The sequence below is a fragment of the Biomphalaria glabrata genome, chromosome 10, assembly GCF_947242115.1.
Source record: "Biomphalaria glabrata chromosome 10, xgBioGlab47.1, whole genome shotgun sequence".
NCBI lineage: Eukaryota > Metazoa > Mollusca > Gastropoda > Planorbidae > Biomphalaria > Biomphalaria glabrata.
Window position 1 is genome coordinate 18,587,060 of NC_074720.1, and position 238,312 is coordinate 18,825,371.

General features: G+C 36.3%; 3 protein-coding genes and 1 long non-coding RNA gene across 10 annotated transcripts; 2 read left to right on the top strand and 2 right to left on the bottom strand.

Moving 5' to 3' along the window:
• The first annotated feature begins 15,047 nt into the window (after positions 1–15,047).
• LOC106079856 (basic helix-loop-helix ARNT-like protein 1) lies at positions 15,048–172,066 on the top strand. Of its 5 annotated transcripts, none has more exons than XM_056045011.1 (19): positions 15,048–15,397; positions 24,957–25,319; positions 63,644–63,750; positions 69,404–69,479; positions 79,099–79,239; positions 137,749–138,023; positions 146,237–146,332; positions 155,063–155,238; positions 156,208–156,287; positions 157,347–157,439; positions 157,899–158,016; positions 158,808–158,984; positions 159,622–159,871; positions 160,806–160,912; positions 161,480–161,630; positions 162,929–163,020; positions 165,701–165,818; positions 166,598–166,818; positions 167,787–172,066. In XM_056045011.1, exons 6-19 carry the CDS (start codon positions 137,974–137,976, stop codon positions 168,101–168,103), a joined length of 2,046 nt encoding a protein of 681 aa, XP_055900986.1. In that variant the 5' UTR covers positions 15,048–15,397; positions 24,957–25,319; positions 63,644–63,750; positions 69,404–69,479; positions 79,099–79,239; positions 137,749–137,973; the 3' UTR covers positions 168,104–172,066. The 5 variants fall into 5 exon arrangements, 4 of the variants coding, with proteins under 4 accessions (XP_055900986.1, XP_055900987.1, XP_055900985.1 ...); XM_056045012.1 differs by lacking the exon at positions 63,644–63,750 and adding an exon at positions 136,661–136,812; XM_056045010.1 differs by lacking the exons at positions 63,644–63,750; positions 69,404–69,479 and adding an exon at positions 136,661–136,812.
• Positions 81,436–82,096, bottom strand: LOC129928817 (uncharacterized). Its single transcript, XR_008780307.1, has 3 exons — positions 81,992–82,096; positions 81,642–81,916; positions 81,436–81,566 (listed from the first exon to the last, which is right to left on the bottom strand). It is a non-coding gene; the product is annotated as an uncharacterized LOC129928817 (long non-coding RNA).
• A 2,401-nt stretch (positions 172,067–174,467) lies between the features above and the next one.
• Positions 174,468–197,327, bottom strand: LOC106079855 (RUN domain-containing protein 1-like). Of its 2 annotated transcripts, XM_013241083.2 has the most exons (16): positions 197,180–197,327; positions 194,116–194,276; positions 192,730–192,932; positions 191,732–191,876; positions 190,989–191,081; positions 189,234–189,341; positions 188,050–188,162; positions 187,641–187,774; positions 187,224–187,291; positions 186,930–187,034; positions 186,491–186,630; positions 186,279–186,396; positions 185,454–185,657; positions 185,031–185,221; positions 181,696–181,790; positions 174,468–181,373 (listed from the first exon to the last, which is right to left on the bottom strand). In XM_013241083.2, the coding sequence occupies exons 3-16, from the start codon at positions 192,903–192,905 to the stop codon at positions 181,267–181,269; spliced, it is 1,797 nt and encodes a 598-aa protein (XP_013096537.1). In that variant the 5' UTR covers positions 192,906–192,932; positions 194,116–194,276; positions 197,180–197,327; the 3' UTR covers positions 174,468–181,266. The 2 variants fall into 2 exon arrangements, with proteins under 2 accessions (XP_013096537.1, XP_013096538.1); XM_013241084.2 differs by lacking the exon at positions 194,116–194,276.
• On the top strand, positions 193,030–229,314 carry LOC106079857 (condensin-2 complex subunit D3-like). Of its 2 annotated transcripts, none has more exons than XM_056045014.1 (45): positions 193,030–193,253; positions 207,105–207,272; positions 208,395–208,480; positions 208,864–208,939; positions 209,503–209,580; positions 209,710–209,831; positions 210,074–210,172; positions 210,501–210,628; positions 210,964–211,060; positions 211,261–211,370; positions 211,768–211,879; positions 211,976–212,062; positions 212,209–212,278; positions 212,357–212,444; positions 212,750–212,907; positions 214,051–214,227; positions 214,545–214,678; positions 215,557–215,672; positions 215,876–215,989; positions 216,087–216,158; positions 216,311–216,413; positions 216,518–216,614; positions 216,730–216,822; positions 217,652–217,728; positions 217,841–217,949; positions 218,821–218,961; positions 219,436–219,612; positions 220,986–221,115; positions 221,261–221,369; positions 221,545–221,629; positions 221,909–222,013; positions 222,153–222,222; positions 222,367–222,451; positions 222,581–222,670; positions 223,404–223,577; positions 224,013–224,097; positions 224,619–224,692; positions 225,919–226,100; positions 226,252–226,354; positions 226,450–226,509; positions 226,845–226,923; positions 227,633–227,722; positions 227,839–227,920; positions 228,181–228,217; positions 228,467–229,314. In XM_056045014.1, the coding sequence occupies exons 2-45, from the start codon at positions 207,224–207,226 to the stop codon at positions 228,578–228,580; spliced, it is 4,524 nt and encodes a 1,507-aa protein (XP_055900989.1). In that variant the 5' UTR covers positions 193,030–193,253; positions 207,105–207,223; the 3' UTR covers positions 228,581–229,314. The 2 variants fall into 2 exon arrangements, with proteins under 2 accessions (XP_055900989.1, XP_055900988.1); XM_056045013.1 differs by lacking the exon at positions 193,030–193,253 and adding an exon at positions 197,397–197,548.
• The last annotated feature ends 8,998 nt before the right edge of the window (positions 229,315–238,312 follow it).

Here is a 238,312-nt window from a genome sequence, read left to right on the forward strand (position 1 = left end):
GGAGACATTAACTAGCAGAGATGAAAATTCATCGACTAGATCTGAAGCAGGGAGATTATTAGTTGCTATTCAGTCTTTTAATTTTTTCACCTATCTTGAATTTTGGGCTCTTGTATTAACTGAAATTAATGATACGCAAGTCTACCTTCAAAAACAAGGATTGTCTATTCGAGACTTCTCACTCAAACTAAAAATAATTAGAGACATTTTTAAGTAGTAATCGAGTGTCCACCGCTGAAGCCAGCATTACCTTTGCCGAAAGCGTGTGCTCAGAACTGAGAATCAGTACAGAACCTCAAAAACGTATGGGCCATAAGGAAAAGATGCCTGGTGAGAAAAGTGACTACTCTGTACTTACACACAAAGAAGAGCTACGAAGGGAAATTTATTCTACCTTGGACAGGATTGTTCAAGAAATAATCACCCGATTCGAGCAACTTCATAATGAAGCAGATAGATATGAATTTTTGTCGCCTTCCCAGCAATTAAATCCTCAGGTCGAAATCAATCTCGATAGTACTCCTAGCGACATTGATAAAAACGAATTTCTGCTGGAGCCAAAGAGGCTTCAACGGTTTGTCAGAGTTTCATCAGAAGCCTCCTCACTTCCAAAACAAGGACCTGTTGAGCTTTTGAATTTAAAAAAAAAAATATCAGCTAGATGATTCAGTCCCGAATATCGTCATCATGATTCGCATATTTTTTACTATTGCGGTAAGCGTCGCTACATGTGAGAGAAGTTTTTTCAAACTTAAACTGATCAAGAATTACTTGCGATCAACAATGACAAATTTACGACTCACTAATTTGGCCATTTTGTCCATTGAACAAGAGCTGGTGGAAAAAATTGATTTCGATAAAATTATTGATACTTTTGCCAGCAAGAAAGCGCGTAAAACTCACTTGTAGTATGTTTAAGTAAAAAGTGATGTTTTGAATTAACAATATTTGATTAATGAATACATATTATTTAGAACAAAAAAGTAAGGTTTTGCAATGTTATTATTTAGTTATCTTTTTTTTTTTTGGGGGGGGGTGCATCAAGATGAGGTACCGCACCAGGCATCATATACTCTAGCTACGCCACTGACCTAAGTAGTTACACGAACCGGTTCTTTCTCCAAAAATATACCTCCGCTTCGCCCATAATATGTTAGCGTAGGTCCAGTAGGAGGCACAGGGCGAATGTCCTTTGCAATAAGCATCAAATTATGCAAACCAACAACCCCCCCCCCCTCAACTTTAGGTGTGGTGGAGGATTTGATGGTCGAATAAGGAGGGCAAACGCCTCTATCCTCTTTTCTGTATCCACCACTGGACATAGCATATAAATCAACTCAGTCTATCTGATATAATGTTTGTGTACACACTGTTTGATCAAGTTGAAACTTCACACTATTATTCACAGTACCTGACAAAGCACGGATCAATAAAAAAAAAGAATTAACCAATTAATTAATCAATTAATGGTAATTAACTATTTTGCTCGATATCGAAAAATAAAAATAAACCATACAGTATTGAGATATAAGCCTATGTTTATTTTGTTTGGTTGGTGTTTTTTCTTATGTGTACTTCTTTCCCTTAGATAAGATTTGTTTTTGTCAAAAAGTTTATATATATATATATATATATATATATATATATATATATATATGTGTGTGTGTGTATGTGTGTGTGTGTTTGTGTCTGTATGTGTGATTGTGTATATATATATATATGTGTGTGTGTGTGATTGTGTATGTATATATATATGTGTGTGTATGTGTGATTGTGTATATATGTGTGTGTGTGTATATCTCGAGCTGAAGTAGATATTCTCTACGAGTGACGAGTCAGTGCTATGAAGAGGAAGTAGTAAGTGGACCCAGACAGGTGTGTGGGAGGTGGGGAAGCTATAGCTTTACATCACATCAGGGGCAAACAAATGATTTCAAGGATACTGAACATCTAAATACACCCGACAGAATCGTTTTGTTTGTTTTTGTTGTTGGTCCACTAAATGAACAGCACAAGACAGACTAACGTTTCTGTTGATTTTGTTGACTATTTTAGTCCGAAGAAACCATAAAGTTGATGTGTTTAAATATTTTTAGTTCACCCCCCCCCCTCCTTACTTTAAAAAAAAACACTATTTTTCAGACTCTCTTGAGTTACAACCAACCGTGTGAATCTAGATGCTATTAGAATTGGAGGCTTTGAAGAGGACTACAGCACTGACCGATGTATATAAAGAGGAAATATTTTTAGATGCGTTCTTTACTGCATATTTTCTCATTTTAAGATGTAGCCTATATAAATATTTTTTAAATGTCCAGCTTCCATGTTCATCTAGAAGTGTGCATCTAAATGACGGCCAATCTAAGCCTAATATTGTTACAAATAAAAAAAAACCTCAAACAAAAGTTTTTCCTTTGATAGATGTAGTGTTTGATTGGAACCAAACCATAAAGAAGTGAAAGCAATATATTAGTTTCCTGTGAGATTTAAACTAAACTCTAGAGATCGAACCATTAGAAACTCTCTTTACACTTTGGTCATATGTGTCAACATTTTCTCCTAGGTGACTTTTTAAAAACATGATTCAAATAAATTTAAAGCTCATCCTTTATGGTTAATGTCTGCGAGCTTTCATCAATTTTGGGAATTGTATTTTACTTAGATATTTCAAACTGAAGGTCAAAAGTTTTCTTTGAGTTTTTAGCGAATTTAGTTTTTCATTACCTATATATCTAGTATAAACAAGAAAAACATTTAAATTTTAAAAAAAAAATATTTTTTTATCAAAGCAAGTATCGAACCAACTTCATCTTCGTAAACGTACGGCGTTAACTAATCGGCCAGTTGGCAATGCATAATCTATTGTTTATTTATTGATATTATAATTATATGGACATCTAGATCTAACATCTAGATCTAACACTAGACTCTAGAAAGTCTCTAGACCCAGACTTAAGATCTAGTCTTTATCTAGATTCTAGATCTACATCTGAACATTAATTTATTATATTCTTGAATCGATAATGCCTTACATTCGGAAATGTCCTAACGCGATGGTCCTTTCAAAATCGATGTTGAATCTAGACCTAGATTTAGTCTCTAGCCAAATTTACTTTTATTTATTCTTTTACTTTGAAAAATTATAATGGCACAACTAGAGTTTTTCGCATATAGCCGATGAGCTAATGATTCTTTTCTCAGCGATATACATCAACTGTAAAATTTCTAGGAAAATCGTTACAGCTGTTTTTTGAGATCAGCGTCCGCCTACCCAGGTTCCTCCATGAAGGAGTGACTTGAATAGATGATAGAGGTGTTGTAAAAAACATCTATTTGGCTAGTCTTAATATTTTTATGTCAATTGTTGTTATTTTGTGGCATTGTTTTATTTCTTTTTACTTCTGCAATGCATCGCTCAGGTAATTTATGTTAAACGGGAAAACCTCATGTGGTAACATTGGAAATGATTAAACCACATCTTTTTTAATGGATATTTAAATGTTAAAAGTAGTAACTGTTATATAAATTTAAATCGATATTGATATGTATAAAGTAGAATGTGTGGTATATGATGCAATCCCTCAAGACGGATAGGCCAACATACCAGTTTGATCGATCGCCCCTACAGTCCCTCCCCCCTCTGGATCCGCCAGTGTTTGTTTGTTGTTGTTTTTTTTTTTTTGTTTTTAATTTCCATCAACAGGTGTTTGCATATTCTATTCCAAAGAAACCCTTTACTTACTCAAAGCTCCTGAAGATTTATGATTTTTTTCTTCTGCATTCTCAGTTAAGACACTCAAGTGGAAATATCGTTTTCAATTTTCTACGCTCAATGGACAAAAGAGCGATGGACTTTCTTCACTGACTCACTGAGAGGCTACGTATTCACAAGCTACATCCCAAGAAAATGATCATTGAGTTTGACTCTCTGTTTGTACATATCCCTAAGCGACTCCCGCATGGCCAATGAAGGGAAGGAAAGCGCTCACAAGGTGGACAAAGGATACGCTTCAAAGCTTCTCTGGAAACCTTCAGCATTGACCCAGCCACCTGGGAGACAGAGGCACATGACAGAGCATCATGGCGTCGCGCTGTGAAAACTGGCGCACAGATTGCTGAGGACAAAAGAACAACGCTGGCAGAAGAAAAACGCCAAAAAAAAAGGAAGGCCAATTGCAATAGCTCCAGCTGGAATAACCTGCCCAGTGTGCAGCTGAACATTCCGGGCTCACATAGGTCTCGCCAGCCACATGAGGAGGCACAAAACCCCAGTGCAAAGCCCTCAGCTCCCTGGATGACAAAAGTGGTCATCATCGAACCACGATGGGCGAACTATATATGCAGTATGATGGTCTACTCTAGAGAGGCACAATGTTTGAGAAGTTTATAATGTAATAGTTTAGTTGCATAGCTTTTTATTTACCGACATGCTTTATTACATTCGTTGTAAGCCAAGTTTTTTTTTTTAAAGCTGTACTCCTTTGTAAGGATTAGTCTTCCTGTTTGGTCCTCCTCTTGGCGTGAAGGTCACCCTAAACTGGCGAGAAAACTAGAGGCACAAGACAGACATATTTAAATCCCGAAATGCAATGCGCGTGATGGCTTTTTTTTTTAGACTTGATATATTTTAATTATAGAAACAAAGAGAGAAGGTGTGAATGAAGGAAATGAAATGATTTCATTGAAAATTAGTTATGGATATTATTGGATAATCTAATAAGGTGCAAGACTCTAAAAATATCGGAATAGGTTCTCAGCTTTGACACAAAACTGGAAACTCAATATCCTACGTCTAATTGATTTAGACCACCAAAACGTCATCTTGATAATATCAGCGTTAGCTCACATCATTTCCAAAGCTCATAAAGCTCATAAAGTTTTTGCTTTACTGAATTATTGAACAGTGAAAAAAAAAATCTATTTGTTTCCTTCAATAGGATTCTATTTCTGATTACAGTTTTTATCAAGATTCCTTAAATTAATTTTTGAATGCAATTAGATTGTACTTTTTTGTGTGTCTATTATTTGATTGTTTATTTGTGTCTGAATCTATAACAGTGTTTCAGATTCCATATATGTCTTAATGCTAAACTAGGTAACTGTTGACAATGTGCCATCTTTGAACTATCAACGCTCTTTATGTCAAGGACTACTTCTACACTAGGTCCTCAATCGATAAGATGTATGGAGCTTTCTAGATTGTTATTTGATCTAAAGAAGATGTGCATTGGAGTTGTTTCTAAGACAAAACAATAGAAAAGTCAGGGAAATTTTAAATTGTTTTTTAAAGGGGAGTGTGACTTTTACAACTCAAAGCGCAAATACATGCCGTTAAATAAGGTCAGTCAAATATATGCCATTAAATAAGGTCAGTCAAATACGTGCCGTTAAATAAGGTCAGTCAAATACGTGCCGTTAAATAAGGTCAGTCAAATACGTGCCGTTAAATAAGGTCAGTCAAATACGTGCCGTTAAATAAGGTCAGTCAAATACGTGCCGTTAAATAAGGTCAGTCAAATACGTGCCGTTAAATAAGGTCAGTCATAGATATTGTTAAAGGTTGTTTTTTTTAGGTAAACAAATGACAAACTTTAGGTGGAAAGGAAAGGAAGACTTTAGAAAGAATGGTATAATGGGAACATTGCTATTTAGAGTACCAAAGGTTTGAATTCAACGTTATTTGGAGTTGTGTAATATATACATCCATGACATTCAGGTTCGAATTCATAGGGTAAGAAACTTAATATTTAAAACAAATTATATTTCTTAATGTTGATTGTGAAAAAAATGTTTTATATGTGTATGGGTGTGTTTTTTTATGTTTCGTATTTTAATGTGTCACGTGTTTGTGATGGTTTGTAGGTTCATGCGAGTGTGTTTGTAGGCTCATGCGAGTGTGTTTGTAGGTTCATGCGAGTGTGTTTGTAGGCCCAAGCGAATGTGTTTGTAGGTTCATGCGAGTGTGTTTGTAGGTTCATGCGAGTGTGTTTGTAGGCTCATACGATTGTGTTTGTAGGCCCATGCGAATGTGTTTGTAGGTCCATGCGAGTGTGTTTGTAGGCTCATGCGAGTGTGTTTGTAGGCTCATGCGAGTGTGTTTGTAGGTCCATGCGAGTGTGTTTGTAGGTCCATGCGAGTGTATTTGTAGGTCCATGCGAGTGTATTAGTAGGTCTATGTGTCGTGTGAGTTGTTGTGACATAAGTCTACGACTTGGGCTGTTCCATGTACTTCCCTCTGAACTGATTTATACTTTTAGCAAATAATTCAATGAAGTAGATTCGATTCAAACAACTCTTGTATCTTAACTACTGTACCTAGTAGCACCCACCACCAGTTGACGACCCTTGTATCTTAACTACTGAACCTAGTAGCACCACCTCCAGTTGACGACCCTTGTATCTTAACTACTGAACCTAGTAGCACCACCTCCAGTTGACGACCCTTGTATCTTAACTACTGAACCTAGCAGCACCCACCACCAGTTGACGACCCTTGTATCTTAACTACTGAACCTAGTAGCACCACCTCCAGTTGACGACCCTTGTATCTTAACTACTGAACCTAGTAGCACCCACCACCAGTTGACGACCCTTGTATCTTAATTACTAAACCTAGTAGCACCACCTCCAGTTGACGACCCTTGTATCTTAACTACTGAACCTAGTAACACCCACCATCAGTTGTCGACCCTTGTATCTTAACTACTGAACCTAGTAGCACCCACCTCCAGTTGACGACCCTTGTATCTTAACTACTGAACCTAGTAGCACCCACCATCAGTTGACGACCCTTGTATCTTAACTACTGAACCTAGTAGCACCCACCACCAGTTGACGACCCTTGTATCTTAACTACTGAACCTAGTAGCACCCACCATCAGTTGACGACCCTTGTATATTAACTAATGTACCTAGTAGCACCCACCACCTGTTGACGACCCTTGTATCTTAACTACTGAACCTAGTAGCACCCACCACCAGTTGACGACCCTTGTATCTTAACTACTGTACCTAGTAGCACCCACCACCAGTTGACGACCCTTGTATATTAACTACTGAACTTAGTAGCACTACCACCAGTTGACGACCCTTAACCACTGAACCTAGCAGCACCCACCACCTGTTGACGACCCTTGTATATTAACTACTGTACCTAGTAGCACCCACCACCTGTTGACGACCCTTGTATATTAACTACTATACCTAGTAGCACTACCACCAGTTGACGACCCTTGTATCTTAACTACTGTACCTAGTAGCACCCACCTCCAGTTGACGACCCTTGTATCTTAACTACTATACCTAGCAGCACCCACCATCAGTTGACGACCCTTGTATCTTAACTACTGTACCTAGTAGCACTACCACCAGTTGACGACCCTTAACCACTAAACCTAGCAGCACCCACCACCTGTTGACGACCCTTGTATATTAACTACTGTACCTAGTAGCACTACCTCCAGTTGACGACCCTTGTATATTAACTACAGTACCTGGTGGCACCCACCTTTAGTTGACGCCTTTGATATTGACGTGGGCTCTTATGACGTCCGCTCAACAATCGTCTCTTTCCATGAGGTCGACCTCTGTCCTTATAAACTACACAATCCATACCTTGACTCTGTTATGTCATTTCTATTTTCAATCTTCCGAATGGAAGAGCACTTTTTGTAACTAGATACAGATACACATACTAGACATTATCTAGTTAGTCTTCCAACAATTACGATGGGATGGGTGGGCTTATATAATGCTTTCAATGACGTGGTAGAAAAAGGAAACGATCGAAGCCCATGTTGCTATTTTTGTCTATGACCTTTAGGGTTGGTTAAAAAAAGACGTGTTATTGTATCATTCATTCTTTTACTTGACAGTCAATTTTTTAAAAGCTTTATTATATTCAGTATTTCCTTTTAAAAAATCGGTATCGTCATACAAACAATATTTGAGAACGTGAGCTAGTTACAGAAATGGTAAAAGTTTACCAGTTAAATCATAATTTATTATTATTTTCATTCTATACAAGGTGGCGTTTAGGAAAACATGTACATCCATTTTTATATGCATCCAGAAATGCCTAATAGTCAACATCAGTGGTGTTCAATCTTCATAAATATATTTAAAATAGTCAACATCAGTAGTGTTCAATCTTCATAAATATATTTAAAATAGTCAACATCAGTAGTGTTCAATCTTCATAAATATATTTAAAATAGTCAACATCAGTAGTGTTCAATCTTCATAAATATATTTAAAATAGTCAACATCAGTAGTGTTCAACCTTCATAAATATATTAAAATAGTTTACATCAGTAGTGTTCAATCTTCATAAATATATTTAAAATAGTCAACATCAGTGGTGTTCAACCTTCATAAATATATTTAAAATAGTCAACATCAGTGGTGTTCAACCTTCATAAATATATTTAAAATAGTCAACATCAGTGGTGTTCAACCTTCATAAATATATTTAAAATAGTCAACATCAGTGGTGTTCAACCTTCATAAATATATTTAAAATAGTCAACATCAGTGGTGTTCAACCTTCATAAATATATTTAAAATAGTCAACATCAGTGGTGTTCAACCTTCATAAATATATTTAAAATAGTCTACATCAGTGGTCTTCAACCTTCATAAATATATTAAAATAGTTTACATCAGTGGTGTTCAAACTTCATTAATATATTTGAAATAGTCTACATCAGTGGTGTTCAACCTTCATAAATATATTTGAAATAGTCTACCTCGGTGGTGTTCAACCTTCATAAATATATTTGAAATAGTCTATATATATAGTTCGTCCATCGTGGTTCGATGATGACCACTTTGTCATCCAGGGGGCTGAGGGCTTTGCACTGGGGTTTTGTGCCTCCTCATGTGGCTGGTGAGACCTATGAGAGCCCGGAATGTTCGGCCGCACACTGGGCAGGTTATTCCAGCTGGAGCTAATGTCGTTTGCCTTGCTGTTCTTTTCTGGCGTTTTTCTTCTGCCAGCGTTGTTCTTTTTTCCTCAGCAACCTGTGCGCCAGTATTCACAGCGCGACGCCATGATGCTCTGTCATGTGCCACTGTCTCCCAGGTGCCTGGGTCTATGCTGAACGCCTTCAGAGAAGCTTTGAGGGTGTTCCTGAAGCGCTTTCTTTGAAAACCTTGCGAGCGCTTTCCTTCGCTTAGTTGGCCATACAAGAGTCGTTTAGGGATGCGGTGTTCTTCCATTCTGTAGACGTGACCTGCCCATCGCAGCTGGGACTGCATCAGGATTTTGTGGATGCTTTGCAGATACGCTCTTCGAAGGACTTCTGTATCTGGTATTTTGTCTTGCCATTTGCCATTTAGCATTTTTCTCAGACATGTCATATGGAAGTGGTTCAGTTTCTTTGCATTTTTACTGTACACTGTCCATGTTTCTGAGGCATAGATCAATGTAGGGAGGATGACGGCTCTATAGACCCCTAGCTTTGTGTTTGAAATAGTCTACATCAGTGATGTTCAACCTTTTTTAAACCCACCGCCTCCTTTTCGTACATTTGCTCTCGGAAAAACTCCACCAGCGCCCCCTCCCGGACAGGTACTAATAAAGAAACTTGAGAAGACCAATTTAAATAAAATATCATTTATTGATTGATTTACACGCTGTCGTTAACAGATATTTTTATTTTAAAACTATTAGAAAGAAATTACTTAAAATAACTTACAGAGATTACACACACACAAAAGTATAATCATTGTCGTGAATGTTTTATTATTTGTTTAATCATTTGATTTGAAAGAGCTCAACAAACGTGAAAGACAATGCTCTTTGGAAAGCCATAGAACCTATACCTATAGAATAAGAACTTCACATGCTGCTAAGCAAATTGTTTCACAAATCTGTGGAAGGAGGCGTTCTTTTTGTTTTGTTACTATGGTTGGTATTTTATTCACAGTTTGTATGAAGAGATTTAAAGAGGAATGATGTTTTGGTCTAACAAGATGTTGCCTGTGAATCACACAGTGAATTATGAACATTTCTGGATTTTTTTTTATAAACTAATGAAGCCTTTCCTGCTTCCAGCCATTGCCGGTACCCCATCACTTGCATAAGCTACACAATTTTGTAATATTTAATTATATATGTTACCGCAAAGTGCGAAATGCAGGCATTCCAAAGGATGCCTGGCCTTTTTAGACAAAGTACGAAATGATTCAGAAGTCACCCAATAAAACCTACTCAGTCCCAAGGATCACCACAAACGGACAACCCGTTAACGTGGTAGACCACTTCACATATCTGGGTAGTATAGTATCAAATGACGCCTCACTTTCAAGGGAAGTTGATAACCGTCTGGCCAGGGCCAGTAGCGCTTTTGGACGCCTTCAGGCGAGAGTTTGGCGAAACAACTCGCTCCGCCTGCCTACAAAAATGAATGTCTACCAGGCGGTGGTTCTCTCAACCCTTAAATATGGATCTGAGACATGAACACTATACAGAAAACAACAAAGAATTCTTAAGCACTTCCACCAAAGATGCTTGGTGCTCCATCATGGACATAAGGTGGTAAGGCCGCACTACTAACAGCGATGTCCTTGCGAACGCCGGTATTGACAGTATTGAGTATAGAGGAACTTCTTATCTTCCGACAGTTACGCTGGATAGGCGCGTATCCCGTATGGGAGACGAATGTATGTCAAATGCAGTCTTTTTTTGGTGAGCTAAAAGGTGGTCAACGTAACAGAGGCGCCCCACGGAAACGCTTCAAAGACCAGCTTAGGCGCCAACTTTCCTTGGCTGACATAGAAGAGAGCACCTGGTTGCATGCGGCCTCAGAACGAGATAGCTGGAGGTCACTCAGGAAGGCCGCGGGATACACATTTGAGACCAAAAGAAAATCCGCTGCCGAGGACAAACGCAGACGGCGAAAAGAAAATCTAAATCGACCACCTGCGGATAATGCTTATGCTTGCCTTGGATGTGGCAAAATATGTATGTCATAGATGGCGCTGCGCAGCCACGAGAAATACTGCATTCCTTAATAAGCTTCGGACTCGAAGACAAGCCATATTACAAAATGGTTCTCAATTTCCTACTTTACAAGGCATTATATAGATTACTATAGAACGACTTGTTCTGCGTCAAGCAAAGTGAAAAAATTTCTTATTTAGAAAGATATGTAAACATTAAATATAAATGAGTGAAAAAAACACCACCACCACAAATGAGCAACAGGATTTCTTAAGACTAAAAACACACCATAGACCAATGTCTTTATGCTATAGACATACTACAATTTCAATTTTCAACTAATAAGATATTTCATTAAATCAACGAACCGTATTATAAAATAGCAATATACATTATTTAAATAAAAGAATTGGTTAGCTTCATCCAGCTAGACTAAAATGACAAAGAAATATAAAGATGTTCAGCTGGTAAAACTGTCTACATGTAACAGTAAAAAAAAAACACTCACATAAAACTCTAAGAAGCTGCGCATTTTATAAAAATATTATCGTTCTTTTCTTTTTTAATTCAAATATAAAGTTAATAGTTAGTTTAGTTCATTAGTTCTAACTTAAATAAAGAGTCATTTAAAAAATCTGCCACTAAAGCATTTGTGTGCGTTTTTATCGCATTTCCCAACTTTCCTTGGTGTTTCTCGTGTTTCTATAAATTATCTTATACTGAGAGAAAAAAACGCTGTGAGACTACACTGAGACCTACTGAGACCTACTGACTTATAAAACAAGACAAAGTGAACGTTAAAAACTAGGTCAAGGATTTAATATTGTTTTGGTCTTTTGACATCACAAGATTTCACCACAAATGACAGCTGTACTTAATGTGAAGTATTTAACTGTATACTTTCGTGCACAATGTTCCTGAACTGTAGCACTAGCTTACTAGTTGTTATTCTTGTGACTGCTGTCAAATTACAGTCCATCAGCATCGACTTGTTCTAAAACTTGTTTATTTACAAGCAAAAAAAATTGTTCACAGATGCATTTAGTTCCAAATAATATAAAAGTTTAACAATAAAGTTTTGTTTTTTAAGATTCTAACACAGCGAAGAACTGACTGGAACATCTTTCTCAGGTAATAATGTGCTTGGAGTTATGTTATCTGGAGCTGAACCTGCTTCTGAACTAAATGGTGAGCTGAGGGTATTGAAAACTGGTTCAAAGTTTTTGACGTCAAATTCCACAATCAAGAACTCCAAATAAGTCTAGTTACTCTCAAACATTTCACTAGAAATAGTTTCAACTTTTAGCAAAGAAAAATGACATAACCTGTTTTCACTAGCTTGACTGGGGCAAGGGGAAAGTGTGCAATACTTTCTTCATGAGAAATATTAGTTACAAAGTCGCAGTCAATATCCTTCAAGGAACATAGCAATTTGTTCCTTGAGATACCAAATTCCTCTCAATACCTTGCCCATGCTACTGTGGTACCGAACATCGGATTTTTTTTGTTTCCAAATCTTCAAGTACTTCTCGGAACTGCCAGTGGTTAAGACCTCTAGCTCCGATGAGTTTTATCACTTCGATAGTTCAGTCAAAAATGTGTTTGATATTCTATGCAGCTTTGCACATACTTTCCCGTTTAGAATTTATGGTTGGGATATTGTTCTTTAATTTGTTTTTCTCAGTGAAAGCACGGGCTCCATCAGTTGTTCCAAGCCTACCCAACACTTTCAACAGTTCTTCATAACATTGAATAGATACTGGCTTGAGTTTGTATCTTTGACTGAATGTTTCGAAATATAGCCAATAAGAATAATCTTCTTTTACTTTAAACTTTGTAGAATGACATGTAGTGACAATGTTTCTTTCGCCTCTTCATCATAAGTGATAAGAATCAGAAGTTTCAATAATTTCTGTAGATATTTAAAATTATATATTTTAATATAGTATCATTTTTATGTGTAATATGTGGGCACACCTGATTTCTGTAGGTGTCCAGCGAGAAGCATGTGGCCCGCGTTTCGTAATTTGCCCACCCCTGCTCTAGATCTATCTTTTTAAAAGGCTATTAGGGTTGGTTTTGTTTTTTATTTAGACCAAATATAGAATTTGTGTGATTTTTGAAAATGATTTATATATAGACTGCGACCTTTTGGGGAAATTCCGAAAATAAAATAGAAAGTTTTGACAGAAAGCTTGCTGTATTTGCGAATATCGGTGGTCAGGCTATGAATCTGTCAAAACCGGCTCATAGCAAGCGTCTAGGAGGTGAAAGGAACCTGTATAGGACATTTATTTCATGATGATCAGTACGGCAGTTTAAGAGATCTCTTGATCAATGAGTTAGTGGTAACTTATCTATCTATCTATCTATCTATCTATCTATCTATCTATCTATCTATCTATCTATCTATCTACCTGTCAACATCATCATCAGTATCATCTCTTACTCTCTCTCTCACTCTCTCTCTCTCTCTCTCACTCTCTCTCTCTCTCTCTCTCACTCTCTCTCTCACTCTCTCTCTCTCTCTCTCTCTCTCTCTCTCTCTCTCTGTCTCACTCTCTCTCTCTCTAACTCATAAACGACTTCGGAAAGATAGGAAAAAGAAATGAAATTGACCTGAAACTATTTAATTAGAAACCATTGGATCTAGATCTTACATTAATTAATAGGATATTCGAAGGTTATCTTTTTTACGCGTCGGAAAATGGCTTCATCTCTACTTAAAATGTGAGCAACATTGTAGCTAGCCTTAACACCGACTCATTTTCATATCTCTATTTGGTAAAATATTCCCATCGATCCTCCAATCTCTAGACGTAGTTTAATTAACAATCTTTTTATTCACGGCTCCAATCAAGAATGTCTTCGTATTTGTTTAATAATGCCGTTTATCTGTTAATCTTTTTTTTTTAAACAGCCACTCTTTCTTTACAAACCAAATATGTTGGCTTATTCTCATGTTCCACAGAAAAGTAAAGATCCGTTCAACTTTTCCAGGTAGATTCTACATTCAGAATAGCATTTCTTAAACGCACAAATGTTAAATGTAATGGTACCAATCCATCAGAGAAAAACTGAGAGCCGTAACGTAGGTAAAGATACTCTTTTCAACCTTTTTTATCGGCCCCCGAAAGGGAAAAAGACGCTATTAGTTTTGTGTGGTCTGTCTGTCTGTCCGTCCCGTTTAGATCTCGTAAACTAGAAAAGATTTTGAAAATCCTACATCATTATATTTTAGACCGTTCAAAGTTCTGATTCAACGGCTACTTTTTTATTTCTTTTTTGAAAGCGAAAAATTTAATCTTTAAAATCAACTATGCAAGCATTTTTTTTTCATAAAAATATGCCATTTTTACAACTATTTACTATTAATAGTAACAAACACGGGCGGCTATTTAGTAAGGGAGATGACTTTTTTAACACCACACAGGATCTGTCAACCTTCTTTCTCCATTCTTCTCCGTCATTTGCCTTTGATAGAATTTCATCATGATATTCTTTCTGAAAATATTGAAACCTGTCTTTTTACCTGCCTGGGTGGACCACTTCGGCGTTCATTTTAAGTTTGTGTTTCAACAAAAACTGTCTTTGTAACCTTGTTTTTTTTTTTGTGTTGTTTTTTTTTGGGAGGGGATTTTCTCAACTTTGTGCCGATATCTCGGCGGGCCAAATGATACCACGTCGCTGTACGGATTTGGCCCGTGGGTCATGTTTGGGGATCACTAATGTAGGCTATATTAAAAATGAAAAAGCCTGTTTATATTGGCTGATATTATTTCATTTATTATTTCATTCATCAGTTACTTTTTTTTTTCGTATACTTTTCGTAAAAGGAATTTATTCCTATTTATAAAACACACACGCACACATAGCACACTCACACACAGACGTATTGATCAATTAAGTAACACCAACACTTGGATGTGACCCGCATGTAGATTACTTGATAACTGTGCAGGAATGTCTGACTGTGCAGTGAGGGCTTTTCTGAAACCTTCGGCTCTATTAATAGACTCGTCATATCTAGGTCAAGTTCATGACCACTTACGTCACGTAACCTCTGCGCGCTGTAACCCTATGTCACTTCTGCTAACGGGCGCCGTGTGTGTTGTTGTCGTCTAGGTGTGTTCGGAAGTGATCGCACCGTGTGGTAGATTCTAGAGTGTCTTTGATTGTTGTGTGTTTTGACTTCTGCTATGCCGATTGGAAACTTATTAATGATGCAGAACAGTTGAACTTCTTAGTGAAGACCTAAAGCACTGAGAAGAGAAATAAAAAACCCAGACTTCTATCATTCTTTAGATCTAGATCTAGTTTTCTATGACTTACATAGCGTCTAGAGTCTAGAACTCTATAGATCTTGGCATTCTAGGGTGAGAGTCAAGTGGTTACATAACGTGGAGTTACAAAAAAAATACTTGCCACCGTGTCAAGTGTCTAGAACCTACGGTAAGTGCAGACAAAATGCTTAGGTCTACTTTAACTTTAGAAAAGGTGTAGTGTATAAATCATAGGTAGATCTAGAGAACTAAGTTTATTGATCATTTTCCAATAAGTCTAGGTTACTAGGTAGACCTCTGAACAGATTGCAATAAGTTGAACAACCCCCCGTTTCTTCTATTTATATTATAAATGAAAGTATATTTATATACATGTACTAATATAGACTCCTGGGTAGGTTAAATTAATTATACTAGGTCTACTCTACATTAATATAGACTCCTGGGTAGGTTACATTAATTATACTAGGTCTACTCTACATTAATATAGACTCCTGGGTAGGTTACATTAATTATACTAGGTCTACTCTACATTAACCATTGTTCATACATAATGTAACCTAAAACATGTTTTCACTTGTACTTCTGATTATTTTTTGTAAAAGAACTGTCTCGGTGGGTTTTTTTTTTTTTAATATCTTATAATCAATGTATGTAAATATTCTTAAAGCACCAAAAAAAGAGGCGGGGGGGGGGAGATATGGGTGCTACAGTGAGTACATAGATCAAGGAGGGTCAACATAACATGTAACACACAATAAAACTGTAATAAGGTACCAAGATTACTGAGAGAAGAAGGTGAAGCAATTCAAGAATATATGGCGAAACATAAGCCCCGAGAAGGACTTGAACCACCTACCCCGAACGAGACGGATCTTTATAGTAGGCCTCACCACTGACCTGCAGCATCGCAACCTGTGTGCAGCGATCAGGTATCCTATCAGCCTAACATCTAGCCTACCTAAACCATCCGGATTTCCAAAAAATATCTTCTAAGTCTCAAGTTGTATTTATTCTCCTTAAATTGCGTAATAGATTGATGAGATATTGCCTCTTGCTTGCTGTTCAATATGTATAGAGAGCTAGCCGGTATTGTTTTTCTCATAAAAATATACTACTTTAAAAACAATACACTTAAGTATGGTGGTTCATATTATTAAAGGGAAATATTTATCTATTATTTTTTTTTTTTTTATCATTCATTGAAACTATTTTGTCACTTGTCGAAAATGTTATAAAAATATATTTAGTACTTTTTTTGTGTGATTTCTAGTGCATTATATTATCTACTAAAAGTTAACAGAAATTTTGTTTGTTTAAAAGAAAACCATCGAATGTACATTGTATGTATATATCTTAACATATTTTTTTAAACTAGATTTGGTTGGCAGGACATTGTACATTATGTGTAATTGGTCGCAGGCAATTCACATATACAATATATATTTAGAGGGCGGTAGGATTGTGGTTGTTGGTAGCTTTTAGTTCATAGCTTCTGATATTTGTTATGAAAAATGGCAAAATCTGTCTATTTACAATGCCGACCCATCGGAGCTACATCAGAGTTTGTGTGATAACAAAAACAAAGACTCTCTTTGTAATCTTCTTTTTTTTTTAAATAAAATATTCTAGACATTGCTTATCAGAATTAATAGCATTCTATTCTACAAGACTTAGTTTAAAGTCGACAATCTGTACAAAGCAATTCTAAATCTACGTCACATAAACAGGTTCGCTCCTTCTTGGAGGTGAATTCACCAACCTTGATCAGAACTATCGACCTAATTACCCCTAAATAGGAATGAACCATAACGGTGTGGGCCGCACAGCATAGTGAACTATTTAAGTACCATTACCTTGATGTTAATTTTGTCATTTGTGTTATTGTCTGAAGTCCAAGCTACGTTACAGAAAATGTTACATTACGTATGGATGTCAGTGGGTACTACCGGGAATCCTATAGCTTGGATGTTCACCGTGCTACACTGTATAACGAGATGCTATTTACTAAAATCTTAATAAATACAAGGAATCTTTTACTCTGTTACAACTTTTGTACACGTTATTTCTCTCACTACCCATTCTCGATAAGTTGCTTTTTGTTGTTGCTTGTTAACTGCATACATATGCAATAGAATTTTGTTTTGTTTTCTATGTCCCTTCAACAGTTTTTTTTTACTGAGCCCCAGCACTTAATAAGTTTTTCTTTCTTCCTTTTCAAACATTGTAAACTTTTGTGTTCAATTAACAATTAATTCCAAGAAGCAGAAAAAAAAAGGGGGGGGGCTAAGTGTGTAGACAAAACCACCACCATTGTCCCTTTGTATTTTGGACCGATGGTGCACCACTCATGATCTGCTGACCATGTTTCTTTGACAGACCTGTCCATTCCTTGATATTGTCTTCCCATCTCTCATTTTGTCTGCTTCTCCTTCATTACCCTGGAACTTATCTTATCTTATCTTATATAATACAGACGTTACTTCAAAAAAGAAGATGATTACGTCCTACGCCTCATGCATTTAGTCATGCATATTAACCAATGACTTAAATTCTGCCAAGTCACTGGTTTTCCTGGCTAGTTCAGGCAACCCATTCCATGCTCTAATAGCACTAGGGAAGAAGGAGTATTTGTACAAATTTGTCCTAGCATATGGGACGAGGAATGTGCCTTTATCTTTGTGTCTTTCAGAGTATTTTATTAAATTGTGTTTTTGTATTTGAAGATTATGGTTCAGTGTTTTATGTATGATTGCTACTTTACTTTTAAGCCTTCTGTCCTGAAGGCTTTCTAAATTTAGTGATTTTACTAAAGGTGTAATATTCGTTTGTTATGAATCGCAATGCTCTATTTTGTGTCTGTTCTAGTTTCTTAATGTTTTCTTGAGTTGAGGGGTCCCAAACGGAGGATGCATATTCTATTATTGGCCTAACCAAGGTTAAATAACATTTTAGTTTTATGTTCTTATTTGATTTATAGAAATTTCTTTTAATAAATCCTAATGCTTTGTTTGATTTTTTTGTAGTTTCATCAATATGTGGATTCCATGACAGTTTTTCATTTATTATAACACCTAGGTATTTTGCGTTTTTAGTTTGTGTTACTGGTTTGCCATGAATAAGATAAGTGGAATTCATTTGTTTTAGTTTTTTTGTTACTCTTAACAACTGACATTTTTCTGGGTGGAAAGACATGCTCCCCACAGAAAGGTTTTTGCGAGCCCTAGGAATCTTGTGATATGTTCGTAAAGTCTTATCTTGCTTTTTGGATCCGATGGCCATTGTGATCCTGTTTTTCTTTCCTCGTATGGTCTTTCTAGTTGATATATAGAATCCTTTTGTAGCATCTTTATTCCGTGGCAAGACTCCCGACAGACAGTTTTTAAAGCATCTAAACAAAAATTGCATGTCACAGATCCGTTTAATCCAGTATATTCTCAACATTTATCATGTGCATCAACATGCGACACATTTTGAACAGTCCAATGGTTCCCAAACTTATTTGTCTCGTAGACCCCTTGCCATTTTTTTTCTGGTTTACGGTAGACCACCTGCTTAACTTATATTACATTTTTGCAAATTCACCAATTCCATTTTTTTAAAATTATTTCTAACTGAAGTGCGTCGAAGAATGAAAAAGTAACTTAAAGCCACATTTAAAGATCAATTTTTTTTATTGATAAAGTTCTAATTTCAACTAATTAAAAAACAAGTAATACTGGAACGACTAAACACATTGGAAATGTGTGTGTATTTTGCAGGTTCATCAAACATGGCTACGGATATTAGTTTCATAAGGAAATTTGTTGTTCTATGAAGTAGTCCTTCAAACGTTAAATATGAATTAATTTATAATTTTGCCTTAAGTATCATTGTATTTCGCAAAGAGCAGTTTCTCGTGTATTTCTTGATCTTTCACGTCTGGCTCAAATATTGGGTCCGCGGAACTGTTTTCATTAACAGGAGTAGGGGCGAAGGGAGTAACTGGCGCCTAAACGACTAAGCTTTGGGCAGGATGGACTCATTATCCTTCGCTTGCAACCCACCTAGCAGAAGGAAAATTGAATTAAAACCTCTGCTGCCTTGCAGCTAAACCCAAACACGGAGACCCTTAGACAGTTTGCAGCACACAGCCCTACACCCTGTCAGAATCTGTGACCTCTGTATGTGTCATTTGCAAAACTATGACATAAGCATAAGAAGCTTTTAATGTTAAAACTCATACCCATGATCTGCCTCTGAACTGCATTGCTCCTTTAAAAACAGCTTCTCCTTATGGTGTTGAAGAGAGATTTTGTGGTGTCTGTTCTGAACTTTATCTTTGAGAGTTCGAAAGTTTTTCAAAACTTTATCTTTTTATCAGGGTGACATCATCTCAAATGGTCCTCCAGCGTAATTAGTTTCATATCATCATAAAAGTCACTTAGGCAATCGCTTGTTTGACAAGGAAGAAATGAATCCCAGTTTTAAATAAATTTTAAATAATCTTTTTGTTAAAAATCAGTTAAATGTAGACAAAATGAAGCCATTTAAATCAGCATTGAAATTAAATACAACAATTTTTCGTTTGATTAGCAGGATAAATATTTAAAGGATTAACTAAGGTAGAAATAATATATTCGTGTATGAAATAATTACCTGCTTAAATGAAATTCATTTTCGTAGACCCCCGTGGACATCTCATAGACCCCCAATATATGTTAACATTTTCGTAGACCCCTTGGAAGTCTCCGTAGACCCCTAGGGGTCTATATAGACAACTTTGGGAATCACTGATCTAGACCTACATATCACATCAGTACAACTAGTTGAAGGCAGCGGGAAATAAAGTCTCGGGAACGCGTTAACACAGTCAGTGCTGACTGTAGACGTCAAGTGCAATATCACAGCGTCATGGCGATGTCTCGTGCAGAGTGATACTGCCACCCCCAAGGACACTATCATCCTTGTAGTGATACCGCCAACATACTCAAGTCCAGTAACTGATCAGATATTCCTTCAGTGTTCAATAGATATCGATTCTGATTTTATTAGCCCAATTGTGTTGGCGTGTAAATCAAATGTCTCAAACTATTACTACTGACGCGCTCCTACAACACCCCTCCAAAAAAAAAAGATCATGTTTGCGCCGCTCTTTGCTAGATAGGGGGGTCTGGTGTTGTAAGTACTCTCAGCGGGGTTCATGGCAGAGCCCCGCCGCAAAGCATTTTCCTGCTTTAGGAACTTCAGAAATTAATTTGTTCTCTTCTTCGACGCACAATTTCTCCTTGTAAGAAAAGCGTAGCAAAATACTTCTACAGAACGAATGTACAGCAGTTAAAAATGTGGACTTTCTGGTGTAAGAAAGACAGACAGACTGTATAATCGTATTAGCGAAGACTCATTGAAAAGTATTCTAAAGTATTCTTTTCGCGAGACTAATTCGTATTTAGAAGGTGAAGCGAAGTCATTTAATTTTTTTTTTCAAAATGTGACATTGAATTGATAGCTAAAATGAAAATAAATTATATTTTAGTCCTTGAAAATATAAAAAAAAAAAAAAAAAAGCAATCGCACCTCCACCCCCTTATGAGCTTCCCACCGTCTGAGATACGCTGGAATCAACTAAAGTCCGATATCTAGAAATACAAGCGATTCTAATTTAGAAATATATTTCTTTAATTCCTTGGTGGCATAAAGGGAAAGAGAGGGAGGGCCGTGACATTTGAAACTTGACTTGACATCAATTAATATCTCTGGTTATGTTCTTTGTCCTTGTAGAAGAGAAACATCTAGAATCTAGTGGTGAACAAAATGGGAAACGTGTGAATTGTGTCATTCGAAAATTTCTTTTGAACTCCATATGTAATATTTGTACAACTGATCATTTTTAGCGCCCGTCTTCATTTCTAGCGCCTCTTCTATGAACGTCACGATTTGGTGTAAAAAAAAATATTAAATAAAAGCGTATTGGTAATTACATTTCACAATTACCTGTATAAATATTTACCTTTAAATTGGCGAAAAGGCAATTTTTGGTTTTCAGAAAACGAAAGCTGTGGTTTTTTTTTTTTTGCGGTATCCGAATTTCAGCATTCATGGCCGAACAGCAATCTCTCCCTTAGCGAAGTTGTCTTCAGACTAGGAGAGTCACGTTCCTCTAAAGTCTTGGCCAGAACAGTAGCCGAATAGATCTAATAGAACTCGGAGTCTGGTCCTCATGGAAGATTCAAGAACCGCGGACACTATTGGGGATGTGACCGAGGCCATCTCTAGTGACCGATTTGAATAAAAGAAAAAAATAATTGCCGCCAAATGCTTCGAAGGGCCGGAAGGTTTGGGTAAGAGATGCTGCACAAGAGTCACTGTCTCCTGCGTTCTCGTTGAGGACTCAGGAAGTAGATATAAAGTCTTGACATATGTTGAATGAATGTCATTTTAAACAGTTACTGAAGGACTTAGAAAGCAGCCTACAACTATGTATGCATATTACGTATAGACATATTAACATTATGTAAAACAAGATTTAATGGGCTGTTCGTGTTGATACGCAACCTTATACTGAAATGCAGTGTTAATTTGCAACGTAACGCGTGAGTACACCTGAAAACAGTTTCCGCCCTTTTATTATCTTATTCTTCTCATTTGTTCTTTCTTGTTTTCTGATTTAGTTGTTCACTATTCTGCTCAAAAACTAAAAGTAGGCTTAGCGAAGATTAAATATCAAACAGGATCTGGAGTTCTTTTAATTTATCCTTATTATTATGTAGTTTATTTATTATTCCATATGTACCTTGAAAATCTCGAGATCAAAACTGTCTAGAATAGTCTTGACCCGGTATCCGGGTTTCAAACTAATCCGGCCCTCACCTTGCGGTTGTGTCTTCCAGCTGGAGCTAGATTAAGTAACATCACGATATTCTACGACACTTGGGAGGGGGAGGGGGAACCGGTTTTTGTATTGGCCACTAATGGACACACACATCCCTGATAAAGTCGACGGATTACTGCCAGCTTTCTTGTGATAGTAACCTGTTATCGAGTATATAATATCCAGTACAAAAAGGTCTGGCAGAAACTATTGTGGTGCTGTCATCATGTGAACATCAGCTGTTAGAGTTCATGTGTGTTGCACTGACTCTCAAGACGTTTGTTGTTTTCTGATTGCGGTACAGTTAAGGTTTACTTTTCAAAGCGATTTCAGTTTGATTTGGTAAAAGAAAAATTAAAAAATACATTTAAAATAACAAAGCTTTTATAAGGGACACAACTGCATATTTAGAGGCAAAGCTCTTAATACTGTATGATTTATTTTCCCTTTTATATACCAAACAAAATAAATTAATGGATCAATATTTTAAATTGATTCATGTTTTGTTAAGGACAGTAAATAATTGTTTCAACTTGATCCGAGAATGGAATGTGGGAGAATAACGTGTCCACCAGACGGAGTGAGTTCAAGTCAGATTTGTAAAACAAAAGTCAGCCAGTGGTGCCTGTTTCCCACACGGGCGTCAACGGGCGCATCAACATTATCAATAAAACCGACACTTTGCTTCATTGTACACTGCGCCTGAAGGTTCCAGGGTCAGGATGTTGCCCTCGTGCCTTAGTTTGGTCATCACAGGTCTTAGCGAACCACTTGTGCATGCAAAAAAAAAAAATTTTTTAAATCAAACAACATAAATCTGATCCCATTGTCTGTATTGATGACAAAGTTTCAAGCCTCAACGGCTAGACCTACGTAGCACACGTACGTTATAAAACAGTGTAGTTAAACAAAAAACTGTAGTTTATGGGTTTACCCCCATTTTATCTAAGACTCAACATCAATCGACTTTCTATCTTCGAGCATAAAACATGACAGTCTCACGTGTTGACCAAAGTGGTAAATGAATACTGTGGGATAAGCTACAAGGTAAGGTGAATGCATCTTGCTGCAATAGATCTAGATCTAGATCCGGACCAAAGTTTGTGCATTCAAGTTCAGTGTCACTGATCTTGAGTTCAACTGTATGTGTGTTTAGAGCAAGCAATGTCGATCTAGATTTTCAACTGCTTTATCTGCATCTATGTGGATATAGCGATGGTTTTGTTCGATTATACTCAGCCGTAGTTTCACATTGGGCTCACCTTTTGAAACCAGGTGTGTTCAGACTGAAGACAATTTCTTAAATTAGAGAAAAAAAATTCCCGATTTTAGGTAGATCGTAGATCTAGTATGTTCGCGACACATTGAATTATTGATTTATAAAAAAAGCAATGCGTTCATTGGATCAGTTGGAATGTCGCTACTATTGAATGGGCTAATGTAGAAGATTAAAATATATACTCCATAGTCACTATTGACACTTGTGGAGAGTTATATAAGTGGTGTTGTAACCCTATCACTTGAAGATCGAATAACTTTGAATACAGATTGGAAATGTTCATAAAATGGAGGCCAATCCGTTATAATCAAGCTTTTTGGTGTGTCAAACAGTTTTAGGAATTTCATCTGGATTTACAACTTTGTATGTACGAAAGTAAATACTTTTAAAAATTATAGTATTACAAGAATATTTGTTCATTTCATTCTAATTGATGGTTGTTGTTTTTAGTAAATCGAATAACAAAAACGTATTAAAGGTTTAAAAACGGCAATTTTTTTTTAAATGTTATTTTCATAGATGACATAGAGCAAGCTTGTTGGTGTTTCTGGTGTTCAGAATAGCGCAAGTGTTGATCTATTGTGTAGTTTAAAAAGGGTTAGGAGGATATTTGTGGAAAAAAAACACACAAAAAAAACATTTTTTAAAGCTTATAGCACAAATGTTAATTCTATAGCAGACCAAGGGATAGGTGAAAGTGGAGGTGAGGCTTGGTGTGAACCTGGCCTGATGTCATATAATGATTGATCTAATTCTAATTGTTTTGTAAAGCGTCAATCTCTTATTCAAAGTCTTAAGAAAAAACAAACATTTCCGTAAAAAAAAAAAAAAGGATTAAGAGTCCTATGGGTGCAAAGCCACATGGCGGTTAAGGATTGAATAATGTAAAGTAATACCATTACTACCCACTGATACTTGCTACTATTAAAAATTGTTTTAAATTATGTTCCACTTATAAGCTTATTAAATAGATTTTTTCTCTTTAAAAAAAAATTATATTTTTTTTTGTAAATGTAATAGTCAGTATGACAGTTACTTACCTTAGCAATACAATTGTAAAAAAAAAATATTTTTTTTTTTGACAAAAATCTAAAACCGTTTGCATAAATGTGTTATAAATATGGTAAATTTAGTCATCTCCCTTACTAAATAGCTTCCTATGTTTGTTACTAATACAGTTAATAGTTGTAAAAAATGGTTAATTTTTATGAAAAAAAAAACTGCTTGCATAGTTGATTTTAAAAATTAAATTTTTCGCTTTCAGAAAAGAAAAAAGTAGCCGTAGCATCAGAACTTTGAATGGTATAAAATATTATAATGTCGGATTTTCAATATCTTTTCCTGTTTACTGATCTAAACGGGACGGACGGACAGACAGACCATACAAAACTAATAGCCTCATTTCCCCTTTCGGGATCGCTTATAAGGATATTTTAAGCACAAAACATAGGCTCTAGTATAATTCAAATCGGGAAGCGATTTTCCTTTAATTATAAATCAGTTATATATTTGCAGTTTTGGCGAATATAATGTAATGTTAGTAGACTCCCGGTAAAATTTAATACATTAATAGCTTCGTCTTTTATCCATATATTTCAGGCTGTTGTTTTGCCAGTGTTAAAACATGGGGCCGATGAATGGACATTCCAATGGCCTGAAGCTGGACAACTAGAGACAATTTATCCATTTCGTTGACACAAACAAACAAATGGTCATTTGAGACCTTTGTCTTGAGAGTTTTATTTAGTAGCTGGTTATAGAGACTTTCAAACTAAGGAAATTAGTGATTACACTGAAGACTGTCTTGGAAGTTTATATTTTGTAACTGGTTATAGAGACTTTCAAACCAAGAAGACCAGTGATTACACTGAAGACTTGACATTCAAATTACTTCGAACTTTGATAAGGACTATTAACAGATGCTGAAGGATTTATTTCTGGAACGAATTGAACATAAGGGAGGTAAGTTCAAGATTTTGATCATTGCTGCAATAGCTGAATGAACAATGTGTCGCATCCATGGTCGCATCTGAATTGATGTGTAGAAAATTGTTATATCATTATGTGGCAAAGTTTCGTATCTGTATCAATGTGTAGTGAATTGTCGTATCTATGTATAGCAAAGTTTCGTATCTATATCAGTATGAAGCAACGTTTCGTATCTGTATCAATGTGTAGTGAATTGTTGTATCTATGTGTAGCAAAGTTTCGTATCTTTATCAGTATGAAACAAAGTTTAATATCTGTAGCATTGTGAAACTGTCTTGTCCCTATGATTGGGGTTTCCTTAAAGTGACAACTGCATTATAAAACCAGACATCCTGCGTATAATTTTATTATCCCCCTTTACTTGTTTCAGAACTAATGATTTATAATGGCCACGATAAGAATGTTATTCTTCGGCGTTTCTCAATCTTTTGTTTTGAAACTCCTCTCAGACTCTGTTGACAGAGCTTTTCGTTTAGTACCGCTTTCCTTTCACTGTGAACCTACTAGCTTGAACATTTCTCTCACAAGCCTTGACTAAACATTTCATTTACTAATAGAACTTCATTTTCTAATTTTTAATAATTATTCAGAAACACTAAAACTTGTTTTTACTGCTTTAGGAAAAATATTAAAATGACTTGAACGTCCTTCGACTCACACAGACACATACTACATATTGCCTCTCCTCTGGGGCTGTAATACCCATGGTGAGAACTGTCTTTAATAGAAAGTTGCCAGGTTATATGTTGGTTAGGAAAAGGGGGTGTGGGTATTTCATTGACAGGGACCACGGTTTTCTGTTCTAGGTTAATGTTTATCATCCTATTAACAAAAAGCTTTCCTATAGATCGCCAAGTCTGAAATGGTTACTTACGTTTTGAAACATATCTTTTCATGCTTACGATAGTACGTTCGTATAGACACTAAAGCCAGTGTTTTATTTCATTTGGTTATAAACTGAATGTAATAAAAATATGTCTCGGGCGAAAAACTTTGGTACTATTTTATTTGTGTGTGCGTACTACAGAACTCCGGTGCACATGTCCTTAAAGGTGTTTTCCTATCCCAGTGTTATTAGTTTAAGATAGTCACAATGCAATAGTCACTTAGTCCCTATAATATCCAGGTGGATGGGTTTAAGATAGTCACAATGTAATAGTCACTTAGTCCTAATAATATCCAGGTGGATGGGTTTAAGATAGTCACAATGTAATAGTCACTTAGTCCCTATAATATCTAGGTGGATGGGTTTAAGATAGTCACAATGTAATAGTCACTTAGTCCCTATAATATCCAGGTGGATGGGTTTAAGATAGTCACAATGTAATAGTCACTTAGTCCCTATAATATCCAGGTGGATGGGTTGTTTCATCAGCGCATATCCTGTTTCTCCCGCTGTTTATACACTGTGGTCTTACATGGCTGACATTCCTGATTCACCAGGGAATATGGGTCTTAAGAAAAAACTACATTGCTCCTCCTATACAAAATTTGATAAATCTTTTAGAACATCTAGATCTGAATTGTTCTAACAAGCAGTTATCTTTTTTTTTTTGTTACAAAGCTTCTATCAACTCTGTTTGTTTGTCTGGTACAATTTTTGTACACGTTATTTCTCCCACACTCATTCTGGGATCACGTTGAATCTGTACACAATTATTTGTTGTACATAACAAAACACGAATCAATCAAAAAATTAACATATTAGTTAATTAATGATTGGTTATTAAATATTTTGTTTGGTATCGAAAAAGGGAAATAAATGCTTCTTATTGAGAGATGGGACTGTATATGTGGACTGATTTTACATACGGTTTTGTACACTTTTTCCTCTCACTTCCCATTCTCGGATCATAGAAGAAATTTGGCATAATTATTTATAATCGATGACAATACATGAATCAATTAAAAAAAAAAAAAGAATTAGTTAATCATTTAAGGGTAATTAATTATTTTTTTAAATAGAAAATGGGAGCTTATTCATACATTATTGAGATATATGACGATTAGACCCCTATTCGGCCTGCGGGTAATTTTAATTTTCAACTCTCACGTCGCTTGCCATATTATTGAAAAGATATAAAAAATGAAATATACAAGAAACCATTTTTAAGACGGAACTGCAAAATAGCGGCGTATTCCACGCTACCGGTCGACTATCTATATATAATTCTCTTCTTCGCTCAAGAGTTATTTCTGCGGATAGAGTTATCCCACGAACTTTACGAGCCTTGCGTGTAGCGAAGTCATACAATATATCATTAAAATTCTATTTCCTACATAGATCACGCTAAATAGCAAGAATTACCAAATGTTTCAATCTATCTACTAGAATTGTTGAACTAAAGTAATTCTTCATTTGTTTGAGGCGCGATAAGCTTCTTTCACCAGATTCCAAAATTACGGGATAATGCCGTTTTTTTTTTTATCGCGCCTAGGATTGGCATTTTCCTTATTGAATGACACCCCAAAATGACAATTTTTTCTAGATCTATATATTTCAGGAGATTCGTAATGAGTTTTCTAAATATTTAAATAATTTCCGGATATTTCCAGAACTTTTTCGTACATTTTGCAATTTCAGGAGATTTTCAGGAGCTCCTGGTAAATTGACAGGAGGCCGCGGAAAATCTGTTATAAGTTATACATTGGTTTAATTTAATAATTTATAACCTAGAATTAGCGCGGGTCCTATGAAAGTGTGGGGCCTACTGCGGTCGCATAAGTGTGGAGCCCACTGCGGTCATATAAGGCCGGCCCTGCATAATAGCGGCGTATGCTACACCGCCGGTCGACTAGTTTATTTTATTAATCGAAGTTGGATCATTCTTTCTTTACATTGTCATACGAGAAAAGCTTCAAATGCATTCTTTCTTTCAGGACACATTTCTTCCATCACTACTAGCAAACATTCGCCGTCGAAAATGGCTTCATTGCTCTTTATAAAATATAAGCAACTCTGTAGCTTGCTCCTACCGTCGACTTTTCTCTTCTCAGAAAATATTTCCGTGAAACCTCCCATCTTTAGGCATAACATAGCAATCTTTTCTTCGCTCTGAAACAAAAAACAAAAACAAGCGTCATATTTGTTCCTGTCTCTGGTTTCATAATGCTGTTGAATGTTGTGTTCCTCAAAACCAGCCCTACTTTCGTATCGTGTTCAAAAAAAAAGGTAAAGATCTGTCCACGTTTTTTTATTTTTTTTTGTATTTTCTACTTTCAGTGATCCGCTTTTCTTCGCTCTCTCTCTTATTCTATTAACGCAGTAATGCTAAATGGCATTGTAGCATTGGCGTCAATAAAAAAAAAAAACAGCGACTCAAAATGATACAGAAATGATGCCTTGTGTTACACACGATGCTAGGGACAGGCTAGCTCAAGACAGCAGTAAAATTCCAAGATCCAAAAATAATTGCTATCTCGTCTCTGAAGAGGTAATCATTGTTTTCTTATCAGAAACAAATTAATCTGAATAGAGTTCAATAGACTAACAATGGTTAGACTAAAAGAATATTTTTTTTTTCAAGCCCTTTTTTTTTTGGGGGGGGGGGGGGGAGGGGGATTTTCTTTGTGCCGAAGTATCAGCAGGCATTACTGCTCTACAACATGTAGGCTACTACGTGTAAATAAGACTTCTTATTCAACCCCCCCCCCCGAAATGAAATCCCCCCCCCCAACCGCAGGGGGGCGGGGGCATCGGAATTTAGTGACTGATTTTTTGCTTTGATTTTGTTTATTTTAGGTGAGATTTTAATACTAAACTATCACTTGCCCTAGCACAGCAAAGGAGGTTTTGAGTTCAAAACCCCCTACCAGGGGGGTTTTGAGTTTAAAACCCCTTACAGGGGGGTTCGAGTTTAAAAACCCCTACCAGGGGGGTTTGAGTTTAAAACCCCTCCTACCAAGGGTTATTGCAGTTAAATTTCCCTCTTCTATAACACAAAAAAAAAATGCAAACGATAATATCCCAAATTTCACAAGCACAGGTAAGGAAGATATTGATTTTTAAACCGCCTCCAAATTTAAGATAAACCCTCTCTTCAATATAAAAAAAGAAAATTACACACTCAAAATTCTATGACTATGGCTACCAAAGGGGTTTTGAGTTAACCCCATCCCCCTCTTCAGTAGGGTTTGAAGCTAAAAAATAACTCTTCAATACCCGGTATAAAAAAACGCAAAATACGCACTCAAAATTTTATGAGCCTTGCTAAATGGGGTTTGACTCAGTTTTGAGTTTAAACCCCACTTCAGCGGGGTTTGAAGGTAAAAAATACCTCTTCAATATAATAAAAAAAAGAAAATTACAAACTCAGAAATCTATGAGCGTAGCCAAAGGGGTTTTGGGTTTAAACCCTCCGCAAGCGGGGTTTGAAGCTAAAAAATACATCTTCAATGTAAGAAAAAAGCAAATTACGCACTCAAAATGCTATGAGCGTTGCCAAAAGGAGTTTTGAGTTTAAACTCTCCTTCAGAGTGGTTTGATGCTAACAAATACCTCTTCAACATAAAAAAAGCAAATTACACACTAAAATTATTTGAGCGTAGCCAAGACAATTGAGGGTTTTGAGTTTAAATCCCTCTCCTACAGATGGCTTTTTTTAAAGTTTAAAACTCCTCCAGATGGTTTTGAGTTTAAAAACCCCCTACAGAGCGTTTTGAGGTGGAAAACCTCTATCTTCAATATTATTTTAAAGCAAACTACAGTTACTAAATTCTATGACCGTAGCTGAATGGAGTTTTGAATTTTAAAAAAACATAACTCCAGAGATTTTTTAGTATAAAACCCCCAAAAGATGATTTTGACGATAAAACTTCATTTTTCGATATAAAATCTAAAGCAAACTACAGTCAATTAATTCCAAGAGCGTATTAAAGAGAGGTTACACATTTCTACCAATGGCGGGGCTCATTTAATAAAGTGCAGTGAATAGTCATCTGCCGAAATTGAAAAACACTAAATGTGGCTCGACAAAGATGGCTAAGACAGATTTTAGGAGTCAGTTATAGAGATCGGGTGTAAATCAAGGAAATCCTATGCCGAACTGGAAGTCGACCCTTTAGTAAGATTATAACAGAGCGTCGCATGAGGTTTGCGGGACATCTTCTCCGACAAAATGAATTAGGCATAAGAAGAGTACATCCTAGTACAAATTGGAAACAGCTTGACGGCGAATGCGCGGGAGGGTCTAAGTTAGTAAGAATAGCACATTAGGTATTTTAAATAAAACTTTTTAATAGCAGGAAAATGCACTGTAGATACCTCAGAAAATGCATTTTGTTGGCTTTCAATATCAAAAATAGTGCTTGGCGGCGGGGCTCCATCCCGCGCTTGGGGAGCTCCTAGCGCTCCCCCAGACCCCTTTTTGGCAATATCTGGGAGTCTACAATTTTCCCACTAACTCCAGGAGGAACCTATTCTAAGGCACAATAAACGTCTTCCTAAAGAATGAAGGGTCAGAATGTAATAAAGATTATACACACACACACACATACATACATATAAATATATTTTTTGGCCGGGGGGGGGGGAGAAAAAAATCCCGCCAAACCCCCCCCCCCCTCCCCGAAAAAAAATCCTGGCTACGCCCATGTTCTTGACCCAGATCTCTGTACTAGGTGTAAATACGGCGACTTGATCTAGACCTCTGTACTACCTGTAAATACGACATATGGCCTAGATCTCCGTAGCACATGTTCATACGGCTACTTACCTAGATCTCTGTAGTATATATACATACGGTAACGTGACCCAGATCTCTGTAGCACATGTTCATACGGCTACTTACCTAGATCTCTGTAGTATATATACATACGGTAACGTGACCCAGATCTCCGTAGCACATGTTCATACGGCTACTTACCTAGATCTCTATAGTATATATACATACGGTAACGTGACCCAGATCTCTGTAGCACATGTACATACGGCTACTTACCTAGATCTCTGTAGTACATATACATACGGTAACGTGACCCAGATCTCTGTAGCACATGTACATACGACTACTTGACCTACTTGTGAGAACATTGTAAAAGTCAAGACAAGTAGAATCATGTTTTTTGCTCTTGTTTTTTTTTTTCTCTACCTATTTCTATCTTGTCACCTTACGTTGTCATATCGACCTAGGTATTCTGGTGTCATGGCATGCTCTACTTGCAGACAGCCTTGAAGCTAGACAGGTTATGCATATTTAAAACCAGCCCGAAGACAGCTAAATCTTTCTTTCTGCGTATTTCTCTGTCTCTCACTTCGTCTCTCTCTTTCTCGCTCTGTGTCTTTTTCTCTTCATCTCTCTGTTTGTATTATCTCTCTATATGTGTCGCTGTCTCTCTCTCTCTCTCTCTCTGTCTGTCCGTCTCTCTGTCTGTCTGTCCGTCTCTATTCGTCTTTCTCTCTCTCTTGATCTCTCTCTCTCTCTTTTCATATTTCTCTCTGTCTCTCTCTCTGTAATTCTCTCTCCGTCTCTTTTTTCTTCTCTGTCTTTCTCTGTCTCTCTCTTTATCTCTTTCTCCATCTTCTCTCTCTCTCTCTCTGACTGTCTCTGCCTTTCTCTCTCCGTCTCCCTCATCATCATCATCATCATCATCTCTCTCTCTCTCTCCATATCTTCCCACTCTACTCATCCTAACCAACAAGGTTAATGTGTCTCGCGCCACACTTCTTGACCAGGTGAAAAAAAAAATTCATAAAAAACAACAACAACACCTTCATTACTAACGAACAGAGTCAATGGTCCATGGCTGCTGTAAATATACTTTATGAACATTGTTCATTTTTCGCATGGTTAAATTTACGTAGCTAAATGGGACAATCAGTGGGTGCATATCTATGAATTAAATAGTATGACTTTATTAACAATGAAACAGCAAAACACATTTATTTGATTTAGACGCGAACCAGCTAGTGTTCAGTTGATTTAAAAACAATTCCTTTGTACAAGTGTCTTGGTAATGGAAGAAAGACTACGCACGAACATAACAATTAAGTGCTTTTAGAACTGATAAGTTGAAGGTCTTCTTTCTGGAGTGGCACTAACCGCTTGGCTACCTATCCAGAGGGACCGAGTTCGAAACCTGATTTGTGTTTGTTGAACGCTTAGAGGAAGCACACTTTATAACTGTATGCACACTGCAGGACGATTAAACACTTTATACACACTGCATGACAATAAAACACTTTATACACACTGCAGGACGATTAAACACTTTATACACACTGCATGACAATAAAACACGTTGTACACACTACAGGACGATTAAACACTTTATACACACTGCAGGACAATAAAGCACTTTATACAAACTTCATGACATTTGAACACTTTATACACACTGCAGGACAATTAATCACTTTATACACACTGCAGGACGATTAAACACTTTATACACACTGCATGACATTTGAACACTTTATACACACTGCATGACATTTGAACACTTTATACACACTGCAGGACGATTAAACACTTTATACACACTGCATGACATTTGAACACTTTATACACACTGCAGGACGATTAAACACTTTATACACACTGCATGACAATAAAACACTTTATACACACTGCAGGACGATTAAACACTTTATACACACTGCATGACAATAAAGCACTTTATACACACTGCAGGACGATTAAACACTTTAGACACACTACATGACATTTGAACACTTCATACACACTGCAGGACGATTAAACACTTTATACACACTGCAGGACGATTAACACTTTATACACACTGCATGATATTTGAACACTTTATACAAACTGCAGGACGATTAAACACTTTATACACACTGCATGACATTTGAACACTTTATACACACTGCAGGACAATAAAGCACTTTATACACACTGCATGACAATAAAACACTTTATACACACTGCAGGACAATTAATCACTTTATACACACTGCAGGACGATTAAACACTTTATACACACTGCATGACATTTGAACACTTTATACACACTGCATGACATTTGAACACTTTATACACACTGCAGGACGATTAAACACTTTATACACACTGCATGACATTTGAACACTTTATACACACTGCAGGACGATTAAACACTTTATACACACTGCATGACAATAAAACACTTTATGCACACTGCAGGACGATTAAACACTTTATTCACACTGCATGACAATAAAGCACTTTATACACACTGCAGGACGATTAAACACTTTATACACACTGCATGACAATAAAACACGTTGTACACACTGCAGGACGATTAAACACTTTATACACACTGCAGGGCAATAAAGCACTTTATACACACTGCATGACAATAAAACACTTTATACACACTGCAGGACAATTAATCACTTTATACACACTGCAGGACGATTAAACACTTTATACACACTGCATGACATTTGAACACTTTATACACACTGCATGACATTTGAACACTTTATACACACTGCAGGACGATTAAACACTTTATACACACTGCATGACATTTGAACACTTTATACACACTGCAGGACGATTAAACACTTTATACACACTGCAGGACGATTAAACACTTTAGACACACTACATGACATTTGAACACTTCATACACACTGCAGGACGATTAAACACTTTATACACACTGCAGGACGATTAACACTTTATACACACTGCATGATATTTGAACACTTTATACACACTGCAGGACGATTAAACACTTTATACACACTGCATGACATTTGAACACTTTTTACAAACTGCATGACATTTGAACACTTTATACACACTGCAGGACGATTAAACACTTTATACACACTGCAGGACGATTAACACTTTATACAAACTTCATGACATTTGAACACTTTATACACACTGCAGGACGATTAAACACTTTATACACACTGCATGACATTTGAACACTTTTTACAAACTGCATGACATTTGAACACTTTTTACACACTGCAAGACGATTAAACACTTTAGACACTCTGCAGGACCATTAAACACTTTATACAAACATATAGACATTATCACACTTTATACAAACTGCAGTCTGCTGGATACTATCAAACTTTCTTGAAACTCCTGGACAATAACACACTTTATACCCTCTGCAGCACATTAACACGCAGTAAGCACATTGCAGCACTTATGAACACGTCATCGGGGTCAGTGTAATCCAGGGAAATCTCTCTGTAAGGTCTCTCATTCCACCACACACCCTGCTTTCCTGCCCCAAACCACCAGAAGCACTAATTGAACTTAATCTGTTCTTCAATCAGCATACCCGTAGATGTGTTCGTGGTATGCTAATTGAGTCGCCCCCCCCCCACCACCAACCTCCTTTTTTTCTCTCTTTCATCCACACCTCAATAATTCTTCAACTAACCTATTTTGAGACGTCCCTATGTGTGTGTGTGTGATTGGAGCTGGTACACGCGCGTGTTTGTGTACACAGTGTAGTAAGTAGATTGATATAAATCAGATCTGTACTTCCCCCCGCCCCAACTTGGTCAAGTCATTTAATCAATTAACTATGCCTTACTATGCGATAGTTTACATACTGTGTTCCACGAGGTCTGAATAGGTGTTCCACAAACTACTGGAATAGTTCACTAGAAGGCCACCACGGAAATGATTCTCTCTAAATACAAAAATATTGAGTGAGACATTTTTTGCTATATATTCATAATGTGCAAAGTGTTCCGTTTAAGAAAAAAGTTTGAGAAACACTGCGATAGTTTATTGGGCTATGTCAAAAATTCTTGTGCACATTGAACGGTCTTTTTTATAAAGCAAGAGAAAAAAAAAGAGGTGGGGGGGGGGCAAATTATCAATACAATAATTAAGTTGACTTAACACCCATGTTTTTTTTTTATTGTTTCGGCACGCGGAATTTAAGTGCAACAAGGTATTTTTAGTTTGCAAAACTAGGGTTTTTTTTCTCGTGAGGATGAATATATATATGTATATAAAAAATGGGATTCCACCCAGACCTTGGTGACATCATTTCAGGTCAGTATGCTATAATCATTTCGTAACGCCTTTGTAGGGTTTTCATGGCTCCCAGAAATGTTGCCCTTATAAGTCCTCTCGAGCTTCGCTCAGTTTTCCCTTCATCTGGTGGCTCAGCGTTTCTACGAGTTCAATAACATTGTTTGTAGCCAGTGGAAATGGGCAGAACTAGGGGGCTGCTGAAGTATCGCGTGCATCGGCTGGCGACCCGCGGGTCACATTCGCCTTACAATTCCTTTGGTAAAATTGTTTTCTGAATGCGATCACGCTTTAGGCTTATCTAAATCACGTGTAATTTATGAGCTGAAAAGAATACCATATTAAAAAGTTATCACTCTTTTTGTGCGCTTTTTTAATACACGGGATATTGAGTGTTATTCTTGATTAATTTAGGGAACTTGAACATACAGGTGTTAGTGAACCTACTATAGTTTATTTTTCTGCTTTTTAATGTTTTCTTTACCAGGTCTATCAAAGCCTGCAATTCTATCTCAAATTTTTTTCTTTACCTGAAAACAGAGCACAATTCTGAGAATTTAATGAAAAATTTGGCTTATTTATTATGTTGAATTACGGGTATTTCCTTTTTGCTTAAGTAAAAAAAAAATTAATCGATTTTCAAAATTTAGCATTATTATTTTATTTATATTCAAGTTTAAAATTATAACAGAATATATACATAAACCTTAGATAATAATTTGAGCTAAAAAGACATTCATAGTATCTACTTCAGAGCATAACTCATTGATTTATTAACTCATACCATCAGGGCCGGTCCTACACTATGCGGATTGCGCGGGGCCCAGTCTGGGTAGGGATAAGGATAATAAGTGAAATTAAGATTTTGTATTAGAAAATAAATGTGTCTTTGCATTTTATTCATACTTTACTAAGTACAAAATCACTGTCAAATTAACTCTATGAGCCATCTGCAGTAGATAGTAGTTTTCCAAGAAAGACATTCAGGTCTGCTTTTTAGATTTACTATCGACTAGCAAAATATCGCTTTTGTTGTTGTTTTTTTTAAGAGGTCGAGATTTAGATCAATATTTGTATGCCTGTGTGGTATTCGAACTTCTTGTTTTGGTTGAAATTCGACTTATTATTAGGCCTAAATTTCGATTACATGAAAGCCGACAATGCCGTTTTATTTTATCGCGAGTAAGATTGGCGTTGTCCATATTGAATGACACCCCGAAATGACAATTTGTATGTTTTTAAGGAGATTTGCATGAGTTTTCAGAAGATTTTAATAATTTCAGGAGATTTTGCAATATAAGGAGAATTCCAGGAACCCTTTAATAATAAGTTAAAATGGTTTAATTTAATAATTTACACCTTGAATTCGCATCGCGCGGGGCCTATGAAAGTGCGCGGCCCACTGCGGCCGTATAGGTTGCAGTGGCCTAAGACCAGCCCTGCATACCATGCATAGAATAACCTCTAATCACATTTTGAAGTTTCGTCTGTAATATCCAAGATAAGATATCACAAATACTTTATTGGTAAGCTGAATGTTAATATCTGGTTGTAGGGTTAAGCCTGTTTTTAAACTTTGTTGCAACGTCATAAGAAAATTCTGCCTCTTAGTTATGTATGTCTGTCGCCTTTAGAGCCCAAGGAATAGAAGCACTATTGAAAACTCCATTTTTTACCATTCCACGTCTTAGGCTTGAAGTATGCCACTTTTGTCTGAACGTGAAATTTTTTTTTTAATAAATTAAACGAACTGTTTTGTTTTTTTGTAGTTGTTTTTTTTTTTTTGACATAAACTATATTTATATTTAAAAAAAAAACAAGCCTCATTTAATGTATATATTATTGTATTGGCAAAAGGTTTGGGGTTCTGCAATAATAATGTATTTGTGCCAGTTACTGATTTTTTTAGTACGGCTAGCCCCTTTTTGTAAAAATCGAGTACATGAAATGAAGCTATTTCAGAAGCAATCGCTGTCCGTGACATCAAGCTGTTTCAGAAGCAATCGCTGTCCATGACATCAAGCTGTTTCAGAAGCAATCGCTCTCCGTGACATCATGCTGTTTCAGAAGCAATCGCTCTCCGTGACATCAAGCTATTTCAGAAGCAATCGCTCTCCGTGACATCAAGCTGTTTCAGAAGCAATCGCTCTCCGTGACATCAAGCTGTTTCAGAAGCAATCGCTGTCCGTGACATCATGCTGTTCCAGAAGCAATCGCTCTCCGTGACATCATGTTGTTCCAGAAGCAATAGCTGTCCGTGACATCAAGCTATTTCAGAAGCAATCGCTCTCCGTGACATCATGCTGTTCCAGAAGCAATAGCTGTCCGTGACATCATGCTGTTCCAGAAGCAATCGCTGTCCGTGACATCAAGCTATTTCAGAAGCAATCGCTGTCCGTGACATCAAGCTGTTTCAGAAGCAATCGCTGTCCGTGACACCATGCTGTTCCAGAAGCAATCACTGTTCGTGAAATCACGCTGTTCCAGCAGCAATCATTGTCCGTGAAATTCTCACACATAAATGTGGTTCCATTCAGTTGTGACTGCTACTACTGCATTGAAATATAAGCGAAGAAATGATCGACTTTTGTCATAAAATGATGATGTTGTGAACTATTAAATTAGTAATGTCATGTTTATAAGTAGTACAAACATTTCATTGGCAATTTAAAATTTAGTGTTTAGTTGTTCCCCCCGATCGACAAGGTAAAGAATAATAAAAAAAAAGGCCAGGCTGTATTTCATTGAATAGATTAGCCAGAAGCTTGTTGTCTCTTCTCAGTAGCTAGTCTTCATGCTTCTTATAGTTGGCTTGAATGGTACTCGAGACTCTTCAGACGTGGCGTTCCGGTGGAAAGGAGATGATCCTTGAGTCGCTCTCATCGTTCGTACACACCGAACAGTGGCGTAGCAGCCATGGCGCAAAGGGGTTCATTGCGCCCAGGCCCACGACCACTAGGGGTCCAAACGGGATAAAGTAAGGGAATGTGTTGACTATAAGAGTTTAAATGCATCACATTGTTACATTATTTTAATTAAATCATTTCATTTCTCTTACATTATATTTCTGGTGTCCGAGCAAAATAACAATGTAATCTGTTAAAGGAAGATAACTCTTAAATTGTCAGTAAAGCGTTTCATTTAAATCTAACGTGTTAGATTTTTATTTAATAATATTTTTTTAAAATAATAATAGTAATAACAATAACTACGAGTAAGCCTACTCATTGTCAAAGTGTTCTATATGATGAATTTTATTTGCCGTGATTTTGGTTCAAGTGTTATTTATTTTTTAAATATTACAATGCCTATAGACTAATTGAAATACTTGAATTAATTGTATGAGTAAACAGTAGATGTTTAGCAGGTGTTTCTAGCAGTGAAACACGCTTACATCTCGTTAAATGACTATATGTCTTCCAATAATTCTTTGAAGTAACCAACATTAGTGCATGGAAACCAAGCTTGAGACCACAATGGACTTTCTACTCAGTTGGTCGAACATTCATTTCTTGACAAAATTGCTTTAAAAACCATCGTCTCCTAACTAGACGAAGCTGATGTAAAACAGGACTATTGCGCTGTGGGAAGTTCTCAATTTCCCATACCTATGACGACCAATACACATTCAGAATATCTAAAGATTCAGCATGTGACTCGGAGTCCCGAAATGTTACACGGTTGACCAATGACATTGGCCCTTCCAATGATCTGTAGTGACCTAATTTAGTTTAGAGATTATGTTAGCTTTGTAAATAAATATATTGTGCATTGTTTTTACTATTTAGCGACAGTAAAAGTAGTGACGTAGTCAGACAGACGAATGACGTTATAGAATACGGGTACATGATAGGAGAAGACTAGGGCTAGGGCTTGTAGAAAGATGTATAGTGAATAGACCACTAATTAAAACAACTGATCATCCCCATCTGTAAATAAACATCAGTTAAAGTCTTCACAATTTTTATTAAGTATGTTATAGATAGTTGTTGTGTCCCTTGGATGTGTTCAGATTCGCATTAGAATAAGTGAAGTAGCATTAGACAACACACAAAATCCATGCCAGGTCAAGACGGGACAGATCCAAAGCTTGAGGAAATTGTTCTCCTTGACTCCGTGAGGAACAGGTGTACCTTGTGTACTGTCTGGCGTAGAAGTTTGTTTTCATTGACATGTACTCTCTCATTAGATACAGTAGAGCCCAGTTTGGGTTCAGTTACACTCAGCTTATAGAAGGGGGCCCAACTTCGCATTCCTGAATCCGGGCCCACGGGTACCTTGCTACGCCACTGCCACCGAATCGTTCTTTTACGGAAGACAAAAGGGTGGGGGTAACTATTTGCAACATCTCTGCACGGACCTTGCGACTCATTCTTTGTTGCTTCTTTACTAGATTTTCTTGTGGGTGACCCTTGTTATTGTCGGTCGTTGACTTGTAGCACCAAACTACTGGTAGACAACTAAACCGCTATCATATCTTTTATAGGTTAGGGTTATAGACACTGGTAGACAACTAAACCGCTATCATATCTTTTATGGGTTAGGGTTATAGACACTGGTAGACAACTAAACCGCTATTATAACTTTTATGGGTTAGGGTTATAGACACTGGTAGACAACTAAACCGCTATCATATCTTTTATGGGTTAGGGTTATAGACACTGGTAGACAACTAAACCGCTATTATAACTTTTATGGGTTAGGGTTATAGACACAATCAAGTTAATATAACATAGATATACTAGACTTTAGTAATCACATTTATAAAAAAAATCCTACCCCCTACAATTCCACAACCTTTCAGTCTCACGTTCTGGAGTCATCTGTCCTAATTAAGACCGCTGACCTCAAAGCCACCTATCTTGCATCATTCAGAACCAATCGCTAACTTCTTCCTACCGTCACCATAGAAACACGCAAACAGACATTCCATAACAACCTTTTCGCCCCTACATGAAGACTTATTTGCACTTCGGTTTTGAAGACTCATAGACAAGGAAGACGAAACATTGATCTCGAGTTCACTTTTGAAAGTGTAGAATATCTGGAAGTGAAGAATATTTGTTTGTTACAAGTCTGATGTTAGGTTTAGGTTAATCATCGAAATTAACTTTCACGAAATTTGGTCGTTACTTGTCTAGACCTAGTAATTTAACTCGATCATCTAGTGACATGTAGATTTAAAAAAAGAAATGTTTTTGTTAGTTGTTACTTTGTGATCCATTGCGAAGCCTGTCTAGCAAATATTATTGTTATTATGATATACTATACACCAGAACGATTAAGTTTGATTCTTTCCGCCGATTGTCCCCTATCTCCCTGAAAACCTCTTGGGTTACTAGGTAACAAAAATACTTGACATGTCCATCTAAATATCTATCTATATATAATTCTCTTCATGGCTCAAGAGTTTGGACACCACGTAAAGGAAAAATCACTCTTTTATTTCTACAAGTCACACTAGAGTTACCTTACGTAAAAAAAAAGGAGGGGGGGGGGGGGAGAACAAGCTGTATTAAACCGTCACAAAATAGCAGGGTTGGACTTAACCGTTGTGACCAGGAAGTCATGGAAAGATCGCTCTTTTATTTATTTCTACCCCGCGTATTTTTAGCGACGAAAACAAAAAGGGGGGGGGTGGAGAAAACAAGTAATCTACTCTGTATTCACCCGTCACTAATTAGCAGGGCCGGATTTTACCATTGTGGGTCCCTATGCGAAACGGATTTCGCGGGGCCACGTTTGGGTAGGGATATGAATAATAAGTGACAATTAAGAGTTTGTATTAGAAAATAAATTCGTCTTTGCATTTTATTCATTCTTTACTACGTACAGAACCACTTTACGAGCCTTGCTTGTAGCGGAGTCATATAGTATATCATAAAAGTTTTATTTCCTACATAGATCACGCTCAATAGCAAGAGTTACCAAATGTTTCAATCTATCTACGAGTATTGTTGACCTCAAGTAAATCTTCAATAGCTTGAGGCGCGAGAAGCTTCTTTCACCAGATTACACAATTACGGGTAACGCATAACGCCGTTTTTATTTATCGCGCGTAGGATTGGCGCTTTCCATATTGAATGACACCCTAAAAAGACAATTTTTGTCTATATATTTAAGGAGATTTGTATGAGTTTTAAAAAGATTTTTAATAATTTCCAGAGATTTCCAGGACTTTTTTGTATATTTTGCAATTTCAGGAGTTCCTTGTAAATCAGGCAGCCGCGGGAAATCTGTTATAAGTTATAAAATGGTTTAATTTAATAATTTACACCTAGAATTAGCGCGAGTCCTATGAAAGTGCGGGGCCCACTGCGGTCGCATAGGTTGCAGTGGCTTAAGGCCGGCTCTGCAAAATAGCGACGTATACTTCGCCGCCGTCGACTAGGTCTAGTATGAATTAAGTAAATCGTATAACACAAACTTCTTTGAGCTAATGTGTGTGTGAGAGAGAGCAAATGAGTGTGAGCTAATGTGTGTATGCGTAAAGAGTGTGGTCTAATGCGCGTGTGTGTGAGTGCTAACCGAATGAAAGATCGTAGCTTCCCGTGGTTTTGTCGCGTCAGAAATACGACTACATTTGTGAAGCTCGTACACCCCATGCTGTGTGGTGTTCAATTCACAGCAGTCTCTTCATATGCAAAATCATTATCTTAGCATGATCATTGATCAATCACACTGCTGGAAGAAGTTTGACCAACATGTGGGTTACGTCACTCTAAAATATCCTACTGTTATGCGTAACTGACCTAGATCCTATTACTTTGTGTTGCTTAAAAATGACCCCCCCTCCCTCCCCCCACCCCAAAAAAAAAAACACAAAAGAAACCAAACATCGCTCCTCTTGTCTGACCGCATTAATTGTCTTGGACAGTGACCAGTATCTTAGAATTAAATGATGCTGACACTGACCAGCGTCCACCACACCAGTGCTATTAGAAATACTTATCTCCGTACTGTGATACGTCTCTTTCCCCCGCCGTACCTCTCCCACACACTGACATATCCTCAGTCCCCCGTACAATCCCCACTCTCCAGTGCTCACCATTTGTCGTGCCTCGCGGCCTGATCACAGGACATAGCGACAAGGTGGGAGGAGGTGAGTATCGTGACACAGTCTACGGGATGGAGTGAGTGAAAGAGAGAGAGAGAGAGATAGAAGTGTCAGCGCTCAGTTTGTATACTAGATTGTACTTCATCACAGACATCGGCCTCCGTGTATCTTCGGCGTTAGAGTTTTCTAGGGTTTTTTTTTTCCTCTGACCTTCTAATTTGTCAGGAATTCAAGAAATCTTGTGGACGTCTGGCAGCGTGTGAGGTAAGGCTGTTGTGTTGTTGATCAATGGAGGCTGACAACAAGATGTTGACGTTGTAGTAGGGCAGCGTTTCTTGTTGTCTCTGTCACCTTGTACCTACTGACAGTTGACATAACCCCGTCCTTTTCAACATGACAAATGGCCTCTCCTTCTTGTCACCTCAGACATTATCTGCAGAGTTTTGTATTTCAGGTTACAACTGTTTGCCCGTTTCTTGGTTTTTTTAAATAAACGTTTTAAGAAAAAAAAAAGCTTTGTATTTTAAACTATTATTTTCATAGACTATGGTCTTAGATCTAGTAGTCGTCGTCATTGCAATGAAACGTATATGAAATTTGAGAAGACACACAACTTTACTTATTGACTTAGGCGTGTTTAGTTATTATTATTATTGTTATTGATCAATTATATGCATTAGCACGGCCGTCTCGTGGCATGGCCCATTAGGTAAAAAAATAAAAAATAGTTCACTATGAAAAACCTGTCTAGTGCTGCCTTCATCGTAATGTTTGGGTGGCCTTCTTGCAGTTTCGTTGTTTTATTCTATCTTAGATCTAGATCTCTATACGTGGGCTAACTTTGTTCGTAAAAACGTTTGATTGTAAAATGGTTTTACATGCTTCGGATATTCCTTCATAGTTGAAGATAATTTACTTCCTAGTTCAAACTTCCCGCTGGATGGCAGCGGAAAGGGTATGAACCCGGGACCATTGACCGAACGACAGTCCAGAGCGCACACCGCACGACCAGGCAGCCATCCACACGGAATGATGTTCTGTTATTCTTGAAAATTAACTAAGATGTTGTTACACAAATTAATTCATTTCTCACAAGGCAGTGGAAGTCAATTGGTACCCAAACTCAGAAACACAAGTTTCTTCAAATGTTCTTAATGTTAGGCCGATCTAATGTTTAGTGTCACCCAACCATATTATTCTCTTAAGTTTCCTTTACACATTTCCACCTGGAATTGTGCTTTGTAGGATTACATTTGCAATTTTATAAATGGATGACCCACAGTTTCGTTTGAGAAAAGTTTTCCTTTTTAATGAAACAAAATGCTTTTATAAACCCAGTCAGTAAAACGAAGGTAGGAGAAGGGAGGGAAAGGGGGGGGGGTAGTGTTTAAAGAGAAGGCTCTGTTCATGTCTTCATTTCATGTGTGTTGGTAAACTGTTGTAACCATCACGTACTAACTTACAACTGACCCACTCCTACATATGCATTATCCTCTTCTTAACATGATCTTTTCAAAACCCCCAATCAACTGTCCTACAACACGCGTGGTAAAGAGGCATTTTTTATTTACTCACGGTCGCTGGTCACCCCCTCAGTATGTAGAGCCAGTGCACTATTTGTTCTCTAACCAGCTCTTTCTCCGAGACACTTCTTGCTCAAACGGTACTCACTACTAGTCAGGCTGATTGTGTTTTCTACAACTTCCCTTATTGTTCATATCGAAAAAAAAAATTCCTCGCTTCTACTTTAGTTTGACTGTTTGACTAATACGTTAGGGATTTATTATAAATCACCTTACACGATCGCCGGTACTGTTTCATAATTCACTATATTATGATTCATGCTATTTTATTGTATATATTCACCGCCTATATTGTCATGAAACAGTTGACCACAGAAATATTCAGTCAGTATTCACAGTGACCTTGTCAGGGTTATTGCTGACGGTCGTTGACTTGTAGCACCAAATTGATGGTAGACAACTAAACCGCTTAGGCTATATCTTAGCTTATAAAACTTCAAATATAACTTGAATAACTTGTGAACAATACCAGTACTAAATAGAGCTTTTATTATAATAGAGACAAAACCAAGTTGATATGAGATAAACTGAATGTACTCGACTTAAGTAACCAAATCTAACTCACCACAATAACACAACCTTTCAGTCTCACGTTCTGGAGGCGTCTGGCCTCAAAAAACGACAATTCCACCTATCTTGCGTCATTTACAACTAATCGCTAACATCCTCCCACCGTCACCATAGAAACACACAAATACACACACACACACACACAAGTGCCACTCAGTAGTCTTCAAGTCAAGCAAGTTTTCACCTATTGATCAAAGTAAAATACTTGGACAAAATCAAAGGGGGGGGGGGAAAGGTTGCCATGGTGTGGCCAGTTGAAGACATTAAGACACTGTGAACACAGTTTTAGTAAAGACTGTCTTGCAGGTCGTATAGGTAGGGTATAAAGTAAAGCAGAAATATATAAAACACTTAAAGATAAATTACAAATGCCAAGAACTCAACCTAATGAAATGCTCAGCATAACACAAAGATAACGGCTACGACCAATTAATTAAAGTACACTTTCTTAATGGTACCATTTGCCTGGAACGGGTTGCCTGAATCAGCCAGAATCACTAATGGCTTATTAGGGTTTCTGTTGCTAAGTAGTATGCACGACTGGGTTAAAAGATGAATAACTTAATAATCTACTTTTAACGAACCTCTAAACTTAAAGAAGTGAATATGTTTTTTCCCCCTGACAACAAGAGTACTAATACAAATTAAGGATTTCATTCAGTTGTGAAACTGTCAGAAGAGGTGACCAATGACTATCCATGAGGTGAATGATAATGTAATGAAATCCAAGCAATATACAACAATATTGTTGTTATACAGACTTGCAAAGTCTTTACCTTGTGTACGTACACATTTATACTGTATAACACGAGAACCGTCGTAGAAATGAACTCACTTGAACTACAAGTTTTACCTAATACGACACAGAGCATTTGTTCATTAGTTGTGTCATTCCACAAACTGTGCCAGTAAGTTTCATGTCTACACATACTTTGTCATTGAATTTGTTTCCCTTAGAATTGTTGATGTTATTAAATTACTTGATTTTCTGGTAGGTTCGATGACCTTCAGTTGAGAGACCTGTTTAGTGTGAGTTTCACAATCAGAAGTTAGAGCTGATGAATTGATAGAGCTGATGAATTGACACTTCTGATTAATCGATATAGCTGATGAATTGACATTTCCGATGAATTGATAGAGCTGATAAATTGACACTTCTGGTGAATAGATAGAGCTGATAAATTGACACTTCTGGTGAATTGATAGAACCGATGAATTGACACTTCTGATGAATTGATAAATTTGATGTATTGACAGTTCTGATAAATTGAGGAATCTGATGAAGTGAAAGACTAAATGATTAGGTAAAGTCTGATAAATTGATCAATCTGGAAAACTGAGTCTGCTAATAGAATTATCCAAAGACATGAATTGGTACTGAATTCTATTTACACTTTGTTTCCGATTCATCTTCATTCTATATTGGAGATTTTAATACATGGTGGATAAATACTTTTGGTGTATCAGGTGTGCACCATGATGGAAATGTTGGTATGTTTTTTGTATATTTTTTAAAAGGTAGATAATGATTTCTGTGCATTTTTTAGCACTGCAGAATCACAATTTCTAAGCTCTCCTGATGATATCACAAGTACATTATGGAAGAACCATTAGACTTTCCCTCTAAGACTTAAAGCATATCCGGTATTTGAAATGGCCAACTAACTAGCGGTGATAAAGGAGATATGACTCGAAGATCAACTGCTACGCATTGAGATAGTGTTCAAATTGTAATTCTTTTTTGATTGAGTTGGTAACAGTGAAGTTCAATTGAGTGTCCTTGACATTGTTTACTTGGTCGTGAAAATCTCCCCCAAAATTCTTCCCCATTTCGGAAGATCTGTAAGGGTTTCTACTAATTAATGAACTAACCTGCGCTATTTGTGGACGGGAGTGTCTCTCCAAAATAGGGCTCCACAGCCACATGAGGAAGTGTGCTCTGAGATGAATCTTTCAAATAATTTACATATTTAGTTTGCATTGTTACAAAAATATGGCTATGTTGCCTCGGGGCCGACATGCTAACCATTCTGCTAGTGAGGTACTTATGACTATAGAAGATTGTATAGTCATATATTGTTTGTTTCAATTATGAGCGGCAATCTATAAAGGGACTAATTCCGCTTATACTTCAGTCAAGTGTGACACATTCCTTATTGCTTCCTGTGTTGTCAGGTAGAAGAAATAATTGTGCAACATGTCAGATTTATCCTAGATTGGGTGTGGGAGAAATAACGTCCACAAACTTTGTACCAGACAGACAGACAGAGTGAGCTGATATAAGTTTTGTACCAGACAGACAGAGTGAGCTGATATAAGTTTTGTACCAGACAGACAGAGTGAGCTGATATAAGTTTGTACCAGACAGACAGAGTGAGCTGATATAAGTTTTGTACCAGACAGACAGAGTGAGCTGATATAAGCTTTGTACCAGACAGAGTGAGCTGATATAAGCTTTGTAAAAAAGCAAAAACGATGATGATCAAAAACGAAATAAAACTCTAGCAAGATTCCAGTTTGTATTTTTCATATCGTCTTTATGATGTCCAGATTTGGCTGTATGATGTCCAGATTTTGACGTCTGAGTCTTACAACTTCGTGACTGTGTTAGAAAAAGAAACTTGATTGTAGATATTAAATAAATAATTCATTCGTATTTTTTGTTTCCATTACTGAGCACTTGGTCATGTCTGTTCCTCTTCCGATGTCGTGACAGTTCAAGTTTAGGCTTACTTTAGTCAATCTGCATTAGAGCGAGAGAATGCATTAAATGTGGGGTCAGAAACATGTCACCTAGAAAGTGACCCATACGGGACAAGTCGATCCTTTTTCTGATGACTGTAGAGATCCCGTTGAATAATTTAATGCATAAACAAGCAAAATATAAAAAAAAAAAGCTTTTATAAGACTGCAGCAATAAGCTCCTTTTTTTCTAGACAAAATATAATTAATTTATTACCGTTAATTGATTAATTAATTTTATTTTTTTTTTGATTGATTCGTGTATTGTCATCGTCTAGGAATAATTGTGCAAAACTTTAACTTGATCCAAGACTGGGAAGTGGGAGAAACAAAAACGAGTACAAAACATAATAGAGAAGAACTTATTCAAGCCATTCAAAAAGTAGCCTTTTTCCCCTTATTCGACACTAAACAAAATAAGGTAATTATCAATACTTAATTAATTGGTTAATTTTTTAAATTGATTCTTGTTTGTCAGGTACAAAAAATAATTATGCAAAGCTTCAACTTGATCCGAGATTGGGTGCTGGAGAAATAACTGTTCAAACCTTTTAGCAGACAGACAGAGTGAGTTGATATAAGCTTTGCACAAAGGTACGACTTCTTTCCTTTGACAAATCTATAGGAGAACTGTAAGATGTCCGTGTTTGCATTCATAGCTGCAGAATCACATTTTGTTGGCTTCCAATAATTGTATACTATCGTGTCGCTCTGTTGGAAGAGCAGGAACCTATCTCAAGTGTGGGGATTAAAAATACAATTAAATATTCATTCTAATGATGATAGATTTCTTTTGGCGCAATCTGTTTCACTGATTTACTAACTGGATTTTACAATGTCTCTAATTTATTTCGATGTCTAAAATGTATGACATCGTCATCTGATACAGCATGTGATTTAATCTAATCTATAATTTTCGATGACTTTGATGTAAATGATCAATGTCGACATATAGAACAGTAAAAAAAAATGTACACTTGTTTAAAGTAAAAAAAAAATAGAGTGAATGTGAAGGTCAGATAATTTAAATAATAATAGGCTAATCTCGAAATAGTAGAGATTTTAAAGGATGTCAACAGAATGACGTTACTGTGCTGATTTCTTGTATTTCCTTGACAAGGACTGACGAAAATGCCGCGAAGGCGCTACGGGAGACATGTGAAAACATTCCTTGGAGCGGTAGGAGACAAGGGATTCAAACACTGGATCGTTGTTGTAATGGTCCAGGGTGCCAAGGATTTGACTAGCTAGAACATGCTGACATTATGATAGACTCCTAGGATTGTGAGAGTCAGTATTGTCTTGTCATGACGTTCCGGAAGACGCTGTCCGACAGACGAAAGTTGCTTCTAACGGCTGTCACGTGACAAGGGCTGAATTAGTGGAAATGTGAAATTCATACGAAAAAAAAAAAAGATTAAAAAAGATGGAAATACCGTTTAAAATAGCAGGTTGACGTGTGGGGGTGGTGAGGCGGCCCCGCCATACGTGTCACTTGTCTCAAATAAGGAAAAAAAAAGTGGGGGCTGTCAATTTTGTATTCCTCTGCTAAACCATGAGGTAAACAAGATCTATCAGTTGTACTTTAAGAGTATTTTGTTATACCAGAAACGATAGCCACAACCCCATTTAGTTCATTGAATACATTTAATTATAAATTATGTACATATTTATAATCTATTTGTCTATCTAGTTGTCTTTTGGTTTCTTTTTTCTGAAGGTCTCTCTGTTGGTTGGTCCTTCCGATTTACCAACTTTTTTATTGTTTTTTTCTGTATGTTGATAGATCTGATTTTTTGTTAGTAAGCTTCGTCTGTCTCTTTCATTTTGTTGCTTTGAATGCTATAATTAATCTCTATCCCGCCCTTCCGACAAATTCCTGTAGAAATACCTATCTCTCGATAATCACAATAAATAATCTGCTTTTTTATACTTTTATTTTTTAGATCTGTTTTTTTCGTTCAACAATAAATTTCTGTTAGGCGATATGAAGAAATGTGGTGACGACATGATGTAACCTTAAAAAAATGAACTTGGAAGATTGAGAGGGATTCTGAAATAAATAGACAAAATAAACACTGCTCTAAATGTTGTTGTTTTTTTACGTTGTAGAATTACTTTAAAGACAGAAACATAAAAAAAGTTGGTAAAAAGTTAATTCTCTATAACCTACCTGCATTTCATACTGATGTCATCAGTGTGTACAGTTTAGTGATATCAAGAGTGTATATAGTTTAGTGATATCAACAGTGCATATAGTTCAGTGATATCATTAGTGTACATACTTTTTCATTAAGGAGAGGTTTCAAATATTTTTTATATCAATAATTGTAACGATAGAGCGGTCTTGACTTATCCCTCCAACTTATCTTATATGTATAACATCTTGTCAGCACTTCTAGAGTTTACAAACTATTGGAGATACTAAATCCTTCAGATTAGGTAGATTTGTAATTGTTTGTTTTATTAGTTTGAATCATATTTTTATTTTATTTACGGCAACATTCTTGTACACAGAGGGCAATAACAGTTTATGTGCTAATATGTTTATATTGCGTCATTGTTTGTTGTGAATGTTTTGTGAGAAAACAGGATGTGACGTAATAAAAAAGATAGTCTTCTATGTCTACTTGTATAAACACAAAGTCTCTGTTATTATTATTGTTATTATTGATTAATGTCTACAGTATTGTTACGACTTTGGAGTAGGCTAAAGATAGTTAACTCACCGATTGTCAGGTCGCCGATATCCTTCTGGTCGCAGAAGCACAATCTACTACGAACAGTCAATAATCCAAGTAATCGAAATAATTCCACAGTCCTCCTAATCGAAATGTACATACAACTATTCACAAAACCGATTTAAGAAAAACAATCCTCCGTTGAAGAATCCACGATCATAACTCCAGTTACTTTTTTACCTCAACACACTCGCTCAGGTCAGTTTCGCCTCCAAACATAAACAAAATTCAAAAAGTTCTCACGTGGGGAAAAATGGTCAGTCGGGGGGGGGGGAGAACAAGGTTACAACACTGCCCCCTCCCTAGGTCTGTGCGTCCCGAACAGACTCTCCATCATCTCCACAATAACGGTTCAACCGATCTAGGTGCACCACTTTGCATTTGGTTCGAGGGCCCTTCTGGATCCGGTACACAACGTCGTTGATCCTTTTCACAATCCGATATGGGCCTTCCCAGTCTTTCTGTAATTTCGGCGATCTTCCCTTCTTTCTCTTGGGGTTGTATAGCCAGACAAGATCATGTTCTTCAAACCCCGTAGAATTGGCTCTTCTATCGTATCTGGTCTTCATAAGGTCGCTACTGTCTTTTATCCTACTCCTTGCAACTGCATGAACCTCTTCTAGTCTCTTTCGAAGTCCTGTTACATATTCGCTTGCCGTTGTTGGTTGGTCTCCTGGCTGTCCAAATAAGAGGTCCGCTGGCATCCTAAGTTCTCGACCAAACAATAATTTTGGCTGGTGTGTAACCTGTAGTTGCATGAACTGCTCCTCTATAAGACAGAAGGAATAGGGAAATGTAATCATCCCAATCATTTTGCTGTTCTGCTGACATTTTAGCCAGGTGCTGTACCAGCGTACGATTGAAGCGTTCTACCATCCCATCTGATTGAGGGCGTAGTGGTGTGGTTCGCGTCTTCTCGATATTCAGGATTTTACAAATCTCCTGAAACAGATTAGATTCAAAGTTGCGTCCTTGATCTGAATGTAATTCCATTGGGACACCAAACCGACTAATCCAATGTCCTACCAAAATATCGACTATTGTTGTGGTTTCCTGGTTGGGCATCGCGAAAGCTTCTGGCCATTTACTAAAATAGTCCATTATCACGAGAATGTATTTGTTCCCTTTGTTAGTCTCAGGAAAAGGTCCAGCTACGTCCAGTGCGATTCTCTCAAATGGGACACCTACGTTGTACTGTTGCAAGGGTCCTCTAGTTCGACGTTGCGGGCCTTTAGTTGCCGCACACCGGTCACATTTCCTGCACCAATCTTCTACGTCTTCCTTGTAACGACACCAATAAAACCTTTGCCTGACTTTTTCTAACGTTTTGTTAACGCCTAAGTGACCACCTGTGGAGCCGTTGTGCATTTCATGTAGCACTTCTGGGATTCTAATCTTTGGTAAAACTAGTTGTACTCGTGTCGAGGTCCCATCGGTGGACTCCCAAATCCGTTTTAGGACGTCGTTGTCTATCACCAGAGAGTCCCATTGTGCCCAGTAAGCCTTGGTAATCTCTCCCGTACTAGAAATTTGGTGCCAATCAGGGCGTTGTCCAACTTCCTTCCATTGCAAAATTGGGGCAATATCTTTGTCATCCTTTTGTTCTCTGCTTATCGTCTCCTCAGACCAAGATGCTGACGCACTTAGCTCCAACCGCATACAATCCAGGGCATTTGTTTTCCCTTCTACTTTTGTGCAATGCTTGCACTCCTGCTTACAAGGTCGTCGTGATAAAGCGTCAGCATTCGAATGGGCTTGTCCCTTCCTGTGTTGTGTTTCGAAATCATAAGTCTGTAACCTTTCTAACCATCTAGCTACTTGTCCTTCCGGATTCTTGAAGGAAAGTAGCCATTGGAGGGCCGCATGGTCTGTTCTCAACTTAAATCTTTGTCCATACAGATACTTGTGGAAATGTTTAATGGAGTCCACCACAGCTAGCAGCTCACGTCTAGTCACACAATAATTTCGTTCAGCTTTTGACAAACTTCTGCTAAAGTAGGCTACCACTCTCTCGCTACCATTCACTTCCTGTGATAAAACAGCACCGATCCCTGTATTGCTAGCATCCGTGTCAAGTTGAAACACATTACCTGGTAGGGGATAAGACAACATGGGCGATGAGACGAGAGCCTCTTTCAATCTCTCAAAAGCTTCTTGACAATCTGGCGTCCATTGAAATTGCGTCTTCCTCTCAGTCAATTGGTGAAGGGCTCTAGCGATAGTGGAAAAACTGGGTACAAAGCGTCTGTAATAGCTGCAAAGACCCAAGAAGCTTCTGAGCTCATGAAGGTTAGTAGGTGTAGGCCAGTGCTTGACGACTTCCGTTTTTTCTGGGTCTGTGCTTACCCCATCTTTGGATACAATATGTCCCAGATATTTAACTTCCCTCTGAAAGAATGAGCACTTCTTCGGATTTAGTTTCATTCCCGCACTTCGAATACGCTGCATCACTTCCCTCAAGTTATGTATGTGTTCATCAAATGTCTTTCCGAAGACTATAATGTCATCTAGGTAGACCAGGCAAGCATTCCAATTTAAGCCCCGCAAAACTTGTTCCATCAGTCTCTCAAAAGTTGCCGGTGCATTACAGAGCCCGAAAGGCATAACCGTAAACTGCCATAGTCCGTTTCCCGTGGAGAACGCTGTTTTCTGTTTGTCATCAGGGTGTAAACCTACTTGCCAGTAGCCGCTTTTGAGATCTAGGGTTGAAAATATATGAGCTCCAGAAAGAGTGTCTAATGTGTCATCGATACGCGGCAGTGGATAGCTGTCTTTTTGTGTGACGTTATTTAAAGCCCTGTAGTCAACGCAAAAACGCAGAGAGCCATCTTTTTTTTTTGAACCAGAACAACAGGCGAGCACCATGGGCTGTTAGACGGCTCTATAATTCCTTGTTCCTTCATTTGTTCCAACATGTGAGCGGCCTCTTGTTGCTTTGCTAATGGTAATCGCCGTGGTGTTTGCCGGATTGGTCTAGTGTTACCTGTATCTATCCTATGGGTTACCATATTAGTCCGACCACCTTCATTTTCACTGTCGGGCATGATGTCTTTAAACTCTAGCAACAGTTGTTTAGCTTTATTGTACTCTTCTTCTGACAGATTCTCGCCCACATCTCCAAGCATTAGATCAATTCGAGAGTCACATAACGATGCACTAGCTACAGGGGCCACCGCACCACACGTTGCAATAAGCTCCACTGGGCAACAGGTGGCGATAACATTATTCTTTTGTAGGTTGCAAGCTTGAGTGTCAACGTTCATAACGCGAACAGGTCTGTCTCCTGTCTTCTCTGCTAACAACCAATATTCTCCCAACTGGCAACCTTCTGTATGCTTCCTTTGACTGCTCTACGAGGCTTGTGATAGACATGGGATCGTTGCCTTCTATTGTTCCCCATATAATGGCTTCAGACTGTGGGGGTATGATCGTGTCTTCTGTTACCAAGACCCTCTTAATCTGTTCTTCTTCCATGTTGTCCCCCAGCAAGGGAATTTCTAGATTCCCATATTGTACTGTGCCACCCCCAATGTTCAATGTGAATCCAAATAATTGCATAAAGTCTAGTCCCAGAATACACTCATCCATGATATGGGCGACCAAGAATTCGTGACTAAAAGGTTGGTTAGCTATCTCAAAATTTACAAAGGTTTGTCCTAAAATCGGCAACAGTTCACCACTAGCTGTTTTTAGTGAATAGCCACTTGTTTCATGAATCACGTGGTTTTCTACGAGACTAAGGTGAATTATAGATCTTGATGCTCCAGTATCTAAGAGAAATCTGCAGAAACGAACTCCTACTTTCCCTTGTACACTCAAACTTCTATTTTTACCTAACACAGCCACTGGGATGATAAGTCTAGGGCTTCCTGTGAATCTCGCTGCCTGTCTCCGCCCCACGAGACCGGCAGAATCTAGTTTTCCTGGTTCTGAGATTGGGCGGTGGCTGCTTGCTGGTTACCCAATCCATCTCTTCCTCTCAGACGGCCTGCATTTCTTCGAGTACAGTTCCTTTGAATATGGCCAGGGGCATCGCAATTCCAGCAGCGAAAGACCGACCTGTTCTGCCTGGGCATCTGCTGTGACCGCCGGTCCTCTATCGTGTCCACCACCTGTCTGATAATATGCGTGAGGTCCTCCTCCTGCACATGGAGCCCCCGACTGAAATAGGTCGTTTTCGCTGTGCCTTTAGCTGCCTCAAAAGATAAGGCGTATATCAAAGCATCGCTCGCCTCTCGTTTCCCACTCAATCGGATGGCCTTCTTCAATTCGGGGTCATGAACACCATCGATAAACGCGTCTGTGACGAGAACGTCTAAGATCTCTTGGGTCAGGGTCGGATAAGCCAAGCGTGCCAGTCGTTCGATGTCTGCCATCAACTCTTGTAGTGTCTCTCCTGGTTTTTGCTGCCGAGTCTTCAATTGCACCCTATAAACCTCCTTCATGTGTTCGTCCCCGAATCGCAATTCCATAGTTCTAACAAGTGCCTCATAATCTTGCTGGTCGCTTACTATCTGGAGCAATTCAGTGGCCTTTCCTCGTAACGCAAGCATTAATCCAGTGGCTTTTTCTTCGTTTGTTCTCCAGTTGTTCACTTTTGCAGCCGCCTCAAATTGTCTTTTATAAACTGTCCACGAAACCGTACCATCAAAGATAGGTGGCTTGACTTTTCCAGTCGCCTCGCTTGACCCTAAATTTACTTTTGTGCCTTTAACCTTGCCCAGCTCAACTCTGACTGCCTGGACCTCGTCGCTAAGGACTTGAATCTTTTGCTCCATCTGCACTGTGAGCTCCGACTTCACTGCAGCGATTTCATCCCTTAGCTTAATTCTGAATTCCTCCATATCTGTTTTCTGGCTAGTCGCAATTGTTTGCATTGACCCTAGTAGCTCTTTTTTCATTTCACTCAATATTCCGCCGAGATCAGTCTTCACTTCGAACTCGTGAGTGTCCGGGTCGAACCCATCTTCTTTCAAGGCCTCTCTCAGACGGCTAACAAGGGCTTCTTTGTTTCCTGACGCTACGATGTCTCGCCTCTTTAGCTCCTTTCGGATTTCATTAATCTGGAGCTCGTGAAGGCGTTTAGAAGTAGACATTGTAAGTAGAGTGGGCGGGGTCCCACTTGTGACACCAGTTGTTACGACTTTGGAGTAGGCTAAAGATAGTTAACTCACCGATTGTCAGGTCGCCGATATCCTTCTGGTCGCAGAAGCACAATCTACTACGAACAGTCAATAATCCAAGTAATCGAAATAATTCCACAGTCCTCCTAATCGAAATGTACATACAACTATTCACAAAACCGATTTAAGAAAAACAATCCTCCGTTGAAGAATCCACGATCATAACTCCAGTTACTTTTTTACCTCAACACACTCGCTCAGGTCAGTTTCGCCTCCAAACATAAACAAAATTCAAAAAGTTCTCACGTGGGGAAAAATGGTCAGTCGGGGGGGGGGGAGAACAAGGTTACAACAGTATGTTATATATTTATCTGTGACAACAGAACAGTTTATATATTTATTACACTGCAACATACAAACCTAGCCTTAGCTAAAGTAAAAGCAGGCAACATAAAACCTTTGTTAACCCTAGGCCTGGATACAGATGGACTTTAGGACATCTACCCCATGGATTGCTCGGTTCCTGAGTGGAATTGATCTGTTACTAGTGTTAGCAATGAAATCTTTCTTCAGGCTTAATATATCATCCTAATGAATGGTCTACGAGCCCAGTACATGTAGCATTCTTGGTTTCTTCTATCGTGTGACGACGTTTTGTTCGCAGTGTCATATGATCAGTGAGTCTCAAATGGGGTTATAAATGTTCATTATAATGATGACAGACTTCCTTTCGCTCATCTATTTCACTGGAGGCGCGGTGGCTGAGCGGTAAAGCGCTTGGCTTCTGAACCAGGGGTCCCGGGTACGAATCCTGGTGAAGAGGAAGTTAAACACATCACTGAAATTATATAACATCATCGTCTGATACAACATCTGATTTAATCCAAAATTTTCTTCTGTAACCTAACAATATATAGTTCGTCCATCGTGGTTCGATGATGACCACTTTGTCATCCAGGGGGCTGAGGGCTTTGCTATGGGGGGGGGGGGATGACAAGTAACTTGCGCTGGAATTTGGATTAAAGTGAGGAAGATTCGCGCAACACTGCGACCTCACTCTCTCGCCCAAAAGCCCGTCCTTTTCCGGAAGTAAGATTTGGTCAAGACGTCCGGGGACAAGTTTGGGTGCAGTGGATGACCAGAGACTTTCTGTGTGTCTTGTCCTGCTCTTGAGTACTCCACAGCACTGTGCTGGTACTTGCCATTCTGTCCGATTAGTCCAGTTTTGTGACGTTACGCACAGGCCGCCAAGTCCAGACTTCACATGCTAGGTTTGACAGAACCTCAGTGTACTGAGTGCCATGGACACGTCAGATACCCTCTACCTGGTTTAGCCGGCCAGTCAAAGCCGTTTCCGGGGTGTGGCCGCTGCGCATGCTACAGCTTCTGGGAGCCACAGGTGAGAGTTGGGTACCGAGTGGGGACCAAGAGTGAGACAAGCTACCCTCAAAAAGAGGGTACGACTACCTGTCCACTAGAGGTGCTACCCCTCCTAGATACCCCATACACCCCGTGCTGCAACCACGCAATATCAACATATAGGCTGCTGTAACCTAACAATATCATCATATAGACTCTGCTGTAACCTAACAATATCAACCTATAGACCAGTGGTTCCCAAACTTTTTGTCTCGTAGACCCCCTGCCATGTTTTCTGGTTTTCGGTAGACCCCCTACTCAACTTGCAAATTTTTGCAAATTCATCAACATTATTTTTAAACAAATTTCTAACTGTAGTGAGCTGAAGAGTGAAATAGTAATTTAAAACTACACAACTACGGATATAATGTTTTATACACAAATCTGTTTTTCTATTAATTAGTCTTTCTAACATTAAATATTAATTAATTAATTAATGAATATGCCATAAGTATCATTGTAAAAGGTTTCGCAAAGAGCAGTTTCTCGTGTATTTCTTGATCTCTCACGTGTGGCTCAAATATTAAATCTGCGGAACTGTTTTTATTAACAGGAGCGGGGCAAAGGCGAGTAACTGGAGCCTAAACCAGGACTCGTCGGTCAACCTTAAGGAAATATAAGGAGACGGTGACCATTCTGCCATGTATCCCTGGGCCGTCCCCTCTTCTTCTTTCCTTGTGGGTTCCAGGCTAGGGCTGGCCATGTTATGCTGGATGCAGGCTGGCAAAGGGTGTGACCTATTCATCTCCAGCGTCTCTGAAGGATATCTACTTCAATGTTCTTTGCCACAGTTCCTCATTCGAGATCTTGTCTGGCCAGCGGATTGTAAGAATCTTCCGCAGGCAGCTATTGATGAATACCTGGATTTTTTTCATGGTGGTGATGGTGGTTCTCCAGGTCTCTTCTCCATAAAGTAGTATCGCTTAACAATGGTGTTACATAGCCTAATCTTGGTGGTGGTGCTTTTTTCCCTAGATCCCCAGGTGTTCTTCAGCTAATGGAAGGCTGCTCGAGCTTTACCATGGCACCGCGATTTGGAAGCAGATGCCAAGCATATGGGCAAGACGTTGAGACAGTTGGAGAGTCTCGCCCAGAACCGAGATGCCTGGAGAAAGCTGGTTGGTGGGCGGTGGTCTATGCCCAGAAAGGACCACAGGCATAGATGAGATGAGATGAGATAAGATGGTGACCATTAGAAAGTTCGTAGCACACAGCGCTACACCTTGTCTGACCAAACTGTATTTATATCTTTTGCAAAGATTTACATAAGAAGGTTTTAATTTTATAACACATGCCACCGAAGCGACCTTAAACAGTATTGTCGCTTAAAGAAATTCTTTTAATAGTAACAGATATAGGTTTTTGTAAAAAGGTAATAACTATGTTTGACCTTTGCTGTTTTCCGTATTTTGCTATACGTAAAGAAATCTTGTAAGACGCTCACAAACCATTATCTTCTCTATATGATGTCGAACAGAGATTTTGTGGGTCAATTCTGAACTTTGAGTGTTCGAAAGTTGTTCAAATCTTAATTTTTGTCAGGGTGGCATTGTCTCAGATGATCCTCCATCGTAACTGGTGTCATATCGTCATAAAAGAGCCACTTAGGCAACTGCGTGTTTGACAAGGAAGGAATGAATCCCAATTTTAAATAATTAATGCTGTACAGTCTACATTTCTTTTTTTTTTTTTTTAAATACTAGTTACATGTAGACCAAATTAAGCTATTTAAATAAGTATTGAAATTGAACACAAGAATGTTTTGTTTCAATAGCAGGATAAATATTGAAAGGATTAACTCGGGTACAAATCATATATTAGTGTATGAAATAATTACATTAATGGAATGTGAAAATTAAGTTACGACCTGCTTAAATGAAATCTATTACCGTAGACCCCCGTGGACATCTCATAGACCCCCAATTTATTTTTTTACTTTCGTAGACCCCTTGGAGATCTTCGTAGACCCCTGGGGGTCTATATGGACCACTTTGGGAATCACTGCTATAGACTCTGCTGTAACCAAGCAATATCAACATTTAGGCCAGTAAAATGTAATTAGAAAAACAAATGTTTAAATTAACTGATTTTCATATAACTGATTGACAAGTGATCCATTGCTGTATAGCTTGTTAGGAATTTTTTACAGATTGCGAAACATCCATATTACCCATAACATGATTGGTCTGTAAGTCTATATCTAGATTACTTCAGTATTAACTAGAACACAATTTGACTGTATCTCTAAATCTGGGATGTTTCAGTATTAGCCATAACAAGATTTGAGTCTAAATCTGGCATGATTCAATATTCCATCACACAGTTCTCTACTGTCCCCATCCAGTCTGCTTGTCTACTGGTATCTATTATGTGCTTGCGTTTCTTCAAGTATTATCTTCTGACCAAAGCTTTGGCTGTCATATGACGTCTGCTTGTAGTCTGGCTTCCGTGTGATATAACATTGTGTCTGCGTGGGTAAGGACAAGTTGGCGTGAGTCTCACCCGGTGTGTGAGTGGGGCATAATTGTTCTGCCTTGACCTGGATCATATCTCCGAGCTGTCACAGGTATCAGTAGATTTGGATTCATTCCGAGGTTGCAAAGAAAAAAAAATGTCGGGCAGAGTCTTTGCTCCAGAAATTGGTGTCTAAAACAAGACAATGTTTGAACTGGTGAGAGTTGTCTAGGCTGGTCAATAGGGAATGGGTTTCAGTAAGAGGCAATTGATCTAGAGTTCTTCTTATTCCTATGACTAGGAAGATTGTGTGGCTAATAGAACGAGTAGCCACACCTAACAGGCAATTTGTAAGTGGGAAGAAATTGGATCATTCACAAGTACAAATATACAAATATAGTTTTCGGTTGGGCCTTTTAGTATTGTATGTCTTATAGAGTGTTGTGTGTTGAATATGTCTTATAGTGTTAAATATCTTATAGTGCAGAGATTCTCAAACTTGTTTGAGCCGGAGACCCTTTAAATAGTCGAAACATGCCCCTATGTGAAGAAAGCATCTTAAATACATCGTATATAAGCTACAAATGAAGTGTTTATATTGAGGTTATAACTTTTTGTTTTAAAAAGAAATGTAAACAAAATTGGGGGTGGAGGTTGGGGAGATTTTATAAGCATATTTATATCCGAGCACAATGTTTGTAGCAACCGCACATTTCATTGAGCACACATTTCATCGAGCACACATTTCTGTTCATTACTGCAATGAATCCGCGTTGTACTAAAGAAGAAGACAGGAGAGCAGTAAGTTTCTGTACAATGACTCATAATGCAGACTATAAAATTGTTTTTGTAACCAGAATTTGTAGTATCCTTGTTCAGAAATTGTCGATGTGGCTAGTTCAAAAACCCTGCTCCTGTATTAGCATGAATTCATCTGTGATTGGGTTCTGAGTTTGTTCACGCGTTCAAGGGTTCAATAACCAGTCGGGAATATCCAAGTGACAAATGTTTTCAATTGTTTGATTTAGTTTGTCATAGAAAAGTTCATAATAGACAGATTAAACAGTAGTGAGGTGCGAGTTAATTATTATGAAAATTATCCGATTGGATATACTGCCTTTGAGAGAAGTTATTTTTATTGCATATAATTTTTATCTTTCTGCGGACCCCTCTGCTCATCTTGCGGACCTGGGATCCGCGTACCACAGTTTGAGAACCTCTGTTAAAGTGTTATGTATTGAATGTGTCTTATAGCGTTATGTGTTGAATATGTCTTATAGTGTTTTGTGTTGAATATGTCTTATAGTGTTTTGTGTTGAATATGCCTTATAGTGTGATGTATTGAATATGTCTTATAGTGTGATGTGTTGAATATGCCTTATAGTATGTTGTGTGGAATATGTCTTATAGTGTGATGTGTTTAATATGCCTTATAGTATGTTGTGTGGGATATGTCTTATAGTGTGATGTGTTGAATATGTCTTATAGTGTGATGTGTTGAATATGTCTTATAGTATGTTGTGTGGAATATGTCTTATAGTGTGATGTGTTGAATATGTCTTATAGTGTGATGTGTTGAATATGTCTTATAGTATGTTGTGTGGAATATGTCTTATAGTGTGATGTGTTGAATATGTCTTATAGTGTGATGTGTTGAATATGTCTTATAGTGTGATGTGTTGAATATGTCTTATAGTGTGATGTGTTGAATATGCCTTATAGTATGTTGTGTGGAATATGTCTTATAGTGTGATGTGTTGAATATGTCTTATAGTGTGATGTGTTGAATATGTCTTATAGTGTGATGTGTTGAATATGCCTTATAGTGTGTTGTGTGGAATATGTCTTATAGTGTGATGTGTTGAATATGTCTTATAGTGTGATGTGTTGAATATGCCTTATAGCGTGTTGTGTGGAATATGTCTTATAGTGTTATGTATTGAATATGTCTTATAGTGTTATGTATTGAATATGTCTTATAGTGTGATGTGTTGAATATGTCTTATAGCGTTATGTGTGGAATATGTCTTATAGTGTGATGTGTTGAATATGTCTTATAGTGTGATGTGTTGAATATGTCTTATAGTATGTTGTGTGGAATATGTCTTATAGTGTGATGTGTTGAATATGTCTTATAGTGTGATGTGTTGAATATGTCTTATAGTGTGATGTGTTGAATATGTCTTATAGTGAGATATGTGTTGAATATGTCTTATAGTGTTATGTGTTGAATATGTCTTATAGCGTGATGTGTGGAATATGTCTTATAGTGTGATGTGTGGAATAAGTCTTATAGTATGATGTGTGGAATATGTCTTATAGCGTTATGTGTGAAATATGTCTTATAGTGAGATATGTGTTGAATATGTCTTATAGTGTTATGTGTTGAATATGTCTTATAGCGTGATGTGTGGAATATGTCTTATAGTGTGATGTGTTGAATATGTCTTATAGTATGTTGTGTGGAATATGTCTTATAGTGTGATGTGTTGAATATGTCTTATAGTGTGATGTGTTGAATATGTCTTATAGTGTGATGTGTTGAATATGTCTTATAGTGAGATATGTGTTGAATATGTCTTATAGTGTTATGTGTTGAATATGTCTTATAGCGTGATGTGTGGAATATGTCTTATAGTGTGATGTGTGGAATAAGTCTTATAGTATGATGTGTGGAATATGTCTTATAGCGTTATGTGTGAAATATGTCTTATAGTGAGATATGTGTTGAATATGTCTTATAGTGTTATGTGTTGAATATGTCTTATAGCGTGATGTGTGGAATATGTCTTATAGTGTGATGTGTGGAATAAGTCTTATAGTATGATGTGTGGAATATGTCTTATAGCGTTATGTGTGAAATATGTCTTATAGTGTGATGTGTTGAATATGTCTTATAGTGTGATGAGTGGAATATGACTTATAGTGTGATGTGTGGAATATGTCTTATAGTGTGATGTGTGGAATATGTCTTATAGTGTGATGTGTGGAATACTGTGTACGTGTAAGGGCTCGTGCAGCCGTACATGTTGAGCCAAAGTCATTTTGGGTTTTTGTTTTCTCGATATCTTTTGAAAGTATTTTCTGTGAGTGACAAATAAGACTTGCCATGTATATGTTGTGTAGAGTGTAGACCAGACCTCAATGAACTTAGAAAGTAAGGACACAAATAGTTTCTTTGTGTTACATTGGACTTAGGTGTTGAATACGTCTTTCTCCTATATTCATCTGATGACCTAATATCTCATTGTATCATGAAGACTTTTGCTCAAGTCAAGAAATTACAGAATTCCTTTTTACGAAATAAAATAATTTCATCCTTTAAGTAAAAAGAAAAAGATGAAATATACACGAATTCATAAGCAATAATAAACATTATAATCCAAAGTCAATAATACACTCACATTAGTAGGTTTAAATTTATTATCTGAACAGACTTTTTCTTTTTTTAAATAAACTCCTCTCCTCTCTCTATATAGGTTTTCAAACTAAGGTTAGAAGAATGTATTCCTACTGAAAACGAGTCGTTTCCCTTTCATTATTTTTCTGTGTAGAAACTCGAAGTTTCCAGAAGACAGTGTTTACACTTCTCTTGGGACCTTGATATTATTTTTCTTGATAATTCCTAAAAATAGTAGCGCTATTTTGCCACAAAGTCTTATCAATATAAAAATAAATATACGACTGAAGCTAAACTTTAAGCATTGATGTCTGTCACAGTCTCGGTTGAATGTCACAGAGACTCATTGCTTGTATGCAAACTTGATGACGATTGGATGAGTAGACGTGGTCGAAAATTCGATTAAAAAATCCAAACATATAAGAAAGATAGAGTTAATATAAGCGTTGTAAAAACTTGGATCTATTATTCTCTATTGCCACTCTCTTCAAACTAAACATTATTTATGACTGCCACCACATAATTGATAACATGAGATGAGGTTCAAAGTGTCTCTAGGCTGTGTGACATTAATCTACACCCTGATTTTAAAGCAAAATGTCGTTCCATCTCTTTTACAAATTGATAAAATACATTTTTGTTTTAATAATTAATGCTTATCTTCGTCTTAGCATTTTGCCCCCCCCCCCTGATCCACTGGCTTAGATTATTATCATTTTATTTCGTTTCTCATTACAAAGTACACGTTTTGATTATTTCAATAGTAATATTGAACCTGCTGTACGCGTGTTTAACTCTTGACATTCTCCTTCACATATTCAAGCTTCCAACCCGTGAAGAGAAGCAAGATAATAGGAGAAAGTAACATCATTTTGTTTTTTAAATCAATTCCTTTTTTATGAAGCTGATGGTGCCTGGTGATTTCACTCTATTTATTTCTTCCAATGCTTCATTATTGTCTTTCCGATGACCTGTGCACACAATCCAATGTGTCTATTAACAGTCTAGTCCTAGTTACGTCTAGTTCATAGTTTGACAAGTGCACATGGACTGGAACTTATACGTAAGACGGTGCGCTAATGTTTATATGGAACTATTTTTTTCTTGAGCTTTTTAATGAATACAAAGAAACATTTCAGCTAATTTGTAACATTACCATTGAAGCCAAAATTAAATTTTAAGATGATTATATTTTGAAACATTCTAACGAGTTTTCATAGTGTGCCCATTTTTTTTTCTCCCAAAGGTAAACTTAAACTCAAATTTTTTGGACAAATCGTCAGTGCTTTTTCAAGATACCCGTCCAGTTTCCAGCCAGAACCCAAGCTGATTGTACAAACAAAAATGGAAATGGTAACAATATATTCAGATAAATGTACATTTGGTACAAGTCAGCCCACTAAAATAATATTGAGCTGCCCTTGATCAAACAAAAAACAAAACGTGGATGCCCTGGACTCGGAGACGCGATATTGCAGAATGACACTAATTATTTAAAAAAAATGATGTAAATGTACACATTTGGTGTAATCTAGTCTGGACATGTACACATGGTCTATAAAGTGTAACACGGGACCAAACTCCCCTCTTGTTTTTGTACGTAGGTACTTAGCGACTTATAAGACGTTAAAGTCCTCGGTCAATACAGTTTGAAATCTCTTTGTAAGACGCTCGCTCTTGATCAACATTGACATGTCCTGTGTCCCCCTGGACCTCACTTCTCTTTAACTCAATCTCGTCTGCTTATCAATAATGTACGCCGTGATGGAAGGGTGAATGAATGTATGGAGGAGCTTGTCTGTCTCAACACCTCACTCCAGAACACACAATCTCCAGACAAATGCTCACGTAACAAGGTTTTTTTTTTTTTTGTAATGTATTACACAAAAAAAGCAACCTTTATCTGCTGTAGTGTTTAAAAGGTTCTCAACATAAATTCCATGGACCCAACTGAATGGATTACAATGAAATATGCGCGATGTACTTGACCCCCGTCGTTCATTGAAAGAACAAACTTAAAGAAATGAGAAAATGAACAAATTTGAAATTTAAACATATAGTATTGGGAAACAAATATTCCAATTGCACTGACTTACAAACTTAATTACATGACTGATCCAAACTAATTGATACACTTATTATAAGCTTTGTTGTTGTTTTTTTTTTTTTTAAGTATTCCTTTTCTAGTTGCTTGTTTTGAAAATCATTTTAACTTCCTGTGAATCAATGCGAGTTTTGAATATGTCTACGCTGAGATGGAAAACCCGTAACTATTTGTATAAAAAAAAATTATGAATTTTCGTTCATCAACGAGTAACTGAAGATTGTTATTCCAATGTCTGTGTGTGAGTAAATTCATACCCCCCATACTTGGTAGGAGCTGGAGATCTAAACAACCACACACTACACTAGGCTCTATTTCCGAATGTCACAAACACTGGAGTACTTGTAACAAAGTTATCTCAATAATACTTGGCAGTCAGAACAGAGAAATGGAATCATTTACAAATATTGGAGTACTTGTAACAAAGTTATCTCAATAATACGTAGCAGTCAGAACAAAGAATATCTTTATAATATTTAGAAGGCAAAACAGAGAAATGGAATCATTTACAAACATTGGAGTACTTGTAACAAAGAATATCTCCATAATATTTAGAAGGCAAAACAGAGAAATGGAATCATTTACAAACACTGGAGTACTTGTAACAAAGTTATCTCAATAATATTTAGCAGTCAGAACAGAGAAATGGAATTATTGACAGAGTAATAGGCAACACTTTGATGCGTTTCAAACATATTCTTGTTTCTAATTATCCTCACTTCAAATAAAAAAAAAGATAAGGCCTTCTATCAGTTGCATCGAATGAGATTAAAAGAAGACTCTACGGATGTCAGATCAATATCTTGGAATTTCCCATAATTTTCTCCCAGCCAATGCTGACCTATTAAATGTAAGGTCTGATACGTCTGTAGTGTGTTTCCATACCAAGTCTTGTACAGTGTCAATGTCAAGGACGACAAAAACAACTCTCTTCATTTCATTTTATGTTTGTGTACGCTCTGTAACAACTAAACAAATATCTAGCAGAAGTGGAGAGAAAAGATCGAGAATCGAGAAATCTACTTACTAATGGAGACTATGTGGGCTTCTTTCCAGATCATCTCACAGTTGAAAATGTGGACTTCTTTCCAGATCTACTTACTAATGAAGATAATGTGTTCTTCTTTCCAAATCTACTCACTATTGAAGACAGTGTGGACTTATTTGCTGATCATTTCACTGTTGCAAATATGGGCTTCTTTCCAGATCTATTTACTATTTAAGATAATGTGGGCTTCTTTCCAGATCTATTTACCATTGAAGATAATGTGGGCTTATTTGCAGATCTACTCACTATTGAAGACAATGTTGGCTTCTTTCCAGATCTACTCACTATTGAAGACAGTGTGGGCTTCTTTGCTGATCATCTCACTGTTGCAAATGTTGGCTTATTTCCAGATCTACTTACTATTTAAGATAATGTGGGCTTCTTTCCAGATCTACTTACTATTTAAGATAATGTGGTCTTCTTTCCAGAGCTACTTACTTTTGAAGACAATGTGGGCTTCTTTCCAGATCCCAAATCAAAATAAAAGAGAAGTGCCCTTTCTGAGCTTGACATCAATGGTGACGGGTCGAGTGATTGTAATGTTCATTTGTGTCTATGGCTTATTGGCCAACATGATGACCAACCGCCTTTATTTGCCCTACGTATGAAAGGTAACTCAGAAGCTCTCGGTTCAGAGACAAAGCGCTTGACTACTCAACCGCCACATCGCATCTGCCCGTCAGGACTTTTTATTTTATTGTATCCCATTTTAGTGACTCATTATGTTACTCATAGACTTTCAGAAAGGATTGACCAATGCAAGTACAGATGATTCTTTTAGAAACCAAGGGAAAAGGCTTAGGCCGCTGTTTATAATATACATAAACGACTTACCTGATTGCATTAGCTCTGGAACAAAATTTAGATTAGTTGCAGATGATTGCAAAATACTTAGGACAATAAGAACAACTCAAGATAAGGACATGTTAGTATTTACAAAGAGAATTAGATGAATTACACAAGTGAGAGTCCAATGCATTTCCACCCAAATTAATGCCAACTATTAAGACTAAAAATAAAAACTGATACAAAGATGCAATAGTCATAAAACAATAGGCCAATAGGAGAATGGAGAGGGCTGCCTGAATCAGCCAGGAAAACCTGTGACTTAGCAGAGTTCAAGTCTCTAATTAACATGCATGTCTAGATGAACACGTGGATAAGTGTCGGACATATTGGTATTCTTTCTTAAAGGAACGTCTGTTATTTATAAGATAAGTTGTTACTATGTCAGAGAACAGAAGATAAGTTTTCTTCATCAATGTTTTAATGAAAATGTATCAAGTTGCTTGAGAACTGTCTTAATACTGAGCATATTATGTTCAGTCCCTCGAGGAATAGAAGGCAAGCTCTATAGATTATATATCTAATCTATACAGCTAATAGTAAGGAGTATGTTTGGATGGATGTACCGAATAAAAATCAAAACCGTTTGACCAATCTGGATAAAACTGAATGCCTCAATGTTGAGTGGATACTAACAGTAAACCTAAGATATGTCAAGTAGCCTCTACCACAAGCTGAAGATCAAACAAGAAAAAACGTTGCCCGATTCTATGAACGGGATAGACTTAACTCTTTCACTCCGTAATTATTTTCTTCGTTCCGATAGTGTTGTTCATTTTGCTCATTTCTATTTCACTATCCTGGTATGATTAAAGTTCAATAACTTTTTTTGTTATCAGAAAATGTTCTATTTGGTATCAGATTATAGGGGAATGCAGAATCTTTTTAAACAACACAAATTAAAGTTTATAAATCCAAAAATCCTTTTAGTTTTATGGTGGTCAAATCAACGTTCGCATCGTTAATTAGGAGAGAAAGAGTTAATTGGATCTAGGTCGAATATCATTAGCAATAGCCTGTTTAATAGCTTCGTTCATAATAACGCGTGAATGCTCAGCGTAGTGATACAAATGAAATGAGCATGAAGGGTCACAAATAAACACAAAATATGAAAGATGTATTCTTAAGGAACATGTTGGCAATTAATAAAATAACTTGTACAATACAATTTACTTCCCAGTGTGTGTGTGTGTTTTTGTGTGTGTGTTATATTAGAACTACATATTCGCTTTAATTATAAGTCTTAATTTCAGATTTAGTTGAATCATTGACGTCTCAAAATACAATTACATGTAGGTAGACATCTACAAAGGTTTTGTGTTTTTTTAGATGTATATTTTACTTTTTACTTCAAAGTATTTAGTCATTGGCTGCAGAGGCATGTATATTCATTGCATACTATATCTATAATCTATGTTCACTATCTCAACGTATTGAAGCAAGGATATTGACTAGAAAAAGTATGTAAGACCTGCTACACCAAAATAAAAACCTCATTCTTTATGTGTAACTAAAATGTCTGTATTCATTGAAAATCAGCACACACAAATTCCACCCACATAGGGAATGAATACATTGTGGCACCTTTTTCAATGTGGGGAAAAAATGATGACTTTTCTTGTATTTTAACATTTATTAGTAATTTATTAGTTGTTAAAAGTTGGGCAATCCATCAGAGTACCAGCACATATTTTTTTTTTTTTTACAAAAAAAAAAAAAAGCTTTGGTAATAAGTTTGGCCTTCCAAAGTGTAACTCCGGCACTGACAAAATGTTTGACATCACATTTAGATTTTGGTCAAACTCTTTTTTAAAAATGTTTGGACTGTGTTCTCACACGCCGCGTGCCGCGAATCAAACACGAAGATCTAGAGGGATATCTGGTCATTTTTAGCAACAGTAGATATGCAAGTCTATTTGAGATCTAGATTTATAAATCTAGAGCTAGTAGAGACTTAAAAAAATAAACAGCAAGACATTTCAAAAGGTCTCGTTCCGAAGTGAAGAAACTGGGCACGATTGATTACCTGTCCAACATTTAGAAACATGCGTCTGTGTTGATAAATATGTTTCTTGTGTTATAACTATTTCTTCTGTGTTGAATGATGCAAACATGAATTATACATTAGACATAGAAATAGTCTGTATACTATCGTGTTTGAAAAAAAACAAACTTGCCTATATATCTGGCGTGCTAACTGAATGAACTAGGAACATTACTTAATTATAGAAAACTAAAGAATTTTTTAAAAGGATTCTTAGCTTGTAGCAACAAGTCTGATTACATGTTGTTTTCTGGAAAGTAGTTCTCTTGTTTTCTTTGAAAGAGATTCAACGGAATTCTTTTATCTTTTGAATACAAAAATTAATCTCGAAATGAGCTCAAAGTTCTCCAGAGATCTGCGATGCGACGAAACTGGACGCTAAGAAAACACTGCTGGACCAGAGTGACACTCGTGAGCCACTTGGACTGGACTCTCTTTCGTCTCACCGCTGATCTAAACATAACAGTCCATGAAACGTTCATTAAGTGACATTTGAACAATTTTAATTACCACGTGACATTTATAATTTCTGCTTGTCTCTGCATCCGACGCTGTTTTGACAGCGCTGTTTTTGATACAGTTATCAGCATTGCTTTATCACGCCTGGTGAGCCGAGTTATGAGTCATACATATATTGTTAACTCATCACAGTGGTTCAATGTTGGTCAGATCTGGTTACACTGTCCTACACTGCAGTGCTACAAACTGGATTCGTTTGTGGCACACTATAGAGAACTATACAGACTGGCAAACGAGACATTTTGTATTCATTTGCTCAATTTAATACGATAGTGAAGTACACAATGACCGTTCAGGATTCTGTGAGTTGGATCTTCCCTCAACACAAAATGTGTACTCTTCAATGGTTTTACAATTTAACTGCAGCACAGTTCCCACAGCCTTACACCCGAAAAGAGAGCTATCAATTATTTGTAATCTTTTTACTTTTGTTGATTAATTTCAGGGGTAATCATGAAATAATATGTCTGATATCTCAACTTCGCCTGTTCTCGACCTAAATGTTCGTCTCAAACGTACAGGTAAATTGTCAAGAGTTTGCTGTCACACGATCATTTTAAATGTCCCTAGGGGTCAGCACTCCCTCGCATTGGTAAATTCTTTTTAGTACTTGCTCATTGTTAGTAAATCGTTTATATTTTAGCACCATTTTTTTTAATCACCTTCACCTATCCCTTAGTCAGTTGGATCGTTGGGGCACCAGGCAAGATTTGTCGACCGTCTTTCTCCATTCTTCTGTCTTTTGCCTTGCCTTACCCGTTTGTGTGTGTGTAGCAGAACAACCGCAGTCCACTACCATGGCCTTAGTTATTGTGGAAAGTTTTAAGTTTGTTTACTGTTATTTATATTTGAGATCTAATGCAATTATTTATGTTTTTAATATATTTTAATTAGTTGAATTAGATTTATTTTATTATTGGAAGGGGAAATAAGTATTTTTTTTTTGTGTGCTTTAATGTTTATTTTGTTGTCCCGTGACCAGGGGACCTAGGCTACAACGAGGGCGGGGTGACCTGGGAAATTTGGGGGAAAAGAGGCAGTTGGCGCGGCACCTTGGAGATACAAAGCCTTGGCTCTGACCAGATCGCGGGTACGTCATCACTGGTCAGAGGCCAAGATTATGAGTCACCGATGATGCATGTGGACGTAACCACTGTGTTGCTGTGTAGTCCACATGGGAGGGATTTTGCTCTTGAAACGAACGGACAGTTGGCGTGGGTTTTGTAGAGCGGACGGTCGCATTTCCCGCTTCTGCTTGTCTTCCTAATATTGTACGAGAAAACTATAGTGAAATCTAACGTTCATAGTCATAAGAGATCTGAGTTTAGTCGCCAGTTTTGTTGATGTGCCTGTATGTAAACGTTTTATTTGGAAGATTCTATATTGGATGTGAATAAAGTAAAACGCCTACGTTTTTCTAACTATATTCAGGTGTTTAGTTTTATATCTTAATTATATAGACAAACACCAAAATCGCGACAGGGCTTAAGCCACCAAAGTTCCAGCGTCAACAGTCGGGCCTCCAGAATCACCCTAGACCACGACCAGTTAAAGCAGGCGCCAGCACACTGCTAGCGTCTTGTGACAGTAGTAGTAGCTTCAATCAACTAATACATACACCCGACTGAAATAAAATGTAAATATTTAAATGCGTTCGAAGGTCTATAACTCGTAATTTAGATTGTGATTTCAACTCAGATTGAAGTCTGCTTTTCACATTTCCTATTCCATCTGCTAAGACTGTTTGTCAATACTCTGGCTGTAAATAGATCATTTGTGGGTAAATTGTTTTATGTAGCAGGTACTATTTCTTGATTTAAAACAAGGTTACAAAGACAGTTTGTGTGGAAACTCAAAATCGGCCCCCGAAGTGGTCCACCGAGAGTTTTCACCAGGATTTGAACACGGGACTTCCGTTTCCAAGTGCTTTACTCCTGAGCCACAGAATCTCTATATATTCATTTAGCGTACACTTATATTTTTAAAAAAATTATTAACCTTCATGGGCGTAGCCAAGATTTTTTTTCGGGGGGGAGGGATTTTTCTCCCCCCCCCCCCGCGAAAAAAAAAGTATTTATGTGTGTGTGTGTGTATATATATACACATCATCTTTATTAGATTCTGACCCTTCATTCTTTCGGAAGACGTTTATTGTGCCCTAGATTAGGTTCTTCCTGGAGTTAGTGGAAAAATTGTAGATTCCCGCCTTTGCCGGGGTCTGTGGGAGCGCTAAGCGCTCCCCAATCGCGGGGCGGAGCCCCGCCGCCAAGCACTGTTTCTGGTATTGAAAGCCAAAAAATGCATATTCTGAGGTATCTACAGTGCATTTTCCTGCTATTAAAAAAGTTTTGTTCCAAAAACCTAATGTGCTATTCTTACTGACTTAAACCCTCCCGCGCCGTTCGGCGCATTTGCCGTCAAGCTGTTTCCATAAAAAGCTGTCACTGGTAATGTCTGAAGCCTCTTCCCACCTGCTCTGAGGACCTCTATGTGTAGCGCCAAGTTGTATAAGGATGTCATCGCAACTTTTCTTATGCGTAATTTATTTTGTCGGAGAACATGCCCCGCAAACATCATGCAACGCTCTATCAATCTTACTAAGGGGTCGACTCCCACTTCGGCATAGGATTTCCTTGATTTAGACCCGATCTCTATAACTCACTCCTAAAATCTGCCTTAGAAATCTTTGTTGAGCCACATTTAGTGTTTTTCAATTTCGGCAGATGACTATTCACTGCACTTTATTAATGGAGCGCCAACACTGGTAGAAATGTGTAACTGTAGTTTGTTTTAGAATAATATTGAAGATAGAGGTTTTCCACCTCAAAACACTCTGTAGGGGAATTTTAAACTCAAAACCATCTGGAGGGTTTTTAAACTTTAAAAAAAAAGCCATCTTTGCTTTTTTTATATTGAAGAGGTATTTTTTAGCATCAAACCCCTCCAAACCCCCCCCCCCCAGGCTACGCCCATGTTAACCTTATCCATACATTCAAAATTAATAACATAATAAAGATAAACTAAAAAAAGATTTATTCTTCTTCCAAAATTAGATAAATTGGCAACACGAAAAAAATATTTAAAAAAGCTAAATTTGTGTACAAATGACTTGGCAAGAATTTCCCCTCGCAAATAAAAATTAATATCTCCGTTGTCATAAAAACTAAACCTAGATCTAGCTAGATCTAGACCTAGTTCTAGATCTTAATATAGATTCAAGATGTAAGTCTAGAACTAGATCTAAGTCTAGATCTAGAAAAAGATCTAAGTCTAGAACTAGATCTAAGTCTAGATCTAGAAAAAGATCTAAGTCTAGATCTAGATCTGAAATAGATATAGAATCTTGATATAGAATCTACTAGTCTTTATCTAGACTAGAACTCGTATGACTTTAGTTTTATTTAGACTGTCAAGTGTGGGCCCCTATAATGAGGATATGTCAAAACTGCGCGCTATAAAAGTAGTTTGTTATTTTTTAAACTTATAACTAAAACGAAGTTCGTATCAAAATTATTTTTTTTTAAACAAAATTTGAATCAGTATTTTATTCCATGAGTTAATTAATAAATGGAAAATCTAATTTATAATGATCCATTGATACTTTTTCCATTGTGACCTTAGATGCAAATATTTGGTACCAATGCGCGACTCTTTGAATGAAGTTTGATTTATTAATGAAGAAGTCTGTGACCTTTTTAAACGACTTAACTCCCCTGAAGTTTTTAATTTAAAAGTTCTGTTGTTGTTGTTTTTTTTTAATCAGATAGCATAGATAATTTTAAAAATTAGATGGTTCACTTTTGGAAAAGAAAAAGGTACTTTGAATGATCTAATATATCATGATGTCCGATTTTCATTTTCTCTTCTAGTTTCTGAGATCTGAACGGGACGGACGGACAGACAGGCCACACAAAATTAATAGCGTCTTTTCCCCTTTCAGGGGCCGCTAAAAATGATTAATTTTTCAAAGTAAAAAATAAATGAATGTAAATTTGATTTGGCTTGAGAACTATACTTAAATCTAGAGCCAACATCGGTTTTGAAAGGACTGTCGCGATATTATAAAGGATTATCGCTTTCGGGAATTTCCGAATGTAAGGTATTATTGATTCAAGAGTTCAATAAATTAATGTTGAGGGAATTTGTTGTACATTGTCTTCTAAGTGTCGATTTAAAGGCCTATCGTTGGAATTATTAAAAAATAAAAAAAAAAAGAAAGAAAACATGGTATAACCAGCCGTAGCGTAGTGAACCGATTAGTGGCGTAGCTAGCAATGTGCGGGTGGTGCGGGCTGCATGGGCATCAAGTAATGAGGGGCTTTAAACTAAGGATAAACTTTCTCATTAAAAACAAAACATTGTACATATATTTGAAAAAATACAAACTACTGTATTTGAAATGTTAACTACAAATTTAATTATTTTGCTAATTTGTTCATCTCCTGTGTTCTTTCTCCAATTTAATATAAGCTGTAGACCAGATGGTATCAAATGTACTCGATTTATTAAAATCTCTTAGAGCGACGCACTTTTGCATGCCCATTTTCTTCTGGGGCACATGGTACGTGTTGTTACTTGCTCGGTTTAAGCTCTAGATCTAGAAGAATTGTCGTTGTTTATTTTCATTGGACTCCTAGTGCCAGCCCAGACGTGGAGAGATTGTATTCTCTGCTTGAAATGGTTGACGTAGGGATCAAATGGTCCAAAGGTAAAAATCTGATAGTGCTACCTAAAAGAATCTTGGCTATCATTCGTTTTCTCTCAAAGCAGAATCTGGCACTCTATGGGCATCGCAAACAAGTTGAAGAAGAATTGCAAATACAAAATCTATGTAATTTCTGGGAGTTTGTTAAAATACTAGCCAAGTAAGATCCACTCCTAAGAGAACATGTAATCCTAATCAAGATGATTCCAGACCGAGTTTTGTAGGAATTTAGGTTGCTGTATCTGAAATCAATTCAGTTTCATTTTTACGTACACTATACCGTGTACACACTTTTTTTTTATCAACTTCAGCATACCGCTAGGACGTTCTCACCAAAATAACAGGAACTAGCCTTAAGCGCTTGGTTAAAACTCTATGGAGCTCCAGAGGAGAAGCCGTCAAAATGGTTATAGTTAAATTTTCAAAAATTATAGAAACTCTAGAGACAAGTACAGATAAAAAATGTTCTACTAGATCTGAAGCAGGCGGTTTGTTAGTTACTATGCAGCTTACACTTTTCTCACTTTGGGGTTTTGCTCGCTGTGTTCAGTAAAATAATGGACACGTAATTACTCTAGCTACGCCACTGGTACCGATAACTGGTTGTAAACTGAATTGAAAGCTGATTTACGTTTACAATCAAAAACATGGATTGTCATATCGAGACTGCGCACTTCAACGGAAAACATTAAAAAAAAAACATTCTGAACTAAACGTCGGGACGACATCGCTGAAGCCAGTGTTACCTTTGACGACAGCATGTGCACAGATCTGGAGATGAGCAGACCTCAAAGACGTATTGGCCACCAGGAAAAGGATGACAGGCGAAAAAGGTGAAGATTTTGTAGTAACACACAAATAAGAGCTGCGGATGGAATTGTATTCTTCCTTGGACGGGATAATTCAAGAAATCACCCGATATTAGCAATATCATGATGTGATAAGCAAGCATGAATTTTTGTCGCCATACCAACTATTGAACCCTAGATAGAATTAATTGCGATCAAAGATGACAAATTTGCGCCTCAGTAATTTGGTTATTGATGTAAAAAAATAGATTTCGATAAAATTATTGATAATTTTTCGAGCAAGAAAGCACGTAAGATTTATTTGAAATATCTTTTTTTGTTAATTTGATTTTTTTGTTTGTTTGGCGAAGTAGCAATACTTGAACAATGACTACGCATTAGTTCGGGGAAAGAAAAAAAACGACTTTTCTCTGTTTTATTTCGTGTTGTTTTTTTTGGGGGGGGGGGGCATCATCATGAGCTGCCGCACTGGGCATCATATACTCTAGCTACGCCTTTTGTACCGATAACTGGTTGTAAATTGAATTTAAAGCTGATTTACGTTTATGGATTGATTATCTAAGCTTTACTTATACTTTATGTAAATCTAATAGAGATTACGTCTAGGTTGTAGATCTAGAAGTAGATGTAGATCTAGACGAGATCTGAAGAGCTCTTAAGTATAACGAAGGCCCAATAAATAATTGGTTTCTTATAGAATTCCCTCTGACCGAATTGGTAACATTGTTGTGTCAAGCAGCTGACAGTGGTAAGTAAAGTCACGAGTTCAATACCCGGTTTGTACTAAACGTTTTTTTTTTAAATAATTTTTTTTTAATATTGTATTTTAACTTGTATAATGGAGGTATTGTCTTTCTTTTTTAAAAATATTTTTAAAATGTTTTTCTTGGTCTTGATTTAAATCTAACTTTCATTAGTTATTAAGAGCAAAATAATCGCTCTATAAGTTGTATGAAAGAGGTATTGTCTTTTTTTAAGCCCTTTTTTTTCTTTTTAACATTTTTTTTTTGGTTTGATTTCTAATGAGCTTGCATGTTAACCTGAGTCTGTATTCTTCATTTTTCTCACCATTTACTCTATGATTTTGCGGTGGGAAAGGAATTTCAATTAGAACAGCAGGGAATTTTTTTTGTTTTGGTTGAAATAGTTTTTGTGCAAGAGAGAGAGAGAGAGGGAGAAATAGAGAGAGAGACAGAGAGAGAGAGATGTTGAGAACCAAAAAGGGGGGCTACTATTACAAAACGGCGTGTGATCTTTCTGTCTTTATAAATAGCTGTCGTCATACGACTCAGGTTATGTCAGCCTTGACTGAGGTACCCGCAGACATCTCTTATTGCGTCACACTTGATCCATCTGGTCAGAGACTGGAAGTGCTATATTTGGTATCAGTTTCCGTGCGCCCTAGATTTAAAAGGGCGAGGTCCGTTGAATAATATTGATTTTGTAAGCTTTTTTTTTCTTCTCTGTTGACTTAGACATTGACATTATTCATCATCTTAGACATAGGCGTAGTATAAACATTTTAGACATAGGCGTAGTATAAACATTTTAGACATAGGCGTAGTATAAACATTTTAGACATAGGCGTAGTATAAACATTTAGACATAATAATAAGGTTTGTCTTCGAGTCCGAAGATTAATGAGGAATGCAGTATTCCCCGTGGCTACGCAGCCTTAACTGTGACCTACATATTTTGCCACATCCAGGGCAAGCATAACCATTGTCCGCCCGTGGTCGATTAAGATTTTCTTTTCGGCGTCTGCGTCTGTCCTCGGCAGGGAATTTCTTTTGGTCTCGTTCTAAAGCCGCATGCAGCCATGTGCTCTCTTCTATGTCAGCTAAGGCAAGTTGGCACCTTAGCTGGTCTTTAAAGCGTTTCCGTGAGGCACCATTTGTTACGTCGACCACCTTTTAGCTCACCAATAAAGACTACTTTTGGCATACGTTCGCCCCCCATACGGATTACGTGCCCTACCCAGCGTAACTGTCGGACCATAAGAAGTCCTTCTATACTGTCCTTATCGGCGTTCACATTCTAGACATAGGCGTAGTATAAACATTTTAGACATAGGCGTATCATATACATTATAGGCATTGGCGTAGTATAAACATTTTAGACATAGGTGTATCATATATATTATAGACATATGCATAGTATAAACATTTTAGACATAGGCGTATCATATACATTATAGACATATTTCACATAGTCATATAATAAACATTACAGACATATAAATAAAAAAAACAAAGCATTAATCAGCAAAGTCTTAAATGCACAAAATCAAGTTGACCCCCCACCCATCTAATCTTTTTATCTTTTTAGAAGCACTTTAACAATGATTTAATATATTTATCTAACTGTCATGAGCAGTCACTGCATCATTCTCTTAACACAAAGTGCTAGTATTGTTATATAGAATTGTTTTCTTTTGGTATCGGATGTTATCAAACGAACAGTTTCAGTGTTGTTGCTTTTTCTAATGTTTCAAAGCATTGGATGTGTTGCCTATGCAGGACGAACAAAAACCCAGATAAGGGTAGAAAACCCAGCGGTAAAAGAGATGGTATTAGTACACTCTTTCAGTCAATGACAACGTACTTATGTAGCACGAGACCAAGACTTCATCTTGAAAGAAAAAGAAAGAAAAAAAATGTCAATGTATCAAATTAATATCATGTATTATTAGAAGCCGTTAGTTCATTGGGTCTAAATAGTATCATGACACTATCCTGGTCTCTCAGTGAATGGGACACATGCTTATCGCTTGTACGGCCTCAACTTTTTAAACTTAGTTTTACCATCATCCTTAAATTTTAGACTTGAGACCCGAGCCAAAGTCTTGGCAGTTGGGTTTTTTATTTAAATTCTGAGGTTTTTTTTTTTGGTGATTTTGTGTTTGTTTTTTTTTTTTTGTTGTTTTTTTTAGTTGAATATATATGCAGTTCTGTTTTAAATTGAAACGAATGAAGATTTCCCTAGCTCATATTCGACTAATTTTTTCTAAAAAGGTCTTTAAAATAATACCTAAGAAGCAAAGATTGAAGGAATGGTCCGAATACAGAAGCTCAAGTGTTAATGAATCACTCTCTCGTCATATTTAAACTGACATTTACATGTCAGTGGGATCTCAACACGGATTAAACTCCAGAAAATATTTTAGGAAACAATTAAGTTTTAAATGCCAGTCGGCTCCCTTTCTTTTTTTCGAATCGTAACATGGCTTTAAAAAAAAATGTTTCATTTATTCTTGACTAAATCCGTCAGATTTCTGGTTTCCCGGACTGCAAAATAACTGTCCTCTTAAATGAAATTGAAATGTATTGATTGAATAACATTGTCGTCAAGGTATATGTGTTTTTATTTGTAGATGACATAACATTGTCCTCTATAGACAATGTCAGCACGAGACGATCCTGAATATAACTAGTTACGATCAAATCACAATAACTGTGGGTCCCACTAATTTAATTTAATTACTGATCAGTAGGTCTCTCACATGCCAATAAATTCAACTGACCTGTAGGTCACTCACATGCCACACGGCACACCTCAAATATTTCACTATTAATAATTTCATGGTTAATCTCTAGTTAATATATGTGATATCAGTGTCGTAGAATGGAAAGATGTTTACAAAGCTTATATCAACTCACTCACTCTGTCTGTCTGGTAAAAAGTACCTGTAGGTTATGTCTCCGACACTCAATCTTAGATCTAGCTGAAATTTTGAAGTTTTTGGTGGTGGTATAAGCTCCTCTTTATTGGTCGATGCTTTAAAAGTTGTAAATAACAATAGATACATTTTAAAAAATAAACTTATTTTCATAATCATTTCACTGGCACAGTGGGTAGAGTGCCATCTTGGAGAAGCTTAAGTCCTGAGTTGGAATTCAAGTCGTTCCCCCTTTTTTTTTTTAATTTATAAATTCATTAAAAAAGCGATTACGGTAAAATTCACCCAGATACACCCTGCTTTCTCCTCCCACCCCTTTCCCAACTGGTCCAGGCAAGTGACAAGGATCATAGTGTACTGAGAAAGCTAAAAGCATGAAATAGCGCTTAATAAAAATACTTTGTAAAAATATTTCTAATCGCACAGATTTATTATTGTTAGCCTAGATCCAAACTAATTGATACAACTACTCTTTGTATTTTTTTTAAAGTATATATATGTTACTTTTTTCTTTTGTACATACTGTTACTTAAATAAGTAGAACTAACTCCCACACTCAAAATGGGTGTATATGATTTGGAAAAAATACAGTTTGCATCTATAGTTTAAAAAAAAGGTCAATTTTCAGAAGACCAGAAGTAGCCATTGCACACGTCTTAAACTTGATATACGAAATGGTGGGACTGTTTTTTGTTTAAATTGCACTTTTATCTCTCTGTCGGATAGCTATAAAAAAATTAATAACGCCATTGGCCCACAGGAAACGCTAAAAACGGTCAACTATTCAACCCATTGGTATGTGTAGATATTGTTGTACTTTAAATGTGCTTACGTCATGTTGGACGCTATTCAATCAGACAATCCATTAGACGCTACACAATGTTCACGTAAATTGTTGACATACTGATTGATTATGTATTAACACTATATTCTGTTCCAACTTACAGTTAGATAACAAAAATACGAAGAAACAACAACAGCTCCATCGTCCTGGGCTATCATTTACCATTTGAATGTACTAGAAGAGACTCAATGCCCCCCTCGCTTAGGCAGCTCAGTGAATGATGGTAGATACAGAGTAACATCAGGTTAGTTCATTGTCTCATTGTAATGGTGTTGACTTTTGTCTAGGAGGGGGAGAAGAAGAATGAATTGAAAGAGAGAAAGAGCAAAGAAATAGTTTATGTCAGGCAAACACGGTCAGCAATCAACTGGACTCTCGGAAATCATGACACACACAGACACTACTGGACACAAATAGATGGGCCACACACAGACACTAGTGGACACAAATCGATGCGCCAAACACGGACACTAGCGCGAAGCAGGACGTTTTGGCGCAGCCGTTTTGGCGCGATGGTCGTTTTGGCGCAGCCATTTATTGGCGCAGGGGACGGTTCGGTGCGAAGTGTTTTGATCCCATTGTTTATATTCATTGTATATTATTTCTTGAAACAAGACTGAGACATATCTGTGTTTTGTGTGTGTGTTTGTGTCTAACGTATAATTCATGCAAAGAACAAGAGATATTTTTGTCCATAGTTTATGGTCTTTAATTTTGTTTTGTAATTTTTGTTATATCACATTATAAAGTGAGTGTGGGTTTTAATATTGCCCAAATCAAAAGAAAACAATGATAGACAAAAATGGATGCAATTTGAAGTGGAATTATTTATTTAATGTATACCTTCAAATCTTTTCTGCATTTTATATTAAGGATTATAACATCCAACATTGCGGGTTATTGTGGCGGGAAAGGTTTGAACCCGGGACTTTCAAGACCACATATCACAACTTGCGACGCTAAACATATATATATATATGTATATGTACTTACAACTTAGAAAAATACGCTAGCTAACTGTATAATGTCTTTTAATTCATATTCATACTGTAATATACATTCACTTTTCCTTTTTTTTTCTCACACTCCCTATTGAGGAATTACAAGAGTTAGCCATGTCTGAAACCAATTTTACGTTTGTTAATTCTCAATTGTCTTTTTACATCACAACATTTCACCACAAATGTACAGTTGTAATGTGAAGTATTTAACTGTTTACACTCGTGCGAAATGTTGAGGAACTGTGGAACTAGCTTACTAGTTCTTATCCTTGTGACTGCTGTCGAATTACAGTCAGTCAACATAGACATATGATTACACTTGTTTGGTTTCCGCAAAAAAATAGTAATAGTACACATACGAATGTGTTCCCCAAAAATGTGAAAAGCTTAGCAGCAATGTTTTTTTAAACTGTGAAAATACAGCTTGTGGCATCCATAAAACTCCCGCCGAAGTTCTGACTGGAACTTCTCTTTTATGTCATAATTTGCATGGAGCTGTGCCCTCTAGAGCTGAATCAGCTTCTGTGTTAAATGTTGAGCTAAAAACTGCATCTTGGCGTCTTAAAATTTGCTTTTATAAATTCCATAATTAAGGAATCTTAATAAGTCTTGGTATTTTTAACGATTTCGCTAGAAATAGTTTCACCTTTCAGCAAAGGAAAATGACAAAACCTGTTTTCACTTGCTTGTCTTGTTTGAAAAGATTTAACATGCACTTACATTTAATATGCAATCAACCGATTGCAATAGCTGCCATGAAAAGCATGAAATCTGTCTTCCTCTCTTCGCTAAAAATATTGGAGCATCCGAATATTTAGTTTCTAAACATTCAAGTACTTTTTGAAACTGCCTGTGGTTAAGACTCCTAGGTGCGATAACTTTCATCACTATGATATTTTTGATGTTGTCTGATTTATATTTTGTAAATTTTGTGCAGCTTTGTGCAAACTTTCCTGTTTAGAGTTTATGGTTGGGATATTCTTAAAAAAATAACAACTGTTTTTTCTCAGCAAAGATCAAGCTCTATCAGTTGCTACACTTGCCGTCTTGTTCCAAGCATACCTAACACTCAGCACAGTTCATCATAGCATTGAATACATACTGGCCTGAGATTTTGTCTTTGACTGAATGTATTAAAGTTTAGCAGATAAGCATCACCTTCCTTTACTTGAACTTTTTTTTTATAACGAGACAGTTTCAATAATTTATAAAGGTATTATTTTTTAATAATTTTGCATTTTTATATGTATATACTGTGGGCACACCGGGTTACTGAAGATGTCCGCGGGCCGCATAAAACACTCCGGCGGGCCACATGTGGTCTGCGGGCGTAATTTGCCCACCCCTGGTCTAGTTCTATTACATATATCTATTATTTAATCACATGACTAATCCAAACTAATTGATACAATGCTTAATAAAAGCTTTATTTCTTATGTCTCATTACTCTTATTTAATTCTGTGCTCGACTTAACCATTGTTTAACGCCCTATCACTGTGTACTGCCCAATCTCTCATACCTGTGTACTGCCCAACCTCTCATACCTGTGTACTGCCCAATCTCTCATACCTGTGTACTGCACAACCTCTCATACCTGTGTACTGCACAATCTCTCATCCCTATGTACTGCCCAATCTCTCATACCTGTGTACTGCCCAATCTCTCATCCCTATGTACTGCACAATCTCTCATCCCTATGTAATGCCCAATCTCTCATACCAGTGTACTGCCCAATCTCTCATACCTGTGTACTGCCCAATCTCTCATCCCTATGTACTGCCCAATCTCTCATACCTGTGTACTGCCCAATCTCTCATCCCTATGTACTGCCCAATCTCTCATACCTGTGTACTGCCCAATCTCTCATCCCTATGTACTGCCCAATCTCTCATACCTGTGTACTGCCCAATCTCTCATCCCTATGTACTGCACAATCTCTCATACCTGTGTACTGCCCAATCTCTCATCCCTATGTACTGCACAATCTCTCATACCTGTGTACTGCCCAATCTCTCATCCCTGTGTACTGCACAATCTCTCATACCTGTGTACTGCCCAATCCCTGTGTGCTTCCCTATCCCATCTCTGTTTACCGCCATATCCTTGTTAAACGCCCTAACCCCGAACTGCCTTTTTCCTGTGTACTGCCCTATTTCTGTTTACCGCGCTTACCATGCGTAGGCCTACGTCTCCTTACCTGTGTACTGTTCTGTCTCTACGTAGGTATAGGACAGTACACGGGTATAGTGAAGTACATAGAGACAGGACAGTACACGGGTATAGTGAAGTACGAAGAGATAGGACAGTACACGGGTATAGTGAAGTACATAGACAGGACAGTACACGGGTATAGTGAAGTACATAGAGACAGGACAGTACACGGGTATAGTGAAGTACATAGAGACAGGACAGTACACGGGTATAGTGAAGTACGAAGAGACAGGACAGTACACGGGTATAGTGAAGTACGAAGAGACAGGACAGTACACGGGTATAGTGAAGTACGAAGAGACAGGACAGTACACGGGTATAGTGAAGTACGAAGAGACAGGACAGTACACGGGTATAGTGAAGTACGAAGAGACAGGACAGTACACGGGTATAGTGAAGTACGAAGAGACAGGACAGTACACGGGTATAGTGAAGTACGAAGAGACAGGACAGTACACGGGTATAGTGAAGTACATAGAGACAGGACAGTACACGGGTATAGTGTAGTACGAAGAGACAGGACAGTACACGGGTATAGTGAAGTACGAAGAGATAGGACAGTACACGTTTATAGTGAAGTACATAGAGACAGGACAGTACACGAGTATATGTGTCGCTCTACCCTTATAAAAGTACTTTTCTTGCCGTTGGCCATGCCACGCCTGTTCCTTTACATTTGATCTCAATAAAAAGTCAATAAATCTTTGTAGAAAAACAAACTCGAATAGACAATAATGTATCAGTAGTTTGGGTTGTTACATTGTCGATCGGAGTCTAATACCACGGGTTAGATCAAATCAACCAGTAACATTGAAGTAATCAGTAAGATCAAACCATAAAGTAACATTGAATTTATCAGTAAGATCAAATCAACCAGTGATATTGAAGTAATCTGTAAGATCAAACCAACCAGTAATATTGAAGTAATCAGTAAGATCAAACCAAAAAGAAATATTGAAGTAATCAGTAAGATCAAACCAACCAGAAATATTGAAGTAATCAGTAAGCTGAAACCGACGAGCAATTATTGAATTAATCAGTAAGGTTAACCAACCAGTAATATTGATTTAATCAGTAAGATCAATAAACCAGAAATATTGAATAAATCAATAAGATCAAACCAACCAGTAATAGTGAATTAATCAGTTAGATCAAACCAACGAGTAATGTTGAATTATCAGTAAAGATCATATTAACAATTAATATTGAAGTAATCAGTAAGCTGAAACCGACGAGCAATTATTGAATTAATCAGTAAGGTTAAACCAACCAGTAATATTGATTTAATCAGTGATCAAACCAACCAGAAATATTGAATAAATCAATAAGATCAAACCAACCAGAAATATTGAATAAATCAATAATATCAAACCAACCAGTAATAGTGAATAAATCAGTTAGATCAAACCAACCAGTAATGTTGAATTTATCAGTGTGATCATACCAATAAGTAATATTGAAGTAATCAGTAGAATTAAACCCATTAAATCAATCCACCCAGTAAGATCAAACCAACTAGTAACATTGAAGTAATCTTAAACCAAACCAGCCAATAAGATCAAATCACCAATGTAAAAACAAGATATATTTAAAGACGTGTGTATTTTCATTTGGTGATTTCTTATTCCTAAACGCTTACACTTGTTTTAATTGAGATTTATTTTTAGGTTGCAAGACAAGCAAAACTTATAATCAGAAGACTGCAACAAGCTCGAAAATTGGGGTTTGTGAGGGGGGAGGATTTTTTGAGCTGATAGATTTGTTGTAACAAAATCATTATCAAATGAATCCAAAACATGTTTATCTTAATGACAGCGATAGTTTTAAATCAGAAATATTACAATTTTTAGTGACATTAGCCTATACCATTCATGTCCTAAATGATCTCAATCAAATTAGACTTTAAGGCTGATAAGACTTTGCAAGTGTATTTAAGTGTCTCCATCAGTTTAGTGAGCACTCTACGTACTTACGTTACACGTGCATCACTGTTTGTCACTTTTCACACTTCTACACAAGAACAAAAAATCATTTTGTCAGGATACCTCGCCACAGATTGGATGACTTAGCCAGAACCAGAACTTCACTTCTGCTTAGTTGATACTTTATTAGCACGTTGTATGGGGAGAACTAACGCAATATGTATATGTATCTCCTATACTATACAGCAGAAAGTAAAGGTGTATGTATGTATGTCCTGAATAAAAGTCAAAACCGTTTGACCAATCTTGATAAAAACTTAACATAAATGTTCCTTAGATCATGGCGGAGACGGTAGTATCTGTTTAATGTCAATCCCACAACCGGTGGGCCCTAAAAGTACACATACATTTCCTAATTGTATCTCTATTAAAGAACGAAATTTTTTTAAAAATCGGGTAAACCCATTTTGAAAGTATTTTATTTAGAGATGGGAAACGAACCGAACCCGAACCGAACGAACCGAACTCGAACCTCACTTATGACCGAACCGAACCGAACCCGAACTTTGAAACTGCTTGGTACGAACCGAACCGAACGAACCCTCCTTTTCATAACCGAACTAATTTTGCAATTTTTGCATCCCTTTTTTATATTTTGTGTTTAAAAAAAAAATTACTTAAATATTTTATTTAAATTCTAATGATTCCATTATACTTTGAAAACTTGGGAGGGGGTGGTGGTATTTTGAAAAAAAAAAGCGGCGCGCTTTGATTCCCATGGGTTTTTCCGTACGTGCCGACTCTCCCCCTAACCTTGAATTTTCGCGGGCTGTTTGCAATATTGAGTTTTGAGTCGAATAGGCGCCCTCTAATTAGATCTAGATCTAGATTCAAGTTCCTAGTAAGTAGAAAGTTGGCATTAAAATATTGTCACTTTTATTTGAGATGGCTGTTAGTTGAGAGTAGAATATTTTTTGCCGATTAGAGAGTGTAGATATAACTAAGTTCATTTGTGTTCTAGTTTAAAATAAATTTTAATTATCTTCTATTAAGTGATTTATTTTTACAAAATTGTGAAGTATTCTATATTGGAATATTATCAGTGGCGTAGCAAGGGAGGGGGAGGAGGGTGAGAAATGTAAAATCCCCCCGGGCCCCCAAAGAGGTCCAGCCCCTCCCGGGCCCCCAAATGATGAAAAATTCCAATCTACGCCCCTGAATATTTTTTACTATTATTCTGTTTTGCATTATTGATCATCAGTATTTTTAATGCAGCGTTTCAAAAACTTGGGGTCCTCTACCGTGGGTGGGGATGGTTAGTACCTTGAATTGGGGGATGGGGAGACGCAACTTCTTGACAAAAAGGGGTGTCATAGAGTGTGTGTGTGTGTTTTCTGGTGGCGGTAAGAAGAGGTTAAGCGATTGATTGGTGTTTATGCATTAAAGATGTTGAAATGAGCGTAATGCAAATGTGAAACGGCAAACAATCTTGAGACATAAAAGAGTAAAGACGTTGTTTTGTGGTGACCTAGATTTTGTTTAAATATCAGTATATTTCATTAATATTACATCTCTATCTCAAATTAAATATGTGAATATTGTAATAACAGTTAGTGAGTTAGGCTATATTGAGTTGTTCACATAAAAACTTTATTTTAAAGTTTATTAAGTTTATATATTATTATAAGGCTTGTCTTCGAGTCCGAAGATTAGTGAGGAATGCAGTTTTTCCCATGGCTGCGCTTGCCCAGCTGTGACCTACATATTTTTCCACATCCAGGGCAAGCATAACCACTGTTCGCAGGTGGTCAATTTAGTTTTTCTTTTCGCGTCTGCGTTTGTCCTCGGCAGCGGATTTTCTTTTGGTCTCAAATGTGTATCCCGCGGCCTTCGGGAGTGAATTCCAACTGACTCGTTCTAAGGCCGCATGCAACCAGGTGCTCTCTTCTATGTCAGCTAAGCAAAGTTGACGCCTAAGCTGGTCTTTGAAGCGTTTTCGTGGGGCGCCTCTGTAACGTCGACCACCTTTTAGCTCACCAAAATAAAAAGACTGCCTTTGGCATACGTTCGTCTCCCATACGGGATACGTGCCCTGCCCAGCATAACTGTCGGACCATAAGAAGTCCATCTATATTATCCTTACCGGTAAAAATATAAAACGCCTATATTGGTTCAATTGTACTAGCTGTTTGTAAGCGACAAACCAGCAACCAACTAACAAAGAGAGGAGGCATCGAAAGGAGGCATTTTATCTTCTAAAAAGACCTTGTCAACTGTAGACTGCTTTTTGCGAGGCGCGTATGCACAATATGGGTCAAAACGTTTTGAAGAAAACATTTTAAAACATCTCCGCTAGTGTGATTCTTCTGCATTTTTTTTTGTCTCAGAATAGTCGAATTTCTTCCGTATATTGCAATTTATAATAGTGACGACTTATGTGTGAAAAAAAACCCTCGATAGAGACGACTTTACACGAAGAATATTTCTTTAAAAAGATCACGCCCATCATAGAAGTACGTGCGCAATATGTAGGCCTACCTGGAATGTCCCTTGCATAATTCTATTGGCCAGGTCTGCCTCTTTATTATCAGATTTAATATGGCCCTCGACTTTTTTTTTATTATGATGAATAGTGCGTTCTGAAAGAAAGCACATCGATATTAGCCTTTTTAAAAAATTCGCTTAGCGCCGAGTCACGCCCTGAATTAAACCACTTGCCGACTTGAGCGAAAACCTGCCGCATCTTCATTTTTATCTCCATTAAGAAATTTTTACAACGCTTTAAATGTATGTAGGCAACATTATTTTGGCAAAAGTATTGCCCATAGGCCTATTTTATATTGCAAAGTATTTGTTTTATGTAAAAATTCAAATAAAAAAGTTTTAACTAATAAATAGCATTAAACCTTATAACTTAATTTTGCTATTACATAATTTCATAACATCGAACCGAGCCGAACCCGAACTTTAGACCTGACCGAACCGAACCGAACCCGAATTATACTCGTCATCGAACCGAACCGAACTCGAACTTAAATCTGACCGAACCGAACCGAACCCGAACTTTAAAAGTTGGGTTCGATTCCCATCTCTAATTTTATTATATTGGTATAGGAATATGTCGGCTGAACGGCGAAACTCATTTTCATTCTCTGCTTTTGTTTTCATAGCAAAATAAAAAAAATGTGAAGGGAGCATTCTCCAAGTTTGACAAAGATCTAAGTTCAATCCAGTAGATCAGTAATACCAAACTAATATCCGGATAGTATAGTATATAAAGCAATTTATAAGATATATAGGTGTGTGTGTATCTTTATGATAGAAATCAATCTTTTTTGTTTAAACTTCCATCATTGCGGAGGCCGTAGGATACGTTAGAACCCACCGCCACCCATTGGGAGGGTCTTAAATTATCTTAAGTCGTTTTGGGTTTGTCCTGCTTGCTGAAATACAGTTGACAGCGACTTGTATTCCCGCTAGAATTTGTCAACTATTTTATTTCTTCTTTGCCTTATACCTCCAAACAAAAACTTATTAAAAGATGCACTTTTTCCCTGGCGTGGTGTAACAACTGCATGCGATACAGTGGCAATATGCAAAGCACCTCCTAGGATCGTCATCACTAAGGTCGTGGCAAACCCGTGCTTTGTGAAACCCGTGGAGCTAATTGTTGAGTTAATCGTGACGTGGTCAGTAATTGCTCTAAAAGCCAGCTGCCTAGACCCGAGACTCGCTTCCATCCCTGTTGTTGTTCTCTTAATTAATGGAGTGAAGAATTCCATTGCCAGTTGAATTGACGGATCGCACAGGGAAAGTTCTGGTCCTCCCATAGCACACACTATAGAAACTACTAGATCTAGCCCGTCCTTTCTTTGGTTGATTTTTTCCAATGTCATTGTTAAAACTAAACTAATGCCACTGAAAGCCATAGTGTCATTGAATTTGTGATTTCTAAATTTTCATCGGCAAGGATTCGTGCTTTAAATATATTTTGAGAACCATCATTCTAGTGAAATTATTGTATCAAGTAAGTTTTTTTTTTTAATTGTTGTTTGTGTTAAAAATAATAAAAAAATCAATTAACGAAACAATTGTAAAATAATAAAACTGTTTCTCTGATTTCAATGTGCTCAACATAATCCCTGTCTGTCTGCAATAAATTGTCCTCGAGGAAATTAAAGCAACAACATAAATATTGTCAGCAGTATTAGTAATGTAATAGAAATGTTGGAATGACTTTTTTCGCAAAATAAATAATGGATTTTTAAAAAAAGATAAGTATAAAGTAGAAAAAAAAATCCACACCTTTTAATGAAGTAATTGAACACTAAAAGTAATTTGGATAAATCGTGAAACAAACAAAAAAATACAGAAGACTTTCATCTCAAGCGCCATTATGTTTTGTTTTGTTTTTTTGTTTTTTAAGTTTCATTTTTTTTTGTTCAAGTGAAGACAACTCTTTAATGTCTTCTGCTCGACTTCTCACACATACACACTCTCTGTATGTTCTCTCTCTCCCATCCGTCTCTTTGGTTTCTGATCATTTTCTCTCTTTCTCTCCAAAGGTTTGTGCCATTAATGAAAATCAAAGTTTGTTTTTATAAAGATGTTTAGAGCAGAGAGAGGATGGGGGGATGGGATCTGGAATAGGCGTTATTTAATGAGATGAAAATAGATTTATTTCGTTAAATTTGAGATTTTCTAGTGTTATTTTAAAACTTGGAACACAATGTTACGTTTCGCCTTAAAAAAACAACCTCTGATAATGATGGCAAAAGGATTAACATGGCGGCTTTATTTCTTAACGAACATAATTGACGAGATTATCACAAAAACATGCGTTGGACCTTGTTATCTTTTCAAACAGCCTCTGTACATTTCACTTTGTTAAATCAATACAATCTTTTTGTTAACATTAATTGCACTGAATATTTATACTGTGATAAGGTAATGTCAACGGGGACTGCATCTATAGAGATATATAGGCCTGTCTCACTGCATCTATAGACATATATAGGCCTGTCTCACTGCATTTATAGACATATATAGGCCTGTCTCACTGCATCTATAGACATTGTTAAGGCTTCCGCGCGGTGTTGATTCTTTGAAATATAACTAGTGTAGATCTACGTCTGACTGGAAGTAACACTGAACTCCAACTACTTCAGTAACACCGGCGAAAGGCCGAAACAATCAGATATGTAGTCGACGCTGATGTTGTTCTTCAAATATATTTAATAATCAAGAAGGGAATCGTCCGATGTCAGCTATGTCCGTAAATCCGTATATCTATTCTACTGCTCTACAATAAGCGTCTTCTTTGTAGCGTTGCTTAGAGCGTTCTTGTTTTTTAAAGATCTGTCACGTCACTTGTCACTAAGTAAAACTTTCCCCTTATTCCCGAAACAAATAACTAAATCCTAATCATGTCATAACAATATATATAGGCCTGTCTCACTGCATCTATAGACATATATAGGCCTGTCACCGCATCTATAGGCATATATAGGCCTGTCACTGCATCTATAGGCATATATAGGCCTGTCACTGCATATATAGTCATATATAGGCCTGTCTTTGCATATATAGACATATATAGGCCTGTCTCTGCTTCTATAGTCATATATAGGCCTGTTTCTGCATATATAGTCATATATAGGCCTGTCTCTGCTTCTATAGTCATATATAGGCCTGTCTCTGCATATATAGTCATATATAGGCCTGTCTCTGCATATATAGACATATATAGGCCTGTCACTGCATCCATAGTCATATATTGGCCTGTCAGTGCATCCATAGTCATATATTGGCCTGTCAGTGCATCCATAGTCATATATAGGCCTGTCACTGCATCCATAGTCATATATTGGCCTGTCAGTGCATCCATAAACATATATAGGCCTGTGTCTTCATCACACAACTCACGCTATCGCTATGCAATTGTTCTAACAGTTGCCAATGTCTGTCTTTCAGACTAGTGTTGACATTTGAGTAATGGCATAGACAGAACTATAGAGACTGTCAGGCGAGGCCATTTGTAATCACTCATATTAATATCCTAGCGATATCCTTCAGATTTTAAGAATAAAGTTCCCCTTTCAGACCTTGCAATCCATAGAGTAGATGATGTTAAGGTCATGTTTCTTTGGCTTACGGTTAACGAGCAGGATGTCATGTGACCAGCACAACGACCAACCGACTTTACTTTCCCCGACTAAAATCAGGTACCCATTAGAGTTGGTTGGAGTCAGGTGCGCGGCGCGCCCTAAAAATCCTGAAATTAGAAATTCCAATCTTCACCGAGATTCGAACCCAAAACTACCAGGTTCGGAAGCCACCAAGCTCATTGAAGTACAATGCATAAGTTTCTATTGATTCTTGTGTTGTCAGGGACAAGGAATAATTATGTTAAGTTCAACTTGATTCGAGAATGAGAAGTGCTAGACATAATTTGTACAAAAAAATGTGTACCAGACAGAGTTGATAAAAACTTTGTACCAGACAGAGTTGATAAAAACTTTGTACCAGACAGAGTTGATAAAAACTTTGTACCAGACAGAATTGATAAAAACTTTGTACCAGACAGAGTTGATAAAAACTTTGTACCAGACAGACGAGTGAGCTGATAAAAACTTTGTACCAGACAGACGAGTGAGCTGATAAAAACTTGTAGCTATTCTCATATTCCAGACCAGTACAACAAAAGTAAGAAGCTATTCATTCTTTGTGCTCATTTCAAAGCTTATATCAACTCACTATGTCTGTCTGTCTGTCTGTCTGTCTGTCTGGTAAGAAACTTTGAACACGTTATTTGTCCGACACCCAATCTCGGATCAAGCTGAAATTGTGCACAATTATTTCTTTTACCTGATAACACAAGAATCAATAGAAAAGAAATAGCCAATTAGTTAATTAACTATTGGTAATTAAAAATTAAAACAATGTATAACTATACAATAACCTCACTAGCAGAGTGGTAATAACGTCGGCCCGAGAAGGCGTGAGCCAGGAGTTCGAATTCAGGATGGCTGCCTGGTCGTGAGGTTTGCGCGCTGGACTGTCGTTCGGATTTATCGATGGTCGAGGGTTCAAATCCTGCCCGCTCCCATCCCCCGTCGTCCTGCGGGAGGTTTGGACTAGGAAGTAAACTATCTTCAACTCTGAAGGAACATCCGAAACATGTAAAACATTTTACAACATTTTACAAGGTCGTTCCCCTCCCCTTTTTTTTTTTTGTAAATGCTTTTAGAGTATTGAAAAAGCTAATAGCATGAAATAGCGCTAAACAAAAACACTTGGTAAAAATATTATTAATTAATCGCACAGATTTATTGTTGTTGTTGGTCTAGATCTCTGATAAATTTAATTAAATAACTGATCCAAACTAATTTGATACACTTACATTTCGTATTAGATTTGTGTTGTTTGTTTTTAAAGATTTTTTCTCTGTTTTTCTTGTTTTGGTTAATCACTTCCGGGAAAATCGTACGGTTGATATTTCAACATTGCTTCTAATTGTTACACCTAGATTTTATTTCCAATGTTATAGGAACATTACATAATTATCTATTAGAAACCTCTTTTTTTACAAGCTTAATCTATATATGAACTATTAACTTTAAAAAACTTCTCGTTACATATAAACCTTGGCCAGCCTCTCTCCCTCTTCTTTTATATATCGTAATACATGAAACATGATACATGTTGTGTGTATTACGGTCGTGTCTCTTTCACTTTAGTGTGATCAGCATGGCTACGGGGTAGTTCTCATTGCTTCATTGTTGTTTTTCTCTGTTGTTTTTGGATTTTGTCTGCAGTTTGGTTCTGCTAGCAGGAGATGTAATTATTTTGGGGGTTAGATCTACAAGTTGTCTACAAGAGTTATCTTAGTCACTTCGTCGCTACCATTTACATTGACTAGTCATCCTTGTTGAAGTTGTGTTTGTGGGGGTGATGGAGACTGTTTGCATTACATATTTAGTGCATCTTTAGTTGAAGTTGTGTTGGGGGGGGGGGGATGGAGGCTGTTTGCAATACTTGCCTGGCAAATGAAAGATTTCCAGAGTAGAAAAACGTCTTATAACAATGTTGCCCAGACAATGTGTATACAGACAAGGTGTATACAGACAAGGTGTATACAGACAATGTGTATACAGACAATGTGTATACAGACAAGGTGTATACAGACAATGTGTATACAGACAAGGTGTATACAGACAAGGTGTATACAGACAAGGTGTATACAGACAATGTGTATACAGACAATGTGTATACAGACAAGGTGTATACAGATAATGTGTATACAGACAAGGTGTATACAGACAATGTGTATACAGATAATGTGTATACAGACAAGGTGTATACAGACAAGGTGTATACAGACAAGCATGGAAGTTCCCCCTACAGTTCTGTGTTTGGCTACGCAAAGCCCCAATGAAAAAAAAACAACATTGAACTGAAGGTCAAACACATTTGGGGGACAATTTTCCACTCCTCAGCATTTCTGTACTTACTGAAAGTCAGTGACCTGGAGAAGCTTTAATGGCCCTCGAAGGTCATTTTTAGGGAGGAATTTTTCCACTTCTTAACCGCCAGCCTGCCCATTTACTTAGCCAGGGTCAAAATGCTGGGATGTGTGGCATAGTGGCAAAATCCGATTGGCTGCCTGTCGGGCTTGAATTCGAATCCAGGCTGGAGCTTAGTTGTGATTGCTGAGCGCCTAAAGGCAGCACGAACACTTTCTCCAAGCTTCCTCCTCCCGCCACTGGTCCATGTAAGAGATTGGATCATAGCGCCCCGAGCATGATATAGCATGAATGTTACGCTATACAAGAGAACTAAACAAACAAAATATGGAGAAAAAAATCTTTAAAAAAACAATTATTTTTAGTAAAGAGGAAGCACCGTAGAATCTTAATATTTCTAGATAAAATAATTGATTAACTAATTGTTTTTTTTTATTCATATATTGTCTTCGACAATGAATACTTGTGCAAAATTTCAACTTGATCTGAGAATGAGAAGTAGAAACTGTGTCAAAGAATCCAGTTTATAGAAGCTTTATAGAAAGAGGACGTTTTGCAAAAATATAAACTCCATAAGATTTTTAAAGGATGCTTAAGTTTTATTTGAGTTTTCAACCAATAGCAAAGATTCACACTTGGATTTTTACTCTGGTGTGCCTGAAAGTAACTTGATATTATAAATGTATTGATTGGTAATTGAGAGTTCAATCTATTCCAACACCTTCAGGCCAGATTTCATGTTTAGAATAACATGAAGATTACTGTTGTTGTTGTCTTGGCTTAATCGTCTCCAACATTTGCTACTGAATAAAGACATCAACAGCAGGATGGCCAAGGCAATATGCCCCATGTCACGGTTGCAGAAAAGAGTGTGGGACAATACCTTGCTAACTAACAATACCAAAGCCTCAGTCTACTGCACCTATGTGATGACCCCTCTGCTATACGGTAGTGAAACATGGTCAACCTACTCATGACAGGGAAAAAGCTAAATATCTTCCACCTCCGATACTTAAGGTGCATTTTAAAAATAAGGTTGCAAGATAAAATAACCAATAATGAAGTTCTGCGAAGAGTAAGTTGCCAAAACATCCCCCTGTTATCGGCAGCGGAAGCTGGCTGGCTTGGACATGTTCAAGGTCGACTTCCACTAGACATTCTATAATCTATATGGTGATCTATCAGAAAGCCCACTTTTAAGGTATAGGCCTACTGTTGTATTCAACTCAAAAAAAACTAAGGAATGTGCTTGTGTGTGTGTAATGCTAAGGCAAATTCTTCCCTGGTGTAATTAGTGACTTAGAAAACAAACATTTCCTTTCAGATCAGTTAAAACTACAAAACCAAAAAAAAAACATTTTAAAATTCATTTTTTAAAAGACAATACGTCCATTATACAACTTCAAATATAATAATAATAATAATAATAAATATTTGGTTCAAACCGAGTATCGAACCTTTGATTTTGACTTGGTCAGATGCATGAAAGTATCTATCTATCTATCAATTCAGCCAGCTGGAATTCAAACTTTGGTGGTTATGATAATATTATGATAATATGGACATCTAGATCTAATACTAGACCTAGACTTCTGATTTAGAACTATTAAGATCTATTCTAGATCTAGATCTCCATCTAGATCTAGAATCTATATGTTATCTATATTAGATTTACATAAAAATATTAGCAAAGCTTAGGTATTCTTTCAATAAAATCGAAGCAACTTTAAATTTACTGTTATCTTATAAATTTGGAACAATATGGCTGACTACGCCATGTGTAAGTCTAGTCTCCAGCCAAATTTACATTTAATTATTTTTGACTTTATAAAATGATATCGGTCCAACTAGAGCAGATGGTCTCTGAGAGAAACAGTTGGAAAGCTGTCAAGGCCTTGGGACACACATTTAAGGCCCAGAAGAAAGACCTGGTAGAAGACTGGCGCAGAATTACAGGAAAATATACAGGTCGCGACTAGGTCTGCGTAACTATGTTAAACACTGCACTCAGAATTAATTTTCTGAAACGAAGACACTGTGATCGGAAATTATTTTTGTCTGAGATTTGTCTTTATCGTGTAGTTCAATGTGTCCCCAAAACGATCCTTGATTAAAATATTATGTCATTAAAAGCAGTATCTACATAGTTGAAGTCTTTTGACATTTGCTCTGGATGAGGTCGAGTCAAATAAAATTCCTAATTGTATTCTTTAATGCCTTTTATAAGTTAGTTTCTGTGTGGAACCCTAACCCTAAACTCATTATGAAATACTGGTGATAGGTATGACTAGTTCTTGGCTTTACTATAACATTGAAAGAAGGAATTCATTGTAGTGACACATTTAAAGAATTATATTTGTTTGTTTTTACATTTTACATTCGTGTAGACGACGATTTTGTATATTCCTATACTTAATGCAGGTTAATATTAGTTGCAATACATTGTTGATACCGATTCATGATTGAATTTTAAAAAAATGGATTAAACTAATTCAGAAACACCACGGGGAGTATCAGAGTTCTTTTTATCACTTAAAACACTAGAGTATTTTGTAGAAGTCATACTATTGTAGATATTGTTAGATAATAGTCTAAGGTTATTTGTATTATATTATTCATAATTATTAATTGTATTATATTATTATTAATTTAATTATTTATAAGCCTATATTTCTATATGATGTTCATGAAAAAAAGGGGAGGCGGCGCCAATTTAGTACCTTGCCTCGGGCGCCTGTTTCGCTCACTATGCTTCTGGATACAATTACATTTCGTTTTTTTTTATATTTAAAGTATTATTTTATATTTTTCTTGTTTTTGGAAATAATGTTTCGTAGATAATTTTTTTTTATGTTTTGTCTACTAAAAAAGGTTCATTCTGGAGATGCCCCTGGGCCAAGAGTTTTGCTGCGTTCTTAGCTACACAAATTCTTTTTCTTTCTAACGTCCGATACGCCTTTTCTGGTCATTAAACATGTCACATCGGTTTGACTCAAATCAAACATTGACAGCTCGAACCTGGTTTTACTGAAGTCAAACCTAAACATATTGAAGTTCGATTTACTGAAGCTTAACATAAACATGTCAAACGTGGTTTTACTGAAGTTAAACATAATTATTTTTAATAAACCTCATAAGTATAAATGTATTCCAATTAATAAAATGTTTTTCTAGATATGAAGCTCGGTAGATTAGTTAAGTATAAAATATCTTATTTGAAAAGTTTTAATTGTTACATTAATTTTTTTTTCACTATTTTCATGTCTTTTTTTTTCAATTTTATATTTTAAACCTTGTGTAAAAAAACAACTAAAAAAACTACGATGCTCACTATCTAAATGTTATCAGTGTCTAACACAAACAAGATTAACCTTTAAACAAACTATATAGGCACTGACTTTTCAAATCTCTTGCTTAGCAAACGTTACATTTACATTCAATTTTTGCTTCTAGAACTTTCTCTTAGGATCTAAAAAAATGCGCATGGTATTTGTCTATAGTATTATAGCCTTTAAAAACTGCTCACGATATTGGTCTAAATTGAAAGTTTTTGAAGTATGAATTTTTTTTTCTTTGATGCTTTTTCCTCTCTCTCTCTCTCTCTCTCTCTCTCTTCTCACCGGAACTGGTCACGGTATTGAGATTTATATATGTAGATCATGGATGGAGACCTGCGTGCTTGACCTCATATTATCTCGCCGTTGGATGGATCCCCAAATGTTTGATCACATGAAACCTCCCATCAGTTTTAGAGTCTCAAAGACAATGTGTCGGTGTGTCCGTACACTATGACAGATTAGTCACCGTGCCATAACTACATTAAGACTGGCTTACATTTGTGTTAGACGTCCTACCGCTGTGCCACTATGTCAACTGTATATGAATTAATAGGATCAGGCTAGCTTCCCTTTCTGTCCCACCTCCCGTGGTCTCAGATTTCTCATGACATCTCTGCACGCCACCAACTGGTCCCCCTCCTCTGATAGTCTCTAACAGAATCATCTTAAGTTTCACATGAAAGAGAAAGTGGGACAAAGCTAGTGTAGCTGTGTGTATAATTAGATCATTTTCCATTCCTGAGCTTCCATTCTCGGACCTATTGACACGAATACAAGTACATGTAGATAGTATGTACTCACACATATTACTTGTCCGTCAATGACCACTTTGATGGTTTGAGTCAAATCTTTGCGTTCAGGTTTTATTTAGATTACACTGTGTTCCTTATGAATATGTCAAAAGTAAAGTTAGCTTTATGTGAAACATGCAGGTATTTAGACCTGTCTTTATTGTAGAGTTCGAGGCTCTATTTAGATTGAGGCACTTTCTACCATTTTGCATTTCTGATGCTTTATCTGGGGACCTGACCAATGCTGTTTCTAGGATCTGACCAATGCTATTTCTGGGGACATGACCAATGCTAATTCTGGGGACATGACCATTGCTACTTCTGGGGATCTGACCAATGCTATTTCTAGGCACCGACCAATGCTATTTCTGGGGACATGACCAATGCTATTTCTAGGGACCTAACCAATGCTATTTCTAGGCACCGACCAATGCTATTTCTGGGGACATGACCAATGCTGTTTCTAGGATCTGACCAATGCTATTTCTAGGGACCTGACCAATGCTATTTCTGGGGACATGACCAATGCTATTTCTGGGGACATGACCAATGCTATTTCTGGGGATCTGACCAATGCTATTTCTAGGCATCGACCAATGCTATTTCTGGGGATCTGATCAATGCTATTTCTGGGGACATGACCAATGCTATTTCTGGGTACCTGACCAATGCTATTTCTAGGCACTGACCAATGCTATTTCTGGGGATCTGACCAATGCTATTTCTGGGGACATGACCAATGCTATTTCTGGGGACCTGACCAATGCTATTTCTAGGCACCGAGCAATGCTATTTCTGGGGACATGACCAATGCTATTTCTGGGGACCTGACCAATGCTATTTCTGGGGACCTACCATTGCTATTTCTGCGGACCTGACCAATGCTATTTCTAGGCACTGACCAATGCTATTTCTGGGGATCTGACCAATGCTATTTCTAGGCACCGACCAATGCTATTTCTGGGGACATGACCAATGCTATTTCTAGGCACTGACCAATGCTATTTCTGGGGACATGACCAATGCTATTTCTGGGGACATGACCAATGCTATTTCTGGGGACATGACCAATGCTATTTCTAGGCACTGACCAATGCTATTTCTGAGGACATGACCAATGCTATTTCTGGGGATATGACCAATGCTATTTCTAGGCACTGACCAGTGCTATTTCTGGGGATCTGACCAATGCTATTTCTGGGGACATGACCAATGCTATTTCTGGGGACATGACCAATGCTATTTCTGGGGATCTGACCAATGCTATTTCTAGGCATCGACCAATGCTATTTCTGGGGATCTGACCAATGCTATTTCTGGGGACATGACCAATGCTATTTCTGGGGACCTGACCAATGCTATTTCTAGGCACTGACCAATGCTATTTCTGGGGATCTGACCAATGCTATTTCTGGGGACCTACCATTGCTATTTCTGCGGACCTGACCAATGCTATTTCTAGGCACTGACCAATGCTATTTCTGGGGATCTGACCAATGCTATTTCTAGGCACCGACCAATGCTATTTCTGGGGACATGACCAATGCTATTTCTAGGCACTGACCAATGCTATTTCTGGGGACATGACCAATGCTATTTCTGGGGACATGACCAATGCTATTTCTGGGGACATGACCAATGCTATTTCTAGGCACTGACCAATGCTATTTCTGAGGACATGACCAATGCTATTTCTGGGGATATGACCAATGCTATTTCTAGGCACTGACCAGTGCTATTTCTGGGGATCTGACCAATGCTATTTCTGGGGATCTGACCAATGCTATTTCCATTAGTTGTAATGATAGGACTTGGAACAGAACTTATGGCATAATGTCATCACTTCAATTGACGAACTCTCCAATATTTTTCTACTTGGGACAGCACAAAAGACTAGAGGATGAACTAGCTGAAGATGGGTGTACGGGCCTGATACATGAGGAAGTACTTGTTACTAAGTATGTCTGAAGAAATGATGTTCTGACATGCCTGATATCTTAGGAGGTACTTATGACTAAGCTTGGCTGAAGAAATGATGTTATGACTTCAAGGCGTGTGCGGGCCTGATACCAGAGGAAGTACTTATAGCTAAGTACCGGTATGACTGAAGAATTATGACTGAAGAAATGATGTTCTGACTTCAAGCCCTATAAGTGTACGAGCCTGATTTCGGAGAAAGTACTTATGAATAAGTGTGGCTGAAGAAATGATGTTCTGGTTTTTTAAGGAGTTACGGACCAGATACCTGACGAATTACTTATTAGAGAAATAAAAAAAAAAAGCACAGAGTAATAGAAGGAACTGGTCTCTCGATATATTAGGAGGCAATAAACTATATGAAATAAAGGAAGGGCCTTCGATCGGACGTATTACCGGGAACTGGTCTGAAGGAAGGATGGTATCAGAAGTCCGTTTAAACCAATTTACTTGATGTGTGCTGTGATTAGCGGCATAGCCTAATAATAGTTCATTACATACACATTATTGTCATTACGGAAAGCCTTGTTATGACCGGTATATGTCTAATAAAAGTTCGTTGCTGCGATGTGTGTGCTTCACGTTATCCTCGCAGAGCCGAGCAATACAAACTAGTTTTGTCTTTGGAACATTTCATGATATTAAACGTTGACCATTGCGGACGGCTTCTGACCAAGGTGTAGTGGAGACTTTTAGTTGCACAGCAGTGTCAAAGGATTATAATTGGAAATTAGTTAGTGGAAGTAAAAGGTCACATGGTCAGTACTAAATGTTTGGGGACATCTGCCAATAAAAAAGAAATGGAATTTAATATATATACATAATATACTATATATAAGTTGCAAGGTCACTGAATGAGAACTGACAAGTTAAAGGTCCCTCTCTCTCTTCTTTTTTTTTATTCATCCTCCTCATTACGACATTGCCATACGAGAGTATAGCGGAAGGAAAAGTTCCCCCCCCCCCTTTTAACTGACGTGAAGGCTACTGACGTCTGAGTAACAAGGGAAAAGCGATCCGATTAGTTTACAGTCTGTTGACATTAAGCTCCCACTGACACACAGACTTAAGAAATGTGAATACCTTATCAATGACCAAATACATGTAGACATTGTGATATAGACGTCAGTATGGGGCTATCTTTCATAATAATATTACTCAACTCTCCACCCCCCCCAGACTCACTCTGGTGTATACATGTATGGTCATGTAGTGGTTTACAATGTGCTGTCATTGTTACCTTTATCTATGTCATCTAGTTTAACATCTACTCTATTATTGTAATTATAATAAGTCTTGGGTTGGAGTCCGAAGATTAATGAGGAATACAGTATTTCATGTGGACACGCAGCCCCGGTTGCGACCTACATATTTTGCCACAACAACGAAGACTTAACCATTGTCCGCCAGTGGTTGATTTAGATTCTCTTTTCGCCACCTACTTCTGACCTTGGTGGTGGATTTTCTTTTGGTCTCAAATGTGTATCCCGCGGCCTTTGTAATCTCTAGCTGTCTCGCCCTGAAGCCGCCTTGCGGCCAGATGCTCTCCTCAGTTAAAGCAAGTTAGAGTCTAAGCTGGTCTTTAAAACGTTTCTGTGGGGCACCTCTGTTACGTCGACCACATTTCAGCTCACCCAAAAAAAAATATTGTCTTTGGCATAAGTTCGTCTTCCATATGGGAGACGTGCCCTGCCCAGCGTAACTGTCGGACTATAAGAAGTTCCTCTAGAATGTCCATACTATAAGAAGTTCCTCTAGACTGTCCATACTATAAGAAGTTCCTCTAGACTGCCCATACTATAAGAAGTTCCTCTAGACTGTCCATACTATAAGAAGTTCCTCTAGACTGTCCATACTATAAGAAGTTTCTCTAGACTGTCCATACTATAAGAAGTTCCTCTAGACTGTCCATACTATAAGAAGTTCCTCTAGACTGTCCATACTATAAGAAGTTCCTCTAGACTGTCCATACTATAAGAAGTTCCTCTAGACTGTCCATACTATAAGAAGTTCCTCTAGACTGTCCATACTATAAGAAGTTCCTCTAGACTGTCCATACTATAAGAAGTTCCTCTAGACTGTCCATTCTATAAGAAGTTCCTCTAGACTGTCCATACTATAAGAAGTTCCTCTAGACTGTCCATACTATAAGAAGTTCCTCTAGACTGTCCATACTATAAGAAGTTCCTCTAGACTGTCCATACTGGCGTTTGCAAGGACATAGCTTTTTATAGTGCGGACTTGCCTTCGCATGCCTATAGTGTAGCGCAAGCATCTTTGGTGAAAGTGTTCAAGAAGTCTTAGTTACTTTCTGTATAGTACCCATGTCTCAGATCCATATAGAAGTGTTGAGAGAACCACTGCTTCGTAGTCACTCATTTTTGTAGGCAGGCGGAGCGTTTTATTATTGTAACATGTCTAATATTGCTTCTGTCTGTTGTCTTTACTTTTCACTCAAAGATCTGGGTTTATTTTTCAATTATGGAGTTAACTTCAAATAACTCATAGTTGCACAATTTCGCACTAATACTATCCACTAGAAAATATTGAGTAAATAACTTCTTTGGTATATAAATATGATGAATGCACTAAATGGAATATTATTATTATGCAATGCTATTCTACATAAACAATAATACTTTTCACAGTGATTAATTACGTATGTAACTTATCAAAACTCTTAAATCTTCTTTCAAAATATAGGGCCTTGTGTATTTTATATCCCAAATATCTTATTCAAAGGTAGACCTATTGTTTTATTAAAGGACTTGCAGTACACACCGGCTACGCCCTTTGATTTTCCCTGGCCTTCTATTGTTAATTTTGGCCGTAACATGCCCTTCTTTTCTTTGCTTGAATGTTTATAAACGTGCCACATTTCAACCTAACCTATTTTTGTAGCCCATGAATGAGTGTATCTGAAGGAAATTTCTCTCTCCTTCTCTGTCTCCCAGTTTTGTAATCATCAATGTTTTGTTTTACCACCGTTACACCACAATTCTTCCTACCTTCAGTTTCAGGCCTAGAGGCGAAGAATGCACTTTCCGAAGGCCTCAATGGAATGTCATATCCACGTTTCCCCTTTCTACATTTATTTTATTCAACAAACAAAAAGAAATATCAATTTGGTTTTGTTTATTGTAATTATTTATTTCACCCCTTTTGAATGTAGCGAAATGACAAGAGATCCAGATTTATCTTTTCAATGCTATGAGAATTTGTTTTTTGTTTTTGTTTTTACAGTGTTACAAGTACCATTTCTTGCTCTCTATCACTCTCGAAAAAAAAAAGAAAGATAAAGACATTATATATATATATATATATAATTAATTCTATTAGGATTGGTTTTATTTTTATTTAGACCGTGTCTAAGCGTAAGCGGAAATGACGTAAGGCATATTAAAAATAAGTAGACTGAGGAAAAAAAGAAAAGAAATGCTTTAAAAATAGGAAATGTGTGTGATATTTTTTTAATGCTATGTATATAGACTGTAAATATAAAATACAATGGTTTAATAGAAAGCTTGCACCTCTATTCGCAATAGAGGTGGTCATGTTGCGAAGCTGTCAAAACTGGTTCTAAACAAGCGGCTGGGAATTAAAAGGAACCTGTGTACGAAATTTCCTGCTGATCAGTACGACAGCTTAAGAGATCTCTTGATCAATAAGTCAATTACTCGTGACTTAGAAATAGATAGTAGATTGAACATTGTGTGCCCCAATATCTCTAGATCCAAACAACCACCAAGCAATTCTAAATTTCTCTCTTTCCTTGTATGCCATAAATGAGACGGGGGGCTATGTCTACGAAAATGTTATTTAGCCAATCCACCCCAAGTTGTAGTCAAGTTGTACTAGAGTAGGCCAGAAAGGACTTAAGCTATATTAGGGTGGGTCTGTTAGTACTCAAGTTGTATTAGAGTGGATCTGTAGTACACAAGTTGTATCAGAGTGGGTCTGTTAGTACTCAAGTTGTATCAGAGTAGGTCAGGAAGTACTCAAGTTGTATTAGAGTAGGTCAGGAAGTACTCAAGTTGTATTAGAGTAGGCCTGTAAGTACTCAAGTTGTATTAGAGTAGGTCAGGAAGTACTCAAGTTGTATTAGAGTAGGCCTGTAAGTACTCAAGTTGTATTAGAGTAGGTCTGTTAGTACTCAAGTTGTATCAGAGTAGGTCAGGAAGTACTCAAGTTGTATTAGAGTAGGTCAGGAAGTACTCAAGTTGTATTAGAGTAGGTCAGGAAGTACTCAAGTTGTATCAGAGTGGGTCTGTTAGTACTCAAGTTGTATCAGAGTGGGTCTGTTAGTACTCAAGTTGTATCAGAGTAGGTCAGGAAGTACTCAAGTTGTATTAGAGTAGGTCAGGAAGTACTCAAGTTGTATTAGAGTAGGTCAGGAAGTACTCAAGTTGTATTAGAGTAGGTCAGGAAGTACTCAAGTTGTATTAGAGTGGATCTGTAGTACACAAGTTGTATCAGAGTGGGTCTGTTAGTACTCAAGTTGTATCAGAGTAGGTCAGGAAGTACTCAAGTTGTATTAGAGTAGGTCAGGAAGTACTCAAGTTGTATTAGAGTAGGTCAGGAAGTACTCAAGTTGTATTAGAGTAGGTCAGGAAGTACTCAAGTTGTATTAGAGTAGGTCAGGAAGTACTCAAGTTGTATTAGAGTAGGCCTGTAAGTACTCAAGTTGTATTAGAGTAGGTCAGGAAGTACTCAAGTTGTATTAGAGTAGGTCAGGAAGTACTCAAGTTGTATTAGAGTAGGTCAGGAAGTACTCAAGTTGTATTAGAGTAGGTCAGGAAGTACTCAAGTTGTATTAGAGTGGATCTGTAGTACACAAGTTGTATCAGAGTGGGTCTGTAGTACTCAAGTTGTATCAGAGTGGGTCTGTTAGTACTCAAGTTGTATTAGAGTGGGTCTGTTAGTACTCAAGTTGTATTAGAGTGGATCTGTTAGTACTCAAGTTGTATTAGAGTAGGTCAGGAAGTACTCAAGTTGTATTAGAGTGGATCTGTAGTACACAAGTTGTATCAGAGTGGGTCTGTTAGTACTCAAGTTGTATCAGAGTAGGTCAGGAAGTACTCAAGTTGTATTAGAGTAGGTCAGGAAGTACTCAAGTTGTATTAGAGTAGGTCAGGAAGTACTCAAGTTGTATTAGAGTAGGTCAGGAAGTACTCAAGTTGTATTAGAGTAGGCCTGTAAGTACTCAAGTTGTATTAGAGTAGGTCAGGAAGTACTCAAGTTGTATTAGAGTAGGTCAGGAAGTACTCAAGTTGTATTAGAGTAGGTCAGGAAGTACTCAAGTTGTATTAGAGTGGATCTGTAGTACACAAGTTGTATCAGAGTGGGTCTGTAGTACTCAAGTTGTATCAGAGTGGGTCTGTTAGTACTCAAGTTGTATTAGAGTGGGTCTGTTAGTACTCAAGTTGTATTAGAGTGGATCTGTTAGTACTCAAGTTGTATTAGAGTAGGTCAGGAAGTACTCAAGTTGTATTAGAGTGGATCTGTAGTACACAAGTTGTATCAGAGTGGGTCTGTTAGTACTCAAGTTGTATCAGAGTAGGTCAGGAAGTACTCAAGTTGTATTAGAGTAGGTCAGGAAGTACTCAAGTTGTATTAGAGTAGGTCAGGAAGTACTCAAGTTGTATTAGAGTAGGTCAGGAAGTACTCAAGTTGTATTAGAGTAGGCCTGTAAGTACTCAAGTTGTATTAGAGTAGGTCAGGAAGTACTCAAGTTGTATTAGAGTAGGTCAGGAAGTACTCAAGTTGTATTAGAGTAGGTCAGGAAGTACTCAAGTTGTATTAGAGTAGGTCAGGAAGTACTCAAGTTGTATTAGAGTGGATCTGTAGTACACAAGTTGTATCAGAGTGGGTCTGTTAGTACTCAAGTTGTATCAGAGTAGGTCAGGAAGTACTCAAGTTGTATTAGAGTAGGTCAGGAAGTACTCAAGTTGTATTAGAGTAGGTCAGGAAGTACTCAAGTTGTATTAGAGTAGGTCAGGAAGTACTCAAGTTGTATTAGAGTAGGTCAGGAAGTACTCAAGTTGTATTAGAGTAGGTCAGGAAGTACTCAAGTTGTATTAGAGTAGGCCTGTAAGTACTCAAGTTGTATTAGAGTAGGTCAGGAAGTACTCAAGTTGTATTAGAGTAGGTCAGGAAGTACTCAAGTTGTATTAGAGTAGGTCAGGAAGTACTCAAGTTGTATTAGAGTAGGTCAGGAAGTACTCAAGTTGTATTAGAGTGGATCTGTAGTACACAAGTTGTATCAGAGTGGGTCTGTAGTACTCAAGTTGTATTAGAGTAGGTCAGGAAGTACTCAAGTTGTATTAGAGTAGGTCAGGAAGTACTCAAGTTGTATTAGAGTGGATCTGTAGTACACAAGTTGTATCAGAGTGGGTCTGTTAGTACTCAAGTTGTATTAGAGTGGGTCTGTTAGTACTCAAGTTGTATTAGAGTGGATCTGTTAGTACTCAAGTTGTATTAGAGTAGGTCAGGAAGTACTCAAGTTGTATTAGAGTGGATCTGTAGTACACAAGTTGTATCAGAGTGGGTCTGTTAGTACTCAAGTTGTATCAGAGTAGGTCAGGAAGTACTCAAGTTGTATTAGAGTAGGTCAGGAAGTACTCAAGTTGTATTAGAGTAGGTCAGGAAGTACTCAAGTTGTATTAGAGTAGGTCAGGAAGTACTCAAGTTGTATTAGAGTAGGCCTGTAAGTACTCAAGTTGTATTAGAGTAGGTCAGGAAGTACTCAAGTTGTATTAGAGTAGGTCAGGAAGTACTCAAGTTGTATTAGAGTAGGTCAGGAAGTACTCAAGTTGTATTAGAGTAGGTCAGGAAGTACTCAAGTTGTATTAGAGTGGATCTGTAGTACACAAGTTGTATCAGAGTGGGTCTGTAGTACTCAAGTTGTATCAGAGTGGGTCTGTTAGTACTCAAGTTGTATTAGAGTGGGTCTGTTAGTACTCAAGTTGTATTAGAGTGGATCTGTTAGTACTCAAGTTGTATTAGAGTAGGTCAGGAAGTACTCAAGTTGTATTAGAGTGGATCTGTAGTACACAAGTTGTATCAGAGTGGGTCTGTTAGTACTCAAGTTGTATCAGAGTAGGTCAGGAAGTACTCAAGTTGTATTAGAGTAGGTCAGGAAGTACTCAAGTTGTATTAGAGTAGGTCAGGAAGTACTCAAGTTGTATTAGAGTAGGTCAGGAAGTACTCAAGTTGTATTAGAGTAGGCCTGTAAGTACTCAAGTTGTATTAGAGTAGGTCAGGAAGTACTCAAGTTGTATTAGAGTAGGCCTGTAAGTACTCAAGTTGTGATTGTCCTCACGTTCACTTTGATCTGTGTGTGCATGTATGATCGATGTGTGCCGTGAATGTAGAAGTGAAGATAGAATCACTGGATGTTGTTTTGCCATCACAAGTTGTTCTGTCACGATGTAGCTAAATATAGTTGGCCTATCTCTGCTATCTACACCCAGTGGGGAGCGTACAATGACAGTGACCAAAGACTTGCTCCTAGAATTGCTAGCTCGTTCCTCACCACAGGATATCGTAACAAGAGATCTGTAACATTAAAACTTGGTGCAAGGTCCTATCTGATGTGCACAGTTAAATACGGAGAAGCGATGGCGGATATTTAGATTTGTAAATTAAGACCAAAGTTGATAATGGCTTGGCCAAGAGGCCGAAAGCTCAAGTTTCTAGCCCTTAAGAGGCCGAGCAATTTTCGCCCTACATTTGGAAGCATTATCCCCTTTCAGACCTTGTTATCTATGGGTAGGTAAAGGTCAGCTCTTTCCTTGGCCAACGGTTAACGAGCAGGGTGACATGTGATCAACTACTAACCGTCTTTACTCTCCCTAACTAAAGTCAGGTACCCATTAGAGTTGGGTGGACTCAGGGGTGTCTTTAAAATTCCGAAATTAAAAATACCAGTCTTCACCGAGACTCGAACCTGGGACCTCTCGGCTCGGAAGCCAAGCGCTTTACCGCTCAACCATCAGTTAAAATAAACAGATCTAATATTTTTTAACTAAAATTTAATTTTCTTGGCCTTCCGAGTAGCAAAAGCAGAAAACAGTGCATCTGTTTCTAAATTTTAAAATGTTTCTCACTCAATGAACTATACTGAAACAGACACCGAGGCATATGGAGTCAACTTTATTGAAAAGTTATGTGTGTGTCATAAAGCTTCTTAAATTATGGCAGCTTCAAGAATGACCGCTCTATTGAATAAATGATCACAGACAAAGTGAGAAACAGCATGCATGCTATCACAATATTGGAAAAACTTAATAATATAATATACGTGTCTATGATTAAAAAAACAGACATAATATGTTTTTATGAAATATAAAAAAAAACAGACTTTATATGTCTTTACGAAATATTAAAAATCAACATGGTAAACTCCCCAAAATCTTGATACGTCAGAAGCCTTATTTATTTTACACTGTCAGGGTCATTTCACATTCTAGAATATTCTAGATCTTCTCTCATCTACTTGTTGTGTATCTTGTTGTATTTTGTACTCGACAATCAACAGAACATTCATTAGCAACAGGATTTCTTTTTCCTTTGGGGAACACAAAGTAATTTCTCTCAGCATCTTTAGTACATCAAAATCAATGACTACCATTGGGATGTAAGAGCATCATTTCTTGATGAACATTGTGTTGGGCACAAACTTTTTTAGGGTCCTAGAAACTTTAGGCTCTCCCTATGGAATTTAAAAAAAAACAAAAACAACAATCATCTTGATATGCTCTTAGCAAAAACACATAAGCATTTTACCAAGTTATAGAAATCTACAACTTCTTGACCACAGCTGACAGAATCATTTAAGATCAAGTCTAAGTTGTGGTTAGCGCTGTGAACATAGTGTGCAAGCAACTACTTTTGTTGAAGCAATACTTGAAGGCCATTGTACTGTCCACTCATATTGGAAGCACCATCACCATAACCTTGCAGTTTTTGATTTAAAGTTAATGTTGATTTTTCATTACTTGGAATATTTGTTCAATCAATTCTGCAAATTTCTGGTTCTCACAAATATGAAAACAGAAATGACTCCATGACTGCTAATATTTTACGTATTCCGTCATCGGATATCACTTAACGATATCGGAAAACAACTGCCTATTTGATCAAATGTTGATCTAGCTTGAGTGTTGTCAACATTAGTCAAGAATATTGTTACAAATGAACAGGTAGAGGTCAACGTATGACCCCGGCGAGATAACACAGCAGCGGTTGTTCCCTGGAATGTACATGTATCAACAAAGACAGGATGTGACGTGTCCTTACGTGTTATTCCAGAAGGTACTAGCAATGTCCAGTGACAGATAGAGGTCACAACTTGTGACCCCGGCAAGATGACACTGCAGCCGATGTTTTCTGGAATCTACATGTATAAACAAAGACAGGATGTGACGTTTCCCCACGTGTTATTCCAGAGGATACCAGCCGTGTTTGTGCAACTTTGGACAAGCGATTAGGGACTCTATATAAGCCAGAGAGTTAATGTGAAAGTCAGTCGTATGGAGTCGTGAGTGAGCCGTTACAGTCGATACAGACTATGTAAGATGTGTGCGGCTCTGTGGAAGAGAAATGTGTACGACTCGATGCAAGTTAACTAGGGTAGAGTTAACTGGAGTGGACTACTGTCGTTAAAGTCTATACAGCGAACTACAGTGGACTTGAGCCGTTACAGTCGATACAGTCGATGTAAGACGTGTGCGGCTCTGATTCGGTAGACTTGAGTACGACTTGGTTCAGCTTTGGGAGACCTGGAGCGACACTGGGAAGTGTGTCGTTGGTCTGTTCTGTGGAATACGGCTCGAGGAAAGTTGAGAAGAGATGAATTGCAACGAAGTGAAGAGATGAATTGCAACGAAGTATAGCCAGCTAATACATCTAGCCAGAAGATTCAGAAATACGTAACAATTGGTGTCAGAAGTGGGATCTTTCTGGCTAGAATGCGTTCCACCAAACTTCTTATTGAACTTGACATGAAAGAACTTAGACAAGAGCTTCGAGAAAGAGGTCTACAGCTTAACGGAAATAAGGAAACGCTAACAGCACGTCTCAGACAAGCCCTGTTGGAGGAAGATGAGAATCCAGACACTTGCCAATTTGAAATCAAACCTAATACGATGGAGCTCCTGAGAACTTTGCAATACAAAATGAACTCGGTGAAAGAGAGCATTAAGGAGATAGAATCAGAAATCAACACCAGATTTTCTTCATTTAACAAGTTGACCAAAGCCATGAACATAAGAACAAATAAAACATCAAACGAGATTCATGATTAACGAGCTGCTGAACACCCAACATTATCAGATTGAGTCGACAGATGAAAGAGCTACACAATTGATGAACAGCGAACAATTGTCCAACCAAGAATGTGGCGATACAGAAAATTACGATAGGGATGCTGGCGATGGTTGTGCTGTCTGTGACTGTGATAGCAAACCAAACGAATGTGGCCCACAAGAAATGAAAAGAGACGGTAGCTGTTACTATTTCAACGAAAAGCAGAATGAGACCTCTGAAGAAACAATAGAAGAGACCTATAGTTTGACCGAAGCTTTAGCTACAGATAAACCTGATATGAGTACCTCAACCAGCCAAACAGATCAAGACAACGTTGGGTCTGCGTCCAAGCCTGTTGCTGTGGGCCTTAAAGACTTCTGTCTTCTATCTGCAAGTGTCTACGAGAGGAACTCGAAGCTGGATTATTGCACCCTTGCGTTTGACAAGAACTGTACGTACGTAGCTATGCAAGAAGACTGTGAATGCCAAGAAATACACCAACAAGCTCTAGACTTAACAGAAGCTTGTACAGCTATCAAGGTAGGCGTGAGAAGCCCTGGTGATAGTCAAGGAATTACAATAGAAACTGATGCTGAAGTTGATGGACCTTTGCACGTTGAATGTTATCAACCTGCCCCACAGTCGAGTCCTCCAGACTCGGATGAAGGCGATGATGTGTTTGACAACTTACCTTCAAGTGGACTTGCAGCTCATTCGCAAAGCACCCATCGAAGAATAATGCTGAAGCAACTTGTTAGATCAACAGTCTTGATGACTACAGCTATGAAGTGCAATACCTTCCTATGTGTTAAGTGGCTGCCATCAGCATTGATCGACAAGAAAGCAAGACAACGACAACGACATCAACGCAACCAAAGAAATATCAAATTGAGGAGGCGGAGAAAGCGACACATGCAGAGTGCAACGTGGATGGCTCCAACAAGATCAAGATACAAACCTACCCCTTCTCCCACTGATAGACCCCCACCTGCATTTATGAAACTCCATAGCCCATCTTGTTAGAAAACAAGCCCACCACTTCTCCCACTGATAGACTCCCACCTGCACTAATGAAACTCCACAGCCCATGTTTTTAGAAAGATTCTGTCCAGGACCATAAACGAAAGAAGAAAGCCTTACGAATCAGTTGAAAGTGTGAAGCCACTAAATAATAATTTAAGAACATTCCTCGTGAGAATAGGTTGATGAAGTATAACAGAGGTTTTAGAAGAACGCTAATTAAGTCAGAAGCAAGAAGGACAGAAAAGAAGTAGTTTAAGATGTCAGAACTGTAGTGAATAACCATCTGTGACAGAACTGTACAAGAAGATCAACCCAACATCGTACAAACCCAAGTCAGTTGCTGTTGTTTAAAAGAAGAGCATGTGAATATTGCTGTACTGTAATGAACCTGGTCATCTTTGAAGAAGCTCTGGAAAAAGATGCTTGAAAATGTAAAACTCAGCCAGTGAAGCACGAACTCGTTAGAATGCTGATGAATTTTCTTGACAAGAGTGCCCAATGTCGTCATCTGAAGGTCGATGTTTCCATACCAAGATTGATGAAAACATTTGTGAGGACCTGCTGAAAAATGAGGATTTGGCTCCCATTCTTCTATGGAAAGAAGATGGACAACTGCCAGATTGAAAGAACATCTCTGAGAAGGGGGCAACCACCAAAGCTTCCTATTTGATCGTCGATCGATTTCATCAGTATCGTGATGAAGTAGAATCTGTTCGGGACGAACAGATCTAAGAAGGGGGCAGTGTTACAAATGAACAGGTAGAGGTCAACGTATGACCCCGGCGAGATAACACAGCAGCGGTTGTTCCCTGGAATGTACATGTATCAACAAAGACAGGATGTGACGTGTCCTTACGTGTTATTCCAGAAGGTACTAGCAATGTCCAGTGACAGATAGAGGTCACAACTTGTGACCCCGGCAAGATGACACTGCAGCCGATGTTTTCTGGAATCTACATGTATAAACAAAGACAGGATGTGACGTTTCCCCACGTGTTATTCCAGAGGATACCAGCCGTGTTTGTGCAACTTTGGACAAGCGATTAGGGACTCTATATAAGCCAGAGAGTTAATGTGAAAGTCAGTCGTATGGAGTCGTGAGTGAGCCGTTACAGTCGATACAGACTATGTAAGACGTGTGCGGCTCTGTGGAAGAGAAATGTGTACGACTCGATGCAAGTTAACTAGGGTAGAGTTAACTGGAGTGGACTACTGTCGTTAAAGTCTATACAGCGAACTACAGTGGACTTGAGCCGTTACAGTCGATACAGTCGATGTAAGACGTGTGCGGCTCTGATTCGGTAGACTTGAGTACGACTTGGTTCAGCTTTGGGAGACCTGGAGCGACACTGGGAAGTGTGTCGTTGGTCTGTTCTGTGGAATACGGCTCGAGGAAAGTTGAGAAGAGATGAATTGCAACGAAGTGAAGAGATGAATTGCAACGAAGTATAGCCAACTAATACATCTAGCCAGAAGATTCAGAAATACGTAACAATATAAAGGCGCGGATTGGATCTTCTTAATTAAGTTTTTATGTTACTGTTTTGTTCCCAACACATCTTGTTTTGAATCTGTTGGTTGAGGTAAGTGGTTGTGTTTTGGGGGCAGGGGGGTTCGTAAGAGGTTCTTCTAACAATAGATCATACATTGAGATCAAATCTATCACTGCTAAGAAATATGACCATGAAATAAAAGGTTGTTGCATGCTTAAGTTAAGGGGACATCCATAATGCGATGAAAAACTTTCCGACATAAGTTTTCAACTTCTACAAGATGCTCCTTATTTACTTCATCCACCGTTCTCAGTTATTACTGGTGCTAAACAGCTCTTTGTAATTGCGACCAATCTTTGAATACTCCTTTTCATACATTTTCTTGGGAGCGTCCACTGAACAACCAGCATTGCTGACAGTAACAGACATTCAGTATTCGGGAGTAACACAACGATAACAGAGGTAGTATTAAACCGCTGTTGGTTTAATGTAGACAAAGGTGCTGAGACAAAGGTGCTAAAACCCGACCACATGTTTGTTTGTTCTTCGGTATCATCCCCAAGATCTCCTGGGAGCCCAAATTGATCATAAGTCGTGGGCCCAAGCGCAATGAATCCCATGGATGCCACGTTGTTGCTCATATGCCGTGCAGGTGACGTCAGTAACAGATCTCTGGGGTTTTCTTTCATCCCCGCCAGTGCAGTGAACTCGGTTCCATTAAACATCATAACGGGAGTTCTGTTGCGCTTTCCTGTTGGTCAGTTTGACTTCTCCACGTTGAAGTTGAGAGAGTTCTCCAGGGGACAATGTACCTAACTTTTAAAATTAAAAAATGCGAATGAAGTTTTAAAAAAATCGTTTTAACAAAATAATTATTGCTGGTAAATTTATTTTTATAATCCATCTTGTATATTTTCGAGACAACAGAGTGTATATCTTAGTTCGGATGTTTTTCACTTTATTTTACCAGCTCCAGAAAAAAATCCTTTTTTTTCTTTGATATTGATGCGATTCCTGTTCTGCCTGCAACATAATACTCAAAGAGCTTCAAGGACTTTTTTTTAGTGCAAACGGTTGCATAAGTAGTGCAAAGTGTAGTGCTAAAAGTCAGATTAAAGTAGTGCTTCAAGTAGGGCTAAGTGTAATGCTACATACTGGGCTAATTGTAGTGTTACACTTAGAGCCCAGAATAGTACCCGAGTAGAACAATGTAGTTAAACTTTATGTTTCTTTGTTAAACCATTTGAGACTACCGGAATTAGAAAAGCATTAATTGTGATAATTTATATTTATGTAAGTAATTCCATTTTAAGTATTTGAAACACTGAAGCGCAGCGTGGGATCATTGTGATCTCTGGGTACATAAAAATAGATTTAAAATGTTACAGTAGGGCTATACAGTGGGCCACAGCTTTGCTGCAGTAAGATTCCTTGTGCCAATAAATGGATCGTATCTTGTTATATATTATGTTGGACCTCAGTTAAGAAATTAAGCGTATTCTGCAATTTAGTGGGCCGCACTGTATTCAATATAATTGTGTTCTTTTAATCTTTCATGACTTGAAGAGTGAGTTCTGAGTCCTTATTATGTACACATGTTTCACGTCACCTCCAGTTCAATGGGTACATCCAGTCTTTAAACCTATTTCGTGAAAAGAGTCCATAAAAGTACTCAGAGTAGCTGTACCTGCCTTAACATGCTCAGAGCAGTACTCCTTCAAATAAACCTAAGGGAAGAAACTCAACGAAGGCAGACTTTATTCAGTGGACATCACAAAAACATAATAACAAGTTCTGCCTTGATGACAGCTTCTTACTCAAGCTCCTAGACGTAGGCGAAACCACAGACCTATATATATTATACCTAGACTAGACTCACGATCACTTAACACTACACAAAGTTTCATGGTGAAGTGTCAACATCCTTCTCTTACATCTATCCATGACTTGTATCGTGTGATTGTCAAAAGAGCTGAGCTCTTGGCGTGTAAGCCTGCTTGAACCAACCGTTCTGTCTGGAAGAGATGCAAGTCAATGCCTTTGTAAGCCTGCTTGAACCAACCGTTCTGTCTGGAAGAGATGCAAGTCAATGTCTTTGTAAGCCTGCTTGAACCAACCGTTCTGTCTGGAAGAGATGAAAGTCAATGTCTTCGAGCTCTTGGCGTGTAAGCCTGCTTGAACAACCGTTCTGTCTGGAAGAGATGCAAGTCAATGCCTATGTAAGCCTGCTTCAACAACCGTTCTGTCTGGAAGAGATGCAAGTCAATGCCTATGTAAGCCTGCTTGAACAACCGTTCTGTCTGGAAGAGATTCAAGTCAATGCCTATGTAAGCCTGCTTGAACCAACCGTTCTGTCTGGAAGAGATGCAAGTCAATGCCTATGTAAAGCATTGCTATTTCTGATATATCTGGAACTCCGGGCGCATGGACTAGAATGCATGACCCAAGGCCGAGTACACCGGGAACCTCGGACATTTTCCTGTGTTGTACCAAACTAACCGTGCAGGACTCGCCATTAGTGTAACGGTCCCTTGAGGAACGCTGCATGGATTATCGATAGATACGTGGAAGCTCTCTTTCAACTCCGCACCGTGCAATGGGAAAGCTCTCGCATTCCCTTGGACACTCCCACAGGAGTTTTGTTTTGCTATTCATTTAGCCTAATCACTTCCTCTAGCGATCGTTTCCACCCGAGTGCCACGTTGAGGCAGAATAGCGTACTCGGGATGACTTTTATCTAACAGCGCCTTAGTACGCGTAGGGGCAGAGTTATAACAGTACACAGAGTAGCAGTCCCTGAAAGTGCGTAGAGAAACATTCTCTGCATCATGCCTTGCATTATATTCTCCTTACCTAACAGATCTACCTTGGAGATTGTTGACTAAACTGGTACCAGACATGGGACACTCCAACATTAAATGTTTCATAATTTCTAGAAACCGTGCGGAGCGAGGGGGTGGGGCTTTTAGACTAAGACTAAGACTGCTTTATTGATCCTTACGGAAATTTGTTGTGATTACAAGGACTCTTTTCTCATATAAAGACAACACAACAGAAAAATACACATAAATACAACAGACAACATAAAGAGTTCATTCAGCGACTACACACAGGTATCTTGTTGCATTTCATGTTCCCTGATTAATGACTGGCGGTGATAGAGTCTGACCAAGTGAGGTAAGAACGAGTTTTTGTACCGCTCCGTTCTTGTTTTGATTGACAGCAGTCGCCCACTTCGCGACGACCTGACGTAGTTCTGATGGAGCGGATGGCCGTTGTCTTCCAAGATGTTTTCGATTTTTCTTAGGCACTTTTGTTCAAAAAGTTCCTTTAAATGTGGTAATGTTGTAATGTAATTTTTGATGCTTTTTAATGATATTTTCTAGACGTCGCAACAGTTTAGATGAGGCGTTGCCTTGCCAACAAGTTATTCCGTATGTTAGCAGATTTTGTATAGTCGCGCCGTAAAAAGTCTCAAGGATCTTCTTGTTTAGTTTAAAGCTATTGAGTTTGTATAGAAAAAAGAGTCGCTGGGCTGTTTTCTTTGTCAGAGTTCCAAGGTGGTCTTCTCATGAAAGCTTGTTGTTGATGATAACGCCTAGATATTGTTATAACCCTATTGGCGGCGCAAAAGGGTTAACTATAGGCCCAGCTGACACACACGTGAATCACTCAGGTCAGCGGGGCCATGGACAAGGGACAGTACTACGAATACACGATTACACGCAAATATGACCAATGTTATGGTCATGTGATTGAAATCCTGCGTGTACGAGGACACAGTGTGTAGGAAAGCGGCAGTTCAAGACCGGAGAGCGTCGAGACCGGGACTGTTAGTCGGCCATGAAGTCGGTCCTGGTTGAGTCCTCATGTGTTGATGTACAAGTCCAGAAAGAGAGACAGTAGAGTTTTGCACGGTGATGTACAGTGACATTTTAGTTGTTGATGTGTTTGATGCCAATTGTCTAGTATTGGCTGTTATCTACTTATTCACTCATTATTAAAGTACCCGATATTGTGGAGCTCTTGTTGTCAAGCTCTTGATGTGTTGATGTGTTGTGTTGTGTTTAGCAGTGTTTACGGAAGGCCTGATTAGGAGAGAGAGAATCGTAACACTGGTGTCTTGATGTGGGATTTCCTATGGCTTCTGTAAAACTGCTAGATGAACTGAATCTGAAAGAACTGAAACAATAGCTGAAATGGCGAGGACTGAAGTACTACGAAAGGAACAACGAAACTCTTAAAGAACGTCTCCGGCAAGCCCTTGTGGATGAAGAGGAAGATCCATACACGTACCTCTTTGAACTCAAACCCGATGTTGTAGAGCTCTTGATCACCTTTCAAGAGCAGATGTTGGCTGGCTTTCAGAATGTGATCAAGGGTGACTCGCAGAAAGAAACAGGTGAAGAAACAAGAGAAGAGACCGAGACCAATAGTTCAACCAACGCTTTTGCTACAGACGTCCATGACGTGAGTGCCTCCATCAGCCAGATAGAACAAGACAACGTCGTGTCTTTCCCCAAGCTCGTAGCTGAGGACATTAAAGACATCTGTCAATCTGCCAGTGCTGATGAGAGGAACTCAAATCTTGATAACTGCACCCAGATGTTTGGCAAGAACGTTATGTGTCGAGCTCCGCAGGGAGAACGCCAACTCCAAGAAACCCATCGGCAAGGTCTGCACCCAATAGACGTTTGTCCTGCTGACGAGACCATAGTGAGAAGCCCTGATGATGGTCAAGTAAGTGAACTGGAGCCTGATGCTGAAGATGAGAGTCCTTCGCAAGTGGAGTGCTGCCAACTTACTCCACTAGTTTGCCCTCCGGACAAGCCTGAAGATGATGTGTGCCACTATTTCCCCTCCTGTGGACCTGATACCCATTCCCAAAACCCATCTCTTGAAAGCCCTAAGAAACAACGTGATAGGCCAACGATCTTGGTGACCCCAGTCCTGACATCTTATCCCTCCCCATGTGCTGGCTGGCTGCCTTCAGTAGTGAGCGACCGAAGAAGGCGATGGTTGCTGAATCCAAAGTGGATGGCGATGCAACCACGACGTCTGTGCAACCAGGTGAAGGTCAACTGGAGTAGGAGAAAGAGACATACGCAGAATACAAAGCAGATGGCTCCATCGGGATGGCAATATAAGCCCATTGTCGCCCCCACCGATAGACCTCCTCCTGCATCGATTCACCTCCACTGCCTATGTCGTGTGATAGATTTTGTCCGGGACGGACAAATCTGAGAAGGGGGCAGTGTTATAACCCTATTGGCGGCGCAAAAGGGTTAACTATAGGCCCAGCTGACACACACGTGAATCACTCAGGTCAGCGGGGCCATGGACAAGGGACAGTACTACGAATACACGATTTCACGCAAATATGACCAATGTTATGGTCATGTGATTGAAAGCCTGCGAGTACGAGGACACAGTGTGTAGGAAAGCGACAGTTCAAGACCGGAGAGCGTCGAGACCGGGACTGTTAGTCGGCCATGAAGTCGGTCCTGGTTAAGTCCTCATGTGTTGATGTACAAGTCCAGAAAGAGAGACAGTAGAGTTTTGTACGGTGATGTACAGAGTGACATTTTAGTTGTTGATGTGTTTGATGCCAATTGTCTAGTATTGGCTGTTATCTACTTATTCACTCATTATTAAAGTACCCGATATTGTGGAGCTCTTGTTGTCAAGTTCTTGATGTGTTGATGTGTTGTGTTGTGTTTAGCAGTGTTTACGGAAGGCCTGATTAGGAGAGAGAGAATCGTAACAATATTTATATTCCTTTACTTGTTCTATAGAGGTAGTGTTTATTTGCAGTTCACGTATAGTTTGTTTTTTCTTTCTAAAATCTATTATAAGTTCTTTAGTTTTTGTGACATTCAGTTCTAGAAAGTTGTCAGTGCACCAGTTTGTAAACTCTTCTATCGAGCTTCGATACTGAGTTTTGTCTCCTGAAATAAGACCGACTATGGCAGTATCACCAGCGAATTGAATGAGTTTCAATTTTGTTTCAATGAAAGGCTTAGATTGCAATAACTGAAGGGGACGACTTAACGAACACAGATGTTTATCGACATGGGGACATAACACGTATATAATTCAACGTCAGCACAGCATCTTCATCAGCTCTAGACTTGGGAGGAACTTCGTTCTCTTCTTCCTAATGTCAACTTCCTTCTCAGTCTAGTCTCTAATAGTGCACACCTTCTCAGTCTAGTCTCCAATAGTGCACACCTTCTCAGTCTAGTCTCTAATAGTGCGCACCTTCTCAGTCTAGTCTCTAATAGTGCGCACCTTCTCAGTCTAGTCTCTAATAGTGCGCACCTTCTCAGTCTAGTCTCTAATAGTGCACACCTTCTCAGTCTAGTCTCTAATAGTGCACACCTTCTCAGTCTAGTCTCTAATAGTGCGCACCTTCTCAGTCTAGTCTCTAATAGTGCGCACCTTCTCAGTCTAGTCTCTAATAGTGCAAACCTTCTCAGTCTAGTCTCTAATAGTGCAAACCTTCTCAGTCTAGTCTCTAATAGTGCGCACCTTCTCAGTCTAGTCTCTAATAGTGCGCACCTTCTCAGTCTAGTCTCTAATAGTGCGCACCTTCTCAGTCTAGTCTCTAATAGTGCACACCTTCTCAGTCTAGTCTCTAATAGTGCACACCTTCTCAGTCTAGTCTCTAATAGTGCGCACCTTCTGCACTAGCTCGGATGGCGGTGTGCATGGCAAGGTTATAACAATATGAAATGGAATTGTATTTTACCCTTTCTCTGCGAAGTAGGAAGCGACATTGAGCTATATTTAATGGCTATCACTCCAAAGGCTATTTATCTTAGTCTTTGCTTTGTTTGTCCCCGATATCCCCTTGTCTTTACATTCGATAAGATGCTCGCGACTTTGTCGATGATTGCTGGCTTACAGACCATCTGAATTAGTTATATCTTTTGAAGTCAGAAGTCAGCCGATGGATGAATGTAGATGCAAGTAAAACAACAACATCTAAGTAGCTGTAGCTCAAAGTAATCGATGCAGTAGCTCAATGCAGACGTGACCTTAACCTTCGAGCACTTGTGTAACAAGAAGATATTAAACTAACATTCAAGACTTACTTATGCAGAATTGAGACTGTCTGACTGGAGATACAATTATAGAATTGGGTTCTAGATTGTCGGACTGAAGATATAAGAATAAAATAGACTTTTAGACTGTTTAACTGGAGCTACAATGGAAGAATTGACTTTTAGACTGTTTAACTGGAGCTACAATGGAAGAATTGACTTTTAGACTGTTTAACTGGAGCTACAATGGAAGAATTAACATTTAGACTGTTTAACTGGAGCTACAATGGAAGAATTGACTTTTAGACTGTTTAACTGGAGCTACAATGGAAGAATAGACATTTAGACTGTTTAACTGGAGCTACAATGGAAGAATTGACATTTAGACTGTTTGATTGGAGATGCAATTGAAGAATTGAGCTTAAAGACAGTCCGAAAGCACATATTTGCACTAGTAGTCACTGGCTGTTATTGTGCATGTTTGATCAAAGTATTAAAATAAAGGCACGCATAAGCATTTTTTAATGAGCTCGTGATTAAATAGTTGTTTTGTTTCAATCTCTGATATATTTGTACAATGAAACTGACTGACTCATTGATCACGAAATCTCTTAAACTGCTGTACGTAGCCGCATCAAATTTCGTACACATTTACTTCCTAGGTGCTCACTTAGACACAGTTTTACCCCCTAGGTGCTCACTAAGACACAGTTTTACCTGCTAGATGCTCACTAAGACACAGTTTTACCTCCTAGATGCTCACTAAGACACAGTTTTACCTCATAGGTGCTCACTAAGACACAGTTTTACCTGCTAGGTGCTCACTAAGACACAATTTTACCTCCTAGGTGCTCACTAAGACACAGTTTTACCTCCTAGGTGCTCACTAAGACACAATTTGTCATTTCGCTACATTTAATAGGGATGAGATAAACGATTACAATTAATAAAACAATATTGATATTTCTTTTTATTTATTGAACAAAATAGAAAATAAATGTAGAAAGGGGAACTTGAATGTGGCATTCCTTTGGGCCTTAGGAAAATGCTCTTTTTCTAGGCCTGAAACTGATGCTCAGGTTAAAGAAAACAAAATGTGGGTTCCAGAGAGCGAAAACAGAGAGAATAGGGCCGTAAATGTTATCGCAACAGATACACTTATTCACTGGATAAAAAAGTATGTTAGGTTGATCGTTAAAATGTGGCCCGTTTATTACAATTAAAAAAAAAAGAAGCGATGTGTTCCGGACATAATTATCAATATAAAGCCTGGGAACAAATCAACGGGCGTAGCCGGCGTGTACTGTTAGTAAACAATATAAATTACAAAGGAGCGAAAATCATTTGAAACATCTAGCCAAATATTTTCTCTCTTGTAATGCAAGAAGCCACTAAAAATGTGAGTGATAAAAATAACAAAGTTAAAGATGTATCTCTTCGTCCCAGACACAATGAAACGGTACAGTTGGAATGCAATGAAGCCATTTAGCTGGGTGACGTTATTTATGTCTATTATATATATATCAGTTCAGCCTCAAGATGCATGAATATAGACACTGCCCCTAGAAACATTGGAGCACTTCTTTGAACCAGATCTCTTGTATACGTCATTAGCGGTTTTTTTCCCCCACTTCATTTTTGGATCATTCTTTGATTGTTGACTGCTGCTCTTCTGGAATACAAATGTATGCACACTGTTCGTAACTCTAAAGTTTTATCACAGTTATCTTTTCTTTGTTTACACTTTTAGTTGTGAGATCTGCTCTACGTTCTTTAATCAATAAAATGAGAAAATGAAGAGACGAAGACAGGGAGAGATGTGGTGGCGTTATAATTGGACCTAGAGCAAAACGTAAGAAAATGAAAAGAGGAAGATTGGTTGAGATTTGGAAAGAAATAGACACAATAAGACATCTCTAGGACGCCATGTAGAAATAATAAAACAAGAAAACCATGAAATATTTTTAAATAACAAAGCTTATATTAAGTATTATTAAGTATAGTTGTATCAGCTAGTTTGGATCGGTCATGCAATTACATTTGTAATGGATATAGACTAACAACAATAAATCTGTGCGATTAGAAATATTTTTTACCAATTGTATTTGTTTAGCGCAATATCATCCTTTTAGCTTTGTCAATACGCTATGATTGAAGGTTCAAGCTTCCTCAAGGGGACTAATTCTACTTATACCACCACATTTGTCAATTACAAGTTTTCTTCCTTGTTCGATACCGAAAAAAATATTACCAATACTTAATTGACTAATTGGTTAATATTTTTTTTTTATGGATTCTTGTTTTGTCAGGTACAATAAATAATTGTGCAAAATTTCAACTTTATCCGAGATTTGGTTTGGGAGAAATAACGTTTACAAACTTTTTACCACAGTTGATAGAAGCTGTATAATTATTGTGTGTAAAAAGGAAGTGAATTTAGACAAATTAAATGACACAAAACTAATGAGATGGTTTATATCAATCTGTACACCGGATACCCCAAAAGCGATCTATTTATGGATGAGCCTCCATGAATGAGAATCCCAGTGTCAATCAAAATGTTTCTAAAAATGTACTGACTTCATTTGGTGGTTTGAACACGCATATTTGCCGTTTTACGACTGAATGAGGCCGACTAACTTATATCAGACTTAATAAGTGATTGGTCTCAAGTTCAATAAGAGTCTACAAGCTTCATTTGCTGTTTAAAAACAAAATCCATGGTATCGATCATTTCTTGTTCACTTCCTCGCTCATTGAAACAGAAATAAATACTCTCAGAAATTGACTATCACTTTGTAAATTGACTATCACCTCTTAATTCACTATCACCTCTTAATTTCACTATCACCTCTTATTTTGACATAAAGGTATACTGAAAGTAATATTATTTTCAAGAGAAGTAAACTATGAAAGATTCTGAATACACATTCAAAGTGAGATTGCTAACTTGAGCCTTACCACTGCTGCTAATTCTCCTTGTTTGGAGTGATAGTCTCACAGATACACTAAATAAGGTCAAATCTTCTAATGTAATCATTGAATCCGAGATGTATTAAGTTGATCAAATTTCATAAACATGGAAGCAGAATACAAACAAGTATCATAAGAATGTTAGAATATTTCACCGGACTGTTAAGACCTAACTATTGTTACATTAGTATAACAATATTTCTCTTGGGCGGATGTAAGAAATATGTGTATATAAAAGGACATTCTCAATGTACATATATGAGACTCGTCGTAACTCGTGGAATAACTCAATTTACGCATGTGAATTTCTCTATAAATCATGGATTCATTTATATTTACGGAATATATCCATCAGGTACTACTGTACCGACTTTAAGGTGCGCAGAAAAAGAGTTAATCCCATGATTGATAGTGTTGTCCACAAGTTTCAAGTTAGTCCCTTCCACGTCGGAAACAATTTGTCAAAATAGATCGCTCTAGTCACAGTCTCTGTGTGACCTCCCCATCCAGTCCCCCCACACTTTCAGTTGTTGCATGATCTTTTCACATTGATTCTTCTGATCGCTACACGCTAGAAGGATTTAGTTTTTGCGTCTCACATCATTGGGAGAGTTTGAGTTTTCTGTGTCAATAGAATATCCCGAGTGAGCCACGCTTTACCTCTTTGTATCCAAAGAAGTACTGGTAAAATGAAAAGTAGTTTCTAGATCAAGAAAGTTACGGGGAACTAAGACCCTATCTAACTAGGTTACCTCTCTAAATAATCTACATCAGTGTTTCTCAAACTGGGGTCCGCGAGACGACGAAAGGGTCAGCTAAAAGATGAACATTTCATACTATTAAAAATTAAAAGACAGTTAATCTGTTTGGATAACTTGAATAATCAACTCGCCCATTTCTACTTTTTGTTGTGTCTATGACGTGCTATTCTATGACGTGCTATTCTATAACGTGCTATTCTATGACGTGCTATTCTATGACGTGCTATTCTATGACATGCTATTCTATGACGTGCTATTCTATGACGTGCTATTCTATGACGTGCTATTCTATGACGACCTAAATCGAAGATTTGAAGACATTCTTCACTCGAATGTACCCGACTTTGTGTTGAACCCTTTTGCACGTGAACATATTCACAAACGAAAAAACTGTGACCACTATTTCACCAAGGATACCAAAAGTTCTTCATTACGGGTCATTGTAAAGAAGTTCCAGTCTTCGTATTTGGTACAACGTGAGTTCATTGCCTTTCCTTCATGAATCTGATCACAATGAAACGTGTGCTCTTTGAGTCAGGCATCAAGAAAACTTATACAATCTTTGAGTCAGGCATCAAGAAAACTTATACAATCTTTGAGTCAGGCATCAAGAAAACTTATACAATCTTTGAGTCAGGCATCAAGAAAACTTATACAATCTTTGAGTCAGGCATCAAGAAAACTTATACAATCTTTAAGTCAGGCATCAAGAAAACTTATACAATCTTTGAGTCAGGCATCAGGAAAACTTATACAATCTTTGAGTCAAGCATCAGGAAAACTTATACAATCTTTGAGTCAGGCATCAAGAAAACTTATACAATCTTTGAGTCAGGCATCAGGAAAACTTATACAATCTTTGAGTCAGGCATCAAGAAAACTTATACAATCTTTGAGTCAGGCATCAGGAAAACTTATACAATCTTTGAGTCAGGCATCAGGAAAACTTATACAATCTTTGAGTCAGGCATCAAGAAAACTTATACAATCTTTGAGTCAGGCATCAGGAAAACTTATACAATCTTTGAGTCATGCATCAATAAAACATACAATCTTTGAGTCAGGCATCAAGAAAACTTATACAATCTTTGAGTCAGGCATCAAGAAAACTTATACAATCTTTGAGTCAGGCATCAGGAAAACTTATACTGTTCTGTAGTCACAGATTAATAATAAATTACTGTAGACGTTACTAATTAATAATGATAATAACGAGACTGTCTTTATCAAGGTAGGCATATATAACTAACTTTTATTTCCGTCCGATTCTTTGCTTTCGCATAAAACATAAACAACAAACAATGACGTAATATCTTCTAATATTAACACATCCTTCCTTTTGAAGCTATCATCACATCCTTCCTTTTAAAGTTCTTAATACTTATATTTACAAGGAATTTTGACAACTCGACCACTTCTGGTTGTCTTGACCGGCACAGCAAGTTCTCTAGACGTCTGTTTCTTTTGTTCTAACAGTTTGCTGTTCATTGTCTTCGTCGGTGTCATAGTACCCAGAGATGTCTTCTTCGTAGCTCTTGTTTAAAAACCGTTGATTTCGTCTGTATGTTTTCCCATCATTTGTCTTTATGATGTAAGATCTGGGTGATGGATGTTTCTTAATGACGACTGCTTTCTGCCATGTTTGTCCTAGACGAACTCTCACCTTCTCCCCGACAGAGTAGTCTTTAGGTAACCTTGCTTTTGAATCGTATTTCACTTTGCTTTTCCTCTGTCGTTCGTTGAGTAGTGTCTCTGCATTTTCAGCTACCGATGGTTTCAATAGTTTGGGATCAGTTGGAATGATGTCCCTGAGTCTTCTACTCATCAGCAGTTGTGATGGCGAATAAAGCAGTTTGCTTATCGGAGTATTTCTATACTCGAGCATAGCGAGATATGGATCTTTCCCACTTTTGTATGCTTTGTTAAATATCTGCTTTACGATACCAACATACACTTCACTTTGTCCATTTGATTGAGGGTACCTGGGACTTGATGTTGTTATCTTGAAACCCCATTCAGAAGCAAACTCTCTATATTGATAGCTATTGAATGGCATATTGTCGCTCACTATTTCTTCTGGTATGCCATGTCTAGCAAAAATACCTTTCATTGCCCTGATAACACATTCTGCTGTTTTGTTCTCCATTCGTTTTATTTCAGGGTATTTAGAGAAATAGTCCACAACAAGCAAATAGTCATTGTTTCGCCATTCAAACAAATCTGTCGCAACCTTTTTCCATGGTCTGTCTGGTACAGCATATGGTAGCAATTTTTCCTTCACATTATTTCTTTTGAACGTTGCACATGTTGCGCATTTCATTATTGTCGAAAAAATATCTTTGGACAATCCTGGCCAAAACACACTCTGTTTTGCCTCGGATCTAGTTTTCTCAAGACCAAAATGACCTATGTGTAACTTGTCGAGAATTTCATTTCTCATACTTGAAGGAATTATAATTCTGTTCTCATAAAACAATATTCCATTCTCTTCATGAATACTGTCTTTAAATGACCAATACACTTTCACTGTTTCATGAACTTGAGTTTTTATCTTTGGCCAACCTTTTCTGACATAATTCATTACAAGTTTTAATTTAGCATCAGATTCAGTTTTCCTTCTAGTTTCAATAATCTTCTGATCACTTCCCGGAAACTGTGCTGTTGCGCTATAAATTCTCATAACCATGTCATCATTTGAATTTGATTGTTCTTGACCATTGATGTACGCACGCGATAACGTATCAGCTATTTGCATTTTTGAACCTGGAGTGTAAGTTACTGTTAATTGATATCTCAACAGTCTTAACATCATCAACTGAAGTCTTGGTGAAATCTTATGTAAAGGCTTAGTCACAATAGTTTGCAAAGGTTTGTGATCTGATTGTACAGTCACAGTTCTTCCAAAAATATAATGGTGAAAATGTTCAGCTGCAAACACTATAGCTAACATTTCCTTTTCTATTTGTGCATATCTACACTCTGTTTCTGTCAATGATCTTGACGTATACGCAACTGGTTTATCTTCTTGCATTAAACATGCTCCCAACCCTTTAGAAGAAGCGTCACACTGAATAGTAACTGGCTTTTCAGGGTTAAACAATTGCAGAACTGGAGCTTCACTAAGTGTTTTCTTTATTAGTTGGAAAGCATTTTCTTGCTCTGCATTCCACTGCCACAATACATCTTTCTTTAGCAATTCACGCAATGGACTGGTAATTGTTGACATGTTTGGAATGAAACTTGACAGAAAGTTCAACATCCCTAGCAGTCTTTGAATTCCTGTTCGATCTGTTGGTGCTGGCATCTCCATTATTGCTTTGATTTTAGCTGGATCTGGACGAATACCATCTGCTCCAATTTGTCTTCCGAGATAATTAACACCAGAAAGTTTATATTGTATCTTGTTCTTGTTGAACTTTACATTGTTCTTTCTAGCTCTCTCCAGAACATTTTCAAAAATTTGATCATGTTCTTTTTCATCTTTTGCTGCAATCAGCATGTCATCTGACATGATATGTACACATGGTATGTCTCCGAATACTTGATAAGCACGTTTCTGTAATACTTCACTAGCTGAGGATATACCAAAAGGCATTCTCAAGAATCTGTATCTTCCAAACGGAGTATTGAATGTACATAAATAAGAGCTTGGTTCATCCAACTCCACTTGCCAATATGCATCCTTTTGATCAAGTATACTAAACAGTTTTGCTGCTCCCAGTAAACTATTGTTTTGATCAAATGTTGGTATAGTGAAATGTTCTCTCATTATATATTTGTTAAGTTCTCGGGGATCTAAACACAACCTCAAAGAATTATCTTTCTTCTTTGCTATAACCAAGTTATGAACCCATTCTGTTGGTTCATCAACTTCTGTGATCACTCCATCTTGTTGCATTTGTGTGAGTTTTCTTTTCAATTCTTCATAGAGTGATGGTGCAACTCTGCGCGCACATTGAATAACTGGTTTTGCATCTGACGTCAGTTTAATGTGATACTTCATGTCAGAGGTTCGACTTTTATATATATATATATATACTGCTGCTGCTATGCTCTGCTTGTCTCTTGTCTTGTTGTGTTTCTTAACTTGGTTCCTGTGGCTCACTAGGGGTTTCTTGAATATTAAATAATACTTGCTTGGTACTTTCTTGGTTACTCAATTATAATTCAATACTTGCTTAACTCAAATACGAACACTTAATATACATCAACTCTAACTCCTTATATTCATGAATATCGATAATACTTTAATACTTAATAAAGCACACAATTATATCACTCTTATGAAATACACAAAACACCAGTCCATCAACTTATAAATATATAAATGCATAAATACCAGTCCAGGAAGTAAACGTCCAACCTTCCTGGACCGGGAGCAAGACCTTACTGACCTAACACATTCTCTCGCACATTCAACGAAGACTTAATCACTCAGTTCACAACACGTGCAACACTTCGCATTCATAACAAGGGGATATAACAATCATACCAAATATCAAACTAACATTCATTCTCGCCATACCTCTCCCTGACACTTCATTTTGTATGTACCGAGTCCTTCGAATACTTGCTTATATTTTTTCATCAACACTTGTGGAACTTCATTTTGTTGCTTGACATCGTGTACTTCGACATTAGAACAGCTACTTTTTTTACTTTTCTGAAAGCGAAGAATGTAATTGTGCTTCCATCTACCATGTGGCAGGGTCAATGCTGAAGGTTTTCAAAGAAGTTTCGAAGGTGTCTCTGAAGCGTTTTCTATCTCCACCTTGTGATCGCTTCCCATCCTTTAATTTGTACCTAAAGGGATATAATAATATATCATTATTTAGAGTTAGACTACTCTCGGTGTGCAAAGTTAAGACTCTGCTTTGTAAAACATAAGAACTACTTTCAATGTGAAGTCTTGATGAAATAGATTTTAGACCATGAAGTAGCCAAAAAAGTTAATACTTTCCCAGTCTTTGAATGTGGTCTAATGATAAAACACTGCAAGCTAGAGTTACATAATGTGCTCTCATTTTATCTGCAGTCAAATATGTTCATCGAAATGAAGAGCTGATTTTAAGAAGACAGAAAATAAGATGAAATGTTCATTTAGAAGACTAACAGCGGTAATAGCTTTCCATGACGAGATAATATGCTGATGAATCTTCAGTGATTTGAGCTTACAATTTAGAACTTCACCGTCTGTCTACACGTGACACTTGTCGGAAAGATAGGGATCGATGTTTGTTGCATTGCATCATGTCAATATTTAACAGTTTAAGAAAGTTTTTATGTGCAACATCTTCACTCTCAATACAGTGACCATGCGGAATAGTTGTATTTCAAGATACTTCACAGACATGACTTTTACTAAGTGGTAACTACAACTACAACAAATATTTTTGGACTCTGCGAGAACATTAGTCACTACTTCTACTACAACTACTTCTACTACAGCTACTTCTACTACAGCCACTTCTACTACAGCCGCGTCTAATACAACTGCGTCTACTACAGCTATTTCTACTACAGCTACTTCTACTACAGCTACTTCTACTACAGCCACTTCTACTACAGCTACTTCTACTACAGCCACTTCTACTACAGCCGCGTCTATTACAACTGCGTCTACTACAACTACGTCTACTAAAGCTACTTCTACTACAGCTACTTCTACTACAGCTACTTCTACTACAGCCGCGTCTATTACAACTGCGTTTACTACAACTACGTCTACTACAACTACGTCTACTACAGCCACTTCTACTACAGCCACTTCTACTACAGCTACTTCTACTACAGCCACTTCTACTACAGCCGCGTCTATTACAACTGCGTCTACTACAACTACGTCTACTAAAGCTACTTCTACTACAGCTACTTCTACTACAGCTACTTCTACTACAGCCGCGTCTATTACAACTGCGTTTACTACAACTACGTCTACTACAACTACGTCTACTACAGCCACTTCTACTACAACCACGTCTACTACAGCTACTTCTACTACAGCCGCGTCTATTACAACTGCGTCTACTACAACTACTTCTACTACAACTACGTCTACTACAACCACTTCTACTACAACTACGTCTACTACAACCACTTCTACTACAACCACGTCTACTACAGCCACTTCTACTACAACTACGTCTACTACAACCACTTCTACTACAACTACGTCTACTACAACCACTTCTACTACAACTACGTCTATTACAACCACGTCTACTACAACCACGTCTACTACAACCACGTCTACTACAACCACGTCTACTACAGCCACTTCTACTACAACTACGTCTACTACAACTACGTCTATTACAACCACGTCTACTACAACCACGTCTACTACAACTACGTCTATTACAACCACGTCTATAACAACTACGTCTACTAAAACTACGTCTACTACAACCACTTCTACTACAACTACGTCTACTACAACCACGTCTACTACAACTACGTCTACTACAACACGTCTATTAAAACCACGTCTACTACAACTACGTCCACTACAACTACGTCTATTACAACCACGTCTACTACAACTACGTCTATTACAACCACGTCTATAACAACTACGTCTACTACAACTACGTCTACTACAACTACGTCTACTACAACTACGTCCACTACAACTACGTCCACTACAACCACTTCTACTACAACTACGTCTACTACAACCACTTCTACTACAACTACGTCTACTACAACCACTTCTACTACAACTACGTCTACTACAACCACTTCTACTACAACTACGTCTATTACAACCACGTCTGCTACAACCACGTCTACTACAACTACGTCTACTACAACCACTTCTACTACAACTACGTCTTTTACAACCACGTCTACTACAACTACGTCTACTACAACCACGTCTATTACAACCACGTCTACTACAACTACGTCTATTAAAACCACGTCTACTACAACTACGTCTACTACAACCACGTCTACTACAACCACGTCTACTACAACTACGTCTACTACAACCACTTCTACTACAACTACGTCTACTACAACTACGTCTACTACAACTACGTCCACTACAACTACGTCCACTACAACCACTTCTACTACAACTACGTCTACTACAACCACGTCTACTACAACTACGTCTACTACAACCACTTCTACTACAACTACGTCTACTACAACCACGTCTACTACAACTACGTCTATTACAACCACATCTATTACAACCACTTCTATTACAACCACGTCTACTACAACCACTTCTACTACAACTACGTCTACTACAACTACGTCTACTACAACTACGTCTATTACAACCACGTCTACTACAACTACGTCTATTACAACCACGTCTACTACAACTACATCTACTACAACTACGTCTATTACAACCACGTCTATTACAACCACGTCTACTACAACTACGTCTAATACAACTACGTCTACTACAACTACGTCTACTACAACTACGTCTACTACAACCACTTCTACTACAACTACGTCTACTACAACTACGTCTACTACAACTACGTCTACTACAACTACGTCTACTACAGCCACGTCTACTACAACTACGTCTACTACAACCACTTCTACTACAACTACGTCTACTACAACCACTTCTACTACAACTACGTCTACTACAACCACTTCTACTACAACCACTTCTACTACAACTACGTCTACTACAACCACGTCTACTACAGTCACGTCTACTACAACTACGTCTACTACAACCACTTCTACTACAACTACGTCTACTACAACTACGCCTACTACAACTACGTCTACTACAGCCACGTCTACTACAACTACGTCTACTACAACTACGTCTACTACAACCACCTCTACTACAGCCACGTCTATTACAACTACGTCTACTACAACCACTTCTACTACAACTACGTCTACTACAACCACTTCTACTACAACTACGTCTACTACAACCACTTCTACTACAACCACTTCTACTACAACTACGTCTACTACAACTACGTCTACTACAGCCACGTCTACTACAAATACGTCTACTACAACCACTTCTACTACAACTACGTCTACTACAACCACTTCTACTACAACTACGTCTACTACAACCACCTCTACTACAGCCACGTCTATTACAACTACGTCTACTACAACCACTTCTACTACAGCCACGTCTACTACAACTACGTCTACTACAACCACGTCTACTACAACTACGTCAACTACAACCACTTCTACTACAGCCACGTCTACTACAACCACGTCTACTACAACTACGTCTACTACAACCACTTCTACTACAACTACGTCAACTACAACCACTTCTACTACAACTACGTCTATTACAACTACGTCTACTAGAACCACGTCTACTACAGCCACTTCTACTACAACCACGTCTTCTACAACCACGTCTACTACAACTACGTCTATTACAACTACGTCTACTACAACTACGTCTACTACAGTCACGTCCACTACAACCACGTCTACTACAGCCACTTCTACTACAACTACGTCTACTACAGTCACTTCTACTACAACCACGTCTACTACAGCCACTTCTACTACAACCACGTCTACTACAGCCACTTCTACTACAACCACGTCTACTACAGCCACTTCTACTACAACCACGTCTACTACAGAGACTTCTACTACAACCACGTCTACTACAGCCACTTCTACTACAACAACGTCTACTACAGCCACTTCTACTACAACCACGTCTACTACAGCCACTTCTACTACAACTACGTCTACTACAGACACTTCTACTACAACTACGTCTACTACAGTCACTTCTACTACAACCACGTCTACTACAGACACTTCTACTACAACCACGTCTACTACAGCCACTTCTACTACAACTACGTCTACCACAGCCACTTCTACTATAGCTACGTCTACTACAGTCACTTCTACTACAACCACGTCTACTACAGCCACTTCTACTACAACTACGTCTATTACAACCACGTCTACTACAACCACGTCTACTACAGTCACTTTTACTACAACCACGTCTACTACAGCCACTTCTACTACAACTACGTCTACTACAGCCACTTCTTATACAACCACTTTTACTACAGCTACTTATTTAAAGTACTTTCTATTTAGGTTTTGCTCCCGATTTTATTTTAGGTTCGAATCTCAAGACAAACTAGACAACAGTGAGACCGTTTTCGAGACGGACTAGACAACAGTGAGCCAGACTAGAGACACTCGTGAGAAAATTATTGGCGTGTGAGAGACTATAAACTCATAGGAAGAAATGTGCATGTATGTTTTTCATATAGTATATTTCAAGTTCATGACGAGTGTTACAAATGAAATGAGGTTGCTTGTAAGAGTACCCCATGTTACATAGTAATGGGGATTGATTCTAAAAGAGCACCCCACTCAATATAACAAAATTTTGATCAATTAATTTTCCTATTAGCTGGTATAGCTAAAGATATTCAATTAGAATTATAGCTAGACTTAGCTACTTTAGATCAACAGATCAGTGTTAAAAGTGTGCTGGCACGTTCGTCCAGAGGTGTACTGGTCCCTTCTTGTACTGCCTAGGTTATTAGGTATAACCTCCAGGTATACAATTAACTAATGTATGCAACAAAAGACTTTACAAAGTCGCTGGTAAACATATATACAAAGTTTATTTACATGAGTAAAATAAATGTGTAAATACATGGCCATCAACTCACAGGCCGACACAACAAAAAGTAAACAAAAGATACTCAAAAATAATATGGCACATAGCCCTAGTCATATGTTACATTATCGTCACATTCTGGAGATCACACATTTACATGAGTAAAATAAAGGTCACAGGGCTCAGGTAAACAAAACAAAAGGGTCATGATGTACTATAAGCTTCAGGGAAACCTATGAGCTTACAAGCTTCATAGAATCCCACCTATAGACATCCTTTTGGTAAAGCCCATCTGATGATTCAATACAGGTTGAATCCCTCAGAGAAAGGTTACAAAAATATGTAAAGTCCATCTGATGATTCAATACAGGTTGAATCCCTCAGAGAAAGGTTACAAAAATATGTAAAGTCCATCTGATGATTCAATACAGGTTGAATCCCTCAGAGAAAGGTTACAAAAATATGTAAAGTCCATCTGATGATTCAATACAGGTTGAATCCCTCAGAGAAAGGTTACAAAAATATGTAAAGTCCATCTGATGATTCAATACAGGTTGAATCCCTCAGAGAAAGGTTACAAAAATATGTAAAGTCCATCTGATGATTCAATACAGGTTGAATCCCTCAGAGAAAGGTTACAAAAATATGTAAAGTCCATCTGATGATTCAATACAGGTTGAATCCCTCAGAGAAAGGTTACAAAAATATGTAAAGTCCATCTGATGATTCAATACAGGTTGAATCCCTCAGAGAAAGGTTACAAAAATATGTAAAGTCCATCTGATGATTCAATACAGGTTGAATCCCTCAGAGAAAGGTTACAAAAATATGTAAAGTCCATCTGATGATTCAATACAGGTTGAATCCCTCAGAGAAAGGTTACAAAAATATGTAAAGTCCATCTGATGATTCAATACAGGTTGAATCCCTCAGAGAAAGGTTACAAAAATATGTCACGTTTGGGAGTACCCCGGATGCAGAACATCAGGGTAAAAATATACTGCCTGGAAATCATTTGAGGCTATATCTACTAATAAATACATTATATAAAATACAACAATACTAAAGATATACTTAGCCCAAAGATCTCCAGAGCAGGGCACACTTCTCCGAGTACCCCATGACACACGAACACTAACAGAAACAAATACTATTCACAACACAGGTCAAGTGGTCAAGCTGGTAACTCAGGAGCAAGTGGCAACTAATCACAGTTTGCAAGGCCTTTTATAAACTACATAAGGGAAATCACTCCTAACTATACAAGTAACCAAAAATAGTTAGTTCTCCATTATGTCACAACGAGCTTTCCCCATCTAGTTGGGCCTGTGTATAATTTGACCTGCCTAGCAAACCCCTCAAACGTTTATACACAAATTGTAAGTTATGATACTTTTGGAACATAACTAATAACTAGGCACCTTTATCTATCTGTTTAAAACTTTTTTAGATTAACTGTTATTCTAGCTCTCGTGTTTTTGTTTGTAATGTTGTTACAGCGCCTTGAGCCTACATTTTGTTTGTTAACAGCGCTTTATAAATAAAATTATTATTATTATTATTATTATCTCTAGATTTGACCTTTTATTGGACTCATATACGTGAACCATTGCCCTCTTAAAGTTTCCTTTGCCAACATTGTTTATTTAGGGTCGCTATGAATTATTTCTTTAACAAAAATGCAAAATAATGAAAGTCTGTGCAAATCTTGGCAAGAAAAACATAATTAAGATAACTCTGAAATTTCGTAACAATCATACCAGAGACAACAGCATCTCACGTTTCTTTTACAAAAAAAAAAAAAAGAATTAAATCGTTTGGAATGCGTTAATTTTGATTCACTCAATCTGTCTGTCTGTCTGTCTGATCAAATGTTTGAACACGTTATTTCTCCCACGTTCATTCTCGGATGAATTTGAAACTTTGCATAATTATTCATTAGCTTAGACAATATATAACTCGATAACAAATTAAACAATTAGTCAATTAATTACAGATAACTAATAATTTTCTTTGATACCAACAAGGAAAATTAATCCTTCAGTTATCATTGATATGGCTAAATACGTTGTAATTGTATAATTTTTTTTTCTCCCACCGATTACTCGGACCAAGTTGAAACTTGAAATAATTATTGAGTGTACCTAACAAAACGTGAATCCATTTTAAAAAAAAACAAATTCGTAAATGAATTATTGGTAATTAATTCGTTTGTTTGATATGGAAAAAGGGAAGTATTCTTAGTGTACAAATTATTCAGAATTTTAGCTGAAAATGTCAAAAGTTAATTAAAAAGGCATTTTAGTGGTCATCAACATTACTTATTTTTAGTAATAGAAAAAAAAAACCGCTATATCCATGAGACTTCTCGACCTGCAGGCAAAAAAAAATGTTATATAGTAAGAAAATGACGCAGATCCATTTTTTAAAAGTTGTGTATACCTGAGCAGCTATAAAAGAGGAAATGTGCTGTGTGCATGGAGAGGTCATAATTTGTTTTCAAGTTTTCCGAAAGTTTTGTCGGTCAACGCCCAACATTTAAAACTGATTACTTGAACAAATATTGCTCTATTGTTTTAAAATTGTACATAACCTTTCTTGATTGATACGTGCAGGGACCTTGGCAGATTTACATAAAATTTTCTAATTTTGATTCACAACCTAATTTCAATTCTAAAGTAATACATCCATATAGAAATAAATATTCCTAATTTAATAATAGGAAAATTTAGGCTCCCAGAGGTGTTACCATAAGTCTAGCACTGGCTATAGAAGAAAAATGATATGGACAATTGCCTTATTTTGAAACCACTGCGCAGTTCATCTCAGATATTGGTATAGTTTGCAGAACTCTACAACATAATAATGAAAACGCAGAAGAATATGATTTTTAAAAAATAAAAAAACTAAGGTAAATGATATACATGCCCAGGTAAAACATCTCTGTTTAGAGATTTATCTTTGTTTTGTTTCCTCTCTAATATATGCTGACATTGAGTGAACTGGTCATACAACAGAAACGTGATTACACCTCCGCTATCATTGAGTTACCTGCTCTTGAAGTGCTCATCAATATCACTAGGACATCGCTATCAAGAACAACTCCGATGCCTGAAATCGATACTTCCATTCACTGGCAACAAGCTCATGTCTACGGTGTTTAGCATATTGAGTTCCTCGTCCTAACGAGCTACGTCCTCTTGGCTACAACTTTGGTGAAGTGGACTTGTAGCCACCATGTCATTTTTTTGTAATCACCATGCTGCAGTGTTTCTCAAGCTTTTACCTTCGGACGTCCCCTCCCAAGCGAAGAAACGTTCCCGCTCTCTTAGCTAGCTTGGGAATCTTTGGGTCAAGTCTAAAGCACACTATTTATCTTAGTTAGAAAAAGGTGCAGGTCAAAGAAGGAGGTGTGGTACTGACTAAATGCTAGAGACATACGAAGTACATATAGCTAACGTTTTGTCTGTATTGGTTTGTCATAAGAACATCTTCGTGTTACACAAGACGCGTTGTGCTGTCAGGCTAAATAGGGCATTCAGGGCACTTGCATTTCCTACATAAGAACGCAGGACAGAATCGCGCTGGAGAAGACGTAGCGGTACTGAAATGTTTTTGTTTGTTTTTGTTGTTGTTGTTTTTAAATTAACAATTTTCAGTCGATTTTGTTGCGAAAACGGGAATTTCAGGACGCCCCTGAGTCCGCCCAACTCTGATTGGTAGTTGTGCTGGCCACATGACACCCTGCTCGTTAACCGTTGGCCAAAGAAGAGTAAATACACGTGAAAGTCTAAATAAAGGTCACACTCACCCATAGCTCTAGAGACAAACATTTTTTTTTAATTTATTTCATGAATATTGCGGATTCATTTAAAATGAACTTTGACATTTAGAAGGAGATGGTGACCACAATGTAAGTCATGAATACCCCTCCTCCTCCGTCCTATTCATTGATTCCTCCAGACAATTAATTAAGACTTAAGTCCAGTTCCTTACAGTCTAAGCCTTGATAAGACACAAATATTCTAGTAGTATTAAAAGTGCATCTTATCTTATAATTTTCAGACGTTTCTTCAAGTAAGAGGATTATTACGCCCCACACATTTTTTAATATGTTCATTATTAATAAGAGTTTGAATTTCTGTGAGTAAATCCGTTGTAAGATCAGACTTGTTCAAACCGTCTATTTCATGCTAAACCCCATTTGGTAGGAAAGAGGTCTTACGTGTGTTTCTGAATTGTCCTTGTTAAAAAATGTAATGATTTAAACATGTGATAGATGTTTGATAGGTAGCTGCTACATTCTCGTTAAAAGTTACGGAAGGTAATCGCACAACTTCCAAATCTTGTGGTCTGAAACTGTAGCTACATTATTGTTACTTAATTCTGGAGACATCTACACTTGGCGCTGGTACAAGTTTCAATACGTATACCAGTTTAGTAGAATATGTTTTTTAAAACTATTTCAACTTTGTCATTGTCAAATTTGGTTAAGGATTGTATGAGGTTAGTTAACTTTTAAGCTTAATGACACATTGAGTTCATGAATGGATTGTGTCATCACCTACTTGAAATGCCCGAATCCCTCAGAGCATAGGCGATGTGCCTAACCCTAGGAGATTCAAACACAAAGGTCTTTAGCATCACATTAATTTTTTTTTCGCTTCCAGATGTACAAGAATGACTTGACCGTAAGTTGTTTGACGGAATGACCTCACGCACTTGACGTGGTCATCTATCAAGGACTCAAAGCATACAGTTGCATCAATATTTGCATGCTGTGACGTCAGGCGTGAACGTTTCCTTCTTGGCTGCATTACTGGTAAGACCATTCAAACAAGGCTGACGTCTCGACATCTGTAGCACTTCACTCGAAACACTACAAATGTGATTCACTGTGTAAAAAATCACAATTTAGTCGAACACTATTTCAATAGTTTATTAAGTTCCATATAAAAGAATTTATGCAGGCTTACAGTATGTGAAAGATAGTGGGTCTTCCTAAAACAATTCTAGCCCTAACCCTAAAAACGATTCTACTATTGCAGACTCCTTGGCCCACCAGGGAGGGCCAATTCCACCCACTGAACAGGCAGTAAGTTTTCATCATGCTCTGGCTATAATTCAAAAAACAGAAATGGAAAAGTGATTTGAGTGCTGGGACAAGTCCCAAAAAGCCCGTGGAGTCTGGGAGCGCATGAGGCGCCCTGACCGCACTTCCCCGTGGTGGAGGCTGTCCAGGCCTGATCAAGCTATTACAGCACAGTGCAGGACAGGCCATTGTCCTGTTGGCTCATATTTCTCACGGCTATGGCCAAATTTCGATTCACGGTGCCCCCGCTGCGGGGAAGAAGAGGAAATGTGCCTCATATTCTGTTTGACTGCCCCAGACTTGCTGATCTCCGTCTCGACAGGTCTGGGAAACCCAAAATTCTCGACCTGTATGGCGACATTTATGCACTACGCAAGACAGCAGGGTTTCTGTCCAGGGCTTTTGCAAGAGAGGATTTGAGCCTCTCAAGCCCTCACTCTAATGGAGTTTGATGATGATGATGATGAAAACGATTCTATTCTTAAAGGTCTGTTTCGTCGTGTGTGTTAAGTGGACTGTGTGAGTGTTATATGTCAGAGTTAAGTTAAAGATGGTGTGTGTGTATACTATATTATGATCTGTGTGTTGCATGGCTATGTAACTAATGCAAGTGTCTTTCTAACAATTGTTGAGGTTTTATTTTTGTCTTTTTTTTTCTCAAACCAGGATTTCTCGGACTATATTGTGTCAATCTCCGGAGCCGACCCTGCATCAAGGCAGGCCAACAACGGAAACACTGTGGCTCCGCCAGCGACCATATCACCTCCGGCAGCCGCTACAGCACCCTCACCGCTGCCGCACGGGCTGCTGCAGACGTCTGCGGCGAAATTACGGGGAACTATTGCGCCCCACACGTTCACTACCGCCATCTTGCCCCAGCCGCCGTTGCCCATGGCAACAGGGATGGAGCGCAAACGGAAAAACAGCAACACGTCTATAGAGTAAGTAAATAGTATACAGATCACTCCCTCCACTACTAACACGTCTATAGAGTAAGTAGAGTAGACAGGTCACTCCCTCCACCACTAACATGTCTGTAGGGTAAGTAGAGTAGACAGGTCACTCCCTCCACCACTAACACGTCTATAGAGTAAGTAGAGTAGACAGGTCACTCCCTCCACCACTAACACGTCTATAGAGTAAGTAGAGTAGACAGGTCACTCCCTCCACCACTAACACGTCTATAGAGTAAGTAGAGTAGACAGGTCACTCCCTCCACCACTAACACGTCTATAGAGTAAGTAGAGTAGACAGGTCACTCCCTCCACCACTAACACGTCTATAGTGTAAGTAGAGTAGACAGGTCACTCCCTCCACCACTAACACGTCTATAGAGTAAGTAGAGTAGACAGGTCACTCCCTCCACTACTAACACGTCTATAGTGTAAGTAGAGTAGACAGGTCACTCCCTCCACCACTAACACGTCTATAGAGTAAGTAGAGTAGACAGGTCACTCCCTCCACTACTAACACGTCTATAGAGTAAGTAGAGTAGACAGGTCACTCCCTCCACTACTAACATGTCTGTAGAGTAAGTAGAGTAGACAGGTCACTCCCTCCACCACTAACACGTCTGTAGAGTAAGTAGAGTAGACAGGTCACTCCCTCCACCACTAACACGTCTGTAGAGTAAGTAGAGTAGACAGGTCACTCCCTCCAACACTAACATGTCTGTAGAGTAAGTAGAGTAGACAGATCACTCCCTCCACTACTAACATGTCTGTAGAGTAAGTAGAGTAGACAGGTCACTCCCTCCACCACTAACACGTCTATAGAGTAAGTAGAGTAGACAGATCACTCCCTCCACCACTAACATGTCTGTAGAGTAAGTAGAGTAGACAGGTCACTCCCTCCACCACTAATACGTCTATAGAGTAAGTAGAGTAGACAGATCACTCCCTCCACCACTAACATGTCTGTATAGTAAGTAGAGTAGACAGGTCACTCCCTCCACCACTAACACGTCTATAGAGTAAGTAGAGTAGACAGGTCACTCCCTCCACCACTAACATGTCTGTAGAGTAAGTAGAGTAGACAGATCACTCCCTCCACCACTAACATGTCTGTAGAGTAAGTAGAGTAGACAGATCACTCCCTCCACCACTAACATGTCTATAGAGTAAGTAGAGTAGACAGGTCACTCCCTCCACCACTAACACGTCTGTAGAGTAAGTAGAGTAGACAGGTCACTCCATCCACCACTAACACGTCTGTAGAGTAAGTAGAGTAGACAGGTCACTCCCTCCACCACTAACATGTCTGTAGAGTAAGAGTAGACAGGTCACTCCCTCCACCACTAACATGTCTGTAGAGTAAGTAGAGTAGACAGGTCACTCCCTCCACCACTAACATGTCTGTAGAGTAAGTAGAGTAGACAGATCACTCCCTCCACCACTAACATGTCTGTAGAGTAAGTAGAGTAGACAGGTCACTCCCTCCACTACTAACATGTCTATAGAGTAAGTAGAGTAGACAGGTCACTCCCTCCACCACTAACATGTCTGTAGAGTAAGTAGAGTAGACAGATCACTCCCTCCACCACTAACATGTCTGTAGAGTAAGTAGAGTAGACAGATCACTCCCTCCACCACTAACATGTCTGTAGAGTAAGTAGAGTAGACAGGTCACTCCCTCCACCACTAACACGTCTATAGAGTAAGTAGAGTAGACAGATCACTCCCTCCACCACTAACATGTCTGTATAGTAAGTAGAGTAGACAGGTCACTCCCTCCACCACTAACACGTCTATAGAGTAAGTAGAGTAGACAGGTCACTCCCTCCACCACTAACATGTCTGTAGAGTAAGTAGAGTAGACAGGTCACTCCCTCCACCACTAAGCTTGTTACATTTGATTTGGACAAGAATTAATTTTTTTTTTGACATCCTAATTAAGCTAAAGATATTGTATTTGACTGAAGTGGTGGTATAAACTGAATTATTCCCCTTCATATATATAGCAGTGACAAATTTAAATAGAGATAAGCCTAATTGTTTGTGTTTTAACATTTATAGGCCTAATTGTTTGTGTTTTAACATTTATAGGCCTAATTGTTTGTGTTTTAACATTTATAGGCCTAATAATAATAATAATAATAATAATAATAATAATAATAATAATAATAATCTTTATTATCCGTAAGGAAATTTGTCTTACAATTTGTGCATTACACCAAACAAAAAACATTATAACTATAAGAAACCAAAGTGTACATTCACACCAGACTCACTCATAATTTACATGTGACAAAGTTTATACCAGATTGTTCTTATTTAATGATTTGATTGCCAGGGGAACAAAAGAGTGTTTGTGTCTGTTTGTCTTTGCTATCGGTGTCTTGTATCTCTTTTGTGATGGTAAAATCACAAAATCCTGACACAAAGGGTGATTCTTTATTTCGAGGATCTTGTTAGCTTTTTTTGAAATGTTTGTCTCAAACAACTGCCCAAATGGGGTTTGTTTTTTGCCAATGATTTTGCCAGCAGCATTTAGGATTCTATAAAGTTTATTTTTATTTTTAATGCTCAGATTGCCATACCAGGCAGAGATATTGAAACTTAAAATATTGCAGATATGAGCGTGATAAAACATAGCCAAAGCCTTTTCGCTAACATTAAACGAGGACAGTTTTCTTAGTAATCGTAATCTTTGCTGCCCTTTTTTGCTGATATAATCAGTATTTGCAGTAAAATTTAGTTTATTGTCTAGGATAGTACCAAGGTATTTAAAGGTTTGCACAATTTCAATAGTCTCTCCAGCTACAGAAACAATATCATATTCCTTCTTGTCCCTACGAAAGTCGATTATCATTTCTTTGTTTTTTTTTACATTTAATAATAAAAAATTATCTTTACAATATTTTTCAATGTGTTCTATTTCTTTGAAATACTCATTTACGTCTGAGCTCTCTGAGAGCAGGGCAAGAAGAGCCGCATCATCAGCGAATTTTGTGAACGAGCAACAAGAACTGTCGGATTGAAAGTCATTGGTGTACAAAATGAACCACAATGGCGATGTCACAGCCCCCTGGGGCGCCCCTGTGTTAACTATGCGTTCATTAGATATAACATTGTTTACCCTAACCCTCTGAGCTCTCTGGGTCAAAAATTCATTAGCCCATAGTATTATGTATGGACTAATCTGCAACGCTTTCATCTTTTCAATGAGTAAATGAAGTTGTATAGTGTTAAAAGCTGATGAGAAATCAATAAAGAACAGTCTTACATAAGTGTTCGGTAAGTCCAGATGTTTGTACACACAGTTTAGAATATTTAGAATGGCATCGTCTACACCTTTACCCTTTTGGTAAGCAAATTGTAAAGGGTCTAACTTATTAAAAGATCATTCAGAAGAAACATTTTAACCAATTTTTCTAAACATTTAGACACAATGGAAGTAAGTGAAACAGGTCTATAGTCATTCATTTCCTTCGGTTTGGAAACCTTTGGCACAGGTACAATTATAGATGACTTCCACACAGGTGGTATCTCATGGTTTAGTAATGAAGTAGAAAAAATATCTTGGAAAGGTTCAGCTAGTTGTTCAGCACATTCTTTTAAGATTCGCCCTTTTATTCCATCAGGCCCACCAGCTTTCATTGGGTTGACGTTTTTGAAAATGTTACAAACTTGCTCTTTAGTAATCGCTAATTCTAAACAGTTGTTAACATTGACATCCTCAAGGGCTTTGAGTCTTAGATAATTAAAATCTTTCGTGTCGAAGCGACAATAGAAATCATTTAACTCGTTGGCTAATGTTTTTTCGTCTCTTGTAGCCAGATTACTTTTACTTTTGACTTGTGCTCCTGCCATTTTGTTCATGATGCCCCAAGCCTGTCTCATGTCACTTGTATTAATTGAGTCTTCCAGCTTGGTGCGGTAGTTTCTCCTCCCTTCCTCAAGAACGACGTTGAGATTTCGTTGAGCAATTTTCCTTGTCTGTCCATCGCCACTCATAAATGCTCTTTTCTTTTTGATTATTTCCCGTTTTATTTTTGCAGTGACCCATGGTTTATTGTTGGGGTATATCTTGATGCTCTTAGTGCTGACGCACATGTTTTCACAGAATTGGATGTAATTTGTCACTGCGTCGACCCATTCTTCCAGATTTGAAGTGGTCTCTTTAAATAAATTCCAGTCAGTGCAGTCTAGACATCCCTGTAGTTTGAGAATATTGTCTTGAGTCCATTCTTGTACGTTTTTTTGAATGATTTTTCCTTCTTTAAGTTTCGTACGGTAGGTAGGCAGCAGTTGTATTGTTTTGTGGTCCGATGATCCTAGTGGTGGCCTTTCACGAGATGTGAATGCTCCTTTGATGTTACAATAACATAAGTCCAGAGTTCTGTTCTCTCTTGTCGGACATGAGATGTGTTGATAGAAGGTGGGTAGGTCAACCTTCAAGGTGCATTTATTAAAATCACCCAGTATAACTACTGGTGCGTCCGGTGACCTTGTCTGAAACTCATGCACTACGTCAGCGATGATTGCAGCTGCAACTTCCGTCTTGGCTGTAGGCGGAACATAAACCAGGACTATGTAAATAACACCAAAGTCTCGTGGCAAATAAAAAGGTCTCAATGAGAGCGCCAGTAATTCTAGATCCGGACAGCACATTCTCTTTTTAACCGTGTAGTTGGTACAGTATTTGAGGTTGATGTACACACAAAGCCCCCCACCTTTCTTCTTCTTAGACTCAGCCGTTCTGTCAGATCTCACGAAAGAGAAACCATCAATAGCAATCAGGTTGTCGTTGTCATCCTCCTCTAACCATGTCTCAGTAAATGCCAATAGACAACTTTCCCTAAAAACGTTTTAACATTTATAGGCCTAATTGTTTGTTTGTTAACATTTATAGGCCTAATTGTTTGTTTGTTAACATTTATAGGCCTAATTGTTTGTTTGTTAACATTTATAGGCCTACAAGTGGAGGTTTTGCATTCCTTTTGACATCCATGTGGATGAAGATTTTGTTTCATCATTTAGTTTATGTTAATATTAGTTGCAATACATTTTGGAGACCGATTCATAATTAAATTTTAGGGAAAAAAAATGATTTTAAAAATTCAGAAACACCTCGGAGTATCCGAATTTTTTTTTAGTACGAAAAACAGTAGAATATTTTATAGAAGTTAAATTATTGTGGATATTTAATTTAGGTAATATATTCTAAGGCCCCTTTTATTATATTTATATTAAATACATTTTATTTATAAGCCTATATTTCTATGTGATTTTCATGGAAAAGGGATAGGGGCTGCTAAAGTACCATGCCCCGGGCGCACAATTTGCTCACTACGCCACTGGTGCAATCAAGTGTCAAAGTTGACTGTTACGTTCATATCTAGTTACATGTGTCAAAGTTGACTGTCTAGCTGTCTGTTACGTTCATATCTTCAAAAAGAAAAGATCACGTGAAAATTGAATTTCAATAACTTCAACAAGTTGTAGCTATATGTAAAGTAAAGTTCCCGTTTCAGACCTCATGGTCTATAGGGCAGATGATGATCATCTGTTTCTGCGGCCTACTGTTAACGAGGGTGTCATGTGGCCAGCAAAACACAACTAATGTCAGGTACCCATTACAGCTGGGTGGACTCAGAGGCACGAGAAGATCCCGAAATTAAAAATCTCAGTCTTCACCGGGATTCGAACCCCGGTCCCCGGTTTGGAAGCCAAGCGCTTTACCGATCAGCCACCGCGCCTCCGTAGCTATATGTGGCCTTCTGAAAGTGTTGTTGTTTTCAAAGTACGGGTGGGCAGCGGATGAACCACGGGTTATAACAGCATTATTCCACAAAAGAAGGATAAACTTAGATGTTGTTCAATGCTCTCCCATTCGAACAGCAATGAAGAGGAGGAGAAAGTCAACTTTTACAACAGCTGACTACCATCATACATGACAGACAGAAGAGGAACATTCTCATCATAATGGGCGACTTTAAGGTTGGCACAGACAACAAAGGATTTGAGGAGATGCTAGAGATACCGCCAGTTGCAAGAGACCTGCCCTATAAAGTGCATTGCACCCACTAAGCAAGACTTCCGCAGCGCATTTAAGCTGTTGAAGAACCACAAAACTGCAAGACCTGACGTGATCTCGATTGAGGCGCTAAAGACAGACATTGATACTAGTATGAAGCAGCTATCATTTGCAAGATATGGGATAAAGAAATGCTACCAGAGTGGGGGGGGGGGGGGGGTACTTCATCTAACTCCTGTTGAAAGGATACCTTAGTTAGGCTTAGTTCCTGCTTTATTTCTGTGACCAACAAGCCGGCTTTCGAAAGGAGAGATCATGCACAGATCGGACCATTCTGGAACAGAATGGAACTCTCCTCTTTTCTTCAGTTGTATAGACTATGAGAACAGACAGACCCTCTGGACACTACTGAGACACTCTGAAGGGCCTGAAAAAAAAAATTATCAGGAAGTCATATGAGGGGATGGAAGTCATATGAGGGGATGGAAGTCATGTGAGGGGATGGAAGTCATATGAGGGGATGGAAGTCATATGAGGGGATGGAAGTCATAAGAGGGGATGGAAGTCATATGAGGGGATGGAAGTCATATGAGGGGATGGAAGTCATATGAGGGGATGGAAGTCATAAGAGGAGTTGGAAGTCATATGAGGGGATGGAAGTCATATGAGGGGATGGAAGTCATATGAGGGGTTGGAAGTCATAAGAGGAGATGGAAGTCATATGAGGGGATGGAAGTCATAAGAGGAGATGGAAGTCATATGAGGGGATGGAAGTCATAAGAGGAGATGGAAGTCATATGAGGGGATGGAAGTCATAAGAGGAGATGGAAGTCATATGAGGGGATGGAAGTCATATGAGGGGATGGAAGTCATAAGAGGAGATGGAAGTCATATGAGGGGGTGGAAGTCATATGAGGGGATGGAAGTCATATGAGGGGATGGAAGTCATAAGAGGAGATGGAAGTCATATGAGGGGATGGAAGTCATATGAGGGGATGACTTGCAGAATAGTTCGCGACAGACGACTGCCCAGAAGTCCAAGCAGAAGTCATAAGAGGAGATGGAAGTCATATGAGGGGATGGAAGTCATAAGAGGGGATGGAAGTCATATGAGGGGATGGAAGTCATATTAGGGGATGACTTGCAGAATAGTTCGCGACAGACGACTGCCCAGAAGTCCAAGCAGAAGTGAGACAAGGCTGTTTACTTTCTCCTTTCATATTCGTGCTAGCCATAGATTGGGTCTTGAAGACAGAAACAGCGGAACGGTATACAGTGGACACCGTGGAGACAGCTGGACGACCTCGCAGATGACCTTACGTCTTGAAGCAGAGACACGGAGAGCCACCGGTCAGCAACATGAAAACAAAAAGTCTATTGCTGCCTCAGAAAGTTTCTTATATTGGCCAGACAAGATCTCGAATCAGGAACTGTGGCCACGAACAAAGAAGCAGCCCATTGAAGTAGATTTTCTTTCAGAGATTCCGGCCACACCCTCCGCAAGCCTGCATCCCACATTACAAGACAAGCTTTCACCTGGAACCCCGAAGGAAAGAGAAAGAGAGGGCGGCCCAGAAATACATGGCGCTGTGATTAGCAAACAGATAGATGCCAAGCAGATGGGAAAGACATGGGGACATTCGGAGAGATTCGCTCAGAACCGAGACGCCTGGAGGAAGCTGGCTGGTCGCCTATGTCCCAGAGTCATAGATGAGATGATGAAATAGAAATTATTTAAGTATCTTTCATTATTTTTCGAAATGCTTCTAGTCGTGGAACTTGGAGTATTTGTGTTCGATTCTATGTATACATGTCAACTGAGGACCATCCAACAACCGAAAGTAAATATTGAGCGATGACTTTGATTCCATCAACAGTGACATAGTGCACGTGATAGTCTCCAATATTTGTACGTGTTCGCGACTAATTCACATTTGTTAAAGTCGATCTCCCAAATGAGACTTGTATTATATAGTCTACATAAATCTGTCCGGCCAGGGCCGCCTACGAGATTTTGTTGGTCAACTTGTTTATGTTCGAATTCTTCCGTAAATTCTGCCAGCGTCTTAAAAAAAGCCACGTATCATTCCATAAATGGAAGTGACGTCATTTCAGCTGTACATAACTATAACCACATCTGTCTTATCCACAACTTCCTTGTCTTCTGTGTTTCCAGCGCCTTCGAGTCAGACGATGAAGATGATCTGCAGGGGAAGGGAGGTCAGTCAAGCTCGTGTGCAGACATCAGTGACGTAGATGCCAGACATCCTGGGTGAGTACATCTTTGTCTCCTACATATATATAGATGTATTTATCTATAGTCTTTATCTGAAGGAAACACACACACAATTACTTATTCTACATCATTGTTGCGAAATTGTTTGATTGAGGGCAACATATGTCTGCCTAGCAGCTTACCTATAGATAGGACTGTAGATTGTTATCAATCATCCATTGTGGAAAATGTGTAAAGAACTGGTGTAAATTTGTTGTTATGTTCTGTAACTACGAGAAGATTTTTTTGAAGGTAAAGCCTAAATTAAAAAAAAATCAATCAAGATTTGTCTAGATTTGTATCGGTAATATTGTTCAAAATGGCTAACCTAAAAACTTCTTCCTGGATCTCTGAATCATTTGATTCGCGCCACACGACAACAAGAGCACACTCTAATCCTTTTCTGATTGGTTGTGTCTGAAATCTAGATCTAATGATGGAACTCAACTCTAGGATCGAACAATACAATGCTATCATTGCACCGGATATCGTAAAAATAAAAATCCATTCAATGAAAAATGTACTGCTGTTATTTAATGTAGCCTAAGTAGGCGAAATCCGGGGACTATTACAATTGTTTTGTTTTTATGTTGTTGTTTTATTTATTTATTTTTTTTGTTTTTTTTTGTTTTTTGCAAAGCGTCTATTAATTCACTCAGTCTGTCTGCGTGGATTCTTTTACTCAAGTAGAGCATATAATGGTAATAGTAGGAATTGTCGTCTCCTCTCCCAGTGTAGATCTATTTCAAAGTCATTAGTCAATCGTTTCTCAAAGAATGGCGGTTAGTGTAAAAGTTATGTGCCTTCCACCACACCAAAACTTCATATCTCTATCTCATAGTATGTTTTGGAAGGAACATTTTGTTTACTGGTCCTGTTTAGCCTATATGACTGTATTTTTTGTTTCATTTAATGTAACTTCTTCTATAACCGGACTGAAATAAGAAAAATGGTTTGGATTCTTGTCTTGGCTATCGGAAAGAAAATGTGTGTGCTTTGTTTGTAGTGAGTGTTTTGAGCGATACCTTAGCAACAGTTTATCAAAGTTGAACCTGTGTTTGTGGTTGTCGTGAAACGAAATAAAGAAGTTTGAAATCGAATCTCATTTCGAGTAAAATCATATTTTCAAAGTATCTCAATAACATTAGTGTAAAGGCTGGAATACATTTCAAAGTATCTCAACAACATTAGTGTAAAGGCTGGAATACATTTCAAAGTATCTCAACAACATTAGTGTAAAGACTGGAATACATTTCAAAGTATCTCAACAACATTAGTGTAAAGGCTGGAATACATTTCAAAGTATCTCAACAACATTAGTGTAAAGACTGGAATACATTTCAAAGTATCTCAACAACATTAGTGTAAAGACTGGAATACATTTCAAAGTATCTCAACAACATTAGTGTAAAGACTGGAATACATTTCAAAGTATCTCAACAACATTAGTGTAAAGACTGGAATACATTTCAATCCTCCTTAAGCTGATGAACCTAGACGTCTAAATAAATAAGGGCTTACACTCTAAGGTGAGACTGATATCAATCTAAATGTATTACTATTGCATGATGAAGAGGTCAATTATAGATTAGAAAAGAAAAAAAATGGGAATAAACTGAAACTAAAATGATTCTAACAGTTAGACTATGTTGAAACCAGACTAGATTTAAAAGGCGGTTTATTGTATCTGCTATACATCAACTATCTCCCCTTTCCTCTTGTTTCTGATCTTACAGCCAAAATCTTTTTAGCTTTCCGATATGACAGAAAACAAGAGACTCTGGAACTGTCCTCAGAGTGTTCATTTCAACGGTAACCCATCGCTTCATTCGTGCTGAAAGGGTTAAATACTACACCTCCTAACAGCGCACCTGTCTTCTTAGAGATCAACTACGAAACAGCACACATTTTTTTTTTTAATTCTGTTCAACTCTACTAACAACAATAGAGATAACAGCCTTTTTCTTTATGTACGATTAGATAACTAACATTCGTAACGTATGTTCACCTTTGTTAGACAGCCTTTGACCTCCTGTCGATACATATAGCTGGAGGTAGAAAAGAAAATCTTTCTCCTGTGGAGGAGGTTGATTAACTTGAGACATTAAACACCATCACACTACCACCTTGTTTGCTTATGTTTCATCGCCTCTAGCTACAACACATTTCAACAAATATTTTACTGTCGCCAGAAAATGTAGTTTCCTTTATGTTATAAGAATATCAACTTTGATCTAAACATGGAATTATCCAACTACTTTTGAATGATTTTTCTTATCATAATAAAACTCGGTGACGTCCGTATGAGAATTTAATGTATCCACCTGTGACGTGTGTTCTACTTACTGTCCAGAGCTTATCTAATACTTACATCTAACTTAGATTATATAAAATACAACTTGACTTTTACATAGTATTAGATGTACAGGAGAAAACGTTTGACTTAAAACAGAAAATAAGTTGTACGGAATGGAAGTCATCTATAGCAGAATAAATTATTTTTATGGTATACAGAATGTCCTTAATTTTGTAGAAAATTATGGCCTCTATGGATCATCTTGTGGAAATGGGATAAATTCCAGTGCATCAGCTATGTCGTCCAAAGTAGTTCCCCCCCCCTCTCCCCGCAGATGATGTGTTTAAATGAACTGCAAGTGCCGATACAGTTTGGGATCAGCGGCGTCGCAGGCTCTGCCAGGATGTAGCATTGACTGTCTAAGGGTCGCCGGCTCCTGATTGTTCCTCAAGGTTGACTCCCGAAGCCTTTCTCATGTTTGAATATATCTTCAAGGCAGCAGAGGTTTAAAATTCAGCCATGACTTTCCAACTTCTCCTTCCCGAAGCTATAGGCTCAGGTTCCGGTGACTCGCCCTAGTAGAAGCAGTTCTGCTGGACCCAATGTCTTAGCCAAACGTGAAGGTTATGTCTAGCTGTCAGAAACTATTTAAGACGCATGCCATTGGAAGCATTGTTTAGGTAGTGGAGTGCTTATATGCATTACCACTTCAACCGGAACCAAATGCATTTATGCAAATAACTGAAATAAACTGATACCTTATCTGCCGGGGGGGGGGGGGGGCTCTTCTAAATGTAGAATTCAAATGTTAATGTCGTATTCCAGCAATAACAACAAACAAGCAAAATAAAAAATATTTTAAAAAACAAAACAAAGGTTAACTAAGGAGAAGAACCGAAAAATCACTGCCATGTCACTCAATACTGAAACGTTTAAGACTAAGACTGCTTTATTGATCCTTACGGAAATTTGTTGTGATTACAAGGACTCGTTTCTCATATAAAGACAACACAACAGAAAAATACACATAAATACAACAGACAACATAAAGAGTTCATTCAGCGACTACACACAGGTATCTTGGTGCATTTCATGTTCCCAAATCAATGAGTGGCGGTGATAGAGTCTGACCGAGTGAGGTACGAACGAGTTTTTGTACCGCTCCGTTCTTGTTTTGATTGACAGCAGTCGCCCACTTCGCGACGACCTGACGTAGTTCTGATGGAGCGGGTGGCCGTTGTCTTCCATGATTTTTTCGATTTTTCTTAGGCATTTTTGTTCAAAAAGTTCCTTTAAATGTGGTAATGTTGTGAGTGTAATTTTTGATGCTTTTTAAATGATGTTTTCTAGACGTCGCAACAGTTTAGATGAGGCGTTGCCTTCAGTGAAGTCCAGTAGGGCGTCGGCGCCGAAGGCGCCATTATCCCGTTGATGGTTAGAAAGGCTTTTATCCAACCACCAGGCCTGGACATGGGGCTCTTCACCCCTGTCCTGTCTGAGGGCACCCAACGGTAGGCGGCCATATCGGTTGACTGACTGGTAAAACCGGGCCGTGCCGTGTACACAGCGCACCGTCCCCGGTCCTGGCCCACTCGCTATAAGTGGCCGGGAACAGCGCTAACTGCGGGGAGCTTGTCTCATATTCCTATACTGTAACCGCCACTGTTCCGTGCAGGGACCGCCACTCCAGCTAACGGGACACTGATGACGGCCCCCTTGTGGAACGGCGTGGCGGAATTTTTGGACTGGGTTCCGGGCGTTCTTTCCATCCCAACCTCGAGTGAGAGAAAAAAAACAAAAGCTCACCCAAGGAAGCCCGGCCGGGCCTGGTTTGCTACTCGTACTTAGCCTATCTAGTATCCACCCACTAGACGTATCCACCGGAGGGCCACGCTGAGGCGACGGGTAGCGAATTCCTCCGGGATGAGGCGTTGCCAACAAGTTATTCCGTATGTTAGCAGATTTTGTATAGTCGCGCCGTAAAAAGTCTCAAGGATCTTCTTGTTTAGTTAAAGCTATTGAGTTTGTATAGAAAAAAGAGTCGCTGGGGGCTGTTTTCTTTGTCAGAGTTCCAAGGTGGTCTTCCCATGAAGGCTTGTTGTTGATGATAACGCCTAGATATTTATATGCGTTTACTTGTTCTATTAATATTGTTCTTTCAATATTAAAACAAACGAATTATCACTAATTTATTAACTAATTTGGTTAATTTTTGTTGATTGATTCATATATTATCATGGACCAATGAATAATTGCGCAAAATTTCATCCTCTTTTCCCCTGCCGGTGAATACCTTGCAACCCACTGGATAGAATACAATCCTCTTCACTATGTAGATGCAATTATTATTATTATTATTATAGCTTTTATATAGCGCTACTTTCATGCTTATAGCATGCTCAGAGCGCTTTGGTCCAATCTCATTTGTGGACCAGTTGGAGGGGGGTATCTAGGAGTTGGTTTTCCGTGCTGCCTTTGGGCGCTCAGTAAACGCAACTCTGCCCGAGTCGGGTGTCGAACCTCGAGCCCCCTTCTAGGTAGCCAAGTTCAAGCGCACTTAGCCTCTCGACCACGCTTCCACTGCTATGTATACCTTTGATTTGACACTCTCTCCTTAACAGCAATAGCAGACAGAAATATAGGTTCTAGACCGGACAAGACTATAAATATTTCGCTCATGTTGCTATCTATGTTGATTGTGAAAAAAAATGGTTGATAAGAATGCTGTTCATTCACTTTTCAGCAAACACAAAACTTGCAATCTTCAATTGTAGAAATCTAAATACAGCACATTTACATTTTCATCTTCAGTTCAGACTAAATTGACTTTCGTTTACGACTTGAACATCTTCAGATCCAATGTAATGCTATTCACGACAACTTCAACACCTTCCAATTCAATGTGCTTCTGAGTGTATACCTATTTATTTAAACCTAGTCTGAAAAGAAAATGAGTTCATTGTTCTCTGACGTTCGTTGTCGCACGGCACGAAGTCAAAGGATATATAGCAAACATCAAAGGATATATAGCAAACATCAAAGGATATATAGCAAACATCAAAGGATATATAGCAAACATCAAAGGATATATAGCAAACATCAAAGGATATATAGCAAACATCAAAGGATATATAGCAAACATCAAAGGATATTTAGCAAACATCAAAGGATATATAGCAAACATCAAAGGATATATAGCAAACATCAAAGGATATATAGCAAACATCACAGAATAATATTATTTTAGGCTACTCATTTTTAACAATAACAGATATGGATCTGTTTAGTTTTTTTATCTGTTAAGACCTACTTATTTCTTTAGTTATTTATCTGTCTAGTTATTTATCTGTTTAGTTATTTAGAGTGTGTCTAAAACATCTCGTAACTCTTGGACATTACAAAGCTCTACATCATTACATTTTAATTACTCTAAATTGGCGATGAATTTATTTCTAATGTTTGTCCTGAATTTATAAGTTGTGAAACACTTCGTATAGCCGCGAACAAATCAATGTTTCCCAGTTGTAAGTACGTGTGAACAATGTTTCCCAGCTGTCTTGCATGTAGACTCACTTGTTCACACTTATGTGAAAATCAATGAAAACATGAAGAAAGACTTCTCAGAAATCCAGGATAAAAATGAAATTAACAAGCCCGCATACTCTTCGGTAATAATAGCTAACTTTGTTGGCTTTAGTTTTTGAACCACTTCACTCTGCTGCCGTGACCTGACACATGACTGCTGCCGTGACCTGACACATGACTGCTGCCGTGACCTGACACATGACTGCTGCCGTGACCTGACACATGACTGCTGCCGTGACCTGACACATGACTGCTGCCGTGACCTGACACATGACACAGTAGAGTGCTCTTTTGTTTGTAACATAGACTATTTAGATATAGTCTCTGGTTCTAAATCTTGTTCTACTCAATTTTTGTTGAGATCGTGAATACTCTTGTACAAATGTATGACCCCCAACAACCAATGAGTCAGAGTGCAGAGATTTACAGACGGATCAGCCTCCAAACGGTAAAGCTAGTATGCTCATTGAATGGCCTGATGGAGAAAGACTAGAAGTTCATTGTTACAGTCAACCTCTCAGACCCGGAGCAGAAACAATAATTGAACTAGCAGCTTGTACACTTACAAACCACCTACGTATGCCTGGCCAATGCCAAACACTCCTTCAAACCTTTAAAACAACTCAAGACAACACTTATAAACCTCAACAATCATAGCAAAAACAACTGTGGATCCCAGCAAAAATTCAAATAGAAGGGAAAAGTTAAACTACAAATCAAATAGAAGGGAAAAGTTAAACTACAAATCAAATAGAAGGGAAAAGTTAAACTACAAATCAAATAGAAGGGAAAAGTTAAACTACAAATCAAATGGAAGGGAAAAGTTAAACTACAAATCAAATAGTAGGGAAAAGTTAAACTACAAATCAAATACAGGAGAACGAGTATGCTGTGGAAAATTTCTCACTAAAGAGAAGATTTGAAGAAAATATTGGAGAGTAGTGTAAATCAAAATGGACCAGTAGCCACCCTAACATCGGGAAAAAATATGCATATACTGCAAGATATCCCGACCTGATGAACGAATCAGTGTTTCGTCTCCAGACAGAACACAACGAAATGAGACATTCGGGAAGCTGAAAATTGAAAATATACAACTTTGTGTAGTGTAATCAGAAAATGCAGGCCACATCCATCAAAACTGTATCCAAAGGCCTAAACAAATACTGGCCCTAAGACTTTATGAAGCTGATGTTAGTCTACATTTTCTCATTCTATTTATTTCTTGTAAGGCTTCATTATTGCAAGGAGTGTTTCCAGTGAACTTTATGAAGTTTCTACGTAAGACGATGCGCAGAGTGTACATCTATTGTTTTGTTTCAATTCTTTACTGAATACAATGAGAAACATTTGAGTCGAGTGTATTAGATTGAGTCGAGTGTATTAGATTGAGTCGAGTGTATTAGATTGAGTCGAGTGTATTAGATTGAGTCGAGTGTATTAGATAAAAGTGCGGGTGTTTAAAACGTAAGCCAAATTTAATGCCATGATTTTTTTGTATTGAAAAATGACAACTGTCAAACCAGAGTTTGCATTGCGTGGCCCATTAGGTAGTTTTTGTTTTCTTTCTCAAACTCTCACATTTCTTGGAATCATTTGTAACGTTTTCCAAGTGTCCTACTGTTGAAACCATGAAGAGTTTACAAGCTAACAAGAGGAATTATATCTCTAGATAACCCAATTGTCTGTTTTGAAGAGTAGTGTGAAGATATAGGACGTGTTCTCTGAAGCCTCCAATAAGAAGAAAAGAAGAAATAGTCTCCTCTGCAAATAGTCTCCTCTGCAAATAGTCTCCTCTGCTCTTGCTAATTCACTTATGTTTGCTTTAACTCTTCTTTTCAACTTTCTCTATTTTACAGATAGTCTTTTTTACTTTCTTACTGATGATTCAGTTTTACATTTTTACGGATTATCCGTAATTTACGTTGTTTGAAGATTAACTACCTTATTTTTATATTTTAAAAAACTTTACTTAGAGACTTATTCCATCAAGTTTTATAACATTTGAATGAATGAAATACATTGACCCAAAAGTCCCCATCCAAATATTTTTCCTAAATGTTCAATACGTTACTTCAATCAATAGCTACACAATAACTTCAGCTCTGGAAACTGTCAGACACTTTAGGTGATGCGTGATTTAACCATTTAATAAGTGACAAGTCATTGACGTTGCTGGGGATGTCAAGCAATGTGTTCAATGTCAGATTACAACAGTTAAGTACAAGAGTGGCTTAGATTGGGAATAAGTTTAAGTCTTGATACATTTTTGTTTTAACTTTGCGTTTCTTGGACACCTAACGCTGTGCAGGATTATTATGAAGCAATATTTGTGCCCTGAAACAGACATCGTAGATTCCTTATCTGAAACGGTGACAAGACAACGTGGTATCGAGCAGTGTTTCCTAGGGTCTCCTTGCCTTATTACAAGAAATAGCCTGCAGGCTTGCCACATAGTCTGAGAATGTGGTCGACTGTTTCTTCGTCCTCTGCAGTAGCAACATCGTTAATTCTCCCTGACACGCCCATTGTCTCCAGAACTCTCACTACAAACACACGCACGCACACTTCAGTCGAGACCAATCGTTATAGGAGGCCTCAACACTGACCTGGGACGTCACAACCTATGGGAAGTGGAAACCAATAACTCGTTGCCACGTCGAGTAGACCTGTGACGTGGCAACAAGCTATTGGTCTCCAAAGCCCATAGGTTGTGACGTTGCAGGTCAGTGTTCAGGCTTTCTATGACGATCCCTAAACCTGATCACTTTCTAAGAAGGGTCATAAAGGTTTGTGTTATTCTAATTGTAGACCAAATCCATAGCCATTCTTTGGTGTACTTGTAGGATGAGTCCAGTTACCCGCCAGAACCACAGTGAGATAGAAAAACGAAGGCGGGACAAGATGAACACTTACATTACAGAGTTGTCTGCTTTGATCCCAATGTGCAGCGCCATGAACCGGAAGTTAGACAAGCTGACAGTATTACGTATGGCAGTACAGCATATCAGCTCGGTCAAAGGTGAGAGACACAACTACTTACATTTCAGTGCCAGAATTTACGTGATACGTGGATGTGGCCAAATTGTTTTTGTTTCAAACTTATGGAAATTTTGTAAATCTTACATTTGATTCTATCGCTCTCAAAATGGTATACGATTCTAAAGATTTTTTTTTTGTGTACTCTGATTCCCCCGCTTCGATTATCCGGACTCTTGTAGTCGATTCGCTAGTGACCTGTTTGTTCAATATGACTATGAAAACTAGCTGAACATATCAGCTATTTGAATTTAACTTCAGTTATACTAGATCTAGTATAAAACTTTCGAATCATAAGTCCTATTGAAGAGTTTCCTATTCCAAAGTTTCTGTGTGGTCTATATCCCTAACTAAAAATATTAATTTGTCACCTTTGTGTTTAAATTGACAAGAAATGCGAAGGCCTATAGTGTTAGGCACATTATCCTATAAATGAGAAAGATAGTTAAAAGACTTTTTTTTAATGAGTCGGAAAATCTTATAGATTAAAGACGTTCCATCAAAAAGAAGCTAATTGTCTTAACTTATAGGCCTATGATCCAAGTGTTGATTTAGTCGTGCATGTTAATTAAAGACTGCCAAGTCATGGTTTTGTCTGATTTGTGCAACCCATTCCATGTTCTAACAGCACTTGGGAAAAAGACCTTTATTTACGAGTTAGTTCTAGCCTAAAATCAAATGTGCATCTATCTTTGTGTGTTTCAGTTTGATTAGCTTGTCTTTTTACATTTTCATTTAGACCTTAACCTTTTTATAGTCACGACTTTTGTGGCATTACTCATACATGTGTTTTTGGTATTGCTTTCATTGTGGGGAAGGGTAGGAGAAGGGAATGTTTGGGGCACCACCACTGACTCTTTCAAAAACGCATTGGTATATTTAATTATTGTTGTGTTTATATTGACAAGAAATGTGTGTGTGTGTCTAGCAGTTGTGTACTTGTGTCCTACAGGTTCCAGTAAAGTTTGTTCTGCAGCCAGTGAGAAACCATCTTACATTTCCGAAGACGATCTCAAACAACTTACACTGAAAGTAAGACAATTTTTGACACTGTTTTCTAAATGTTAATCTGTCATTAATGTAGACATTAGACATTGTCTTCTAAATGTTTAATCTGTACTTCAATTCATTCATGTTGATATGAAACTGCTTTCTATAAATGTTCATCTGTAATTCATGTACATATGAGACAATACTGTCAATACCATATAGATCAGCGGTTCTCAACCTTTTATGCTAGGCGACCCCTTTTTACAACCCCCCACTCTGTTGCGACCTCTTCCACACACACACACACACACACATGCAGCAATAGAAGAATAGACAATAACAATCCATATTTTCGATGGTCTTAGGCGACCCCTGGTAAATCTTCAATTGACCCCCCAAGGGGGTCGCTATCTACAGGTTTGAGAACCCCTGATATAGATGAATCAGTTTAATGAATTTCTTGTATTTATTGATCTATATATTTAGAACAAATTATAAAGAGGATATTACTTTAGTCTGTGTCGGATGTCTTGTGTTATTTCGTTGCTCCTACATAGTTTCACCAAAAATTCAAAAACTTAAAGTAACTTTTTGTATTCTAAGAAAAAAATGGGCTCAAACTGACCTTGCACCTACAACACCAAATCTTTGTTAGCCTTGAGCATGTGAGTTACACTGGCACTAGGTTCAAATCTCATAAGTCATAAGTTATTTTTGTATTATTTTTTTTCATGAATTAGCATTTCTATTAAAAATACAATGAAAGATTCTTGATAAAAAGCCTAGACCGTGGGTAGAAGCTAATTAAAAACATTATGTTTTGTCTCAGTAAGGAAGTAAGCACAATTTGTTTGGAGAAGCACAACATATAATGCTTTATTAAAAGAAATCATATACAGTAAACATAAGAAATGTGCTACCAATTGAATTATCAAGAACTTCAACAACAACAAAAAAGTCTGATTATAACAAAGTTGACTTTGATGTGTAAAACCTTGTCGCTTTTTAATTTTTAATTAATTTTTTTTTTAAGTACTCACTTCCTGATAACAAAAAAGTCTACACAAGAAACAGTTATATTTATTTTTATTTTTTCTATAGGTGGCTGATGGCTTTCTGTTTGTAGTAGGTTGTGATAGAGGCCGGATACTGTATGTATCTGAGTCAGTGAAAGATATTCTCATGTATTCACAGGTTAGTTAGACCAGACATTTACTTACACACTGACATAGAATAATAGATTCATTTTTAAAGTAGCCAGTCTCTAATTTTTCTTTACCAACTTGAAAACATATTACATTCTATACTTTAAAAAAAAATTTAAACTGTGAGATGAAATTAAATAGACTATCAAAATATACTGAAATTCAGGAGAATGCAGTATTTGACAAGGCTATGCCGAGCCTACATATTTTGCCACATCCAACACAGACAAAGCTGTAATGTGCTATTAAATATTTAAATACAGGAGTAAGTGGACTCTAAACTTTCCTACCCACTTAATTGTCTGAACTTTGCTTCACTTTTTTTTATAGAACTTAGGTGATAATTAGGGAGTAATCAAGCATTCACCAAGTGAATCTAAGTACACAAAGTTTGGGTTTTATGTATATTTGCATTTATCCCTAGAAATCAAAATCTTTTATTTTTTAGTCTGATTTAATAGGTCAAAGCTTGTTTGATATATTACACCCTCGTGACATCAGTAAAGTCAAAGAACAGCTGTCCTCATCAGACCTGACACCAAGAGAACGACTTATTGATGCCAAAAGTAAGATAAACTGATTTATTTTTTTTTTACTGCCTAGTAGGCTACCACTGATAGAGTTTTCTTGTGTTTTGTTTCATTTGTTCACATGGACAAAAATATTTTCATTTCAAAATGCTGTGTCTCTTGATTCTTTGTATTTGATGTTACTTTCATCTGAAAGAGGAGATTGGTCTTTTTTTTTTGTTTGTTTCATTTCATGAATCATTGCATTGTTTAAGTTTCAAATTAGAGATTACAATTTTTAAATAGCCAATATTTATTTTATTTTTATTGGGACTCACAACTTCACTACATTGGTAGAGATTTTTGTTTTCACAATTCTTACTCTGATTTTTTTATTGTAACTATTTAGCTAAAGTATCTTGAAATTCCACTATTCAAAACTATACTGTATGTAGAGCAAGGGAGGGTACTAGGTGGCTGAGAGACAGTGATGCCTAAGGGAACTAACCACTCTACTTGGCTATGATTAAAAGATTGGGTTTCATTGACTTCTTTTATTTCAAAATCAAATTAACAAGAGGCATCAAGTGTTCAGCTATTGGAAACAAAAAAATTGTTGTGTAGTATACATAAATAAAAAAATAACAGAAAATAATTACATATACAACGCGCAATTTTTAAAAAAGTCAGAACTTTTTATTATATAGAGCAACAAAATTACATCTTGTAAAGAGGCAACTTGCACATTACAACTGTATTGAGACCCGAACTAAATGTAACTATTACTGAATAAAAATGTAAATGTAATTGAGTGATCAAATGCTTAACTTTTTAATTTAACATTTCAGCCATGTTACCAGTAAAAACTGATTACCCTCAGAAACCAACACACCTGTGTTCAGGTGCCAGGCGGTCATTTTTCTGCCACATGAAATCTGCTGGTAAAGTTTCTGCTGACCTCCTAGCATCCATCAGAGTCAAGAAAGAGCTGATGGAGACATCCTACCATCGGAAGAGGAAATCAGGTAAGTTAATACTCTTTTTTTTTCAAGTTAATATCCTGAGAATGTTAGAATATTAAACAAATACAATTTTCTACTTCTGAATAGTTTAGAACATTACCAGCTCTCAAGACATTATAGTTATGTGACAATGGCTCCCCCCTTCACTCTTTGCCTCCTTTGATGTTCATTTGGGGATTGGGGCAAAGTGTGAGCAAAGCCAAGCCTCATTGAGCAAAGCTAAGCCTCATTGAGCAAAGCTAAGCCTCGTTGAGCAAAGCCAAGCCTCATTGAGCAAAGCCAAGCCTCATTGAGCAAAGCCAAGCCTCATTGAGCAAAGCCAAGCCTCATCTTCTCTTTTTCATGTCTTTGTCTACACCCTTTCACAAAATGCCTGTAAAAAAACACTCAATGAACTAGAAGTCATTTATCAATATTTACTTCTTATTACTGTGTATTTGTAAATGTGTAAGGCTTTCATTTTAATGTTCATTATTATAGTAAAAACTTGTCTGTAGCTTTGTTTTAAGGAGTTCCAAATTATTAACATTTTATTTGAAAGTACAAGAGTTATCTAAGTCTCTGTTCAGAATTGTCTAAATCTATTGTAAGAATTGTCTAAATCTATAGTAAATAACTTTTAAAACTATGTTTCTTCCAGAAAGAAAGAATTTTAAAGTGATACACTGCACTGGATATCTGAAGTCTTGGAGCAAAGCTAAAATAGGTCTTGATGAGGATACTGAGGCTGACAATGACTGCTCCATATTGAACTGCCTGGTAGCCATTGGTCGTGAGCAGCCGACGTGTAGTCAATACTTGAATGAAGAGAGCAGCAATATAAAGGTCAGGGCCATGGAGTATACATCCAGGCATAATGTGGATGGCAAGTTTACTTATGTGGATGAGAGGTGAGCTGGATATTATCAAAATAAGAACAGACAACAGAACATTGTACTCAGCTTGACCCTTTTATGCATGATTAAAATTCAACTATGATTGATTTTATTTTTAAATATTTGATAAAGTATTTAAATAGTAAGAATAGAAATAATATTCTAGCACTTATTTTTTTTAATTAGTGAACTAATTAAAAAGTTAGTGAATTGGTGCAAAGATTAGTGAACTATTACAGAAGTTAGTGAACTATTACAACAGTTAGTGAACTGATATGAAAGTTAGCAGACTAATACAAAAAGTTAGTGAACTGTACAAAAGTTAGTGAACTGTACAAAAGTTAGTGAACTAATACCAATGTTAGTGAACTAGTAGTAAAGTTAGTGAACTGGTAAAAAATTTTGGTTGCTATGTTGGATATTTTTTATGCTATAAAATCTTCTGTTTTTTGTAAGTATTTATATAGCTCAGTGGCTAACCTGTTGGCCTTTCATCATGGAGGCTCAAGACCCCCAGTTCAAATTCCGACAGCAAATTTTTAAAAATAGTTTTTGTAAAAGCAGTACAGAAACCTCCCAGATGCACCATCCGCAACTGTTCCACTAAAGAGATTGAGCCATAGCGCACTTAGCATTCTATAAGCATGAGAGTTGTGCCTATCAAAAACAATCAATAAAAATATTTCCAATTACATACATTTCTTTTCTCTAGTCAAGATCAATTAAAAATAAATTTTATGATTAATTCAAAATAACTGATGTAATCTTGCTCAATATAAATCTTTGTGTTTTTTTTAAAGTATTTTTTTATATTTTACTTATTTTTTTATTTCTAAGAAATTGGTTTCATTTGATCTAATGATTTAAGAACATGAAATATTATCTAAAAGCTATATTCTATAGTTTCTGTGGTTTTTTTTTGTAAGATCCAATCTACTGTCTTCCACAGGGCGACTGTTATTCTTGGTTACTTACCTCAGGAACTGTTAGGTACCTCAGTGTATGAATATTATCATCAAGATGATATCCCAACCTTAGGTCAAGTTCATAGAAAAGGTACACATTCTTTTTTGTTTAGTTTGTGTTAGACCTGTCCCCAACTGTAGTGTTGTCAGTGTCTATTAGAAAAGGATTTGATGTAACAAGCTTTACAGATTTGTAGTCTTTTGTTTTTTAGTGTTGTTTAAATGTTCTAGATTTTGGTCACAAAATAAATAAGATAGGCCTACATATGTGTATACGTATAGCATGTGTTCATGTTATGCTCTCTGCTATACTACTACTCTGCTGAGTACATACATCTCATTCCCTGCTTGAATGAGTTGTCTTCTCATCTTGAATGAGTTGTCTTCTCATCTTGAATGAGTTGACCTTTGTGCTTGAATGGGTTTTTCTAAATGCTGAAATGAAGTTGTCCCCCATCGTAAAGAAGTTGTCCCCCATTCTTGATTATCTTCCATGCTTAAATAAGTTCTCTTACTATGCTAAATCTGATTCTTGCTTGTGTGTTTCAGTGTTATGTGTTTACAATATTGTTGGTTTGAACAAAATTTTTTTCTTTCAATCAATCAATTTCATGCTCTGGTAAAACCATGTTCTTACACACATTGATTCACTTTTCAGTGTTGACGGCTAAAGATAAAATAGAGACAGATGTTTACAGGTTTAAATTAAAAAGTGGAAAATTCTTACATTTAAAATCTCGGTGCTTTGGCTTCAGGAATCCATGGACAAAGGAAGTGGAATATATTGTCTCAACCAATACAGTTGTACAGTAAGTGATAGAGCTGTCTGAAATAGTGCATTACTCTAGCATTGTAGGACTCCCCAGTCTAAAACCTTATTATTAGTCTAAAAAGTATTCCCGGAAAATAACATACTGTAAGCTATATTGTTTTCATTTTTTTTTAGTGACCTGATTGTTAGATAGTAATTAGATTATTATTATTATTAGATAGTAATTTGGTTAGGATAAATTAAAATTTAGTTTTAGGATATATTAATATTGAGTTAGGAAGAATTAATATTTAGTTAGGATAAATTCATATTTAGTTTTTTTGTGATGAATTAAATATTTAATTAGAGTTAATTAATGTCTGGTTGGGGGAATAAATATCTTGTATGAGTGAATTCATATTTAGTTATAATATCTGGTTAGAGTGAATTATTATTTAGTTTGGATAAATTAATATGGTTGGGGTGAATTAATATTTAGCTCGGATAAATTGGCTAAAGTCCATCTGACTGTGAAATCAGAGGGTTTTTAAAAATTTTAATGCCTGTGTAAGAGACATGCATTTAGCACAATAGAAACTGTGTTGTTATGGGAGTGTCTTTATTTTAGTAGGGTTAGGGTTAGTGTATGATACAAAGGGAGGGCAGTTGTGTTGATAACACAGAACTCTAATCCCAATTCCATCAGCTGAACATAAAGTGGTAATGGCTGGCTGCCTGGTCATGTGGTATGCACTGGACTGTTGTTCAGTCGTCTTGATGGTGCCAGGTTCATCACTTGCCAGCTGGCAATCCTCCATCCTCATGCAGGAGGTTTGAGCTAGGCAGCAGGTTATCTTCAACTCTGAATGAACATGTAAAACATTTTACAAACATTTTAATGAAATAAATTTAGTTGTTTCTCTGAATAATTGATTTATGTACAAAAGTCTTAAAGTTTTTTTTGGATTTTACTTTTACTGGACATTTCAGGCTTCACATCTACTAGTTGGGTATCTGACATTTGTTATGGGAATCCAAGGTAGACCATATGTTATAGTAGACCTCAACACTGACCTGCGACGTTGCAACCTGTGGGTAGTGGAGACCAAATATTCATTGCCACGTTGCACAGACCTGTGACATGGCAACAAACTATTGGTCTTCACTGCCCACAGAATGCAACATTGCAAGTCAGTGTTTAGGCCTTCTATTACAATTGGTCTTGATCTAAGTCAATATGTCATTGTACTGGATAGATAACATCTCTGTCTATCCTAGATCACTTTATCATATTTTAACATCAGAACTCAACATTCTCTGTAAAACAATGCTTATTTTTCTTTTTGTAACTTTCAGAATGCAAGAAGTCACAAGTTCTGGTCAGATATTTGAAACAACTTTAACTTTACCTGAAGATAGCAACGAATTTCAAACATTAGAAATGATAGGTGAGTAACAGAATCTACTGTATGATAATAAGGATAACTGGCTGGTTGTGCTGTATGTGTGCTGACCTGTTGCAGTCGTCTTGATGGTCCCAGGTTCATATCCTGCCCGCTGCCATCCCCCCATCAACCTTAGGATGGTTAGGATGTAGATTATCTCAACTCTGAAGGAACATTTTTACAATATCTTGGGATTTGTAAAAGAAAAAAAAAGAAAATCTTACTTTTATAAACACTGGCTTTTGTGAAAGGTCTTTGGTTAAATTATTAAAACAGGCAAAATTGTAAACCCTAATCTTTATGCCGACATTTTAAATTAAAATATAAGGATTGTCATAAGTGCTTTGTGAGTGTCCAAAAAGAAAATCAGACTAAAGGTCCTTGAGATCCTTGGCAAAGTAAAGTATTTCTCCAGAGGCCAGGAATGAGAGATTGGCTCTTCACCAATCACTGAAACACATCTCTTTTGTGGAATGATGGTTTCTTGAAATGCTGTCTGGTCGCAAGGCCAGAGGCTGAGAGCCACAAGTGAGTTCTTTTTATTCCTACATTATCCTCGGCCTCTTTCAGTCTTAGAACGACTATGGCTCATCTCGCACACTGCTTCTTGTGGCTGTGGAGTCCTATTTTGGAGAGACTCCCGTCCACAAATATTGCAGGTTAAGGTGGCTTTTGCTTCGGTGGTAGAGGAGCTGGCCATTTTTCGCATTGTCCATTTTTCTTCCAGGGCTGAGGCCCATGTTCTTTCACTATCCATAGCTTTCTTGGTCACTGTTTCTCTCCATCTGGTGCGGTCTAAAGCTATGTCTTCCCAATGGTCAGTATTGATGTTCACTGATTTGAGGTCCTGTTTTATTACATCTATGTAATGGAGGTGGTGGCGACCGGTTTTTCTTGAGCCAGTCTCATGTTGTCCATAGAGGATGACTTTCGGGATGCGTTTGTCCTCCATCCGGCGAACATGTCCAAGCCAGCGCAAGCGGCGTTGTCTGAGAGCTGTAAAGATGCTGGAAATACCTGTTCATGCAAGGATCTCAGTATTGCACACTTTTTCTTTCCAAGTGATTTTCAAGATCCTACGGAGACATCGCAAATGGAATGAGTTAAGTTTTCTCTCTTGCTTTGCGTAGGTGGTCCATGATTCACTACCATACAGTAGTGTACTCATAACGCATGCCTTGTAGGCTTTCATTTTGGTCACTGTAGTGAGCTTCTGGTTTTCCCAAAACCTCTTGACCTGAGTCTAGCGAAGGTCGAGGCAGCCTTCCCTATGCATTTTTTTATCTCCTCTTCTAGAGACAGGTCATCTTGAATTGTGAATCCCAGATAGCAGAATTCATTTATGGCATCCAGCTTGTTATCATCTATGAGGATCAAGGGTGGCGATGTAGCAGGTGGTCCCATAACATTTGTTTTCTTTGTGCTAATAGTTAAGTCATACTCCTTACAGGCCTGAGAGAAGCGGGACATTAGTAACTGAAGTTCCTCTTGTGAGTATGCCTCCACCACTGCGTCATCTGTGAAGAGCATATCTCTTATGAGGGTTAATCTGGTTTTAGTTTTGGTCCTCAGTCGAGCAACATTTAGAAGTTTGCCGTCGAATCTTGAATGAAGATATATGCCTTCGGTGGATTTGTCAAACGCGTGGTGGATTAGCATTGAGAAGAGTATTCCAAAGAGGGTTGGAGCCAGGGCACATCCTTGTTTGACTCCGCTGTTTATATTGAAATTTTCGGAGCAGGCGCCATTGAACTGTACTGTACCCATCATATTTTGGTGGAAAGAGACAAAGATGTTTAGTAGCTTGGGTGGACGGCCTATTAACTGTAAGGTTTTAATGAAAACTTACCGGACATAGAAGATGCTAGAAAATGTTTTCAGTTAGCTGGAGAAATGTACAAAAATAAAAACTTATTTCCTTAAACCTTTAGTTTTATTAGCAGGTGTTCTCTGGTTTCTTCCTCACCACTTGCAATGTAATGTGAACAGTGAAAGCCCACTTGTTTTTGTCTTCTTTCAAGGTAACTATTTCTTCAGGTGAACATTTCCACCAGAGTGCCACTCTGAAGCCTGGAGAATACTTTGGGTCTTATGTCCAGCCAACTCTACTATTATATCTGACGTTATTTGTAAGATGTCAAGGAAGCTAATTTTTAGTTACAGAAACAGGGAAACCAGAGAACATCTGCTAATAAAACTGAAGGTTTAAGGGAATAAGTTTTTATTTTTGTACATTTCTCCAGCTAACTGAAAACATTTTCCTTTACGTTTAAATGTTCTTACTGGAATAATGGAAACCTTTAGAAACAAAATAGTTATTTGGCTTTTCTTTTTAATTCTTTCTGTTGAGAAAACAAGACATTGGTCAGCCATTAAGTTTTTGGTAACAATGTCTATTATTTTTTTATGTGGTTTTGTGTCAAAGATATTTCTAAAAGCATCACACATAGCAAAGAAAAATCAATTAATTTCCTTCAGAGTTCCGATCCAGTTGAAGCCCATCAAGTTACATTAGTGTGGCTTTAATCAGTTTATGTGGATGTAATCAGCTGTTCATAATGCATTTCTTTGCAATGTCTGATACTGCAGACATTTTAGCTAATTTTTGGATTCCCTATATTATCTGTTTATGTTGAAATATAAACTAAATAGAATGTAGAATCTTTTGTTTTGCTGTTTTTAGATCCTGCCTCTAGTTCTAAAACAACTGTTGCAAGTATACCAGGAATTTTAGGTGGGACTTTACCTGGTGCTGGCAGGATTGGGAAACAGATTGCTGATGAGTGCATGGAACAGTTGAGGTGAGTTGGTAGCTAATTAGAATAGAGAGTGTAAGATACTACCTACAAGTATTTTGAAGATACTATCTAAAAAGTATTTTATGTACTTGTAAATATCAATAGATTTGAAGTAAAAAATGAGAGAACAACTGCCTGCTACTTCAGGACTTTCAGTTAGGGACAAATGTATTTTCTCAGTGTTTATTAACCTGTGTTCAACACATCACAATGATGCACTAACTGGTTGTTTTCTATGTCTCTCAACCCTACAGATTTCTCAACCCTACCATAGATTTATTAAACAACACAACTCCCCAACAACACAATTAAGAATATTAGTCATAAAACATGATCTATAATTCAGAGATGAATACCTAAATTTGAAAATCACTGGCTTGCATCATTAGAACATTATGCCATAAAAACATTAATTGCAAGTCTTTTCCTATTCTACTTCTATAGGTCTCTTTTTAAGGAACTTAATTTTAATGAATTTATTAAATCTAGATTATAAAACAATGATTGTGCTTAAAATCTCTTGAGCATCATTATGTCAGGATGTTTGGCTGAGTAGCAAAAACCTCTTTGAATTCTGATATAGACCAGGGATTTTGTATTTGATTTGACTCAAGCTGAGCTCTGTTAACTGAGCACATAAAAGCAGCTTGGAAACTCTCTCCATTTACCTGTTTCTTCACATATCCACAGAATAGATTGAACTAAAGCACCATGGGCATGCTTTAGCAGCAGAGAGGCACTACAAAAGCAATAATACTAATGTGTACACTTTCTCTTAACAGTAAGACACCAGTAACGCCAGCTGACAGCAGTAATACAGGGAGCCAACAGCAAGGAACACCAGCAGCAGCCAATAACTCTGGCTTCAAGCTGCCCAGCTCCAACTACACCTCATCCTCCTCTGTGGTGGCCAACACTTCAGGTCTGCACTATGGCAACACTTTAAGTGACACAAGTACTAGCAACAACAACAATAATAACAATGCCTCACAGATACCATCAGGTAAGAGAGCTGTACATATCTACCCTGATTCTGACATACTACTAAAGTCTTATATCAGTACATTCATAGGATTTTATACTAGACATTTATGCCTTGATAAAGGATTTAAGTTTATGTATATATTTATAAAGGAGGCAAGGTGGCCGAGTGGTAAAGCACTTGGCTTCCAAATCAGAGGGACCTGGGTTCAAATCCTGGTGAAGACTTTTGGGTGAATCTGACTCTACCCAACACTAATGGGTACCTGACATTAGTTGGGAAAAGTAAAGGCAGTTGGTCATTGTGCTGGCAACAAGACACCCTCTTAAACTGTGGGCTACAGAAACAGATGACATTTACATCAATCACAATGTCTGAAAGGGTTACTTTATTTTACTTTCTTATATATTATTTTAAAAAGTTATAGAAAGTTTCTACATATGTTCTTGTATTAATCTTGTCTGTCATGTACATTATAATTCAGTTTTTGCATTAAGTGCAGTTAATATCTATTAAAAATTAGCATTTAAAATATATTATATAATTATATTAATTATACCCAAGTTCGTTTGTTAGCCAAATTTTCAGACACACAATAAATACCATCAGTAAATATTTATATTGTCTTGTTACAAATTGATTACTGGTTACTACATTTTAAATCTGAGCTTCCCTCTCTGACTTATTTTTTCCAAAAAGTGAAAGTTTGCTGACTGTCTTATGGGTTGTGTAATCTATCAGAAAGCACACAAGAGTTTCTTCTATATATTTTAATTTTTTTGCCTTTAACCTTGATATTAGGCTATTCCATCTTTTTCCTAAATCCATGGAGCAGTTTGTCTAGGAAGTGGGAAAGTAGAAAAATGGGAAAAAGGGGGGGGGGGTATTTATCAAATGATTGTGTACATTTATAAACATTTTGTGTAGATATAAGTTATAGATGATTTAGTTGGTAGACGTTGTTTCAATCTGATATCTTTCCATTTCAGCCTACATGTCTTCATCTGCTTCTCATTTTGATGCTAAACTAGCCCCACCATCTGGCTCTTCCCATTGGCTGGATGTCAGTCATGTGGAGCACTCAGGCAATGGGATCAGTCACTACCATCATTCTCAATCAGATGACTCCTCAACTGAAGGCTCACTCATTCAGAGTGTCATGCAAGAGCAGACCATGGACAACATTCAGAACCCAGGAAATGACGCCAATGACGAGGCTGCGCTTGCTTTTCTGATGAGCCTGCTAGAGGCAGATGCTGGCTTGGGAGGGCCAGTGGACTTTAATGACCTCCCCTGGCCTTTGTGATATTGTGAATGGCCTGGACACTTCTTATGTTGTATTTTGAAAAGCCTGGAATTTTACTCATGTCATGTTGTGTTTGGCCTGGACTCTTATGTGACTGTGAATAGGCTGGACACTCTTAAAGTAATACTGACAATAGCCTGCGCAGTTGTCATGTTATGAATGGCCTGGACACTTCTTATGTTATCAAATTGTTTTATAAATTTAGTGATACCATTGTTGTTTCTCCATTTGCCTGTGCTCACTTCAGATGGATTTGACTCTTATTATGTTTTCACTGTTGGTAAGTTTATGATTCCTTCCATTACTGTTGATCAGTTGTTATCATACAATGTATTTTTATTGTGAGAGCCTTTTGGAGCTCATATTTTAATTGTAATTACTGAATGGTAGAATAGCATTAAGAATTAATTAGTCAGCACTCACAGTACCAATACTATAGAATTGAAACATTTTACAGTCTTAGATGGTCAGTGTTGACCATCACGTTTCTTTACTTTTATCATTACACTTAAGGCTTATCATTACACTTAGTCTCATCCTGGTGAGCAAGGAAATTATTACATCTCCTGATATCTGTTGAGACACAATTGTTATCAAGACATTGTCATCCTGACATCTGTTGAGACAAGTAACACCATAGTTATCTAGACATTGTCATCCTGACATCTGTTGAGACAAGTAACACCATAGTTATCTAGACATTGTCATCCTGACATCTGTTGAGACAAGTAACACCATAGTTATCTAGACATTGTCATCCTGACATCTGTTGAGACAAGTAACACCATAGTTATCTAGACATTGATTCTTATGACAAGTTGTATGTGCCTGACGTTTGTCCAAGTGCCACTTAGCCCTCATGTCTACACTATGAGCTAGGGAAAACATTTTGAGATGTGTTATTCTCAGCTCTTGCCTTGTGTGTTTCTTGTTATAGTTTTACAACTTGATCTGGGTCTTTGTCTCTTTTGAGCAGACACACAGAGTCAACAGATGCCAATTGATTAAAACACTATCAAGTCACAAAGTGTCAAAGAAAAAATAGTTTCTTACTGTTTAACTGTACCACAACATTAGAAGAGAGAGTCTTGAATGAACTGTCTCATTGAAACCAGTAGTAATAACTAATTCACTTCAGTATCTGTATTGATTTTAGTCATTCAATGACCCAATATTTAAAGTACCTTAAGTTACTAAGCAACACAGCCATATCTAACCTTGTACACATATATACACATACATACACATGCATAAAATAGACATACAAGATTGTGTTTCCTATTGTCTTGTTGAAACCTAAATAATCTTCAATTTCAGGTTGGCTTATTGTGAGCATTCTTTTTTGTGTGTGTGTGTGATGGTATATTAATAACACATATTTTCACTGGTTGTTATATAATTTCTTTCTGTCATTTCTTTAGAATAATGCTACTTACTGGCAATGAGATGGTCTAAGAAGTTAAACTTTCAAACTTTTGTAAGGGATCTGACGAGAGCAGAATAAATTCTAGAGCTCAGCCTTATTGTTATTTATTAAATAAACTTTCTTTCAAAAGTTAAAGTTTTTAAATTTATTAAATTGTTTTCCATTTATTTATATTGCTTACACCCAACAACACCCTTTATATTTACCTACCCAGTTCAACTAGAAATGTTGGCTAGATATTGAAGACTAATGTAGTCTGCCTTTTTTTTTTTTTTTGGTGGAAGGGAGGGGGGGGGGTCTTTTTCTGTCTTGCTGCAGTCATCACTATACATCTAGTGTAGTCTCTTTTATTTTATTTCAAACTTAATTCAGGGATTGATTTTAAACTCAGTTTAGCTTTTTTTAATTTGAATGTGTATTTTTTTTTTCATATTCTTGTTTATTTTTAAAGTTTTCAAGTTTCAGTATACTTGTAGTATAATGTCTACCTCTATTCATCAATATTATCTATTTCTTATGTCTGTTGTGTATAATGCTATTGTTTTTGTTTTATAAATTAACCTTAGATAGACTCCTGTCTCATATGTGCCATGAATATCATCTCAAAAAATTTCATGCAAATTTAATTCACATAGATGTATTGTCTGTATTAAAACATCTCTCAATATTAAGGAAGATTCAGAAAAATTGTAGCTGCATCACAGACAAGAAGTTTGTTAATGGCCTTTAGTTACCCTAGTTGATATCTAGCAATAAACAAAATGTGATCGTAAAGACTCTCTTGACTAACATAGAAGTAGACTTGATTTATATCTATTTAAAATTTAAATCTGTTAGATTTCTTAAAATTATATTTTTAAATACATTAAATTGTATTTTTACCTAAGATTCCTAGACTAGACTGTTTATTTAACTTAATTTAATTGTTATAGGACAATAAGACTAAAACCTAGACTTACAAACTGAATAAAAACTACATAAAAACAGCATAACTTTTATCTAACTAATGTTTAAATCTAATTGAATACACAGGATTTTCATAAATCTTTTTTTTTAAATATGCAAGTCTCAATTCAACTAATTAATAGCCCAATTTATTACTATGTTATTGAACTCAGTATTTTGGAAATCTTTGCAATTTATTACAAATATACAAATATAATTATAATAATAATATGGCATTGTTTTCAATTATCTTATGATTGCAGTATTTCACATGACCATGAAAATCCAGTTGTGACCTGCATATTTTGCACATCAAATTCAGACAAAGCTGTTGTCCACTGGGGGTATATTTAAGTTTTATTTTCATGGTCTGCACCTGTCTTCAGTAATGGATATATTTAGTGTCTCAAACGTGTGTTCTACAACCCTCTTGAGAGCTCTCCACCTTTTGGAGACCTTCTGCTTTCTTACATGCCAGTTATGAAACCCTCTTGAGAGCTCTCCACCTTTTTCAGAGACCTTCTGCTTTCCTACATGCCAGTCATTTTAGGTGATCATCACTTTTGAATATGTTTTTAGTTCATAAATAGGAGCTCACTGGAATAGAGGTCCTAGGCTTGTATGCCTTAAAGACAATACTGCATGGGATATAACTCTTTCAAAACCTCAACAAAAAATCTACTCCAATTGTTTAGAAAGAATGAAACTGAACGAGCTTGAACTAAGCCTGTCACTTGGTACAAATTGTTCTCTTTAGTGTTTCACCCCCATCTGCTTCATCTAATGTTAACATGTACAGAGTCTCTTATAACATATACACTGCAATATAATTAGTGTAGTTATAGTAATATTAAAGGTAGTGTCTCTATCATGGTCACACTATTATATTTTTAAAAACATAAATATGCACATAAATATATAAAAGTTATTTTCCCTTAACCTAAAGACATTAGGACCAGGTCAAACTTTTAGTTTAAAGCTTGTGATACTTCAAAAATGTTAAATGGTTTTTCTTCTGCATAGATCTGTATAGTTTGTTTCTAATGCATGCTCCAACAGACACTTCTTGAAGATATAAAAAGAATTGATTTGCATCATCTAGAGCAGAAGCAAGACTGCATCCAGTAAATCAATAAAGCAAAGTTTAATTCAGGAGCAGTTGGCCAAGGTCACACGTGTCTTTCAAATTTTGTCCAACATTTTTTGCTGATATTGAAAATTTCAAGGTGTCTTCAATGCTACAATGTTTAATTACTATTGATCAGTATAATCTTTGGTTGAATCCATACAAATAGTTGTTTGATAATTGTGATAACTTTGAGAAAGAATCTTGATCTAACAGTAGGGTATAATTGTGTTGTTCACACTTTAAAAAGATGATGTTGATTGAAACTGGTAGCAAACTGTTCTCACTAGAGACATCTGGAGAGAACACAGGGATGCCTAATTGCTACTTTGATTAATTGTCCAGCGCATACAAAAGACAAGACATAGTCCTTACACTAAATTAATAACGTTTCACTTTAGGAGATATTGATTAGTTTGTTCTACCCAAATTTTTATTTAAATACTATTATGTTTTACTACAAAACTGTGACAAAGATGTTCAATTTGGATGAAATATTGTGTTTAGATTGTTTGTAATGTATACTTTTCTTTTTTAGAGAAAATAAAATTAAGCCACAAATTAATCTATAGGATCAAAATTTTGAAAGGTTCATATTTGTTTTGTGTTTTCAAGCATGAGAAAATATAAGCACTTGAGACTTGAGTTCTAGTTATTTTTCACAAGAAAGTCAATAAGAAAGCAAACAAACTTTTCTTGATCTCATTAATATGGGTCAAGAACATTCCTAACATCCACCTAATGTGTCTAACTGGGTTAATATAGGTTTTTAATTACATATTTTTTTTATTAACAATCTTTTAAAAGTTTTTTTTTTAAGACAAAGAAGTGCTTCCTTATAAACTTACTATCTTTCATTTGAACAGAATAAAGTTGTCTTGTCATCATTTTGTTGTTCTACTTGTATGGTGCAGGAGGGAGCTTTATTATCTACACTGTCATCATTCAAAGAAATATTCCAAGAATTGTTTGGGACTCAAAATTATGGTTTTTACTGTCATGTGTATGAATGAAACATGTAATTGACAAACTGTCATGTGCTTCTATTTGTCCTATGTGTGAATGAAACACATAAGTGACAAACTGTTTCTATTTCTTGTTGACTCTAAATAGTTCATGCAATAGTTCGATGTAATGTCCAGCTCAATCTCAAGTGAATTTTGTGCCAAATACATATCCTAGACTCCACATGGTGACCTTGTTCATATTGCATTGGGAGAATATGATTTGAATTGCCTGCATTTTTTTTTTTCATATCTTACAATGACATGAAATTCATTTCAAGGAGGTAATACTTTAAAACAGTGATAGGTTTTTGGTGAAACTTGAAAGCAATACTGTCATGATCAATTGCTTTATTTTATTAAGTGGAAAGATGCTTCAAATAGCTCTGGCTTATGTTTATATTGGAGTTTTTTTGTTGTTATTTTTTCATTACATATTTCTTTGCTTCTTTGTCCAAAGCTTTAATTGTCTTTTTTTTTTCACAATGTTGCTGTTATTAATAGTGCATTATCTAATTACAATAATATTGATACTAGGAAGTCAATAAAGAGTTAATTATATGATCACATTAATATTGATGAGGAAGTCATAGTTATCTGAAAATAAATATTAGAAAAACAACAAAAAAATCTTATTCCTAAATGAAATGTTTTTTTCCTTTTATTTGAACCAATCTCTTGGTCTTGTTGTAATCAATGCCCCTGCTTCTATTACCCTGCTAGACTCTTTTCATTGTGCTAGTTACACAAGTTAAAAACCCTAATTCCCATCACAACATGGTCAGTTGATCTCATTGAATTCTTTGATCTTTTAGTAAAAGTTAGAGTGCTTCTGTGTAACTAGAATAATATAACATGCTCTAGTGATAGCTTTCAGAGACACTGGTGCATTTAGCTGAAACAAAACATGACTGCTCTTATATCCTATACATCTAGAAAAGGGAACTATATTTTAAAGTGGACTAAACCTGATGATGGTCCAATTCATTGTACACTTGTCAACAAAGTTCTAGACTGCCAGGAGATAAAATACAGAAGAGCTCATCCTCTTGTCTAGCTTCATTTCAAATCAAAAAAACTGCTCAATTCATTTTTTTGTTTGTTTCAATGTAGTTTTTGTTTTCCTCTTATTTCTCAGGAACAACTGCCTCATGTCATGTTCTATTACTATTGACTTCAATTTAAAATGTTTCCCCAATTTTTATTTTGCAAAATGTGTTTCAATAAAACTTCTAGCACTGAAAGATTATTTTGACTTTTTTGTTATGTGAAGCATTTATTCAATTGGCCAACTCCAGTAGGAATTCTAAAATAAAGTCTGTTGTTACAGACTGATACCCTGCTATGTTTAGCTCAGTAAATCTTTGGTGTATCACTGATTCTTATGTTTCGCCTATCAAGTAACTGTTCAACAGTCTTAGAATGAATAAGGAAACCCCCTAAGCAGACTATTTAAAACCTTCTTTGTTCTCTCTATAAGTGTTAGACTTGGACACATTTTGATTTTATTTGACAGATTAGCACATTTGTCTTTACTAGTTATTTTTTGTTTTATGGGTTTGTGCATTTGTTAAGTAATGTTCCCTGATCTTGTGATGCTAGTGTAACTTTATCAAATGTGATTATTTTACAGTCTATTATTGCATTCAGGCTTTTTTCTGTATGTTAGCTATTGAGAAATTATTTAAATTTTTGTATCACTTAAAGAATAAACTTCTCTGAATTGTTTTTAATTCCTACATTAAAAATAGTGGAAAAAAAGTTGTTCATTATCAGTTTATACTAATATTTGGTTTCTTTTCACTTCAGAAGTACACTGACAATCCTTGTGTCATGCATTCAAAACATTAATAAAGTTAGGGCTTTTTTTTTTTTTTTGTTAGTTTTTTTTGTTTATTTGCTTGTAAAAACTTTATGATTCCAGAACCAATAAGATTTTTGTGGTTCTCCTATGTCAATAAAAAAAATACAATTGTACTGTTTGATATTTGGCCTTTATAGAAATTATTGTTCACATTATGTTGAATTGACATTCATGGAATTGACATCCAATGCTTACTGGTTGGAAATTATTTACTAACATTACACTGTGGAAAATATATATATATATTCTATATATATGTATGCCTTATCAGTGAGCCTTTGTAACACTCAATTTGTTTTTATGAAAGATATATATTAAACATGTTGATCATTCTTGTGAATAGTGTTGTGTATATTTTATTTAATATTTTCACCATCTGTTCTGGTGTTGACCCAACTGTTCATATTTTGACATCTTAATTATTGAATCATCCAGAAAATAATGGGTTACTATCTTAAGCTCAGATGGAATTTCTTCTTCCATTTTGTATGTCGCTTAACAGAATAGGGAATATGTTAAAGCAGCAACAGGCAAGAAAAAGTGTTCCAGATTCATATAATTCTTTATCTTGCGATTTATCGGGCAGATGATATTAAGGTCATGTTTTTATGGCTGATGGTTAACAAGGGTGTCATTGTGGCTAACAAGACTAGCAGCCTTTACTTTCTCCAACTAGTTTCAGGAACCCATTAGAGTTGGGTGGACTCTGGGGTGATCTGAAAATCCTGAATTTCAAAATCTTGAGTCTTCACTGAGATTTGAACCCAAAACTACTCAGTTCAGAAGCCAAGCACTTAACCATTCAGTCAAAATGAAAAGTCTGCAAGTCTAATAAAAAACACATTCATTTGAAAATGGGCTCAATTATTTTTAACTTCATTTATCAGCTTCATTTATCAGCACAACTTTTTTAGAAAGTAATTTTTCATTTGTAATGTCTTTTAAAGCGAAAACACAAAAAATGCCTAGACTTATCCTCTAGAGTCAAGTAAGAAGTCTTGTCTTAAAGAGTCTTTTAAAATAATGCTTGTAAATGTCCCACTCAAAACAGAACACTTGATGGACTGGTCAGGTCATATCTCCAGCCACGTAAAGGATCTAAACTTACAATGTAAGAAGCCATGCTTGTAGCCCAGGCAAGTTCCAATTATCCAGGTCTAAAACTAACTTTGCTCCATGTTTTTGGGTTAACAGGCTGAAAGAAGATTCCCTTTAATTATTAAGACTTCATTGTAAAAGTTATAAGTGATTTTTGTTCCAGCTAATTAAAAATGTCTACATGCCAGTAATTTTCAGATGTGATCCAGTTGGTTATCATTAAATTTGAGTTATTGGTTCAGAGCTGCAGGACAATGAAATAATTTGAAAATCATAATGACACAAACAATTTCAGAAGTAAATCTGTCACATCAAAAAGAATCCCACTAAATTATATCAAATATAATACAAACAATTCTTCATTCTGCTTGAATTTATTTGCCATTCTTTTCTTTTGAATTTGGTTTAATAATAGAGTAATTAGTAGATTATAAGACTAGAATCTGAAAGAATTTTAATAAATCAAATGCTTTCTTTTATCAATTTGCTCATGCTAATTAAAAGTGTTCCCTAACTAGCACAAAATATCTAGAGTCAAACAAATATTCAAATGAGAGATTATAGCCTTCAGATCTTCAATGTACATAGTTGACTGGACAATGTACATAGTTGACTGGACAATGTACATAGTTGTATGGACAATGTACATAGTTGTATGGACAATGTACATAGTTGACTGGACAATGTCATAGTTTAGAAAGAAAAGTAACTGTGTGTTTGTCACTCTGTTACTTTTAGAGTTCAAATACAAAAAAAAAAAAAAAATTTAATCTTGCAATCATCTTCCTCTTGCAAGAAATTGATGGCTAATGAATCTTCCTCTTGCAAGAAATTGATGGCTAATGAATCTTCCTCTTGCAAGAAATTGATGGCTAATGAATCTTCCTCTTGCAAGAAATTGATGGCTAATGAATCTTCCTCTTGCAAGAAATTGATGACTAATGAATCTTCCTCTAGCAAGAAATAGATGGCTATTGAGAGTCTTTCATAAGGGACTCTCTTTTTTTTTTCTTTTGAATGCATGTATGTATAACCATGTCCATAAATTTAAAAAAAACAAAGGAGTTTGTGTTACACTTAGAACTCTAAAAAGTACAACTGAAAAGACTATTTCATCATGATGTTTATACTTCAGAGTGGAATTTAAAGTCTTCCAAAATTATGTTGTTTTTTTATTTGCATTTAAAATGTATGGACAAGCAAAAAAGAAAAAAAAACACCAAAAGGAATTGCAACTTAATAACTGTTTCAAATAGGTCAAAGTTACAGATTAATGTCTGACTGTTTGAAGCCATAGACTAGATATTTTATTCTTGAACAACATTTGCAGGGTCAATTTTTTTTAAGGGATCTGTTTTTATTTATTGAGTTTGCATATATGTGTACACACTGTTGACCAGGCATGTCAAACTTGTTAAGGTGTATGGGCCGCATAAAAAACTTACTATGGCCTGAGGGGCCGCAGCCAAAAATCAGTTGCAAATCAGCTTACTCGTTTTATGTAAATTAGAAACAATACAATAGAATACATTAATTAATGACATACTTGTCCCTTAGCTAGCTAAATTTATAGTACAATTTAGTAATTAAAAATTACTATGATTGCGCATTTTTTTCTTTATCCTGATGCTTGACATCTTTTTGGGATACACATTTATTAATTTTGAGTGGAAGTTTGTTTGCCACTGACACTATCATGACTGACGACAAATTTTGATCAGATAATCTCGAACGGTGAGGTGATTTTTAGCTTTCATTATAGAAAACAACTGCTTACAGAGATCAGTGCTTGCTAAAATAGCTAGAATTCTGGCTGCAAATTTCCACTATTCAACGTAAATAACTAAATTTTGGCGCAGCCACTTCTTTATACTGAGCTTTCAACAAAGAATCTAACTGCTATTCTATCAGCTCTAGTTGCACATTACTAGCAGCATTTTCAAAAACAAATGAAAATGGAGATAAAAACAACGAAAATTCTTGCTCGTATGAAACGAAGTCATGACAATGGTCACTGAAAGCATTTACTAACGATTCCAGGTGTAAGACATATTTATCAAATGTTGTAGCCGTAATCTTTTTAGTTCCAGACACGTTGCAAAGTGAACAAGATTTTCTCTTCATATTTGGCTTATCCACAGTAGTAATTTTGCTTGAAAGCACTTCACATGATTACACGCAGTTGTGACAATTTAGTCTTTACTTTGAAGTTTCAAATTCAAGTCTTGCAGGTGACCAGTGAGATCAATTGCAAATGCCAAATCCTGAACCCATTCGTCAGTATGGAAATGTTCAACAGGTTCACCTTTCAGGTTCAGAAACAATACAATTTCTTCACGCAGTACAACAAATCTCTTCAATTCTTTATGACAGGAGAGCCAGCAAATTTCGTGTCCAATGTCATTCAGAAACATTGAAAATCGGCGATGATTTAAGCCACGGGCACGAAAAAACTTGATAGTAACTGAAACCAGTCTTATGACATGTTGGAATTCTAATTGCTTTGTGCGTTATGTTTCTTGGTGAATGATGTACTGAAAATGAGCAAATTTAAAATTAGCATTAGTCTCTCTTATTTTTGCAAGTAGCTTTGCATCGAAACCATTTCATAATGGTTAGTGCGCAATCCATTGTTAGACTAGCTAGCTTTACCAAAGGTAAATTGTACTGCAATATCACCTGTTATTTCTCAAAAATATCATCGCTTGATGTGGCCTTATGCATAGAAAAAATAGCTCCTCATGTTTCTAAAAATTCATGTCACAGGCCGTAATGAATATAGCCAATTGTGCTACACCCGTTACATCAAATGAATCATCAAGAGCCAATAAAAATAATTCAAAATCTATTTTGTTCTTTAATTGTTCACCCGAGCTGATTGACATGTCATTTATTATATCTGCAAGTGTTCCTAGTTAACGCTATTTCTTTGAATACTTTCACCTTTTCTGGACAAATTACTTCGGCAGCTTAACGATACACTCCTTCATAAAATCCCTCTCACTAAATGATTTGCTATGGCTTGCAATTAAGTTTAAAAAATGTAGCTGGCAAACTCAATCTCGTTGTTCAGTTTAACAAATACTATTTTTCAAGCAGCTTGTCATCTTTTATTTTCCAGCGTAATAGTTTAACATTATTTTGATAATTTTTTAGGTGGCCAGGCGGGCCGCATGCGGCCCCTGAACGCCGTGTTTGACATGCCTGCTGTTGACCTAAGGGAAGCAATTTATGGAATACATATGTGCATATTTAAGTTTCTGGCTTAACATTAGACCTGCAATGGTCACAAAACCACAGACAAGATCATGCAGCATAAATCTATGAACTTGTATATAACACAAACTCCCTTTGTTACCGTGTTTAAATATACTATCTCATATTTAATTATAAGAATACCTATTAAATCTGTTTGAACTAAACACAATAGCCTGCTAATCATTGAACAAAAACAGATATTGATTCAAATACTACAGTGTTGGGAACATGCTCCACAGAAATTCAAATAAGAAAAATATAAAGCTATTCAGTTCTTAGGTGAATATTATTAAAAGGTCAGAAAGTTTTCCTTGTCTAATGAGCCATTGGTCTCTCTACTTCTTGATTCACAATACAACAATGTGTGGAATGATTCTTCATGGAAATCAAAATTTAAAAATGTAAACCAGAAAAATAAAACAAAACAAAAATCCCCAGCCAAAGTGTAAAATATCACAACCAAAAGTAAAATCATGAGAATAAGTCAACACAATGTGGCACAGAATAAATTAAAGCTACAAAATAGTGTACACACATTGAAACCATATATATACGAATGAACCAATGTGACTACATTTTTAACAAATACTTCAAAGGAAACCAAACATAAAACAATAAATTATTGCACAAAAAATGAGCTTTAGAACAAAAAAAAAGACTTGGATACAGAAAATGAACACATTAGAGCCAATCTGTGTCAATGGGACTATATGCATTCAAAATCTATCATTGTTTTTACTGTTCAGTTTAACTGTATTGTTAATTTATTTTGGCATTTACAACTGACAAAGTTTTTACAACTTCATTTGGAATCATGCTAGCTCTCCAAATGTGATTGAATGTTCACAAAAAGTACATTATTACAGTGTTTCAAGACAACAGAGATACAGAAAAACACCAGAACAAATTGCTTGTCATGATATACATATAACTTTGTCATTTAAAATTTCATTTTAGATTATTAACTAAAGCAAACAAAAAAATATTCTTCTAATTTGGTACATTTAGTTTGGGTAGAAATGAAGGAAAAGTTTTTGTTTTGTTTTTCAATAAAAAAAAATTTTGGTTGGATGTGGTTTTATTAAATGAACTTTTTTGTTATTATTTAGGGCCATATCTAAGAGATTGGGAATTAGCAGACATATCTCATGACTAGAATAAAATGTATAAGGAATAGTTCAAGTATTTCCTTCAGGAATGTTTGTACTAAATGTTTTACACACACAAAAAAGTGATGACAAGATTCACATTAGGTTTGCAAATACTGTGGCAACAATATGACTGCCATTTCAAAATGCTGTATTTATGTCTCTTCAGGCACCTGACATGGTGCTTATTACATTCAACTGACAATATAGAAGATAAGTTTGTATGTTTCTAGCCAGACAATTATGTCAGAGAAATATAACAAAATAAAACAACAATTGATCTCATGATAAAATGTACAGTAATTTAAAAGCATAGTTTTATCATTAAGATGTGAGCTTCAAATATTATGGCTGTTAAGTTTGGACACAGAAAGGATCTGTTACAACAAACAGAGGTGGGGGAGAGGCAAACTTTGAATTGTTCCATCTCATTCATTTGAGTGCTGGTCAAAGTGGTTTTAGGTTGTACTATTCCTCGACCACCAAATTACTCTAAGTCAAATTGCAATCAATGAACTTCATAAAGATTTAACCAAACTTAAAGTGATGTCCTATTTTGACTCAAAGTAATATTTCTTCTGAGACAAATGGCCAAGTTTGATGCCAATGTATACAATAACAACTTTATATCCATAGAATACCAATGACATGAACAGTAAACTATATACAATCAGTGCCCCTACTATTAGGTCACTTACCACCTAACTGATTAGCCAGAAAAGGAAGGTCAATCAAAACAGGAACATAGACATGTATTTGTTTGTATAATACTTTACTTGAAAATAGAAAAAATCCTCAAGTCAGTTAAATTAATTAATATAAGCCTCCAATAAAAACATTCCCTACTATTTGTCTAGGGAAAAAGAAAATAAAAGCAAATCTGCTTTTGGTCTACTGAAAATAAGAAGCTACTCAAGAAACAACAATGAAAAATCTCTGGACTAGTGAACCAGTGATAGACACTGGGCTATTTAACGTTTTCAATGTTAATTTTGTTTTTTTGTTGTTTTTTGTACATATTCAAAATAACATCAGAACTAAATAATGCAAACCCATTTTTTTTTAAATGATCATTAACATCTTCAATGCAAAATATATCAATGAAGCAAATTTTGAAGATTATATCAATGTAGACAAAAAGTTTTGTTGTCATCTTATATTGTTTTAAGATAATGTGAAATGCATTGGAATGACTAGACTTAATGAATGCCTGTGTAAGTAGAGAACTGTCAAGTCACAATCATACAGTCTTGTTGTTCATGACTTTCTGGAACTGTGATTTCATGGGTGAAGGTTAAAATGCATCTTTGATGTTGCTAAATGTTCTAACAGCCAGATCCACTGGTAGGCTGAAGTTGATCACCAATAAACGCTCCAAGGACCTTAAAGCATCTTCAAAACCTATTGTCATGAAAAACATAAAACTTGTCAATAAAAAAAAATTCTCTTTGTTCCTAACAAAATTGTAAAATGTAATGATTCATCTGGCTTTCTTTTTTCTAGCCATAAACAGTCAAAAAGACATGTAAATCTGACTAAACTGATCAAAGATTAGCCAAAGTATTGTAATCTTAACATTAAGAAAGTATGTTATCAAGGAGACCTTAACAAAAAAACAGTAAAGTTCTTTATTTTATTAGTACTTGCATATATATTTTAAAATCCTACAGCCTAAACACACATGAAAAATCTGAAAAAAAAATGTAAATAGATGGTAACAGACCAGTCCTGGCCACATAGCTCCAGTCTTGATAATAAGTATCAATCAATGTTTGTGTTCTAAACAGTAGACGTAGCCAAGTCACTAGCTTTCTCTCACTGGAATAAAAACAAAGCAGAAATAAGAAACATTATGTATTCATGTTACATTAAGGGGGTCATCTACCTTGAAAACTTTTTTTTTTGTTTTTAACATTTTAGGCTTTGTAATGTATTCAAATGATGTATTTGATCATAGGAACACATAATATACCTTTAAAAAATATTTTTTTAATGAAATTAAACTTTTTTTCATCATAAGGGGGGGGTCAAGGGGTCAAATCATGTCATTTCTAAGAATGTGTTTCTGAAATAACCATTAAAGCTACAGGTCTGAAATTTGGTATATTAATAGACACCCTATCTCCTTACAGGATGACAATGAGACATTGTGAAAAATGTATATAGTTTTTTTTTTATAAATTTTTTAATTTTACCCTCTTCTGCGGACAGCATTTTCAGCCATTGTAACCAATCAAAATGTCCTTTACTCTTTTCCTGTAAACATTTTATGACATTTTCTATTGTCATCCTGTGCTAAGACCATATTTAAACAAGCATACCAAATATTATTATAATTGAACTGATAGTTTTTGAGAAAAGTGATTCTTAAGATCACATACCCATGTAAAATAGACATTTTGAGAAAAATCAAAATTAAAGTTTCAATGAGTGAGAAAAACAAGATATGTATGTATATTGTTCAAAAAGATGTTTTATTTAGCTCATGTAACACTTAAGAATAGAAGCAAACACAGAATTTATTAAAATATTGTTAAATTTTATTTTAGATAGCTTCCCCACACCCCCCCCCTCTCCCGGGCGCAAAAAAAAAATTCACCTGAAGACATAATAAGTCCAATTTTTACTTTTCAGACATTAATGTAATCCCCAAAACAACTAAAAATCAAGATAAAGTATCCCTTAATTATAAATACATGCAAATAATAAGTAAATAAATAGTTAAAATATAATTAATATGAATATGGTTGTGGTTTACACAAGAAGTTTTTCAAAGTTAAAAAAAAAATTACCTACACCAGTTCAAATAATTTGGAATCTAGTCTTTCTCAGGTTTCAGGCCTGCATTTTTTTCATAAGCACCTAATGTTATTTGTACTCATACTAGAGGTTTGATAAGAGTACATACAATAATAAATCCAGTAAATAGAATGGCACCAGTATTTGAAAATAAATGCAACTTGTATATTTTAGGTGGCAGAATAATTGTAGAGTCCAGTGCCTTTATAGTAGATAGTCCTTCATTGTAATATGATATGGCTTTTTATATAAAGCCATTGAGCTGATAATGCACATATGTATGCTGTGCAGTATAAATGTTATAGATGGTATGAAATGCTGATATAATGTGACATGGCGAGACTGAAGCTCATTGCATGTGTACAGCTACACTGACAGAAAAACTCTGGTCCTTATTTATGTTGAAACAGTAGCTGATGATAAATTGGTTCACCAGGAACCATGCAGTGCTTGATGATGAATCTTGTAATGAAATAAGTTAGGTAGAACTTTATAATGATGTTAGAGTCTTTGTAGCTGGAGGTGGTGGTCAACGACAGCATCCAACGAGAAAAGAATCCCAGGTTGTTAACATGATATAGATCCAGGTCTATAAAGTGGAAATTATTGCTATATATGTGATAAGCAGCATGTGATGTGGTGTTTGATTATGAAGTACTTCTATGTCATACTGCAGTATTTAGGCAGCTTTCAGACAGGGTAGATGGTTGACGAGGTACTAGTATGTGGTGATGTTTTCTTCCAACAAGAGGAAGGGTCACTGTACACTGCATGTGTTGTTTTGATCTGTTGATATAAAGAAAATGAAAATATAAATTAAATAGCCTATTATGAAAATATTCAAATGATAAATATAGCATTAGTGTTATTTACTCAATATATAATCAAGAACTAAAAAGAATGATAGAAAAAAATGAATGGACAAAACTTTTTTTTCTTACCTACAATTCCCAATGTGTGTAGATCTAATGTCTATAATATAGACTCTATATCCTTGTAACAAATTAGGTAGATCATTACTTCTAATTGTAGTCAGGAGAACCTGAGACTGGAAAAAAAAGGAAAAAGTTATTGTATGTTGCCATTGAAGCCCAGTAAAATTTAGATCTAGAAATCTAGTAAATAAATCTACACTAGCAGGACTCACTCATAACTCATTTATTCACTACTCAGACTATTTATTCTTGAGTCATCAAAGTTATTTTAGATCTAGAATTAGAAAAAGCATCAACTAGATCTAGACTATATTAGATGTATAGATCTACTAGATCTAATATCTATTCTAGAATCTAATCTTCTCTTCTGCAGTGGATACGATCTTACTGCTCATGAAATGGAGATCTAGATCTAGACTAAAGTAGACAAGATAGATGATAGAGATAGACCTATATACTTAGATCTAAAACGAAATCAAGTTTCTAAACCTATTTTATAGAACTAGATCAATCCAAATACTAAGGCATCTAGAATATGAATCTAGATCTATCTAGATCTAGTAGTAGGATAGCCTTAGCCTTAGACTAGCCTAGCCCCAAGCCCAAGTCAAAGTGTAGATCTAGTAACTAAAACTAGATCTAGTACGACCTAAACACTGAATATGTGTTTGTCCGACCCCTAGATCTATGTTTTTATGATAATGCTATATCTAGATCTATAAAAAATATTAGGAAACATGTACTTACCATAAATAATAATGGCAAAGATAGCATACAATATCCAAAAGGGTCTTCTATCGATTCACGGACGCCATCATTGTTGCTGTAAACATCGGAACCACATGGCCGGAAGGAACCAATCAAAATCGTTTATTTCATAAATACACATCATGATCCAATCGGATTTGAATAGAGACACGTGTAGTGGTCTAGTTTGAACTAGTTTCAAGGCTTATGTAATTTTTAGATGAATGAGTCATTGAAATGGACTTGTAGAGCTGACTGTAGGCTTTTCAAAGACACCAAACATGACCCACTTTTATGGCGGGCTACGCGGTAATCAGCATCGTAAAATGGCGATTTTTTCAACATTTAGAGCAAAATTAGCTTACCCCTACCCCTTTCTAACTCATTTTTTACATTAAAATACCTTTATTTTAGTGATTTTAGCTAAACTATATCATTTATAATATGCAACTTTTGAAAATATCGATTTTTTTCATGAAAAATGATTATTTTTGACCCGTTGACCCCTTTAAGGTTTAATTATCTAGCCCTCTAATAGTTTTCTGTTAAGAAGGCAAATCTAGAAACAGTCACTCACTTAAGTGCCAGGCAGATGAAGGCTTTAAGATGAGCATCTTCGCTTCGTTTCAAGGGAGTGTGAGAATTGATAACAGTGTCAATCGCCCCGAGGAAAGTCTGTTTAGCAGTTATTGGTTTGCCGCCAATCATGTCAAGGTGAAAAGATTGAGACAACTTTCTTGCTGGAGACTCATTATATTCACGTCCATGCTGCAACACAAGTTTCAATTCAATGAGCTTCTTTTTACATTCAAATCAAATAAGAAAAGGTGTTAAAGATTTTGTTTACTTAATAATCTTCCTTAATTGGTGTAGTACCTTGCCTACAATGATCTAGTTTTCTTGGCTGAATTTTTTTGGGATGACTTTAATTGAATGCCCTTATATAGTTAAATAAAAAAAAAAGATGATGGCCCAGAAAAGGGAATGAACAGCTACTCACTTTCATTTCATAATATTTGAGAAACAAATCCCAGGCATGCAACATGTGAGTGACTTGGGCAGACCTGCTGGGGAAACAGCCAAATGGAACCAAACTAGTGGACTGACCCATCTCCATAAGGCCATGTTGCATCAAGTCACGCAAAGCCATGGCCAGATCCTTTCTGACACACTGAGTCAGTTCAGGGCTGGACTGGTTCTCTTGCTGGACAAACAGGCAATAAATAAATTATAACAAACAGAAAATATATGTAATAAAAAACAAAAAGTTAATGGATGACATAACTGAGTGTTGACTCTTGCAAACGTAAATTTAGTTATCTCCGACAAAACTGTTAAGTATTTAATTAATACAAGATCATCCTAGAATCTGCCAAAATCTATATAATTAACTTGTCCACATTTTTAACACAACAATGACCAAGAGAATAGACCTATGAGTTCTAAATAGAACTTGTTACTACAAAAGAAATGTATACAACAATGGCTTCAAGACAATGTTATCTCTTTAATACATATTTCCCTATATTTAACTGAATTTTTTGAATGTGTCCCTTCAAATCAAACTATTAACACTAAATGACTTCTAGAGAATTGGTTGCTGGCCTTGTGGTATGTACTAAAGACTTTCTTTACACTGTTACCAACTTTTATACTTACCAATCATCTTGGACAAAACCTGCAAAAGGTTTGTTCCTGGATGCAATAATCCTCATTTCTGAATGAATGCCAGAACCTTACACCATGACAGAAGCTGAACTCAACTAATATACGTTCCCATTCAGCTAAAATTATTTATAGAAGGAAACTTATTAGATAAATATACCTCATCAGAGCCAGACGAGTAGTCCTCACTATCTGTATCTTGTTTAGACTTAGACTTTTGTTCTTCAGCCAATTCTATACACCTGGTGACAGCCATTTCTAGCTTGGCTCTCAGATCCCTAAAATACAAACATTTTATACATGAAACAATGTTCAGCTCATCCAACAGCAAAGACTGATAGAGCACCAGGTTTTCGACCTAGATCAACCTACCCCCAGTGATTCCCTTTGGCAGTTTTCTTCAGCAGGTTTCGTTTGAAGTCTCTGCTACCACAACCAAGTTGACTGATGACGTAGATTTGAAGAATGGTTAAAGCTTTCCGCATCATACTGTTGGCTGACTCATTCAGATGCTAAGAGCCACACACAAAAAAAACAGTGAAAATTAAGACATTTTATTAACGAGAATAAAATAAGTTTAAAAGTATGTTAGTCACTAGAGACTCTTAAGATATTTGATAATTATAGAATAAAACATAAATTTTTTTTTTCATTTGTTAGGTGGGTTTAAAAGAATTCTTAGTAAATCAGAATTTCAGCTTGAGTATTTCAGCAATTAAGTAGTTTTCAACTCAATGACCATGCCCCATAAAGTAATGTATATGAAACATACAAACAAATGAGCTGATAGGAAATTAGAATCATAATTTACTTGAGAGTTGCTTGATTCTTGTTTACGTTCTCTAGAACGACTAGAATCTTGGTGTTTATGTTGTGCCTTTGAGCCAAGAGATTTCTGACCAAGTCCTTCTCTGTTCTATAACAATAAAATAAAGGTGCATGTAAAATTGACATGACAAAAAGCATTTCAAAAATACACTGTGATAAAATAAAGTAGCAAATGAAAACAACTTAATTTGAACTAATGTGTAAATAGTGTAAGCGCAAAGTGTCATTTAAGAACAATGGTAATTGAAACAAATATTCCTTTACTGCTTTGACTTACCTGAGACTCTTCATGTAAAGGGCAGATACAACGCTCTTTACCTAAAGGTCCTGGGCTGGTCGCTTCCCCTATAGGATGTGAGAAGAAATAGTAAAGAATCATTATCAAGTGAACATGTGAATAATTATTTGTTGCAAATACATTGAGAAATTATGCAATGAATGGACTGTCACAATAATAATAATAGAGACAAATGGATAAAATATAGCCAGTTAAGTGGTCTTCACTTTGAAAAAAACATAACAGGCCTACATTCAACCTTCCTCCCCCTTAACTCCAGCCAATGAAAGGCTTGAGCAAAACCTTTTCAAAAGAATTTCTAAAACAACAAGTGTTGAGGTTTTATTCTCTTTGATTCCAAAATTACTCAACAAAATGTAACATCACTAAAGCAATTAAACAGCTAAGGATTTCTACCTTGCAGGAACTCAATAAATCTCTCCAGATCACTTATTTGAGTTTTCAGCTGCTCCACCAACTTCTCCTTCACTTTAGCAGGGTTAACAATCTGTCCTACTGCATGGTCCACAATTTGACGGAGCTCTTCAGTGCTATAAGGACATATAATTTTCAGAAACAATTGATTAGGCATCAATTTCAAACAGTGTTTTTGAGGATTTTTTAAAATCATAGAATAAAAAACTGCTGTAACATTTTCTAGAGAAGCTCTTTACAAACAGTTATCTTTCAGCTGCTCACTTAGAAAAATGTTTTCAGTGTTAAAGCCTTTGATAAAAAAATTTTTTTTCTAATTTCTAAAGAAATAGGTTTCAAGATCCAAGTGTTTACTTTAAATTATCACATTTTTTGACATCCAAGCATTTACCTTAGATTATCAAAGTTTTCAAGATCCAAGTCTAGTTTGTGCTTCAACTCTTCTAGGACGACTTTTTGTTTTTCCATAACTCTACTTGTAGGCAAGGTTTCAGCATCTCCAGTCTAAGGATAGACAATAGATATACAAATATGTCTCCAGTCTAAGGATAGACAATAGATATACAAATATGTCTCCAGTCTAAGGATAGACAATAGATATACAAATATGTCACCAGTCTAAGGATAGACAATAGATATACAAATATGTCTCCAGTCTAAGGATAGACAATAGATATACAAATATGTCTCCAGTCTAAGGATAGACAATAGATATACAAATATGTCACCAGTCTAAGGATAGACAATAGATATAGAAATAATGTAACCAGTCTAAGGATAGACAATAGATATACAAATATGTCACCAGTCTAAGGATAGACAATAGATATACAAATATGTCACCAGTCTAAGGATAGACAATAGATATACAAATATGTCTCCAGTCTAAGGATAGACAATAGATACAAATATTTCTCCAGTCTAAGGATAGACAATAGTGTTGTAAACCTGGTGGTGACACAGATGGGGGTAGTGCTGTGTGTTTTTAGCCTACCCAAATCGCCACAGTCCAGCGCAGGACGAGCGGTCAACTGTGACCAGTGACAGTACATGCCAGTTCGGCAACGACCTATGTGTAAATATTACGCACGCAAGTCACGGCGATTGTGATCATTCTGAGTGGTCAAGAACGTTCCATCCGATTCTAGAAGGCCAGTAGAGACACTATATAACAGCGAGTGTGTTAGAAAGACTTCAATTCACGTTACCTCGCAATGTGACCAGACGAGGCGAAGTTAGAGACAGACAGTGTGTGAAGTCAGGCGGAGCAAGGCTTGGTTTTGGACAGTTATTGTAATGTTGTTGCCAACTGTACAATATTTGTAATGTATTTGAAATTAAACTAAGGATATACAATAGATACAAATATGTCTCCAGTCTAAGGATAGACACTAGAAATACAAATGTCTCCAGTCTAAGGATAGACAATAGATACAAATATGTCACCAGTCTAAGGATAGACAATAGATACAAATATGTCTCCAGTCTAAGGATACACAATAGATACAAATATTTCTCCAGTCTAAAAAAAGACTGACAATCTAGAAAGATGGAGTTAATACAAAGAATACTAACTTCATATGCATAGGTTTCCAGATCTTCCAGTTGAGATTTGAGCTGCTCAATCAACTGTCTTTGTTTTTCTCTTTGTTCACTGATTTTCAGCTCATGTTCTTTCTCACTCTGAAATGGGTATAAAATATACTGTAAAACAAACACTTTGTATACTTAGACAAGCAACATGCACTATAGAGCAAACACTACAAGCACTATAGAGCAAACTTTTACATGCACTGTAGAGCAAACACTGCATGCACAGTAAAGCAAACACTGCATGCACTGTAGAGCAAACACTACAAGCACTGTATAGCAAACACTACAAGCACTGTAGAGCAAACACTACAAGCACTGAATAGCAAACACTACAAGCACTGTAGAGCAAACACTACAAGCACTGTAGAGCAAACACTACATGCACTGTAGAGCAAACACTGCATGCACAGTAAAGCAAACACTGCATGCACTGTAGAGCAAACACTACAAGCACTGTAGAGCAAACACTGCATGCACTGTAGAGCAAACACTACAAGCACTGTAGAGCAAACACTACAAGCACTGTATAGCAAACACTACAAGCACTGTATAGCAAACACTACATGCATAGTAAAGCAAACACTACAAGTACTGTAGAGCAAACACTACATGCACTGTAGAGCAAACACTACAAGCACTGTAGAGCAAACACTACAAGCACTGTATAGCAAACACTACATGCACTGTAGAGCAAACACTGCATGCACAGTAAAGCAAACACTGCATGCACTGTAGAGCAAACACTACAAGCACTGTAGAGCAAACACTACATGCACTGTAGAACAAACACTACATGCACTGTATAGCAAACACTACAAGCACTGTATAGCAAACACTACAAGCACTGTAGAGCAAACACTACATGCACTGTAGAGCAAACACTACAAGCACTGTAGAGCAAACACTACAAGCACTGTAGAGCAAACACTACAAGCACTGTAGAGCAAACACTACATGCACTGTAGAGCAAACACTACAAGCACTGTAGAGCAAACACTACATGCACTGTAGAACAAACACTACATGCACTGTATAGCAAACACTACAAGCACTGTATAGCAAACACTACAAGCACTGTAGAACAAACACTACAAGCACTGTATAGCAAACACTACAAGCACTGTATAGCAAACACTACAAGCACTGTATAGCAAACACTACAAGCACTGTATAGCAAACACTACAAGCACTGTATAGCAAACACTACATGCACTGTAGAGCAAACACTACATGCACTGTAGAGCAAACACTACATGCACTGTAGAGCAAACACTACATGCACTGTAGAGCAAACACTACATGCACTGTAGAGCAAACACTACATGCACAGTAAAGTAAACACTAAAAGCACTGTAGAGCAAACACTACATGCACAGTAAAGTAAACACTAAAAGCACTGTAGAGCAAACACTACAAGCACTGTAGAGCAAACACTACATGCACTGTAGAGCAAACACTACATGCACAGTAAAGCAAAAACTGTAAACTGTAGAATTAAAGAAAGCATCACGCACAGCCAAACAAGCACATAAGATAAATAAAAGAATCATAAACTGTAAAAGAAGTAAAATTTCTTATCACTGTCACTTTGATAATTACCAGGATTTTTTCAATAAGCATAAATGCATGTTAAAAACATAACAAAAAAATGTGGGTCTTAGCATCATTTAAAATTGTATTTCTTTTTAAGGAAGAAAATGTCTGCATGCAGACTATGATCAGAACAAGTAAACTTACAACTTCTTCAAGTATTTGTGCATCCTGGCCTTTACAGCCTCTTACATCTGGGATTCCTTTGAACGCAAACTCTTCTAATTCTTTCAGAAGTTTCTGTAACAGTGTTAATGAAATGAAAGAAAATTACAAACTTACAAATAAAGAATCATCTGATACACATAAGTACCAAAGGATTAAAAAAACATGATATGAATGAATATGACAAGATACAACCTAATCAATCGTAGTGAATTAATTTTTTGTTTAGATATCTTTACATGAGTAAATAAAGAATAAAAACTCCAGAGTGTGCTTGTAAAATATTATAATTAAAGTTAAAAAACTCAAGTCATATAGAAAAACAATATGAAGATTTTAATGAGAATGTGAATAAGAGTTAAAGTCAGTTTAAGATCCATGGTTTAAAGTCAACTATAGACACGTCATTATTTCAATTTTCTTTACTATTTTACCTCAAGTGGTTCACATTGTGAAGTTAGAACTCAGAAACTAAACATCAAGTTGTATGATCACATTGTGAAGTTAGAACTCAGAAGCTAAACATCAAGTTGTATGATCACATTGTGAAGCTAGAACTCAGAAGCTAAACATCTAATTGTGTGATCAAAATTCTGATTTGAGTTAAATATTGAAGAAAGAAACCCTATTTCTCCAATTCTCAATTGTGTGTCAAGAATGTAGAGTAGAATCAAATAAGTCACAAACTTGTTAGAAAATGATTGGTAAAACTCTTGTGCACTCACTTCTTTATCTTCTGGCTGAGCATTCACAATCTGTTTAAGTCGAAACTGAACCTGAGCAAAGTGTGTAGTGAGAGCCAAGAGGGAAGAGTTGAGCTGTTCCTGTTCTTCCTCCAATCTCTGAAGCTCATCCTTGTCATAGGAATGTCTACAACAATACAATACTTTGTAACAGCCATAAATGCAACCAATTAAAACAGGTTAGGCTTCAACTTTAATTTATGTAAAGTGAAAATGTTGTCAAATGTAGATACAAATCTCTGCCTGAATAAAGATTAAATGTAAATCTTCACTTCAGTTTGAAACACAGTATACTAAAAAAAAAGATATTATTTTAAAACCAATACAAAACTTGTTTGAAGTTATCAGAATCCATGTAAGGGATATTTTGGAAAAGTTTTACAAACTATTTTTAAAAAAATGTACAGAGCTTTGAGATTGATTTTTTTTTTCTAATTATACAATTGAATTTAGTTGGTGAGACCAAATCAGGATGAGAATGATTTGGTCCTAATTACTGACAATGTCTGATTCAACAAACACAATTATATGATAGGATTAGTTTCAGTACTATAAGATTTAGTTCAATAAGCATTTGATCTGAATAACCAGTGGTCTGATTAATAGTTAACCAAATGTGATCGAATGTTTCTGAGACACATACTTTGTTGAATGTATTCTTTAGAATGAAATTAGACATTGAATAAAAAATGTAGGATGCCATAGCAACACTACCAGGACATTAGCTGAAATGGACTAAAATCCTTGAAACTTCACAGCCCATCATTAGCTGAGGAAGGTGGAGATTATATAACCCATTGTGGTCATTGCACCTCAAGGATAATAAAGTCAGCAAAAGTTTAAAAGTCAAAGTAGTCATAGACTTCACCTTGCAGTTTATTTAAATCCCCATTGATATTTTTACTTAATAAACAACAATAAAATATTGATTTATATTTATTTTACAAGTTTCAGTAGGAAGAATAAATAAAGTAATGCACCTTGGTTCATAAGGAGATGGGGTGGGGCTAACTGCGGCACCTAGAGGAGCCCATCTCTCAGCAGGTCTGTCACTTCCTCCTTCATCGAAACTATCATAATCCACTTCAGCATCAAGGTCAACAGTATCTTCCAAATTAATCTTTTTACCTGAGGCAATGTGGGAAATCTCTGCCATGATTCTACTTGTTTATATACATAGGTTCTGAAACAGTTTACATATAAAACACTGTTAGGTCCACACATAGCACAGACAAATTACAAAACAAGAACTAACACAAGAAATGACTAGGGTATTGGATGTTGGCATGTGTAGAGCTAATGATTTATTTATAGTTGTCTGCAACAGATGGCACCATAATCAACAATTAGTTTAATTACAAATGGTTTCCTACACAAAGATGAAGCTCACACAAACAGTAGCTTTTACTACACGAAAAAACGAAAAAAGGATTACAAGTATTCAAAATCATAGAAGATATTGTACTGTATGTTGCTGTATGGTTACTTCTGTTTCTTAGAAAAGGTAACAATATTGAATTTTGAAATAGCTATGAAAAATTTTAAAGCATACATATTTTAATTGGGATTAAGACAAGATGATGCTATCACTGTGGAAAACTAGTGTTAAGGTACATCAATAGCTAAGAAAATTAGGAAATAGTTTAATTTAGTTTGTTATAACCTAAAGCCAAAAAGAGTTGATAGAGTTAAACAGGAAAAAGATTAATGAGTAACTCTAGAGACTAAATAGAAAAGAGAAAACAGAAATGAATAGTGTACATTTTGAAAGAACATTTGTCAGCTGTGTGAGCTTACATGTTTCTGAAATGCTCTTCTGTACATTATATCACAACAATATCAATGCTTTTAACCATGATTTCACTTTTCTATAAGCTACTTGTACAGTGCATTTGACTGTGGCAAGATGTGATTTTGTTTTGTTGTCTTCATGTTTTGTTTTAATTTTGGCAACTTTCTTATTTCAAGGAATGTCTAATATGTGTCTTGGTTCAATGAGAATGGCTTAATAAGTTTTTTGTTATGATTTTTATTAGGGCTCTATTAGCCTTGTCTTTGGTCATGCTGAAGAGGTTTTTGGTTCTATTGGGCTGTGGGTTTTCAGTTTCAATAAGTTTTACCCTATTTAGGGAGCCCAACTTGGCCAAGTTCCTTGTCAATTCAGATTTGTGGGTAGAACTTGGCAACCATTAAATTAGTGTTTATGTAGTGTTTGTGTTAAACCAGGATGTCCTTATCATCTGGCAGGCTCAAGTATACATTTATATGTCATAGTGGAGTCGTTTTGTGGTTAATTACCATGTGTATTCTTTTCAAATATGTGTAAAATATACTACAGATTGCATGAAATTGATTGCTGTACTTACAGTACATGTGTTTGATTATTGATTCATATCGTTGTATATACATTGTCAGTATATCCATCCTGCATTAAACTTGTATTCATTGTTAACCAAGCCTGGGCATTATCATTATAAATAAATGTTTGATCTGTCTAGGAACTAAACGTCTATGACTGTTGTAACCACTATTAGGATTGAAAAAAAGGCAACAATAAATTACAGTATCTATGCAAGGACAACTTCAGTTACCTTAGTTTTACAATACTTAATCTAAATTTAATATTGACTGGTTAACTTATTATTAACTAAATAAAAACATTACATTGTAAGATAAGATAAGATTTTTTGTCTCCCAAAAGTGGCTAAAATGTGTCAGCATGGAAGGCTTTTTTTTGGAGGGGTGGTCATTTCCATCAAAGTTTTAGCACATTGAACTTGACTCCAGCATTAATAGTGATTACTTTTTGCAAACATGAGATATTTGAGACAATTTTTTTTTCTTTTGAAGCCAATCTGCCAAATTTTATATAGAAAGTTTTACGAGAAAATTAACATTTTTTCTTGTAGCTTGGTGCACTCTTTAGATAAATAAATGAAAAACTTTCATGGAATCCCCATATTAATGAAATTATTTAAAAAATCAAACAGAGCTTTAGGGTTTATTAAAAGAAATTTCTACAAATCAAATAAGAATCAAATCAACTAAAATGTTATTTAACCTTGGTTAGGCTAATAATAGAATATGCATATATATATATATTCTGTTTGGGACCCTTTAGCTCAAGAAAACATTAAGAAACTAGAACAGATACAAAACAGAGCAGTGAGATTCATAACAAATGAATTTTTACATTTGGTTAGAGATTAGAGTAACACTTTTAGTCAAAGCATTTAATGTAGAGGATAGAAGAATTAAAAGTAAATTAGCAATTATGCATACAACACTGAACCATAATCTTCAAATACAAAACAAAAACCTAATAAAATACTCAGAAACATACAAAGATAAAAGTATACATTTTTGTTCCATATGCCAGAACAAATCTGTACAAATAATCCTTCTTCCCAAGTGCTATTAGAACATGGAATGGGTTGCTGAGTCAGCCAGGAAAACCAATGACTTGGCAGAGTTTAAGTCACTGATTAACCTGCATTACAAGATTGACCTAGGGATATGCATAGGATTTAATCATCTTCTTTTTTTAATTAACGTCTGTATTTTAAAAGATAAGATATTAATTTCAAAGTTGATGCTTAAAATCTATTAATTATTTAGACAAATTGTCAAGATTAGACCTAGAGTGCCTAAAGAATCTATAGAGGTAGACAGAGTAGACTATATACAAGTATATATCGTAGATTCTATATACCCGAACACTGACTTTTGGGAACTAGGTTAGATTTTTATTTTTTTTTATTTTTATCTTCTTCAACTAATGGACAATAAAAAAAAGTTGTGTTCCTATGTATTACTACTCCTCCATAGTTTTATTTTAAAATAAATTGGGTCACTTCATTCCCCTACACAGAGCGCAGTTTTTGTGGTTTCCTTTTCATTGAACACTGATCACCGTCCCCGAACACCACTAAGTAATTGCTAAGGAAATATATCTGTGTTCTTTTAAAATTATTAAGATTGTAGGCATGGTCTCTGGCTTCAAATTAGCAGCCAACACTTTTTCTTTCATTCATAAATTATGTACTCTAGATATCTCAATCTAGGTCATGTTTATTCATTGAACAAATCATAGATTTATAAATCCCAAATGATATTTCTTATTACAATTTTGATGTGTTCGGGAAACAAGAATGAGTTAAATTCATTATTATTCGCAGAACACCACCTTTTTATATTTTCTTTAAAAGCAAACAATATAAATGTGACTGGAATGTCTTTCTGTAGATGAATGGAAGCTTAAAATTAATTTGATATGCCTATCAGCCTAAAATCAAACAGGCTCATAATCTAGCCCTCATCCCTTATATGGATGTGAGTTGCTGGGGAGGTTAAAACAATACATGGTTACAAAGAATCTAAAAAACGAAGCCCTCTGCTTTGGAAAAACAGAACAAAAATACAGGAACTTATCTAAAATTGAACATGTGCAGTGCCAAAACGTCAATTTTTGCTCCAAACATAAATATAAACAAATGAATTACAAACAAGAAAAGCAGTGCCTTCGGGGAATGAGAATTTTATGAGGTGTTATTTAAAACAGCACACTTTTTTTCCTTGGCACAGTCTGCAAAAGAGCTCACAGCTCAGCAGCAATAAAGCTGGCTAGAAGAAGAAGAAGAAGAATGAGGTGTTATTTATATATGTTTATAGACCTACTATAGACTTAGATAAATACTTAACATACTAATTGTATACTATTTTTAATTATTTTAGATTTCAGAGACTGAATGGAAGACGTCGTACTCACTCTTAACGTAACTCTTACTCTTAGACTAGAGTCTACTATGACACTAGACTAGAGTGTGACAGAGTCTATTATAGATCTAGAAAGCTAGATCTGGACTGACAGTCTAGAAGTCTAGATCCAGAGTCTAGATCTAGAATCTAGACATAGAGTCACTTAGACTTGACTCTTGAGTCAAGTTGAGTAGAGTTAGCCTTTCCTTACAAAGTCGACAAAGTGGTTTAAATTTAAGGGGCTGCCTTAAGTCTTAACTAAGACTAAGACTTGTAGAATAAGTTTAAGCCAGTTTTAGTTTAAGCCTTACTTAATATTTAGCCTTAGTCTTAGAGTTACTTCAGTTAGAGTAGTTAAGAGTCACTTAGACTAACTTAAACTTAAGGTAAGTTAAGGCGTCTAACTGCCTTAGGCTTAACTTGCTTAAGTCTTAGTCTTATGTGACTTAAGACTTACTCACTTAGACTTAAGTTTAAACTTTAATTAAAGTTACTCAGGACTCAGACTCAGTGAAAGTGAAGTCAGTGTGAGTGTCAGTATACCTATTTACCTATTACCTACAAGTCAACAAGTAAAGACTAAAAGAGCCAACCTAAGCTAGACTAGATAAAGATCTAGACCTAGACTTAGACTCTAGATCTAGAACTCGAATCTAGATCTAACATACTTACTTTCACTAACGGTACTAGATCTAACATATTTAATTTCTTCTAGATCTAATTGAGTTTATTATCGACATAGATCTAATCACTCTAATCATGATAATGATAATTTAATTTGCTGCAAGTGCAAGTCTGTGACGAAATACCTGCAGTTCCAAATAACAATATACTTCTGCTATTAATATGTAAGCAGTATAATAAATAGAACTAGATCTAATCCAATAATTCTTTACGTGTATATAGCAGTTCTGGCAGAACTTCTGTGTTTTGATTACGATTCTATTGTAATAGTACAGTAGGCGCCAAGTACAACCATGGCGGATGCAAACAAGACTATCGCAGTATTTGAAAATCTCGAATTAAACGTCTTACAAGAAGGTAAAGTTAGATCTATACAAGATATTAACAAGACCTCCTAGATCTATACTAATAATATTTTTTTTAAATAATTACTTTGATAGATTCTTATTACTGGACACCGACTTTCGGGAACTATTCAACTAGTAACTAGTGGGAGTAGTGGAACTAGAAAATCAATGACAGTATAGTCTACATCTAGATCTAAATCTATATAGATCTAGATCTAATTTGAATATAGACCTAGAGACGAGTGACTAGAGTCTAGATCTAGATTATCATTATTATAATTATAGATCTCGATCTAGATTCTAGATCTAGTCTAGATCTAAGATTATCATTATATTTATTATGATTATATCTACTTTATCTAGATCTAGGTCAAATGTTTATTTTATTTTTTTATTTGGTGAAGGTTTAACTTACAAAAAAACTGAAAGCACTGACTGTGACTGAGCAGATTCTTATTGAACTTATTCTTCAAATAGATCTAGATCTAAAGGATAATAAAAATATTTCTGTTCCTTTGTATTACCACCCATAGAGTAATAGAGTCGAGATTTTATTTTAAAATAAATTGGGTCACTTCAAGCTCCTATACCAGTATACCTATACTATAGTTGAGTATAGTGGCTATAGTGCCTATAATAATATAATAGGCTATACTGCTATATAGTAGGCTATAGAGCCATTTTAGGAGAGTCATTAGAGTTCATTAGAGTTAGAGTATTTAGTTTTAGAGGGGTCTAGTATTTTGAAAGCAGTTTTTGGGCTTTCTCCTTCAGTGCTTCACTCAATCACTGGCTTCACTTGAACAATGAGCACTGTCAATCATTGAAATTCTCTTAATTGAACACCACTATTCACTATGATATCATAATAATCATATATTATATATAATCATATTAAATATTAATCATATGTAATTGCTAATAAATTATAGATCTATCTATCTGTGTTACTTAAAAATTATTTAGGTTGTAGTAAAAGAAGTAGATTCACTTTTGCAATATATATGTATTTACAGTCTATTTCCTCATATTCATATTATATTCTCTGTCTCTCTTTCTCTCTCTCTCTCTATATATATATATTATATATATATATGCCAAATAGCCCTGGGCCGATATATCGGCCGCATCGTCTTAAGAAGGTTAATTAAACTGTCTGTCTAAACGGAGTAATTTGTAAACAATACTCTAGTCTAGAATCTAGATATAGATTTAGATGTAGACTATGTAGATCTAAGCCGTTCAAGTCTAAACAGTATTCTAATAAGTTATCTTTGGGGGGAGGGGGGGGGCAACTCAATGATACAGATGATCAGATGCTTATTCACAGGACATCCCTAGCACAAAATAACAATGTTTGTGTCACCACCTCAAAGTTGGTGCCATAGAGTAGAAACCCTAATTCTGTATTGTGTATGTTAATTCCATATTGTGAATCTTATTCACAACCCATGTTGCACTAAGGTGAACACTTTTGACCTTAGGTGAACCAGAGAGTTATAGGCAGTCAGTCCACATAGAGATCTTGTAGCAAGCACTTGTATTGAGTCACTTAATATATAAGCAGTAGAGTTAGATGTTTAAAGTAGTTGGTTATAGAATAGTTACTAAGTTGTGATATTCATATATTACTGTTGGATTAATACTGACCATTCCTGGGTCGAGTTGTATGGTGTATTCACTATGTGGTGTTATATTAAACTTATTGTGTCTGCTACACCCAGCGTCATTTCATTATTCTGTGATTTGTAACAAGAACCCAATGTCACCACCACGCCTACATTGATAACCACAAACACATTAATAATATATAAAACAACCCAGTGACATTATGGTGTCAGAAGTGTCCAAAGTGCAAGTCATTTATTGTCATTTAATGGTGTCAGAAGTGTCAGCAAACAGCATGAAGTTGGCAAGTGAACTATTTAGTAAACACAGGAAAAAGTAACTCTAAAAAATATTTTTTTTACACAAATCATGAAGCCACTCAACGAGCAAGAAAGCTAAGACCTGAATATTATAGACTCTACTATTTTTCTCATTTGGTCGTTCAGCGACACATTCAACATTATAGAGATGACCTAGATCTACATTTATTGAGACCAGCACACAATTTTTCAAGTGAGATTCACGTGATCCAAGAGTGACATTATTCATTATTATTATCTTCAGCTAGTGCCTAGTCTAACAGAAAACAGAGCTGAAATTGAAAGTTAACGGTGCCTACTATTTTAACTTGTGTTACTTGTACTTCAAACTTCAAGATTGAACTTTACATGAATTACAACTAATCCAGAATTTATTAAATTTTTTTGACTACACACTTGGTATCTAGATCTACTACTACATGTCATGTTGACCTGCCATGACACAGTTACCGTTAGTGAGCTATTTTTTTCATCTGTGATGAAATGAACAATTTGAACTGTTCCTGTGTGAGCTGTATTTTCAACTTTTCCAGTTGACTACTGTCCTAAGTGTCATTTATCTGGAAGCCTGATTTATGTGGTTGTACTTTTACACCAGTTGAGATAGCTTTAGGAGCACAGCATTGTTCAAAGTTACTTTAACATCCTAAGCGAAAGAGATCAAACATGATATGCTGAGACAACCTGGATACTACAGCCTGTGTGGGTGAAACTAGACAACCCTGATCTTACAACCGGTGTGGGTGAAAATATAGTACTACAAGTCATTCAAGTCATCGTTTGAAGACAGCTGATATATGGTCAGTCGAAGTAGCTGACATATTCAAGAATCATCTACATCGAGTGCTCGTCATAATTCTAATGACACACTCCTATTGTCGCTGTCTAACAGCACATTTAATAAGAGAGCGCTCTCACTCTTAGACCTCTCTTGTCGTCACTACCTATGGTCATTTTTAGTTATTTTTGTTTTAGCAACTGTATGAGAGTGGATTACCTATCAAGCACATGAATTATTTAGTGGATTACTTATGAACTGTACCATTGTGCTGTGGATTTAACAAGTGGATTACTTATGAACTGTACCATTATGCTGTGGATTTAACAAGTGGATTACTTATGAACTGTACCATTGTGCTGTGGATTTAACAAGTGGATTACTTATGAACTGTACCATTGTGCTGTGGATTTAGCAAGTGGATTACTTATGAACTGTACCGTTGTGCTGCGGATTTAGCAAGTGGATTACGTATGAACTGTACCGTGGACATATTTTAGGTGGAGCATCACCGGAATTTTCTGGACAAGTCAAGCATCAAGTGAATATTTAAGGGAAGTAACTTTAATTACCCTTAGTATTATCAGTATTGATTAGTTCTCTTTGAACTACACCACAATTTTTTTCATTGTTTACATTTGTATTTATATATACACCTGACCTTTAGGGACTAAATTTAATTATCTATCGAGTCTAAGCATTTATATTTTTTTCAAGTAAGCATCCAGGTATTGGTAGGGACTCTTTAGATAAAGTAAATACTTGATCGTATAGCTGTACTAGTCAAGTTTGTATTTCGTCAAGTATCTATCATATTGTTAAACTCTTGTATTGTCTTGTTTACATTTGTTGAATTTTCTTTTTGCGTCATTGTTATTTCTCATTGTAATTCTTTTGTCTACTATTTCTACTATCTTGTAATGTCTCTTTAAAGCAGACTGTTTAGTATCTATAGTGTATTTATGTTTGTCTAATTATTTACTTATTAATATATATATTTATTTTACTTCTTATTTCAACCTATTTTTTATTATCAACACTACACTACACACTTGATACACTATGGGATATACTTTTATTTGAGATTGACAAGATTTATATTGTATATACTCTTCAAACACATTCAACTATTTTGATACTATTGATACATTGATCACTATTTATCAGACTAATAAGGCTCACATGATTGTGAAGTATTTATTGCAAGTGGAGATAAAAAAAAAATACATAATCACATAATTGATCAGTAAAATATTACATTATGAACTAGACAAAGTACCAAGAATAACTTAAGATACCTCATAACCTCAATTGTTTCGCACAAAATATATATCTACTATTACCTGTAGTTACTATTTGAGCAATAATAATTATTTATCGTACAATATTCATTTACAACTACCTAGTGTACACATATCTATTACTAAACTATATTACTAATTTGAATCTTTGAAAATGGCTGAGTATGAAAAACTAATAGAGATAGTGGATAAACTAAAGTTAAAAGAAGATGATAGAGCTGCATTCATTAAAATTGAAATAGATAGAATTAGATTAGAAAAAGACAAGCAACGGGAAGAAAGGCTACATGAAAGAAGACTGAGAGAGAAAGAACAAGAAAACTTAGAGAAAGAAAAAGAACGCCAACATGAAATAAAATTAAAAGAACATGAAGAAAAAATGGCCAAGCTAGCAAAGGAAAACAAAGACAAATCAGAAAATAAAACTTCATCTCATCATCAGTATCATAGCAAATTTAGGAACTTTGACCCAAAAGAAGACACATTGGAAAATTTCATTATTCAATTTGAATACATCTGTCAAACAGCAAATATGAATAGTGCACAAATGGCTCAACAACTTCTAGCTAACCTAAGAGGTGAACCACTAAACATCGACACACTAACTATGGAGCAAAGAAAAGACTACAACACAGTAAAACAAAGACTTATTGAACATTTTGGCAAAACGGAGGAGCACTATCGAAAACTTTTTAGGGAAATAAAACTAGCCAAGAATGCAGATTTAAAAAGAACAATACATGACATGCGCCAGAACATGACAAAGTGGCTACAACTTGCAAACTGTAACTTACATGACCCCAAACAGATCTTAGATTTCTTTCTCATTGAAAATGTGTTAATAAATGTTACGGATGCAGCATTCTCATTCCTGAAGGAGAGAAAAATAAAAAATGAAGCTGAATTGATATCAAACTTAACAACATACAAGGACTCCCACCCAAACATCACCATAGACAAAAGGGAATTGTACAATGTAGCTGCAACAGTGACAGAAAACCATCCAAGATCTACAAATAAATTTAAATATGCCAAAAGCCTACAATGTTTTTTCTGTGGCATATTGGGTCACACCAAAGCAGAGTGCAGAAAGAGAATGGCATCAGAAAAACAGCAATATGTAAATAGAAACCATAAATATGGAAGAGATAACAGAACTTTCCAGAGCTTCAGTCCTAACTATAATAGATCCTATCAACAACAATATAACAGAAGAACATGGCAAAGCTACAGTCCAACTAACACTAGACCACATCAAACAAACAGAAGATGGCAAAACAACAGAATGTCTAGAAGAGATCAATTTCAAGATAGACAACATACTTACCACAATAACAATTACACTAGACAAAATATAGCAGCTGTAGCAACTGAAAGACCAATAGAATATGAAACAGCAGCATATATACAGACAAAATTAGCCAAATTAAAAGTGTATCCTGCCTATGTGGATGGCATTAAGGTATATGCATTACGTGACAGCGGCTGCACCTCAATCATTGTGAAGAAATCACTAGTAAAACCTGAACAGATACTTGAAGACAAGGTCACACTGACTTATGCAAATAAAGACTTATGGGAAGAATGTGAAACAGCATTAGTTTTCATTGAATCACCATGGTTCACTGGTCAATACAAAGCCATAGTAATGAACAACCCAGCTGAAGAACTAATTATAGGGAACATAGAGAATATAGTTGAACTATCAGAAGAAGCCTTAGTAAAATGGGCTAATAGTGTGAATCAAGAAAACATTGAGTTAGCATCAACTACTAATTCACATGATTTCAACAATGTCAGTATACATGAAGCAACTAAACATAATCTGTCAATTACAAATACAAATAAAGTAGATGTAGAATGTCAAACTCATTTGCTAACAGAAGCATCTAAACTAAATAAAGATTGCCAAACAATTAACACACAAACAAATGATAGTGAAATACAAACAGATGAAATACAAATAGATGATAAAGATAAAGCTGAAAAACAAGAAATACAAAATGACATTAACACTAGCTCACCTAAAGTAATAATAACAGAGGAAATATTAGCCTTGACATTTAAAAACAGCAAACAGATAGAAGTATATGATCTAGAAGTCAATTATCAGGATGTTGTATGCATAGTTGATGAAGAATCCACAATCACTTTTGTAGAACCCAATTTAGTAGAAAAAGAAGATTATTTGAATGATATAGCCATTGTAACCTTACCAAACTCTAGAAAGATAGAATGTAAAACTGCCATTGCTGAAATCAAATCACCATTTATAAAAGGGAAAATAAAAGTTGTAATACTTGAAAATACTATCAGTCCAGTAATTATTGGATCTTATCCAAAAGTTAAAGTTCATCAAAAGCCAGTAATACATAAAACAATATGGTTTTATGACCTGTCTGATTCTGATTTTCAGAAAGAAATTTTTCAAATAGTACAAGATATAACTTGTGATTTTGGATATAAAAAAGTTTGGAAACATCCAGAACTTGGAGAGTCAATGTGGGTACAAATAAAAAACTTTGGCCATTACAAAGAGTTATTACATAAAATATACGGAACACCAATTAAGGGACTCACAATTAATATCAGTGTTGTTGACTTAATACATCGCATCTGGTAAACATTGAGCATTATTTTGTGAACATTGAGCATTATTTTGTAAACATTGAGTACTATTTTTAAACATTGAACTAGAAACCATTTTTTGTAAACTCTATTTGTAAACAAACTTTGGAATTTGATTACTACATTGTAACCAACAATTTTTTTCACATTCTTTTGTCAGCAAGAATAACATTTTTGTACTCAACAATGTAAACAAACATTGAATTTTTTTTCCCAACTTATTCAGTACCTAGCTTAATTTTTTTTTCCATACAATGTAAACATTATTTTTTTCTCATTGTATTGAGAACAACTTGGACATTTTTTTCTACAGCTATTGTAAACAAGATTGGAATTATTTTTTTACTATGTCATTTATCACAATTATATAACTTAGTCACATTTTTCAATACTATTGAAACAAGAGATTGATTCATAATGTAACTTATTTATTTAATGTCAATTAGTGTAATGAAATATTGACATACACTTGTATTTTTTTGAAAACATTTTGTCAAACTATTCTTATGGACTATATATTTTTGTAACAATCATTGATGTAAACAAGAAGATTGTTGTACAAACTTTTTGATATTTCAAGTACTGAAAGAAAAACTTGATATTATTCTTTTAAATTGGACTTGCATTTTTTTCACAACAGATTAAAATAAATAAAACTAAACCATTATGATGTTATGCTTGTATATATATGCTTGAACAAATTAATGTAAACTCAAAGATTGTATCACAACTGACACATTTTCTCAGTTGAAGCTTTTTTTTTGACAAAAGAGTTTTTTGAACTTTGTACACAATAATTATTTGATAAACAATGTAACATTAAACTTTTGCCATTACTAGCTACAAATTATTTGAACTGTCATATGGAGAAATACTTAATTGAAACATAAGGTGCATGTAACAAGCACTATGAAGGATACTTATTATTTTGATTTCATGTTGATACTTTTGATCCAATATTTTGATACTTGAATTATACATATTTACTTGTGTAATATTAATGCACAACAATTTTTTATGGAGATGTCAAACCTCATATTGAAGTAAAGAGATACATTGAATTTGTAACAATGATCATTAATCAATTTGATCTTGAATTTTGACACATATATTTTAAATTTTCTATACTTATCACTTACATATTGAGACTTAATTGTAACATTTTCTACATGATTTGTACATATTGTATTATTGGTGTCAAAAACTAGACTTCTAACATTTCTATAGTGTCAAAGATTTTTTATAAATAGATATTGTGAATAGAAACTTGTATTAATTTTTCACATAGTGACATAGTAGATTGTCATTGAAATTTTCGTCACACTTTGCACATATTATTATGAAAAAGACTTGTAAATATTGAACACATTTGAACATTGATGTATATATTAGAACTACATGTAAAGAATTATTTGAGATGTAAAGTATTTGACTCAGAGAATTATTTGAATTGCCTTACAAGAATATGATGGGTTAGAGAATTGTATGAATTTTTTTGATTCAACAAATATCTTGTGTAACACTGTCCTATTATATATTTTATTTGAAGTTTGTAGTTCTATTTGAACTCTGCTATTGTACATTTCATAGACTCCAAGAATTCCAATTGATCCTACTTATGATAATTATGTCGTCAAGCTGAAAAAAATTTCTTCAAAATTTTTTTCAAAAGGGGGGTGATAGGTAATGTCACCACCTCAAAGTTGGTGCCATAGAGTAGAAACCCTAATTCTGTATTGTGTATGTTAATTCCATATTGTGAATCTTATTCACAACCCATGTTGCACTAAGGTGAACACTTTTGACCTTAGGTGAACCAGAGAGTTAAAGGCAGTCAGTCCACATAGAGATCTTGTAGCAAGCACTTGTATTGAGTCACTTAATATATAAGCAGTAGAGTTAGATGTTTAAAGTAGTTGGTTATAGAATAGTTACTAAGTTGTGATATTCGTATATTACTGTTGGATTAATACTGACCATTCCTGGGTCGAGTTGTATGGTGTATTCACTATGTGGTGTTATATTAAACTTATTGTGTCTGCTACACCCAGCGTCATTTCATTATTCTGTGATTTGTAACAAGAACCCAATGTCACCACCACGCCTACATTGATAACCACAGCCACATTCATAACATATAAAATAACACGGTGACAGTTTGCTTTGAGCACAGCTTCTTCATAAGGCCTAGATTTGGGCAGAACTTTGTTATCTTCTTCCTATTGTAAACATCCTTCTCAGTCTAATGTCTAATCTCTAACAGAGTGCACCTTCTACACTAGCTGGATGGTGTTGTGCATTGCCGGGCTATAACAGTATATTAATACAATATTTTCAATATAGATCTAGTGCTGTCTTATTAATCAGGCTCTCTCCAAACTGCACCACATGACACTACCAGCTCAAAGAAATTGTGCAACTCAGGGCTCCAAAATAATGTAACAGAGCTAATACTGTATAATTATTGGCAACATGTAACACTGACTCTATAAATGTTTCACCATTAACAACCGTACAGCTGCATCAACTCTTGTACCAATGTATATAATTCCACTAGCCTCTTCACTTTGTCCCAGACTTGCATTAGGTTCCACTATTCAGGACTGAAGTCACACTCTGGGCTCGTTGTGTTGGACTTTATCGCAGATCAAGATGTTGTCTCATACTTTAAGGCATCTTGACTCTACTCCGAACTGTAGTATTGCACTGTACAGAACCATATGTCTGAACTGAACTAAGCCAAGCCTGACGTAAATTGTCCTGACTGTTGCACCTCTGCTCTTTATATAGGGTGCCCACTGGCCTTCCAGAAACCTATGGAATATCGCGTATATCCATTCTGGTTTATCACATGACAACATTCGACATGACTGGCCTGAGTAGTTATTTCTCAGATTAGATGGCTTAATATCAAGACACTGTTTGTTTCAGATTATGTCAAAACTTGTTGGGATGAAGACTTTGCTGACTTTAGTTCTATACCTGTTGATGTGAAGGAACATCTGGAAGAGAAAGGTTTTTTAACTGATCAGCTGCAAGCAGCTCATGATATGTTAGGAACATGGTTGCAGTTCAACAATGAGAATGATAATGGTGAAGGTACAGTTGTATAACATAAAATGGTTGAGCATATTGTGTCCAGTTGTAATTAGAGAAATGCTTATCAGCCCTTTAAAAAATGATTTCAGTTATCAAATTTATGATAAGAAGTTTCAGATTATTTTTAGTAATCACAATTAAATTATAGTTGGCAGTTTGTGTCCAAGTTGGTTATAAACTAAAGTATAACTATTTTATACCATTTAATATTATATATATATGTGTGTGTGCGTGCGTGCATGTGTGTGTGTGGAGAGAGAGAGAGAGTATATAATTTCTTTATATTTTAAAGCTCCACTTCCAGAATCTTTTTTGTTTTTGCATTAACCTAAAAACTTAAAAAAAAGAAAAGATATTTTGTACAATTAAAGTAAAAAATTACTTTTCATATTATAGCTATACAGATTTTTTGAGGTTTAAAATCAGAAGTTTTGTTTTAGAGAAGAAAAACAATATTACATAAGATATACATGTAGGCCTTTAAAAGCATATTATAAGGCATCCAGATAAGTGTCTCTGATGCAGATCAGCAGATATTGTGTGTGTATATATATATATATATATATATATATATATATATATATATATATACAGCTATTGAAATCAAGGAAAATGTCGAAATTGATACACAATAATTTGTAAAAATTCATTTGGAGTGGTGTGAAAAATAACAAACAAAATATTTTTAGAATCTTTTTTAAACAAAAAGCTTAATTAAATCTAAAGGAAAGAACCACAAAATCCCTGCCATATATCTAAATACTTCAGGAATAATCACTGTTTTCTATATAAAACAGTTTTAATTAATTACTAATTGGTAAATTTTTTTATTGATTGATGTATTGTAGATTATTAATAATTATGCAAAATTTCAACTTTATCTAAGAATGGGAGGTGGGAGAGAAAAAAAAAACTTAAAAAGAAGAATAACACCACATATACAGCCACATTTCTCTCAATAAGTAGCTTTTTTTTTTGTTCAGATGAATAAAAGACTTTATCAATTACTTTTTGCTTTCATGGCGTGTAAGTAGGGAAGGTAAGTAGCACTAAGTAAACAATTCATTATGAATTATTTCTGTTTACAGATTGAGGTATTTAAATTTTATTTTTTTTCCCCAGGTTTCTGGAGCATTCTTATTGAGTGTGACATCTCCCACAAATCTCTTGTTGTTCTCTTGGCCTATCTGTCTCACAATGCTAGCAAGGTAAGTTATTCAAATTTTAATAGAAGGTCTTTAATCGTTACTAGTTTAAAAAAGGGGGGGGGTCCTCATGTATTTCTTAAACTCATATACCTAAATGTTTGATGATAGAAACTACAATTTTCTCTATTGTCCCTTACTTTTCTTTCTTCTATACCTATCAAATTGGGGTTGTAAATATCTTTTTATTCTTTGTTTATTTTATTATTTAATATTTCAACAGCATGTGTATTCTTTTCAAGATACAATCAGGTTCATGTTTTGTAGAGCTTTTGGACTCTGCAATCTGTCTCATATGTTAACATTTAAAAACCATTCTTAATTATATTTTTTTAATGTTTTGGACTATTTTGTGAGTTGAAATGTGAAACTCTTTCCAATTCAAGATATCTGCAAGTTTCAGTGAAAAAGCGACTGGGATTTTGGCATCATCTGTTTACCTTAGACTTATATCTTTACCAGGTAAGTTAATGTTGCATTCATCTTATCTTTATTTTTTTACCCTAACCAATTTATAGCTTATATAGGTTGTCTGTTTCGTATTGTTAATGAACCTGAGTCCCACCACTGTCACCTTCATCAGCCCTCATCTACCCTTGGACAGTAGGAGGAATGTTGGTAACCCATGTGACTAGTGTCACCCTCATCCACCCTCTAAGAGGCTTAGCCTGGAGGTTAGATTTTGGTAACCCATGTGACTAGTGTCACCCTCATCCACCCTCTAAGAGGCTTAGCCTGGAGGTTAGATTTTGGTAACCCATGTGACTAGGGTAAACTACACTCAATTTAAGAGATTAGTATAACCAGCTAATGCATTGAACTTCTTGACAAGGAGAAGTGAAATTGAATCATGAATATTATTGTAAAACAAAATTTTTAACAGAAATATTTGTTTGTAAAACTTAATAAACTTGTTCAAGTGCTGACAACTTCATATTATTTTAAAGTTGAACTGTATTCTTTATATATATATATAAGAGAAGCTTAAAGCTTCTATTTAAAAATTTTCTTTTTTTTTTTTATAGGTAGTGCAGCTTTTAAGATTTACAATCCAGAATTGTTTTTACAAGCTTGTCGTGTACTTACTATACGCAACAGGCCAGGTAAGATCATGGCTAGTGAAAGCAAAATTATGTTTGTGATTTATTTATTTTTATTTTTTTTTTTTTATCAATATTTTATTGATATGGTTGTTTCTGATTGATCTTTTTATTTTTATTTTTTTCCTTAAGATAATGGTGGTGGTGGCAGCAAACGGAAGAAAAAAAGAGATATCCCATCAGGTAACAAGCGTCAGACAAAAAGAAGGAAAGGCACCAAGATACCTTCTGGGGAAGCACTTTTTGAAGAGGATGTAAGTGATTGTGTGTTAATTGTATCTTTTGAAATTAGGATGGAAGATAGTGGTGTGATCTTTTGGGTATTGTGTGAGTATATTATAGTATTGCTAATTTTATAAGCTTTGGTGGGTTTTTTTTAATTGCTAATCAGTATTTTGTTTTTAAAATTATTTTTTTTTTCTGTTTTATTCTTAAGTCTGTTATATGTCAATTCATTTTGAATGACTTTGTCTATGTGTTTATTTGCTCTGAACAGAGTGGTACTATTAGAGATGGCAGTGATGAGGAACAATTTATAGAACTGAGTGAAACTGAAAGAGATCAGATAGATGATTTCAAGAAGTCCTTACTTCAGGTTAGTTAAGGATTTTTTTTTTTTGTCAATTTGAATGCTTTGAATTCTGTTTTAGCTCTAAATTGACTGAAGTTGATTTTTATATTTGAATGTCAAATTCTTAGATTTTTGCATGAACAGAATCCTATGTTTTCAAATCCACAATTACTGTTGGGTGGTTATACTTTGTGTTGTGTATTGTAAACTAATTTGTATTGGACAGACAAGCTCACTTTGAGTATCTGTTGTGTAACCGTATTGTCAATCTAGTTTAGTAAGTCTTTGATAAGAGACCATAAAGTATTTCTAGAATATTTGCATAGAATCTTTTTTTATTATTTTGTTGCAGAATGTAGTCATCATATGTGAAAGATACTCTCTTCGTCAGTCTGAGTCCACAGCCATTCAGTTATTGTCTGTTTTGACTAATATTGTTAAGGAAGATCCCCTTGCCATAGATGAGACTATGGGACAGTGGTAAGTAATGTACAACTATTTATCTGATTCTTTTTTTTCTGTAACATTTTATTTTGTTGACTGTTTATCACATTTTTAACAATGGAAAATCTAGACTTCAACCTAACAATAGTTTCCTCTAGTAGTTTTTTTAATAATTTAGGTCATTAGTAAGAAAGTATAGTATGCCAACTCAAAAATGTAGTGTCAAGCCTGACAAGTAATATAAATACTATTTCTTCTGTAAAAGAATGTAGGGGCATTAAAAAAAAGCATATTTTTTTTTATAAATTGTGTGTGTTTATATGTGATAATAATTGATTCCTGACATGTGTAGCCATTTTTTTTTTTTTAAGGAATGCTAGACACTGCAGTCCTGGAATGTTGGCTTTTAAAGCAATGTATTTGTTGTGTCAACCTTTTCATGGTCACGTGACAACAATAGTCAATGAGGTCAATCTTTATATACGTTACTGCTAGTTGAGAATGTTTTCTTTTATTTATTTTGTTTGGAGAGTTAAATTTTCCAGATGTTTGTTTACATTTTTTTTCCAGATGTTTATTTTTGTAATAGCCCTTAGTTTTAATCCAGTTTAGCAGTTCAGTTCTTTTTGTTTCTTGTTTGTGTTGATTTGTTTTCTTTTCTCTGTCAGTCTTTCAAACAACTTTTAGAACAGATACTTATGATGGAAGATGGGAAGTTGTTTACAGCTTTGGCTCGACCTGTTTTACAGATTAGGCGGCATGCATTGGACTTTGTTGTGTAAGACAGAGAGTTGATTTGAAATGTTTTTGTGTTGTTTTTTTTGCCTTTAAAATGCTATGCAAGACAGAAAGTTGAGTTCAGTTTTGCCTTGGTCTTCGATGGGACATGGGATATTTGATTTGAATGGTTTTCATGCAAGACAGGAAGTTGATTTAAATTATTGTTTTGTCTTAGACATGATGTCTAGCAAGGATTTGGTTTGAATGTTGTTTTGTCTTAGACATGATGTCTAGTAAGGATTTGGTTTGAATGTTGTTTTGTCTTAGACATGATGTCTAGCAAGAATTTGGTTTGAATGTTGTTTTGTCTTAAATTTGTGTTGATTACATTTTTAATTCTGGTCAGAATGTAAACATTGCTTCATCCCTTTTTATCTCCATGGTCTTCCCAACAGATATGTGGTTAAAGAGTTGGGTGAGCGTTCTGTCAATTGTTTGAAAACTTTGTTGCAAACTCTCTGCTTTAAGGTGCCTGACAAGTCAGATTACAGAGCTTATGCTGCTGAAGTAAGTCACACACACGCAGCACTTGTTTGATTGGTATCAAATAATTAGATCCAATGTTAAGGGGTAAACTGTAAATGTTTGTTGATGCTTCAACAGGCTGTGTGTGAACTTGTGGACTATTTGCCTGATATAGAATACGCTAGAATGTTGGAGTGGTTGAAACGTTTGTCTAGATACACTAAGGTGAGACATTTAAAAGCTATTCAACTGAAGTAATGACATAAAATATGTATTAAAATAATTTTCTATTGTAAAGGAAAATCATTAGGCATAGTCATTTTTAAAAGTTTGCTTTTTAATGTACTTCATAGTTTCTTGTCTTTCTCCAGGCTACACAAAGAAGTTTTCTGGTTGATGTCATGTTAACATTGATTGAGAAACCTGAGAGGAGATTATCAGGTATTCATGGAACTCTAGCTATGTCTATATGAACACATTAATTAGAGACTTGTTTACATTTTTTTTTTTTTTTTGAAGATGCTGTTCCATCTGTACTGTCTGGATTTTGCAGCCATAAAAGTATGGTTCTCACACTGTTAAGCAAATGTTCAGATTCCAATGCAAGGTGAGTTCTAACGTGTGTTCATTGCAAAGTGATCAAGCTTATATCAACTCACTCTGTCTGGTACAAATTTTGCAGACGCTGTATCTCTCACTTCCAATTCTTTGGGCAATTATTCATTCTCTAACAAATCAATCAATAAAATTAACAGATTAGTTAATTAAGTTTGTATGCTATATAAAAAGGAAACGAAATAAATTGTACAATATTTAGAGATAGCTGCGTTTTTTTTTTTTTTTTTTTTTTGTTTTTTTTTTTTTTTTTGTTAGTATTTTATTAGTATTTTTGTTATATTTTGCTTATTCTAGTATTCGATCAAGAGCTTTGACTGGCTTCTCTGTGTGCACAAGTTCCAAGTTCAGAGATGTCGTGTCAACCATCAAAGAGGTGATCACTCCTATCGCAAGTAGGCCAACAGCTAAGCATTTTATGCCTACGCCAGTAGCTGTGCTGGCTACAGCTAAAGGTAAATCTTTGTGATTGACTGCTTTCTTTCCTGTAGCATTTATACTCTTGAAACTTTTGGCCAATTGTCCTTGAGCTCTTGATGATATCAGGATGTCTTCACAACCTTCAAACCCTTAAGTGCTCAATAAGGCCAGATAGAATGTCTCCACTAGGTTTTAAACTTGTTGCTTGTATGATGTCCCATTACAGATGTCTGTTGTTCAGACCTGCCTACCGTTACGCAAAATGCGTACTCGTTACGCAAAATCTCCCAAAAATGACAGTCAGTACGCAAATACGCATTTAACCCGTTGCGTTACGCATTTCGTATCCTTTTTTTCCCCCTCTCTTGACTAGCTTACGAGCGGTCACGGAGGTCACGCAAAGCCGTCCTGTTGGGCTGGAAGGGGGGGGGTAACAGAAAAGGTGGGGGAACACATTGTGTCCAGATCTATACGTTGATTGGTTCTTAATAGCAATTAGATTTAGTCTAGAAATGAAGAACGCAAGAGTGAGGGAGTGGCGGGTTGGTACCGTCAGTTAGCTGATACAAACGGTGACCAACGTGACTTTTTTTTTTTTTTTTTTTGTAAGTTCATTAGTAGAAATTAATTATGTTGAATCCCTGATTCCCGTATTCATTTGTATAGAAAAAAATATCGAAGTGCTATCGATTCAAAACACATTGAGTGACATTGTAGATATCAAGTCTAGATCTAGATCTGGATTCTAGATCTAGAATCTAGATAACTTGTTATACAGGAATAGATCCACGGCATCGGTAACACTTCAGCCCAGATCTAGAGTAGATTAGTAGATTATATTCATTATAAATTATATAGACATAGATCCAGAATCCAGATCTAGTCTAGATATTATCTCTATTGTATTGTCGTATTGATCTAGATTTAGATTGTAGATCTAATCATGACATCGAGATCTAATATTATATATATATATATATTATATATATATATATATATTATATATATATATATATATATATATTATATATATATATATATATATATATATATATGACAAAATAGTGGATCGCGTAAGTGTTACGCATTCTGGTGCCAAAATACGCATTTTGACCATCAGCGTTACGCATTTGGACTTTTTTTGGTAGGCAGGTCTGGTTGTTGTTTTTTCTTCATAGAAAACCCAACTACACCTGAAGTGATGAACAACTCAAGTATTGAGAGCAGTCTAGTCCCAGATAACAAGCAAACTGAGAATGGTGATGGTGACAGTGTAGCTCAGAATCAACTTAAAGCTCAGACTCCACAGACTTGTGCACTTCAGCTTATTGAGATAACTCCTGGATTTAATCCATGTAACTGAACCTAACGAGTTTACTTGTGTAACTATTTCATGCCAAATTATATATATATAGATAGATAGATATATCATTAAAAAATTTGGCTGTACTTCCATTAACATTCAAAAGTTTTAAATGTTTAATGAATTATTTATTTTAAAATGGTAAATACATTTAAATCTTAAGCATTCTAAAGTTGAAACAAATTTTGTTTATACAAACATCTAGTGAACACCTTACTGTCTGTCTCTCGCTCTCTCTCATAGCAAGGAAATAAGTTAGTATATATTGTTATATTTGCATGTTTTGAATAGTTGTCCATCCTATTTTAGATCTGCCTGACACAGAAGGTGTAATCTCCATGTTCCATAGACGTATGCATGATTCAAAAGTAGTAGTTAGGAAATGTGCCCTACAAGCCTTGGAAAAGGTGGTTGAGTTGGTTGCTCCATGCTATAGAAAGGAAGTAAGTGTTATTGTATTGTTATGCTTTGCTTTCATATTATTATAATTTTAAAAAAACAATTTCGGGATCTTTGGGCGCCACCACCCAGCTCTAATGGGTACCTGACATTAGTTAGGGGAAAATCTAAGTGGTTGGTTGTTGTGCTGCCCATTGTTAACTGTAGGTCACAGAAACAGATTAGCTTTACATCATCAGCCCTATAAACCACAAGGTCTGAAAGGGGAACTTTTATTTTTAGTCTCAAATATGGGAACCAAACCTGAACTACTGGCCAGAATTGCAGATTCCACAGCAGCCCTTGCAAAATTTTTAAAAATCTGGAAAGCATAGTCTTCGTTACTAAAAGCAAACTTATGTGCTCCTTGGTGATGGCCACATTCTTTTATGCTTGCAAATCTTAAAAGCTGACTGCATATCTTGAGAAGAGGATTCTAGCAATGGAATTGCAGTGCTACAGAAAGATCCTAGGTATCACTTACAAAGACAGCATCACAAATGAAGAATTTGAACAGAATTATATAGCAGTCGGACCCCTTATGACCTGCTTTCTGATGTCAAAAAAACTCTATAGCCATATCACAAGGTCCTCAGGGCTCACAGAGACCTTCCTTTAGGGAAAAGTATCAGGAAAAAGAAGAGGCAGACATGTGGGAAGACAACATAAAAGAATGGACAGGAGTGTAATAGAGTGTAAACAGATCTTGTGTAGTGCCCCAACAGTTCAACAGGCTAAGGGATATGTTAAGGTGAATTCAGCCTAAAAATGAAGGAGAAGAATGAATGACTGCACTAACCTAAACATTTTAACAACTAATGATCCTTAATCTTTGGAATCAAAGACATTGCCATTAGAATGTTTGATCATTTTTCTTTCTCAGGATCTACAAGTGTTACAAGAGAGATGTGCTGATCCAGCCCTGTCAGTCAGAAAACAAGCAGTGCAGTCTTTGTTTGAACTTTTGAAAGCTTTTCCAAAAGATCAAAACATTCAGAAGTGAGTACCTTGACTTGTTCTTTTGTAACACTTATGTATTGTACAGTCTGTAGTATCTACTGTAATTAAATTGATAGATCCCATGTATTATGCAGTCTGTAATATATATAGTTAGAATGATACATCCTTGTATATTTTTTGAAACATATTCTTGAATATTTAATCAGAATTATGTTTCATAATTTCTTTTTCAATAATTTTAGAGCTTGGATATTTGGACTTCTTCCTCAAGTTATGGACAGAGAAACTTCAGTGCAGGAGAAAAGCTTTGAATTTTTGGAAGAAATGATTTTACAGCACTTAAAGCCAGCCAATAGGTAATAGATTAGGAAATGTTCACCTGATCATTTTGCTACAAAAATGCATTCTGTTTTCATTATTTATTAATGTAAGTTGTTTGTTTTTTTTTCCTAGAACACAAGCCTCTACAGGAATAGAGTGGGACTTACTTCGTATTATAGTTGATGAAAGTTGTGAAAAATTACGGTAAATAATTGTCATCATTGAAAAAGAAACTTAGCATTTTTCACTACAATTTAAATTTTACAGTTTCAAAGTTTTGTTTTGTAAATAATTTCTTGCAGAAAGTTTATTATTGAGCTAGGAAAAAAATTTCATCACTGAAAACTATTTTTCAGACGCTATTTGCAGAAAGCTTGCCAGTACTGGGCCAGGACTAAAAAACTGAAGAGCTCGATGATAGATGCATTGCTGAGTCACATTCACGGAGACAATGATAAGGTATCAAATAATTTATCCTTGTGCTTTGTTTTAAAATATGTCTTATTGTGGCTACTATTTCAGTCTATGTCAACACTGATGACTCTTCTTTCCATCCCTGACAGGCTGCCTGGATGTTCTTGGCGGAAATTTCAAAGACACCAGTTAAAATCAATCACAGTTTAGTCATTCAGTACTGGAAGACTGTCACTACTTGTGCAGGTTGGTAAAAAAAAAATTTATTGCAGAGAGATATATTTTTCGTGGTAATATTAATAAAATAATGATTTATATATGTTATGTTTTTAATGCATTCCTTTTTTTTTTCTGTACTTAGATGAAGCATCTTGTGGCAAATGGTTTGATGTTTTGACTGTGTTAGGATCAACAGTAAAATTTATTCCAAACAGTGAACTGCCTGTTATATTTGGTAAATAATTCAGAACATTTTAACTCCATTAGTAAAGATAACATTCAGATTAGGAACTGGTTTATTTGTTATAGCATATTTTTTTTCTTTGACAAAGCTTACTAAAATAAAGAGCACTTGAATGAAAATATCGTACCTCAGATTCTACTCTCCTGAAAATGTCTTCTTCTAGCATCTACTGCCTTTTCACAATGAAACTAAAGAGATGAAGTTTTAGAACTAATTTTGAACAGCACACTATTTTTCCTTGGCACAGTCTGCAAAAGAGCTGACAGCTCAGCAGCAAAAAGCTGGCTCGAAGAAGAACTAATTTATGAAGATGATTATGCTCTACTTGTCTGCTTTTTGTTAGCATTAATTTTTAATACATTTAGGCCACCTTCAAATAAATGAAGCCTTATCTTGTATGGAGAATGACCCATTTTCCAAGGCAATTTTTTTCACTAATCTCAAATAAGAAAAACTTCACCAAAGATAGTCCTCATATGCTTCAAAGACCAGCTTAAACATTTGCTGGCCTAGTGTAAAACATGGTAGCAGTTAGGTTCACAAAGGAAGACCATGGCACATCTTTATCCTATTTATAATCAATGAACTTTTCTTCAGATGAGCTGTAAAAGGTAAGATACAAAAGAAGCTTGACCAGTCACAAATGTCAAATTATTTGACTTTGTAACTTAATGCTATATCTTATCATTTTTTATTTATTATTTATGTCTAATCATTCATACTGCTTTAGCAGCTGATCTGTATTGATACCTCTAGAGTATGTAGAATGAACACTTGGAATGGAACAAAGTTTTATTCTATTCCTTTATATCACCTACAGAGGACATGAAGCAACGACTTAGAGAGTTCACATACCCGCCCGGTATCATTGCTGGTATGGTTCACTGTGTCTCAAAAGTAAGCATGTAACAAGAAAAACTAGTTTCTTAGTGTTTAGTTCTTAGTTTTCAAACCTTGGGTTTAAAGGTATATCTTTAATATGTGAGTATATATGTATATATTGTTTCAGCTCTATGCTTGTCTAGAGATGTCTCGTAGGCTTCCTCAGGCTTGGGGAGAAGACATACTGAGAGACTGTGATCAGTATATGTCACATGTCATTTTAACAGATGATAAAGGTAACCACATTCTTTGTCTGTATTTCATTTCTTCCACATTTGTGTTTAAGCTGTACCTTTGAAATTAAAAGTACAATCAACATAAGCAAAACTTGGGCTGGGGGCATATCAAATTCATATTTAGCTTGTGAGCCTGGAGCTTACCAATTTAAAATTGAGGCATGAAAATGCTTGTAAAATCTAATTAGTACTGTTAAGTACATTTTTATAAGTCTGAAAATTAAACAATAAAGTCCCACCAAGATCATTTGAAAAAGTAACTTTTTATTTTTACTTAAAAAATACATTTGTATGTAAAGCACTTTCTTTCATACACCCACAACTGATCACTGAATTAAAGCCCAATGATTTCAATAAACTATAATAATAATTTCCAAACTTATCCAAATTTTAAAAAAAGCTTCTTTTAGAGATCATTATTTAGTATGCTAAGACTCTTAGCCTATATAAACATAGCAAATGAAATAAAGAGCTAGATACATCAAAGCTAAAATATTAGAATATGGTCTGCTTGTTTTGTTTTGCAAAGTTCTAGATCCTTGTTTCATGCAGACCACATCTTGATCTACATCTAGTAGTTAATGTCTTTAAATAATTGTAACAATGTTACATATATGTAATCAGTTAGGACTACTGTAAATAGTATATACCGGTACTATGAATATTAAGATAAAAGTAATATAAACACTGTTGTGTATTTTGCAAAAAGAGAAGTGCTTAGAAATGAATTGCTACTTTTGAGAACAAATGTTGAGAAATTGTGTCATAAGTTGTGGGAATTATTTTAGCAACTTAAAAATAAGACCCAATGCAACTCTCAATTCTTTTTTTTTTTATGAACTTAATTTAGTCTCATGTTTGTTATATATAGACACAGTGATAGATGAAGAGAAGTTGATCTGTTATATGTTTACATTGGGAGAGGTCTGCCAGAGATGTCCCACCAGAATGCCTAAGAGAGTCACTCTCCTGATTCAGTCCATCATTGCTTCTCCATGTATCAGCGCCATAGGTAGGATTGCCATTTTAACACAATAACTATACTAATGCTCCAACTTTAGTGATAAAGATTTTTATTGGGGGGTAAGGTTTATCTATTTAGTCTTTGGGACTTTGTCATTGAAGTGGTAATGTTCTTAGCTACATAACTAAGAATATTTTATTTTAAACCTTGATGAAGACTTTTTTTAATCAGGATTTTAGAACACTATGCCAGGCTAGGTACAATAATTTAGAAGAAAAAAAAAACACTCAGCCGTTTTTAGTATCATGTTAACTTTTGAGTTTAAAGGGAAGCATTCTCTTTAGTTGTTTTTTTTTTTTTGTCTTCATGCATTGAACCAGTTCATTAGTTCTTAAAATATGGTTTGATTTGTTAAGCAAACAAATAGTAATAACTTTAAAACTTCAATGAAATTCATAGGGAGTATGTATGATGCTGTCCTTCTTTCTGCTATCAGCCCTACACATATGCTGTGATCCACAGGTGAAAGTCAACAACCATCAAATGAAGCCTCTGATGGTAGCCACTCCTCTGATGGTAGTCATGATTTACTCCGTAGCCCCTCAAGCCAGGCTTCTTCACAAGCCTCACAGCCTCTGTCACAATTCAAAGGCTCTAGGATGTCCAACAATCTCAGGGTCCATGCATTTATTACTCTGGGTAAGTGTTGAAAACATTTGGCTGTTATTACCCATGTTTCATTGGCCTACATCATACTTTGTTCAAACTGGTTTAGCATTGAAGCTCTGTTATCATTATGTTGCTAACTCATAGTTGAAAACCAAAAACTACAGTCTAGATATAGAGATGTAGATGTATGCATATATAAAGTCTTAAATTATGAATGTATTTATGTGCTATATATCTTGCTTGCTACTGTTAAGTTAATACAAGTGTTCCAAAGAAAAGTAGAAAATAAATAAACTGTTTAAACTGTTGGATGTGAAATTTAAATGTGTGTTTTAATATATTATAGCATTGCTTAAAAGAATTATTATTTCATATTTATTATTTTAGCCTTTTTAATCTTAAACTTATATAATCATTTTCAATCTCCGATGAACATTGTGCCCAATATTATAATTAATTTATTAGTATTTGTTGAAGGCAAAATCATATGTGAAAATGGTAATTCAGACAATGTTAATTACAATGTTAATGATAATTACAAGGTTTTATTTATAATTGATTAATATACAAACAAGTCTTTGTTATACAGTTTACAATTAAAACTTAATTATTTTATTTTGCTTTAGCTTTCTTTCAAATCCTATCTGCCTTATTCTCTACACAAGGTTTATCTCCCTAGGCTTAGTATGTTTTCTATATAAAAACAAAATTCATTAATTATGACTAATTGTTTTATTTTTTTATTCATGTGTTGTCATTGAGAGAAGGTGCAGTGGCTTAGTGATACAGCACTTGGCTTCCAAACCAGGGTCCCAGTTTCAAATCCTGGTGAAGACTGAAATGTTTAATTTTGGGATCTTTGGGCACCCCTGAGTAAACTCAGCTCTGACACTAGTTGGGGAAAAGTAAAGGCAGTTGGTCATTGTGCTGGCCACATTTGCACCATCTGCCCTAAAGATCTCAAAGTCTGAAAGGGGAACTTACTTTACTGACTATGTTGTCATCGAGCATGAGCTTTAATGCAAAATTTGATGATGATTGGAAGAAGTGGCCAAAAAATCTAAACAACATACAAGAAATATACAATGTGATTAAATATGTGTTGTAAAAAGCATATACTTTTATTCAAGTCAAATGAATTCTTTTCTATTACATGTTTGTCTTTCTCTTGGTATTGATGCCATTTTGTTAGAAGGCTCTTGATTGGCTTTGTCCCTATTAAAATTAAATATGAACACTTAATTAATAATGAGTTATGAGTTTCAACATCTAAAGACTAAAATGATTAATGTTAAGAAAATGTTACAATTACATGTTACTTAGCAAACTTGATTCACTCAACCTGTGGCTATTACAAGTAGCTAAATAGATTGGAAAGTGGCTTATGTCTGGTGTCTCTCTAGGTAAACTTTGCTTGGTGGATGAAACTTTGGCTAAGAAAACCATTGCAGCTTTGGCTAGAGAGCTGGAGGTGTCTGAATGTCCAGCTATTAGAAATAATGTTGTGGTTGTGTTGGGAGACCTCACAATAAGGTACAGCCTGTTGACACTCAATTGTGCTATAGAAAAACAATTTTTTTGAGTTACTTAATGTTATATACTCTTAACACATCTAGATACACTGTAATATATTCTCCACACATCTAGATACACTGTAATATATTCTCCACATATCTAGATACACAACTTTAGTTGATCGCTATGCCACCAACATTGCCTCCTGCTTGAAAGATCCATCAGCCATTGTCAGAAAAAATACCTTGACAATCTTGACTAGACTATTACAGGTAAGCAGGATTTGGTTTTCACTCTTTGCAGTTTCTACCTGTAATGGTTCTCTTTTTTCTTTTAATGTATGGATAGGTTTTTCAGTGAGATAATCAATGTATGTATATGTTTTTCTGTGAGGTTACCAAGGTATGGATAAGTTTTTGTTATTATCGTTGTACTTTCCCCCCACAGGAAGAGTATGTGAAGTGGAAAGGAGTTCTTTTCTTCTATTATATTACCACACTTATTGATGAGAATCAAGAAATCAAAGATTTAGGTAACATTTCATTTTCTATTTACACTAGTGAAATTACTATTTTAAAACTTTCTTGTCTTTCAACATGAACTACAGAGCATCTTTCCTTTTCTTGAAGTTTCAGGACTCATGACTTTATCTTAACACTTTCAAACAGCATTAGTGAACTAATTATTTTTTGTCTAAAATGAACATTGCTAGTGTTAAATTAATTTCTTTTTTTTTTATATTTCAACACCTGAAATAATTTTGATTTCAACTATAGGACTCATTGTGAATACATTTCTATGTATATTTCAGCTGCTTTCTGTCTTGAGCATTTGTTGCTTCAGAAACACCCAAATATGTTCTTCCATCCTTTCATTGAATGTATCTTTCATTTCAACAGTTACCACAATCATCCTGGTAAGTTTTTTCTGCAGAGACTAAATCTCTTTTAAGACACATTTTTTATAAAATCGTAACAAAATATTTGTTTAAGATGAGATACATTTTATTTACCACTGTAATTCCAATAAATTAACAATGTCTTGAATTGTTTTAGTGTACAATAAATTCAAACAGACAGAGGGGGAGAAAAAGAAGTTTAGTCTTGCTGGGGCATCTAATTTCAAGTAAGTTTTTTTAGTGAAAAAAAATTGTTTCTGTACATTGGGTTCAAAATTTCACTCTTGCCATGTCTTTAAAATAGCATCTAGCATAAAAGTTAAAGTCCAATGTTTATGCCACCAGTTCTGAAGGTTCTTTTCTTCTTGTAGGAAGAGAATGCAGCTGTACACATTTATGTTGGAACACATGACTGATGAGCAGAGGTTTAAAATTACTGCCAAGACAAATAAAGAGGCTAGTCAGCATTTTCTTTGTTGTTGAAAAGTTGTTTACTTGTATAGGTACTGGTTATGTTACATGTCATAGTAGTAACATATTGACAAGTTTATTTTCATATATCTTTATATTTTGTTATAATTCCAGATTTTATCAGCTGTTGTAGATAAAGTTATTCCATTAGATGCAGAAGGATCTCAAATATTGATTGATGCTTTGGCCATTTTAAGCAGTAGGGTAAGAGCTTCAATAGTAAAATTGATCATATTGCTTTGAACATTACCAGCAGTTTTAGTTCGTAGGGAAAACTTCTTTTAAAATGTATATTTTTAAACATTAGTCAAGTAGATGTTGAATTTCCAGTAGACTTCATCATTGGATATCTTCTTTTAGTTCACACTTCTCTTGTATCATCGTTTCATCTCCTAGATTTGGTCAAAAATAGTTTGAAGATTTACTGCTTATACAAATGTTGAATAGACATAAAATTAACATTGACAATCAGGAGCCTGCCCACACTTTTTTTCTAGTCACTCTGACAAACCATTTCATCATCTTCTTCCAAAGACTAGCAAAATTGAACAATAGTTTCTTTCACCTTCTTCTCTTAATAACCCCTGTTCCATGTGACTTCTATTATAAGTTAGATATGTTTATTCATTGTAGATTTTGTTTGTTTTGTTTCTATACCTTCAGTCTGCTAAATAGTCTATTTGAGACTTTATTTCATCTCTTCATGTAGTGTCTAATTTAAAAAATAAGACCAACATATAACCATATTACGCAATAGCATTACTTACTAATCTAAGGTTACACATAGTATTAAATCTTTCCAACCCATTCTTGATAAATCAAGCCATTATATTCACACAGTACATCATCTAAAAAATATATATATATAATAAGTTTGGGTAGGGGTAATATTCTACTTTCTTTTTTTATCACAATGTTTTGTTCATATGTTTGAAAGGAAATCAAATTGTCCACGCTACGAGGCAAAGGAAGTGAAGAAACACCAGATGAAACAACCATAGATTTGGCCAAGGTGGTCACTGCTACAGCCAAAAAAGTTCTTATAACTCAAGTGGTCAGGAGAAACGTTATTGAGAATATAGTCCCTGTAGTCATCACACTCAAACATATGGTGGGTTTTCTTCTATTTCTACTTAAGTCAGATTGTTTCTCTTTTTACAAAGCTTATATCAACTCACTCTGTCTATCTTGTATTGGTAATTTTTTTAATTTTTTTTTGGTATCTCAAACAAGGGAAAGAAATTGTACTTGGTTAAAGTGGTGGTATACTTTATAGGTCACCACTTAAAAGTTAATTCGATTTAAAATAAAAATACATAACAATACAATTTTCTATAGTCATAGGCACCTCACTAGCAGTATGGTTATTATGTTGGCTTGAGGAGGCGGAGCCATTACTTTGAACTTATGTTTAAATACGTATAAGCTTTGTTTTTTTTTAAAAGGTATTTTTTATGTTTTACCCGTGCATGTTAAAGTCAGATTTTTTTTTATTTTTTTTTTGTAATTAATGAATTAAATAATCACTTCTTCCTTCTTTGTCCAGCTGGAGAAATGTAGGTCACCTATTTTAAAAAATCTGATGGCATATTTACGCGAGTTGATGAAAGATTATAAAACTGAAATTAAAGGTAATATTACTTTAAAGAATTAGTTTGTATTTATTTATTTTTTCCCTATTATATCTTGTTTTTTTTTTGTTTCAAGAAATGGGTTCTCACCTGGCTAATAGACTAGATCATTTAATCCTACATACATTACACAGTACAGCTATTCGGCTAAATCATTTGGTCATATATTATTCAATGCTATTTTGTGTTTCATATATTTTAATATCTTGAACATTAATTCAGATTTAATTTAAAAAAAAACATTTTTTCTCAATAGTTTCTTAACTTAAACATTACAATTGACTCAATCGTTTGGTCTCGCACAATGACTAAATCATTTCTAGTTTTTATGTCTAATAATGGTCTAAGGATGTGTGTAATGTTTCACATGACTAGGCAAACCCAGTTGGGACCTGCCTAATTCTCCACATCTGATGCAGACACTAATACAAGAGCATAAATAATGAGCTTTTAGTCATTTTTGCTCAATTACTTTCTTAACTTTCAAGTAAAAAGCTTTTTTTTTTGCCTTTTTTTTCTAGACATACTAGCAGCTGATAGACAATTGGCTGAGGAAATTGAATTTGATTTGAGGAACTTTGAGAAAGATTCACAGGTGAGAGAAAATAAATTACTTTGATGTAGGGGTGTTCTGTTAGAATTATTTCTGGAGAGACATTTCTTCTGAATCCATTGTCTTTGAAATACGATCATTCAGCCACTGACAACCATTCAGTGTTTCCTGGCATCATGAGATTTTTCTGAAATAAGTTCATAAAATACTTTATATCAATATACAATTTATCTCTAAACAAACTGTGTTTGTCTGTGTCAAAGTTGACCAGTTAAAGTCAGCTGGAGAGTATGTTTATTGGCATTCATACATGTGTTGTTATCAGGGTTTTTTGTTTGTTTGTTGTTGTTTTTTTTTTTACTTCTCTTGGGCTCATTTTATTTTAATTTTTTTTTGTTTTTTTTGTTTTTGTTTGTTTTCATTTGATACTTTTTTTATTGCTTTTTTTTCCTTGTTCATATAATTAAAATATTTACTGCTTCTTACTGGGGGACTTGGTGGCTGTGTTGTTAGGCATTTGGCTTACAAACCTGGGATCCTAGGTTCAAATCTTGGTAAAGACTGGGATTTAAAATTCAGTATTTTTAGGGCGCCTCTGAGTCTACCCAACTTAAAAGAGTACCTGACTTAAAGTTGGGGAAAATAAAGGCGGTTGGTCGTTGTGCTGGCCACATGACACCCTACTTGTTAACTTTTGGCCAAAGAAACAGATGACCTTAACATCATCTGCCTTATAGGTCTGAAAGGGAAACTTAGCTTTTACTGCACCTTTTACAAAAAAAATCTTTCATTATCTGCTGATTCTTTATATACATACTTAAAACCAGTTATACATATTTCACAACTCCCCCACTAAGGTAGCTGAATGTTTTGTGCTTTTATTGATCTAGACAAACATACTAGAGAATGCACTAGTTCTAAAAAGGGGCTTCAAAATAAAATAGCAAGTATTATTCACTTGTAAAATACATGACTTGGTTATTCCACACATCAAAACAAATGAAGCTTCTCACCATTATGGAAACTTCCATGGATTTACTCATTTTGTGAAATGGAACCAAACTAATACACATTGTTGATAGGGGGATACAAAAACTATTTCCTTGAACAATTAAGACAGTTGAGATGTACTGACTTTCATCTTTTAATTACCTTGGATAAATATTTCCAACTTGTGAAATACTTTGAGCATCATTTTAAACTGACACAGTTAATTTTCAATTCAATATTTGTTGTCAAAGTTTTAACTTTTATTTTTGTGTTAATAGCCTAAAACACCATCAGGAAACACACCACAGTCTAACACACCTGTTGGCAGCAGGGAGTCCAGCAGACCAGCAAGTCCACTTGTCCATGCAAACTTATCAGCCCAACCAGCAGTTCTGAGAGAACACAATGGTACACCTTGTAGATCAGGTCGCTCTAGCCCAATGGAACTGAATCAGTCTAGGTAACAGAATCATTTTTCATTTGGTTTTATATAAATTGGTTTAATAGTCTATGAATAAACTTTGGATGGATATATAGTAAAAGTGGGTATCTTTAATTTAATAATTATATTCTTTTAAAATCAAATGACTGCTAATGTATTTTAATTTCAGGATCTCTGTGGTGACCATGTTGGACGCTGCTAAAAAAGCAATGTCTAGAGTAGACCAATTGAGGCAGTCTGGGAATAACTTTAAGCCACTCAAATCTGCTACTGTAAGCATCATATTTTTTTGCATGGCTTGTGTTGAAAAGTAACATTTTCCTCTTGTTGATGTACTGTCATTAATGATACACATGTTGTTTCCCAGAATGCTAACTCAACTGCTAGTAAAGTGTCCACTAAGTGCAGCAAGTCTATTGTAACTCAGGTATGTAAGGTGCTGTTCAAATGGACACATTTTTCTTTCTGGCACAGGCACTCTCTCAGCTTTATGAGTTAACGTCTCTCTATTTGGTTACTATTCTAATTCCATTTTTGGCTCATGTAATCCACTGTCTGTTTTTAATTTGTTAGTCTCTGAACCTTTTAAAGATTAAAATGATATCATCACTACTGCATGGAGATATTGGACTAGTCATCTGAACCCTCCAACATAATAATAATAAAGAAGAATTCACTGTATTCAAAAATGTCAAATTTATTTTAACAGGTAACCAACCATACAAGTTTATTACTTATTATACTGGTATCTTATTTTCTCAGGACTCAGACTCAGAGAATACTTTAGTCTCACCAACTACAAGGTTTAGTCAACTTAGAGCTATTAGTACACCTTCTAAAGGTAAGCTTCATTGAAATAAATTTTTCATTGGACTTTTAAATAGAACATTTGCTTTACCTAGTGTGCAAACAATACAGTGTGTCCCTGCTTAATGACGGGGTTAAGCGATGGCTAAGACTTTCATTTCATCTTCATACTTCTATATGATCTTTGTTTTTGTGTCTAGGTCAATGATTTTACTTAGCTTCTTAGAAGATGATCTTCCTTTTTTTTTTTCAGTCATGTTGATGGATTGCTTTGATCAAAAAATTGTTTTAAAAAAAACTAACAAAGTTCAAAGTACATTGTGAGAAAGACTGATCGCATTCAAAAATCTCAGCCCAGCTTATCGTACACAACACACCACTGTGCTGCCACTGCTTAGCATACCTTTGGAAAATTTAAAATATTGGTCAGCCAGCCATCGTATCTTTGAAATTTGGTCGTATATTAGAATTAAAAAGAATTGATGGTCATTCATGAAATCTGGCATAACTTCAAGTCGCCGTTAAACACACCCATTGTTAAGTGATGACTCACTGTACTTATTTATACTATTCAAACAGAATTAAAATAACTGACACACATCCTTAAATGGCTAGAGTAATTGATTCTACACTGATGAATGCATTTTATATATCTGAAATGAATCTGAAGACAGTATTTACATATTCTCCTGTTTTAAGTAAATGCAGATTACTTAAAGTTTTTTTTCTTTCTCTGCATATAGATGTCAACAATGTCACCTTTGCCCAAGTTGGAAACATGACCATGATTCCTCCATCCCCAATACCATCAGTGGCTAGTGTCATGAGTGCTGGTAGGTAGTCCTGTCTATCACAGTTTTACTATTATCTTCTTGCCAAGATATTCAGCAGAGCTATAATGAAAATCTGTCCTTATTTAGCAACACATGCAAAATATTCTCTTCCTCAGGAAAGTTATGCTTATCACCTATGATGAAAGTGCAACAAAAAGGCAAAAAGAATATAATTCACATGCCACATCCTGAAGCCAAGTAAGTCAATCAGAGCATTTCACCTCTACTATTCATTTTGAGATCACACAAGTATAACTGATACTTAATGATTATTATTATTACTGTATTGCTTTACAAATGGGGAAATGTTTCTTTTTATAGTTCTCAAAAACAAAAGATAGTCAAAATTGTAGAAGTAATGGAATGCCCAGTTCTGATTGTTCTTAGGTAAAATAAAATAATGTAATAAAAGAATATTTTAAACTTAAAATAACTAGATCTATTCCTTCCTTCTCCAGAGATCCAGAACCAATCAAATGGAATATTAAATCACCAGTAAGTTAAGACCACTCCTATTTTGAACTTAGTCAATGCTCATTTTTTTTTTATTACTTCTTCAAGTGTGGTGGTTCCTTTATTTGTAACTTTTATAAGAAAATATTTTCAATGGGCTATAATTAAACAATACATCCAAATTTAGATATGCTGGCATGAAACTTACGACAAGTGTTACTTATTTTTCATCAATAATATCTACTTTTATATACATGCAATAGTATTTACATTGATTCTTTTATGTTTTAGACTAAACAAGTGACCTCTACTTCTCCTAAAGATGGAACCAGCACTCCCTCCAGAAAGAGTCATGCCAAGTCTGCAGCTGGAATGAGAAGAAGCAATAGAACTCGACAGAAATAACCATTTTGCTTGTATAGGACTTTCTTGTGATATTTTATTTGTATTTAATGTTTGTATCTTTGTAAGAATAATGGTCATTACATTTTTAACTTGATACATTCACTGTATATTTGTTAGGCACCTGAGACAATCAGGTTTATATTATATCAGTGTGTACTTTGCTCTATAGATCTAACTGTAGGGTTAATTAATGGACATTTTTGAGTTACCTCAACTTAAATGGCAGACAGTCTTTTTAATGGTTCTATTACATCTTGGTAAATATTGGACCAAACATTTCTTGCACCCTATAAAATGTTCTCATGTCAGAGAAACAAGACTCAAATTTCTGATTTTTGTTTGAATCATGTTTATTTGCTTTTTTAGGTTTATACAGAATAGTCTCAGTAATTCATTCTTTTCAACATTAAAATTCATGACTATGCACTTATATGAGAAATTAGTTGTTCTATGTGCAACAAATTAAATGCTGCATGACAAGACACTAATTAGTAATAATAAATACAAGTTTTCTGTGTTCCTCTAAAGATTGAATACACATATTTAAAAACATTACTGACAAACTCCTTAATTGTGTTCAAGCATCAATAGAAATTCTTTCTTGTGAACAAAATTGAACTTAAACTTGTGGTTGTCTCTTACTTGATGTGCTGATAAAACAGTAATCAAGCCTACTTGCCTCTTTATAAACTTCTGTGTGCAGTCTTTCATTTTAAATAAAACTGATTTAATAATTTTTATGTTTATACAGTACTTGGTAACAGGTTTAACTTTGTCATTGTAAATTTAATAAGTACCGTTAATAAGGAGTCTGAAGATTAAGGAGGAGTGCAGTATTTCAAGTAGCTATGCAGTCCCAGTTGTGACCTACATATTTTCTCACATCCAGCACAGACAGAACCACTGTCTGCCTGTGGTCATTTTAGGCTCTTTCTGCGTCTACGTCTGTCCTCTGTGGTAGATTTCCTTTGGGTCTCAAATGTTTAATAAATCTCCAGCTCTCTCATGCTCTTTTCTGTCTGTCAGTTAAAGCGAGCTGGCACCAAAGCTAGTCTTGTGTTTTCTTGGAGGGGGGGGCACCTTTGATAAACCAACCACCAAAAAAAAACTTTGGCATATAGATTTCCCCCATACATTATATCGTATGCGCCCAGTATAACTGTGGAACAAACTGGAAATTATTAATCCAAGGAGTGTCTCATTATGTCTCTTTCCTTACTCCTATGAGGTAGTGATACATTTGTATTATATTTTGTCTGTGTCTGTCACTAAACAAACCCAGTCAAATTAAAATCTATGTAAATGTCAACGCCATTTTAAAAAAATACATATAATTATTGCTAATCAAGTCACCAATGCATTGAACTTAAGAAAACAAAATATATGTGATTTAACACTAGTTACATAATTACTTTTCATTTGTTCTAACACAAGGAACAATTATGTATGTAAGCCTTGGTTGAAACACAAGGAACAATTATGTATGTAAGCCTTGGTTGAAACACATGGAACAATTATGTATGTAAGCCTTGGTTGAAACACAAGGAACAATTATGTATGTAAGCCTTGGTTGAAACACATGGAACAATTATGTATGTAAGCCTTGGTTGAAACACAAGGAATAATTATGTATGTAAGCCTTGGTTGAAACACAAGGAACAATTATGTATGTAAGCCTTGGTTGAAACACAAGGAACAATTATGTATGTAAGCCTTGGTTGAAACACATGGAACAATTATGTATGTAAGCCTTGGTTGAAACACAAGGAACAATTATGTATGTAAGCCTTGGTTGAAACACATGGAACAATTATGTATGTAAGCCTTGGTTGAAACACAAGGAACAATTATGTATGTAAGCCTTGGTTGAAACACAAGGAACAATTATGTATGTAAGCCTTGGTTGAAACACATGGAACAATTATGTATGTAAGCCTTGGTTGAAACACATGGAACAATTATGTATGTAAGCCTTGGTTGAAACACATGGAACAATTATGTATGTAAGCCTTGGTTGAAACACAAGGAATAATTATGTATGTAAGCCTTGGTTGAAACACAAGGAACAATTATGTATGTAAGCCTTGGTTGAAACACAAGGAACAATTATGTATGTAAGCCTTGGTTGAAACACAAGGAACAATTATGTATGTAAGCCTTGGTTGAAACACAAGGAACAATTATGTATGTAAGCCTTGGTTGAAACACAAGGAACAATTATGTATGTAAGCCTTGGTTGAAACACAAGGAACAATTATGTATGTAAGCCTTGGTTGAAACACAAGGAACAATTATGTATGTAAGCCTTGGTTGAAACACAAGGAACAATTATGTATGTAAGCCTTGGTTGAAACACAAGGAACAATTATGTATGTAAGCCTTGGTTGAAACACAAGGAACAATTATGTATGTAAGCCTTGGTTGAAACACAAGGAACAATTATGTATGTAAGCCTTGGTTGAAACACATGGAACAATTATGTATGTAAGCCTTGGTTGAAACACAAGGAACAATTATGTATGTAAGCCTTGGTTGAAACACAAGGAACAATTATGTATGTAAGCCTTGGTTGAAACACAAGGAACAATTATGTATGTAAGCCTTGGTTGAAACACAAGGAACAATTATGTATGTAAGCCTTGGTTGAAACACATGGAACAATTATGTATGTAAGCCTTGGTTGAAACACAAGGAACAATTATGTATGTAAGCCTTGGTTGAAACACATGGAACAATTATGTATGTAAGCCTTGGTTGAAACACAAGGAACAATTATGTATGTAAGCCTTGGTTGAAACACAAGGAACAATTATGTATGTAAGCCTTGGTTGAAACACAAGGAACAATTATGTATGTAAGCCTTGGTTGAAACACAAGGAACAATTATGTATGTAAGCCTTGGTTGAAACACAAGGAACAATTATGTATGTAAGCCTTGGTTGAAACACAAGGAACAATTATGTATGTAAGCCTTGGTTGAAACACAAGGAACAATTATGTATGTAAGCCTTGGTTGAAACACAAGGAACAATTATGTATGTAAGCCTTGGTTGAAACACAAGGAACAATTATGTATGTAAGCCTTGGTTGAAACACAAGGAACAATTATGCATGTAAGCCTTGGTTGAAACACAAGGAACAATTATGCATGTAAGCCTTGGTTGAAACACAAGGAACAATTATGCATGTAAGCCTTGGTTGAAAGAAAAAAAAATACTACTACATTCGGTTGTTTGTTTATTTTTTTAAAAAAAGCTTAAAAGTTTAAGCATTGGCAAAAAAATATATTATTCTCAGTACTGTATTATCAAAGAATTACCCACATGGAATGAGCTAGAATGCTAGATAGTACCCAGTACAACTCAACAGTCATAGAGAAGATGGCTGCCTGCTAAGCTCCTGGATGCGGGCTATCTATAATCACTGGCTTTTGCTCAGGGAGATCATGTTATCCGTGTGTCAAATGCAGGAAAATTATAGAGAACAAAGGATGCCTTTGTATATTGCATTCATTGACCCAAGCCTTCGATACACTCTGTAGAGATGGCCTCTTAAAGATAATAGGCTGTCCTACCCAAGCAGCTAAAACGTATTTGTCTCCTTCTACCAAAAGTAGGATGAGTTCTGTGCAGTTCAAAAGCGTCTGCTAATCCACTGATGGCATCTATCTCCATTGTAGATTGGATGGCATACCCCTGAACATTAACAGACTGAAAACTAGAACCACGTGGCTCGTAAGAGATACGCAGATGATGCAAAGGTAAGGGCGCGCACACACAAGATGTGTCACAAATGTCTCACTTCTCTCAGAAACAAACGCTAAGGGGTCAGCACCACCACCCATCCTCATTGATGAAAACAAGATGGATGCCGTATAGGAATTCTGCCACTTGGATCCACACATTCAAGGTGATAAAAAAAACCGCATTGGGAAGGCTCAAAAATCAAGAGTTAGGGGAAACCGGAAGCTCACTACAGTGACCAAAATAGACATGGGGGTAGATTTTCGTGACTGTTTTTTTTTTTTTTTGCGTTAATTTTGTTTATTGTAGGTGAGATTTGCCCCAGCGCAGCCAAAAAAAAGGAGGGGGGGGGGTACTTTAAAATCACGGCGCTCTCTCGGACCCTTAGCTGGCAAGGGCGGGGAAACTACTGTCTTCCACTAACTCAAGGAAGAATCTGAAAGAATGAAGTGTGTAAAAAAAAAAAAAAGATTAGGCCTAATTACGTAGAAAACTCACACATAAGTGGGGAAAGGAAAATAATTATCTCCCCCCACGAAAACAAATACTGACTACGCCCATGAAAATAGACATCAGTTTTGAGCACGCTCACTCATTTAGAAAATTAAATTCATTCCACTAAATATTGCCTTCGAAATGTCTTGAAAATCACATAGCAAGAGAGAGAGGGAGTGCAAAACTTAGATCCTTGCGCTAACGGGTCTTCCCAGCATCTCGCAATCCTCAGCAACGACTTCGGTGACTTGGTCATGTCCACCAGAAGGAAGACAATTGCATCCCGAAAGTCATCCTTTACGGGCAACTCGCGAATGGCTCAAGAAAAACTAGTCGTCCTCCCCTCCGTTATGTGGATGTAATCAAACGGGATATCGAAGCAGCGAATATTCATACTGACTACTGGGAAGAAGGGATCATGTGGACAGCTCTGGAAGAAAAGTGTGCCAAACGAAAAATGGCTGTCTCTTCTACCACCAAAGCGAAAGCCACCGTAACATGTATTGTTACGAATCTCACTATCCAGGCTCTCTGCAAACTGCACCATACACCACCAACTTAAAGAACTTTGACAACTCAGGAATCCAAAGTAACGTAACTGTTTAATAATTGAATAACAGCCAATACTGTACAATTGGCAACAGGTACACTGTACAAATATCTCTCCGATAACATTGTACCGCCGTATCAACTCTTGCACTGGCCTCTCCGTCTCGTTCCGGGCTTTCACTGAGTTCAACAGTTCAGGACTGACTTCACTCACTAGGCTCGTTGTGTCGGACTCATCGCAGACCAAGATCAAGACGCCAGCCGTCTCAACTGTACTTGACAGTACTCCGCACTGAACCGTCGTAATGCTCCGTACAAAACCACACCGCTGAACTGTGCTGTAGTCGACCGGACTGTAGTGGACCTTCTGTCGTGAACCTCCTTTCTGTACCTTGCTGTATTGAGCCCCTTTTCTGAACCGTCTTGACTGTGACACCTCCGCTCTTAGGTAGGGTCCCTACTGGCCTTCTCGAACTGGACAGAACGCCGCTCGATGTTTCTAGGTGGTCAGATTACTACAACTCTCGTGACGCTCCTGAGCTCTGTTCACGACGGCGATCCTTCCCGAACCGTCCTGTTGACACTCGACTCGGCTGACCGTCGTAACTCGTCACGGTTGACCGCTCGTCTAGCGCTGGCCTGGGGCGATTTGCGTCGGCTGATTTCGCACACACCACTACTCCCATTTGTGCCACCACCAGGTTTATAACAATATATATATATATATATAGCCTATATATATATATATATATATATATATATATATATATATATATATATATATATATATATATATATATATATGCGATTAATCTTCATTACATTCTGACCTTTCATTCTTTCAGACGTATTTTTCTACCTTAGAATATGCTCTTAGTTAGTGGAAAGACATCACACACTGGTAAAAACAGATAGGGAGTCTAGGGACGAAGCTTCGGATCCAAGCATTATTTTCGTTACGGTATTTTAAGCTTTAAAAAAAGCATATTCTGAGGTACCTACAGAGCAATTAGCCTGCTACTCTCCCTCTAAAAAAATTCAAAAACCAAATCTAGGCTGCTATTTACTGCACTTAATGGAGTCCATCGACTAGTAGAAAATGGTACCGTAACTATAGTTTTGCTTTAGTTTCTGTTTTGGAGGGGGGGGGGGGGTAACCACAAAACCCCTTTTGGCTACGCTCATGAAATTTGGTGACTTTGGTTTGCTTAATTTGGCTGCACTTGGGTAGTAAGTAAAAGTTTCCCTTTCAGACAAATAGGTATGAGGCAAGAGATGGCTTGATCCCCCCCCCCCAACCGTTACAACCATGTGTCATATTATAGGTGTAAGCCTAATTCGCATCGAAAACTAGATTACGTTATGTATTTTATTTACACATGTATATTTCATGTGTCAATCTATTTATGCATGTTGATCTGTGACTGAAACTATGCTAAGCTAAGTCATTGGTTTTCCTGGCTGACACAGGCAACCCATTCCATTAAAAGATTAGAGAATGCAAAACGGTTAGAGAGGCACTTTCTTAATGTGAAAAGCTCTTATTTCTTCTTATTATTATTATCATGACCCATTATTTAAAATATAAGTATAAATCTCCATTAATTAAATATCGGGTGTGACATTCCTTTATAAATCATTATAATTATTATAAGAATTACTGTCATTAACACCCAATATTATGCGTAAGTTTGCCTTTAATTATAATAGTAATTATAATAGATCATGTGAAACACAACTAATAGGACTAATTGATGATTTTTCAAGTTTAGATAATAGTGAACAAATAGATGCTATCTTACTAGATTTTTCTAAGGTTTTTGACAAAGTTCACCACCATAGTTTGCTTAAAAAATTAAAATATTTCGGCATTAATGGTCCACTGCATCAGTGGATTAAAGATTTTCTGATAGGGAGAGAACAAACTGTAATAATAAATGGCTCTAAATCAACACCGATAACAGTAAACTCAGGTGTACCTCAAGGAACAGTCTTGGGTCCACTACTATTTTTAATTTACATAAATGATTTACCAAATTGCATTACTTCAGGAACAAAAGTCAGATTATTTGCAGACGATTGCATAATATATAGAACAATAAAAACAACACAAGACACAGATATTTTACAAAGAGAATTAGATGAATTACAGAAATGGGAATCAAATTGGAGCATGTCTTTCCACCCAGAAAAATGTCAGTAATCAGTTGTTAAGAGTAACAAAAAAACTAAAACAAATTAATTCCACTTATCTTATTCATGGCAAACCAGTAACACAGACTAAAAACGCAAAATACCTAGGTGTTATAATAAATGAAAAACTGTCATGGAATCCACATATTGATGAAACTACAAAAAAATCAAACAAAGCATTAGGATTTATTAAAAGAAATTTCTATAAATCAAATAAGAACATAAAACTAAAATGTTATTTAACCTTGGTTAGGCCAATAATAGAATATGCATCCTCCGTTTGGGACCCCTCAACTCAAGAAAACATTAAGAAACTGGAACAGACACAAAATAGAGCAGTGAGATTCATAACAAACGAATATTCACATTTGACTAGAGTAACACCTTAAGTAAAATCACTAAATTTAGAAAGCCTTCAGGACAGAAAGCTCAAAAGTAAAGTAGCAATCATACATAAAACACTGAACCATAATCTTCAAATACAAAAACAAAATCTAATAAAATACTCTGAAAGACACAAAGATAAAGGCACATTCCTCGTCCCATATGCTAGGACAAATTTGTACAAATACTCCTTCTTCCCTAGTGCTATTAGAGCATGGAATGGGTTGCCTGAGCTAGCCAGGAAAACCAGTGACTTGGCAGAATTAAAGTCATTGGTTAATATGCATGACTAAATGCATGACGCGTAGGACGTAATCATCTTCTATTTTGAAGTAACGTCTGTATTATATAAGATAAGATAAGTAAAAAATTGATTTAGATCTAGATTTGTTTTTTTTTTAAATTAAATTAAACTAAAAATAATTTTCTTTTTGTATGCCTTAAGTGTAGTATTTTTAGATCTATTATAATTAGAAATTTACAAAAATGAAACATACTTCTTATTTACAAATCGCAGAAAGTAGAACTCTACATATATTGAGCTGTGAATAAGTTGGGTGGTTTGCGATTTCGCGGCTGTGTGTGTTAAAGTTACTTTCTATTAAGTATTGTTAAAGAGCTACTTGTCACCCCCCCCCTTTTTTTTTTGGCTGCGTTATATCAATGTATTCTAACTTAACCTCTCTCATTCCTCTTTTTCGTTAATTGTCAATGGAACCATCAAAAGACGGGGGAGGGAAGGAGCAAAAACAAATGGGAGTGCAATCAAAGTCCATGCCGACCAGCAAAATGATTAAACACAACCTCGAAGACATCAAAGCCGTCTATGCGTGACCTCCGTGATGTCAAAGGTGCCGGTCTATGCCGCTCTTACATAGCAAAAAGTACGGTCTAACGTTTTGCAAATGATAATACGTACAGTGTAAATTTGTTTGATGTTCTTGTTGAATTTCAAACAAAATTAATTGTAATAAAAAAAACACCACCACCATCTGGAGGGGTTTTAAACTTAAAGCCCTCTGGAGGAGGGGGGTTTAAACTCAAAACTCCCCTTGGTTACGTTCATAGAATATTTTGAGTACAAACCCCTTTGTATAGAATACAGTACTAATACTATACACAATTGACCTAGACATAATAGATCTGTGCGGTTAGAAATATTTTTTACCTATATTAGCTTTCTCAGTGTGCTATGATCCTATCACTTGTCTGTATCAGTTGTGATACGTGGAGAGAAGAATGGGGTATCATGGCCAATGTTTACATAATTTTCTTAATGCACAAAAAATGTTCACTTAGAGATCGAGTCCTCAAAGAATATATTCAACTTATACACATCTGTCAAGCATGATTTCTTTCCCTTTTTCCAAACAAAATAATTAATTACCGGTACCAATAGTTAACTTATTGGTTAATTTTTAAAATTAATTCTTGTGTTGTCAGGTAAAATAAATAATTTAGAAAAATTTCAGATTAACCGACTTAGGGTGTGGGAGAACTAAGGTGTAGAAACTTTTTACTAAACAGACAGTTGAAATAAGCTTTATAAAAAGTTATGTAACCATCATTAGTGATCTAGACTTACAATGTACATTGACTTAACTTAATCGAATCATGAAATAGAAACTGATATAAACTCTTCACATTAAGAGTGAGTCTGGTGTGAAATTTTGGTTTTCTATAATTGTTTTGTTTGGTGAAATGCACAAATTGCCTTATGGATAATAAAGATTATTAGTATCTGAAATAGCTCCTGTATATAGTTAGACCGTCATTTGCTTTTCAAATACTGGCGCTTTGATGTACCGGTACCAGGGTAATTGAAAGCTTAAGATAATTGTATTTATCCAATCAAATGGAAATTCAGTTTGACAACCTCAGCGTAACTACTTAAAAACAATATGGATGAAAAATTCGAACAACATTCACTCACGAAACACATGCACAACCAGCGCTTTATGAATTCGCCTTCTATGTACTTCTTGATGACGAAGCTGATCTTGTAACACTATGACCGATAGTGGGATAAAGGAGTTTTTAAATCTGTTTTACTCCTAATGGAAAGGAGACGACCACTTCGTTCAGATCTTATGTAACAGTGGTTTAATGGGTGCAGGTTGTCTATAAGAATCGTGAAGAGATGGTAGCTGTATTTGAGTAATATATGATGCTTTTTTAATTAGTCTAAGTCTTTGTGCCAGTGAAGTATTACCGCACCAGCAGGTGATGGCAAAATTGATTAGACTGCTGATAGTTGCTGTATAGAAAAGTTTAATTGTTGTATAGTCTGTTAAATTTTCTTAGCTTTCTGAGATAGAGTCGTTAATCGAAAGTTTTGTCCCCAGTCAAACAAGGTGATCACTTACAT

What these genes read in the sequence shown, in the direction of transcription:
- LOC106079857 (XM_056045013.1), top strand. Translation starts at nt 197,485, where the DNA reads ATGGCGGATGCAAACAAGACTATCGCAGTATTTGAAAATCTCGAATTA. An exon ending in CTCCATGCTATAGAAAGGAA is followed by an intron (nt 214,679 to 215,556) that starts GTAAGTGTTATT and finishes TTTCTTTCTCAG; the next exon opens with GATCTACAAGTGTTACAAGA. An exon ending in CAGTTACCACAATCATCCTG is followed by an intron (nt 222,014 to 222,152) that starts GTAAGTTTTTTC and finishes GAATTGTTTTAG; the next exon opens with TGTACAATAAATTCAAACAG.
- LOC106079856 (XM_056045009.1), top strand. Translation starts at nt 137,656, where the DNA reads ATGATCTGTGTGTTGCATGGCTATGTAACTAATGCAAGTGTCTTTCTA. An exon ending in GCATATCAGCTCGGTCAAAG is followed by an intron (nt 155,239 to 156,207) that starts GTGAGAGACACA and finishes TGTGTCCTACAG; the next exon opens with GTTCCAGTAAAGTTTGTTCT. An exon ending in ATATTCTCATGTATTCACAG is followed by an intron (nt 157,440 to 157,898) that starts GTTAGTTAGACC and finishes TTTATTTTTTAG; the next exon opens with TCTGATTTAATAGGTCAAAG.
- LOC106079855 (XM_013241084.2), bottom strand. Translation starts at nt 192,905, where the DNA reads ATGGCAGAGATTTCCCACATTGCCTCAGGTAAAAAGATTAATTTGGAA. An exon ending in CACAAATACTTGAAGAAGTT is followed by an intron (nt 189,342 to 190,988) that starts GTAAGTTTACTT and finishes TACCCATTTCAG; the next exon opens with AGTGAGAAAGAACATGAGCT. An exon ending in TCAAATATTATGAAATGAAA is followed by an intron (nt 185,222 to 185,453) that starts GTGAGTAGCTGT and finishes CTTGTGTTGCAG; the next exon opens with CATGGACGTGAATATAATGA.